General features: G+C 38.9%; 2 protein-coding genes across 15 annotated transcripts; both read right to left on the bottom strand.

The window, feature by feature from the left end:
- Positions 1–445: 445 nt before the first annotated feature.
- On the bottom strand, positions 446–145,061 carry TNFAIP8 (TNF alpha induced protein 8). Of its 8 annotated transcripts, none has more exons than XM_070793280.1 (4): positions 144,999–145,061; positions 134,327–134,517; positions 72,686–73,102; positions 446–2,156 (listed from the first exon to the last, which is right to left on the bottom strand). In XM_070793280.1, the coding sequence occupies exons 3-4, from the start codon at positions 72,696–72,698 to the stop codon at positions 1,591–1,593; spliced, it is 579 nt and encodes a 192-aa protein (XP_070649381.1). In that variant the 5' UTR covers positions 72,699–73,102; positions 134,327–134,517; positions 144,999–145,061; the 3' UTR covers positions 446–1,590. The 8 variants fall into 8 exon arrangements, 5 of the variants coding, with proteins under 5 accessions (XP_070649381.1, XP_070649380.1, XP_019820223.1 ...); XM_070793279.1 differs by having other exon boundaries at positions 144,892–145,042; XM_019964664.2 differs by lacking the exon at positions 72,686–73,102 and having other exon boundaries at positions 144,892–145,042.
- Positions 145,062–161,986: 16,925 nt separating this feature from the next.
- On the bottom strand, positions 161,987–287,751 carry DMXL1 (Dmx like 1). Of its 7 annotated transcripts, XM_070793282.1 has the most exons (46): positions 287,236–287,751; positions 272,957–273,082; positions 271,203–271,274; positions 268,151–268,229; positions 264,046–264,178; positions 256,648–256,714; positions 255,204–255,382; positions 250,264–250,453; positions 248,925–249,090; positions 245,582–245,794; positions 243,915–244,168; positions 243,119–243,803; positions 242,907–243,028; positions 240,259–240,348; positions 240,077–240,179; positions 238,850–238,969; positions 238,349–238,570; positions 234,005–235,690; positions 232,653–232,760; positions 230,676–230,845; positions 230,054–230,151; positions 228,895–229,060; positions 227,615–227,876; positions 225,327–226,420; positions 224,673–224,864; positions 221,895–221,971; positions 220,522–220,649; positions 219,772–220,020; positions 219,322–219,435; positions 214,488–214,666; positions 208,683–208,813; positions 207,808–207,893; positions 206,436–206,637; positions 205,079–205,196; positions 201,869–201,931; positions 195,726–195,812; positions 192,322–192,443; positions 191,816–191,957; positions 188,513–188,563; positions 188,199–188,259; positions 183,630–183,757; positions 179,596–179,688; positions 177,114–177,205; positions 171,016–171,068; positions 167,826–168,043; positions 161,987–164,103 (listed from the first exon to the last, which is right to left on the bottom strand). In XM_070793282.1, exons 1-46 carry the CDS (start codon positions 287,320–287,322, stop codon positions 163,879–163,881), a joined length of 9,303 nt encoding a protein of 3,100 aa, XP_070649383.1. In that variant the 5' UTR covers positions 287,323–287,751; the 3' UTR covers positions 161,987–163,878. The 7 variants fall into 7 exon arrangements, with proteins under 7 accessions (XP_070649383.1, XP_070649385.1, XP_070649387.1 ...); XM_070793284.1 differs by lacking the exon at positions 201,869–201,931; XM_070793286.1 differs by lacking the exon at positions 219,322–219,435 and having other exon boundaries at positions 287,236–287,750.
- Positions 287,752–288,358: the final 607 nt, after the last annotated feature.

Below are 288,358 nucleotides of genomic sequence, written 5' to 3' on the forward strand. Positions count from 1 at the left end.
TCGAGTCAGTGATGCCATCCAGCCATCTCATCCTCTGTCGTCCCCTTCTCCTCCTGCCCCCAATCCCTCCCAGCATCAGAGTCTTTTCCAATGAGTCAACTCTTCGCATGAGGTGGCCAAAGTACTGGAGTTTCAGCTTTAGCATCATTCCTTCCAAAGAAATCCCAGGGCTGATCTCCTTTAGCTTATAGCAAATTTTAGTTGTAGGACCTTTGCTGGTAAGCTATTATTTTAACATAAATATTCTGGGAGGAAGGCAAATTCAAGGCAAAGGAGAACACTAAATCACAGACATAGTGACAATGCAAATATTTAGTGCTGGTGACCAAGTCTGTTATTTCCTAGGAGATAGAGTTAGCCAGCAGGTTTCTTTTTCACAAAATAAGCAAATGCTTACTTTATCATTCATACATATAAAATTATATATAAACAACACACAAACTGCTTGGAATGCAAATATTCTTTGGTTTACTCATCAAAACAGCAAATAACAAAACAGCAAAATCTTATCAGTTAAATAAAAAAGTAACACTTTATTTACCTATCAAACCTTACTAAACATTGAAATGCATTCATTCTCATGTTCTTGTAGCAAGATTCGTTCTTCCCTTCTGCCTCTCCTCCTCCTAAATTAAATTATTCTGATGGGCTCATCACTAAAGTATAGATTGTTTTATCATTCTTAAAAGCACTTACTTTTTATAGACCCAATATCAGGAATGATCTACATTTTCTTTTTTTCTTACATTTAAACTAGATATGAAAAATGGAGATTCCATCAGCACATTTTCAAGATGACATACAAGTTAAGCCCTCAGCAAGCATTTCAAGGCAAATGGCATGTCATTTTGGGGAATTTTCATGTTTGAGGAAGTATTACTGTTGCTACTAAGAAACAGGACTCAATTCCGGAAGCATAGTCTTACATTAGACTAAATTATTCATAATGTCAAATACAATTTATTTCTAGAATAGTGATTTCAGAGAAGCAGTTTTCTATTTTTCTGAGGGTTCAATTTGACTGTCTTAATACTTGAATGTCTTAATTCTTAATTAAGATGGAATTTTTGAATGTCAATTAGAAAGTCTTTAACAAGAGAATCTTTAACAAAAGGTAAACCTGAAAATGGAGTTGTTTCAAAGGAGAAATGACAGTAAGAGAGGGTTCTTGGCTTTTTAAAAGAGGTACACGTACATAGTAAGGAATAAAGGTGAACCAAAATACACAACTCTGTACACGTTAGAAATATCCAATGTGTCACCAACACAACTGCCCTAAAAAAAGATGTCTTGAGGTTTGGAGCCACACGTATCTTTCTCTAAATAACTCTGTATTTGCATCATGCAACCATACATCTTTCCCAGGATCTGTTAACTGTTGGGAAGCTTTTAACCAGAATATTTGGCAATACATTTTTCTTCAAATAAAACAAGCCTCATAAAACATTACCATTAATGTCTGACAACTGAATTGGGCAGTCTTTCTGAAATATGTGTAATCTTTTAAAGCATTCTTGTTTTTTCCTTCATAAATCAGCAGAGCTCCGTCTTCAAATAAATCATGAGCAGTCACAACTTCAACTCACATGCTCATATGTTCTCTTCATCCAACATTTTGTTGATACCATCACACAGTTTCTGTAAGTGGGGTTTATAATTTCCAAAGGGATTATACAAGGCCGCCAAGAAATCACAATCTGAGAAGTGATCAAAGACGTTGTTAACACGTCCATGTGACTTGGTGGTGAGGTGACGCTGGATGATCTGGTGCAGCATCTCTCTGCACTCATTCAACAGCTTGGACAGCACGTTCCGGTCAAAGGTGAAGTCCACCTGGTGGAAACTGACCACCGTCATAGCAAGCTGATGAACTTTCTTCTTAAATTTCTCCATCAGTGCCAGCTCGTCTTGGTTAAACTGGTTATTCCTGTAAAGGATGGCCAGCTTGATGACGGTCTTGATGAGGTTCTTGATGATTTTCTCTGCCTCCTTTTTGTTCTGGGTGTACTCCTTGGTCACCCTGTAGAGCTCATCTAGCACTTCACTGCTTGTGTCGTCGATGAGGGTGGTTGCGATGGACTTGGATGCCATTTTGCCCAAGATCTTCTTTTGTGCCTGAACGGCCAGGTTTTTGGAATTAAAGACATCTGTAGCCACTGAAAACAAAAGGGGAGGGGGGAGATAAAAATTCAGTAAAGATCAGAGAGAGGAGCAAATTAAAAATCTCATCTGGAGAAGTATTTTCCTTCTGATGTTCTCACTCTATGGTTTGCCTCCCACCTACTAACATTAGCTCTTGGTTCAGAAAGGAACTAAAATAATTTTCCTACATTTGGGGGGCAAAATTAGGTTCTTCTCACTGGTGAAATTAATGGGTGGCTAGGCTGCACTCCACGGGGTCGCTAAGAGTGAGACACGACTGAGCGATTTCACTTTCACTTTTCACTTTCATGCATCATTGGAGAAAGAAATGGCAACCCATTCCAGTGTTCTTGCCTGGAGAATCCCAGGGATGGGGGAGCCTGGTGGGCTGCCATCCACGGGGTTGCACAGAGTCAGACATGCATAATCTTGAAGGTTTTTTGGCAATTCAAGTATTTTATTTATACCTTCTGCTTTATAGCCAATACTTCATTTAGAAGTTAAAGGGCTCCAGGAGAAGGGGGTGGGAGAAGGATAAATAAGGAACTTTGGATTATCATACACACATTACTATATATAAAGTAGATAATTAAGGACTTACACACCAAGTACCCTAGCACAGGGAACCCTACTCAATATTCTGTAATAATCCATACAGGAAAAAAATCTGAAAAAGAATTAATATATGTATATGTATAACTCAATCACTTTGCTGTACACCAGAAACTAATACAATGCTGTCAATAAACTATACTCCAATAATATTTTTAAAAAGTTAAAATTTTAAAAAAAGAAGTTAAAGGGCTCTGATCATAAAGATAGTATGTTTCACAAGGAGTAAGTTTTTATGCAATTTTTCCCTAGTTTAAATTTTATAAGAATCACATAAGGAATATAAAGTCAACTCCACAATTGTTCTCCAAGCAACAGTAATCGAGAACAATTTAACAAAATCCATTTAAAAGTAAAAGGAAAAAGGTGACAGAGCTAAGATACTGAATAAATTGATAAATTTGATTTGGAAGCTAATCAAAAAGAAAACCTTGTTCTGTAGTCCAAAATCTGCAAAAAGTCAAATTTCCTGAGCCACTGGTCAGCACCTACCAGTTTGATCATCCTAACCACACTGAGTGTCAACTCTCCAGAGAGGAGTGTTGGAAAGAAATATTCTCTGGAGAACTCATTGTCACTTGCTATATCTAATGAATGGCCACTGTGCCCTTTACATTTTTATATGATTTGAGGAAATAATCCTTCAGTATGAGCTAATGAAATGTGCCACATGAAGAACACATTTTGAGAAAGCAGATCCTTAGAGTTCATTTCTGGAATTATCATAACTTAACTGGACAGAGATTAAACATACAAGCAGAGTTGTATGTATTAAGTATTAATAAGACACTGTGATGCTCCCTATTCATAGCCAGTCAGTGAATATGCTCAATAAATGTTTATTCCCCAAACCAAGTTTAGTTTTTCTCCTCTCCAGAATTGTCCCCACTTTGTGCATGCTGCTCCATGACCACCGTGCTCCCTCCCTCTTCTCCGAGGTGCCTGAGTGTTGGGAAGCAGTCACTCAGCAATGAAAGATGAAAAGCTTAAAAATACAGATATGCAGGAATGAGTCAGGGCATCAATGATGTTATTAGAAATAATTAGGAAATTATTTCTAGCTTGAACATGTTAGCAACATCAGAAAACAAAAAGGTAGCTACTTCCAAGTCCAGGCTGGGAAGGTCTATAAGAAAGTAACTCCCTCGATGTGGAACTGCCATGTCAGATTTGAAATCAGGGCCAAGGTAGCTCATGGTATACAGTGCAAGTAGCTGTGAATTACCTAATTACCAGGATGTCACTCAGAACTTTACATGTCCATACACCCTGAAAGAACATCTTGATTGAACTAGAGATGGTCCTTTCACAAATGTCGATATTTAAACTTGTGAAACATGAACTGAAACTGCAGAAGAACTGAAATAGATTTTGAGAAAGAAATGGAAAGTGAAAAAGCATGAGAAATAGCCAACTTGTTGAAAGTTTTCAGGCTTTTTAATACTTTGCTCATTTAAGTAGTAGTTCACTATTTATTCCTACTTTTCAATGGTTTGCAAGAGTGCATGGTCTCACACTAAAGAATTTATGTCAAAATGAACGTAGTTCATTCATGTAGTTAGTATTATCAAATTAATAAGACCAGGGACCATCTTCCATGACTGAACTTAAGACACAGACCTCTACAAATAATAAACCTGATTTATATAGGAAGGGATATCCCCAAATTTTCAGACACACTAGGATTTCAGGAATTTATTTTATATAAAGTTGAAAGGCTATTCTGTTTCTCTTTGCGACCCCATGACTGTACCCTGCCAGGCTCCTTTGTCCATGGGATTCTCCAGGCAAGAATACTGGAATAGGTTGCCATTCCCTTCTCCAGGGGATCTTCCTGACCCAGGAATCAAATCTGGATCTCCTGCATTACAGGAAGATTCTTTACTGTCTGAGTTACCAGGGAAGCCCATACACTATATAAGAAGGGATACTCCCAAATTTTCAGATACACAGTAACTAATTAGGATTTCAGCAATTTATTTTATATAAATTTTAAAGGTTATTCTGTTTTTAATTGATTAGAATGTGGCACAGTCTACAAACATCCCATCAGGAATTTACTGCAATGCCTATGAAATGGCAATACAGTACATTCTGAAATAACCCAAACCAGAAAGAGAGTTCAAAAGACTCTCCTGTGCTCCTCTTTCTAAGGCTGGACTTGCAAGTTTGTACCTCTAGTAGGCTACTTTTAAAAATTAAACCTAAATGTCCCATTTAATTGCAAATAAAGACAATAATAACTCTCTGGTGTAGCACATTTAACTTCTTGCAAGAGAAAGGCTGCTGCCCATGAAGCAAGATCGTTCCTCATTTACTGAGAACCAAATCTGAACCAGGACAGAGAAGTTGATCTCTGAGGTTTCACATTCGTTTCAGAGGAACTTCAAACCCTGCTCCAGAAATACAGCAGCAGCTTCACACTTGCATTTTACCCTCTGGATTATATCCAATACAGTCATCTTTGAAAATGAGGATGAAGCTGTTGCTCCCTGCTCCGTGGGGAAGACATACATGCAGTACATTTCTTTCCATTAGTGAAGGCCTCTTCAGGGCCAGCTGGGAGTTGTGGCTGAGAGTTGCTGGCCAGGATTGTGTGGTCTGTGATCATGAAATATGATTGCTTTTTTTCCTTGCAAATTAACTGCCTTTAGCCACTCCTGCTTAGGCTTGTTTGTCAGTGCTACATCCTCCACTAGATTGATGAAATGTCTGGTGTATCTCACAGCTAGTCCTGGACCACATTTTTCTCCTTCACAATCCTCGTCCCTGAGTGATCTCATCCCCTTCCATGGCTTCAGATATCACCCACAGGCCAATGATTCCTACCGTTGCAACTCAGCCCTGACCTCCTTTCCAGACTCATTTTGCAAACACACTCAAGGTTTTTCTTTTCCTTAGCTATTGTGCAGGCATCTCAAATGTACCATGTCCAAAACTGAATCCTTGATTCCTTCCTGTCCCCAGATTGCTACTCCTCCACTCTTTACTATCTTAATTAACAGCATCCCTTCTATCCATGTGCTCAAGTCAGAGACCTGAGAGTTGTTCACCATACCATCCCCTCCCTTAGCTAGTCCAGTGCCAAGTTCTTTCTACCTTCCTCCAATTCTCTAAATTCTATTCACTTCCCTCTATCTCCATGGACCACAGCCCCAATCCAAGCCCCTACCCAATCTCTCCCCACACAGCAGCCAGGGTTTTAATGTAAATCTGAAAACGATGCTTCAGTTAAATTCTCTGCTAACCATCATACTTCCTTGTTCCTGAAATCCTCATCATTTGCTTACGTTTTCATTGTCTGTCTTATTTGACTAGAATCTACGCACTCTGAGAGCAGAAGTTGTATATATTATTCACTGTGTCATCCCTCTAGGCCCACGAGGGTACCTGGTACCTGACACTCCTGACAGAAGCAGAAGTTAACTGCCCCTCTCTCTTCACTATATTTAAACACTTCTCCATGAACACATGCTGACATGAAAAATGAGAGCCCTAAATACATATGTGGGTGCTTTGTTGTAAAAGCTAGAGAAATAGACATCTTCTTTACCTAGTTAAATATGTGGTTTTCTTCTTTTGAAGTGCACCTCAGACTGTGGTTTCTCTTATTGTCATCAACCAGTTCTTTTGAAGAGCAAGATTTAGCAACTTAAGTATCCATTAACAGATGAATGGATAAAGAAGATGTGGTACATATACGCAATGGAATATTATTCAACCATAAAAAAGAAAGAAATATTACCATTTGCATCAACATGGATGGACCTAGAGATTATCATACTAAGTGATATGATATCATTCATATGTGTGGAGACTAAAAAAATTATATAAATGAACTTATTTACAAAACAGAAATAGACTCACAATCATAGAAAATAAACTTATGGCTACCAGAGAGGATGAGGGAGAGAATAAATTAGGAGTATGAGATAAACACATACATGTGTGAATGGGCTCAGTCACTCAGTCATGGCTGACTTTTTGCGACCTTGTGGACTGCAGCCTGCCAGGTTAGTCTGTCCATGGAATTTTTCATGGCAAGAATACTGGAGTGGGTTGCTATTTTCTACTCTGGGGGATCTTCCAAACCCAGGGATTGAACTCATGTTTCCTGCATCTCCTGCATTGGCAGGTGGATTCTTCACCACTGTGCCACCTGGGAAGCCCCTAATATATATGTGCTACCTACTGTATAGCACCGAGAACTATTTTCACTGTCTCATAACAATCTATAATGGAAAATAATCTGAAAGTATATAATTGAATATATATCACTCTACTGTACATGTGAAGCTAATATAACTTTGCAGATTAACTATAATTTTTAAAAAATGTAAACATAAAAGAATAAAGAGGAAAGACTTATTATGTACAATGAGAAAACCTCAAAGGACAATAATACAAATATTTAGTGTAAAAGCAGGGTGCACTGGTTCTGTCTTGAGCTACAGTGGAAGATTAAACATACACCCACCTTTCACTCTGTCTGGATCTGTGATGAAACATATAACCAAGGTAGGCCCAGGAAGCAACTGAGATGTATGAGTAAATGTTCTCAAAGAAGAAAGTGTTGGAAGTACTGATTTACTTGTGTTTGAGAATACACATGTATGTTGTTGACTAATGAGAAATTATGCTTTATATATATATATATAGGATTACCATGACATCAAAACTATTTAAGATAGTTTACAGAAATAGGTATGACTGCTATTCGACATCTGCTTATCTCACTGCCTCTCCTCTATGTCTTTACATCTCCTTTCTTAGCTTAATCAAATAGTCTATTTTGGCAATGTTTGTTGTAAGACAAACTGATTTTTAGGGAATACTGGTTTTAGTATCAACAATTATAAATTTGGAGATAAATAATGGTGTCAAAACTATAATGACACCTTTATACAAGAAAAAAAAAGTGCTCAGAAGGGGGGGAAAAAAACAAACCTTTTCATGACACTAATGAATGAAAAACTATAGTTTTCTGAAATTAACAAAAGTTACCCATAACATTCAAAAAACTAAGATCATGGCATCCAGTTCCATCACTTCATGGCAAATAGATGGGAAAACAATGGAAACAGTGACAGACTTTATTTTCTTGGGCTCCAAAATCACTGCATATGGTGACTGCAGCCATGAAATTAAAAGATGCTTGCTCCTTGGAAGAAAAGCTATGACAAACCTAGACAGCATATTAAAAAGCAGAGACATTACTTTGCCAACAAAGGTCCATCTAGTCAAAACTTGGTTTTTCCAGTAGTCATGTATGTATGTGAGAGTTGGACCATAAAGAAGGCTGAGCACCAAGAATTGATGCTTTTGAACTGTGGTGTTGGAGAAGACTCTCGAGAGTCCCTTGGACTGCAAAGAGATCAAACCAGTCAATCCTAAAGGAAATCAGTCCTGAATATTCATTGGAAGGCCTGATTCTGAAGCTAAAGCGCCAATTCTTTGACCACCTGATGCAAAGAGCCAACTCATTATAAAAAACCCTGATGCTGGGAAAGATTGAAGGCAAGAGGAGAAGGACATGATAGAAGATGGGATGGTTGGATGGCATCAGCAATTCAATGGACATGAGTTTGAGCAAGCTCTGGGAGATGGTGAAGGACAGGGAAGCCTAGGATGCTACAGTCCATGGGTGTCACCAAAAGTCGGACATGACTGAGTGACTGAACAACAACAACAAAACCCATAACATTGGCTTCCCAGGTGGCTCAGTGGTAAAGATTCCATCTGCAATGCATGAGACACAAGAGATGCAGGTTTAATCCCTGGGCTGGAAAATCCTCTGGAGGAGGGCATGGCAACCCACTCCAGTATTCTTGCCTGGAGAATCCCACAGACTGAGGAGCCTGGTGGGCTGTGGTCCACAAGGTCGCAAAGATTCAGACATGACTGAAGTGACTGAACACACACACACATACACATAACATTATCCCAATTAAGACATTGCTAATATAGTGAAGTACTCAAGTCACTTTCTTTATAACCTCACCTGCAAACACATAATTTCTTTACCCATGAAATTTGTTATACTTGGAACTTTGAAATGGTGACTACAGATGCATGTATATGTCATTACTAATTCTTGCCTAGTTAAAATTTGATCCAGTGGGCCCAGTATTAGGAAGGATGGAAAAGAAAACAATTTGGACAGCATGTCTGGCTGCTGTGGTCTGTTAACAGAAGTTCTTTAAACTAATGTGTAAAACCTTAGCTCTCTTGCACATGCCGCTGACCCCCTTCGCGGGGCGGGGTGGGGGGGGGGGATGCGTGCATTTATCAGCTACTTGGATAACTGTGAATTACTCCAAATCTAAATAGGGCTTAGTAAAAAGACTGCTTTGGGGATATACAAGTGGCCATAACCAACAGTAAACATTTCACAAGAAGTCAAATGGCTAAGAGTTGACCCCCTATATCAGGATTTGATAGCGCTCTAGGAGGAAAGAAAGGAATTGTGGAGCCCAGCCTCCACACAAACATGCCAGGGTGGAAAATTCAACAGGGTAGAGAAGAAACAACAAAAGAAAGAAAGAAAAAGAGAGTGAGGGATGGGGAGAGGGCCACAGCCAGCAGAACCAGTAGAGATTCAGACTGCGAAAGGGGCTGACCCTGGAAGGGCCAAAAGCAATGACCATGGCAGCAAGCAGAGGCCATCTTATCCAGAAATAAAAGACAAGTGCCAGGAACCTTAATCCCTTATCACCTTCAGGTCACACAGATGGAGACCCTAACACAAAATAACATACTCTTGGGAAAATCAATACATCTAAGGTTCTTAACCTGATGTTGAATGCAAATTTGGGGGAGCATACATTTTGCTGACCCCACGTGCTTGAAAACCAGTGGTGTGCCTCATCACAGGGACAAGCTAAGTCATTCACTCTGTGTCTCCTTCCACCTTTAGAAAAGCACATGCTCATTTTAAAAGGCAACATATTAAAGAAGACAAATGTCAGGGAAGACAGTGACTTTAAAGGGGGGCAAAAGAAAAAAAAATAAATCACTGGATGGCTTTTCATGGAGTCCTGGAAGTTGTAAAGCACCCCCTTGCAGATTCCTTTCCTTGTTCTGCACATAGTTGATTCACAGCTCTTAAGCAAGTCTGGTACTACTGCAGTTGGCTCCTGGCCACAGAGACACAGATAAATTCTGTCTACTCGAGGTGCAATTGCTTCCTCATTTTCTTGTCTGCCTGTGTGGCATGAAGCAATCGCTTTGAAACGATCATCAGAGCTTACTAATTCCTCATTAATGAACGAGTTAAGCAATATCTTTGCCATGTCCATTTTGTATTTTTTATGAGTCACGAGTTGATCTTCTTAAAAATATCCCCTTTAACACAGAATAGAATTTTTCCCTAAAAACCATGTAAAGTAAAAACAAAACTGCAGTACACATTATTGTTTAGAGAGAACTCATACACGTTTCCTATGGCAACTAATTTTTCCAGGGTCCTGGAAGAGTGTACTAATAAAAGTCCAATATTCTGTAGCTCTCGGTTCCATGAAGCCATAGTGCTTAGGGATACCACGGGCTTCCCAGGTGGCTCAGTGGTAGAGAACCTGCTTGCCAGTACAGGCAGACAGAGGAGACGTGGGTTCAATTCCTGGATAGTGAAGCGCCTGGAGGAGGAAATGGCAACCTACTCCAACCGATATTCTTGCCTGGAAAATCCTGTGGACAGAGGAACCTGGCAGGCTACAGTCCCTGGGATTGCAAAGTGTTGGGCACAACTGAGCGATGGAGCACACAGGCACAGGGATATTACTGAGACTCAATTTCTCTTTCTACAAGATGGGATTAATGATCCCCACACCTTGGAGTTGCTGCAAAGATAAACGGACACGGACCAGGAAGGAGGATCTCACAGAATACCTGGCACAGAAGTTTTCTCCACAGGTTTGCTTAAAGAAGTCAACAAATTAAACTTCAAATACCTTCTGATGCTTTCTAGTACTGAATGACATTTGGTGAAAATCAATCAACTCCTTCTGGACTCAATATGGAAATACAAAATGCTTAGAAATGCAAAATGCCTGATGGACTGTATGAAGATAGAGACTTCACATACTTTAGTGAATAACGAGTCATAGAATCTTTTCCATGATGACATTAAAAAAACTAACATATATTAAATTTTTCTTTATCAGGGAATTTCTTTCTCTCTCTTTTTTTTTTCAGGTAGATTTCAGTACCACCAGAACTCTGATAGGTAACACAAGTATATTTTGTCTAGGGAAAACTGGCCCATGGAGAACAGAATCAAATCCTGAGGAGAGGAAAAAAGACAAACAGTATCAACATCCTCACAAAGCTGTGTGATAGTGGGTAAAATGTAAACAAAATGGGCCAAATATAAAGCCGAAGTGAAAACCCACAGCAGACAAGATTACCCCATAAAGTCACAGCTTCACCCCCAGACTTTCCAAAGCTTTCCAGAGAACCAGAGACGCAAAGGCAGGTAAGAACAGCATGGATGGAAACAAAAGATCAAGGTCAAGAGTCCCGGGTTTTCGACTTGGCTCCAATTTACTTTCTTCAGGTCTGTTTTCTCATCTACTAAGGGGTCATCCTTTCAAGGTGGTCTGGCTTAAGTTATATTTGTGTGTGTGTGTGCCAAGTCACTCGGTCGTGTCTGACTCTTTGCGACCTGATGGACTGTAGCCTGCCAGGCTCCGCTGTCTGTAGGATTCTCCAGGCAAGAATACTGGAGTGGGTTGTCATTTCCTTTTCTGGGGGATCTTCCCAACCCAGCAATTGAACCTGGGTCTCTTATATCTCCTGCATTGGCTGGTGGGTTCCTTACCATTAAAAGTGAGAACACTCCAGCAGTGTGCTTCTGGGCTCATGACTACAGATCACAAACGCACACTGAGTTTTGCTTCCTTATTTAATACACTTGAGGTAGAGAAGCAGGAATTCAAATCCAATATTTGCACACACTGTGTTCTTTCTACTCGTTTCTCCTTATATCTTCTATTTTTCCAAATTTGTGGACAAGAGAAATTACGTCCTGAAGAAAATACTGTGAAGCTTTTCCCCTTTGTGGTCTTGAGCTGTTTTTGTTGTTTTAATTCTGGAATCTTTTCATTTTGATTTTGGGTTCAATTGTATGTTTTTGATGCCTGTGGCTTAATTTTGTGATGATTTTGAAATTGAAAATGTAATTTCCTAAGTTTCAATACCATTAACTCCATATTAGACTCCATCTCTGTTTTTTTGTTATTGTTTTGTTTTTTTCCAGTTAATTTGCTCCATAAATCATGAGATGACTTGATCGCTTTCTATGAAGCATAAACTCTGACAAGATATGCCTGACGCGTCTAGATCCACTAATACCAGGGTTGGAAGAAAGTTGATGATATCTGTATGAAGAGGTATGGTTGGATTCCATGGAATGTCAGTCTTGTAAATATTAGAACAGAGATTACAGGAATAGAAATGGATTTTGTGGCTACTCAGAGTGAGAGGTTAACAGTCACGAGAACCCACTGGCTAGTCACTGTATTTTGAACTTAATACCACATTATCCCCAGAACTGCCTAATTCTGCACTATCTTACTGAAGCTTCACAACAATCTCAGGAGGGAGGTTATTATCCCCATTTACAGATATGGTAAATGAGGCCCAGAGAAATTAAGTTGCTTTCTTAAGTTCGTATAGTCAGTAAGTGGAAGAGATGAACTTGATCCCAGATGTCTAACTCCAACCTATTCTCTTAAGAGTTCTGCTATACCATATAAGCATAAAAACAAAACAAAACAACAACAACAAAAAACTTTCTCTTGAAGTATGGGAACAGGAAGACCTAATAATATTTGATAAAGTGAAATGAAATAAAAGAAAAATAAAAAAAGATACGAGGTCTCCCTGGGGTAAGAAATGGACTCAATAAAATAGATCAATCCAGCTGGGTTTGAAATAGCCTGTATTTCTAGGGAAAACCCAAGGTAGTTTCAAAACATTTTAAAATGAAATTAAAAAAAATAATATGCTTACATTACTCAAAAGCCATAATATAAATATTTAAAGTGAGAAGTCTCACTTTCAACTTTGCTACTCACTGCACAGTCCTGACCCTGACCACTGCTTTCCAGAGACAACTATTCTTTTGGTATCCTTTCAGAGTTGCTGTCTTCTCTGCACAAATGAGCATATATATGAATAGACAGATACTGAGCAGGGTAAAGAGGTTTTTGTTGTTGTTCAGTCACTAAGGCGTGTCTGACTCTTTGCCACCCTATGGATTGCAGCATGCCAGGCTTCCGTTCCTTCACTATCTCCCAGAGTTTACTCAAATTCATATCCACTGAGTTGGTGACGCTATCTAACCATCTCATCCTCTGTCATCCCCTTCTCCTCTTGCCTTCAGTCTTTACCAGCATCAGGGTCTTTTCCAATGAGTTGGTTCTTCACATCAGGTAGCCAAAGTGTTGGAGCTTCTGCTTCAGGATCAGTTCTTCCAATAAGTATTCAGGGTTGATTTCCTTTAGGATTGACTGGTTTGATCTCCTTGTTGTCCAGGGGACTCAGAAGAGTTTTCTCCAGAACCACAATTCAAAAGCATCAATTCTTCAGTGCTCAGCTTTCTTTACATCCCAACTCTCACATCCGTATATGATTAGCAGGAAAACCATAGCTTTGACTATACAGACTTTTGTCATCGACAAAGTGATGTCTCTGCTTTTTAATATGCTATCTAGGTTTGTCATAGTTTTCCTTCCAAAGAGCAAGCGTCTTTTAGTTTCATGGTTGCAGTCACTGTCCACAGTGATTTTTGAATCCAAAAAAATAAAATCTGTCACTGCTTCCACTTTTCCCCCTTCTATTTGCTATGAAGTGATGGGACCAAATCCCACGATCTTACGTTTTTTGAATGATGAGTTTTAAGCCAGCTTTGTCACTCTCCTTTTTCACCCTCATCAAGAGGCATTAAGAAGTCTTACAGGTGTGTAATTCTTATTAATGCTATTTTTGAATGATGAGAGATTAAACCGAGTAATTCCAATTTATGAAATTCTGTAATTCCTTGCACGACTAGGACATAAAATGGTGAGATGCCAGAGGCACATGGCTGTTACCTTTATTCCCATTCATGTGATAGCAGTAAGAGTCCTTCAGTGAGTGGTGGGAAGGTAGCAAGGTTGAAACAGAGGTCTTTACTTAACTGGGGCAGGGGGAGGTTATGATTAGAGAAGTTGTGCAGTTTATCATCCTAATGGGATCCCTCTGCAAACGGTATTATTAGCAATTATGCTCTGACAACAAACCTGTGCCTCTTCCAGCAGGTAAATGTAAGTGGTCACTAAAGACTACTTAAGTACTGAAGCACTAAAGGCACTCAAGACTAAATAAGAAAGGGTCAAAAGTCAGGGTTATCCAAATATTTAGGACCTGAGAAATTTCTTGGGAACCCCACATGAGCACCAGCCAGCTTTTATTCTGAATTATGTTAAAAACAAAAACCCAATTCTTCAAGAAGTTAAGAGTCTTAAGCGAGGGGTGAGGGCTAATTCCCTCTAGCTAAATAAGTTTGGGAAATAGCCGTATATGAGGGACAAGGGTCCCATTTGAGTTGCAAAAAAATGTACTAATAATATTAAAGGTCTTGAGGATTAGTGGAGTAAAGGAACATTTTAACTTTACTCACTCAGGTTTTTCAAACTACACAGATGACCCATTAACAAATTTGTAGGCTAAGATCAGTGAAAATTATTGGCTAACAAATGAACTTGAGTTCTTGCTATTCCTCTGGAATGGATTCATAATTGTCTCCTGTAAATAGGGGAGGGCAGGACAGGCAGTCAGGCAAAAAGACAAGCAAGGTGGTGACTGTGAGCCTGGGGTTCAGGGGTCAGAAGCCTAGTTTGGCTATTGAGTGCTGGGTCTCTGGGGCTAGTTACCTAACTTCTCTGTGCCTTAGTTTCCCCACATGCAAATGAGGATACCTGAGGGTTTTATGATGATTAAATGGGAATAATCCATACAAAGTGCTCAGGGGAGCTCCAGGTGTTAAAAAATAACATCAATTAATGTGAACTATTATTACTATGGTCATTAATGTTGTTATCCCTATTGTTAAGGTAGGTAGGTATTGTTGACATTCAGCTGGTGTGGGATGATAAGAGTCTTGTGATCATGACTTGTGAAACAGGAGTGAGGAGAGATGACAGGACATTAACCCAAAGACGTGAATCATTCAACAAAACTTCTGAGTGTTCATAATGTATCAGATACTGCAGATTCAGTCCTTTCTGTCCAGACACTCAAGTCTAAGGTGGAGTGGAGGCAGGAAGCAGATGGTTTACACAGCTCAGCAGAATCCTGAAAGCAATGGTAGCAAAGAGAAGGAACGATAATTTTGCTGGAATGGAAGGAAATTAGGTTTGAGGAAAGTTTCACAAGTAGAGACTGACCCAAGAGGCAGAAAAAGAAGATTCTGCCTTAACAAAAATAAATGTGACTGCATTCCAGAGCTGACCTACAGAATTCCGACAAGAGAGTTAGGAACGAAAAAGTCTGCCCAGCAGTGTACCCATATGTGAGAAACCCAAGGAGGCATGTGGGTCCTATGGATTTTAGAGAAACTTTTTTATTTTTAATTGAAGGATAATTGCTTTACAATGTTGTATTGGTTTCTGTTGAACAACAATGTGAATCAGCTATAAGTATATATATATATATCCCCTCTGTCTTGAGCCTCCCTCTCACCCTGTGCCACACCCCCCACCATCTCACCCCACTAGGTCATCGCTTTAGAGAAACCTTAAACACAAACTATGTATAATTTGTTGTCAAGGCCAGGAAAATTTACTACAGTGGTACTCAGTTTCTGAGAAAGCTTTGGTAGGGAAAGAACAGATACAGCAGGAAATGGGCAGCAGTCTCTTTGGCAAGGGTTATGAATATCAGAAGGTCTGGAGTTTTCTAGAAATGCATTGTTGGACTTACTGAATCAGAATCCTCAGGACTGCAGTCTAAGCAGCTGTATTTGGAGGAAGCACTGTGATGGATGGTTCTGATGGAGAGTAGTGGTGGAAGATCCCTATTCTGAGGTGTACTTCTACAACATAATACTTTATAATTTTCAACAGACATTCTTTTTCCATTAAGGCATGCTGTAAATAGCCTATGAACAGATGTAAGTGAAAGTGAGAGTGTTACTCCCTCAGTCGTGTCCGACTCTTTGCAACCCATGGATTGTAGCTCGCCAGGCTCCTCTGTCCATGGGATTCTCCACGCAAGAATACTGGAGTGGGTTGCCATGCCCTTCCCCAGAAGGATCTTCCTGACCCAGGGATCAAACTCCGGTCTCCCGCATTACAGGCAGATTCTTTACCATCTGAGCCACTATGGAAGCATATGAACAGATGTAACTCCTCAAATTTTTTTTCACCCAAAACTAGATGTGAGTTTGCACACAGAATCCAGAGAAAATATTTTCACAATAGAGCTTATTCTATTCAGGCCTCAAAGAGAACAGAAAAGTTACCCTCTTTATATGATACTTTAATCAAAACTTGAACAGGACCTATCACTAGGCTTCACATGAGTTTGAAATTAAATAAAAATATCCTATAAGTGTTTATACCAAACTGACTTTCGTGAGCTATTCTTTTTCTTTTTAAATTAAATGAAACCTTCCTTATTTATTATATGGGATTAGGATACTTTATGTTTTTCTTAAAGATTTTTCAATTAAGCTGGGTTTATTTACATACCTTCTTGAGGACATGAAGCCTTTCCATTGTTGATATAAGCCAAGCTTCTACCAGATTACAGAGGAAAGTCCTCTAAACAAGCCCCATGATGTTCTATACTTTTCCACCCACTAAGTTCTCCCATCCTGCCAGAGGCCCTGGCTCCTCATGAATATTTATATTCACTCCTGTGCTACGAAAACCAGTAACAGACTTAAAATGCCAACACACTAGAATGCAGATTAGCTACTGAGCCACCCCTAAAACTGGAATTGGTGATCAGCACACCCTTTCAGGTCTCCTTAGGCTGCTCCTGGCTATATAACAGAGACAACCAGACAACCAAATTACAGCTGACATTTGCGTGGCACTCCATAGTCTGCAAAATATTTTTAGGATAACACTTCCATGTGTTTATGAAAGCTTTGTTCTGGTTTGGTCCTCTTACTATTATGTAACCCTGAGGGAGCAGATGAGAGAATTGAGGCTCTACAGTCGAGGGACTTGTCCAAGGGCATTTAGCGATGGGCAGAGCTAGGGTACATGGCAGTCCATTATGGTGCATGGTTGCTCTGTAAGAAAGGTGAAATTAAGAGAATGTATACTCTTCATGAGGTTTCTAGCAAATGCTGTGATGTGGCTGAGCCAGCTATATAATCTCACCTCTTAGAGCTTCTCTACTGCCCAAGCTAAAGCAACTCCTCGAACTAAAAAAAAAAAAAAAAAAAAAAGAAGCTAGGCCTTACACCTCAGAAGAGAGAGGGGAAAAAAAAGGAAAGCAAAATGATGTGTCCACCATGTTTCACTCCTGAAAAAGTCCTGCTCATCCTTTAAGGCTCAGTTTAAATGCCACTTCTTCCAAGAAGTTTTTCCAAAGTACAGTGGCAAAGTAATCTAAATCCAAAGGAAAGAATAAAACATTCCCTCTTCCAATGTATTTTCTGCCTTTTGGGAGAGTTAACTTTCTGTCTTGGCTTACTTGATCATGATCCTTGACAACTAAGGGACCATTCTCTCTATGCATCTCTCTCCTCTTCAAAGTGCTTAACACGTGCCTTCCAGATTCCATGGAGTGAGACACAGTCCACTGTTCCCGTCTGCCTCCTTGGAACCTATCACTATCTTTACCAGTAATTCATCAAGACGTATCAGGGAATGAACTCCACATCCTATATCTCAGTTCGGTTCAGTTCAGTCACTCAGTCGTGCCCGACTCTCTGTGACCCCGTGAATCGCAGCATGCCAGGACTCCCTGTCCATCACCAACTCCCAGAGTCCTCCCAAACCCATGTCCATTGAGTCGGTGATGCCCATCCAACCATCTCATCCTGTCATCCCCTTCTCCTCTTGCCTTCAATCTTTCCCAGCATCAGGGTCTTTTCCAATGAGTCAGCTCTTCACATCAGGTGGCCAAAGTATTGGGATTTCAGCTTCAACATCAGTCCTTTCAAAGACATCAGTCCTTTCAAAGAACACCCAGGAATGATCTCCTTTAGGAAGGACTGGTTGGATCTCCTTGCAGTCCGAGGGACTCTCAAGAGTCTTCTCCAACACCACAGTTCAAAAGCATCAATTCTTCGGTGCTCAGCTTTCTTTATAGTCCAACTCTCATACCCATACATGACCATTAGAAAAACCATAGCCTTGACTGGACAGACCTTTGTCGGCAAAGCAATGTCTCTGCGTTTTAATAGGCTGTCTAGGTTGGTCATAACTTTCCTTCCAAGGAGTAAGCATATTTTAATTTCATGGCTGCAGTCACCATCTGCAGTGATTTTGGAGCCCAGAAAAATAAAGTCTGACACTACTTCCCCATCTATTTGCCATGAAGTGATGAGATTAGATGCCATGATCTTAGTTTTCTGAATGTTGAGCTTTAAGCCAACTTTTTCACTCTCCTCTTTCACTTTCATCAAGAGGGTCTTTAGTTCTTCTTCACTTTCTGCCATCAGGGTGGTGTCATCTGCACATCTGAGGTTATTGGTATTTCTCCTGGCAATCTTGATTCCAGCTTGTGCTTCTTCCAGCCCAGCATTTCTCATGATATACTCTGCATATAAGTTAAATAAGTAGGGTGACAATATACAGCCTTGATGTACTCCTTTTCCTATTTGGAACCAGTCTGTTGTTCCATGTCCAGTTCTAACTGTTGCTTCCTGACCTGCATACAGGTATCTCAAAAGACAGGTCAGGTGGTCTAGTATTCCCATCTCTTTCAGAATTTTCCACAGTTTATTGTGATCCACACAGTCAAAGGCTTTGGCATAGTCAATAAAGCAGAAATAGATGTTTTTCTGGAACTCTCTTGCTTTTTCCATGATCCAGTGGATGTTGGCAATTTGATCTCTGGTTCCTCTGCCTTTTCTAAAACCAGCTTGAACATCTGGAAGTTCATGGTTCACATATTGCTGAAGCCTGGCTTGGAGAATTTTAAGCATCACTTTACTAGCGTGTGAGATGAGTGCAATTGTACAGTAATTTGAGCATTCTCTGGCATTGGCTTTCTTTGGGATTAGGATGAAAACTGACCTTTTCCAGTCCTGTGGCCACTGCTGAGTTTTCCAAATTTGCTGGCATACTGAGTGCAGCACTTTCACAGCATCATCTTTTAGGATTTGAAACAGCTCCACTGGAATTCCATCACCTCCACTAGCTTTGTTCATAGTTATGCTTCCTAAGGCCCACTTGATTTCACATTCCAGGATGTCTGGCTCTATGTGAGTGATCACACCATTGTGATTATCTGGGTCATGAAGATCTTTTTGTACAGTTCTTCTGTGTATTCTTGCCACCTCTTCTTAATATCTTCTGCTTCTGTTAGGTCCCTACCATTTTTGTCCTTTATTGAGCCCATCTTTGCATAAAATGTTCCCTTGGTATCTCTAATTTTCTTGAAGAGATCGCTAGTCTTTCCCATTCCATTGTTTTCCCCTCTTTCTTTGCATTGATCGCTGAGGAAGGCTTTCTTATCTCTCCTTGCTATTTTTTGGAACTCTGCATTCAAATGGATATATCTTTTTTTCTCCGTTGCTTTTCACTTCTCTTCTTTTCACAGCTTTTTTAAGGCCTCCTCAGATAGCCATTTTGCTTTTCTGCATTTCTTTTTCTTGGGGATGGTCTTGATTCCTGTCTCCTGTACAATGTCACAAGCCTCCATCCATAGTTCATCAGGCACTCTGTCCATCAGGTCTAGTCCCTTAAATCTATTTCTCACTTCCACTGTATAGTCATAAGGGATTTGATTCAGGTCATACCTGAATGGTCTAGTGGTTTTCTCCACTTTCTTCAATTTCAGTCTGAATTTGGCAATAAGGAGTTCCTGATCTGAGCCACAGCCACCTCCTGGTCTTGTTTCTGCTGACTGTATAGAGCTTCTCCATCTCTGGCTGCAAAGAATATAATCAATCTGATTTCGATGTCGACCATCTGGTGATGTCCATGTGTAGAGTCTTCTTTTGTGTCTAGAGCTTAACAAATAGATTTTCTTACACTTCATGGACAAAAACATAGTCCCAACTGTGGGATGTTAAACACCTTTTGTTTTAAAGAAAAATAATCTATATAAAAGATATGCATTTTCATTTCTTTTCTCTCTCTCTCTTTTTTTTTTTTTTTTGGTCTACTGCTTTTCTCTCATCTTTTGCCAAAACATACAGAATAACCAGCCACTTTTATTTGGCGAAGTGACCATATTTAGCTATCTGAGTCCGTACTGCAAATGTTCTGGCATCTTCCATGAAAATATCCCAAACCCATCTGTTTGAGTATTTTAGGAGCAGTAACCTCTTGGCCTCAGCTTGGGCATCTCTCAAATATGCCTCTTGGCACAGCCTCCCAACATTCTTGTCAAAACCTTTCCCCAATAACTGTTTGATAAGGTTAAGCTAGTCAAGCATTTTAGAGCCATGTCAAGTCCTAAGAGGCTAGATTCCATTAAAGGTAAGCGAATGATAAGATGAGATTTGCTGGGCCTTAAAGTAAATTATCTCATTCCAAATATCAAGATATACTGAAGCTCTAAAATTACAGGGTATAACCTTGGGGGGAGGGGGGAAGGACTCTAGTGGTTTACAGAAGCAATGTGCTTACTGCTGGCTACCTCCAGAGTGGCACTTAGGTTCTCTGTGAAGTCATTTCTACCCCTCTTTCTAATCCTTTCCCCGCTCCTAACACTCAGGTATCCTCCATTGTTTTATTTAGATTAGGATGCCTTATAGAGTTTGCAACATAGACACTCTGTTGTTTGGCCCATATAGTGTTGTATTCTTTTTTTTTTTTTTTCTTAATTAATTAATTTATTTTAATTGGAGGCTAATTACTTTACAATATTGTGGTGGTTTTTGCCATACATCGACATGAATCAACCACAGGTGTACGTGTGTCCCCCCAGTCCTGAACCCCGCTCTTACCTCCCTCCCCACCCCATCTCTCTGGGTTGTCCCAAAGCACCAGCTCTGAGTGCCCCGCCTCATGCATCGAACTTGCACTGGTCATCTATTTTACATATGGTAATTGTATTCTTAGAATTAGTGGGTCATTTAAAAACTTGAAAAATGTAGCTTCAAATTCTGTGTTTCTGATTTTTCTTTTGGCTATCATAAGGTCTGACCAAATCGGGCCCACATTCCCACATGGTAACCATGTGGGTCTTGAGGTAAACTGTGGCTGTCCGCCTTTAGAAGGAGATAACCTTGCTGGTTTACCACAGGCCTTCCCTGGCCATCTGCACACAGGTACACTCAGTTTCCAGGCTCTGCAGCCATTTTAAATATGAATAGGGACTTCTCTGGTTAAGGTAAGTGCTTAGGACACAGTGCTCCCACTGCAAGGGGCTTGGGTTTGATCTCGCCAGTGAAACAAGATCATACATGCTTCATGGTGCGGTCAAAACATAGGGGAAAAAGAAAAAAGGAAAGAAAGAAATATGACTACATTTCAGAGCCAACCTATAGAATTCCTCCTGGCTTTTCAGAAATTAGAATTCTGCCCAGCAGAGTCTGTACGTCCGAAACCAAAGGACATGTGAGAGTTTAAATTAGAAATAATTTAAACCTAAATTACGAGCAGTTAGTGAATGTTTACAGAAAGCTTGCTTGGGAAAAAGGTAGGAAGGTTACGAGTAATAAGAATTTGTTTTCATAATACTTGCTATTTAGTTACAGGCATCAAAATCTCTCCCTAATTTCTACAGAATGTGTTCACTGGGTCTCAGAGAGGTGGCGAATGTGCCAAATTTATAAATATCCTGGGAAAAAGCTGAACTTGGATTTTCCATACAGTTTGAAGCTCTAACAGTAAACAGACTTTTAGCAGAAAAGCCTTCTCCCAGCCAGTTACTTGTTCATTCACTCAGCACATGTTTTACTGAGCACCAAAGTGCCTGCTCTCAAGAAGCACAGATTCTAGTAGAGGGAGACCCCAAGACACAAATTAACAAATGTGTATATACACATGTCAAACACTGACAGGGGTTAGAAAAAAATAAGCAGATTGTGTGTGTTGGTGGGGGTGGGGAGGATGAGGAAACAGTCGGGGTGGCGGAGAGACTATGTTATTTTCTCCAAGGTAGTTGGGGAAGACCTTTATGGAAAGGTGGCATTTGAGCAGAAATGTGATGGAAACAAGGGAGAGCCACCTTGGGTGAAATTCTATCCATTCCTCAATGATGCCTCCCAAATATCATCTCTTCCTTTAAGTGTTTATTGACTAATCCTGTCAAAAACTTTCTTTTTGCAAACTGCTTTGTATCATAATTATTTGCTTCCATTTTCCCTGAAAGTGAAATCTTTGGTGTTGGTTATAATTATTTATTCCTATCCATAATAAATGTTCAATTAATCTTTAAAATGCATCTGCTGGGTCAAAAGAAATTCCCAGATTGTTCTGGGGGAAAAGGAAGCCAAGGGAGGAATGGGAAAACAGTACTGGTTTTTAAAATAAGATATAACAATGTGAGAAACTATAAATTAATTATATTATTTTAATTAGTTATTATACCTAAAATATCATATCTCAAATTTACCTAAGAAACAAATATTGCAATATAGTCCTTTGGAAAAAGTTTATTCTAAATGAGCCAATTCATAACTAGAGATAGGAATCTGGAAAAAAAAATCATCTTTTGATAACATTTGAAACTAGTAAAAATTACTGAATAACCCACACTCTGCAGAGATAAGACAATTCTGTTTTAAGGACAGATGCTGTTTTTTTTAAGACTATAAAAGGCATTTTTTAAGGATAAATTCATAAGAAACTGGAAATTTAAAAAGGCATAAACTCCACCTTTCTTCGCTAGTTTGTTAAGAAAGAAAAAGTTGAAAATTAAGTTAGGGTTATAATATAAAAATCTTTTCTATTTTGCCCTTATTGAAGCTGGCTAACTTAGAGTTAAAAATAATAAAGCCAAATAGTTTTGTTAAAATAATCATAATCCTTTTATATTGAGTCATACATGGTATATTAAACTCATTTTTCAGTTAAGAAAATAACTAAAAAAGGCCATTATAGTCGATCTCTTTTAAGAACTAAAAAACGTTTCCCTAAGTACATTAACTTGCTGTCTGAGAGATGGATTACTTCCCTAATGGTAGATATTTGGGTAACACAAACTTTGGCAAATAAAATAACCAATCAATTTTACCACTAGCTGCCAAATAACAACAAAATAAATCACTTCTCTGAAACACTTTGGCAGCCCCCACCTTTCTGAAGCTTTGCCTCTCCACCCACTCACTCAGTCCTCCAGAGCTTAAGCCATCTCACCTCTACCCATGTCTGTTGCCAATCCTGCTTTTAGAGATGGAAGGAGCCATGGAGACCACGGGCACAGAAAGAGGCCCAGAGGTTGACGCAAATTTACAACGGGACCCTCATTAACTCCTGGTCTCTGGCTCCCCTGTGAGAAGGTACTTTATATTGGGATTCTAAATTGTGCTAGAAGTAGCAGAGAGTAATTCCTTCATTTAAAACAGAGCTTACAAATTTGGGCTGGCCACATGTTTTGGTTGGACCCCCATAATTTTTTTTTAATTGAGACAAAATTCATATCACACAAAAATGACCATTGTAACCATCTAAAAAGGGTAAAGCTCCGTGATTTTTTTTTTATTATATTCACAACAGGTGACAAGCACCGCTATCTAATTCCAGAATATTTTCATCAACCCCAAAATGTGCCCTCATAATGCTTTACTTTTGTTTTTCTATTTAGTAAAAAGATGTAAAAATTGGGAGCACTGACATAAAAATTCACACTTCCCATTTCTCAAGAAATATCTGACCTTCTTGTAACATCTGGGGGCAGAGGGTGCAAGGGGATAAGAAACAGGTTTTGTTCAGTTTACCATCTGTCACAGGCCCACAGGGGCCAGGAAATTAGCTAAGACATGTGAGTTAACCACCCTGCTTTAGAGGTTCAGGGACTCAAACCTTTCTGAGTCACTTTTCAGACCTGGGAGTGACTCCAAGAGGGAACGCAGTCTCAGCCCTCTGTTCCCCTGGCTGGCAATCTGGTTGAGTAAGAAGGCTTCCTAGTTCTGACTTGTCAACACATCTCCAGGCTTCCACCACCTTCTAGACTCACCTTTCCCTCAAAATGCCTTGCATTTTCCACCTCAGCATACTTGCTGCAAATCTCTCTCTTCACCCCAGAAGATATCCTGTATTTACCTGAGCAACAATCTAAATGCTCGTTCTTTGAGCGCCACCAACACAACATGCCTTTGTTTTTTTTTTAATATTTAAAATAATTTTTATACTATTTAAAAGGTTACTTCCCATTTACAGTTGTTATAAAATATTGGCTATATTCTCCATGTTGTACAATAAATCCTTGAACCTGTTTATACCCAACAGTTTGTACCCCCCACTTCCCCACCACTGTACTGTCCCCTCAGTTAGTAACCACTAGTTTGTTGTCTATATCTGTAAATCTGCTTCTTTTGCAGTATATACACTATTTGTTGTATTTTTTTTAGATTCTATGTATAAGTGATGTCATATAGTATTTGTCTTTCTCTGATTTATTTCACTTAGCAAAATGGCCTCCAAGTCCAGCCATGTTAATGCTTGCCTTTATTTTCCACTTACTATCTGTATTTTGTTTCCCTCTGGTTACTTAAAATGGTATTTAAAAAAAAATATTTTAAAAGGAACCAATAAAAACAATGTGAATGAAAAGTGGTACTCTTCCCCTAAATGTACCATAAGCACAAAAATCATTCAAATTTTTTTAAATCATAAAAATTATTTCAATGAGAAGAAAATCCCCAGTACTATTCATTTCTAGCCAGATATTGCTGACTGCCAAAGGCCATGAGCCCCAAGTCTACCTGCCTTGTACAAAAGGTATGAGTCAGTGTGAGTAAGGTGGCAAAGGTCACACAACCCCAAACATAGGCATTCTCTGGGAATGATGCAATGGATTCCAAGGGAGTTGAAAGGGACTAATGGCCTTGTAAAGTTACTGAAGACTACTGGCTCTGTGCCTCAGGCCTCCTAAAATCATGTACTGTACCACCACCGTAGTTCCAGAAATCCTATCCAGTCCTGTCCAAACCTTCCTACCCATGCTACTCATCTCAACAATTGTGCCTCAGGTATCAAGCCACAGACAGCCCTTCCTGAATCTCTCTACCCCAAATGTGGCATCCCCTTGCATGTACTTCTTCATACACATGTCTGATATCTCCCCTGGATTGAAAGCTCCTCAAGGGCAGAGATGGGTCTTCTGTATTGCATCATCTTCTCTGGTGAGAGCTACTGGCATTAACTTACACTCAGATTCCTGGCATATGCCTGTCTTGACAACCCCTGTGAGAGAGCTGTGAAGGAACTTTCAGAAATGGCAAACCAGTTTCCAAATGAACTGAAACATGTTCTAACAGGTAAAGTGTCCAATATGATGAAAGACACAGGGACACATAACTGTATACTGTTGCTCTTTCTTAAATTTGAGGATATTATAAAGAACTGAAAACAGTGACTATGGATGTGTTAAGTAACAGCTATCCTATTTAGGTCAGTTCAGTTCAGTTCAGTCACTCAGTCATGTCCGACTCTTTGCGACCCCATGAACCGCAGCACCCCAGGCCTCCCTGTCCATCACCAACTCCTGGAGTCCACCCAAACCCATGTCCATTGAGTCAGTGATGCTATCCAACCATCTTATCTTCTGTCATCCCCTTTTCCTCCTGCCCTCAATCTTTCCAAGCATCAGGGTCATTTAGGTCAGGTTTGGTTTTAAAGAGAAGTGAGTATGCCTAGCAAGTTGGGAAGGGGGTGGGTACAGCGTCTAGGCTTTGTTTCTGGGATGGGCAAAGGGGCTGAGCACCTTCTGGGATGACTCCAGATGTCACACACACCCAGGAAGAACCAGTTCACACTACTTGGCTCAACCTGGTAAAGAGACACAGGACAAAGATTTCCACAAGCATATAGAAGCAGTGTTTTATATATTTTTAATATTAGTTTAGTAAACACTGCTTTTATATGTTTATGGCAATCTACCTTTATTGATTTTTTTCTTCATATGATTTCTAATATTCTCATTGCTGCAAAAATAGAACATATCTTAGAAAAATTATGTTGAATTTATCTCTAAGACATGAGACAATGTATATTGTAAAGTGAAAAGTGAAAGTGAAGTCTCTCAGTCGTGTCTGACTCTTTGTGACTCTATGAACTGTAGCCTACTAGGCTCCTCCCTCCGTGGGATTCTCCAGGCAAGAATACTGGAGTGGGTTGCCATTTCCTTCTCCAGGAGATCTTCCCAACCCAGGGATTGAACCCAGGTCTCCCGCATTGTAGGCAGACGCTTTACCGTCTGAGCCACCAGGGAAGAAGCCTGTAAAGATAACACGATTAGAAAAAAGATGAATCAAATCTTTAGAGTATATTATTTGAGTCAGTTTCTAAATCTGAAAATTAAATCTGCCCTACCTGAACAGTTTTCCCCTTTAACTAATCTCTTATTAATTTTCAGTTGATGTCATTAAATCTACTCTTGCCTTGAAAAGGATGGTGAGGGAAGTGAACAAACTTGGCAAAAAGAAGGGCCTTTCCTCTTTTCAGCATCCATCTTTAATGAGATCAGTTAATCTCAGAATTAAGGAAACAGATGCTACTGTTGGACATGAAATGTCATCCCATACAGTATTTTTAAGCTGTCAGCTGTATAGTTAGTCTTTATATAGGCAATGGACAAATGCTTCTCTGTACCTTTAATTCCCTGAAACATACAAATATAAAAATGCCAGAACTCCACCCACATTCCAATGCAGGGCACATTCTGTAGCAAACACCCAAAATGAATACTACCACATTTTTCCTGTTGATGAATTAAAATGAAATCTTTTCCCACTATATCATACAAAATAAAAAAAGAAAAAACGTCATACTGACCCCTCTCCTCCCGAAACTTAGAAACCATGTTTAAATGAATGTTTCAACCGTGTTTAAAGACTCTAGCTAACGAAAAGAAAGTTAATTCTTGAATAGCAAGTGTCTAGCATCTTGAATATTTTTCTTCCATTAAATTGGTATTATCACAAAATAGAGCAAACTTAGATACAGGCCAAGGAGGGAAAAGAAAAAGGATGTTTTAGAACTCTTGGATTAAGATTCCAAATGTTGGCCTCAATAATGCCTGGGGTCTTCAAGGTTTTAATGGCATCTTATAAAGTACCAAGGGGTCAGGGGCTGGGTCATCTTTTCTTGAGCTGACTTACAGCTCATTGCATTCTGATAGAGGAAAAAGAATCTGAAATATTTTAATACAGTATTTTTTTCATCATGAAGGATCGCTGCAAAGATGCCTGCAACATTAGTTGGAGGCTGGTGTTGGGTCAATAGAAGTCTCAGTAACAGCTATTCCTTTGTCTGTGGGCTCAAGGCAACGTGGTGACCATTTGGGGGGCCCTTCTGGTTTTAGAGACAAGATTTTCTTTTTAGGCACAGTTCACATCATTCAGGTTAGCAGTTTATTTTTATCATCCATTAGTTTATAGAACTTCTGAGCATGTATGTGCACAATTAAAGAGAGGGCTGATGCCTTTAATTTGCTATCAAAGTCTGATTAAGTTCATTTCTTATCTGCCAGGTATAAACCAAACAAATGAGGGCTAAGATTTTAGTTGTTAAAAGGCTTTATGGAGCCCCAAAGAGTTTTACATCTGGATCTACCCACTGTTTCTCTGTCCCTCAATCAACATCTTTTTATTCTCTAATCTTTCTTCTAAAATTTATTACTCAGGAAGAACTCCACAGATCAACAATTCCAATGAACTGAAATTGAGAGATGCTTTTGTGGCACAACAAACAACAACAACTAAAAACTAGTTTAAAAAAAAAAAAAAAGAAGGCCTTTCAAACACAAGAGTTACCGAAAACACTCCCTTTTCCACTGCCCCACAAGATGTACCAAAACACTCTTGATAATAGAGCCCGACTGAACCAAATTCGAAAGACAACTTTTCAGTTTCCATTTTCTGATGAAGTAGTAAGTTAGCCTGTAACATCCTCCATCCACCTGGACAGATCTGAACTGGTTAAAGTCCACCACGGCTTTGTGCTGAGCCTAACCATGACCACTGTGATTCAAAACACTAGCTAAGAGACTGGTTATCACCTCCACGGCCTCAAAAGAACCAGCAAAAAGAAGGTCCTAACGGGGCTTCTTAAATGCCCCTCATATGCAGAGTACATTCTGAATGTCCATCTTGGTTTCAGCTGACAGCTGGCACCATGGATGATAAACTCCTACAGAGCCCAGTGCCCTCCTGTACCTAAAAATCAGATGGAAGGCCAGATGATGGCTCATTATCAACGTTTGGATGATCTATCAATCTCATGAAACAGCAGAGGTTTAAGTTCTGCAAAATATTTTACCCTCTAGACCATGTCTACCCTTGTACTTCACTGATTATCAAGCATTTTCCGTTTGCCTGCAACGTGTCCAATATCACAAAAACTAGACGAGTCTTGCCACAACAAGCCTACAAAGGGAGAGTAGTCTTCGCAAAATAAAAAGGTAGAGAAGATTACATTTTAAGTCAGAGGATCACCACAGCACAGGCCTAATTTATGAGTAACACCCTGCTGTGACAAACACAAAACAAGACTCCGCTTATTCTTACGAAGAGAGACTGAGCAGCTGCATGAAAAGATAGACAAGGCAAACTGGGCACATGCCAACAATGACATAAAAAGTCTCACCCTGCCAATGCCTGCAATGCTCTAATTCTATGCATTCAACATTCAAACAATAAACTGCAAGATATTCAAGTTAAAAAAAAACCTCAGGGAATCATTTTATTCAATGAAAGTTTAGCTTGTATACACAGTTCCCTCTTTCCCCTGAAAACATCTTGCTAGAACAGGTGTAGGTTATTTGGAGCACAGGATGCCTATATTTTCAATGAACTTGATTTTTATCAAGTTCTAATCCAAGCCATAGCAGGGACTACCTTACTCTTTCCTGCCTCACTCTTGAAGAGAGAGGAGGCGGTAAGGAGGAGCAAAGGAGAAGCATCATTTCAGGGTCACAGCCACATTCAGCTCAAATATAGTAACTACAATCCCATTCTTTATAAACTTATGATTTATTTCTAAATTTGGCAAATAAATCTGAGTTGTCCCAAAGAATCATTACTGACCTCACGCTAACCCAAACTAAAAATATTTGCATGCATTTTGTATTTTAAATCATCATTCTCTGGCACAGTTTCTTATATGAAAAACAAATAGAAGCTCAGAGACAAACACTTGGGCAGAGTTAAGAGAAAAACCTTGCTGTTGTTATAGACACTCTCAACTAATAAATGTTGTATCTAATTTAACATTTCCATAAAACATAGTTTTTACACTTCTTAAATCCCTAAGACCCCCCCACAAAACACACACACACACACACACACACACACACACACACAAACAAACTAAACAGCTGTTCAGAATAAGAAAGGAGAGAAAAACTTGTATTAAGAGAGGGAAAATGACATTATTTAGGGAGACAGCAAGGTAAAATAAAATATAAAGTTTATCTTTGAAGTACTAAAACAATAACTGTAGGTAGAGGGATGCTGAAAAACCATTGGGGATCTGTCAAAATAGTATAAATTCCTCCTGACAAAAGAAATCTTAAGAATCGCTAAAATGATTGGAAGTAACTTTTGGGGAAAAAGTACTGTTTCAAATGATCCTTAGATTCAAGAAGACAAGCCTTGAGGATACAGGGTTGTGGCATGTCCTTGACGCTTTGAGTTTAAGCTGCTACCTAGGCAGACTGAAGCAGCAGCAGCAGGCAGATGAAGGTTATTTTTCCCCATCACCTGCCTCAGGAGGGTGATGATTTAAAAGAAGCTAAAAATAAAAGAAGTAACAAGGAGAGAATACTGACTGTAGCTGATTCTCATGACTCTTCAAATGTCCTCTTACTTCATTTAACACAAAACAAAACCCACCAAACTCCATAAAGTAAGTTTCAATCTGTATAACAGAAAATGTCAGGTGAAGTGCTGGCCTGGAAAAAGTGAGAAAGTAAAGCCACTGCTGTGAGCTTCAGATTTGTCAGGCATATTGAACTGGGTGACAAAGACTTATTCTGTCCAGAAATCCCCCACTTTATTTTTAAGCCTGGAAACTGGTTAGTCATATCTATACTGAACACTTCCTGTCCAGGGGCATGACGATGGCAACAAACTGCCAAGTTTAGTAGCTGCTACATTCAGTCAATTGAGTCATTCATGGAATAAAAAACAGCATCAAATATCTATTTTTTTTAAATCTGGCTGACTGAAGCTGTAAAAGATATACAGTGAAAACAGGTTTGACTATTTCACAGAATAAGGATAGATGGGGGCATGAAAACAGAACAGAAAGACAACAGACAGTGTTACTCTAAGAGACTATTTTCTGGTAATTTCTGTGATATTCCAGTATTCCTACCAAATATAACCATTCTCCCACTCCTCCTCTGGATTAAACAGTCCAAATGACATTCCGTATCTTCATTTACAGAAAAACCTGAAGATGCAGAAGGCCTCAAGAAACTAAGCAATAACAGAATAATAAATTTATTCTTTCTTTTAATTTCATTCTAATTATATTTTAAATGAAGGGTCGCCTGAGAATTTTAAAGAAAAAGATACAAAGGACTGAACTATAGATCAGGAATGTCTTTATGCACTGGTGTAACACCACGTGAAAGTATGAAAGTGTTGGTTGCTCAGTCGTGTTTGACTCTTTGCAACCACACGGACTGTAGCCCTCCAGGCTCCTGTGTCCCTGGGATTCTAATACCATGAAAGTGAAAGTCATTCAGTCATGTTCAACTCTTTGTGACCCCATGGACTGCAGCCCACTGGGTTCCTTTGTCCATGGAATTCTCCAGGCAAGAATACTGGAATGGGTTGCCATACCCTCCTCCAGGAGATCTTCCCAACCCAGGGATTGAACCTGGGTCTCCCACATTGCAGGCAGACTCTTTACTGACTGAGTCACCAGGGAAGATCTGTCCATGGGATTCCAATATCATAATGTTACATTAAAAATACATCTTTGAGAAAGAGAGGAAAACAACTGAGGACTATAAGAATGACTCTTCCCCTAGCAACTCTGAGGGCTATGTCAGGCTTCAGCTAGGGTGCCTCTCTCAGCAGCAATTACATTTACCTGATTAACCCTTACACATGTTGAGACAAGCACACTGAAGTTCCACCGCCGAGAAGCAGGAGGAACAACTCCCCTCCCCCACGCCCCAAGAGTTGGCACAGAAGGGCAGCCCCAGAGCATGCTGGGACAGACAGTGTCAACAGGAATGCCAGGGAACCACCCACACACTTCTGGGGTTCTCACCTTGACCATCAAGTCAGACCAATGGTCGAGTGAGCCAAATAATTTATAGCAGCTCAGCCTATAAAAACCCTCATCCTGAAATTCTTCAGTGAGCCTGCTAACCATCAGACTTTTTAATGAGTGAACCCCCCAGAAATTGGGTGCAGCTTCACTGAGAGACAGAGTGACAGCTCTCCATTCCTCCAACAGCCATTTACCAAACGTCCCAGTGGCCTTCCATCCAGTGGATGGCACAGTACAGCTGACAGCTTCAACATGCCTCCCCAGGGCTGGCATTACTGTGTTTCTAATTCATCATCTGCCGCTGGCAAGCTTTGTGAGGAAATCATTTTTATAACCCAGTAAGAAAGTCCGTAGGAATCCAAGCCAGCACAACACAGCCCTTGATTCTGACAGGCCCCCATTTGGCTGGTGGATAAGCATCAGCATTCCTCAACGTCATGTCCTTGTTTATGGGCCCCAGCATTAATCCTGCCTGAGAAGAACTGGGGCGCTTGTGTGTCCTCCAAACACCACTATTTCAGGGGCTCCAAGTCTGCACTGTGTTTTGGAGACCAGCACCCTTTCATACCCCCTGTTAACTGCACGAGCAAACAAAATAAACAGACTGCCGAAATGTCTCCCCTCAGTCAGAGTGGTCTCTTGCCTATACTGCTGCTCACCTCTCTGGTTTTGCATAAAGTACCTTTTTTTTTTTCCATTTTAAAGTTATTTCCTTACTCCTCCCTTCCTCTCTCCCTTGAAGGCTCTGCATCAGGCCTGGGTCCCACCCCGTGCTTGCCACCGCCTGCCACTCCCCTCACTCCCACTCACTATTTCTTCCTCATTGTTCCCTTGCAATGTTAAAACCTGCCAGATCGCCACTCCCTTGACTTCCTTCACTGCTCTGGTTTCCCAGTGGTTCTTCTCCTTCCCTTTTATTGGTGATACTGGCCCCTGAATTCTACCTTCCCAGAAACTCTCTGGAGAACGGGTCTTTTTCTTTTTTAATTTTTAATTAAAAAAAGTTTTTTAAACAGAGACTCCTTCTTTAATTATCTCCTTTCTCTGAAGAATTTGAGTCCAGCTTTTACACTTGTGATATTGGGGAGGGGTGCATTTTCATTCTAGCTGTTTCGTAACTGACTTAATCGTGATATTAAACCCCAATGTGAAAATGGTTTTGTATGTGCTTTACAGTAAGGAGAACAGTCAGTGCACTTTCATCAGATAACTTTACAAAAGGAAAAATGTTCTTTGGAGCAAGCCCATCCTTGACTGCTTTTTACAGAATGGGAAACAGTACTTCTCAACCAGGTAAATATCACAGGCAGGCCCCAGCTGGTTTTGTCTCTGTGATTATGTTCTGTGCTTAGTCACTCACTCGTGTCTGACTCTTTGCGACCCTATGGACTGTAGCCCACCAGGTTCCTCTGTCCATGGGATTCTCCAGGCAAGAATACTGGAGTGGCTTGTCATTCCCTTCTCCAGGGCATCTTTCAGGGATTGAACCCAGGACTCCCGCATTGCAGGAAGCCACCAGGGAAATCTCCTTATTTATCCAGCACCTCCTGGGTGAAGCCATCTAATCACCAATAAAAGCCTTACCTCACTGGTTCTTACCTCAGGGGAAATTAAAAATTCCTCAGGATGGCTCAGTTTACTAGCATGGCCCAAATCCTATTTAACATGTATAAGACCAAAACCCTCATATTTTGGTCTTCATATTACATGTCAGATCTTCATATTACATGTCAGATCTTCATATTACATGTCAGATCTAGGGTATCCCTGGCAGAAGCATCAGTGGTTTTCCAAGACATGTGTTCCTGTCACAGGAAGAAAACAGTTAGGCAGACAGGAAGTGAAAGTAGGTGAAAGGGAGGAGAGAAAAACTCTCTAATTCTCAGACTGGACCAAACTTTTTCTCAGTAGGTTGCTGTTGTTGTTGTTGTTGTTCAGTCGCTAAGTCATATCCAACTTTTTGCAACCCCATGGACTGCAGCACGCCAAACTTTCCTGTCCTTCACTAACACCAGGACTTTGCTCAAACTCATGTCCTTGGAGTCAGTGATGCTATCGAACCATCTCATCCTCTATTGTCCCCTACTCATCCTGCCTTAAATATTGCCCAGCATCAGGATCTTTTCCAATGAGTTGGCTCTTTGCATCAGGTGGCCAAAGGATTGGAGCTTCAGCTTTAGCATCAGTCCTTCCAATGAATATTCAGGGTTGATTTATTTTAGGACTGACTGGTTTGATCTCTCTGCTGTCCAAAGGACTCTCAAAAGTTTTCTCCAGCACCACAATTCGAAAGCATCAATTCTTTAGCAATCAACCTTCTTTATGGCCCAACTCTCACACCCATACATGACTACTGGGAAAACCATAGCTTTGATGATACAGACCTTTCTTGGCAAAGTAATGTCTCTGCTTTTTTAATATGCTGTCTAGGTTTGTCATGGCTTCCCTTCCAAGGAGCAAGCATCTTTTAATTTCGTGGCTGCAGTTACAGTCTGCAGTATGAAGAACTGGATTAAATTTTACACCTATATTCACTTCTTACCCTCATGCACCAGGGCTGATTTTGTGCAATGCTACAGGGAGAGGTCAGAGGTGAAGGGGGTAGAGATCAGGAAGGAATCTGCAGGCAACTAGGACCTGGAGGTCCTGGATAATCAAAGTCTTCCTTCCTCAGGAGCTTGGGCACCTGCTCACAGCTGGGGCAGTCAACCCCCGGGCCCCAAATGTGTGTGTGCTCAGTCATGTCTGACTCTGTGATCCCATGGACTGTAGCCTGCCAGGCTTCTCTGTCTGTGGAATTTTCCAGGCAAGGATACTGGACTGGGTTGCCATTTCCTACTCCAGGGAATCTTTCCAACTCAGGATCGAGCCCATGTCTCCTGCACTGGCAGGTGGATTCTTTACCACTATGCCATCTGGGTTGCCCCCACTTCCCACCATCTACTTAAAATGGTTAAGATGGTAAATTTTATGTTGTGTTTTTATACGCTAAATATTGATTGAACATTTGTGAGGGGTTCTCAGAAGATGAGCTCTTCAAACACAGGCTCCCAGCTTTTACTGAGGCCTAAGGAGAAAACAGCAAAGCTATTTTCTACAGCACCTCTCCTCAGACATGGCTGACGACCACCTCCACGGGGCTCTCATTCCCCTGGCTTCTAAAGCCCTGTTCTCTCTCGGGTTTCCTCCTACTTACTGAGTGTCTCCATTTCTATTTCCTTTACTGGATGCATCTACCTCTTTCCCTTATAAAAGTGGGTATTCTCAGAGACTAACTCCACAGACCAGCCCTCACCTCTCTCTCCAATTTTCCCCTCACAGCTCACATCAGGGAAACCCATTTTCCTCTTCTGACTGAAGATGCACACACTTTTCTGCCTGGGCTCGTTTACCCTGGCTCAGTTGGTCCTCCAGACCAATCTAGGGTTCTTGTCTGCTTCAGTTTAGTTCAAATGCTCAGTCATGTCCAGTCCTTTGCGACTCCATGGACTGCAGCACGCCAGCCCTCCCTGTCCATCACCAACTCTTGGAGATTACTCAGACTCACATCCATTGAGTCAGTGATGCCATCCAACCATCTCATCCTCCATCATCCCCTTCTGCTGTCTTCAATCTTGCCCAGCATCAGGGTCTTTTCCAATGAGTCAGTTCTTCACATCAGGTGGCCAAAGTATTGGAGTTTCAGCTTCAGCATCAGTCCTTCCAATGAATATTCAGGACTGACTTCCTTTAGGATTGACTGGTTGGATCTCCTTGCAGTCCAAGGGACTCTCAAGAGTCTTCTCCAGCACCACAGTTCAAAAGCATCAATTCTTTGGTGCTCAGCTTTCTTTATAGTCCAATTCTCACGTCTATACATGACTACTGGAAAAACCATAGCTTTGACTAGTCGGACCTTTGTCGGCAAAGTAATGTCTCTGCTTTTTAATATGCTGTCTAAGTTGGTCATAACTTTTCTTCCAAGCAGGAAGCATCTTTTAATTTCATGGCTTCAGTTACCATCTGCAGTCATTTTGGAGCCCCCAAAAGTAAAGTCTGTCACTGTTTCCATTGTTTCCCCATCTATTTGCCATGAAGTGATGAGACCGGATGCCATGATCTTAGTTTTCTAAATGTTGAGTTTTAAGCCAACTTTTTCACTCTCCGCTTTCACTTTCAACAAGAGGCTCTTTAGTTCTTCTTCACTTTCTCATCACATGGACCACAGACTTGTCTAACTCAGTGAAATTATGAGCCATGCCATGTAGGCCCACCCAAGACAGATGGGTCATGGTGGAGAGTTCTGACAAAACATGGTCCACTGGAAAAGGGAATGGTGAACCACTTCAGTATTCTTGCCTTGAGAATCCCATGAACAGTATGAAAAAGCAAAAAGATATGATACTCGTCCACTTAGTATTCCTAAAACACTACTTTGCACCTGCCGTGTTCCAGTTCAAATCCCACAGTTTCTTACAATAATTTTGTTTGCCTCCTAAATGGTATATGGGGCATTTGTTGTTGTTCTGTCGCTAAGTCATGTCTGATTCTGCAACCCCAAGGAATGAAGCACACCAGGCTTCCTGTTCTTCACTATACAGAGCATGCTTTAGTCTACAGTCAATGCCTGCACTTTTCTAATGAGGAAGGCTGAAGTTCAGAGAGACTCATCCGTGACTGAAAGTTGCACAGACAACCAAGGGCAAAGTCAGGAGGAGAACTGGTCTCCTGATGCCCAGTGCCTTGTCTGCTACAGAGTGTCCCTCTGGGCAGCTTGACTTCTAGGCTGGTGCCATGTACTGCTGCAGTATGGCCCACCAAGGCTTGCCATGAACCCTCCACTCCATGGTGCTCTAAACCTTCTTCTTCCACTCTTCTTTCCACTCATCTTCCCTAAAGGGCCTCACTGAAGTCCCAGCTAACCCCTCTGTGGAGGCACCAGTGCCTGTGGTGTCTGCTGAAAACAGTCTCTAGATTCTCAAAGGGTCTACCACATCATCCTCTGGCCTGCACTCAGCCTAAACCCCCACCTTGCATTCTGTACTTTGAATGCACACGTGCTGCATGTGATGCCCTGAACTAGGAGTTCTTTGAGGGCTGGGCTCTCCACACACAGAAGTACTAACTTTGCCAACATTTGCTGCTGTGAGTATCCAAGGCCCACAGAAGGCGGCAGTGATGGAGGGAGAGAGGCTGCACCCAGGAAACAGGACTGTCCACAGTGAGCAGAGCAGCCTGTGCTCTGGGGACACCTCTGATCCCCAGCTCCTCAGCCTAGGCGGGGGCCACATGAAAACACATACCTGGGCCAGCTGAACTGACGGCTAGATACATGGCAAGTCACGATGAAAGGAAGGTTCATAAATCGCTTATTCTCTTCCTGACAGGCAACCCTGTGTGGGCACATGAAGTCTTGGAAGGCTTCAGGCCTCGGGCTGACGTGCTCACCTAGGGCACTCAGCTTAGTGCCCTCTTTGCTTCCACATTTCCTTGGAAGAAGTTTACTCCCAGTTATTTATGCAATTAAATCTTGTTTGTCACGATGAAGCTGGAGACCGTATTCCCATGTAAGTCCATGGACAGTGCTATATACACAAACACACCCCCCCGTATATCTTCAAAACCATAAACATCATAAGGTACCAACCTAACAACACAGGAGTTACAGTTTCTCAGAGCAATCCATTCAGCAGTCATTCACTCATCACACACTCCAGCTCCATACCTAAGTCTCCCTCAAGGTTCTGAAGCCCTTAGAACAAGATTTAAGATATGTGATAAATATAACTGACACTGCTATGTGCTATACATACAAGTTTTTAAGAGAGTGAATCCTAAGAGCTCTCATCACAAGGAAAAAAACAATTTTTTTTGTTTCTTTAATTTTGAACCTATATGAGATGACATATCTCCCCTAAATTCATTGTGATAATCATTTCATGATATATGTACATCAAATCATTATGCCATACACCTTAAACTGAGACAGCATTGCATGTCAATTATATCTTAATACAACTGGAAGAAAAAGGATCCAAGCAACTGGTCTTTCAGGAATTGTGATCAATGGCTGAGGGAATACTGAGCTGCTTCTCAGAAAACTATGTGTTCTGACCCCTAGCTTGCACCGGGCTCCCAGGGCTCTGGGGAAAATCTGGTTGAGAGCCACCCACCTGCTCCTGCAACTGCATGTCTGGTGTCCAAATACCAGTGCTCGGCCACATACATGCAAAGCTCCCCCCAAGGAAGGACATCCCTGCCCCATCAGCAGCTATGGAGTTAATTTTCCTGAGCCATGTTCTCAAAGGAATGAAAACAACTGAGCTCACTCTTAATCACCTCTCACTCAGTCTACCACTTTGAAAACCAGGGATCTTGAAGGCTCTATTGCAGAGCGAAATTTCATTTCATGGTACCTCCTTATCTTTCACTTTCCTGAGGAGCACATAAGAGAAGGTGAAATTGTAAATCTCTGTGTGTTCAACCATTCCACTTAGGTTTGGCAAATTCCCCCGAAAGGCAGTGTAGGACACCCACAAACAAATTAGGTTGTCCTGCTTCCAGGAGATCTCATGCAAAAATCCGCGATGCTAAAACCTAGGCTTGTGAAATTTCTCGTTTGCCAAACAGGTACAAGGTGGACAGAAGGACCTAAACATCACCTTTCTAGGCCTTGGTTCCTCATCTCAAAATAAAGTTAGACGGAAGGCCCTTCAGAGTTGCTTTTAACTCTCAGACATGGGGATTCTACTTATATTTGTAGGGGGCAATTTCATTACAAAAAGCTTTGCACTGTAGGCCTTCCTTAAATATTACACACATATATATAATGATTTGATTTTTTTTAAATTTCAGCTTATACTATCTTTTTAGGTACAATGTACTGAATGAAGAGAAGTATACAGCCATGTTTACCTCACTGTCTCCCAAGTTGTTAGCATCTTTCTCATATGGATGGAAATGTTGACAAATAAATGGTTTGTGGCAACTCTAGGATTATTCTGCATTATTAATGAAATGATGTGCTGCATTATTCTGAATTGAAATCACTGGGTCCTGAGACTTTGTCTCACCCTACTGCATTCTCTTGCTTCTTCCTGGATTATCAACTGCCAGGAGCGGGGAATTTCATCAGCCATGTTATCCTGGTTCTCCCAAGGGCATCCTCATGCAAGGACAAGAAAGGTGTGATGCAAATTCATTCTGATGAAAATTTCAGAAGTGAGGAAGAAAAAGGCCCCAGGATAATTAAGCTTACAGAGCTGGGGTGGGGGGTCAGGCAACACCAGGTTACCAGTGAGGTACCCTGTAAGGAGACAGTATGGCATGGATCTTAGATGGACTTGCCATTTTTAGTCCTTGTCAGCACACTGCACTCTAAGGCTAATGACTATATAAAAGGAAACATAATCACATCAAAGTTCGATGTTTTAAAGCATGGGCTGCACCTTCTACATTATATATGACATCAAGGTCAGCTGTACCAAGGGCTATGGATTTCATCAGAGCTGAACTACAGCTTCACCTCTGAACTCATCACTCTCTGGGCAAAGCAGGGCTGGGGAAAGGGGGGAGAACACTGGTAAAGTGATGCTTAGCAATGAACTTGATTTATAAGCTGCCACAGGACGTGAGGTTAAAACAGGGAAGGCACCCCTGGTGTGGGAGCTTATTGATACCATTGAGCTTTTAGATTATAGAAGATATTAATAAACCACCACCATGGAACAAACGAGCTTTTCTATGATCAATACTCTGACAGATATTGGTCCCCTTCTTTGTAGTGGAAGTCTCTACTTTTTGAAGAATTAAAATTTCTAGGAGGTGGGGAAATGCCAACCATGAGGTTCCCAGAAGGTTCTGCAAGGCTGGCGCATGTGCTGGGGCACAAAGCTCAGACACTGTCCTGGCATTTGACTGATCTCAGTCGTTTGACTGCAAGTTTGTGATCCAGACTGGTTTCCAAAAAACCCACCAGGAATTCGGACCCCAGCTCTGGCAGATTCTGGTGAGAGGGACTCAAGGCAACCTGTGGCTCAGAGAAACCACAGCAGAAGCACCAAGGAACAGGTCAGGCACCTGTTACGTGACACTAACACTGAAGAGGGCTACAATTGAGAGTGTAAATGCCTGTGCATGTGCCCAACAAGTTAACATGTTATCAGGAGAGATGACTAATTGAGTGGAACGCAACTCTGCTGAGAATCACTCACATGTATCTATACACCTAGCAGATTTTAAAGAAACTGGAGACTCAGTGGAGCTACAAAGTCACCCTATTGTAATAACATAACACACACATGCCCAGTGACCTGGGAAGTCCAAGCTCTCCATTCTCAAGCTGTCCTCTGGTTCAGAAAGTGAGGTCCCTTCTCCTCTCCCATAGGTACTCTGGTCTCTCTTGCTGGCGTAGGCTCCAGAACCTCCCACCCAGCCCTGTTGGGTTCCTAGATCTCCTGCATCAGGGGTAGAAGGATGCGCTCAAGACTCCCTGCCCATGTGCCGGGACTCTTCTCTTTCTCCTCCAAGGTACCTGGTCTCTCTACTCCTGTCGTCTCAGAAATGGGGTACAAGTGGACCCAGGACTCACAGACAGCATTCTCTTGAGTGTTCAAATTACTTGAGGATGGGGGAGAGCCCTGGAAGTACCACATCCCATCAGGGTCTATGGATAGACGGCTTCCATTCAAATCTTGATTCTACCTTTTCTGGTTTTGTGGTTTCAGGCATGGTTTTTAACCTCTCGGAACCTCAGTTTTCTTAATCATTATGCAGAACTAAAACAAAGGGTTATTAGACAAGTATCAAATGAGATTAATATACATAATCAGATGCTTAATTAGCACTGTGCCCGACACAGGAAAGTACTCAGTACACTTTAGTTTCAAAATCACTTCTTTGGTCCTCAAGGCAATTTGAGATGCTCGCAAGCCATCTTGGGCCGCAATGCCCGTGATTAAAGACACATGCTTGTTTTGCCTCTGCCATTAAAAGTACTTCAGTGGAGAATTTAAGAAACACTATATAAATTTGTTCTCTAGGTTTGGAAGGCACTATTCCTATAAAAGCAAGGCTGGATGATCTCTAAGCAGTGCTCTAAAAAGTTTCATGTCATGTAATTTCATTTTTAAACTGATTAATTTGACAATGCTTTTTAGGCCCTCCTAAATAGAGGTCCTAGGTCAAGCAAAAACAAACCATGCACAAATCTTGCTTACTGAAGAGGGAAAAAAAAAAACTCATAACACAGAGGAGGCAAAGGAAAAGAAGACTAATGGCTATAATACATGAAAACAAGGTACAACTGCAGGAAGTACAGGGTATTATGGGAACCCTGTGAAAGATCCTTGACTCCAGACTGGGTCCTGCTGGACACGTTACCCACTTAAGGAGGGGCAAGAGAGTGAGCCCAACAAAGGAAACGTTTGCTGAGGGAACAAGGAAGAAAATAGGCAGGGTAGCACTAGGGTCGCATGGACCAGTCCCATGGAGTGGTAGATGTCTGTGGCTGTTTCGGTGATCCACATCAGAAGTCCCTTCCTAATTCTGAAGAAACCCTCATTTTGCAAGTGGTTGCAGCAAAGCTGGAACCAGAGGATATCTCTCCCTCAAGCAGTAAGGGCAAGGACACAACCCAGCACTGACAAACAGCTGGCTTACTTCTGAGATTTTTAAATGTGGAGCATGACTAAATATTCAGGCACATCTGGAGTCCCATCTGAGATGGAACTGAAAAATACACAGGAGGCCAAGGCCATCGTGAGGTCCTAACCAGGAGATTCTTGGCTGCATTTCCTGATGTATCTTTCAGAGGCTAATTCTTTCTGGGGATGTGTGAACTAACCCAGTAAACTTTCAAGACATCCTTCATTTCAATCCATTCCTCATGATTCTGCTGCTGCTGCTGCTAAGTCACTTCAGTCGTGTCTGACTCTGTGCGACCCTATAGATGGCCGCCCACCAGGCTCCCCTGTCCCTGGGATTCTCCAGGCAAGAATACTGGAGTGGGTTGCCATTTCCTTGTCTAATGCATGAAAGTAAAAAGTGAAAGTGAAGTCACTCAGTCGTGTCTGACTCTTAGCAACCCCATGGACCGCAGCCTACCAGGCTCCTCCGTCCATGGGATTTTCCTAGCAGGAATCAATTTCTATTTGTTGCAACCAAGAATCCTGATGAGAGAGGTAGTTATTGTATTCATGAAGGCACAAATACTGAGGACCTGAAGCAAGGCAGGGTCCAGGAAAATGAAGAGAAGGAGATGCACTCAATAGATAATGAGGAGGAGGAAGTGCCAGGTGAAAGCTGAAGATAAAGGAGAGGGTGGGATTAAGGACAACTAGCAGATTTGCAGTTTGGAAGCTAAAAAGAGTGCTGTGATATTCAGTGATGAGACAAAAGGAGGGTGAGATTTGTGAAGAGTAGGAAATGACAGGCTCAGTGCAGATCTGTTGAATGTGAGATACCCATATGACAGTCAAAGCATGGTGTTTACCAGGACTCACAGACATAGAAAACAAACTTATGGTTACCAAAGGGGAAAAGGGATGGGAGGGAGAAATTAGGAGCCTGGTATAAACTACTATATATAAAATAGATAACCAACAGGGTCCTACTGCACAGGGAGCTATATTCAATATTTCACAACAAACTATAATGGAAGAGAATATTATATATATATTATTTTATATAATATATAAAAATATATTAATATAATGTTAATAATATAATATATATTATATTATATATATATATATATATCACACACACATAGAACCACTAACACAACATTATAAACCAGCTATTCTGCACTTTAAAAAAAGAAGCATAGTGTTTACCAAGCAGCTGGCTGTACAGGTAACTTTTAGAAAAGCCTAGACTGGTGCTCTAAGAGATTAGAAAGAAACAGCTAGAGAGTGTAGAGGCATAGGAACTCAGGGAGGAATCTAGGACTGCCAGGACACCGGTCTTCTAGTGTCAAGCACTGCAAAACCAAGTCAAGTAAGATCGGGGCGAAAATATGAATGCTAGGTCACTGGTGGTTTTGGCACCTAGGAAGTCACTGGTGATCTGGGCAATTTCAGTGGAGTAATGGCATCACTGACTCGATGGACGTGAGTCTGAGTGAACTCCGGGAGTTGGTGATGGACAGGGAGGCCTGGCGTGCTGCGATTCATGGGGTCGCAAAGAGTTGGACACGACTGAGCGACTGAACTGAACTGAACTGAATGGAGAAAAAGACAGACTTCAATGGATGAAGGATGACAAAGAGTGAGAACGTAGGCATCATGCAAAAGGTAAAAAAGAAAAAAGAAAAAAAAGCAGGTTCATTTTATAGGAGAAATATATGCCTAAAATTAACAAAGTACTGAGGATTACCTCTAAGGAATGAAGATCATTCATTCATTTTTTAAATACTGAATGATCACCTCTCATTGCATAGGTCTTGGAGACCCAGTGGGGAATAAAACAGATATGGTCTTGCCCTCAAGAGCTTGTGGTCTAGAGAAAGATGCTAAACAATGTGGTATTGGCCACAAAAAGGTTAGGTGTTCTGAGAGACTGCAGTAAGGGATTTTAAAGTTGGAGGTTCAGAAAGGGCCTTCCAACCCAAAAACCCGACCCGGGAAAGGGGGTCAGGTGGGGAGAAGAATTTCAGGCAGAAAGACCATCAAGTGCCAACACCCCCAAAGTAGGGAGCTTGGGCCCATCTATACACAGAAGGGCAGGAGCCAGGAAAGACGTGAGGCCAACTTGTGCAGTGAGGAGCCCACAGTAGAAGGAGCCTCCTTCCGCTCCTTCCAACAGGAACCACGCCTTCCACAGACACTGGGAGGATGGGTGTGGGTAAAGGTGAATCTGTCGGTTTGAAAGCAGGAAGTGAGGGAGTTGCCTAATGGCTACTGTTTTCTTTGTGAAATAGCAGTCCTGGTGAGGCATGAGAGAACTAGGTGAGGCCGTGGCGGAAAGTGCTATTATGGGCAAGACAGGAGGAGCCGAGCTCACTCACAGCTCAGCCCTCCCAAAGCAGCTCCTTAATAGTGGCCTCCTCATTTTTTGGTACCAAAGCTTCAATAACCAAGTCAGAGGAGCCCCAGACCCCTCAATGCTTAGCACTAGAAAGATCTGCAGAGATCTTAATTGTGATTCATTTCTCCTACCTCATAATTAAGAAATTTATTCAACAGGAATCAATTAAATGCCAAAAATATGGCCATCAACGCATCTCCTCAAGAAGCCCCCATCCATGGGAAACTGTTGGTATTTTTTCAACAGTCTTCCCCTGTTTAATAAAGTAGGTTTCTTCCTCCCTTTCTCTTGCTTTCCTATTCATTTTATGCCAGGATATCTTAAACTCACTCAGCTTCTAATCTAGCAAGGTCTGAGTTCTTTTTCTCTGTTTAATACTCAAGCACAATCACCTATTCATTTGTAAGCAGGAAAAATTAAATTGATTCTTTAGGAGGTGGCTTTTGACTGAGGACGGAGGCTCAGCACTCCTGGCACAGAGTCAAGTTTGTCCTAAGCTACAGTGGCTTAACAATATCCCCAGTCATTTGCTTCTACATTCACTCACATACACAAATGTGTTGGCCTGCAAGGATTTCTGAATTCAACCAGATATTTTGTTTCATATTCAACCCTAAACAACATATACTAGTCTCTCACTGCAGTTCAGACTAATGATTTAAAGTATCTCCCAGTATGGCAAATCAGGCATGAAGCATCGGAAGGCAATTTGCTTGCGATGCGGACACTGTGAAGAACTTGTGGTGATCTCACACTAGATGGGATACATAAATCCACAAGGAGGGGGAAAAAAAAAAGCTAAGGAGAAGGGACAGAATTTGTAAGGATAGACAATAAAGATAACTGAGCTATTTAAACAGCACTGAGGGACTTCCCTGGTGGTCCAGTGGTTAAGACTTCACCTTTGACTGCAGAGGGTGAGGGTTTGATCCCTGGTTGGGGAGCTAAGATCCCACATGCCTTGGGGCCAAAACACCAAAACATAAAACAGAAGCAATATTGTAACAAATTTGATAAAGACTTTATAACAGTCCACATCAAAAAATCTTTTTTAAAAAATAAAAATAAACAGCATTGCTCCTTTCTGAGTGGTGGTAGCTAAGCAGAGGATTCTAGATCACAGCCAATAACAAATCTTGTCAGAACTGCCCGGGACACACACGCGCACACACACACAAACACACATATATACACACTAGTCCTTTATTTCCTGGTAGAAGCTACTATGATTCCATTTGTTAATAAAGTTATTTGTTTCATCTCCCTCAAGAGTTATTCTACATCCTATTCTAACTGCCATCAACTTAAAACTCAAGCACCTCATATTATATAAAAAGAAACATGTTGGGCATTCAGTAAATAACAGAGGGAGGATAATTTGCTACAGATTTGCAGAATGTAAGTGATGGCAAGGGAAAGGGAAAGGTTAGGACCAAGGGGGTGTGCATTAAGGCATCTCTTCACCTCCATCCAGTTTTCAGGCTTGCAATGGGTGAGCTGGGCTGGAGAGAAGAATGTGGGTGCTGGCTGAAAGAATGTATCCCAAAGAATATGCTTTGGGATACTGTTTTTCCACTTTCTCCTCACTGTTTTGTTTTAGTTTTTTTTTTTTCCCCCAAAAGAAAAAAGCATGCCTGGGAGAAAAATACCAATGTAAGTGCTACTTGTAATTCATATAAAAGTTCACTATTGGCTTCTCTCAGCCCATGTGCCTTCAACCCCAGTTGCACATCGCTGTTTAAAAGAAAAGCCTCCAACAGCACAAAGCTCCATCAGTACAGACTCCACGGCAGCAAAGAAACATTAATCCCCCAAGTTCCCACATCAAGCTCAAAAACAATGCTCCTGGCTGTCATTTCTCATTCACACCAGTCCCATATTTCTATTAAACAAGACTGTTTTTTATTGACTGCTTCCCTCGCACAGCACAATAAAGGAAATTTCAGCCCACAGAGACCACATCTTGAAATACAGGGCTTAACTTTAGGGATGGGAATCAGGAAAAGAAGAGGACAAATTTCCAGGCTCTCCCTGACTGGTATCTACCAAACCGAGAAACGATGGGGTTCCTTTCTGCTCCTCAGGCTCTCTGAGCTGCTATGATTGATTCGAAATTTACCCGTTTCCCAAGAGACTACTTAAAAAGAAAGAAATTTCACAATCTTGCACAGTCTGCTCTCTTACTCTCTCATTTCCCCCACTTTTACCTCAACTTACAAGAGGACTTTTGTATACATAAAGTTTCAGGAAACAAAGCGTACAAACACTCACACACAAATAAACTCCCCGAACTAACACCAGCGTATAATTGTGTTTTGGTTGGAGTTTTTCCAGCCCTGTCACCCGCTCTGTTAGGAGTAAATGGAAACCCTTTGCTTTGGCAAAGTTAGAAACAGACAAACTCTTCTCAGTTTCAAGTTGCACAAGCCCTCCCTCATATCTCTCAACCCCCTTAAAGCCCCCCAACAAAATAAATTCACTGCTGAAAAGTCAGCAAGGATTTAAAAAAAAAAAAAAAAAAAACACCTATTTCTCAAATAAAGATCTTTCACTTCTCCCCCGCACGCAGCTTCCCCCTTTAGCCGGAAACACACAAAGTTTCCAATTTCTGAAATCCCTTTTCAAGGGACCCTGGACTCCTAGGGCTCTTCCAAGGGATCCAGCTTTCTACTGTCCAGACTGCAGGCAGGCAGTGCTCTTCTAAATACATTTCGCATTCTTGGAGTCAATACTGGGGCTGTTTCGTTTCCAGAAAGATCTAGAAAGCAGCGTTTAGTGGACTGGCAGAGCCAGGATTGACTCTTCCTCCCTCCCCTTTGACCGGCCGCGGGGTGAGAAGTGTATTCGGCACAGTCGCCCTGAAACCAGCAGCGAAGGCGCAGTCAGAACGGACAAAGTACCCATCGCTCACTTTTAAACTCGTATCTGCTCCACTACCCCGCCGCCCTACTTCCACATTCCTCCGCAGAACTTGGCGGGCGACCCCTCAACCAAATCCAAACCATACCTTCCTTGGATTCTTCTGCCTCGAAGTGCATGGTGTCCGGGTAGGCGGCTGCAGGGGCGACGACCGCGGACATGTACTTGCACGAGCTGGCAGCCAAAACCAGCACACAGAAAATAAAAAGGAAGGAAAGTCTCTAAAATCAAAACCTCCGCGGGGCGGGAGGGCTGGTTCTGGTGCAGGGATTTTCAGGGGGAAAGTTCTGCAAGAGTGACGAATCGCGTCTCAGCTGGGCGGCGGGAGTCCGCCCCCGGGGCCGCGCGCCCCAGCCCGTCGCAGGCGGGCGACCTGGCGGCTCGTGGCTGGGCGCACGCAGGTGGGGCTGATCTGCGGAGGGGCCCGGCAGAGGGGCGCCGGCCGCCGGGACCCAGGATGGGCCACGCCTGGGAAATCGATATGCAGGGAAGAAAAGAAAGGCACATCTCTGCTGTTTTACATAAATCACAAATGCAGACGCGGTCAAAGACATGCACCTCCATCTTTAGGTTCCATTTTTCGACGCCCATTTAACTTTCTGTGTCTTGGGGACTTAAAGGCCCAAAATGAAGGATTTTAAAGCTGCTGGGTTTTGTACATTATTTTTTGCAGCAAAGTAACGTGGATATTGGTCCATGAGGCTGGAAGGACCTGCGGCACAAGCCCAGGAAGGGGGCATTTTGAAGAAAGGTGCGGGTAGGCGGGAACTCCACCCTTACCTTTGCACAGGAAAAGCAGATCAAAGGCTTAGTCATTCAGCATAACCCGCATGACTTACTCAAACCCCAACCTGGGTGCACTAAGTGCTCTGCAGTTACCCCAAAGGGCCATTCCCAGACGGAGGGGGCGCCACTCTCTTCTTCGAAGGCTGCAAGCCAAAGGCGGGGGTCAGGGGGTGGGAGTGGGGGTCGGGGAGGTATTCAGGCTTTTGAAACGCTGAGAGAATAAAGAGGCTGGAGAGTTCTTAGAGGAGATCTCAATTCTGCCCCCTGGTCGGGTCCACCAGCTGAGAGGAAGATGTCTCAGTTTTGTGAAGCCTTAGTTTTTCCTTTGGAGAAGGGGGAACAAGAGCTGCCACCGACATATCTGTCTTAATGGAGGAATTTGCAGAGCACTAGTTTTACTACAGATAAAAGGCAACAGGTCCTCAAATAACATACCTGAAAGATCCATTAGGAAACTGTGAGAAAAGTTACATTCTTTTAATAAATTCATTTTCCAGCTGCTTTCCTTTCCCTCATTTCCCTCGTTTTATACGGGCAAAAAATAAGAAGAGAGGCTCTACAGTAAATTTAGTGAATAGGCTCTATAGTAAATATAAATTTAATGATCAGATCAGATCAGTCGCTCAGTCGTGTCCAACTTTTTGCGACCCCATGAATCGCAGCACGCCAGGCCTCCCTGTCCATCACAAACTCCCGGAGTTCACTGAGACTCCCGTCCATCGAGTCAGTGATGCCATCCAGCCATCCCATCCTCTGTCGTCCCCTTCTCCTCTTGCCCCCAATCCCTCCCAAAAAGATACAGATGTAAAGAGTCTGAATTAAGATTTAGTTCTGCCATTTATTATTTGTATGACCTTGAGTGAATTATTTAACTTCTCTGGGCCTCCCTTTCCTCATCTGGAAAAAGAGAGTTTAAAGAGTATTAATTACTCCTCAGATTTATTCTGGGGATTAAATAAGGTAATATAAGCAAAAAGTGCTTTGAAAACCATAAACTCCTACACAGATTATTACAAACTATTGCACCATTAAAAGTAATTTTTTGTAAAAGATACTCTAGTGTTTTATTCCAATATTGGGTTTGAACAGGAAAAAAGAGTGTTTATGCGAGTCACAAGCAGTGAAGACTATTATAAATATTAATATAAGATATTAAATCACTTCCTACTGCTGAGTGATTCTATCACACCTAAGACACCAGGCAGTTATTTCATCTCAATTCCTTGAAAGGACAGGACAGAATGATGAGAGGAAGACATAGCTGGTCAGAAAGGAGAAAAGAGGAGAAACATCTGGAAAGTATCAGTATTGTGGAGCCTTCCGGAAGCTGACCTCACCAGGCTGCACCCTTCTGAAAGTCCCAGTTAACTGCGAGGTCCCCAGTGCCACACATCCTGAGCTGCTAAGATGCAGTAACTTAGTAACTTCATTCTGTAACTTCAGACTTAAGGAGGATACATGAAGGTCATTCTGAGACATGCTCCCTCACTAGTCAGAAGCGACCTTTCCTGTCTTGTCTAAGGAATCATTCTGGAAGTCCCCCCACCCCACCCCACACACACCATCTGTCCTTTGCCCTCCCCCATGGCAGCCCAGACTTCCACAGATGTCTGCCAGGAGCCCAGCAGCATCTCACCAGGGCTGTGAACTTCACAAAGATAGCTCCCATTCATCTATAATTGGAGTAAGACGCAAGGTGATGATTTCAAGGTGATGATTATGCAAATTCACAAAACACAAAGTCCGTCTCACCAGTCACAGGAAGGGCTCACTTTTACCCTCTTCCTTCAGAAAGTGTCCCCATAAGAGTGATTTATAAAAGGTCTTTCTGCAAGTCCAATTATGTTCAAACCACAAAAGTGTGTTAAAGTACATGTCCTTAACATCCGACTTGTTTTTAAGCTGGGTTCACAAAAAGGCCCTCAGCTTTGCTCAGGTTAGCCAAGGAGAACAACTGCTGAATGAATAGTTAAAGCACTGCTGTGTCAGCCTCTTAATCCAATTTAGAATCATTTTAGCAGCTAGGTTGATCTTTGACTTTCACTGGGGTCCTCAAGAAACCTGGCAAGAAACTTCTTTTGTATTTAAATGTAGCCCAGCAGTCACCTTGAGGAACAAAGTCCCGATCTAGCTCCAGTGCAAGGCAGGCTCGGTTTATTTTGTGAGTGTATCTTAGCCTCTCTCCATCTTGTCCTATCCTCCTCCAAAACCACTCTTCTTTAGGATCCAAATTTCCAGATAGTCTATGACTTCCCCATGTGAAAGCATCCACATCCTTCTTGGAAGTTTTATAGACAAATGTTTTATTGTTTGGAAGCATTTATTTCTTTGTTTTGTGGTTAACTGCAAATTTATCTAAATTTCCTTAACCACCTAAAAGGAGAAACCAGCTGACTGTATTAGTAAAATAAAGTATGAGTTCGGTGTCTGCCTCTGATTAGCTCTTTCTGACTTCTTACTTCACTCCTCTGAACTACAACTGTATAATATGTAACATCAGGATGTCAGTTAAAATGATGTATATATTTTGTACATGTTCTATGAAATCATCAGAAAAACTGTGCAGAGCTTTCTATGTTTATTTTTTCCACAGCACTCTCTGTATAGTAGCCTAAAAATAGTAGCTTACCTACGTTTATGTAGGTAAGAGCTTACTTAGTCATGTCTGACTTTCTATGGCCCCATGGACTGTAGCCAACCAGGCTCCACTGTCCATGGAACTTTCCAGGCAAGAATACTGGAGTGCGTTGCCATTTCCTCCTCCAGGGGATCTTCCCAATCCAGGGATGGAACCCACATCTCCTACGTCTTCTGCATTGGCAGGCGGATTCTTTACCACTTGCACGGACCTGAGTTAAAATGCAAGCTAAGAATCTGAGATCCCTGGATCAGGAAGATCTTCTGGAGGAGGAAATGGCAACCCATTCCAGTATTCTTGCCTGGGAGATCCCATGGAAAGAGAAGCCTGGTGGGCTACAGTCCATTGGGGTGGCAAGAGTCAGACAGGACTTAGCAGCTACACCATCACCACCAAGATTCTGGTGTTTTTTTTCTTTTTCTTTTTTTTTCAGTCAGTCATTACCAAATATTTATGTGTGTCACATGTAAAAGAACTCTGCTCACCTGGAGCTTACTGGCAAATTTTGGTAATTTTGATCACAGACTTGGAGTTCAACCTTCCAAGTGACCTTGGTTCTAAGGAAGATATTAATACCACCTCTCAACTGAACTTTATCATAGAACAGCAGAAACATCTTCTCTTAAATTATGCATCAATAAAGCTGTTGGAAAAATGCCTGGGCTTTGGGCCTTTTCCTTACAGCCGCCCAGATGTCTGCCAAGAACAGGGAAGGTCAGCAAGTGTTCAGACTTAGAAGAGAAGCCCAGCAGAATTGGGAAGAGAAGGTACAATTCAACCAGGAGGAACCACACTCTGATCACATTAGAGAATGTGGTAAGTTCCCTGCAGCGAAAAAGACTAAGCATCTCTGTCAATTTGTATAGACCTATAGCTTCATGGCAACCCACTCCAGTATTCTTGCCTGGGAAATCCCATGGATGGAGGAGCCTGGAAGACTACAGTCCATGGGGTCGGGAAGAATAGGACATGACTGAGCGACTTCACTTTCACTTTTCACTTTCATGCACTGGAGAAGGAAATGGCAACCCACTCCAGTATTCTTGCCTGGAGAATCCCAGGGACGGGGGAGCCTGGTGGGCCGCCATCTATGGGGTCACACAGAGTCGGACACAACTGACATGACTTAGCAGCAGCAGCAGCATAGCTTCTAGCCTTGGAGAAGGGAATGGCTAGTATTCCAATATTCTGGCCTGGAGAATTCCATGGACTGTATAGTCCATGGGGTAGCAAAGAGTCGGACACAAATGAATGACTTTCACTTACAGCTTCTAGGTCTAAGAATTCCATACCGCAAAAAAAATGGTAATTTTATTGATATTTTTATTTCTGCCTTGCTGACAGGCTGAATCTATACAAACAACATTTAAGTCAGAAGGGGGGATGGTGAAAAAGAGTTGTTTACTTAGTATAAAAAGTGGCTTTCTCCTATTTGACTTTGAAGCTTTCCTCATCTATTCTTGTATTATTTATGTCTACACCCTTGAGAGTCTTTACAGGCTTCCATGCTCTATATATAAAGTTGGCTTTCAGTCCCTCTCCTCACAGAGGGACCTGTGTTCTTGGCCTCACCTGGTTGTGACTGCAGGCTCTGCATCCTTCTTAACCTCCTTAGACATCTTACACTTAAACTTCCAAAAAGAGTGGGCCTAATTGGGTATCTCACCGGAGTCCCTGCCTAGCCCAAGTGATCTCACTCTTTATGCCTTAAGAAAGTTTGATTTACCAAAAGTGGAGAAAGGGCCACTCAAATGACAGTGGAAATCTCCCACATACCTTCTCAGGAGCCCAAGCCCTGAGCCTCAAGCGGCCTCCTGCTTGTGCATTGCTGGTACTGGGATGAGGCAGGGGAGGTTAGGAGGCTGGACAGAAGTGCTGTGAGTCAAGGAAGAAGACTGACGATGAGTGCCGAGTCAAAGGATGGGGAAAGCTGCCTCCCAGGGGCCATGCCTGGGAGTCAGAAGTTTGTTCTGTGTAAACCCTCTCTTCAGTCTTCCCTATGGCTTTTTCTGTAAATCCCCCAGGCTCACTACTGCTCTGGGTGTGAGTGGATAATTCCGAGGGAGTGAGAAGTGCTGACATCTGGGGTGAGCATGCACAGGGAGAAAACTACATCTGGGAGGCTCTTGTTTCCTAGGCTCTCATTGTTTGCTTTTCTTTTTCTCCTAAGAAATCTTTCTTAGGAGAAAATAAAAACTTTTAGCAAACGCTGAAACACACACACACTCAAAATCAGGTCTGAAAATATTACCTGAAGAATTTATGACTTTGGATTTTTCTTTTGTAATACTTAGCTAGGATGCTTGCATTTACTATGCCTTGCATAGGCTTTATGCAGACTTCCCAGTTAGCTCCCTTGGATCATCATACTCATTTTACAGACATGTAATTAAAGAAAGGGAGGTTATACAATTTGCTCAAGGTCACAAAACTAAGTAATAATGTTCTTGAGACTACAGTAGATGCAGACCAGGCCTCCTGTCTTCTATATCCAGACTTTCTCACTCTATTAAACTACCCAAGTAAAATTCAAGACCTTTATTTTGCAGAGGAATAATTCAAAGTTTGCTGTACTGGGAGATTCCCAAAGAGTTTGAATTGGTCATGATTCTAGGATGGAATGCTCAGATGGTTCTGTTCACAGGCTTAGATCACAGCCTCAAATCAAAACTATCCCATTCCTGATATTCAATGCTTTAAATAAGCCATAAGTTTAATAGCTTCTATTTATTCAGCTACATGAAACTACAAATACTTTTTTTTTTTTTAATTAAAAGTTCAGTCAAGACCCCAACTAAACTTCCTTGGATGTAAGGCTGCCAGAAGCTGGGCAAAGAAAGCCAGACTCAGTTTGGGAGACCTGGGCCTGATTGCCATAAACCCAGTGAGCACTGTCTCGTTGACAATAGGGTTTTATTTTTCTATTCATTCTTCTATCACTTTTCTTCTAAAATTTGCAAGCCATTTAACCTCTCTGAGCTTCGGTTTGCCCATCTGTAAAATGGGAATAATGCCACTTATTCCACAAAGTAGTAAAAATAAAAATGAGTCATGAATGTGATAAAGCACTGAAAATTATGAAATCCCCCTAATCACTTTCATGAATAAGGCCAGATTATTTTAGGTGGTGGAGCATCCATCTGGAAGCCCTAAATGCGGACTGTACAGAAGTCCCGCATAGGTGTGGGCAATTTACTGTGTGTGGTCCATCGAGAGAACGTGAAAATAAAAGGTCCAAACCTCACTGTGCCTTGATTAACAGGCTCAACCAGGGATAACCTGAGATGGGATACAAAGGGAGTCGCCAGGAATGAGAGAGGCAGGGCTGAGACTGGGCCCAGAAGGTAGTGCCACAACTAATCTATACATCCCTGACTTACCTTCAGAAAAGGAACAGGAGGAAGAAGTGATCAATGATCTTAGTCATAGAAACTCAGACTTGGAAGCAAACTTACAGGTCATTTATTCTAATCCTCTAATCTAGGAGATGAAGCCATCTCCTAGACACATCACAGGCAGCAAGCCTTCATCCACACTCTCCTTGATTACTTCTATTAACAGAGACTCACTGCTTTAACAAAGCCCCACTTCCTCTCTAGTCATTAGAAAGTTCCTCCTTATCATGAACTGAAATTCATGTTTAAGGGCAGTGATATTCAAATTACTTCCACCCTAACCACTGCTTTTACCACTTACAGCAAGGAAATAATTTTATGATAAGATAAACAAAAATTTTCCTTTTCAACTGCCTAATGGAGACCCCCTCATGTTGGCTAGCGATTGCAATCGAATGCAACGTGAGACAGTTATGCAACTTTCCAGGGCTGGCCACACATCTGCTATTGATTATCATGAAGAATTCAGAAGTAAGCAGCTTTGCTTAAGGCAGCAGCAGTGACAATCTCTTTCTCTCCTGTGTGTTCACTCTACTCCGAGGAGGCAGAAAAGGCGGCCAAGATAGGGAGGGTAATGGCCCCGCTTGATCCCATCAAGCATTTATGAACTTTATTCCAGTTTCTGATCAACATTTGAAATCTACAAGAAAACAGAAGTAGTGCTCATATGTGGAATCTGGACCACAGACTCCTGTTCGGATATCTGTTTGAAAGTCTAATCCACTCCAAGTTGTCAAACTTGGATTTTAACAGTGAGTTTCTGACATGGGTAGAATCTCTGTCAAGTTAATATTTTTGCCAACCCATCACTGTTTAAGAGACAGAAAACACCAGGAGATGAAGCTACAGGGCTAGACAGGCTTGCCCGCTGAAAGCAGCCAAGGTTAAAACTCAGCCGACAAACTCAGCAGGAGGTGAAAACGTGAACCAAAACAGAACTTATCCAAACAGTGTTTCAGGGGGAAAGGGAAGGCTGCTTTGCAGGTAGCACTGAAAGGCGTGGATCAGAAGTTTGTCCTTTTGAATGGGTCAGCTTACAAAACTTAAGTTATTCAGCTTCTCTTTAAAGAAAAGTTATACAGAAACATGTATCAATTATGATTCACAAAATTGTTAAACATCACCAAAATGAATGATTCTTCTGGGAAAATCAATAACATGAACAGTATGCCTGCCTACCTACCTATAAAAGGTCTTATTAAGTCCATCCATTTTCTAGGACTTCCCTGGTGGCTCAGATGGTAAACTGAGGAACTTGACACTTTCACTTTTCTGTTTCTACTAGAACATAAAGAACAGTGAAAGTGAAATCGCTCAGTCATGTCCAACTCTTTGCGACCCCATGGACTGTAGCCTGCCAGGCTCCTCCGTCCATGGGATTCTCCAGGCAAGACTACTGGAGTGGGTAGCCATTCCCTTCTCCAAGGAATCTTCCCAATCCAGGGATCGAACTCGGGTCTCGTGCATTGCAGGCAGACTCTTTACCATCTGAGCTATCAGGAAGCCAAAAGCCTTTTTTAAAAAAAAAACACTAACTTTTTAACATTCTTCCCTTGTGGCTCAGCTGGTAAAGAATTCACCTGCAATGTGAGAGACCTGGGTTAGATCCCTTGGTTGGGAAGATCCCCTGGAGAAGAGAAAGGTACCCACTCCAGTATTCTGGCCTGGAGAACTCCTTGGACTCTATAGTCCATGGGGTCACAAAGAGTCAGACACAACTGAGCGACTTTCACTCACATACATACATACATACATAACTATCTCAATAGAATTTTTACTATTGAATTCAGTAAAGTCCTCTTGAATGGCATTCAACTTTCTCAATTTCAACTCTGTACCATCAGCCTAAAACAGACAGATGAAGAGAGGAAATAACAACCTAAATGGCGCATCAGCCACCAGTGGTTTTTGCTGCAGAGTAAGCGTGGGATAGAGCTAGGACTTTGCTGTTCCCTCCCTGAGCCTTGTCTCAGCATTGCCTCTTACACTATGAGCATCTTATGCATGTTGATGATGACTGCTGTAGCTACAGCTATGGATTTTTTCATGTCAAAGAGCCTCGGAAGACAAGGCAACTATTTCATCCAGTTCTCAAGAAACAGGAACCTGCTCCAATGCTAGAGGAAACACTTACTGTAAGTCCTATACTTACTGGAAGACAGTATGCTATTCGCCAATCTGGTAATTTGCTGAAAGATCTTCTGAAGTAATACTGACCCTGTACAATTTTTACACTACCCATGACTCTTCTGTACTCTTAAGCACATCAGTACCTTAGATTCTCATATATGAGAGCGATGTGGCCAGAGTTGGCTAAAGAGTCTCACGTTTTTAGCCCTGAGATCTTCAAATTGTGCCATGGTACCTGAGAGCACTGCAGCTAACTCACAGGGGTGTTACAGGGTACTTTAAATTTTTGAGGAAGACACAGTGTTATTCAATGTCTCTCAGACACTGTGTAAACTACTAGTTCAAGCCAGTTCATTGCATAACATTAGACTGTAATACATTTCTTTTGATGTCATTTCTGTGCAAAGCTAGGTTGTTGGCAGTTGCTATACTAAAAAGCAAATATTATCTGAAAAGTAACATGAAAGAAGAAATGAGGGTAGTGGATCCAATTTGATTTCAATTTGATTTTAAGAAGTTATGAGGTGGCCAGTTATCAATTTATTGTCTCACGGCTCCAATTCACCTTTCATTCACGCGTGCACGCTCAGTTCTGTCTGACTGTTTGGGATCCCATGGACCGTAGCCCACCAGGCTCCTCTGTCCATGGGATTCTCCAGGCAATGGGAGAATCTCCAACTGGAGTGGGCTGCTATTTCCACCATCAGGGGATCTTCCTGACCCTGGGATCAAATCTGTGTCTCCTGTATCTCCTGGATTGGCAGGTGGATTCTTTACCACTGAGCCACCTTACCTGCTCTGAAAAAATAAAGATGAGACTTTAAATATTTTTTATTTTGCCAGCTGGTGCTATCCTAAGCTTTGTCACTGGAGTGTCATCATGGAGAGACATTACAGAAAGAAGAGCTTTTGCTTCCTGGTTCTGGTGTGCTCTGGCTGCAAGCTGCCACAAGCACTCATGACTTCTCCAGCCCCCAGTTCCTGTAATGCAGGCACCTTCTTCAAAAACTGGCTCCTGCTGTACGTGGTGGTCAGCAACAACCAGCCTCCAGCAGCTTCTGCTGGCATCCCCTGTAGGAGGTTTTGTGGCAGAGCACCTTCAGTGAAAAACCTCCCCATGAACGGATTTCCACAGCATCCTAGAGGACAGATTTCCAGCAAGTTCTACCTGCACAGCAGTGCTGTGACTTCTCTGCCACTCAAGGAGCCAGGCCAGCCACCTTCTCTCCAACAAGGTCTAGAGTAGGAGAGAGAGGAAGTTTGGGTTTGGTACCCTGTTTCAAGCCCACAGGAAGGGGCTGCTTTTTATATTTGCTATTCCCCTATTCTTTAGAGTTCTCTTCCTAACAGCCAGCCCTCAGCAAAATTAATATTTATTTAATTTTTTTTATTAGTATTTTCAATTGTGGTAAAATGCACATCATATAAAAGTACCACCATCTTGATCACTTTTTAGCTATACAGATCAATAGGATTAAGTACACATACTTTGTTGTCCCAGTCTCACCACCATCCATCTCCAGAATGCTTTTCATCTTGGAAATGGACACTCTGTACTCATTAAACACTCCCCATTCTCCCCTCTCCTCAGCCCTTGGCAATCATCATCCTGTGTTTTCTTTCTGAATCTGACTACTCTAGGTACTCCATATACATGGAATTACACAGTATTTGTCTTTTCTGTGACTGATTTCACTAATATCCTCAAGATTCATCCATGTTGGAGCATGTGTCAGAATTTCCTTCGTTTTTAAAACTGAATGATAGTCCATTGTGTGTATATACCATGATTTGTTTCTTCCTTTCAACCATCAATGGACACTTGGATTGCTTCTACCTTTTGGCTATTGTGAATAATGCTGCTATAAATATGGGTATACAAATACATGCTCAAGTCTCTGCTTTCCATCCTTTCGGGTACACATCCAGAAGTGGAAATTGTTTGGTCATAACGGCAAAGAATCCGCCTGCCAAGCAGGAGATGCGGGTTCGATCCCTGGATCGGGAAGATACCCTGGGGAAGGAAATGGCAACCCACTGCACTAATCTTGCCTGGGAAATCCCATGGACAGAGGGGCCTGGCAGGCTACAGTCCATAGGGTCACAAACAGTCAAGGCACAAATAAACAAGAAGATGGTAATTCTACTTTTAAGTTTTTAGGAGCTGCCATACTGTTTCACCAGCTAGCATTTCTTTATATCACACGTTCCTACTCTAATTATCATGTGGTTTATCTCCTGACTGGATCCTGACTGAAACATGCAAGGCCCAACAGATGCACCCATTCCATCAGTAAGTAACTGGTAGAGAACGAAATAAAAATATTATTTTTGAAATTTCAATCTATGTATATTTTCACATGCCTACAAAGTTATTAGTACATGAATACTTGTTAAGTTATCGGGACCTAACACGTCACAAGTGAAACTGTCATGTACCTCTTGTGTCCTGGGAATGACATGAAAAAATTCCTGAGACACTGTGGGTTCCGCGAGTGAAGCTGTTGGGAACCTTTGCTCCCACCTATGTGTTTCTAGCTGCCCTCAGCACCTGTCTGCCTGGAAGGTTCCTTAGGCTCACCTTGGAAGGACACTCATCTAGGGAGAATCCTTATACTTGAAGGTATAGATAGATCCCTTCCCTACCCCCAGCATCTTGGTTTTCTTCAGAATATTACATTTGTTCTTACTTAGACAATGGTAGCTAGACACTTATGACTATCAGTGGCTTACGCTGCATTGTGGCCCCTTCTTTCTTTTTTTAAAAAAGTATTTATTCATTTATTTTTGGCTGTGCTGTGTCTTCATGCAGCACGCATGAAGTTTCTTTAGTTGTGGCGAGTGTACAGCACTCCAGCTGTAGTGCCTGGACTTCTCACTGCAGTAGCTTCTCTGCAGAGCCCGGGCTCTAGAACACACAGGCTCAGCAGTTGTGGAGCCTGGGCTTCGTTGCCCCATGGCATGTGGGATCTTAACACTGGCAGGTGTTAACCGCTGGACCTCTGTGGAAGTCTCTCTTCTTTCTTCCTTTTTACTGTTCTCTTATTTCTCATTTCACTAAGTCCCACCATCTAAATGTTTCCTGAAGAGGCCTTTTCCCCCTCTGTTCCCACAGCTGTTAGTCTGTCATCTCCAACTAGTATTATCTAACAGACTCAAGCTGGTCTCTCTTAAATGAGACCATGGGTTGAAAATTCAAATGCCCACTGAGGCTAGAAATACAATACTTCGTACCTGCCACAGTCCCTGCCCCGTGAAGGCAGCTGAGCTAAGCAGGCTGTGAGCCAGGTGCCCCAGGATACAGCTGGAGCACTGACCTCTCTCTCACAAAGAAAGCACTGGCGATGCAAGTGAGTGGAAATGACGCTGCTAGAGGCAAAATCCTGAGTACCGTCCCCTAGACACAATTGGCACCCACTCCAGCACTCTTGCTTGGAAAATCCCATGGACGGAGGAGCCTATTAGGCTGCAATCCATGGGGTCGCTAAGAGTTGGACACGACTGAGCGACTTCACTTTCATTTTTCACTTTCATGCATTGGAGAAGGAAATGGCAGCCCACTCCATTGTTCTTGCCTGGAGAATCCCAGGGATGGGGGAGCCTGGTGGGCTGCCATCTATGGGGTCGCACAGAGTCGGACTCGACTGAAGTGACTTAGCATAGACACAAATAGATATGAATGATTCAAAAAGTAAGTAATCATTCAGAAACTCTGACACTTGTTTTCATTAACTGGAAATTACTGGAAACAAAGTTTAAGACACATCATGACATCGTGTGCAGCCATGCTGCTGGAACAAGGCTTCAGGTCTACTGTTTCTGCTCTGTTACACTGTTTTTTGTTTTTTTTTTTACCCCAAACCCTAGCTCAGGTCTCAATCCCCCCATAAAGCTTCAGTAGGAGTGCCCAGTGCACTTCACTTTCTCTGTGAACTTCTAACACAAAGTCGATGTTCGTTGTCTCTGAGGCAGATTTGTAAGCTATTTGGAACAGAAGATTGTATCTTGTGGGCTTTTTTTTTTTCCCCTTTCTAGAGAGTAGAATATGTTGGATTCTATGAATGCACTATACAACTAATAAAACAATCATTTACTCATTTCATAATATTGAATTATGACAACATATAGGAATAAGCCTAATTTCTCCTCATCCTGAAAGTATATTACAAGGAACTGTGTACATAAATATCTGTTATCTTCAAAGACAGAAAACAAGAAAATTTGCATTGCATCTGGAGAACTGAGGCTGATAATCTGCAACAATCCAAAACTCTACCAGATAAGGAGCCAAGAAGAAAATAATTCTGACAGCTGCAAGCCTTCTTTTTTACAACATACACAGAATGGATGCACTTCCTCTTAACATTCTCATAAACAGAGAGTGCTGAGTAAATGCAAACAGCCCCAGTAGAAGCCACTGGAGTGTAGGCTTCAACTAATGGATTGTTCTTGTCTTTACAGAGGCAACCTCACTAACCCCCTATCAAACCCACCACAGTTGTCCTTGGAGCCACGAATAAGATGGATTGAACAAAATTCCACTTCAAGTGATGGAATTTCCAGGGCCAGCAAGGTACAAGCAGAAGCTGCCCACTTGCAAAGAGCAGTGGCCTTACCTTCTTCAGAGTGGGAACACTGTTTCCTTTAAGAACTAACATCCGGCACTGGGCCACCTGAATATATATACTAATAAAGTCAGATGGAAATTCCAGACACCTTTTACTCAAGGCATGAACTCCTCGCAGGCAATCAACATTCTATTAAGCAAGCCTCTTAGGAACAAGCTTTCCCTCAGAGGCTGTTTGCATTTACAACACGCTACGTTTTTCTAAGGCCAATTTGGGATCCATGGTTGCACAATATGTAATTAATTTTGTCACCTGTTTTCTTAATGGATCAAACTCACCCATGAATGAAAAGGCAGCACCTTGGTGGTTCCAAATATCCTGTTACGTGAACCAGAAGGAGAGTATGTCCTCCTTGGCCATAGACCCACATTCGGAACCAGCAATGCAGTTTAGTAGCAAGCAATTTATGTGTTTAAATGAAGCTTATTTCTTAATATCATAGCTAATAAGTGTAGTTTATCAAGCACCTACAGTGTGCTAGGTATTATGCCATGCACATGACAGAGCATCTCTGCTCTTACTGCACCTCAGGAGGGTGAGATTTTCTAACTCTTGAAGTGCTTCTGCATACATCGTCGTTGATCCTCATAATAATCCTGTAAGGAAGGAATCTTCTGATGAAGATGTCGTTGTTGTTGTTCAGTTGCCAAGTCATGTCTGACTCTTTGTGACCCCACGGACTGCAGCATGCCAGGCCTCCCTATCCCTAACCACCTCCCAGAGTCTGCCCAACCCCATGGACTGCAGCATGCCAGGCCTCCTTATTCCTAACCATCTCCCAGAGTCTGCCCAACCCCATGGACTGCAACATGCCAGGCTTCCCTGTCCCTCACTATGTCCCAGACTCTGCCCAAGTTCATGTCCATTGAGTCAGTGATGCTATCCAACCATGAGGACACAGATCCTCAAAGAAAGGAAGCAGCTGGCCCTAGGTCACTTAGCTGGGACTGAATGTGAAATGAGACTGGAATGAGGGTCCTCTGACCTCATCCCAGGCTACTTTTCTCCATCCTAGAATGTGTCTAAATGAGCAGAGCACAAATCATTATAATTCAAGGCAAATAGGCCACGTGCCCCCAGAGAAGAAAGATATAGAGAGATCAGACAGCAGAGATGATTCAGAGGTTCAGAGCCTGCCTGACTTGGAGGAAGAGGGAGCCAGACGTGAACAGCAAGGAGTCCAGAGGCGGAACAGGTGTGATAGTGGGCAAGGTGTCTCCACTCACACACCTGAGTCTGAGGTCTGAGCAGGACAACCAAAGTGGGGATGCGTTCTTCTACCAGACCGGTTCCCCAGATGACCAAGGCTCTTCGGGGAGTGCTGCTGCTCCTTCAGCTCTCAGAGCCTTTGATGGCACAATGTCTACAACAGATTGCATAGGATCTCTCCTCTTCATGGAACGAAGGGTATGGAACATACTTTATTTTTTTTTTCTAAAAAATCAACTAGTGTTAATCACACTCTTCTGTAATACAGATAAGAGCCTACATTTTTTCACTAAACTTTCCCTCATAAATCTGTGTTTTTTTCATGGTCTTTATACCTGGTCAACAATTCTTACCCAATTTCAAGAGACAAGAAGAAACATGTGATCAAGATTTCACATTCTTTTTAATTGCTCTAGAAAGCCCATCCCAACACACAGATCTACACACAGATGTGATGCTCTGAATATAGGAGAATAATGTGTTCAGAGGTGAGAGGAGGGACACTGGGTTCTAAAATCAGTAACATGAAATTGCAAATAGTTTAAATGACCTTGAAAATTTCTTAATAACCTAGAAAGTACAATACCATCTATATAATACTTATCAGTTCCTCTCTTAGTCTGTGTTTCTCTACTGTTGCCAATCAGACATTAAGTTCTTCCTTCATGCTGATGATAAAATCATCACAACCAACTTGCCTGGTCTCCTGAAAAACATGTTTCCCATTCTGCTGGTGGTCAGAATCCTTAAAACTCATTCTTTCCACTAGTTTTAACAACAGGTAGCCATGACTTGTTCACCATAAGCAACACAGAGAGTTGCTGCCTGGTCATGAGTGGCTAAATGGGATTGATAAGGATTTCCTGACACCTCTCTTCTTCTTCAGGGTCAGATGCCACATTTTACTGAAGGCATCCAACAACTCCTCTACATCTTCTAATTGGAGGTCCAGGGACATAGGGAGGAACCAAAGAGTGATAAAGAAAATCAGGGGTTCATCATCTATTCTAGAGGAAGCTGTAGACTTTGCTGTTCAGACGTCATCTGCATTTCTGCAGTTCTTCATGCCACAGATATTTTTTGAGCATCTACCATGTTTAGGTATAAGGTAAACGGTGTAGATAAAACCACCATGGTACCTGCTCTCACAGAGCCCACAGTACAGTGGAGAGGGGAGTACAGACGGGAGAACACTAATTAAAATACAGTAGGACAAGTGAATAGCACACAAGCGTGGGTGCTATGAAGACTCAAAGGACAAATACCTAGATTGGACCTGGAGGAGGGAGTCATCAAGGAAGGCTTCCTGAGAGAAGTGATTTCTAAACTAAGATCTGAAGGTCAAAGAATTAGCCAAAGAAAGGGAGGTTAGGAGAGAGAAGGAGGGACAGTTCTAGGTAGAGCTAACAGCATGTGTAACGGTCTACAGAGGCAAGAATAAAGGGTCAGAAAGGAAGGTTAAAGAGAAGACCAATGGATATGATAATCATTTGGTTACTGGGATCTTTGAGAAAGACTATTTAGTAACAGAACTAGAGATAAAAGCCAAATTGCAAGGCCTTGCAGAATAAACTGGTGTTAAGGTAGTAGAGAGGCTTCCTAGGTGGTGCCAGTGGTAAAGAACCCACCTGTCAATGCAGCAGACATAAGAGATGTGGGTTTGATCCCTGGGTTGGGAAGATCCCCTGGAGAAGGAAATGGCTACCCACTCCAGTATTCTTGCCTGGAGAATCCCATGGACAGAGGAGGCTGGTGGGCTAAAGTCCACAGGGTCACAAAGAGTCAGACACAACTGAAGTGCCTTAGCATGCACGCACGCATGTAAGGTAGGAGAGGAAGGATTGGTGGACTATTCACTTATGGAACCCCACTGAAAAAAGTAAGTGGGGAGAGTACTCTGAGGAGAAAACACTATCAGAAGAACACAGTTTTAGCACAACTTGATTTCAGTGGTTTTGCTGAAGGAATATTTAAAGTCACATAGTCTCCCATTGGCCAATACCAGACACAGGGAAGCAGGGTGCCATCAATCTCTTACAAAAACACATTTGCAATAATTTGCATGGACTCTCACACAAGTTTCAATTATACAAATAAAAAAGAATAAAGTCAAACCCCCCTCTCCAGGCTCAGTGGTTGATGCTAACCCAGCAGGTCTTACCTGAAGCAGGGCAACATAAAATGTTACCTCTAAGGCGCCTGGGAGGCTCCCAAGCCCCAAATTATGTTCTTAGCATTACAGGAAACACTCTCATTACAGAGGCGGTACTTTGCGCTAAACTTTGCCCTGTTTTCTGTTCTACCATTCAAGTTCTTTTAAAAATACAAGCATCCCTTGGAGGAAAGGCCTGTGGATGACCAATATCTAAAAGTAAATGAAGGACTTCCCTGGTCGTCCAGTGGTTAATACTCTGTGCTTCCACTGCAGGAAGCATGGCTTTGATCCCTAGTCAGGGAAGTTCTGCATGCTGCATGGTGTGGCGAAAAAAAAAAAGTAAATGAATTCACCAATTTCTCTGTTCTTTCACAGGGCATCCCAAGTGGTAGCAGGAATGCAGAAATTAAAAGTGTGGGGAGGCTTGGAGGGTTGGGAAAAGAGTTGAATGCAAGTTGATCCCACCCTCAACCCCACCCAGCTCACTAACCTCCTGCCTGCCTCATAACAGGAAAAGGCAAAGAGGAGTAAAACCCAGCAGACAACTTGCCAGACAGGTGTATGACTTCAAATGCCTAGGGTTCCTTACCTTTAGTGATACAAATTCTTCTTATGAGGTAAAACATTCAGAATTGTTTTGACTGAGATTTCCACCTCTGCTTCTCTAAATTGATTCAGTCTCCCAAGGCTACTGAACGAAAGAAATTCTTTTTGTCAGGGATATGATTTCTTTTGGAGTATGTGCAATTTGCGGGTAAAAATCATGGTGGCCCACTTTACTCCAGTGATAGTCAGTTTTCTAATCTAAGGTAAAAAGGTAAAGTCTACTACAAAAACAAAAATACACAAGGCTCACATCAAGAAAATCTGGCCTCTCTGAAGCTCAGCAAATTTGAAGCTAGGTGGCCTACAGAGCAAGAATCACAAACTGGTAGCCTTAGGACTGAATCCAACTCACAGTCTTCTTGGGTCACGTAAGTTTTTCATCTGAATTTTAATGTCTTTAGATAAGAACTGTTCTCTGCAAGTCTGCCACAGGCCTCAAGATTTCCAAGTGTTCATATAAAGCACTGTATGTGCGTGTATGAAAGTGAAAGTAGCTCAGTGGTGCTCGACTCTTTGCAACCCCGTGGACTATACGGTCCATGGAATTCTCCAGGCCAGAATACTGGAGTGGATAGCCTTTCCCTTCTCCAGGGGATCTTCCCAACCGAGGGATCGAACTCAGGTCTCCCACACAGCAGGCGGATTCTTTACCAGCTGAGTGTATGTGTACTAAGTCGCTTTAGCTGTGTCCGACACTGTGAGATCCCATGGACTATAGCCCACCAGGCTCCTCTGTCCGTGGGATTCTCCAGGCAAGAATACTGGAGTGCGTTGCCATGCCCTTCTCCAGGGAATATTCCCCACCCAGGGATCGAATCTGTGTCTCATAGTCTCTTACATTTAGCACTAATGCCACCTGGGAAGCCCATATAAAGCACTACTTAATATTTCTTTTCTAGTTCTTGTAGAGTTTGGGACCACCGGTTTATACAGACTGATGTTAAAAACAAACTACCTGTCCTACTAAGGCAGAGCTCAGGGCTTAAGGTTTCAGAGCAGAGCATGCAGGGGTTATTGAGTAACAGGATCACTAAAAATCAATAAACCACAACAGTGTGCAGCACCCCTTGCAATCAGACTCTTAACAAAACAGGAGACTGGAACACAAGTGGGGCTCACTCATCCCAGGATAAGCCACGTGGCCACGGCTTTGAAACCACTTTAGAACAGAAGCATCTGCCACGAGTCACCGTCTGTTCTCACTGCTCCCACAAGATCCCTGACATCTGGATGTCCCAGAACACAAGCCTGGCAGCCAAAATCCAAGCCTGGCTTGGCAGAGGAAACAATCCCACTATTCAGTGAGCTGTGGCTATACCGCAGCATCTGTAGGATCCAACGAACAACACTCAATTTGGAGCAATTCACACCCGGCACTCAGCCAGTCAAGCCACTTGGTGGCTATTTAAGACATTCATCGCATGTAATACAGAAACTGTGCCATCCCTTGTCTGTCTGCAAGTGCAGGCAAAGAGGAGTTAGGTCCTCACGCCTAAACTCACCTCAGTTCCACATGACACTTCCCAGGCATAGAATCCAAGAATCAGAAAGCTAGTGCTCCAAAAAGCCTTTGAGGACCTCTCAATCTCCTCATTCCTCAAACTTCGTCACAAATGAGAAATTAGGTCCAGTAAGTTGATATGACCAGTCCAAAGGCTCATCACACAAGCAACTTAAAAAGGACTAGAACGTAGATCTCTGAGACCTCCACTGTGGGGGTGTCCTTTCTGTGATCAGCCCCTCGAGGCAGCCTCCGTGTCCTTCTGCAGCCCAGCCCAGGGTTCCTGGACTGATTTCTGTGACCCATGTGGGCAGCCTAGTTCGAGGTCATCAGTAGGGTTTCGGTCAAAGCTCTCTGGTGATAAAGGGGTTCCCCTGCTTTGATAGGCCCTCTGTGCATAGATTCCCTTGGGGATACGGCAGGGAATACCGGCTGGTTGGGGAGTGGAATGCTATACCCTAGCCACAGAGCTCATCTACAAAGACAAACTAGTACCTCTTTTAATCCAATTTACTCATCACAAAAGTGGTGTTTGCTCTACATCACCATGACTTTCACTCTCTCAAGAGCCCTCTGAATGTTGCCCCAGTCCCATAACCTGCCCTAGACAGCCATTCTCCTGGAGCTCTCATCTAGAGTAAACTAAATGAAACTCCTTATAACCAATTGCCCTGTTTTGTTTACTTGAGTGCAGCTTCAAAGTCTACATTATCCGGAGCCCAGGAATATCAATTAAAATAGATAAACTAATCAAATATGACAATTAAACTCCTATCTGAAAAGTGTAAGGGTATTCTTTACAGGAACATACGGATTTACTACACTGCTTTTTTTTAAACTATTAATATATTTATTCAAGCTGGTTTTAGAAAAGGCAGAGGAACCAGAGATCAAATTGCCAATATCCACTGGATCATGGAAAAAGCAAGAGAGTTCCAGAAAAACATCTATTTCTGCTTTATTGACTATGCCAAAGCCTTTGACTGTGTGGATCACAATAAACTGCGGAAAATTCTTCAAGAGATGGGAATACCAGACCACCTGATCTGCCTCTTGAGAAATGTATATGCAGGTCAGGAAGCAACAGTTAGAACTGGACATGGAACAACAGACTGGTTCCAAATAGGAAAAGGAGTACGTCAAGGCTGTATATTGTCACCCTGTTTATTTAACTTCTATGCAGAATACATCATGAGAAATGCTGGGCTGGAAGAAACACAAGCTGGAATCAAGATTGCTGGGAGAAATATCAATAACCTCAGATATGCAGATGACACCACCCTTATGGCAGAAAGTGAAGAGGAACTCAAAAGCCTCTTGATCAAAGTGAAAATGGAGAGTGAAAAAGTTGGCTTAAAGCTCAACATTCAGAAAATGAAGATCATGGCATCCGGTCCCATTACTTCATGGGAAATAGATGGGGAAACAGTGGAAACAGTGTCAGACTTTATTTTTCTGGGCTCCAAAATCACTACAGATGGTGACTACAGCCATGAAATTAAAAGACACTTACTCCTTGGAAGGAAAGTTATGACGAACCTAGATAGCATATTCAAAAGCAGAGACATTACTTTGCCAACAAAGGTCCGTCTAGTCAAGGCTATGGTTTTTCCTGTGGTCACGTATGGATGTGAGAGTTGGACTGTGAAGAAGGCTGAGTGCCAAAGAATTGATGCTTTTGAACTGTGGTGTTGGAGAAGACTCTTGAGAGTCCCTCGGACTGCAAGGAGATCCAACCAGTCCATTCTGAAGGAGATCAGCCGTGGGATTTCTTTGGAGGGAATGATGCTAAAGCTGAAAACTCCAGTACTTTGGCCACCTCATGCAAAGAGTTGACTCATTGGAAAAGACTCTGATGCTGGGAGGGATTGGGGGCAAGAGGAGAAGGGGACGACAGAGGATGAGATGGCTGGATGGCATCACTGACTCGATGGACGTGAGTCTCAGTGAACTCCGGGAGTTGGTGATGGTCAGGGAGGCCTGGCGTGCTGCGATTCATGGGGTCGCAAAGAGTCGGACACGACTGAGCAACTGATCTGATCTGATCTGATCTGATATTTATTCAAATGTGTATTGACACATGGTTTATAGTGGCAAAAGAATATCCCTAAGGAGGAACAGATGAACAAAATATACATCATGAAATATAAAGCAGCTATTTAAAAGATGTTAACAACAGCAATTAATTTTGAGGGGCTTTCATGAAATATTTTCATGGGCGTGTACATGATGCACAAAAGTGTATTACACTGATTTTTTTTTTTTTAATTTATATTGGACTCCAGTGTCCTGAGGGGGCCTATAATTACTATAGGTTGAAGGGCTGCCTGTAATTAATTTTGTCTGTTCTTATTCTCACTGTTCAGTGTTTACTAGACCACGTCTGGGGGTGAGATCTTCCCTCTCTGAGCTGCAGTGCTGTTATGGTTCATGGAGTCTGCATCCTTGCTCTCCCTGAGAGCATCTATGTCATTTGTCACTGGGGAGGGGAAGAGGTTGGCAAGCCAATATGCAGGGCTCCATTTGCTGTATTAGACCACAGCCAGTCACCAAATAAGAAGCAACGGGGAAAAAATTAAAAACACAGTGAAAGGAAGCCCGTGTAGGAGACACCGTGGCTGACTCGCCATCACTTCCATCCCTCCATCCTTGTGGAGCAGCATGCTGTTTGAGGGAGAAACTGACCCCAGCCCCCAGCTCCCAGGTTCAGCCCTGACCATTTCCACCTAGTCTAGTAATCCCATCCCCCTCACCACAAAAAGACTGGTTTAGGCAACCCAAGCCTGCAGTCAGTCAACACAGCACATTTCTTAGTCGATAAACTGGTTTAAGATTGGGTACCTGGCTCAGTTTGGGTCAGTGAGACATCACACATATGCTGGGGGCTTCTGGGAAAGGTCACTCTGATAGAATTTCCAAAAGCCAGTTCTCTCTGCTTCTGGACAGTGGATTGCGGGCACGCAGTTAGGATTGCTGAGGACATTTAACCAGCATGAGAGAAGTCAGCTGAGGATGAGACCCAACCACAGGAGGCAGATTGGGGAAAAAAAAAGTGGGTTCTAGACATCACAGGACTGCTAAATCAAATCTCATTCCAGTATGTAGCTAATAAAAAATCCACTTTGTTATGAGCCAGTCTAAACTAGGGCTCCTTTTTCACACAAGAAGAACCATAATGGATATAAAATTCTAGGCAGTGAATGAGGAGCATGCTCATTGACAGACAACATACACAAGTTATGAAATTACCATGTTTGGCAAAAAGAGAGAGACAAAGTGAAAGAGAAAGCACTACGCAAACAAACACAAATGCAGAAGAAGATGGTGCTATGAATTTCACACTACCTGTAATGGGAGCTTCGTTTTAGAAGGAAAGAAATGAAAGAATGGGGACAGAGTTAGGGAGGAATTGGTTCCCTCCACAAGATGGCACAACCTTATGCAGGACCTCACGTTCCGTGCACAAGATACAGGCCACGTGTGGTGAAGGACACAAGAATGACGCAGACAACAGCACAAGGCCACTGTCCTCTAGACTCAGCACTGGCCCAACCTTCATCAGAAAGCGTGATTGGAGGACTTGGCCAGCATCCAGAGGACAACTGTCATGAGATCTAAAGGAGATCGAAGAAGAGGGAGGGGAAAGGTTTGAATTAGCTCATAGCAAAGCAAGAATGTTAGGCAAAATTAGTTCAAGTCAGACTGTATTTGATGATAACCATTCACTCTCTCTTCAGCGGGTAATCCTGTTTTCAAATTCATTTTAGGTAATATGATATTCAATCTTACTAACTTTTATGGTGAGCAGTGATACTGAGAACTGGGATCAAACACTTGGGAATACAGAAATCATCTCTTAACTCTATCCAATTACTTAGAAATGAACACAGGGAAGCTTTACAAGATTGTAGATTCTTGAGTTTAACCACTGGGAAAATCTGAAGGATTTCTCTCTACACTCAGACATTTTTAGCAGAGGACTCTTCTGAGTTAAGAGGCCTGCTCCTTTCTTGTGTTTGCTGTGGGTCCTCTATAGGTAGGTAGTTCATGCTGTGGGAACAACCAAACACTTGCCCGAGGAGCCAACAGCACTTGGCTTCCTCATAGACCACTGCACTTGGAAGTCTGGGCCTATGTATGCTTGTGCACCCGACCTGGGCAGGCAGGGCTGTTAGGAAGCAGGTTCCCATCCCGGCTTTGGCAGTATGATGCTGGATACCCACGAATACCTGATTTGATTTCTTTGTCCTAAATTTCATCCATAAAATGAAAATATTAGACTAAATCAAGCAGCTTCTCATCTTATGGCTAGTGAAAGTAAAATTCATTATAATTGTCCACAGAGTGCTGAGTGCTAAGTTGGTTCAGTCATGTCCAACTCTTTGTGACCCTGTGGACTAAAGCCCTCCAGGCTCCTCTGTCCATGGGATTCCCCAGGCAAGAACACTGGAGTGGATTGCCATGCCCTCCTCCAGAGGATCTTCCTGACCCAGGGACCCAACCTGCATCTCCTGCTTTGGTGGGCAGACTCTTTACCACTAGCACCACCTGGGAAACCCCTAATTGTCCACAGCATGCCAGCGAATCTGGCCCTTCACCATCTCTCTGTCTTATCTCCTGTCCTTTTCCTTATCAGCACTCTAGCTGTTTCTGGAATACTGTGCCCATTGCCCATTAGGACCTCTGCATATGCTTGCCCTCTGGTTGGGATGTTCTTCCCCAGGATATTCACCCATAAGCCTTCCTCACAACTTTCAAGAGAGTCTAATATCACATTCTCTATGATGACACATAATTGCAAATCCTACACACACCCCCAATCTTTATCCTCCTATTCAGCTTAATTTTTTTTTCTTCCTTAGCATTTAGTAGTATCCCACCACCTACTATATATTTAACTTATTTATCTTACTGTCTATCTCTCCCAGGAGAATGTCTGTTCTCCAAGGGCAGGGATTTCTCTCTGCTTTTTTCACTGGTGTATGCCTGGTACCTGGAAGGGTCCCTGATGCAGAAAAGAAATTTAGTAAGTTTTTCTGAACAGATGGCTGGAAGGGAGGGGAGGAGGAGAACAGCTCTGTGCCAGCTCTGAGGTCTGTGGGCTGCAGTGTCTACAATAAGAGGGCTCTCCCCTGTCGCCCCTGTATGTGAAACACCAAGGCAGCCCAAAGCTGCATGGGTGTGCTTTCACCCAGCTGTAGACCCTCTCAAGGGCTGCTTCTTGCATGTCCCACGCTCTGAGCTGAAGGGCCATGTACACCACTCTCAGCAAGACCACAGCCTCCGCCGTATCATGTATTAAACAGATAACTAATGAGAACCTACTGTGTAGTACAAGGAACTCTACTCAGTGCTCTGAGGTGACCTAAATGGAAAGGAAATCCAAAAATGAGGGAATATATGTATATGTATGGCTGATTCACTTTGCTGTACACCAGAAACTAACACAACATTGTAAAGCAACTTTACTGCTGTGAAAATTAATCTTAAAAAGAGATCACAGCTTTTAAAATTGTCTATGGGAAACTCTTTATACTGGTACTCAGCTTCATTTTCTAGAGTCAAAATTAATACCATTTGAGGGAGCATAGTGGTATCCATCTCCTTTCTCAAATTCTTCACCTAAAATCCCCAGGGGGAAGAAAAGTGAGCTTCTCTGCGGTCAAGATGCTATGCTATGCTAAGTCACTTCAGTCGTGTCCAACTCTGTGTGACCCCATAGACGGCAGCCACCAGGCTCCCCCGTCCCTGGGATTCTCCAGGCAAGAATAATGGAGTGGGTTGCCATTTCCTTCTCCAATGCATGAAAGTGAAAGCAAAGTTGCTCAGTCGTGTCTGACTCTTTGCGACCCCATGGACTGCAGCCTACCAGGCTCCTCCATTCATGGGATTTTCCAGGCAAAAGTACTGGAGTTGGGTGCCATTGCCTTCTCTAATTTAACCGGCAGTGAGGAGAGGCAGTGATTTCAGCCAGTTCCACTAGATGGCAGCATGGTCTGGAGTGCTGGTATCCAAAGCTGACATTTACCAGCCACACTGGCTACAGAAGCTCCCACACACCCACCCTGTTCTCTTCCACACTTACTCCTTGCCGCCTCTTCACTTTTAGCTTGGCTATTTTCAACCAGTAATTTACAATCTGCTCCTAAATGGTTCGTGCTTAATCATGAATGCATTTAACTCCAGCCTTGGAATCGTTATGTCTGCTTCTTTCTGCCAAAGTATTAATACATTACGTAGCCCAACCTCCCTCTCCAAAAAACAAAAAAAACCTCACTTCTCCCACAAAACTTTCCCAACCAAGCCTGGCTCTGATTCCAACTGTATGTATGTGCTGTGATATAGTCAGACACATAACCATTTTTATATATTGGATAGAATGTATATATATATACATATATAAAGTTGACAGAGAATCACATGCACAGCTCTGGGCATCTGGAAGGCAAATGTACATTTTACATATATGATCTGCAGGTGACCACACTCCATATAACAGGAGTAGTCATGGCTCTATGAAATAGCATGGCTGCCAGAGGTTCAATTCATGGGTCAAGACACTAGATATGTTAACATTCATCTATGTCTTCCAAGTTTGAATTCCTTCCTAGTATTCAATTTTAGGTCCAGAAAGTCTTCTGAGCCAAAAAATTTCAGTTATCTAAAACAAAATATGATGTATAGATTTGAACAAGAATGTGTAAATACCAATATAACTTTTAAAGCTATTTTGAAACACTCTATGTATTTCAATCTTTGAAAACTTTTCCAATCTACCTGAAAAATAAAATGAAATCTACTTGTAGAAGTATTATGAAAGGCTAAAAACAAGCCTAAGGTGTATTTTAAAGCACAGAAGGCCTTGTTTGTGAGTTCAAATTGCTTACTGGCTGTTAGAGGAAATGGCAGTGTCAATATTCTGACAAACCCCTACATAATGGGAGAACACAAATAAACACTGTTGGGTTTGCAGGTCTCTACAAGGTGTTCCTGACGCTATCAGATCACTGGAATCCAGGGACATCTGAGAGTTACCAAACACACAGAAATTGTGAGAAGGAGACATTTCATGTGCAAAAGTTCTCCATCGGTTCAGAGCCCCATTTCTGAAGCATTTTAATCCTTCATCCATTTAGAGATAAAACTGTCTACACGCAAACTCCAGATGCCATCTTTTCTACCCACAGTCCTCAAACAGCCCTTAGTCTCCTAACGCTCCTCCACACCCAGAGTCCTTGCAAAAGAAAAGCAGTGATTTTTCTGAACACAACCACTTGAAAGCTGTGACCAAAGGTTATTTCCCTGTAGACAGCAACACCATGGTGCTTAGTCATCGATTCCGAAAAAGGTGTTACAACCAAATTAGTCTGGGCACTTTTTAACTCACCTAGTTTCGGCATTTTCCCCCGTATCAATCAGAAGGACAGCTTCCCAGAGTCTCAGCAGTCACATAGACCAGAGGAACATACATAGCCACCCTGCCGATGTCTTTTCCACGGCATCTGTACTGCCTTCAGGGAGTGAGTCTTCCTTGAGAATAATTCAAAGAATTTGTCCCATCCTTTCAAAAAACCAACCACAAGCATACCAAACCAATGCACAGAAGACACTGGTCAACAACAGTCACTTAAAAGTTGTCTTGCTTGTTATTCTGGAAGCCGGGTGTCGTCAGCTGTAGTGGAATGCATTGTGTAGCTTTTCACTGTGAATCCAGAGAGGTCTTCACGTCCACAGCAGGGACGGACTGGGTGTTGCCTGCACTCGCTACCCGTAAGCTACGACTGCACGGGGACACAGGGATTACCTGTGATAGGAGGACGGGAGACAGTTTCAAAATCAAGCAGAAACAGGAAGTCTAATGTTTCCACATGCTAGAAAAGAGGAGCAGATACTTAAAAAAAAAAAAAAAAAAAAAAAGGAGCAGCCCCAATCATAGAAGCCCGGAAAAAATTTAAAAAAAAACTCATTCCTACCTGGCCTGTATAAACATGAATGTCTATTAATAGTAAGTGTTGCTTAAGGTGTTCTGGTTCTCAGGAGAGCTAGAGAACAGAGTTCGGACAACTTTGCTACTTAAAATCGTTAGCCTTTTGCTTTTGAAGAGAATATGAGGTCTTTATACAGAATGTATGTATGCCTGCATCCATGCCCATGCAATACGCACAGGTACATACATAGAGATACAGGCACATGTATGTTCTAATAGTCTGTTTAGAAGCTTATTTATTAACCTTGGGCATTTGACAGTTATTATCACCCACAAGTCCTTCCCTCATCCATCCCCCCAGGCAAGGTTTGGCCAGTCCCACAAGACCCACTTCACATGCACCTCCTCTGTGAATCCCTTTTTCTAAAGATCCCAAATGGGTGTTAGGCTCTCAGCCTCTTCCTTTAATCCCCACAGCACCTCAACTGAGCTTCCTTTCTGGGATCTTCTCACAGCTGTCCTTAGGTGGTCTATGGTGATCTATCTTATCTTCAACTCCATGGTAAGTTTCTTGACTTTATTCTTATCTTCTGCAGCAATAACACTCTGCTTTGAGCCTGTTTCTGCACACAGCAGAAATCATACCAAGTGGAATGCAATGGACAAATGCTTTACAGTCTGCTAGGTCAGGTTCAAATTTCAGCCACGCCACTTCCTAGTTTTGTAGACTTGCAAGTTACTTCACCTTCTGAACAATTTTGCTCTCTGTCCAATGAAAATAATATTGTCTACTTCATAGAAAAGCTGTCAAGATGTAAAAAGAACCACGTGACACAAATAACATATTGTCTGACACATAGTCACTGCTAGAATAGCAATAAGCATTATTGTTGACCTGAATTAAAACCAAATGCCTACTATTAATTCAGGGAAGAGGCGGAAAAAAATACCAAATCAACACCAACTAATATATTACACATTTCTTTGTAGCCTGAATTATCATGTGACTAACTCATAGAGGTTTGAAGTTTATACTTTAGAAAACACCCTTTTGTGTTCCTTTGTGTTACTTCTCTAAATTCTGACTGGCCCCTTGATGTTATGACAACTTCAACAGGGATTAAGGGTCAAAGAAGATGCCAAGAGACAACCCCTCCTGGAAATGTAGGGTTCTAAATCATAAAGACGTCCCAAACTCTGATTCACTGTCAAGTCCAAGGGTAAATTACCAAATGTAAAGGACAGAAATGCTATATCTAAACACAGGAACCAGGCTCTCACATTTCCTTACAATGTGGCCTTGGTGGTAGCTGCATGTCTAGATGCCTACCAGGAACCATTCTGTCCACTGCTGCGGGAAGAGGGTGGAGCAGCATGGCGAAGCCGCCGGGAGGGACAGCAGGAGGCAAAACTGCGCAGCATCACAGAAAACAGCGGCCAGCTCGGCCCGCAGCCCAAGTCGGGGCTCCAAACACAGGGACCGGGGCGGTGATGCGGTCCTACCTATGAGAGGCAAGGGCAGAGTGGGCTGCAAGCGTTGGAGTCTCGTGCATCAACTGGGCACCTCCACACCCAGAGGACCAATCCCTGATTTTGGAAAGAGCACTCCAACAACAGGAGAATATAAAGCAACACAGCTACGGAATCCCCTGGAGGTTCAGTGGTTAGGACTCGGCACTTTCCCTGCTGGGGCCAGGGGATCGATCCCTGGTTGGGGAACTAAGATCATGCAAGCCCTATGGTGCAGCCAAAAAGAAAGTAACACATCTGGATGGGCTACAGATAAGGCAGGAAGTCAGGAGACCTCCTTCCTCTTTTATGTGAGACCAGAATGCCCAGGACTTACATGTTCAAAGCTATTTCCTTTTTAAGCAGTCCCAGCAGTTATAATTTTAAATTCTACTCATCCCACATCCAACTTCATTTGGGAAGAAAGAAGAATTATAGACAGAGGCTAAACACAGGGAGCTCATAGAGCAGTTCAAATTCAGAGAACAGTCTTATGTAACAGTATCTAACCCACTTCAGTCGCCTTTGAAGATAAGAAGGCAACTCTCCTATGCGTCCCTAGGACTTGTAACTAGGAAAAACTAGGAAATCAGGACATTCTCGACAGATTTAAGGATCGACAGTTGTGACAGATACCCAACGCTGGAGCATCATCCGTGCTCTGAGACAGGAAAAGAAGCAGCAGCTGTGGCTTCTAGCCCTAGAAACAGTATGACGGCTTGGCGGCGGAGGAATCTGTCCAATCCAGCCTTACAAAGGCAACTGGTGCTCAGATGCAGGCATGGTTCTCTATCTTTCTGGTGAGCTTAGCTCTGCAGCTGAAGCAAGGTACTGCTCAGCACCCCAACACCCCGGGCCCCACCCCGGGACCGTGAGTGGCATTGCTGGTGACAGATGCACCCCGGAGCTTCGCAGTGACAGTACATAAGCCGTTTCATTAGGGAAGTCTGCGAGCGTCTTATCTCGTATTTCTCCTCCATCTATCTGCAACCACGTGACAGCGGCTTTCAGAAAACCAGCTTCTCCTCTTGAGTGCGCACGCTCTCCACGTTATCTGGGCATCTCACAGCAAGGCACTATCACTTCAATCATTTCACTGTCCCTACGCCCAGAGAAACCAGGTGACAAGCACAATTTCAAAGAGGTTAAGCCGATTATTCGACAAGGCCCTGCAAGCTGGGGCAGGGCAGAGAGAGAAGCCATGAGACCCAGAACCATCACCAAACACAGGCGCTCTCTCTGGCCTAGTTTCACTGACTGCTTATTACACACCCCAAGAAAGACACTTCCTCTATGGCTACCCACATCCTTATCAGCAGCTCATTCGACAAAATCACCACAAGGATAATGCAATTTATGGCTGCATGAAAATGTGTACCATTTGTGTATTTCAACAGATGCTATAGTCTCCAGGACAGAACTGGAAGTGTCTGCGAAACACCTTGACCTTCATGCTTTGGCATTCCCAATTTGCTCCCTAGTCCCTAGGGCATGATTCGGTGACTGCCAAGAGTACTGCTATCTTCTTTCCATTCAACCCTCCCCTCTTCCCATCAATCCTATCTAGACCCTCCTTTTCAGTCTTCTTCCTGCCACTGCAGCCCTCTCAACGGCCTCCCTGAAACCAGTGCTGCAAACAGGGCCTCCTCTTTGACTCGACTTGATTCCCTTTGTCCCTCGGCTCTTCTTCTGGGAGAAAGGAGTCATTGGCGAGGGAAGAAGGCAGGCTGACGGGGGATCATTCCAGGGCCTGAGTCTGGTAAAGTGTTCCAGAAGCACATTCTGAATGCTATCACAGAGACAACGAATGGTCACCTCTTACCTGAAAAGGCTTGTGCCAACAGGAGCGCATGTTTCAGGCCTGGAGGAGAGCAGAGAAACGCTACCAGATGCTGAGCAGCGTGTGTGATTTCCCTGTACTCACTCGCTCTCCCTGAAACCCTGGGAGGTGGGCACCGTGATCCCTGAGCTGAGGAAACCAAGCTCCATAAATGTAACGTACTTGCTCAGGGTAAGGCCAGCACAGGTACATGGGATCTCTTATTCCAAACTGGTTGGGTTTTTTCTTGTATATGGTTCACCAGAGAGCACACATAGGGGACTGTCTGGAAAATAAAGAGAACACTTGGCAACCCACCTTTTAAGGACAGGCAGAGCAGAGAGTTCACCAGTGGGAACTGGAGCTGCTGCGGGCCAGCGCTGGCCTCAGGGACAGGGCAGGAGGGTTGGGGGGCAGATTTCTCAAGTCCATCCTCACACTGACTCCCCACAAGGGGCCGCATAAAAAAGAAGTGTGGCAAGGCAGGTTTTTCTATCACATAGTATTTCTAAGTTTCAAGTATAAGTTTTATAAAATGTTACTCAGAAGCAGGCAAACAAATGAATAAATAAACAACTCACTGCTAGCTGCAGTACAGTGATGCCAGCAGCCAGATCGCAGCACTCTAGAATGAGCATTTCTGTCTGCTGTCCTAGGATGCTCAAATCTCTCTTCACACTCACACCACCAATGAAAACATTAAATCAGCCTTTACGAAGCACAGAAACACTGAGTGCCTGTTGCAATAAATATGCTGGCACTTGAACCTGGTTTATTTTCTGCTGAGCTGAGTATAAACAGAGTCTTGACATTTAATAGCATTCTTGCATTGCAAACCTTCATGTGAAACTGAACATGAGCCCTCATGATAAAATACTCAACTAATTAAACTCTAAATTTGCCAAGAAAAACTCTCCAATGGTAGAGTAAATTTCTCTATAAATTTCTAGAATTTCTTGTGAATATGCAACACACGGTATTTCCCAATTTGAATTCCTCATCTCCTTCTGTCACCAAACTTGATCATTTTCCTCTCTGTTTTAACCTCTATGGATCCCATCATCCCCCAGTCATCGCTGATTCCTCTCTTGCTTTGGACGATCTCTCATTTACCAAGTTCTGCTGTCTTTCCATCTGTGCTTCTCGCATTCTCCTTTGGATTTTGTTAAAACCTGTGCATTCAAGGTGGCAGAAGATGTTTTTTTAAAAAGACAACTTTCCAGAGAAGACCATGAAAGCAGTTCTACTTTCTGTCCCCCTTTAGACAACAGTGAGGTTTGTCATTTTGTAGTTTTACCCACGTGGCTATTTTGAAACCTATATTAAAAGAAAAAACCCAGCTTTCAGAAATGTTTCAGTTTAGTGAGCCATCAGGAATTACACCCTGTCTTGAGTAAAGTTTCTCCTTGATTTTCGGCCCCCAGGAAAAACATACACACACCAGTTTTGACCATTTGCAGGGGAAGGATGATCACCCAGTTCGGGGCCTTATCCCATTGGTACCCAGAGCCCCGCACTCAGGCAGACAGCAATCATCACTTGTCTTCTGCCCCATCCTCCTCAGTCTCACAGCCTGAATGGCAGGCTGACATCAAACAAGCTCCTGCCACACGGTGACTAAGGAGCAGACATTGCCGAGCACACACCTCTCACCCCTGGAGAGATGTGAGAGCCCTGTATTCCTGTCCCACTAAGTGGTCCTATTCTTCCAGATAAGGAGCCCAGAATTTCCTATCCTGTGCTACATTTCTGTCTCCCCACCTCTAGCCTCTCATCACCCAAAGTCTTTCAGGACAAAGGAGGGCATGTGGGCTAGTTTCATCCAGAAAATGCTCCCTGATACAGTAAAAGGATGGGCTAGACCTAAAGTCATATGCTGCTGCAAATTCATATGACTCATCCCCAAAGAGCTTCTCTTCTGCACTGCATATCTCATCTTCCCACCAGCCATTCAGACTTGAAGCCTTAGTGTCATCTTGGATCTCCCTCTCCCCCTTCCAGCCACCAAGCTCTCACAACTCCCCACCCTTGCAGAGTGCCTCTGCCTTCCTTTGTTTCAACCCCAAAGCCCCATCCTATCTCAGGCCTCAGCTTCCTGCTCTTTTCACTCACTTGCCCTCATGGCACATCTTTTCAAAGCACATCATCATCTGTACCTAGAATTGAGTTGAAAATCTTCACTTTACCACGTCATTCTCCAATGGGGAATGTGCAGCACTTCCCAGCTGCTCATGGATCAGAGTCCACACTGTTAGCAAAGGATTCAAGATGCTCCCCAGCCGTGCCCCCATCAGCCTAGCACTGTTCTACTTCTGGGTCCCTGTTCACCCACTTTCCTTGGCCTCTGGGGTCCATCCCACCATCATCAGCTACAAACTACTGCCAGTCTCCCAAGGCTCAGTCACACAAGGCCATTGTGATGGCTATGTTGCTGTTGTTTAGTTGCTAAGTCGGGTCTAAGTCTTTGTGACTCCATTGACTGTAGCTTGCGAGGCTCCTCTGTCCATGGGATTTCCCAGGCAAGAATACTGGAATGGGTTGCCATCTCCTCCTCCAGAGGATCTTCCCAACCCAGGGATTGAACCTGCATCTCCTGTATTGCAGGTGGATTTGTTACCACTGAGCCACCAGGAAGCCCGTTACGATGCCTCAAGCCAGCTCCTCTTCCTCTATCTCCCTATGCGACTTGGAAGCTTCCTTACAGTCTTTAGCCCATTTTGTTCAAAGGGAGAGGCACCGTTATAAACGTCTCATCATCCCATGACACTGCACATTTCTAGGTGACAAGGAGATTGCTTCATTCATTCAAGAAAATCAACTCGCATTTATCCAGAACCTACTGAACGTCAGGTACCGACGTAGGTGCTGGGCTCATTGTGGGAAATAAAACACAAGAACTGACATTCAGTGGGAGGAAGATGTGGCAATCAAGTAAACACGTGAATAACTAAAGGGCAGATTTCAAGAGGTGCTGGGATGGAAATGAACAGGGCGTTCTGATGGAGACTGCGCTGGCAGAGGTGGCCTCGGAGGCCAAGCGCCGGAAGAACAACAGGAAAAGCAGCAAGAAGACAGGCACTCCAACCTGAGACAGGACAAGCCTGGCCACGCCAGGGAGAGGAGACGAGAGGGGGCCAGGGTGGCATCAGTGCTGGATGCACAAGGAACAAGTTGCTGGGAGTCGGGGAAAGGCCCACAGAGGTAAGGCCACATAGAGCATGGTCAGAAGTTTCTGTTACGTGGTGGAAATGGAGAGCAGGGCAAATGTCTGGAAGGCAAAGTGGCAATAAAGATCAAAACCTTCAGACTCCACATGTCCTTTGAACCACTTCCAGGAACACATCCAGGGAAACAGAGACAAGTGTGGACAGCTGCTAAAAGCAAGGCAGTTGTGTGGTGTTATGACAGTGGTAAAGATTAAAAACAGTTCACTCATCCAAACGGGAGATTGGTGAAGTGAATGATGGCATAGCTGTATAATGGCACAGAATACGGTCTTTAAAAATGATTTTAGAGAGTAACTAATAACATGTGAACTATTCACAAAGGCTACAAAGCAACATATAAAAGAAATCATATGAACTACTATACAATTTTTATAGAGAAAACTATAGGCATACAGAAACCAGCTGAGAGTTATAGTCACAAAATATTTTCTTCTGAGTGCTGAAGTTAAAGAGTAACTTTTTTGGTTGTTATTTTTCACTTTTTGGTCAAATTATAATCGATAAATATACTACACTCCCATGTGATGCTTTTGTTATAAGGGGGAAAAGGTTTTCAAAAACCTGTTAGTGGGGCGTCCCTGGCGGCTCAGTGGTAAAGAATCCACCTGCCGATACAGGAGACACAGGTTCAATCCCTGATCTAGGGAGATCCCACATGTCGTGGAGTGACGAAGCCCATGTGCCACAACTACTGAGCCTCAGCTCTAGAGTCCAGAAGCCTCAACTACTGAGCCTGCGTGCCACAACTAACAAGCCTGTGCACCCCCTGTGCTCCACAAGAGAAGTCACTGCAATGAGAAGCCGGCACACCACAACTAGAGAAAAATCAGTGCAGCAGTGAAGACCCAGCACAGCCATAAATACATAAATAAAATTATTCAACAAAAACACCCACACCTGTTGGTAACAAGAAGGTATAGCAGAGTGGATTTCCTATAAATAACAAAGGCTGCTGATCAACAGATGGCCGGGGCAGTCTTCTGTCTTTTTAGGGAATCTTCAGAGCAAAACAGAAAAACAAAACAACAAAACAAAACTCCCTAGAACTTCAGGCAGGAAGTGGGTCATTCGTTTCTCGATGATTTCACTGACTCAGTACTGACTGTCAGGCCCCTCGGGTCCTCACAGCGAAGAAGCTGGAGATAGGTGCTCCGACGGGATGGAGACTGGAAACCTCGCCCGGCAGCTCCCAGCCCTGGGGCTGAAGTCTGAAATGCCAATCTGGACCTTCTAAGGGAAAAGCCTTTCCCCATTCTTCTTTAGATTCATTACAACTGAGTCAAACACTCTCACTTATATTATTACAGGTTAAATATGATTACGTTTTTGTCTCTTAAATAAGATTTACTGTGCAAGCCCCCGAACACACTGTGGTGTGTAGGCTTTCTTCCCAAACAGGTTTGAAAATGTAATAAATGATTCAGACAAGTCCCAACAAGTCTCAGGTATTCTGATGCCAGCTTATGAGTGCCCAAGGTGAAAAACGTTCACTGCAGAGGCCCATTCAGCCAGCGTGCCCTGCTGCTGGCCCCTGGGTCACAGAGGTGGTTTGGTTCCCTGTCCTGTTTGGTAGCCTTCTAAGCTCAGCACTTAATGGCCACTCAAAGAGCATATGTTGAAAATGATTTGCTAGCAGAATTCCACATATTTCTTTTAGTTCTGTTTTTAATAATCCCCTGGAAGCCACAGAGCTGAAGGAACTATATACATGGGATTGTACATGAAAGTAGATTTTTTTTTTTTACTCTGGAAACCTTAAAAATTTTAAGACAAATTAAATCAGAGATTGAGGACACTGACAGTTACTATCCAGGGCCTCTGTCTTCCCATATTCATTCAACACATATTTATTGAGGCCTTCCTGTGCTCCCAGTAGCCCTTAGAATAAGTAATAAACAAAGGGGCCAGAGGAGGTAAATGAAGGACTGGGAGAGGGGATGGGCAGAAGGACGGGAGGAAGGAAAGGAGACAATTACTTCCAAGATATTCTAACAGCCACGATCAGTTTGAGAACAGGCTATTAAGGATCTTATAAGACCTATGTAAAAATTTAGAGTTTCTCAAAACTCTGATTAGGCATCTTAATTAAGCAGGGGATGCACAACCAGGTGGCTATTTTGTAAAGACCAATAAGAGCACAGGAAGTCAGACTGGTGCAGAGGCGGAGGTGGGGGCATGTGGCATGTCAAGTGTTCTTGAAGGAATCTAGGTAAGAGATGATAGTGACACCCTGATCTCAGGTGGTGGCAGTAGGCTGGGACAGGCAGCGCACAGATTCTACAGCTATTGAGTGGGAGAACCGGTAATATTGGCAACTGACTGACGTAAAGGAGGATGCCTTCCAGGCTTCTGGATAGTCAGTTAGATCACTACTGAGGGGAAAATGCAAAGAGTAGGTAAGTTCAGTTGACTTCCCATCACATTTGAGTTGCCTGTGAGATGTCTAAGTATTGATAAACACTTTACAACTGGACAGACAAGTCTAGGCTAGGCTTGAAATATACCTTTGACGGTCATTACCACGTAGAGATTCTGATATCCCAGGAATGGGTGGGGTCATCAAGGGAAAGAGTGGACTAAGCAGGGCACAGAGGGACTTCCCTGGTGGTCCACTGGTCAAAACCCCATGCTTCCACTGCAGGGGGCATGGGTTCAATTCCTCTTTGGGGAACTAAGGTCTCACATGCTGCATGGCATGGCCAAAAAAAAAAAAAAAAAGACAGGACTTCAGAGGACCCAGACAAAGCCCTAAGAAGTACTGACATTTAAGGGATGGACAAAGAAGAGGAAGGAGCCTGCAGTGGAGACTGAGAAGGGATAGAGACAGAAAAGAAAGAAATCAGGAGGGTGGATTGTCAAGGAGAGGACCGCGTATAGAAAACAGGATAAGTGGGTCCATCAGAACATTCTCTATGCCTGCATCTCCATTTCTTCTCTGTAAATAGGTTCATCAGTATTAATTTTCTAGATTCCATATATATGCATTAATATGTGATATTTTCTTTTCTCTTTCTGACTTACTTCACTTTGTATATATAACATGAATGATTCGTGTTGATGTATGGTAGAGACCACCACAACACTGTGAAGCAATTATCCTCCAATTAAAAAAAAAGAAGAAGAAAACAAGAGCAGTAGGGATTTGCACTGAGCAGTCAAGAAGGAAGTGAATGGTGGCTGTGCACCCACCATCGAAATCCCAGATGCTGCTCCACTTCTTCCCCACCCTTGATATTTCTGGAGTTGGCTGTGAGCAGGCAGGGGCTAAACAGGAGGAAGCAGAAAAAAGAAGGTTCTGAGATAAACAGGTCAGGAGATTCTGGACATAAGCCAGTGTGATCTGATCAGGGGCTGGAAAAGGGGCCAAAGGCCATAGAAGTCACAAAACATGAAGTTACATAGGTGGCATTCTGTTGTTCTGTCCAAAGTATTTACTGGTCATCTGCTATGTACAGGCACTGCCTACAGTGCTGGGCATAGAGCGGTGACAAAACCCTAGGCAGAAAAACAGGATTTCAAGCAGACAAGTTTTTCCTTCCCTGTGGAAGGGAAAAACAAACCAGAATCAAGGGGAAGAATGACTGGGAGAGAGGAGCATTTTGGATGGGGTGGTGCCTGAGCAGAAAACTGAGAAGAGTGGGGGAAAGAGATAAGGAACAGGCTAAGGGGAGAGCCTTCCAGGAAGAGGGAAGGGTGGGTGCAAGGGCTCTGAGGCAGGATCAAGTTTGGAAAGTCTGAGGAAGCAGCAAGGGAATGTGGGCCAACGGGAGAGGAGGAGTGGGGGTGGTAAGAGATGACATGGGAGAGTTGGGCCAGGGGCCAGGTCAGGAAGCCCACAGCTCAGGGCAAGGAGGGTGGCCTTCACTGGTTGTGATGGGAAGACACAGGAGGGTTTAGAGCAAGGCGGTGACACAGTCTGCTGGGTTTTCTGAGAGTACTCAGATGACCTGAGAAGTAGAGGGGGGCGAGGGGTGCGGCAAGAGCACAGGAGGCATTGGAGGCCACTGAGGCCATCAAGATGAGAAACAGTGGCGGAGGGGAAGGGGAAAGAGGTGAGATACGCATGTTTGGAAGAGAAACAAACAGGACTGGCTGTTGCACTAGCTGTGGAATGATGAGGGGTCAAGATGCCATCTAAGCTTTTAGCCTGAAAGCTCAGTATACAAATATGCCGACAGAGAAGGACAAAGCCAGGGGAGGAGAAGGTTTGGGTTAGAAGAATGGCTGTGGAATCAAGATGTCTATTCCTATAAAGACAATGTGGCACATATATAAAATGGAATATTACTCAGCCGTAAAAAAGAATGAAATAATACCATTTAAAGCAATGTGGATGGACTTAGAGTTTATCATACTAAGTGAAGTCAGACATAGAAAAGACAAATTTCATATGATATCACTTATATGTGGAACTTTAAAAATGATACAAATGAACTTATAAAACAGGAATAGACTCACAGACTTATAAGAACAAACTTATGGTTATCAAAGAGGAAAGGAGGGGCAGGGATAAATCAGGAGTTTGGAATTAAAGTATACCCACTACTATATACTTTTCATCCCAAAATCCCAAAGAAGGGCAATGCCAAAGAATATTCAAACTACCACACAATTGCACTTATTTCACATGCTAGCAAAGTAATGCTCAAAATCCTTCAAGCTACACTTCAACAGTATGTGAACCGAGAACTTCCAGATGTTTAGAAAAGGCAGGGGAACCAGAGATCAAATTGCCAACATCTGCTGGATCATTGAAAAAGCAAGAGAGTTCCAGAAAAACATCTATTTCTGCTTCATGGACTATGTTAAAGCCTTTGACTGTGTAGGTCACACCAACCTGTGGGAAATTCTTCAAGAGATGGGAATACCAGACCACCTTACCTGCCTCCTGCAAAACCTGCATGCAAATCAAGAAGCAATAGTTAGAACCAGACAAGGAACAATGACTGGTTCCAAAATGGGAAAGGAGTACGTCAAGGCTGAATATTGTCACCCTGCTTATTTAACATATATGCAGAGTACATCATGCACAACGACGGGCTGGAAGAAGCAGAAGCTGGAATCAAGATTGCCGGGAGAAATATCAATAACCTCAGATATGCAGATGACACCACCCTTATGGCAGAAAGTGAAGAGGAATTAAAGAGCCTCTCGATGAAGGTGAAAGAGAAAAGTGAAAAAGCTGGCTTAAAACTCAACAGTCAAAAAAACAAAGATCATGGCATCCAGTCCCATCACTTCATGGCAAATAGATGGGGAAACAATGGAAACAGTGACAGACTTTATTTTCTTGGGCTCCAAAATCACTGTGGATGGTGACTGCAGCCATGAAATTAAAAGACGCTTGCTCCTTGGAAGAAAAGCTATTACAAACCAAGACAGCGTATTAAAAAGTAGAGACATTACTTTGCCAGCAAAGGTCCATAGAGTCAAAGATATGATTTTTCCAGTAGTCAGGTACAGATAAGAGATCTGGACAATAAATAAGGCTGAATGCCAAAGAATTGATGCCTTTGAACTATGGTGCCGGCGAACTCTTTAAGAGTCCTTTGGACAGCAAGGAGATCAAACCAGTCAATCGTAAAGAAAACCAACCCTCAATATTCATTGGAAGGACTGATGCTGAAGTTGAAGCTCCAATACTCTGGCCAAGTGATGAGAAGAGCCAACTCACTGGAAAAGACCCTGATGCTGGGAAAGATTGAGGGCATGAGGAGAAGGGGATGACAGAGGATGAGATGGTTGGATGGCATCACTGATTCAATGGACAAGAGTTTGAGCAAGCTCTAGGAGATGGTGAAGGACAGGGAAGCCTGGGGTGCTGCAGTCCATGGGATCACAAAGTGTTAGACATGGCTGGGCAACTAACTGCACAACAACATATATGAGAGATAACTAACAAGGACCTATTGAATAGTACAGGGAAGTATATTCAATATCTTATAATAATGCATAATGGAAAAGAATCCAAAAAATGGCTTGATTCCACAGCCATTCTTCTAACCCAAACTTTCTCCTTCCCTGGCTTTGTCCTTCTCTGTCAGCATATTTGCATACTGAGCTTTCAGGCTAAAAGCTTAGGTGGCATCTTGACCCCTCATCGTTCCACAGCTAGTCCAACAGCCAGTCCTGTTCATTTCTCTTCCAAACATGCAGTGATTCAGAATCCAAACTGAATTACTGTGCTGAAATGAATACAATATTGTAAAATCAACTATATTTCAATAAAATTAATTTTAAAAAATGATGCCCATGAGTCTTCCCCAGAGATTCTAAGTTAATCAGACTTGTGTGAGACCTGGCCCCTCCTTCACTTTTCTACCCACGTCAGGTAAAGAAGCACTGCCCAGAGAGTGTGAGGACAGCAAAGGTCCTTGGAAGGAGGAGTTAAGGAGGTAGGAGAAAAGGTGGTTGTGATGCCCTGGAAGCCAAGTCTAGAAAGTGTTCTAGGAAGGAGGAGGGATGAAGGATGCTGAATCTGCTGAGCCTGAGGGTGGAGGGGATGGAGAAGTGGCCACAAGGTTCATTAAAACAGAGGTTTCTGGAACTTCCCTGGTAGTCCAGTGGTTAAGACTTTGCATTTCCAATGCAGGGGACGTGGGATACATCCCTGGTTGGGGGAACTAAGACCCCATAATCCTTGTGGTGTGATCTACCCTCTGCCAAAAAAAATAGAGGTCTCTGCTGACCTTAACAGAAGCAGTTTTGGAGGAGGGGAACGGTGAAGAGGGCAGTAAGAAGGGGAGATCACGTGCGGAGATACTTCCATGGGAAAGTTCTACTGGAACCCAGAGCAGAGAAGTAGGGTGAGAGTTAGAAGGTTATTTCAGATTAAGGAAGTTTCGTTTCATTTGTTTTTCTGAGTCTCAATGTGCTAACATTTTTGGCACAAGTGCCTTCTCTGCATCATTGGCTTTCATCTGCTTTTTAAGATGAGTGACAAAAAGGCATATTCGGATACTGATGAGGATTGTTCCCACATGGAGAAAGAAAAGGATGTTGTACAAGAGGGGGTTAGTTGCAGGAGGACTTGCACGAGGTAGAGAGAAAAAGCCATTAATAATAGGACCCTGAATCTGAAATTCCCCTTCAAATGCCAAGCGTCTTCATTTTTCATTACTCAGGGGAGGTAATATGTCCTAAAAATCACAGAATGGCTAGACAGCAGTGGGACTTAAAGATCATCCTATCCAAAGTCCACTACTAATCCACAGCTGAAATCCTATTTCCCTTCCCATTCGTGGTCTTCCTCACAACCTCCATTGAAAGGGACTTTCTATACCTCTTCACTTAACCATCTTACACTTCACAACTCCACGGTTCATGATATTTTTGGATACTCCCTGAACTGAGCCAGAAGCTATTTTCCTGTGTGTCAATCCCCTGGTTCTGGTTCCATATGTTCAGGACACAAAGAACATGTCTAATTCCTCTTCTACGTCTTTCAAACATTGGGAAACGACTAATTCTTGCTCCACTCTCTTATTCCCATACTCCCAAACCAAATCAATTCTTTTTATATGTATTGACAAACAGGTCCCCATTTTAGGAAATATCTAGACAGGGGCTACCAATCAACCCAGTTGTCCTTTAATATGATGAACTTGTAGGCAAACATACTGCGGTAAAAGTTACACCCATGGATATACAAATTACGCACAACAGCCCTGGTTTCCAAGAAACCAGGGTGGCTCTTGGTGTTCTCCTTCTAGGTTTGGCTTGATCCAGTCAATCCTTAAGCACTAATTTAATTCTCCGACATATCCTGTCCCCCAATCCCAGGACACAACCTCCCCTCAACACACACATCCACCACATATGCACACTCTGACTCTCAGCAGAATACGGTCCATTTACTATTAAATACAACTGTCATTAAGCGTCTTGTCATGATTCTCATGGCAGTCCAGTTTTTAGTAAGTTCTATACTATAAATTTGGATTAATTTTTACAGACTTCATTCAATAAAACTCCAAAGTCAGAAGAAAAACATAAATGTTTAGCTATCCAAAGAGTACTTGGATGACCCAGAGGGATGGTATGGGGAGGGAGGAGGGAGGAGGGTTCAGGATGGGGAACACATGTATACCTGTGGTGGATTCATTTTGATATTTGGCAAAACTAATACAATTATGTAAAGTTTAAAAATAAAATAAAATTTAAAAAATACAATTATAAATTAATTTAAAACCATAGCTACAAAAAAAAAAAAGGTTTAGATTAAAATTAAAGTATCCCTTGGATTATGGAGTTATTGCTGAAACTCAATGAAGAAACAGGATATGGGATTTCAACAAAGACATTTGGAGTATTCATGCCAAATATTACATGAGTTGTTATTCTTCTAGTCTTAATTTAAAACATTCCAACCACTAGGTATAAAAGGGACCCAGCAGACCCAGCACACAAGAGTGTTGGCATAATGCCTCAAATTGCAATAAACTAGACTGAAACAATTTTAAAGTTATTTTAGTTATTAATGTATAGTAGGCCCTGAAATGTTTAGTAAATGAATAGATTGCATTACGTGGAGTAAAAGGGCCCCTCAACCCCAAAGAAGAGAAAAACTGAAAAACTATTATAGACATAACCCCAGATTCATAAACATGAATTTAACTTTAGTACAGAAGGCTGATGTAGAACACTAAAGGTACTACTTAAAATCTCTTGAAATCTCCATAAAGAGACAAAAATTTTTTAAAAATTGGTAGTCAACCACTTGCATAAGGATCAATGAATTCAGAGCTACTTCAAGAGCTTTAACTATCATTTTCATAGGTTTTTAGAAACACAGTTTTGAGTATATTCAGTATATTATATTTAATATTGAATTTCACCACTTGAATTAAATTTGACAAGTGTACCCAGGAAAATTCAACTTGTTTATGGCAAATATCTTTTATGTGTGTTATGCTCTGGAAAACTGGGTATGTGCAGAGGGAGATAAAGTTCATTAAATTAATTATACAATATAATAAATATAGATGAAAGAAACTGCTAGAAAAGTATTTCTGAGTGTCTCAGAATTAGAGCAAACGATAACTGCACTAAAATTAAAAGTGCCTTTCCTACCTTCCTCATATCCAATCAAAAGGAAAGAAGAGAAAATAAAACTCTACAGCCCATAAAATCATATTTCTCATAGCCCATGTATAATCACTTTCAAATGATTCACTCTCTGATTTTAGAAAACTTTATATATAAAAAACAACCAATTCAAAAGCTTACTTAAAAATTATTGATTTGGGCTAATCTACATAGGTTTAATTTTCCTAACTTCAGTTTTCTTCCAAGCCATTCAAGTGCAATAAACTTAGAGAACCACAAGACAGCCTGTCCAAAAAATCAGACCCAGGAGATGCTCCAGCTCCAAGAACAGGCCAGGAACACACCATCAGACCCCTGTGACGGCAGGCACAGCAGAGGCATTTGCTAAGCCACTCCCTTCTCCTCATCTTGCTGGGAGGCCAAAAATGTAAACTTCTTCATGCTAGGCTTTCATCTCAATGGCCCTACCCACTGCTCTGACGTATCTCATTTCTTAAGCCTGATTATTCTCGAGCGCTGCTTCCCAACCTCAGTACCACTGACATTTTCTGCGTGATGGTTTTTGTTATGGTAGAGCTGTCTGTGAACTGCAGGTTGTTTAGCTGCGCCTCTGGTTTGTACCCAGTAGGTACCAGGAAGCAGACCCCTCCCCTGGTTGTGGCAATCAAAAGTGTATCCAGACATTGCTAATGATCCTTGGGAGGGGGAAGAGGGGCACAAAACTGTCCCTGGTTGAGAGACACTGTTCTAGAGCACTGGTTCTGGAAGGACCTGAGGACTTTTGAAAAATACTGATTGCAAGTCCCACCCACCTGCCCCCACCCCCATCCCCACATGAGATTTTGATTTAATTCATTTGGGCTGAGTGGTGAGCATCTGAATTTTTAAAAGCCAAGAGATTCTAAATTATGCAGCCAAGTGTAAGGATATCTGCCCTAGAGTTATCAATGATAGCAAGGAAGTCATTGAACCAATTTAAGGCAACACAAAAATGCACTGTGATGCACTATTGTGAAGTTGCTCAGTAGTGTCCTACTCTTTGCGACCCCATGGACTGCAGCCTGCCAGGCTTCTCCACCCAGGGGGTTTTCCAGGCAAGAATACTAGAGTGGGCTGCCATTTCCTTCTCCATGGGATCTTCCTGACCCAGGGATCGAACCTGGGTCTCCCACGCTACAGGCAAACTCTTTGCCCTCTGAGCCACCAGGGAAGCTTCCTCCAAATTAGAGTATTTTTTTATGTTGGTATTAAAATCTATACAATTATAGTAAACCAGTAGAGGAAATAGAAAAAGGGTGACTGTAGTCCTGATCTGACAACTTCTTTTCCATTTTGATTGGACAGGAACAAGAGCAAAAAGACTTGCTTGAATCTTAATGCTATATCTTCATACACAGATGGGGTGATTTAGAAACCAAGCTTCATAGACAGGAAATACAGAACTATGTCCTCACAGGGTGAAAACACCAGCTGTACAATGAAGACACTCTGGAGTTGCCATCTCTTTATGAGCACCACTAAACTGGCCTTGGAGAAATGCAGAGTTCCTTAAAAACAATACACAAGCAATCTGTGGGCTGGAAAGACACTCAGAGAACCCACATGAGAACTGAAATCAAGCCCTTTCCGGTGGGATCATGCTTGTAATAGATGACATTACCAGGGACCTACCTGGAGGGGACAGCAAAGTTGGAGCCCTGCACAAAAGCTTCATGGCTACAAACAACCCCAAGTCTTCTCTTCCTCCCTTATACCTCTTCATCCTCTGCCAGCCTCACTATGTTCAACTCTAGGCTTAGTTCCAACTTTTGCAGAGAATGGCATGGCACTCCCCCAGAAGGCACTGTTCCCCTAACTGCCTGGTCTCTGGCTGTGGCTTTCCGGCCAACCACGTGCCAACCTATCAGCTGGGCTGACAGACGGACTGCTGTTCTTTAAGTTGGAAGAACAGCAAGTAGACACATGCATACAAACATAAAGTGATTCTTCTGCCAGTTCAGCAAGGACACTAACCAGCAATTTGTATTGAGTATTTATGATGTGTACAGTACTTTGCTAAGAACTGTATATGCATTATCTCACTGACTCCTGACAGTACTTTAAAGGAGATGCTAGTACTGTCTCCATTTGGTAGAAAAATTTATTGAGGCTTATGCAGTTTAAGAAACTTATCCAAGGCCAAGCCAGGACTTGGATACATTTCTCTGGGGCATCAAAGCCCCTGGTCTTAACCACCACATAATCCTGCCTCCCATGGTTCTTGAACTTGGACTTAAACTCCACCAACTATTAATGTTTCAAGTTCTCATTGATTTGGGTTAGAAATCCTAGGATAGGAGAAAATTTTCCAGATACAGAAAGGATGTGTGATATCCAGTTTCATGCCAGACTGCATCAACAAGATCACAGGACATTGTACATGTCTTTGAACTTGCCTTGAATTAATCCTGGAGTTCAGCTTTGACTCCTCACACTCAGCATGCTTACTGATTCTTCTTTCAAGTCTCTCCCTAAACCTCTATTGTCCGTGCTAAGATTCTCTCATTTCTCACTCTTGGATTTGTAAGTGCCTCTGAACTGGCTTACACCAGCTCACATAACTGCAACCCATCTTGCACACAGATGTCAAATCTTTCAGTGCTACTTTCAAGTTTTCTCTCTTCTGCTAAAAAATGTGCAAGAGTTCCCTCTTTGAGATACCCTCAACTCTTCGGCACACCTCTGAAGGCTTCTACCATCCAGAATTCTCCTCAATATTTCTCAGTACAAAATCTTAAAACTCTAGGGACTTCCCTGGTGGTCCAGTGGCTAGGACTGGTGCTCCCTATGCAGGGGGCCAGGGTTTGATCCTTGGTCAGGGAACTGTATCTCACATGCTACAACTAAGACCTGGAGCAGCCAAACCAATAAATATTTCAAAAACTAAAATTAAAAAATGAAAATTCTAAGTCGGACCAACTTCCAGCACCTCCCCAAAACACTCTCTGTGATACCAACCTTTGTGACCTGGCACTGAGTGCCATTCTCCATGTCTGAATCAAGACCCACTTGCCTCACTTCAAATCCTTTATTGTATTCATCTATTCATAGACAGATATCAGGATAGATGTCTAAGGCAAAACTACCTTACTGAGACACTCCCATCTTTGGATGTGGTGTACTCTCCTTCCTCTCTCAAAATTTATTAAGCAGCTTCAAGCACTGTTTTGGGTGTGGAGACAGACCAGACAGTATAAGAGCTAAGTTCCCTGTACTCCTGGCATTGTTCCTTCTCTAAACCTCCTAGGACTTTTATGGCCAAATCCACCTCTCCCAGGGGCTTCTTGGATGGCTCAGCAGTAAAGAATCCACCTGCAATGCAGGAGATGCAGAGATGCATCTGATCCCTGGGATGGGAAGATCCCCTACAGGAGGAAGCGGCAATCTCCTCCAGTATGCTTGCCTGGAAAATCCCATGGACAGAGGAGCCTGGCAGGCTACAGTCTATAGGGTCGCAAAGAGTAGGACACCACTGAGTGACTGAGCATGCACATAAGCCACATCTCCCAAAGATGCCAGGACCATACATGCTCATGTTCAAATGAATTTAGTAAACACTGTGTGCAACAGCCAGCACCCTCTTAAGGAATGAACATGAGAAATCCTGCAGAACAGAGTTAGGTCACTTGCTTCAACCTAGTAGTCATCAAAGAAACCTGCTTGTGTTCATGAGAGAGAGAAAGAAAAAAGAAAAATCCTACAGGATATATCTCCTGGGAAAAACTGCTTTTACCACTAGTTTGTAAATTCCCAAAGGGCATGGACTATTGCTATGAGCATTAATTCAATCCATAGCTATTAATGAATGGTTACTATGAAACAGTTCCTGTCCCACTTGCTAGAGATTAATGGATGAACAAAGCAGACATAAGCCATTCTTAATCACTAGGCTACACTGCCTCCACTAAAGTATCTGCTAATTGTACTTGACCAAATTTTTCAACAGTGTGGAGTAATTTTTATTATTCTAGGATATATTAATAATAATTATTCTACAGTCCAGGCTCCCCTGGTAGCTCAGTGGTTAATAATCTCCTGCCAATGCAGGAGACACAGGTTTGATCCCTGGGTCAGGAAGAATTCCTTGGAAAAGGAAATGGCAACCCTCTCCAGTATTCTTGCCTGGGAAATCCCATATTCAGAGAAGCCTAGTGGGCTATACTCCATGGAGTCGCAAAGAGTTGGACACAACTTAGCAACTCAACAACAACACATTCTACAGTGTAGAAAACAAAATTTTGTTCTTGACTTTAACCCCAACCTGATGTACAAATACCTAGCACATACTAAGCACTCTAGTATTTGTTGAAAAATTAATCAGCCAATGTTATACAAGTTAGCACTTAGTTTACAAACTAAGCTAAATGTATGAAAATGTTTCACGTGCTTTAGCTTTTGTCTTCCCAGAGTATAAACCTCTTAAGCACAAGGATCATGTTCTATTTATTTGTACCAAATGAAACCATTCCATCTTAAGGCTGCTTCATAAAATACAAACTCAAAATTTAAAAGAAGCATACATGTCTCTGTTTGTAGATAACATGATCCTTATATAGAAAATCCTAAAGATTCCACTGAAAGACTGTTCAAACTAATAAACTCAGTAAAGTTGCAGGATAAACAGTCAATATACAAAAATCACTTGCATTTCTAAACACTACCAATGAACTACACAAAACAGAATTTAAGAAAACATTTATTATAGCATCAAAAAATAAACTTAAGAAATAAACTTAACCAAAGAAATGAGAGAACTCTACACTGAAAACTATAAGTCACTGATGAAAGAAATTAAAAACACAAATAAATAGCAAGATATCTTGTACTCAGAGAATGGAAGAATTAAAACTGTTAAAATGTCCATATTACCCAAAGCCATCTATAAATTCAATGCAATCACTATAAAGATTTCAGTGGCTTTTTTTTAATAGAAATAGGAAAGATCAATCCTAAAATTCATATGAAATACATACACACAGACACACAGACACACACACAGACACACACACACACACACACACTCACACACACCAAATTGCCAAAGCAATCCTAAGAAAGAAAACAAAGCTGGAGGCATCACACTTCCTGGTTTCAAAATATATTACAAAACTATAGTAATCAAAACAGTATGGTATTGGCATAAAAACAGACAGATAGAGCAACGGAACAGAATAGAGAGCCCAGAAATGAACTCATGCATACAGTCAACTAATGTTTGACAAGAACACCAAAAAGATTCAATGACAAAGCTTTTAAATTTGACAATGTCTCCAATAAATGGTGCTGGAAATTGAATAATCACATGCAAAAGAATAAAACTGGACTGCTCTCTAACACCATTCACAAAATGGATTAAATGTAAGATTTAAAACTTTAAACTCCTAGAAAAAAAAAAAACCCATAAAATAAAATCTCCTTGACATTGGCCTTAGAAATGATCTCATGGATATGACACCAAAAGCACAAGCAACATAAACAAAAACAAACAATTTTGACATAGCAAAATTAAATGTCAATTTAAAAACTTCTGCACAGCAAAAGAAATGATCAACAAAATGAAAAGATAACATATGGAATAGAAGAAAATATCTGCTATTTGCAAACTATATATCTGGTAAGTTTGATTCATATACAAACATATATACATACATAACTCCTGCAACTTAATAAAAACAATAATCTGAGTTTTAAATGGGCAAAGGAATCGAATAAACATTTTTCTAAAGAAGATATTTAGATGGCCAACAGGTACCTGAAAAAATGCTCAATATCACTAATCATCAGGAAATTGCAAATCAAAACCAGAATGAGAGATTACCTCCCACCTATCAGAATGGTTGTCATCAAAAAGACAAGATGTTGCTGCCAGAATATGGAGAAAAGGGAAGCCTTGTGCACTGTTGGTCAGACTATAAACTGGTGCAGCCACTACAGAAAGCAGTATGAAGGTTTCTCAAAGAATTAAAAATAGAACTACTATATGATCCACTTCTGAGCTATACCCAAAGGAAATGAAATTACCTTGAAGAGCTCTCTATACCTCCATGTTTGCAGCATTATCTACAATAGTCAAAATCTAAGTGGATGAATGGGTGAACAAAATGATTCAAACATAAAAAAGAAAATCCTGCCATTTGAAGCAGTATGAAAGAAACTCAAGGGCATTAAGCTAGTGAAATAAGTCAGACAGAGAAAGACAAATACTGTATGACATCACTTATGCACAGAATCCAAAAAAAACCCCAAACTCAGAAAGAAAGAGCAGACTGGTGGCAGACAGAGGGGAGGGGGTGGAGGAGGGAATTATGTGCAGGTAATCAACATTTCATGCAAAGATGGGCTCGATAAAGGACAGAAATGGTATGGACCTAACAGAAGCAGAAGATATTAAGAAGAGATGGCAAGAATACCCAGAAGAACTGTACAAAAAAGATCTTCACGACCCAGATAATCACAATGGTGTGATCACTCACCTAGAGCCAGACATCCTGGAATGTGAAGTCAAGTGGGCCTTAGAAAGCATCACTATGAACAAAGCTAGTGGAGGTGATGGAATTCCAGTGGAACTATTTCAAATCCTGAAAGATGATGCTGTGAAAGTGCTGCACTCAGTATGCCAGCAAATTTGGAAAACTGAGCAGTGGTCACAGGACTGGAAAAGGTCAGTTTTCATTCCAATCTCAAAGAAAGGCAATGCCAAAGAATGCTCAAACTACCGCACAATTGCACTCATCTCACACACTAGTAAAGTAATGCTCAAAATTCTCCAAGCCAGGCTTCAGCAATACGTGAACCATGAATTTCCAGATGTTCAAGCTAGTTTTAGAAAAAGAAGAGGAACCAGAGATCAAATTGCAACATCCACTGGATCATGCAAAAAGCAAGCGAGTTCCAGAAAAACATCTATTTCTGCTTTATTGACTATGCCAAAGCCTTTGACTGTGTGGATCACAATAAACTGTAGAAAATTCTGAAAGAGATGGGAATACCAGACCACCTGACCTGCCTCTTGAGAAATCTGTATGCAGGTCAGGAAGCCAACAGTTAGAACTGGACATGCATTTTGATATTTGGCAAAACTAATACAATTATGTAAAGTTTAAAAATAAAATAAAATTAGAAAAAAAAATAAAATTAAATTAAATTTAAAAAAAAGTTTCAGAAAACAAAATAAATGATTATTTGTATATCCTTAGAATATGGATGAATTTATTGAATGAGAATGAAAATATCAAAACATAAATAAAAAGATAAATATTTTGAATAAAAAAAAAAAAAAAAAAGAACTGGACATGGAACAACAGATGGGTTCCAAATAGGAAAAGGAGTACATCAAGGCTGTATATTGTCACCCTGCTTATTTAACTTCTATGCAGAGTACATCATGAGAAACGCTGGGCTGGAAGAAGCACAAGCTGGAATCAAGATTTCTGGGAGAAATATCAATAACCTCAGATATGCAGATGACACCACCCTTATGGCAGAAAGTGAAGAGGAACTCAAAAGCCTCTTGATGAAAGTGAAAATGGAGAGTGAAAAAGTTGGCTTAAAACTCAACATTCAGAAAACGAAGATCATGGCATCTGGTCCCATCACTTCATGGGAAATAGATGGGGAAACAGTGGAAACAGTATCAGACTTTATTGTTTGGGGCTCCAAAATCACTGCATATTGTGACTGCAGCCATGAAATTAAAGACACTTACTCCTTGGAAGAAAAGTTATGACCAACCCAGATAGCATATTAAAAAGCAGAGACATTACTTTGCCAACAAAAGTCCATCTATTCAAGGCTATGGTTTTTCCAGTGGTCATGTATAGATGTGAGAGTTGGACTGTGAAGAAAGCTGAGCACTGAAGAATTGATGCTTTTGAACTGTGGTGTTGGAAAAGACTCTTGAGAGTCCCTTGGACAGCAAGGAGATCCAACCAGTCCATTCTGAAGGAGATCAGCCCTGGGATTTCTTTGGAAGGAATGATGCTAAAGCTGAAGCTCCAGTACTTTGGCCACCTCATGCAAACAGTTGACTCATTGGAAAAGACTCTGATGCTGGGAGGGATTGGGGGCAGGAGGAGAAGGGGACGACAGAGAATGAGATGGCTGAATGGCATCACTGACTCGATGGACATGAGTCTGAGTGAACTCCGGGAGTTGGTGATGGACAGGGAGGCCTGGCATGCTTCGATTCATGGGGTCGCAGAGATCAGACACGACTGAGCGACTAAACTGAACTGAACTGAATCAAAGGGTATAAATCTCCAGTGACAAGATGAATGAATCATGGTGATGTAATATACAGCATGGTGACTAAATTTAACCATACTGTATTGGATGTTAAATGTTTTCACCACAGGGGAAAAAATTATACCTATGTGACATGATGAATGCATTATCTAAGCTTATCATGGCAATCATTTTGCAATGCATACATATATAAAATCAGTACACTGAACACCTTAAATTTACACAGTCTTAGATACCACTTATATCTCAGTAAGACTGGGAAAAAAGAAAAATAGCATACACTGTCTGTACTTTAATGAAGTTATTAAAGGTGCTGAGAATTCTATTAATCAACCACAGGTTAATAAGGCAGCTACCATATTCTACAGTGTATCAAACTTCAGTAAATGTACCGTCCCCTATTGTAGGACACGTAAGGAATAAAACAAAATGGTAAAACCTGTGCCTACTATGAGATCCTTCAGGAAGCCTCAGCACCCTGGCAGGTCTGGCCATGATGATCTCCCTGCTCTCCGCTTGCCTTCCAACCTCACCTTGATCCAGATGACATTTGCTCCAAGCCTTGCACAATTTAAAAGCTGAGCACTCTGAGACTTCCAATGGTCTCTAAGGTTTTCATGAAAATCCTTTGAGACTGTGGCTAATTTTTTTTTTTAAGTGGACTTTTAAAATAAGTGGAAAATAATTTTCTTTGGAACTTTTACATAACTTTAAAGTCAAATTAAATTCTCAACCTTGAACTAATTATCAATGAGAAAAATGACAAATACAAAGCTCTCACTTCTTATGCAATTGTTACGGAAAATTTCTGGAGTACTGTCAACCATTTTTTACCTTATATAATATCCTTTCAACATATTTAATCCCTTTTAATATTGAAGCTAAAGATTATAGTGACAATCAAAACAAGTATTTATCCTGGTTTTTATTGAATAGTTTTTTTTTCCAAGTACAGATTGTTCCAATTAACTTTAACTTCTCTTTAAAGATTCGTATCCTATTTAGTGCTTACAGAACTTTATCCCATTTGCTTTTAGGTTCCCTCTGCCCTTTGATATTCTTTCACATTCGGATTTCACAAAGCTGACAAGTTCTTACTCTGCCCTATTAACAAATCTGTCCCCTTTGGCGGTTACATTCTAGTTCCTGAGAATATTACTTAAGCTTCTAAAACGAACTACCACTTCCCACGAAATAGCTTTCCTTTCTCTGTAATGAAAGAAGTAAAATATTTTCTTTATAAAAATTACCGTAGGCTTAACACTTACTATATATTATGTGCCAAGTGTTGAACTAAGTATTTCATTTTTTTTCATCTGATTTTTAATCCTCACAAAATGAGGTCAGAGCCATGATGAGTTCCATGGCCCAGAGGAACAGAGGTTAAGTACAATGTCAAAGTCACAACTCTAGGAAAGAGCAGGGCCATGATATATGAATCCAGATCCCTGTTTTCAAACCCTGGCTCAAATAACAAGTAATTTAAAAAACAAACCAACCAAACAACAACAAATACAGACTCTAGCTCAAGCTGCTGTGCCAAACCATAGCATTTTCCCCTATCTTTCCCCAGTTAGAATCGCTGATAACATTTGTTCTTTCCTTCTAAAATTTTCCCTCAGTTTTATTGATATATAATTGATATATACATTGTACTACATTAAGATGTACAACATACTGATTTCATAAATGTGCAGATTACAAGATGATTACCACAGTAAGGTTACTCAACACATTCATCATCTCACACAGTTGCATTTTTTTTTTAATGGTGGGAACTTCTTAAATCTAGTCTCTTAGCAACTTTCAGACACACAATACAGTATTATTAACTACAGGCACCATGATGTGTACTTCACATCCCCAGAATGTATTCATCTTATAACTGGAAGTTTGTTCCTCTGACAACCTTCAAGGGTTTCACCCGCCTCCCTCTTTCCAAATTTTAAATGCCAAACAAGCATGTCTACTCCTTGCCTCAATGCCTTTACTCTTACCTAAAACGTATCATACACATTAGTTTGGAATTCAATAATATATTATGATTATCTTTCAAAGTGAATATATAGGTCTTTTTCCTTCCTGTCATGGCTCAACACTAGTTGACCAAGTAGAAGTTTCATAACTAATTTAACTCACCAGGCTCCTCTGTCCATGGGATTCTCCAGGCAAGAATACTGGAGTGGGTTGCCATTTCCTTTTCCAGAGTATCTTCTCAACCCAGGGATCAAACCTGGGTCTCCTGCATTGCAGGCAGATACTTTACCACCTGAGCCACCGGGGAAGCCCTTTAGTTAAACTGCTGCTGCTGCTGCTGCTGCTGCTAAGTCGCATCAGTTGTGTCCGACTCTGTGCGACCCCATAGACGGCAGCCCACCAGGCTCCCCCATCTCTGGGATTCTCCAGGCAAGAACACTGGAGGGGGTTGTCATTTCCTTCTCCAATGCATGAACTAGGTTTGGTTAATGATCATTTAGGCTGCTTCCAATTCTTTTCTGTTACATATAATATTGCAGTGGATATCATAAGAATACATTTGAGCCTAACATATTTCTGCATGTGTCCAATTGTTACCTAAGAATGGATTCCTAGAAAAAAAAATGAGTTCTTAGGAGTGGGATGGCAGGATCAAAAGGTATACATATTTCAAATTTTGATACATATCGTCAGACTGTTCCCCAGAAAGTTGTAATCTGCAATCTTATAAATAGTATTTGAGAAATGTATAAATAGTATTTGAAAAATTCCCATGTTTGCCCACTTGCCCTCCAACCCTGGGTCATCAAACTCTATCAGGTAAGTAGAAAGTAACATCCCAAAACTTCATGGGAAATAGATGGGGAAACAGTGGAAACAGTGTCAGACTTTATTTTTGTTGCTCCAAAATCACCGAAGATGGTGATTGCAGCCATGAAATTAAAAGATGCTTACTCCTTGGAAAGAAAGTTGTGACCGACCTAGATAGCACATTAAAAAAACAGAGATATTACTTTGCCAACAAAGGTCCGTCTAGTCAAGGCTATGGTTTTTCCAGTGGTCATGTATAGATGTGAGAGTTGGACTGTGAAAAAAGCTGAGTGCTGAAGAATTGATGCTTTTGAACTGTGGTGTTGGAGAAGACTCTTGAGAGTCCCTTGGACTGCAAGGAGATCCAACCAGTCCATCCTAAAGGAGACCAGTCCTGGGTGTTCGTTGGAAGGACTGATGCTCAGGCTGAAACTCCAATAGTTTGGCCACCTCATGAGAAGAGTTGACTCATTGGAAAAGACCCTGATGCTGGAAGGGATTGGGGGCAGGAAGAGAATGGGACGACAAAGGATGAGATGGCTGGATGGCATCACCGACTTGATGAACATGAGTTTGGGTGAACTCCGGGAGTTGGTGATGGACAGGGAGGCCTGGCGTGCTGCGATTCATGTGGTCGCAAAGAGTTGGACACAACTGAGCAACTGAACTGAACTGAACTGAACATCCCAAAACACACAGATCTAGGACTTCGATTTCCACCTTGATAAACCTAATGCCTGGGTTCCCACTCAAAATGTTCTAGATAAGAAATAAGTTTACACCAATTCTGAGTTATAAGGTTATCGTTCAGTGCTATGTTCAACAGTCCATATTATGAGGCTAAATCTATTTTACAAAAGCACAACAAAGAGTCCAGAAAAGAAAGAAAGAAAGAAATACAAAGGATGTAGAAGAAAAAGAATTCAAAGAGGGAAGAAGTGGTTCAAGGATATGATGGATGAAGAATCAATCAATACTTTGCAAGAAGGAAGCCAGTTCCATACTTTGCAATCGTCCTTGAGAAACAATTGATGAAGCATTCTGCTGAACCTCAAAAGGACCACAAGGCTTTAGGTATTTTTGTTGTTTGTTTGTGCTCACTCAGTTGTGTCCGACTCTTTCTGATCCTATGAACTGTAGCCCACCAGGTTCCTCTGTGCATGGGATTTTCCAGGCAAGAACACTGGAGTCGGTTGCTATTTCCTCCCCCAGATAGATATTTTTATTTCTCTGATGAACACTCAAACTCCACAAACCTGAACTTCATTCCTCCTTCTTGAATGAACACTCACAAGGTCCTTTCATCCACATTCCTTACTAATTATACTCCACTTTTGCTAATCGCCTTATTTCCTCCTCACATTGATATAAAAGTGTTCGTGCATTAGGGTCATACTCATTTAATCTTTCAAGATCCATGCCACCACTTCCTCCTTTGTTGTTGCTCAGTCGCTAAGTCATGTCTAACTCTTTGCGACCCCATGGACTGCAGCACACCAGGCTTCCATATCCTTCACTATCTCCTGGAGTGCTCAAACTCATGTCCATTGAGTCGGTAATGCCATCCAACTATCTCATCTGCTGTCACCCCCTTCTCCTCCTTTAATTCCCTTTAAAATGAACACCAAACAAAGCCAGGAATATTTAAGGTTTGGGGGTATAGGGTTTTTTGGTCTTGAAGGAAAGGAGAAGGAAAAGAAGGAAGGGAAAGACAAAGCCCTGCTCTCGGAGCAGTCATCAGGTTTAAGACCAGTCTTTGGCCCAAGCCACGTTTGTCTCTCTGCCTTCTCCAAGCTTTCTGGGACCTTCCTTCCCTCCACTGTGGAGAGCTGTCCTGGAGTCCTCAGGGGGCGCTGTCCTGCCTTACCTTCCCCATCAGAGGGTCTCCATGGTTGTTACTGTCTGAGAGGGAGGTTCCATTTTGGTCAATGAGCACTGTGCTCCCTCCCTCCTCCCCTCGGGGTCCTCTGAGGATGGCCCCACTGCCTTTCTGGTCTTGGTGCAGTGCCCCCAGGGGTGTCTTTGGTGGCAGGGTCCTGGGGGGAGGATGGGGAAGTGGGGTGGGGGGTTAGAGAGTGACATCCATTTCCCAACCTCTGCAAAGGCATTGGAGCTCTGAGAACAGCCTCAGTACAGCTAGTGATTTCTGTTACTCTGTGAAATCTATCTCCTAGGGAAGAAAACTCCCCACAAAAGAAACCAAAGATGGATGGAGAAAGAGAAAAGAAGAGCCACCAGCTGAATGTGGCAGGTGCTTTATTCATGGCATCCCTGTTAGGCCTCCCACCCTCCTGTGTGCCTGGTTTTATTTCTTCCCACTTTCAGTGGGAAAACAGTGACTTAAAAGAAGTGAAGTAATTTGACTGGCCAGAGAAGGCAATGGCATCCCACTCCAGTACTCTTGCCTGGAGAACCCCATGGACAGGGGAGCCTGGTGGGCTGCCGTCTATGGGGTCGCACAGAGTCGGACACGACTGACGCGACTTAGCAGCAGCAGCAGCAACTTGACTGGCAGGGCCTCACACCTGGGAAGCATGAGCTGAAATTCATGCTTTCAGCCGCCCCCCCACTCCAGGTTTCTTGGACCCAAGAAAGTAATTGCCATCAAGCCTGAGAGCAGAACTTCCCAATCTGAGGCCTGCAGACCCCTAAGAGCACCTGAGTGGGCTCTGGGGGCATCAGAATGTCCTGAGAGTGGGGTGCTTGCCTTTTGTGGGAGGGTCACCAAATGCCCCCCTTGATCTCCTTTCCACCTCCAACAGTCTGAACACTGATGCTTTAATCATGTGTAGAAGTACCCACCCTTGCTCTGACCGTAAATCCTGTACTGTTATCTTTTCATTATCCTGAGGAGTCATCTTGTTAACATATTATTTAAACAGCAGTTGAAAGGGAATCACTTTCAGAGAAGTGCTGAAATGAACCATGGCTGTCCTGAGCTACCAAGCCTCACCCACCTCAAGCTTTTATCAGATGCTCAGAAGGGTCCATAACCAGAAAAAGACTGAAAATTAGTGAGACACACCCCCATAAAGTCTTTCTCCCTGAAAGAAATAAAAACAAAATATACTTCTTCATAGGCCTCTAAATGTGTTGCAAGGGCTTCCATTCAGAAATACAGGGGCACCCACAGATGAAGTGGCCACGTGTAATCTTGGTCCAGCAAAAATTATTATCTGCCACTCAGGGTGAGAAAGTCTAATACTAATGCATGTTACCAAGGCTTTTAGTACAGAGGAAGGAAGCTCTGGTTTAAGTAGAGGAGGAAACTGCAGAAGAGGTCTTTGATCTTTGTTTCACAAAAAGCAACTGAAAATGTAAATAACTGTCTCCTTGCATACCGGGTGACAGATAACAAGAAAGTAGTTTTAACAATTTTATTATACACGTGCAAGATTGCTTTTGCCTTTTGACTAGGTAAATGATCAATCGCTGGAAAGAAAATACATCAACTTCTATGGGGCACAGAGGAGTACACTGGCTCAGATACCCTGCCAGTGCACTACTGAAACGGTCTGAAGAGAGACCAAAAAAAAGCTAAGACAATCAACAACATTTATTAAGTGCCAACTGTTTAAGACCTACTCACAATGCCACTTCTGATGTACTGGAAGCCTTGTGGCGCCAGAAGTCAGGAGAGGGCAGCCTGTATGATACGCTGCACACCAGCTAGGAAGCTACAAAAATAAAGGTGGAGGAAGAGCGCTACACAGGAAAATACAGGAGATTTATATGAATTAAGCAGAAAGCGAGAAACAAGTGTGAGGGGCCAGGCTCGCCAACGCCAAGCTCCTAAGAAATGATGCAGATTACCCTGAAAAATGTTTGCAGGTAGAATATTTGTGAGTACGTCAGCAGGTCAGGAGGAAAGGCTGTCATTTGCACCAAAGCTGTCATTTCATGACTCAAGAATGCCTTCAAGCTCCGCCGTATTCATTTAATAATATTATTTTACTGTCAATTATCAGTCGGGCAAGATGCCCAAGATAACATGTGTTAAGTCATGAGTTTCCTCCTCTGTAAGTTAAGGAGGTTGGAATCAACTTCTAAAGGCTTTAACTCTAAGTGAAATGGTATTAGCATTTCTCAAGGTACTGTTTGTGATTTGATTTTTCCTTGAGAAGGTACTCTTCAGGAAATGAATGTTTTTAAATTACATGTGCAGACTCTAAAGGGGAGGAGTAGCTGATGCTAGATAAACACAGTGCAGCTGTAAAACTCTGGTTAGTGGCAAGGCTGCTTCAGCGGGAAAATAACAACTACATTTTCATCATTAAATCAGAATAGGAATCATTTCCAAGTAAGTCTTGAAGTGTATCTACATATGTATACACACACACACACTAAAATATATCCTATTTTGATTCAATTGATTGTTAAGATATACAATTTAATAGCAGGAGTTACAGGGGAAGGACTACAACATTATAACACATCTCCAATTAGAATTGTTAAAAATGAAAAAACAGGCACCTCAGAATGAAAGACTACAGTGAAAGTGAAAAAAAAAAATGTGAAAGTGTTAGTTGCTCAGTCTGCATTTGACTCTTTGTGACTGCATGGATTGTGGTCTGCCGGGCTCCTCTGTTCATGGGATTTCCCAGGTGAGAATACTGGAGAGGGTAGCCATTCCCTTCTCCAGGGACCCAGGGATTGAACCTGGGTCTCCTGCATTGCAGCCTGATTCTTTACCGTCTGAGCCACCAGGGAAGCCCATGAATGGATAAATATAGATGCTTAATTAGATGTGTCTATCCATCTTTCCAGGTTTTCTTGACAGGGGATCACTAGCAGAAGCTATGCAACAGGCTGTTTGACTCCTTCCTCACGCTGAAAACACAGAAGCTATTAAAAGAATTTTATAAAAGTTGCACTAAAAAAAAAAGTATAATGAAGGTGCATACCTTTCGACCCAACAATTTACTCTGAGAAACTTATAACTGCTTGAATACAGTGACATGTAAACAAAGAGGTTTACTGTAGCATTAACTGGAATATAAAAACCTATATTCCACTGCATGATACCATTTATATGTGGAATCTAAAAGATAACAAACAATTTATAAAACAAAAAAGAAGTAGACCCACAGATATAGAGAACTAGTGGTTACCAGTGGGGAGAGGAGAGAGGATGGGCAATATAAAGGTGGAGGAATAGTTATTATGGGATTATATGAAATCATGTGTGTGAAACTTTTGAAAACTATAAAACACTATAGAATTTAAAGACTCTTTCATTTAATTAAAAAAATAAAAATAAATTCAAGAATCTGTTTCTATAAAAACTGATATAGAAAACCTATAAAACCATGAATGTTCAACAATAAGAAAATTCTTAAATCATGATACAGCTGTGGATTTGAAATACAGAATATGTATTTGAATAGGCTTCCCAGGTGGCTTAGTGGTAAAGAATCTGCCTACAATGCAGGAGACGCAGGTTCAATCCCTGGGTCAGGGAGATCGCCTGGAGGAAGAAATGTCAACCCACTCCATTATTCTTGCCTAGAGGATCCCACGGACAGAAGAGCCTGACAAGCTGCAGCCCATAGGGTCGCAAAGAGTCGGACACAATTCAGCACACAAGCACACATATGCACAGCTGTATGTGAATATAGATTGGAATGTAGAATACCATGACATAAAAAAATGCTAATACGGACTGATGCTCGAGATATTGAATATGTGTGAAAAAAGAAAGGTCTCAGTTTTAAGAGTAATATTCTATATATTATTGACTGTAAAATGCACATTTCTTCATGTCTTAACATCTGGGAAATTGGTGTACAAGCAATGGCATCTTTGAATCCATGAAATAGAGTGGTACATATTAATACACATGCTTGAACATGCATAACAATTTTCTAGAAAATTACTTCTAATTATAACACAAGGGAAGCAAAAGATATTTTCTTTGTTTTATTTTACTTTATCCTACATTCTTTCTTAAGGTTTGAGGTGTTTCCTGGAACACATACTATTTCCAAATAAAAACAAAACAAACCACCTATAAGTAGTTGCAGGTTCCTAAAAAGTAGTGGCTTGGACAACCACTGGGACAGGTTATTTCTTTTGGGGAAACCACCCCCAGGAGATTTTTTATTTTACAAGAAATGAAAAGCAAGGATCGAAGAAGAGGGAAGTTCACTAAGAAATCCTGAGCACATAGCAATGTTTCTTCCTTTCTGATCACTGAGGCAAGTACTGCCAAAAGCTCTAGCTTGGTCTTCATGCTGGAAGACTGGTGGGGCAGGCAGGGGTCGGGGTGGGGAAAGGGTTGGGAACTCAGAGGAAGTCTTGCCCTCTGGGAAGATAGAGCAGCAAAGCAGAGAAAGTGTTCTCTGAGGGAGAAAGCAGCAGGTGTGGGGTGGGAGGCTGAGTCTGGCCACAGCTGACCACACCAGCAGAGGATGGCAACTGGAAGGACCAGCACTGGTCCTGAGCACAGGTACGCTAGGTCCCTGTGGAACCCTCAGAAGGTGAAACTTCAGGGCAGTGATTCTCACCTTAAGGTCCTCCATCCTCGGGATTACTAAGGTGGCGGGGGTTGGGGGGAAGGCAGTAATTCTCTGGCCTACCCAGGTCTAAGGCAAAGATGTTCCCAATAGCAGTCCAGCAGAGGCCTGAGCTACCACGACCTGAATATATTCACATAAGGTGGGTATCCTTTACAACACATAAAAAATAGATTAGAAGTATTACAGTTTAAAAAATTTTATTCCAAACGATTTTCAAGATTAGAATTGAAAAGAAAAAAGGGAAATGAAAAAAATAAATAAAAGCAAAATGAAACAGAAAAATAAGAATTGATAATACTATTCTGAGATGAAGGACCTAAATCTTTGAGATTAAAGCAAACATTCAGAAATTTCATTCCCTGATGACAAAGTATACTCTCCCCCTACCCAATTTAATCAATTAAGAAAATGGCCACTTGAAAACTAAGTTCATTTTTGAGGGGAGGAACTCCTAAAATGATGATCAAGAAAATATTTTAAATACTCTATATTTCCTCAGACCTTCCATTTTCTTTTGCAAATCAGCTTACTTAAATTCTGTTCACAGGGGGAGCCTGTACCTAGTGGCCCACAGCGCCAGAACTTACACTTCAAATGCCTCCATCTCTGTTGTTACAGCTTGGAATGTAAAGATTTACATTTACCGCCCCCTCCCTTTAAGCAAAAATAATGTGGCATTATTTTTCTCTTTATATCATGATAGAAGGCATATTACATTGACTTACTTGTAAATGATTTAATTATATGTACTCTTTCAATGATAATTTTCGCCTCCCCTTTCCTTCCGGACTTCTTTGTTCTGGTGCAGCACAGTTTCCAACACCGGGTTAGAAGTTAGGAGAAGGTATCACTTAAATCAATTTGCATTAAACAGAGATGTGTTGTCTTGTTTGTGGAAACATCCAAAAGGGAAACATGTGCTATAAGACTGGTACAGAAGATCATTTAAAATAATTTCTAAAAGGATACTATCAGTTTATTAAAAGGAAATTATGAGAAAACAGGGATAATTAGTTTCATCTGAGAAGAATGAGTTCCTGTAATCAGGGTCTTTGATTTCACAACATCGCCAATAAGACGGTAACTCTGTTGACTACACATTATCAGTGAGTACTACACTGTACTCAGATAATGATAAGGATTCCTAAGTTCAGGCTCTGGGGACTTTGGCTGCATCATGAAGGGTTTCCCTGTGGGTCAGGGAGGGCCACAAGTTTACAAAAGGCCATCACTGTCTTCTGCAGCAGTCATCATTCTAGCCCCTCCTCACAAGCTCTTTTCCCCAGCCAGTTCTATCTGTGTAGAAACAAGAAGACAATAAGAATGGAAAAGGTCAATAAGACAATAAGAACTGGAAAAGTCAGTTTTCATTCCAATCCCTAAGAAAGGCAATGCCAAACAAGGCTCAAACTGCCACACAATTGCACCATCTCACACGCTAGCAAAGTAATGCTCAAAATTCTCCAAGCCAGGCTTCAACAATATGTGAACCATGAACTTCCAGATGCTCAAGATGGTTTTAGAAAAGGCAGAGGAACCAGAGATCAAATTGCCAACATCTGCTGGATCATCAAAAAAGTGGGAGAGTTCCAGAAAAACATCTATTTCTGCTTTATTGACTATGCCAAAGCCTTTGACTGTGTGGATCACAATAAACAGTGGAAAATTCTCAAAGAGATGGGAATACCACACCACCTGATCTGCCTCTTGAGAAATTTGTATGCAGGTCAGGAAGCAACAGTTAGAACTGGACATGGAACAATAGACTGGTTCCAAATAGGAAAAGGAGGACGTCAAGGCTGTATATTGTCACCCTGCTTATTTAACTTATATGCAGAGTACATCATGAGAAACGCTGGACTGGAAGAAACACAAGTTGGAATCAAGATTGCTGGGAGAAATATCAATAACCTCAGATATGCAGATGACACCTCCCTTATGGCAGAAAGTGAAGAGGAACTAAAAAGCCTCTTGATGAAAGTGAAAGTGGAGAGAAAAAGTTGGCTTAAAACTCAACATTCAGAAAACGAAGATCATGGCATCCAGTCCCATCACTTCATGACAAACAGATAGGGAAACAGTGGAAAGTGTCAGACTTCATTTTTTGGGGCTCCAAAATCACTGCAGATAGTGACTACAGGCATGAAATATAAAGACGCTACTCCTTGGAAGAAAAGTTATGACCAACCTAGATAGCATATTAAAAAGCAGAGACATTACTTTGCCAACAAAGGTCCATCTAGTTAAGGCAATGGTTTTTCCAGGAGTCATGTATGGATGTGAGAGTTGGAATATAAAGAAAGCTGAGCGTAGAAGAATTGATGTTTTTGAACTGTGGTGTTGGAGAAGACTCTTGAGAGTCCCTTGGACTGCAAGGAGATCCATCCAGTCCATCCTAAAGGAAATCAGTCCTGAATATTCATTGGAAGGACTGATGTTGAAGCTGAAACTCCAATACCTTGGCCACCTGATGCGAAGATCTGACTCATTTGAAAAGACCCTAATGCTGGTAAAGAATGAAGTCGAGAGGAGAAGGGGATGACAGAGGATGAGATGGTTGGATGGCATCACTGACTCAATGGACATGAGTTTGAGTAAACTCCAGGAGTTGGTGATGGACAGGGAGGCCTGGCACGCTGCAGTCCGTGGGGTTGCAAAGCGTCGGACATGACTGAGTGACTGAACTGACTGAAGGTAAGATTAGCAGGGATCACATCAAAAACTGACAACCAACAAAGAGGAGGCAGTCAAGCTAAATAGAAGATGTTTAAATGACAATCTGGAGATCTTCGTTTTAGACCAACTGGCCTCTGTAAGCTCAGCACATAATTGCATTCACTCATTCCTTTTTTTACCTTAAACACAGCATGCCCGCTGCATTCCCTAATGAGGGGTGCAGTTGCTACAGACAGGCAGGGGGTGTAGTGATTCAGGCTGTGGAGTCAATGTGCTTGGGGTCAAATCCTACCTCAGGGCTTCCCTGGTAGTCCAGTGGTTAAGACTCTTCCTTGCAATGCTGGGGAAACGAGTTCAATCCCTGGTCCAGGAAGATTCCGCCTGCCGTGCAGCAACTAGGCCCCTGTGCCACAACTACTGAGCCCCTGCTCTAAAGCCTGTGGTCTGCATCAAGAGAAGCCACCACAATGAGCAGCCCATGAATCATGACGAACAGTAACACCCACTTGATGCAAATAGAGAAAGCCCCCGCGCAGCAACAAAGACCCAGCATAGCAAAAAATTAAAAATAAATTAATTTTTTAAATGTTGTAACTAAAACAGTTTAAAATAAAATGGCTAAAAAGCCTTTTAAAAAGGTCCTACTTCTATCAACAGTAGCAGCAAGACCGGGGGTGAGTTGTACAGTGTCCTGTGACTCAATTCACTCTTCCTTAAAATAGAGAAAATAAGAGCATCTATTGAAAAATGTTGCTATAAAGATGAAATGAGTAAATACACATTAAACTCTTAGAAAAGCACCTAATATTTAGTAACTGCTCACTAAATTCTATAATCACCATTGTTGGAGAGGCAGGCCAGTAGACCCATAGTTACAGTACAGTAGAGAATTCTGTGATAAGACACCCTGGGGGAATCCAGAAGGGCATCATCCTATTTATGTGGGGGAGTTAGGGGCTGAGAAGAGGAGGATACACCTAGGAGCATCTCACATCAGGAATGCAGATGAGGCAAGTGGGCACTCCATGCAGAAAGAACAATATGTGTGAAACCTTAAATTCAGCTAACTGTAAGAAGGGCTTCCCTCGTGTCTCAGACGGTTAGGAATCTACTTGCAATTCAGAAGACCTGGGTTCAATCCCTGGGTCAGGAAGATCCCCTGGAGAAGGGAATGGCAACCCACTCCAGTATTCTTACCTGGGAAATCCCATGAACAGAGGAGCCTGGTGGGCTACAGTCCATGGGGATGCAAAGAGTCAGACGTGACTGAGTGACTAGCACGCATAACATACGTAAGTGTAAGAAATGGTTCAGAATGGCTGAAGTACAGAATGCCTCTGGAAAGGGGAAAGGAAATGAGATTGAGAGTTGGACCAGAACCAGTTAATGAGGCCTTTCATATTTAAGTCAAGGAGTTTGAACTTGATCCTGAAAGCAGGGGACCAATTTCTAGCATTTGAAGCTTGGGTGAGACAGGATGGGATTCACGTCTGAGAAAGAGCCTGCAGGAGGCAGAAACATGGAGGGCAGTCTCTCCTCAGTTTATACTCAGAAGACAGAGGGCAGAAAAGTGGAGAGCATTGCCATTTCAGCTGGTTGAAATGTTGACAGGTGGAAACCACTTACCCAGTAAATTTACTTAGGTGAAATATTTCACCCCCAAACAATAGTGGGAAACTATTATACAAGGTGATAGAAACTGTTATTTTCTATTTACTCCTCACTGTTGGGTTCACTTACACAATGTGAAGGGCCAGAACTTACGGGCAGGGTGACCCTCTCAGGAATGCCTGTGCCAGGGCTGGAACAGGCTCACCCTTCCCGCCCATTGCTTCCTGTTCTGCCCATGGTTATTCTGGTTCCTGTGTGGACCTTCTATTGAATTCAACTTGTTTTTCCTCTCAGTTTTTTTTTTTTTTTCCTCTGAAGCAAGCATTCACTGAGCCTTTGCCTTCGTGTCTCAATGGTAAAGAATCTGCCTGCAATGCAGCAGACCTGGGTTTGACCCCAGGATCAGGAAGATCCCCTGGAGAAGGAAATGGAAACCCACTCCAGTATTCTTGCCTGGAGAATCCCATGGACAGAGAAGCCTGGCAGGTTACAGTCCATGGGGTTGCAAAGAGTGAAACACGACTGAGCAACTAACACAGCACATATATCTTTTTGGATTTACTTCACTCTCCTGCACCCACAGGATAATGGGAGAGAAAGCCCTTTCTCCTATCTTTGAAGGCTGTGAGGTTCGAGTCAAGATACACAGTGGTGCTGGCCCTACAGAGAACAGGTCCATCTACCCAAGACCACCCCGCAGCCCTCACTCTGTGCACGGCAAGAGAGGGCAGAGGGAGGAGGAAGGGGGCCAAGTGTTTTCTGCGTAACATATCATCGGCAACAAAACATTAACTGGGACCCAGTCCTCTGGCTTCTGAACTCTGAGCATTTTCTACCAAGCAATACACACTTTAAACAAAACATGATGCTCATTAAAGTAACCATACTCTTTATGACCTCACTGGCGTGGGTAATGGAAAACCAAGTAGTTATCTCTACCAAAGTGGAATGTTTATTCTGGCTGCAGAGCTGTTCCCCTAAAGGAGTTCACCCAGAAACCAGGCCCCAGTTCCCCAATTTTCCCCATTTTTGTGGTTTCTGCTTTGCAGGGCTCTCGGGCACAGAAATGGTTTTTTTTTTTCAGAGAAGAGAAGCAGAGTAGGATATGGCAGGCATGACAGGTAGATCTCCCCATGCAATGTTCTAAAACATAATAAAAATCAAATGAATGAAGGCAGAAATTATAGTTTTAATGGCTCAAAGTATAATAATGTACAATATCAAATATGAAATGAGAAGTGAGAAATCCAACTAGGAGGTCTCTCTCCTTCAAGGGTGATGCAAAAGAAGGGCAGGGAGAAAGTTCAGAGTTATTTTCTCCCCAGCACATGACAGGAAACCTGCTTTGCTTTGCAGTTTGGCATTTTCATTTGTTTTTGTAGGTGAACCATCTTAGCTCATATGCTTAAAGTGTTAATTAAGAGTGGAAATTAATGCACTGAGCCAGCTAACCCAGATAAAAAGATGATGGTCAGGAGAGCAACACCCTCCACGTGAGCTCATAAAATGTCCACTAAATGATGATGAGAAAAAGGAGGAGGGGGCACCATGGAAAACCAGATGCTCTCCCACTCAATATGGATGAATAATTTGACAGTTCTGCAAACCAGTTTTCCAAGGGAAACAGAGATCATTTTCAGCTCATCCTTCCCAAAGAAAGGTGAATTTTTACTTGTAACACTTACCCAGTGACTAGCAGGAAACATACAGAAGCAGAGGAGGGAAAAAAACTGTTCAAGTTTCTAGAAATTATTTTCTCTCATAAAAAGGTTCCATGTTTCTAGACTATCTCCCCTGAAATATAAATCTATTGGGATTATCACCATGAAAGCACATGAATCTTCTTGTCCATAAAATACTAGTAAGCAGTCACACAAGCTACAGCTTAGAACCAAATGATCTGAACATACAGATGGTTCAAACAGATGGTTTGAAGGTCAAGTTCAAAGACCTGGCCAGTCTGACCCCAAATAGGTCACCACATATGGTCCTATGATTCAAAATATCTAGCGAGTGATTAACCAAAATTTCCTTTCTCTTATTTGCTAAAAGATGGAGACTAAAACAATGAAAAATATTTCAGAGCTTGATGGGACCTTAGAAATTATTTAATCTAAGTGGTGTCTTCTTTCTTATGATAAACTGGAAAATTCTTAGGCACATCTTTCTCCCCCCTGTCCAGTACCTGGACTCCCATTTGACTACACCTTCCCCCACAAAAACAGTTAGACGAGACACTGGAGCGGGGAAGAGGGCATACTGGGAACATTAGCATCCTGGTTGATACTTGAATATGTTTTACCTTAAGGAATAGGGCTGTATTTCTGATACATTGTAAGTATCTTATCTTGATACTTCCAGGCCAGTTCCCATTTTTTTTTTTCCAGGTAAAGACATTGGGTAAAAGTCTTTAAAACATGTAAATCAGATTTCTGTGGAAAAATTAGTTCTACCAACATTCCCTGAGGGCCTAGTAAATACCAGACAGAGAAGTGGGTGACAAGACACAAAGATGGGGCCACCAGGTCTCCAGCCTGAAGGAGCTGAGGCACATACATAATTACAAAAATCACATGTAATTGAGATGTGTAGACAGTATCATGAAGATCCAGAGAAGGAAGAGCCTATTGCTGATGAGGGAAAAATCAGAGAAGGCTTCCCAGAGGAGATGATGCTTCACTAGGGCTTTGAAGGCTGAATAGGAGCTGGCCGAGTAGAGAAGGGGGAATCAGGGAAGGATAGTCAGCAGGAACAAAACAATACACAAAGGAGTACAAACTGTGGAATATACCAGATGTCATGGGCATAGGGTATCTGATAGGAAAACAGTGGGAGGGAAAGTAGAAAGATAGCGTGAAGAAAATATGAAGAGCTCTGAACACTAAAGATTTCAGACTTTACTCTGCAGACAATGAGGTTTATTAATTGATGGTTTTTTACACATGGAAGTAACACAACTGGGTGGCAAGTTCAAGAATGGACTGGAAGCCAAGAAATAAGTGAGAAATAATAATCATGGTTATATAGGGATCTGACTTTCAGACATGTGTCTCCATCACTTTCAAATCAAAGCTCGAGAATCATTTGTGACATTTCTAGCATGAGGCAGCCTAAAATCAGGATGGTCACTGCCATAACAGGGATCGACATGTACCCTGAGGATATATAGCCTCACCCCAGAAGAATGCCTCGTCCTATTTCTCATCCACCTCATGTCCACTCCACTGAGGGAGTGCACCACACAAGTTAGCCTGAGGTTTGTGGAAGAAAGGCCTCTGACATAAAATATGTTCCAATACAACCACGAGAATAAAACCCATGAGAGCACAATCTATAGAGTCTCAGGTGGTCCCAGCCTGAACATTAATCAGCTGCTCAGTCTCAGGTAAGTTATTCAGCTTCCTTGGCCTTAACTTTTCTCATCATAAAATAAGAACAAAAAAGCTATCTTCTTCAGAATGTTGATATGATGTTTAAAAACAGATCCTTGTACAAGTATACAGTGGGCTTCCCAAGTGGTTTGGTGGGTAAGGAATCTGCCTGCAATGCAGGAGACACAGGAGACATAGGTTTGATCCATGGGTTAGGAAGATCCCCTGGAGAAGGAAATGACAACCCACTCTAGTATTCTTGCCTGGAGAATGTCATGGACAGCAGAGTCTGGCAGGCTACAGTCCGTAGGGTCACAAAGAGTCGGACATGAGTGAAGCGACTACGCACACATACACGCACAAGCATACAGTAAAGAAGAAAAACAATACTCATTCTTTACCCACTTTTGACAACAGACAGGCTCTGCAATGGGATATTGCTTCTAAGTTTCAACTATAAAAAAACCAATCTAGCTATTGATAACTATTACAAATGACATGGTTTTAGATGGTCTACTTTTCTAAGATGGAGGGTTCCCTGTAGAGCCGGAAAGCCTATTTTAACTTTATCCTCTCTAAAATGTGTAACCCTTACTTAAACAGAACATGCTGATAAAAACGAAACCTTCTTTCTGATGCTGTGGTCACCATGCTTTTCTCAAGTGCCTGCTGAGGTAAAGGGAAGAGCTACCACATTAAAAATGACTTGATAGGAATATAGCCCCAAAATATAATAATAGTCTTAAGTGAACTAGAACCTTTAAAAATTGTGAATCACTATATAAGTACACCTGTAACTTATATAATACTGTACATCTAGTACATCAATAATAATCTCAGTTTTTCTTTAAGTTAAAAAAGAAAAAACGGGGACTTGATATACTACAGATTGACTGTCAATGGGATTTAACTTATATCCTAAGCATGTCTATAACATTCCCTACTATCACATGTAAAATACATATCACAAGTGTTACCTGACACCCACAGAATAGGCTTGTGGTTGCCTTTTTCCCTTATTCTTATATCTTTAGACTTTTTTATTATGTAAAATTTCAAACATACACAGAAGTAGAAAGAAAAATATAACAAGCCCTCACTATCCATCACTCACCCTCAACAATAATCAGCATGTTGCCATCCTTGAGTCACTTACACCTCTCCATCCCTTACCCTTTGTTGGTTGGTTATCTTTTCTTTTTTACAGTTTCATTGGGGTATAATTTATAATGATAAATGTACAGTGCAATGAGTTTTGGTAGATTTAGAAAGTTCTACAACCATCACCACAAGCCAGTTTTGGAAAATTTCATCATCCCACAAGTGCCTGCTTGCCCTTAATCCCCATTCTCACTTCAGCTTCAGGTAACCATGCATCTATTTTCTATCTTTACACATTTGCCTTTTCTGGACATTGCATATAAAGGCAATCTCACAATACAGTCTTTTGTATCTGGTTTCTTGCACTTAGCATAATATTTTCAAGGTTCATCCATGTTATAGCATATATAGTACCTTCTTTTTAATTGCTAAATAGTATTCCTTTGTATAAATATGTCACATTTTGTTAAACATTTACCAACTGATGGATATTTAGGCTGTTTCTAGTTTGGGGCTCTTACGTATAATGCTTCTACAAATATTTTCTTAGATGTGTTTGTGTGAATATCTTTTTGTTTCTCTTTGGCAGATGCCTAGAAGTGGAACTACTGGGGTTTTATTGCTTTCTACCCAACATCATGTCAAAATCTCAAGAGTTTGTATGGACTTTAAACATCACATGTTCTAACCTTTTATTTAACGAAAAAGGAATCTGAACACCAGAGGCATTAACTGATTCGCTTTATTCATAGTTCACTGGTGATAGAGACAGGATTTAAACCCAGACTTCCATTTCCTTCTTTTTTAGTCAGTTTCATTGTTCACCCACCTCCCTCATGGAGCCGTCTTCACTCTGCCTCATTCTGGATTGGTCATTCTCTCTGTTCCAGAGCTGCTATTGAAGAACTTCTCTCTTTAGTCAATGTAGGATGCCCTTATACCTCTTGTCATCTCTCACATCCTCCCCACAAACATCCTAAGGCCTTCTGTCTCACCCCTGGGGAATTGGGAACTTATTTCTGAGCCTTCCTGGGATTCTGTGAGTACATCAGTGACTTCTGGTCCTCTCTCCTCACTCTCCCACAAGCATTTTATTCTTGACCATCTCTCTCTGCAAACTCATTTGCCATCACTTCATCTGCTTTCCTTCTTCAAGTTCTGTGTGGTTTGGGGTTATAGACATCTCCTAGGTTTATAAGAATAGAATATGCAGAAAATATCCTGATCTTTTGCCCTTTTCAATTGTTTAGGGGGATTTTCAAGAGAAGAAAGCAAATTGTCTTTGATAGCTTGAAAACAGAAGTCTCCAACAATCATGAGACTGTGATGAAACATTTGGTAAATGAAATTACAGGGACAAAGAAAATTTCATTCAAATTAGGAAATGGAGAAGGAGATAAAACCCTGCCCCAAATCCCAAACAAGAGTTTCATTCCATCAGTGTCTTTACATGTACACGAAAAAAGGCTACCTTTCACTATTCAAAGAGTCAAGCAGCCCTGACTTCACTCTGTGGCTGGTTATTACTCCATTTGCCTAATTTAGGCAAAATAAGAGCTCTGTTTGAAGCCAAAAATAATCCATGGGATTTTAAAAATAAAAGCATTATCCAAAGTTTCCAAAAAATATGTTGGCAAACACCAAGATCACAAAACTGATTCTGAATGTTTCTTTTTTTTAACCTACATAAATCAAATCCACTATGATTGCTCTCTCTCTTGAAAAATGTTTAGCTGTAAATTATGCCCCACAGGAAGGAAGCTGTGGCTGTACTTACATACAGTAATTGGCTGCTATTATCCAATCAGCAAATATTTATTGGGCATCCAGTGCAGTAGGCACAGCAGGGGAAATAGAAGTGGATAAAGATATGGCCCTATGACCCTTATAATCTACTTGTGATAAGACAAAAGCATGAAAAGTTAAACAGTACAAGGAAGTATGTGACTAAGGGGCATGGGGAGAAGTGTTAAAGAATTTTAGAAATTACAGAGTTGACAGCTTGGATAATACCCAGGAAGAAAAGGGAAATAAGGGCACCAAAACCCTAAAGCTCACACACAGACTAAAGCTGAACTGTGACAATGATTATGCTATTTGCCTGCTCAAAAATTCTCCTGGTTCTTATCACTAGGAATCAAAGAAAATTCCACACTTCCCAGCTTCACCTTCAAGACCTCACAGGCCCTGCCCCTTTTACCTTGTCAGGTTTTGCTCCAGCTGCATGTTCCTTGAACACACAAATACCTAATGCTGTTCCATCCCCTCTAGGCTCCTGATGGTCTGTCCTTCAACACCTTTTCCCACAATCTCAGCCACTGAAAATCCATCAGCTTTACATGCCATCTCCTTCCCTGGAGCACCTCCAACACTATATTTTGCATGACTACACAAGATCCTGGCCTCTTGAGATAGCCAGTCTCCTCTTGCCAGGAAATACTGCCAGGATGCCAGGAGTACAGGGAGATCTTGCCTCATCTCTACCTCAGGACTTGTCTCTCACCTTGACATTCGTACCTTATCCCAGGGCAAGAGCAGCTTCATAATGTCATAGGTGATACATAAACAGTGGGACAGAACAGGAGTCAGGCATGGGATAGGAGTGGAGTTTGGGGGAGGAGACTGGAAATAATAAACAGTAACGTGACTCTGAGTGAACTCCGGGAATTGGTGATGGACAGGGAGGCCTGGCGTGCTGCAATTCATGGGGTCACAAAGAGTCTTACATGACTGAGTGACTGAACTGAACTGAACTGAACTGCTTACAGGGTTTGCTGTTGGTCAGCCATTTCTAAGCAGTCTAAATCTGGTAGAATCCCCAGAACCAAAGGTATTTCATAGATCTCTCATTGAGAACATTTCTTCTGAATCCTCTAATATTTTAGAGACCTCACCCAGTGCAAGTTGTCGCTGGAATTCAGACTAACTTATGGTCTAACAGAGTTGTTGCAGGTCTTCTTGGGACTCACTGTAGCTGGTCTAGGTGACTAATAGGACTGAATACCTCTCTTTTAGCCATAAATGAAAGCAGAAAAAAAAAAAATACAGGACCAATCTTTTGTGGGTCCTTTATAGATCAAGCCATAGAAAACCACACAAGGATGCAGTCACTCCTTTGGGAAACAAATCCAATCATCATTCCTGTGCTAAATTATAGGAAGTTATGGGCTTTCCAGGTGGTGCCTGCCAATAAAGAACCTGCCTGCCAATGCAGGAGACATAAGAGATGCGGGTTCAATCCCTGGGTTGGGAAGATGCCCTGGAGGAAGGCACGGCAACCCACTCCAGTATTCTTGCCTGGAGAGTCCCCATGGGCAGAGAAGCCTGGCGGGCTACAGTCCATAGCATCGCAAAGAGTCAAACACAACTCAAGGGACTTGGCACCCATGCACAATAAGCAGAGTAAAGCAAGGATACAGATTTTCCTTGACTTACAATAGGGGTCCTGATAAATCCATCATAAGTTTAAAATGCATTTAATACACCAATGTACAGAACATCATAGCTTAGCCTAGCCTGCCTTAAGTGTGTATAGAACTTGTACATTAGTAGGATAAAATCATCTAACATAAAGACTTTTGTATAATTGTTAGATATCTCATGTAATTCATGGAATATTGTGCGTGCATGCATGCTAAGCCACTTCAGTCCTGTCTGACTCTTGGAGACCCTATGGACTGTAGCCTACCAAGCTCCTCTGTCCATAGGGATTCTCCTGGCAAGAATACTGGAGTGGGTTGCCATGCCCTCCTCCAGGGGATCTTTCTGATCCAGAAATCAAACCCCTGTCTCCAGCATCTCCTGCATTGACAGGCAGGTTCTTTACCACTAGCGCCACCTGGGAAGCCCATGGAATATTGTACTTAAAGTGAAAACCAGAATGGTTGTGTGAATACACCATTGTTCTAAGTGTATGGGTAGTTTACCAGCATGATCACATGGCTGACTGGGGGCTTCACTGCCCAGCATCCCAAAAGAGTATGCACCATCTGTCACTAACCCAGAAAAAGATCAGAATTCAAAATTCAAACCACAGTTTCTACAGAATGCATATGGCCTTCTCACCATCATAGAGTCAAAAAATCTTAAGTCAAGCCATCGTAAATCAGGGACCATCTGAAATAATAAAATATACCAATCCCTAACAGGAGAGCTGGCCCAGAGGGTAAACTTACCTTGACTGACATTTATATGAATGACTCTGACAGACGATAGAAATAGCAAAATAATTAAGAACGTCCCTATAGGAAAGCTACAAGATCACATTAAAGGGCAGTTGGTTCTCATTGTAGAAAGGAGTGAATGTGGCTTGAAATCAACAAAGGGAGTAAAAAATCTAGTCAATTTAGCCTGGGGCCAAAGACAGAGGATTAGTTCCAAGAATAAGTATATAGTGCTTGTTAGAATTCTGTACAGTTTGGTTTTAAATGCCTCTCTTTCTCTCTCTTCAGAGACTACATCCACAGACCTCAAAGAGATTCTGGTATTTAGCCTAATGATTTCCACATGTTAAACACACCTCATTGCCTACAGGCACCAGTCAAATTAATTTCTTCTGAAGAAGGAGGCTAGGGTTTGATTCTTCTATGTAAAATTATTCCGTTCTATTAGTTGTGGGAGACCTGGACTTCATTAGCAAACAACTTGAAGCTAGTTACACAAACCTGCTGATAAGAAAAGGCTGCCTTCCAGCTGTTCCCCACACGCTTTTGTGAATAAAGAGCCATTGCTTAGGCAAAAGTCTGTCTAATCTCTTAAAGATGCTGTATTTCCATTTGATAAAACATTTTAAAGTGGCTCATGGTCTTAATCTCATTTACTGTGCTGCAAGATTTGATATTTGATAATATTTGTGCTCTAGTATATCTCAGCAGTATCAGAATAAGATCACATCTTTTAAAAATACACAATGCTGACATTTCCTCAGGCTACATCTTTGCTTTAGTGTCTCCATTTCTTACTCAAGAAAGGTATCAATTGAACTCCAATCCTTTCACTGAGAAAACAGTCAAAATGCCCATAAAAACATAGGAAACTGTGTAGGAAATCATGTTAAGAGAAAAGCAGAACATTAAACTGTGTATATGCTATGGTCATAGTTATACTGTATAACTAAGGATAAGGACGGAAAGAAATATGAAAAATGAAATGTTTTCTCACACGCATCTGAAACCTAAGTTTTTTTTCTTTCTCATCTCCTTTATTTCTGCTAGGAGTTGTCTTATAGTGGGTATAGTTTGTTTGCTTTTTAAAATTATCAGGATAAGATCTGACCTTATCAGACAAGATCTTATGAGCCAGTTACTCAAAGGCAGTGACTGCCTGGACCACCCTAGACAGAGGTCTCTCCTTTCCTGAATATTCTTCAGCAATAGCAACTCCACAATTTCCAAGATTAATCCTGGAAGGGGGAAAGAAACTCTGTCTAACCTGCTGTTGGTAGTGGATTTCAAGAACATGTCCTCATTTTTAGTTTCATACTATTCTTTAAACGGGCTTCCCTCATAGCTCAGTCAATACAGAATCTACCTGCAGTGCAGGAGACCAGGGGTTTATTTCTGGGTCGGGAAGATCCCCTGGAGAAGGAAATGGCAACCCACTCCAGTATTCTTGCCTGGAGAATCCTGTGGACAGAGGAGCATGGCAGGCTACAGTCCACGGTGTTCTAAGAGTCGGACATGACTTAGCAACTAAACCATCACCAATCTTTTAAAGAAAAGTAAAAATGATATTTGGGTAATCATAAAAATGAAGTCATTCATATTTCCTGAGAACATGGAGACACAGATGACTTCTGCTGCTGCTGCTGCTGCTAAGTTGCTTCAGTCGTGTCCGACTGTGTGACCCCATAGACGGAAGCCCACCAGGCTCCCCCGTCCCTGGGATTCTCCAGCCAAGAACACTGGAGTGGGTTGCCATTTCCTTCTCCAATGCATGAAAGTCAAAAGTGAAAGTCAGTCACTCAGTTGTGTCCGACTCTTATCGACCCCATGGACTGCAGCCCACCAGGCTCCTCCATCCATGGGATTTTCCAGGCAAGAGTACTGGAGTGGGGTGCCATTGCCTTCTCTGACAGCTGACTTCTAGACATGAACAAAACTTAGTTACTGCCCTCAGGAAAGATATTTAGTAGGGGGCAGACAGCTGCCAATTAAGGTGCGGTGTCATAAGTGATAATATAAAGGACATAAAGATAGGGAGACCAGAATGAGCTATTCAAATTCTTAAGAGGAAGACATTACTCTTGGACTCTTTTCCTGTTAAAGAACAGGACCAGGAAAAGTTGCATAAAGGAGGCAACATATGAACCAGATCCTGAAGGATAGTCTTTGCCCAGGAAAGAAAAGTGATGGGCATGCACACAAGGGGGATATAACCAGCAAAAATGAAAGCAGGAATAGTGGGTTGTGTGCTACAATAATGTACAGTTTAGAAATGGGAACCAAAGGAAACATGCAGAAAAGTAGTGGGGATCAGACTTGGCCTTCAATACAGAGAGAAGGGTGAGGCAAGCAAGCAAATATTGTCTTTTGGGGCCTGGGCAAGGAGTCTTGAATTTGCTTTTCTATTTAATCCCAACAATTTGTTTTACAAGTGAGAAGATTGAGGCTCCAAGAAGTCATATACAGTTTCTGAAAAGCACACCCATCACCTACACATCCTGGAACTAGCATTGTGTCCTGTTCCCAGCAGGTCCTCGACAAATACTGCCGAATGCATGGATGATGAACCAGGAGGCCCATGAGCCGCTGGTCCACAATAATGCACTTTTAAGACTTGTTTAAGACAGACAATGGGAGCCACTGACAATTTGGGGTTAGAGGATGTGTAATCTGAGAGCTGTGTGTTAAGAAGAGGACAGTAAAGGCTGGGGAGTTAGGGGGTTACCTAATACTGGGAGACTAGTGTTTACTGACAGCACCTTGCTTTGCTCAGTATACTTTGTTTACTAAGAAAGTACTGGGCTTCCCTGGTGGCTCAGATGGTAGAGTCTGCCTGCAGTGAGGGAGACCTAGGTTCAGTCACTGGGTCTGGAAGATCCCCTGGAGAAGGAAATGGCTATCCACTCCAGTATTCTTGCCTGGAGAATCCCATGGACAGAGGAGCCTGACAGGCTACAGTTCATGGGGTTGCAAAGAGTCAGACACGACTGAGCAACTAACACTAAAGGAAATATTAGACTGCCTCAAAAACTCAACTGAAATCTAAATTCTCTCCTTTACCAAATGTATTTTTATTATGAAATTTAAGAACAATAGAAGGTATAAAATGAAGTTAAACTCCTTTTTCTCCTTCAAATCCAAATTCCACTATTAATAGTGTATTGTTCATTCTTTGAAAAAGCTTATGCACTCTTAAACACATAATATGCCTTTTTAAAAACATAATGAGATCATTATTTTGCTTTCTATTTAATCTGTCCTAGAGATCTTTCCACATCAGTACACACAGACCAACCTTGTTCTAAAGTTGCATAATGTTTCATGTCATGGAAGTACTGTAATGTATATAAGCTGTTTGTGCATATTTAAGTTGTTTAAAGTTTTCATTTTGTTTATTCTTAAATACAACACTGCAATAAACTCTTTTAGTCTCAAACCAAATTCACTTGTGGTCACTTGTATCAGTTTCTTGGATAGTCACAGATGGGCTCTCTGGTGTAAGACATAATTTAGCAAATTTCCTCAGATATTCATATAGTTAGCAGTCACATAGCTTAGCAATGAAGGGGAACACAAAGATAACCTAAAAATAAATTTACCCACAGGAATATCTCATTTTAGTGCTGGAGCCTACAGGAAAGACTTAGGGCCAGAGTTCTAGCTTTCCACCCTGAGCCTCTGGTATGGAATTTCTCATTCCACATTGAGGCAGGGTGGCATTCCTTCAGGAGAAATCCAGGGCTCTATCTTCCTGCTCTACAAGTGGCTTGGTTTCCGTGATTAAAATGGCAATGAAAAATTCAGATGACAACAATCAACAATCAGAATCACAGAACTTCAGAGCTGAAGGGATTAGAGATTATCCAGTCTATACCTGACATTTCTCAGATGTGGTGATTATGACCCAGAGGGACGACTGTCTCAGCAAATTCACCTAGCAGGTCACCACACAGCCCACCTTCCACACACCTATCTAGAGCCTTCTCCATTATACAGTACCAAAAAACATTTGTGTGCTAAGTTGCTTCAGTCGTGTCTGACTCTTTGTGATCCTATAGTAGCGTGTCAGGCTCCTCTGTCCATGGGATTCTCCAGGCAAAAACATTGGAGTGAGTTGCTGTGCCTTCCTCCAGGGGAGTCTTCCCAACCCAGGGATCGAACCCATGTCTCTTACATCTACCTGCACTGGTAGGCAGGTTCTTTACCACTAGCACCACCTGAGAAGCCCCCAAATATCTGCATCCTCTGCTAAATCATTTCAAAAATATCACATAAGCAAAATGTGTCTATAATATTTCCCTGGACAGACGCAATCACGCTTAAAAAAAAAATGAGAACATCTGTAGAGATAGCACAGACAAATCTTATTTTAGATAATTTAAAACCCTTTCTCCACCAAATTCACTACTAGAATGTCTACCAACTGTCAATACTGACACACTGAAGTGTCACCTTCCTTCTCCAACCCCTTGTGTTAACAAGCAGGTGCTGCTAACACCACTGACCTGTTATCAGCAAGACAAGCAGTGCTCAGGTTGTCTGCAGGTCTCATAATGGATTTTCAAACCTGGGACTACCCCATGCTGTGAGACTCTGGAGCCATATTTCTGTTACTCCTCACTGCCTTCCCACTCATGCTGCACAGCCTAAATCAAGGGTGTTGAATAGCTCTGACAGAAGTCTGTTCAAGAACTAAACATCATAGAGCCATCAGCTCCACCTTCCAACCCCTGGAGCCCAGCAAGGTTACCGATCTTGGGCAAGACCTACAAGCTTCCTCGGTAAAGCCTGTGTTTCTTTCATTTTTTTTTTTTAATTGACCTATAGGCGATTAACACTGTTTCAGGTTACAGCAAATTGACTCAGTCGTGACTTCACTTTCACTTTTCCCTTTCATGCATTGGAGAAGGAAATGGCAACCCACTCCAGTGTTCTTGCCTGGAGAATCCCAGGGACGGGGGAGCCTGGTGGGCTGCCATCTATGGGGTCACACAGAGTCGGACACGACTGAAGTGACTTAGCAGCAGCAGCAGCATACATGTATATATATGCTTTTTTCAGATTATTTTCCATTATATGCTATTATAAGATATTTGAATATAGTTCCCTGTGCTATATAGAAGGTCCTTGCTGAGCCTATATTTCTTCATGAGGAAGTACAGCAATATGGTTAAGAACCAAAGGATGTGAATATCAGCTTTGGTTTTGGCCTTGGGTAAGGATTTAAACTCTCATGGTCTCAGTTTCCTCATCTTTAAGATGGAAATAACAATAGAACTGAGGATTTGGTAGAGGCTCAACATTTATTGAGCCTAGTGCAATGCCTGGCACATAGTAAATGCTTGATGAATACTGAGGGTCTACCACCAGAGCTGGTTTACCAGGAGCCAACCAGAGGCCAAAGACAAAAACACACGTAGCTGGGCATAGAAAAAGAAGAAAAAGCCTTCAGCAGGATTTCTGCTAAATTAACAAAAGAGGAGTAAAAAATAGCTACGTTTTTATACAAGTTCATATTTACCTATGGAGATTCCTTGGAGCAATAGACTCATTCCAAGGTCTGTCTCAACTGAGACTTGAAACACTAGATCTGGGTTGGTGCAGCCACTGTGGAAAACGGCATGGCAGTTCCTCAAATAAATACAGAACCACCATATGACCCAGCCATTCCTCTCTGGCTATTTATTTGAAGAAAGTGAAAACACTAATTCAGAAAGATATATGCACCACTGTATTCACTGCAACATCATTTACAATAACCAATATATGGAAACAACCACATCCACTGACAGCAAATGGATAAAGAAGATATATATATATATACAGATAGATAGATAGATATAATGGAATAGTTGTTGTTGTTTAGTTGCTAAGTAGTATCCTACTCCTTTGTGATCTCATGGACTGTAGCCCACCAGGCTCCTCTGTCCATGGGATTTCGCAGGCAAGAATACTGGAGTGGGTTGCCATTTCCTTCTCCAGGGGATCTTCCTGACTCAGGGATCAAACCAGTGTCTCCTACATTGGCAGGTGGATTCTTGACCACTGAACCACCAGAGAAGCCTTATAATGGAATATTACTCAGTCATAAGAGAATGAAATCTTGCTCTTTGTGACAACATGATGGATCCTGAGGGCATTATGCTCAGTGAAACAGGTCAAAGAAAGACAAATACTATATGATTTCATTTATATGTGGAATGTAAGAAACAAAACAAATGAACAAACAGAATAAAACTAAACTCACAGATATAGAAAATGGAATGGAGTCGCCAGGTGGGAGGAGGGTTGTGGGGGGTGGACAAAATGGATAAAGGGGGTAGGGGGTCAAGAGGTACAAATGTCCAGTTATAAAATAAACAAGTCACGGGGATATAATGTACAACATGGTGACTATAGTCAATAATATTGTAGTATGTGGTCTTCCTCAATGGCTCAGCAGTAAAGAATCTGCCTACAATGAAGGACTTGATTTTTTTTAATTAATTATTTTTTTATTGAAGGATAATTATTTTAAAGAATTTTGCTGTTTTCTGTCAAACCTCAACATGGATCAGCCATAGCTATACATATATCCCCTCCCTTTCGAAACTCCCTCCCAACTCCCTCCCCCTCCCATCCCTCTAGGTTGATACAGTGCCCCTGTTTGAGTTTCCTGAGCCATATAGCAAATTCCCATTGGCTATTTTACATATGGTAATGTAGGTTTCCATGTTGCTCTTTCCATATATCTCACCCTCCCCTCCCATCTCCCCATGTCCATAAATCTATTCTCTATGTCTGTTTCTCCATTTTTGCCCTGTAAATAAACTCAGTTTTGATCCCTGGGTTGGAAAGATGCCCTGGAGGAGGAAATGGCAACCTACTCTAGCATTCTTGCCTGAAGAATCCCATGGACAGAGAAGCCTGGTGGGCTATAGTCCAAAGGGTTGAAAAGAGTTGGACACAACTGAGCAATTGAGCACATTGTAGTATATATTTGGAAGTTGCCAAGCATATAAATCTTCAAAGCTCTCATCACAAGAAAAAAAAAAAAATGCAGGTGCAGGTTTTTAAAAGCCATGTACCACAATGCTCTTTTTTTTTTTTTTTTTTTCTTTTTTAAATTACATGGATCTGAGATACTCCAGGACTTCCCTCATAGCTCAGTTGGTAAAGAATCTGCCTGCAGTGCAGGAGACCCTGGAGGTTCTCCAGAAAAAAGAAAGGAAAAAAAAAAGCACAACTACAGGCCAGAACCTGACAAGGAGAGCCAGGGCAGGGACATGTCTGGACCATAGTACAGGTCAAGTCTAAAATCGGGCAAGGTCATACCCATATGACAGTGCTCAGAGAATTACGAGGTAACAGAGGTCAAAGGCCATAAACTCAACTGATAAACAGAATGTGTGGCTGACCCAGGGAATAAAGAAGCAAGCAGCAGGGGCTTTGGCCAAGGTGGTATCAATGCTGACCAATTGGCATTTCCAATTCAAAAACTAAAGAGTGTGTTTGTGTGTAAGAAAATCAGGGATCATGTCTGGGAAAGGCTCCCATTATAATGTCCTGCCATTGGTTCTGGTGATCAAAAAGGGAAGAGGAAAAAGGCCAGCCAGGAAAGGAAAGGTCAGGCACCCTCAGAGATGCAGGGGCCCGGGCCATAACACTCACAGTGAGAAACAAAGTACTGACCGTGGGGAGGGCACGTACGCAGGCGTGGGGACCATGGTGGCCTCCGGTGTGGAGCCAACACTCTGTGAGCCAGGGGTTCCTAGTGCTCATCTTGAGAAAGCAGTATCATGAGAACATGGTGTAACAACTTGATGCAGGGAGGTCAGGGACAAGGTCCCGCCCACAGGTGCAGCGCTCACAGACCTGCTCAGAGAAGGGCCTCCATGGTGAGCACGGCTGAGTCTGAGGCAAGGGTGCACCTGATTGGAGGAAAAGAGCCCAAGGGGCAGGGCAGTTCTGAACAGGCTAAAGGAAAGGGGAAAAAACACACCTTTCCAATTCATTTATTTCTTGAAAAAGGATATATTTAGTGCTCTTTATCCATTACAAGGTACAGTTGAGGTTACAAAAATAAAAAGCCATAGTTACTGGGAGCAAGTGGCTCATCATTTGAGGTTAATGAGAGGGAGAGATTGTTTGGCACCAGGGTTTTCCAAGTCATAAACTTGGACTTGGTAACATACTAGCTCACTAACCACTGTGCTGGAAGGCTAGACAGATAGCAGATTAAAGGGGAAAGATGTGTAGTAGATGCTCTCAAAAGCAACCTATAGAGGCTACTTAAATTAAATTATCATCATCATCAGACTTTTGACAATGATACTTTGTCCGAAGACAGTGGAGTAACATATTTAAGATTCTCAAGGAAAGAAAATGTGAGCCAAGTAGATTATACCCAGCAAAAATGACTTTTAATATAAAGGTCACGATTTTATCAAGAAATTAGGAGGAAAAAAGAAATTACAGAATACTATTCCCATGAGCCTTACCTAAGGAATCCACTAGAGAAACCACTTCAATCAAAATTTGTAGAGATAGTGATATGAGGATTGATGATAAGCATGACATATATAGTTACCTGTAGAGATATGACTGAATGAGCACTGAAAGGGCTCTATTTTAGTATATAATGGCTATATTATCTGACAGTGTAGACACAGAACAACCATTTACAAAATTGGGGAAGAATGAGTAGGGACATGCCAAATATATTACTTTTACTGTTTTCATTAATCACAGCTGATTATTTGGAGACTGATGTATATGTAATATAGGATAATAAATGGGTAATTAAAAGATATTCTATCTCCCTTGGGACTAAAAAGCAAAGACTGTAAGTATGAAAGAAAGCAAATACAACTGCAACATAGAAAAGATTAAACAAAACCCCACAGTCTTGATTTTGAGCTGGAAATATCAATATGAACTCACAAAGTATTTCATCTTTATATGTGTATATATGTTTGTATGTAAATGCATATGTATTTTCTCAGCTCTGACCAATGAAACAGCCTACAAACAATGACCATTCCAGTGAGTGGTTATGGTTCTAAAATATCATTCTCATTAAAAGAAACCAGAGTCTCTTGAAGAAACAGTTGAACCCAAGTCTAGGCAAAAAATGTACAAGACAATCCTGGATCACCTTAAGACTAGATATTATGGAAGGCAAACTAGATAGCATATTGAAAAGCAGAGACATTACTTTGCCAACAAAGGTCCATCTAGTCAAGGCTATGCTTTTTCCAGTGGTCATGTATGGATGCGAGAGTTGGACTGTGAAGAAGGCTGAGCGCCAAAGAATTGATGCTTTTGAACTGTGGTGTTGGAGAAGACTCTTGAGAGTCCCTTGGACTGCAAGGAGATCCAACCAGTCCATTCTAAAGGAGATCAGCCCTGGGTGTTCTTTGGAAAGAATGATGCTAAAGCTTCATGACCAGTACTTTGGTCACCTCATGTGAAGAGTTGACTCATTGGAAAAGACTCTGATGCTGGGAGGGATTGGGGGCAGGAGAAAAAGGGGACGACAGAGGATGAGATGGCTGAATGGCATCACCGACTCGAAGGACATGAGTTTGAGTGAACTCCAGGCGTTGGTGATGGACAGGAAGGCCTGGCGTGCTGCAATCCATGGGGTCGCAAAGAGTCAGACACGACTGAGCGACTGAACTAAACTGAACTGAAGATCATGTCAGAAGGACTCAGGAGCCAAGTTGAAGAAGTTCCCACTAGTCAAAGATGGGACAATTTGAGCCTTATTAAGTATTTTTAATCCCATGATCATGGTAATTTTAAAAAACACCCTAATTGGTCACCTCCTGAGAATGACAGGAAACCAATTAATTCTCAGGAACTGAATAAGTCAAAGGAAAAAATTGAGCATTTATCCTGTTTTTTCCCCCTATGTAAGCTGCACACTGTGTAATCAAATAACAGATTGAAGGGATATCAATCTTTATAAAATTATTCCCGCTAATAAAGTAAAGCAAAATGGTAGAATGAGAATATCACTATTTTGCAATCTCCAGAGAATTAATAGGTCAAGACATTAAGGATCAAAAGAAGAGTGGAAAAATCAGATGTCGTGTGCCTTCCAGTGAAAGAATCCAACGGCACCTCTAATCTGGGCAAGAGAATCAAACCTGAGTCTGATCAATCCTCTGGATCCAGACAAAGGAAATAGAGGGCAAAGGCATAGCCTGAAGTGTGCCAGGAGGGCACTTGTTAATAAGACTGTGGGAAGGATATCCCTTTTGGTCCAGTGGCTAAGACTCCACACTTCCAATGTGGGGGGAAGGGGGTGGGGCTTGGGCTCAATACCTGGTCAGGGAAGTAGATCCCACATGCCACAGCTAAGAGTTCATATGCCTCAACTAAAGATCCTGCATGCCGCAACAAAGATTGAAGATCCCATGTGCCACAAAACTAAGACCTGGTGCAGTCAAATAAAGAAAAATAAATGCTAAACAAAAACAAAAAATCTCTACACATCCAATAGTCCAGATCCTTAAACAACAACAAAAAAAATTATTTTAAGTGAGGGAGGATGTTAAAGAAATCTATAGATTAAAAGAGACTTCTCTGTGGTACAGTGGTTAAGAGCCCGCCTGCCAATGCAGCAGACTTAAGTTTGACCCCTGGTCTAGGAAGACCCCACATGCCTCGGAGAAACTAATCCCGTGCTCCACAACTACTGAGCTTGTGCTCTAGAGCCTGAGAGCCGGAACTCCTGAAGGCCACACACCCTAGAACCTGTGCTCTGGAACAAGAGAATCCACAGCAACGAGAAGCCCATGCACCGCAACTAGAGAGCAGCCCCTGCTCACTGCAGCTAGAGAAAAGACCAGCACAAACAAAAATATATAAGAGACTTAAAAGACACACATTTTTAAAAAAATAGGCAAGACTAAACTGCAGTGTATCAGGCTTCTCACTTGGGTGATAAAACTATAAAGAGATGCAAGGAAGTGATTACTGTAAAGGTTAGGATAGCATTTACTTTTGGAGGGATGAAGGCAAAGGTGATTAGGGAGGGTATTTAAAGGCACTTTTGGGGAAGTTGGCAAAGTTCTATTTCTTGATCTGAGTGACAGTTGTATGAGTATCTTATAATAATTCACTAAGGTGTTAATTTGTTACGTGAGTTTTCTTTTTTTTGTTATTTGTGCTTTATTTTACAATAAAAAAGTTTTAAAAGTATTAAGAAAATCTAACATTTCCTCCATATCATATTAAAAAAAACTCAAAATGGATTAAAGATATAAACCTAAGAGTGGAAACCATAAAACTCCTAGAAAGAAACATAAGTAGTCTTTGACATAAATTGTAGCAATATTTTTTTGGATCTATTTCCTAAGGCAAAGGAAACAAAATCAAAAAAATAAACAAATGGGGTCTAATTAAACTAATAAACAAGTGGGGTCTAGAAACCATCTTCAAAACTAAAAGACAGCCTGCTGAATGAGAGAAAATATTTGCAAATGATGTGACCTATATAACAGGTTAATATCCAAAATACGCAAACTGCTCATATAACTCAATATCAAAAAAACAAAAACCCAATCAAAAAATGGGCAGACGATCTGAATAGGCATTTGTCCAGAGAAGACATACAGATGGCCCACAGGCACATGAAAAGATGCTCCATGTCGCTACTCATCAGAGAAATACAAATCAAAACCGTAGTGAGCTATCACCGCACGCCTGTCAGAATGGTCATCACCAAAGAGACCACAAATACCAAATCCTGGCAAGAATGTGGAGGAAAAGGAAAGCCTTACGCCCTGTTATGGGAATGCCAGTTGCTGCAGCCACTATGGAAAACAGTATGGGGATTCCTCAAAAAACTAAAAATGGAACTACCATGTGATGCAGGGCTTCCCAGGCGGAACCAGTGATAAACAATGGTCTGCCAGCACAGTAGACCTAAGAGACATGGGTTCGATCCCTGGAGCAGAAAGATCCCCTGGAGGAGGAAATGGCAGCCCATTCCAGTATTCTTGCCTGGAGAATCCCATGGACATGGAAGCAACCTCAGTGCTCACTGACAGACCAGTGGATGAAGAACTGGTGTGCATTTATATACACACAGAATATTACTCAGTCATAAAAAAATTTTTTTTACCATTTTAACAACATGGAAGGAACTGAGTATTATTCTTAGTAAGACAAGTCAGACAAAGAAAAATAAATATTGCATTTATTGCTTATACGTGGAATCTAATAACACAAATGAATGAGTATAACAAAGCAGAAACAAACTCACAGATACATAGAACAAATTAGCAACTGCAGTTACCAGTGAGGAGAGGGAAGAGGGAAAGATGAAGGGAAGGGTATTAAGAAGTAAAAATTACTATATACAAAATAAATATAGCACAGGGAATATAACTACTATTTTATAATAACTTTAAATGAAATATAATCTACAAAAATATTGGATCACTATGGCTGGATGGCATCACTGACTCGATGGACATGAGTCTGAGTGAACTCCGGGAGTTGGTGATGGACAGGGAGGCCTGGCGTGCTGCGATTCATGGAGTCGCAAAGAATCAGACACGACTGAGCGACTGATCTGATCTGATGTTGTATTAATATTATAAATCAACTATACTTCATTTAAAGAAAAAGCAATAAAGTAACATTTTCTTTTTAAATTAAAAAAAAAAGAAAATCTAGACTTGTCAGCACAGTAAGAGCCAACTGGTAGAAAACTGAGCAAGGTAACAGAGAAGCAGCCAATCAGCTTGGAGCCAGTGTCTTATGAAGGCCTTCTGTCTCAATGAACTGCTCATGGTGACATTAAATGATTTCTTTTTTTTTTTTTTAAGTCCTGCCACATAGCATGTGGGAAGTTTAATTCTCAGATAAGGGATCCAACCTGTGGCCCCTGTAGTGGAAGCTCACAGTCTTAACCACTGGGCCACCAGGGAAGTCCCTGATTTCATCTATACTGTTAAATGAAAATTTGCCTTGTAACACTTCAAATCATGTTTTAAAGCGTATGGCAAACAGTGTACTCCAAAATATCTCAAAGGTGCTCTCAATTCAAAACGACCTCTTGGATGCCTAACTGGAATTGCAAATAACTGTTGGGTGTTGATTTCTCACAGAAATAAGATTAATCACTTGACTCAAACTTGTAGCATTCAGCATACCAACATAGGGCAGCTTTGAGTTCCCAGAATTAGACAAGAACCTTACAGCCCTTACTCCCCTACTCAGCTCTATATGCATATTATTAGCAATAGTCTATTAAAAAAAATGAGAAAAAAAATTTCCCCAAACAATAAACATCCTGAAGTTTGAGTGAACTGCCACACACAAGATATTATTACAGCTTTGGCAAGTGAGTTCAGGACTAAGAGAAAAGACACAGGCTCCCCAGGTCTGACTGAACTCTGCAGACAGGACCTGGAGCAGCAGTTGCATTGTATCCCTGGATCAGAGTCACCAAACAAGAAGCATACTTAGCCCTGCATCTGCTAAGACCAACTCCCAGTTGTCAAGTGCTCTGCAAGGTGCAGAAAATGACCATCAAGAAGTTTTCCTAGGACAGTGGATAAGAATCCACCTCCCAGTGCAGAGGACACAAGTTCAATCTCTAGCCTGGGAAGATTCTGCATGCCTCGGAGCCCGGGCTCCTCAACAAGAGAAGTCACGGCAGTGAGAAGCCTGTGTACAGCAACAAAGAGTAGCCTACAGGCGCTGCAACTAGAGAAAGCCTTTGAAAGCAACAAAAGATTCAGCACAGCCAAAAATTAACCAAAAAATTAATTTTAAAAGTTTTCCCAGCTTTTACTGAATTTGCCTCACACTATGATTCTATAACCTAAGCACAAATTTCCCATTTCAGACTGGCACTCTTCTGTACAAGCCAATAATGAAACACACATTCCTCTGGGTTATGAAAATTGTCCAACTTCTTCCCAATACAAAAATGGAGATAGATGTTATTTTCTACTTGGGAAGTGCAGCACCATTGATCTTGAACTTCCACATCCTTACTCTGATATACATTGGTGAATTATATCTGAAATAAACATAGGACTTTAGTATCATCTGCAATGGCAAGGGTCTGTGAATGACAGACCCTAAATGCCTGGACACGGCCCCACAGACTCGGTCTTCACCTGCACCTCGCTGAGGAGACTGAGGTGGCTTGTTGAAGGTCACTAGGTGAGTCAGTATCAGTCGAGCACACTCCCAAGGCTCATCTTTCTACTACTGAGAACACCACAATGTCAATTCTATCTCAATCTTAAAATGTGAAGAATAAAATGGGACATAAACTCTGACGCAGACTCTGGCTGGAGGAGCCTGGAGCAGTTTTATTGAGGGGTAATATCCTGCAGCCGTTCAGAACATAAGGATGGGATGAAGCTGAGGGTGTGACTCCCTGCTCAGCCACGCATCTGTGGCAGGTCATTTAACCTCCCAGAGCCTCAGCGCAGATTAACAACAATACCTTTCTCATAGATCTGTTAGGAAGATGAATTTAACAATGTGTATAAAGCATTTAGCACAGTGCCCACCCCATTGTAAGTACTCAAAAAGTACCATTGTTGGATTGGGGTTGTAAACACTTCTATAAACATACAGAACTCTCTATTTGATGAACATCTGCTGGGTTTCAATGCAGCCTACTCTCTCCAAAGTAAGTGGTGCTATTTTTATAAACTCACAACATTAAAAAGTCATTACTAGCAGTACCTAAGTATATATGTGTGATTAATACCTTCCACATCTCTGCTTTGTTTTTTGTTTTTTTCCCCCAACTACTCATCCTGGGTGGATAATTTTAATTCTAATAAAACCGTGGATTATTATTATCAGTAATAGTGATGGCTTAGCTAGAGAGCTTCTAGAGCTTGGGAGCCTAGGGCTGGTGCAGATATTATCTGTCTGCCCAATAATCATGCCTCTCTCCCTTGTTCCCATTAGTACTGCCAACCTCCCACAGTAGAAATTTTCCCCTTACTATCCACTACTTACTTTCAGTTTCTCTGGCAGCTGTGACTCAGTTCTGGCCAGCGAGGCCTGAGGAGGCTTCAGGAAAGATTTATCCTCTGATGAAAAGAGATGGGGACTTCCCTGGTGGTCCAGTGGTTAAGACTCCACACTTTCAATGCAGGAACTTTGGGTTTGATCCCTGGTCAGGATGGCATAAGTGGTAAAGAATCCACCTGCAATGCAGGAGACACAGAAGACATGGGTTTGATCCCCAGGTCAGGAAGATCCCCTGGAGGAAGACATGACAATCCACTCCAGTATTCTTGCCTGAAAAATCCCGTAGACGGATGAGCCTGGAAGGCTACAGTCCATAGGGCTGCAAAGAGTTGGACACAGTTGAGCACATACACGCAAAAAAACCACACACATAGGGAAGATCCCACATGCTATGCAGCATGGCCCAGCCTGGCCCCCAAATAAAAAGAAATGACTAAGTAAAAAGAAAAAAGACAGACACTACAGGAGAACAGATTTATCGCTGCCCTCTCTGTGCCCATCCCTCCCCCCATATCCACCAGCTCCTCCTGCCTTTGAATGAGTTTGGAGACACTTGTGATACCCATCACAGAAGAAGCTATTTTCTGTCTAGGAGGTCACAGGTCTGCAATTTAAAAAAACATAGCATACTAAGAATGGGAGAAGAGAAGGATGGATGGAACCTGGTTCCTGATGATACTGCTTGAGGCACTGAGTCAACTCTGGGTTGGTACCTGTCACATAAGATAATTGAATGTCTTTACTGCTCAAACCACTGTTAGCTAGGCACTCACTTACCTGCAGCCTAAAGCATTCTAATCATGGGCTGAATCGTGCGCCCACCCCCAGCCCATCCTAACTGGTATGGGATAAATTATGCCCCCTGTGGTCTGTCTCTGTCTCAACCTCCTCCATCTGCACCCTTTCCCAAATTGTGAGGCTGGAAAACCCCCGATGTGCTGGACTCAAGGGCAGCAAACCTGGGGGATGGCTGGCTAGAGAGGAAGGCTGAAGCAAGACTCAAACCATTCATACTTGTGGGTCCCTGGTCAGAGGAAAAAAATCATGGTTCCACTAAAACTAGAGAGATTTGCACTTTCATATATTGAATTTCTCACCCCCACTACCTCAAAATGGGTCTATATTTGGAGATACGGTCTTTAAAAAGTTTAACCCAAGTGCACTGAGGCTTGTCGGGTGGCCCTAATGCAATCTGACTGCTGTACTTATAAGAAGAAGAGATTTGGACACACAGACACAAGGGGCACGTTTACAAAGACGCCTGAGAGAACTGGTTGCCAGCAGCTCTGGACTGCAGTAATATTAAAGGAAGTTCCTCAAGGCTGAAGGATTGAAAAATACGTGAAGAAAATGGATCTACACTAAAGAATGAAGAGCCTCAAATTAGTAGATATACATAAAAACCTTTTCTCCATGTTTTAATTTCTTCAAAAGATCATTGTTCAAAGTGAAAACTAATAACCATGATTTTTGAGGATTATATCTGTAGACATAAACCATGTGATAATAACAAAAAGGCTAGTATTTGGAATACCTCCCTCCCCCCTTTTTTTTTTACCATGCTGTTTGACTTACATGTAGACATAAACCAGATAATAATACAAAGGATATTATTTGTAATACCCCCTCCCTTTTTTGGGGGCCATTCTGTACAATTTTCAGGACTTTAGTTCCTCAGTCAAGGGTTGAACCCAGGCTACTGCTGTGAAAGTGCCCTGCCCTAATCACTAGACTGCCAGGGAACTCTCTGTAATCACCTTTACAAAAGAGATTGTTATAGATGAGACTTCTGCCCCCTCCCCCCCAAATTCATATGGTGAAGCCCTAACCCCAGGGTGAGAGAGGGCCTTTTAAAAAGTAATAAAGGTTAAATGAGGTCAAAAGGGTAGGACTCTAATCCAATATGAATGCTGTTCTTATAAAGAGAAAGAGACCACAGACGCATGCAGACTGAGGAAAGACCATGTAAAGAAACAAGAAGGTGATCACCTTCAAACCCAGGAGAGAAGCCTCAGGGGAAACCATACCTGTCAACAGCTTGATCTTGGTTTTCCAGCCTCTAGAACTGTGAGGAATAAATTCCTATTAAGCCACCCAGTCTGCAGTATATTATTATGATAGCCCCAGCAAACTGTTACAGGGATCTGGTGTACTATTTACTATCATGAATATACAAACACTAGGGCAACCACAAGAGGGAACAGAACTTACGAAAGACTGATCGAAGGGTAAACTTTCAGGTGGATGTTTTATAAGGAACTCAGAGCCCAGGTATGCACCAGGAAGACCGTGGTGATTCACTCTCTGCCCTGTGGTCTGTCTCTGCAAGTCACTGCCCAACCTCCTCCATCTGCCCCTTTTTCCAAATTGTGAGGCGGGAAAGCCCCTGGTGTGCTAGACTTGGGGCCAGCAAACCCAGAAGATGGCTGGCTACAGAGGAAGCCTCAGGCAAGACTCAAATTATCCATACTTGTGGGTCCCTAGTCAGATATTTAAACCTAGAGGAAATAATTGTGGTTCTATGAAAATTTGTATTACGTATCATTAGTAGTGGGCTTCCCTGGTGGCTCAGTGGTAACGAATCTGCCTACCAGTGCAGGAGATGTGGGTTCAATCCCTAGGTTGGGAAGATCCCCTGGAGAAGGAAATGGTAAGCCACTCCAGTGTTCTTGCCTGGAAAAGCCCACAGGCAGAGAAGCCTGGCTGGCTACAGTCCACAGAGGTCACAACTGAGCAATTAAATAACAATCATCAGTAGCAGACCATTAGTATTCAGTTTTCAAGGCCGCTGTTAGAATGATAAATTAAAAACTGACCAGAATTTAGAAATAGGGAAGAAAGTCTCAAGTACTGACACAACTCAAAATGCAAAATAAAGCAAAAGGAGGAGGAGGAAGAAGAAAAGGAAGAGGAAGTGGAGGAGGGGAGAGGGAGGAGGAAGTCAGAGCAAGCAAGACCATTACAAAGAAAATTGTTCTCCATTTTCTACTGCTCACCAATTACAACATAAGAAGGGCACCCCTTCAGAACAGGATAGATTCCTGGAGGTGCCAGGACCTCTGGACAGAGGAGTAGACTCAGGGAAGAGAAAACAGGCCACTTGTCAACTCAAGAGTCTTGAGGCTGGGGCTCCTCCCAACAGGTCCCACTCACCCACGTCAGTGATCAGAGACACAAGCTATCAAGTCAGCGGCACACTAAAGGATGAGGTCAGCACTGCCAGTGATTCGAAATCGAGACTGTGAACAAATGCACACTGAGCAGACTCCCTGGTGTCCCTGCTTCATGGCTTTCAATTCCTGAATCTATCTTCGGGACACCACAAGTGGTTTTGGTTGTTATTTTTTGTTCCTGACCCGACTGTTGGTCAACATTTTTCAACCCAATGAGGATCTACTTGTATAAACTTCATTATTTCTTAGGATGGGTACATGGGTGTTCATTTGGGGCATGTTCCTGTCAATCATCTTTAAACTTTAAAGCTACTCTATTACTTTCAAGTGATTAGCACTTTCCACTGCCAGAAAACACAGAACACCTACAGATACTTGCTGAATGAATTATCTTTAGAGACCAAGACATTAAAACTGTTCTCCCAGGCTAGGGGTTTTCAACTGGCTGGGCATCAGTCCCTGGGGATGGGGTGGGAGGGCTGTGAGGTTTGTTAGGAATGCAGATTCCCAGGCCCCATTTTGTGATAACACAGTAGGTAGGGCCCAGGAATCTGCACCTTTTGGATCAGGCTTCCCAGATGATTCTAATTTGCAGTCATGTTGGGAGCTATGGCCCCAGATGAGCCCTAAAATAGAGCAACATGTTGGACAAATTCAAAGTTTCATTTGAGAGATCACCTCTGTGGCTGCTTAGATAGTCGCATCCTCAGATCAGTCCACTCAGGGCACACAGGCAGGGACCCAGGAAGTTCCTTATCAACACAGAGTCTCTCACCTTAACAAGAAGAGCAGCTGCTTTTTCAAGAACCTTCATGTGTTCCAAGCCATAAAAAGCAAAGGAGCAAAACAGCTACACAGAGGCCATTGCTGAATGCCAGGAGAGGTCTGAGTTCACCACCTGTCCCAGGAATATTCGGTGAGTCACCCGGGGCCTATCTCTGCACTAAGGCAGACAGAATTCCATCACTGAGTCTAGACTGCTCTACCCTTCCAGGGCGGGGATAGTATTGAATCAAACACCAGCCATTTCCCAGAAAACTACTTCATCTTTTTAAAGACAGGAGAAGGGGGAGGGGAAATGGAGTTCTTTCCTGATCACAGAGGGATGGAATCAGGTATTAGATTTATTTCTTAAAGCTCTGAGTTATCAAAGCTTGCTCTGAACTTTGCAACCTCTGGCCAACACTGTACCGCCACCTTTTCTCAGAGGACGGTAGCATTTCTATAGAATTCCCTTGTTGCATTTCTATAAAATTCCCTTGTTCCCATCTGTGTGTGTGTGAGAGAGCCTACATACAACTCAGGAAGCCAGAGATGGGAAAAGATGAGGACAGTGAGGGCTCCACAAGCAAACACACAACCTCTGTCTCTTTCACTTTGGTTGACAGTCACGTTATTTGCTGTTGTTCAGCCACTCGGACGTGTCTAGCTCTTTGCGACCCCATGGACTGCAGCACGCCAGGCTTCCCTGTCCTTCCCTGTTTCCCACGGTTTGTTCAGACTCATGTCCATTGAGTTGATGATGCCATTTATAAGTCATGTTTTAAGGAACACTTTTTTTTTTTTTTTTTTGGTTGTATCACATAACACATGGGATCCAGTTCCCTGACTAGGGATGAAACCTGTGCCCCCTTCATTGGAAGCACAGAGTCTTAACCACTAAACCCCAGGGAAGTCCCAGGGAACTCATTTACTGAAATAAAATAATAGTCAGGAGTGGAGAAGGTTTGAACTAGGTGAATTTGGCTTGAAGGAGTAAGAATCAGGCTTAACCAGAGTATTGGCCAGGTGGCTCCTTTCAAATATTCACAGTGTCCTGTGTGCCCTGCGGAGCGCTGTGTTCCCGGAAGAGTTAGCTCCAGGGGACAGGCCTGGAGGTAGCGTCCCTGCCTTCTACAGCTGAGCACTCTCACAACTTTCCCTGAGGACAGCCGAAGCAACTTTGAGACACCAAGGGCAGCAGAGACATCACTTCCTGTCTGGCTTGGAAAATCTGGTTTCATCCATTACCTGTTTCAAATAAGAGCCCCCACAGGTGAAAGGGCAACCCATTGCTCACAAATGAATGGTAACAAATCTTTTAAAAATGCCCCTCATGTACAGGAAGGGTTACTGGATACCATGGCTCTTCTTCTGCCCAGACACATAAAACCCAGGTGCCCTGCTTTGGTTCATTTCTCTTCAGCAGCAGCAGCAGCAAGATTTGCCTATATAATCACATGGTCCTGCAGCTGGGAATCACTGCGTGTGTGCGCGCATGCTCAGTTGTGTCTGACTCTTTGTGACTCTATGGACTGTAGCCTGCCAGGCTCCTTAGTCCATGGGATTTTCCAGGTAAGAATACTGGGGTGGGTTGCCATTTCCTACTCCAGAGGATCTTCCCCACTCAGGGATCAAACCTAAGTCTCTTATATCTCCTGCATTAGCAGGTGGATTATTTACCACTGTGCCACCTGGAAAGCCCAAGAATCAGTGAAGCTGTGCTTCATGTCTGTTCTTCTCTGGGCTTCTCTGGCATCATCAGAGGCAAAAAAGGAAAGTTCACGTTAAAAGCACATGTGGTACAAGTCCCCACTCTTCCTCTCTGCTCCACTATGTACAAACACCATCATCTTGAAATGAGAGTAATTTGGCCAGTCCAACAAAGTTGACCACTTGCTTTGGCACACTGGCTATAAAGAGAGGAATATCCTGCTTAAGTGACACAATTCTGTAATTGAAATATATATCCCCACTTTTTAGATAAAGCAATGGGCTCAAAGCTTAAGTAGCTTATCCCAAGTTACACAGCCAGTAGTAGCTGAGATATGAATAGCTGATTCCATCAGTGTCCTGTGAACCAACCACTTTTTGACTAAACTAGAAGTCATCTTAATTCCCAACGTTTAAGGAAATGATAACAAGTGGAAATTTGGATTTAATTCCATTCTCTGTTATTAAAGAAACAAACCCCAGTGTGTTTATAAGTTAGCTTGGGTTGCTCCACGGAAGGCCCATTCCAGTGATCTCTCACTCATTTTTTTATTTCTTTTTGGTGAGGAAGATGGCTGCATGCCTACCCCTCAGTCACCTTGAGTGAAATATCTTCATGTTTGACCAGCAAGAGATCAATCACCCATTTTGTTCTATGTAAAAAAGCACAATAAGGAAATTCCCTTGTGGTGCAGTGGTTAGGACTCTGCACTTTGACTGCTGAGGGCTCGGGTTTGATCCCTGATCAGGGAACTAAGAACCCACAAGACTTGCGGGCAGCCAAAAAAAAAAAAAAAATACAATCCTGGGAAAACAAACTTAGTGATGTCCATCCAGCTTTGCAGCTAGCTCTGGTTTCTCAGAAGTAAAGAATCCATCTGCAATGCAGGAGATGCAGGTAGACAAGGGTTCGATCCCTGAGTCAATCCCTGGAGAAGGAAATAGCAACCCACTCCAGTATCCTTGCCTGGGAAATCCCATGGACAGAGGAGCTTGGAGTGCTACAGTCCACTGGATTGCAAAGAGTTGGACATGACTGAGTACACACACACACACACACACACACACACACTGAATCTTTGCTACCTTGGTTCTGAACCATAAACACTTGTTTCCAGAGAAAAAGCAACTGCTCTCTAAAAGGATGAGTGGATGTTGTTTGATCATTGTGGAGCATGTGACACTTTAAAACAAGTTTCTCAGGTAATTTCCATGCTTCACATGCAAGACCAAGAAAACAAAACCTATGGACTCAGGTTTACTGCAATTATGCCTCTGGTCATTTGAAACAAACATCAGAAGAAAGATGTTTATTTCAGCTTCTTCTTATTGAGAAATAAAAAATATTTTGAAAATGGTTCCTCTACTGTGCTAAGGAAGTGCCTTTACTTTCCTTTGTGAAACTCAGAAGAATTGTGAACCCATCTTTGCACTATCAATTTCCCTTCAGGGACCTGTTCAAATATTTTTGTGCATGTCACCAGTCATCTTGGATTCCAGGCCCTGGTGGGAACATGAGAGGGTTGCACAGTGCCATTCACACAGTAGGAGCTCAATAATACCTGCTGCCTGAATGAATGGAGCCCTGGCAAGCTGGATGGAGGGGATGTACCTCTCAACTTGTATAAGGGCCAACGTGGCAATCTAAGACTCATGGGCCAGATGGTCCCTAAGGTACCTCTCGCCTCTCATTCTAGAATCATCTACCCACTACTGGCAGCTCATTTCCTCCTCGTTAGGCCAAAATGCAGAATTCAAATTGACATTCACTAGTACTACTTAACCTCATTTACATTTGGCAGCAAGGTTCACTGATTCTTCTTCTTTTTACCCTTAATGACTCATCCATTTTTAGCTATTGGGAAGACCCACTGATGGACAGAAGTCTAGAAACTGCAATTGGCTCAGACCCCTAGGCCAAAGTTACCAAAACTAGAGGGGGCGGGGAGCAGGAAGTAAACTGTTTCTCACAGGGAGACATGAAGGTTGAGGTGTTAAAAGCTCCTTTTTGGTGTTTGCTGAGTTCTTACTGTGTGCATTTGGTATTAAAGGCAGGATGTGGGCAGCATGAGGCAAGTTGAGGTGATAGAAGTTTATCTGGCACCACACAGTGCCTTCTCTTACACTCTGCAGTGGAGCCGATTCTGTGAATGCCAGACTGAGGGAAGCTTTCCCTATTTATCCAGGTTGGCCCCTGTGTCAGTGTCCATGGTACTGGGGCTGCGCTAATACTCCTTCCACCTCCATGAGAAAACAGGTGGCCTTTATCTGTTATCACCCACCTTCCTCTGCCTCCAAGAGGTCACCCCATGCTCAACCCCCTCAATTTGTACCATGCAAAAATAGAGGGAGTGGAGAATGGACTCTTCTGCAAGATGTGGAAGCAAAGCTAAATTCTGATTGAGGACAAACGAAATCTCCGAGAAGGAAATGTGTTCATTCCAAGGGGATGATCCAAGCAGACAAGGATTAATTTAATTAACCAACTACGAGGTCTATCGAGTGCCTGGCACTAAGGCAGTCTCAGCTTCAAGGATTTGCTATTCGGAGTTCCCTAAGTCATAAACCACCCAGAAACTGCTCCTCCCCCCACACAGCATTTCCTAATGGGTACTGTTTAGATGCAATCATTTCTCTCCACACACCCTTTCCTCCAATTTCAACAGAATAAAGAACTGCAGAGAACAGGTCTCATAAAATGCTCCTTTCCTGGCCCTGCAGTGTGAGTGCACATCCTCAGTTTCTGCCATTCTGTAGGGCTCCCAGAATAGCCTGTCCACAACACTCACTACACAGAGGAAGACGATATCCAGTAACACAGTAGAAACAGAAAACTGAGAGACAACAAAGATACGTATATTTTCTAGCTCACGCCACCCCTTTTCTCACTAGATTTAAACAGAACAAAAGGCACTAAGGTTAAAGTCTCCCTTAAAGAAAAAAATGTAAGGGATCATCTATGTAGAATTACTACATTTGGGGGGGAACCTTCTTATATTCAATATTTTATTGATCATTCTTAAATTAGCAGCTAATCCAGATAGATATAATGGCATAGAAGGCTTATTTCTGTTAATGCAAAGACCTTAATACCAAACATTCAATGTCTAAGGTATCCATACTTTACAGGGAGGTAGATGGTACTCCATTTTCCTAAACTTTATTTATTCAAATTACAGGTATAAACTCAAAAGCCGAGCCAAGAAGTGGCAGAGCCAAGTAGTACATATGGGGCGAACTGGTACTCGCAAAAAAAATCTACAAAAAAGCCAGTTGTGTCACCATAACTTGCTGACTTAACTCCCCACGACAGATCTAATTAGAAGGTGGCAGTAAATCTTTCCAGGTGTTTAATTAAGTGTGATAATTATTTCTTTCCTTAAAGACAGATGGAATCATATGTTTACATTTCAAAGCATAATGTTTCCTTAGTTAAAATACTGTGGAAATACTTTTGTGAAACACAGGATTCAAACCAGGATAAAAATATCTGCTGTGATAAGCAGCACTTAAAGTGATTTATCAGCTCTAAGTTTCATTTGCAAGGGCACAATGGCAACTTCAAGTCTGCTCTGTTCTGGTTATTTCCTTTAGCTATATAGTTTTGTTTTCCTTACGCCTCAATGAATACTTTCTACTCTATATGCCATTTTCCTGCCAGCATCTCGTAAATGAAGTCTTATCAAGAAAGCGGGAAAACATTATAGGCATCTCTACTTTCACAGCAAGAACATGGCAAGAATAAACCGAGATAGAGAGGAATTCAGAGACAGTTATAATTGGAAGGGACCTCAGCAACCAGGGAATCATTTTACAGGTGGATTAGAGTACTGTCCTGCTATCAATTAAATGTTTTTTAGGGCAGAAATACGCCCTATATTGAAATAGTATTGACCTCCCCCATAAAAATTATATATGTAATTATATGTATACTTCTAAGTCGCTTCAGTCGTGTCCGACTCTGTGCGACCCCACAGACGGCAGCCCACCAGGCTCCGCTGTCCCTGGGATTCTCCAGGCAAGAACACTGGAGTGGGTTGCCATTTCCTTCTCCAATTATATGTATAGAAGGGTCGAATTATCAGTCTTAAGTAGCTCAAGGATTTCCGTTGTTTCAACATTGAGCACCCAACTATCTTCTTCCTCCCTTGCTTCTCTCAGGGTACTGCTCCTCCTACCCAGTGCTGTTTTAGGAAGTCAGTTGGCTTTAGCAATGCCGTGTTACTGAATCAATGAAGATTTTTGGCCCCTAAATCCTGTTGGTCAACTTGGTCTTGAACTTGCCTACCAGCCGCCCAGATTCTGAAGGCGCCCAAGTGTTCTTGCATCAGGTGCTGAGCGCGCAAAGACACAAGCTCGCGCGCGCACACACACACACACATTTTCTTCCTCAAAGCAAGTCTCCACCGAACGGTCTCAAGGCAAAACTCTAGTCCCTGCCCATTTTACAATGCAGGGTTGGATTACAATCTCAGGCCAGCATCTCGGTCTGCAATCTGGGACATTCTGATAACCGGGGCGGTCCTTTCGACAGCAGGAGCTGTGACCAGGAGGGCGTGACACGTAGCGGGGCCCCCATCTGCAGAAGGAACAGTAAGCGGCTCAGGGCAGAAGGGTGGAAGTTAAGGGGTCATCAGCTCGAGTCGGTAAGGGCTCCCAGCCGAGGTCTCAGATTATCTCGGCGACACAGGAACTGGGTAAAAACTCCGGGGAGTTTCCGGAGCTGTGCGCGCCTGCACACACACACACACACACAAGCTCAGACGCACGCACTCACACCCACTCACATTTACTTCAGAAACTCTCTGTGAGCTGAAAGCGTGCCCGCAGGAGCACCCCGCAGCCCAGTGGCCAGGGAATCCTGTGAGGGTGTCTGCGGGACCGGCGCGCCCGGGAGGCACTTACTCTGAAGAGGGACCCGATGGCGCGGGGACGCTAAGAAGCGAGCTGGGCGAGGTTACGGCGCGGACCTGCCAAGACGCTTGAACGATCGCGGGCTGCCGCGGACTCACCAGCAGAGCGCGGGCCAGAGACGGCGGGAGAAACGGAGCCAGGGGAGGGAGAAAAGGAGCAAGGGGCGGGGCAAAAGAAGCAAGGGGCGGGGACAGGAGGAAGAGCTAAAGAGCCAGGGGCGGGGCGGGAGGAGGATTTAGGAGACTGGGGCGGAGCCGACCGAGGAGGAGGAGCCGGAGGTCGGGGGCGGAGCGTGCGCGGAGGAGTTCAGTACAGGGCGGGCAGGAGAACCCGGGCTTCAGAGGCAGGGCCTGGCACTTGAGGTAAGGAGTGGCCAGGGCTCGGGGAAATGCGGAGGAGGGCTGGTCAGCGGCTCAGGAGCTGGACTTGAGCTGCGAAGCAAGACCTTTGGGCTCAAGGAGCCAGGACCGGCTTGGGAGATACGCAGGGAAGAAGTTACCTTTCGGCTCCCTCGGTTTCTTCAGCTATGAAAGTGAGATACCAGCCTCAAGTTTATTGAGTCTCTTAAGTGAGCTCATGCCAGGCACCTAACAAGTACACGTGTATTATCTATTATCCGTTGCCGTTACCTTCGTCGTCGACATCATTTTCCGTATAAGCCCCTAAATCCCTCCTGCCCTTTTTTTCTTTTTATTTTCAGCCTTTACTGGCCTCAAGTCTACCCGGGGATAGCTGATGCATAAGTGATTCCTAAGTTTCCATTTGCGAGGGATGCAAGGTTTCTTTCTAAGAGTTAAAGGGTCATTGGATCCCAGCAAGTCAGTCTGGTCTAAGCCACCTCTGCGGACTTCAATGACTGCCTGTACCCACAGAGTCTAAGAGTGGCTATTGACCCGAATGGGGCATAATCTGGGCCCTAAACCCGAGGTAGTTATTCTCAAGGGCAAATGTTGCCGGACCTTCTTGGGAGTGTGATGAATCCGTCCTGCATTCAGTTCAGTTCAGTCACTCAGTCGTGTCCGACTCTTTGCGACCCCATGAATAGCAGCACGCCAGGCCTCCCTGTCCAACACCAACTCCTGGAGTTCACCCAGACTCACGTCCATCGAGTCAGTGATCATTCAGCCATCTCATCCTCTTTCGTCCCCTTCTCCTCCTGCCCCCAATCCCTCCCAGCATCAGAGTCTTTTCCAATGAGTCAACTCTTTGCATAAGGTGGCCAAAGTACTGGAATTTCAGCTTTAGCATCATTCCTTCCAAAGAAATCCCAGGGCTGATCTCCTTCAGAATGGACTGGTTGGATCTCCTTGCAGTCCAAGGGACTCTCAAGAGTCTTCTCCAACACCACAGTTCAAAAGCATCAATTCTTTGGCGCTCAGCCTTCTTCACAGTCCAACTCTCACACCCATACATGACCACAGGAAAAACCATAGCCTTGACTAGACAAACCTTTGTTGGCAAAGTAATGTCTCTGCTTTTTAATATGCTATCTAGGTTAGTCATAACTTTCCTTCCAAGGAGTAAGCGTCTTTTAATTTCATGGCTGCAATCACCATCTGCAGTGATTTTGGAGCCCCCAAATATAAAGTCTGACACTGTTTCCACTGGTTCCCTATCTATTTCCCATGAAGTGATGGGACCGGATGCCATGATCTTCGTTTTCTGAATGTTGAGCTTTAAGCCAACTGTTTCACTCTCCACTTTCACTTTCATCAAGAGGCTTTTGAGTTCCTCTTCACTTTCTGCCATAAGGGTGGTGTCATCTGCATATCTGAAGTGATTGGTATTTCTCCCGGCAATCTTGATTCCAGCTTGTGTTTCTTCCAGTCCAGTGTTTCTCATGATGTACTCTGCATAGAAGTTAAATAAACAGGGTGACAATATACAGCCTTGACGTACTCATTTTCCTATTTGGAACCAGTCTGTTGTTCCATGTCCAGTTCTAACTGTTGCTTCCTGACCTACATACAAATTTCTCAAGAGGCAGGTCAGGTGGTCTGGTATTCCCATCTCTTTCAGAAATTTTCCACAGTTTATTGTGATCCACACAGTCAAAGGCTTTGGCATAGTCAATAAAGCAGAAATAGATGTTTTTCTGGAACTCTCTTGCTTTTTCTATGATCCAGCGGATGTTGGCAATTTGATCTCTGGTTCCTCTGCCTTTTCTAAAACCAGCTTGAATATCTGGAAGTTCATGGTTCACATATTGCTGAAGCCTGGCTTGGAGAATTTTGAGCATTACTTTACTAGCATGTGAGATGAGTGCAATTGTGCAGTAGTTTGAGCATTCTTTGGCATTGCCTTTCTTTGAGATTGGAATGAAAACTGACCTTTTCCAGTCCTGTGGCCACTGCTCAGTTTTCCAAATTTGCTGGCATATTGAGTGCAGCACTTTCACAGCATCATCTTTCAGGATTTGAAATAGCTCACCTGGAATTCCATCACCTCCACTAGCTTTGTTCGTAGTGATGCTTTCTAAGGCCCACTTGACTTCGCATTCCAGGATGTCTGGCTCTAGGTGAGTGATCACACCATCGTGATTATCTGGGTCGTGAAGATCTTTTTTGTACAGTTCTTCTGTGTATTCTTGCCATCTCTTCTTAATATCTTCTGCTTCTGTTAGGTCCATACCATTTCTGTCCTTTATCGAGCCCATCTTTGCATGAAATGTTCCTTTGGTATCTCTTATTTTCTTGAAGAGATCTCTAGTCTTTCCCATTCTGTTGTTTTCCTCTATTTCTTTGCATTGACCACTGAAGAAGGCTTTCTTATCTCTTCTTGCTATTCTTTGGAACTCTGCATTCAGATGCTTATATCTTTCCTTTGTTCCTTTGCTTTTCGCTTCTCTTATTTTCACAGCTATTTGTAAGGCCTCCCCAGACAGCCATTTTGCTTTTTTGCATTTCTTTTCCATGGGGATGGTCTTGATCCCTGTCTCCTGTACAATGTCACAAACCTCATTCCATATTTCATCAGGCACTCTATCTATCAGATCTAGGCCCTTAAATCTATTTCTCACTTCCACTGTATAATCATAAGGGATTTTTTTAGGTCATACCTGTATGGTCTAGTGGTTTTCCCTACTTTCTTCAATTTAAGTCTGAATTTGGCAATAAGGAGTTCATGATCTGAGCCACAGTTTTTGGTCTTGTTTTTGCTGGCTGTATAGGGATTTCTTTGGAAGGAATGATGCTAAAGCTGAAACTCCAGTACTTTGGCCACCTCATGCGAAGAGTTGACTCATTGGAAAAGACTGATGCTGGGAGGGATTGGGGGCAGGAGGAGAAGGGGATGACAGAGGATGAGATGGCTGGATGGCATCACTGACTCGATGGACGTGAGTCTGAGTGAACTCCAGGAGTTGGTGTTGGACAGGGAGGCCTGGCGTGCTGCAATTCATGGGGTCGCAGAGATCAGACACGACTGAGCGACTGATCTGATCTGATCTTATCCGATAGAGCTTCTCCATCTTTGGCGGCAAAGAATATAATCAATCTGATTTCGGTGTTGACCATCTGGTGATGTCCATGTGTAGAGTCTTCTCTTGTGTTGTTGGAAGAGGGTGTTTGTTATGATCAGTGCATTTTCTTGGCAAAACTCTATTAGTCTTTGCCCTGCTTCATTCCGTATTCCAAGGCCAAATTTGCCTGTTACTCCAGGTGTTTCTTGACTTCCTACTTTTGCATTCCAGTCCCCTATAATGAAAAGGACATCTTTTTTGGGTGTTAGTTCTAAAAGGTCTTGTAGGTTTTCATAGAACCGTTCAACTTCAGCTTCTTCAGTGTTACTGGTTGGGGCATAGACTTGGATTACTGTGATATTGAATGGTTTGCCTTGGAAACGAACAGAGATCATTCTGTGGTTTTTGAGATTGCATCCAAGTACTGCATTTTGGACTCTTTTGTTGACCATGATGGCTACTCCATTTCTTCTAGGGGATTCCTGCCCACAGTAGTAGATATAATGGTCATCTGAGTTAAATTCACCCATTCCGGTCCATTTTAGTTTGCTGATGCCTAGAATGTCGACATTCACTCTTGCCATCTCTTGTTTGACCATTTCCAATTTGCCTTGATTCATGGACCTGACATTCCAGGTTCCTATGCAATATTGCTCTTTACAGCATTGGACCTTGCTTCTATCACCAGTCATACCCACAGCTGGGTATTGTTTTTGCTTTGGTTCCATCCCTTCATTCTTTCTGGAGTTATTTCTCCACTGATCTCCAGTAGCATATTGGGCACCTACCTACTGACCTGGGGAGTTCCTCTTTCAGTATCCTATCATTTTGCCTTTTCATACTGTTCATGGGGTTCTCAAGGCAAGAATACTGAAGTGGTTTGCCATTCCCTTCTCCAGTGGACTACATTCTGTCAGATCTCTCCACCATGACCCGCCCATCTTGGGTTGCCCCACAGGCATGGCTTAGTTTCCTTGAGTTAGACAAGGCTGTGGTCCTAGTGTGAGTAGATTGACTAGTTTTCTGTGAGTATGGTTTCAGTGTGTCTGCCCTCTGATGCTCTCTTGCAACACCTACCGTCTTACTTGGGTTTCTCTTACCTTGGGCACGGGGTATCCTCCATTAAGCACCTACTATATGATGGTTCTGTGCAGAGGGCTAGAAATATTAGTAATACTAGCAAAATTTCGTATGTGTTGGTCACTGTTATAATCCTCATAACAACTTATAGATCCTATAGCTACCTTAGTTTCAAAAAACTGAAATCATGGCTTCCGGTCTCATCACTTCATGGCAAACAGATGGGTAAAAAAATGGAAACAGTGACAGGTTTTATTTTCTTAAGCTTCAAAACCACTGCAAATGGTGACTGCAGCCATGAAATTACAAGACATTTGCTCTTTGGAAGAAAAGCTATGACAAACCTAGACAGCATATTAAAAAGGAGAGACATCACTCAGAGACATCACTTTGACAACAAAGGTCCATATAGTCAAAGTTGTGGTTTTTCCAGTAGTCATGTATGGATCTGAGAGTTAGGTCATTAAGAAGGCTGAATGCTGAAGAATTGATGCTTTCAAGCTGTGGTGCTGGAGAAGACTTTTGAGAGTCCTTTGGACAGCAAGGAGATAAAACCAGTCAATCCTAAAGAAATCAACCCTGGATATTCATTGGGAGGACTGATGCTGAAGCTGAAGCTCCAATCCTTTGGCCACCTGATGTGAAGAGCTGACTCATTGGAAAAGACTGTGATGCTGGAAAAGATTGAGGGCAGCAGTAGGGTGTGACAAAGGATGAGATGATTGGATGGCATTATCAATTAATTGAACATGAGTTTGAGCAAATTTGGTGAAATAGTGAAGGACAGGGAAGGCTGGTGTGCTGCAGTCCTTGGGGTCGCAAAGAGTTGGACACGACTGAGTACTGAACAACATAGCTACCTTAGTTTTACAAAGGGAAAGGGAGGCACAATGAAATAAAATAATCTACCAACATTTCACATTTAGTAAGTGGCAGAGTATGGGACACAGGAAAGTAAACACATTGGGTTTAATGACCACAATAGGAATATTCAGAAGGTTCAGAGATGTTTAAGACACTGTCCTGTGGGGAGGGGAGAGTCAGGAAGATTTTTCTGAAGGAGGTAATGTCTGAGCTCAATTTAGAAGAACGAATGGGAGCTTCCTTCTTCTAAGGAAGGACATGGTTAACATTTTTCAAGCATTAAGAAGGGTTGGTGAAGAAGTGGAACAATAGAAAAAGACAAAATCTAAGTGTTTTCTTCCTGTAGGAGTTGAAGAACATTAATTTGACCTTTGGTAAGTAGAAAGTCAGAAGGATTTTAAGCATGGGAGACATATCAAATGTTCTAGAAAGGTTTCTCTGAAAACAGCATAGAAAACATCAGACCCGGGAAACTTGCTTATGAAGTCATTGCAAGGATTGATCAGTTAGGATACAGCTCAGTCATGTCTGACTCTTTGTGACCCCATGGGTAATCTCTGGGCAAGAATACTGGAGTGGGTTGCATGCCCTCCTCTAGGGGATCTTCCTGACCCATAGACTGAACCCAGGTCTCCTGCATTGCAGGCGGATTCTTTACCACCTGAGCCACCAGGGAAGTCCTAGGATACAGCAGTAGGCAGAATACGAATTTCAGGAAAGATGTCCCCACCTGAATCCCCAGAACCTGTGAATATGTTACCTTACATGGCAAAAGGGACTTGGCAGGTGTGATTAAGGTCAAAGAGAATGAGATAGGGAGATTATCTTGGATTATTTGGGTGGATCTAATCTAATTATATGATTCCCATAAAGAGGATGAATGAGTCATAGAGATTCAAAGTATGAGAAGAACTTGACCTGGGTCAGGAGCCAAGGAATGTGGGTGGCCTCCAGAAGCCGGGAATGGACCTCAGCCAACAACAACAAAAAATGGGAATTTCATTCTAACACCATAAGGAAATGGATCCTCCCTTAGAGCCTCTGGAAAGGAATTCAGTTCGATTGACACTTTGAGTTTATCCTGGTGAGACCACCCCCCCACCCCCCCACCCCCCCGCCCACTACTGGACTTCTGACCAGAAATGTAAAACTGTAAAGTAATAGATGTATGTTGTTTTAAATTCCTAAATTGGTGTTAATTTGTTTTGGCAGTAATAGGAAATAATTATAGACGCTGAATGCTTAAACTAAGTGGATGGAAAGATGGATTCAACACTTACAAGGCCCTGGAGATTGATGGGATGTGGGGGCTGATGGAAGGAGATTAATCTAGGTCGATTTACAGGGTTTCTGGATTGGCAGGCTGTCTTTGGTGATGGAGGAAAGACATCACCAAGTGGAGGAAAGGACAAAGGCAGGTCTTTTTAGGATTAAAAAGGTTTACACACTCGCAGGCCTTCCCTACTCCTTAAAATCATTAGAAACAGTCTCCAAAAGTCCATGGGCGGTGATACTTGTTACCGCCTAGTGTTCTAGAAATGGATCTGCTCTGTGTTAGCTGCATGACTTTGGACAGAGCACAGAGCATCAGTAAAACTTCTACTGTGTGGGATAGGAGGAGCCCCATCTGCATGATTCCTGGGTCAGCCAGGACGTCGTGGTGTCTGTAACCTCAACCCAGTAACTTTCACCATTGCTTCATTTCAGTCTCCTTTGTCTCAAGCTGTGCCCTGGAGCAGCACTCTTCAGGGATACTTCTATTTAGATATAAAGATTCTTTAGTCTTTCTCTTTATCATTCCACACCCCTACTATGGCCTCTCATCCTTGGTCTTCACATGCTTTCTTTACCTCGTGCAGACCTGAATCTCTATTGACTTCCCCTCCTGCCAGCCTAACCTGAACAGCCAGCACCTCAGCCACTCACTGCTAATGCCTCTCATTGCTTTACTCCATCGTCCTTTCCTTCTCTTACTTGGCACATCTTTCTATCCAGTCCACATATTCGTATGTGCTACTTAAGAATCAAAGGATGTGAAAACTGATGCTCTGCAGATTCATGATCTCTGATGTTAAATCCTCAAGCAGGCTGGATTTTCTCCTGCATCAGTGATGGAAAGAAGGGAGTTCGATCTTTATCCCTTTCCTCAAGACATCTTTCACACCCCTAACCCTTCCTACACTTGATATACAATCTTACCTATTTCAAAAATACACAGATCATCAATACAGAATTTTCTCTACTTAGCCCAGCTAACAAAGATGCTATTTACATCCACAATCACCTTGATTTCCTTTCCTCTGATCCCGGTGGATTAGAGCAAACCCATTCATCAGCTTTCAGGGCCCCTGAGGAGTCCTCCCTTCTATTTACAGAGGCTGTATTCTGTTGAATATCGATTCTCTTTTATCGTCAACCTCTCAATTTCTATACTTTCCCCACAAAATATTTTTTTTAATGCTAAAATAATAAAATTTAAATAGCACCACGGATCCTACCAGCTTCTCTCACGTCTTTACTAGGGCCATCTAGACCTGACAGTAGAAACAATGCGGAGTGGCCAGTGCCTCAGTGTTTCCCTTAAGGGACCTGGGAAGGAATCTACAATTCCAGGAAATGTGTGTCACTGTTGTCAAAGAACAACCAGCCGTACTTCTCTTGAATAAAGACCACCTTGCTTCATAGTGTGACGATATTTAGAAATTAACAAGATATTGACCTTTTCTATCTTACTTGGGCCAAAAGGTACTTGGATCATTTCTTTTTCAAACTAGTACTTTTATATTTCCATTTGGATTTATAAAAATAAAAACAAACAAACAAAAACAGTATCTAGGAAGCTCCTAATAACTAGTCCATCATTCAATGGCTAATTATATTTGAAATAATTACAGCTGTATCTGGAATAACTGAATCCTCTCAGATCACCTACACCCAAGAAAAGACCCCAAACCATATAAATCACATAGAGATAGCTGTAACTAGAGCTGCATGCCAGAAATACCTCTGTACATACCTTCTATTTTTACTTCTGCCCAGTTGAAGATAATAGTAACTAATATCACACAGTAGTAGAGTCTTAAAAAATCTTTTGACCCAGCTTTCTCTTGTACTCTTCATTTGCCTCAAGCCTCTACTCCACTTACTCAGTACCAGCCTCCTCTTTCAGAGTGGAAAGGAAATAACTATATGGCACTGTGAAATGTGCAATAAAAATGTATGCATTGGGAGGAGAGTGGAGATGATTCACATTCCTTGGGGGAATGGAGATTTCACAGAGATTCCATCCAACCAAGTTGAAAAGGATGAACTCAAGCTGATCAGGGAGAGAGAAGGGCGCTCCAGGCATCGTGGACAGAGAAGATATGCATATAATATTTCCTACAGGCTAAAAGCACTGAAGCAAGGCTTCATACCTATGGGCTATATACCTCAAATATAGCCCACAAAAATACCTATGTGGCCACTGTGCTTTAACTACAGTTTCATGGGAGTGTATTAGTAACATGCCAGATTCAAAACATGGCTACAACTTCACCATCCTTCAAGATGACTGATTGTCTACTCCTTCAACTCTTTCCAGTTCTATTTCTTTTCAGAGCTTTATCATAACATGTCCTTAAAGTAACAGTATGAGTATGGTAGAGAACATTTTTCCTAATAGAAGTCAAGGTACAGATTGGGTAGGTTAGGACAACTGTTTGATATCACACCTAGTAGAAACTCAGAACAGTTTAACACAGCAGTCTCACAGGGGGCCCAAAGTAGAGCCTGTATCAGAAATAAAATATGGATGTGGCTTTTACCCAATGAATGGATTATAATTTAATATAATTATAATATAAAAACAAGGAACCCACAATGTTTTAAAGGCAATTTTACTAGACTGAACCATAAAGGACAGGAACAGTACAAAATGTAAAGAGGTCTTTGCGTGCTCAAACTTTTCTAGTCAGGAAAACAGGGTGACGAAACTACCGTTAAAAACATGAGATTCTTTTTTAGAAAAAGAATGACTTCAGTTCAGTTCAGTCATGTCCGATTCTTTGTGACCCCATGGACCACAGCACGTCAGGCTTCCCTGTCCATCACCAACTCCTGGAGCCTATTCAAAGTCATGTCCATCATGTTGGTGATGCCATCCAACAATCTCATCCTCTGTTGTCCCTTCTCCTCCCACCTTCAATCTTTCCCAGCATCAGGATATTTTCCAATGAGTTGGTTCTTCGCATCAGGTAGCCAAAGTATTGGATTTTCAGCTTCAGCATCAATCCTTCCAATGAATATTCAGGACTGATTTCCTTTAGGATGGACTGGTTGGATCTCCTTGCAGTCCAAGGGACTCTCAAGAGTCTTCTCCAACACCACAGTTCAAAACCATCAATTCTTTGGTGCTCAGCTTTCTTTATAGTCCAACTCTCATACTGGAAAAACCAAAGCTTTCACTAGACAGACCTTTCTTGGGAAAGTAATGTCTCTGCTTTTTAATATGCTGTCTAGGTTTGTCATAGCTTTTCTTCCAAGGAGCAAACATCTTTTAAATTTATGGCTGCAGTCACCATCTGCAGTGATTTTGGAGCCCCCCAAAATAAAGTCTGACACTGTTTCCACTGTTTCCCCATCTATTTGCCATGAAGTGATGGGACTGGATGCCATGATCTTAGTTTTCTTAATGTTGAGTTTTAAGCCAACATTTTTACTCTCCTCTTTCACTTTCATCAAGAGGCTCTTCAGTTCTTCTTTACCTTCTGCCATAAGGGTGGTGTCATCTGCATATCTGCATATGCCATGATCTTAGTTTTCTTAATGTTGAGTTTTAAGCCAACTTTTTTACTCTCCTCTTTCACTTTCATCGAGAGGCTCTTCAATTCTTCTTTACCTTCTGCCATAAGGGTGGTGTCATCTGCATATTTGGTGGTGTCATCTGCATATGAGGTTATTGATATTTCTCCCAGCAATCTTGATTCCAGGTTGCTTCATCCAGCCTGGCATTTTACATGATGTACTCTGCATAGAAGTTAAATAAGCAGGGTGACAATATACAGCCTTGATGTACTCCTTTCCCAATCTGAAACCAGTCTGTTGTTGCATGTCCCATTCTAACTGTTGCTTCTTGACCAGCATACAGATTTCTCAGGAGGCAGATCATCTCTTTCAGAATTTTCCACAGTTTATTATGATCCACATTCAAAGGCTCTGGTGTAGTCAATAAAGCAGAAGTGGACGTTTTTCTGGAACTCGCTTTTTCGATGACCCAGAGGATGTTGGCAATTTGATCTCTGGTTCCTCTGCCTTTTCTAAAACAAGCTTGAATATCTGGAAGTCATGGTTCACATACTGTTGAAGCCTGGCTTGGAGAATTTTGAGCATTACTTTGCTAGCGTGTGAGATGAGTGCAATTGTGCAGTAGTTTGAGCATTCTTTGGCATTGCCTTTCTTAGGGATTGGAATGAAAACTGACCTTTTCCAGTCCTGTGGCCACTGCCATTCTCCAAATTTGCTGGCATATTGAGTGCAGCACTTTCACAGTATCATCTTTTAAGATCTGAAGTAGCTCAACTGGAATTCCATCACCTCCACTAGCTTTGTTCAGAGTGATGCTTCCTAAGGCCCACTTGACTTCGCATTCCAGGATGTCTAGCTCCAGGTGAGTGATCAAACCATCGTGGTTATGTGGGTCATGATCTTTTTTGTATAGTTCTTCTGTGTATTCTTGCTTGCTGCTTCAAGATGCAAAGGAATAGGATGGGGAGACCACTTTCTCCCGCACAAATTCATCAAAAGATCATTTGAATGCTGAGCAACTTCCACAAAACAACTTCTGAACACTGGCGGAGGATATCAGGCACCCAGAAAGGCACCACATTCTCTTCAAAAGGAGGTAGGACAAAATTTAAAAGACAAAAAGAGAGACAAAAGAGTTAGGGACAGAGACCTGTCCTGGGGAGGTGTCGTGAAGGAGAAGTTTCCATACAGTAGGAAACCCTGTCACAGGTAGGTCTGTGGGGAGTTTTGGAATCTCAGAGGGCAACATAACTGGGAGAGAAAACAAAACAAAACAAAACCACAGAATGCATGCCTAACCGCAACTGCAGAAAAGAGAACTTTCCCGTGAAAGGCTCTAACCTAAAAACCTAAGGCACAGCTGGCCTGCTCACAGAACAAAGGACTGAGTGGATACCAAAGGAGAGCCAGCTGGCTGCATACCAGCCTCTCCCTGCCCAGAGGCAGAGAGGCAGGCTTGCAGCAGCCAGAGCCAGAAGGCAAGGAGGGGCTGCTACAATCTCAGTCCCAGGGAAGGCATCTTCCACCAAACTGTGAGCAGGCTCCCAGCTTCTAACCACATCATCCTGAGATCATGTATGGTTGCCATCCACCAGAAGAGTCACAGCCTGAGATCAGCTCTCCAGAGGAGACATACAGCACACCTGAGATGGAAGCCAAGTGGCCAGGACCAGGGAGGTGATTGAGATGCAGGGTCCACGTGGGACAGTGTGCTTGCCAAGCTCCTGGTCACCTGAGCTGCTCAGCCCTGGAAAGGGCACAAAAGGCATGCCTAGCTCAGAGAGACTGATCCAGAACTATGGGTCAGGGGCTCTGGGTGCAGATCTGGGTATGGCATAAGCCCTCTTGGAGGAGGTCGCCATTAACCCCATCATATAACCACCAGAACTTACAAGGACTGGGGAAATACTCTTGGAGGGCACAAACAGAACTTTGAGTACCAGGACCCAGGAGAAAGAAGCAGTGACCCTCACAGGAAACTGACCCAGACTTGCCCGTGAGTGTCCAGGAGTATCCAGGGGAGGCATGGGTCGGTGGTGGCCTGCTTCAGAGTCAGAGGCACCGAGTGCAGCAGTGTGTCCATGGGACCTTTTGAAGGAGGTCACTATTATCTTCATTACCTCCACCATCGTTTGGCCTCAGGTCAAGCAACAGGGAGAGAACACAGCCCCACCCATCAATAGAAAATTGGATTAAAGATTTACTGAACAGGGCTCCGCCCATCAGAACAAGACCCAGTTTCCCCCTCAGTCAGTGTCTCCCATCAAGAAGCTTCCACAAGCCTCTTATTCTTATCCATCAGAGGGCAGACAGAATGAAAACCACAATCACAGAAAACTAACCAAACTGATCACATGGACCACAGCCTTGTCTAGCTCAATGAAACTATGAACCATGTCTTGTAGACCCACCCAAGACGTACAGGTCACGATGTAGAGTTTTGACAAAATGTGGTCCACCGAAGAAAGGAATGGCAAACTACTTCAGTATTCTTGCCTTGAGAACCCCATGAGCAATATGAAAAGGCAAAAAGGTATGACATTGAAAGATGAACTCCCCAGGTCGTTAGGTGCCCAATATGCTAATGGAGAAGAGTGGAGAAATAACTCCAGAAAGAATGAAGAGACATGGCCAAAGCAAAAACAGCACCCAGTTGTGGATGTGATGCGTGATGGAAGTAAAGTTCAATGCTGTAAAGAGCAATATTGCATAGGAACCTGGAATGTTAGGTCTATGAACCAAGGCAAATTGAAGTGGTCAAACAGGAGATTCCAAGAGTGAACATCGACATTTTAGGAATGAGTGAACTAAAATGGACTGGAATGGGTGAATTTAACTAAGATGACCATTATATCTACTACTGTGGGCAGGAATCCCTTAGAAGAAATGGAGTAGCCATCACAGTCAACAAGAGTCCAAAATATGGTACTTGGATGCAATCTCAAAAATGACAGAATGATCTCTGTTCATTTCTAAGGCAAACCATTCTATATCACTGTAATCCAAGTCTATGCCCCGACCAGTAATGCTGAAGAAGCTGAAGTTGATCGTTCTATGAAGACTTACAGGACCTTCTATAACACCCAAAAAAGATGTCCTTTTCATTATAGGGAACTAGAACGCAAAAGTAGGAAGTCAAAAGATACCTGGAGTAACAGGCAAATTTGGCCTTGGAGTACAGAATGAAGCAGGGCAAAGGCTAATAGGGTTTTGCCAAGAAAATGCACTGGTCATAGCAAACACCCTCTTCCAACAACACATGGACAGCACCAGATGGTCAACACCGAAATCAGATTATATTCTTTGCAACCAAAGATGGAGAAGCTCTATATAGTCAGCAAAGACAAGACCGAGAGCTGACTGAGAGCCAAATTCAGACTTAAATTGAAGAAAGTAAGGAAAACCACTAGACCATTCAGGTATGCTCCTAAGTCGCTTGAGTCGTGTCCGACTCTGTGCAACTCCATAGACGGCCTCCCACCAGGCTCCCCCATCCCTGGGATTTTCCAGGCAAGAACACTGGAGTGGGTTGCCATTTCCTTCTCCAATGCATGAAAGTGAAAAGTGAAAGTGAAGTCACTTAGTCGTGTCCAACTCTTAGCGACCTCATGGACTGTAGCTTACCAGGCTGCTCTGTCTCTGGGATTTTCCAGGCAAGAGTACTGGAGTAGGGTGTCATTGCCTAAATCAAATCCCTGATTATACAGTGAAAATGACAGATTCAAGGGATTAGATCGGATAGAGTACCTGAAGAACTATGGATGGAGATTCGTGACATTGTACAGGAGGCAGTGATCAAGATCATCCCCAAGAAAAAGAAATGCAAAAAGGCAAAATGGTTGTCTGATGAGGCATTACAAATAGCTGAGAAAAGAAGAGAAGCAAAAGGCAAAGGAGAAAAGGAAAGATACACAAATTTGAATGCAGAGTTCCTAAGAACAGCAAGGAGAGATAAGAAAGCCTGCCTCAGTAATCAATGCAAAGAAATAGAGGAAAACAATAGAATGGGAAAAGACTAGAGATCTCTTCAAGAAAATTAGAGATACCAAGGGAACATTTCATGCAAAGATGAGCAAAATAAAGGACAGAAAAGGTATGGACCTAACAGAAGCAAAAGATATTAAAGAGGTGGCAAGAATAACTAAGAGGAAGGAAATGGCAACCCACTCCAGAACTCTTGCCTGGAAAATTTCATGGATGGAGGAGCCTGGTAGGCTACAGTCCATGGGGTTGCAGAGTCAGAAAAGACTGAGCAACTTCACCTTAGGGGGAAAAAAAAGCAGCCCAGAAGGTGGAGCCAAGAGCTCTGGAGAAATACTTGCAGGGGACAGGATTACTTGGTGACAGGTACCCACCTAAATTTCAGAATCCTTCTGGAGCAGAGACATCATATGACTGTTACTTCTCATCTTTTAGAATGGGAGACAGCTACTCTGTCTGTCTCACCACTGTATGTTTCACAGGCAGGAGGCCCGTAACTTGCCTCATTACTTCATGGGGCTTTAAACTGAGAAGTACTAAACTTAAGGAAACTCGGGTAAGGAGCCACATATACACCTGAACCTCATTTAGATGAGATCTTGGGAGTTCAAAAACCTAACCCTGATGCAGTAACAGGATAAAAACACTGCAGAGTTTATTGGTGGGGTGATGACTGTTTTGCATGTGGGAGGAATGTAGATTTTAAAACTTTAAAAACACATATCCTGGGCTGATAACATTGTACTGCTTAGATTCTGTTATAAAGGTCATACCTATATGCCAAGCAATCAATTGTACAGGAGTAAGGATCTCAAATGAAGTAGATGGTAACCCACTCCAGTACTCTTGCCTGGAGAATTCCATGGACAGAGGAGCATGGTGGGCTACAGTCCATGGGGTCACAACGAGTCAGACACAACTGAGTGACTAACACACACACACAAGGGTCGCAAAGAGTTAGACATGACCGAAGTGACTTAGCATGACACACGATAAGGCATTCCCACTGTGGAAAGAAACGGGTTGTAACACCAAACTGTTTCTATCACCCATCGTATTTGCAGTGAGAGAACATTAAGAAACTTTTCTTGTTCTAAGGAGTCTTGTGAAATAATGTTATACTCCAACTCTGCATTAGCTCCCTGAATTATAGACCACAGACGTTCAGGCAACAACCAAGCAAGCAGAAGGGGAAAAAAAAAGTCATGAAAAACTCCAAACATTTAGCTTTGAAAATAACTAGCAAAAGCCATACACATTTTTAAGGCTGACAGGTACATTTAAGTAATCTATATTCAATTTTTTCCAAGTACTCTGAGGATAACATTATAACCTTTCTACTGAAGTAACATCAAGCACCAAAAATATCTTTCAACAATTCAAAGAGGAATATTCCTAACACAAGACCACTCAACAAATCAGTTGTCAAAGTCCTATCTGGTATGGAAATACAGCTTTTCTTCACCAACACATACATGACTATTTCTGCTATCATGTTACCAAGCAGGGTTTAAAGGCATTTAGAAAAGTATTATCTCCTTCTTCCTTCCATGTTAGAGTCTTGCTTCACATGTATTCTTCCATACATATTTCTATGTCCCTATAATGCATACTAAAACTAAAGACTAAAAACATCTGAAACAACATAGGAAATAACACCTTTTACTTTGAAATTTTTTTCTCACCAACTTTCTTCAGATGAACTGATACAATTCTAACAATTTTTTGAGCAGAGAGAATATTCTGTTGTATGGATTACCAAAATTTATGCCACAATTTGCCCATGAATTAACATTTACATTTCTAGTTTTGCTCCACTAGATGTCTCAATAAACATCTGTATACATATATTTTTATGCATAGGTATTTTTATTGTAAAGGATAATCTCTCAAAAGATTGCTCAGTGAAAGTATGTTTTTCAGTCTTAATATATATCTACATGACTTTGTAGCAGTTTAGTTCTGCCAGCAATGTTTCACTGTGCTCACTTCCTTGCATCTTCACCAAACTGAAGCCACTGTTTTGACTTTATTCTAATTTGATGAACAGTGGTATCACACTGTTTTTTTGTTTTTTTTTTAACATTCTTTGAACTTTTCATGAGGATGAACATATTGGTGCTTGGTGTTGTTATTTTCCCATTATTTATCATTTTAGGAGCATTAAATTTTCCCTATATACTATACATATACTTCTTGTCTACCTGTTCTTTGGATTGTGGTCTCTTGCAATATAACATTTAAACTTTTTGTTTAGTAAAATATATCTTTCTGGGTTGTCAACACTGTTATAAAAAGATCACTGCCACTCTAATGTTGTATAAGCATTTTCTTTAAGTAAGAATATCTCTGTACTTTGTTCTGATCGTTGAGACCAGTTGGAGAAATTCTGCAATGGTTTTATAAAAAAAAATTTTTTTAAGGAGAAATGAATTGGGGCAAAACAAAGAGAGCCAGAAAGGATGATAGAATTGACTGTCCCATGGTTCTACATTAACACACACACACACACCCACCCACAACCCTACATTTTAGAAAATGAGGCTCACAGTGTGATTAATTCTTCTACCATTACAAAGCCTCATTCTCAGAAAGCACACATTTTAAAAAATGTAATTTGTTGTATCCACTCCATTAGTGTGGATGAAATTTTACATATATGTACATCATTTTTTACTTAAGTATACATTCCAACTACCTTTATCATTTTATTCTCACCTTTTTTGCATAATGCTTACTCATTAAGTTAAAAAGACTATAGAAAAGGAACAATAGGGAATCTGGGAAAATTATGTAATTCTTCCTACATTAACCAAATACAAATACAGAAATTCTCCTATTTAAAATGTCACATATACTGAAATCAACTAAAGTGGCATAACTATTACTTAAAACAATAGCATGCTTAAAAAAAAGTCACTGCATGATTGTTTATTTAAAATATTATGACTCTGGATGTAAATACATATGGGCTTACATAATTTATTATTCATATAAACCCTTAATTAAAATGCTTAATTCTTCATCCACCATGTCTTTTTCCTAATAAGCATAATCATAAATTTTCTATCTCACTGAAAGTGTTTAAATTTAAAGCCTTTTGAATCTTGATTCATGAAGAAATTACTGAATAATAATTTAAGATTAACTATATCAAACAACAGTATCATTTCCAATGCCATCACAGATTTCTCCATGGCAAATAGTCACATATCGTATTGCACAATTTATAGGTACAGGTTATTATGTGCACATAAACTCTCTACACAATAACAGTGTCTTCATCGCAACTTGCTTAACACATTTAAAATTATGAATTTACAAAATCTTAACAATATACTTTTAAAAGTATCCTGAGGATATTACAAAATTCATTTTACCAGCCCTTCATTTCTTTGCTTCGACTCTTTAATTTCCAAGATAATAGTTGTCCATATTTTGTTACATAAAAATGTTCTATTAATGTTCCTATTAACAAAATATATTTAAGCTAAGTAGTATATAGTTGTTGCTTAAACACTTAGTCCCGTTTGCCTCCAGTCTCCTTGGTTAAAATCAAGTATTATCAAGTTTTCTATAATTCTGAATCAGAAAAGGTATAGCACAAAACAGAAAGAAATAGGGTTAGCACATTTAAGTTAAAAGCATTGTGCATTTTTAATATTTTGGTCATACTTTTATAATAAAATAATATATTTTGGCAAAAAAATAATAAAATATAAGGTTTAGTTTATTATCTATTAATGGTAGATCTGGCAGGTATTTTACATTTGTAAATACTATCTATTTAATTTGACTTTTCACATTTGTTTCTAAAAACACTGCTGTAAGTTTTTCAGAACTTTGAGACTAAAAGCACCTAAAAATAAGAAATAAAATAAAATTTAAGTAAAATGTATGGTGCCCAAAAATCCTTTGACAAATTTATAACCTAAGTGTCTCATATATGCCACCACAGAAACATTATTGACTGCTAAGTCTAATCTGACTCAATGAAATCTTAATAATCTTGGAAGTTTTCCTGAAATTTATTTGAAGATTATGAGAATTCAAAATTAAAAAAAAAAAAGATGAAAAAAACCTGTTGCAAAAAAAAGTTGTTATTCTGGTGGCAGTGCTGTTATGGCACAAAAACAAATAAAAAGACTTGCAGTTTTCTCTTATACACACACACACACAGTTCACATAGGATGTGTAAGATATATTACATATATACACACACACCACACACACAACTTGGGCTCCAGAGGGAAAACTGATGAAAACTTTACATAAGGAGCCATTTGACTCATTTATCACTAAAGCCTCAATGACAGTGTTAATGGAGATATTCATTATTTTTTGACTCTTGCCCAAATATCATTATATCATTAATTAAGAGAGGAGTCTGAGATGTGAAAGTCTGAAAAAGGAAGTGAGAATGTGGTGAATTAAGTGATGACTGAGGTGCAACTGCCTTTACATAAAAGGTATTTTTACTGTGAAACAAATTCATGCAGAGATGTCTGCAGAAGAACTTTTCAACCAAACAAAACTCCCTTAACACTATGATATACTCACTATAACATACTATAAATATGTATTATTACAGCATTACTTACACATTCTACTTTAGGCAATGTAGTCTAATTCTGAATGACCTTGTTAATTTTTAAGGCATCAGTGCATCAAGGGCAAAGCTCCATAAAATAAATATGAAAACAAGAAAGCATTAGCTTATTTGTGGTATAGAGAATGATCACGGTACATTATATGTGTTGGCCACTTCAAGGAATAGGTAATAAATTATACATCTTATTGTTAAAATGTTACAGCATAAATTTCACATCATTTTTCAACACTTCATTTAATGGGCTAAACTGATCCGGTAGTATTCTCATTTTCATTGTTCCATCAGCTCCACATGAAAAAATGTGATTTGCAGGCCCCGTCTCAATTTGCATCACTCCGGTTCCAATATTTCTGAAAATGGATTGCCGAGCATGTTCATTGATAAAGGTGTGAAGAAGACTAAAGGTAGAGAGACTCCAAATCTGAAATTACATCAAGGACAAAATAAAAATTGGGGTTGATGATTACCTTAAAAATCCAAGCAAAAGATTTAGGCCTGTCTTTGTGTACAAATAAGAAATTTCTAAAACAAAAACAGAGAAAAATCTGTGTAGGCCTACAGTTACAACATTTTCATTCTTGTATAGAGTGTTGCAATATTCTTAATCTTGTTGATATTATTACATTCTTCAAAAGTTAATCCAGTAAGACAGGTAAGTATTTTAAACCCTTCATTAGAGATGAGAAAGCTTAGATACAAGAAGGTTAGGTATGCAATGCAACAGAAACTTGTAATATTGTAGGAACTACAATGAAGATTTTTCTCTCTCAGCAAAGATTCTGCTGTGTACCTATATAAGTAGGGTAATTTTTCTCCATAATGCACAGTATCCACCAGGGAATCAGAACCACTGGAAAGAGGAAAGTGCCAAACACCCAGAGGCCTTCAGATCAGGCAAAACTATATTCCAGTGGCAAGATAAATTATTATAATTTTCTGATGTTTTGACATCTCATTAAAAAAATTTTTTTTCTTTCTTTTCCTGGAGAAATTCATTAATTCACACTACTCTAGACATGAGTGTTAAAACTGTAACTCCTGAATACAACCTGGTATATTATGAAATCTTTTAACTTGATTAAATAATCAAACCCAGAATGAAAATACATCCTAAAGAACTAATCTAACATTTAGCACAACTTATTCTAAACTGAGGAAATTTCAAATAAGAAACTAGCTTCAAACGAACGAAAAAGAATTTTGTATGAAAACTGGTATATACATTTGATTTTAAGAAACACCTTTTTGAAATTCTACAATTCTAGTTAATTTTTTTCTGGCTGAGAATTATGAAAACAGTATGGAAGTCCTAACAAAGGAAACTAGTCCAACTTATTTGTACTAAGTAGTCTCACTAGCATTCAGGTATGACCTAAATCAAATCCCTTATGATTATACAGTGGAAGTGAGAAATAGATTTAAGGGCCTAGATCTGATAGATAGAGTGCCTGATGAAATATGGAATGAGGTTTGTGACACTGTACAGGAGACAGGGATCAAGACCATCCCCGTGGAAAAGAAATGCAAAAAAGCAAAATGGCTGTCTGGGGAGGCCTTACAAATAGCTGTGAAAAGAAGAGAAGCGAAAAGCAAAGGAACAAAGGAAAGATATAAGCATCTGAATGCAGAGTTCCAAAGAATAGCAAGAAGAGATAAGAAAGCCTTCTTCAGTGGTCAATGCAAAGAAATAGAGGAAAACAACAGAATGGGAAAGACTAGAGATCTCTTCAAGAAAATAAGAGATACCAAAGGAACATTTCATGCAAAGATGGGCTCGATAAAGGACAGAAATGGTATGGACCTAACAGAAGCAGAAGATATTAAGAAGAGATGACAAGAATACCCAGAAGAACTGTACAAAAAAGATCTTCACGACCCAGATAATCACGATGGTGTGATCACTGACCTAGAGCCAGACATCCTGGAATGCGAAGTCAGGTGGGCCTTAGAAAGCATCACTACAAACAAAGCTAGTGGAGGTGATGGAATTCCAGGTGAGCTATTCCAAATCCTGAAAGATGATGCTGTGAAAGTGCTGCACTCAATATGCCAGCAAATTTGGAAAACTCAGCAGTGGCCACAGGACTGGAAAAGGTCAGTTTTCATCCTAATCCCAAAGAAAGCCAATGCCAGAGAATGCTCAAACTACTGCACAATTGCACTCATCTCACACGCTAGTAAAGTAATGCTTAAAATTCTCCAAGCCAGGCTTCAGCAATACGTGAACCATGAACTTCCTGATATTCAAGCTGGTTTTAGAAAAGGCAGAGGAACCAGAGATCAAATTGCCAACATCCGCTGGATCATCGAAAAAGCAAGCGAGTTCCAGAAAAACATCTATTTCTGCTTTATTGACTATGCCAAAGCCTTTGACTGTGTGGATCACAATAAACTGGAAAATTCTGAAAGAGATGGGAATACCAGACCACCTGATCTGCCTCTTGAGAAATTTGTATGCAGGTCAGGAAGCAACATTTAGAACTGCACATGGAACAACAGACTGGTTCCAAATAGGAAAAGGAGTACGTCAAGGCTGTATATTGTCACCCTGTTTATTTAACTTCTATGCAGAGTACATCATGAGAAACGCTGGGCTGGAAGAAGCACAAGCTGGAATCAAGATTGCCGGGAGAAATATCAATCACCTCAGATATGCAGATGACACCACCCTTATGGCAGAAAGTGAAGAGGAACTCAAAAGCCTCTTGATGAAGGTGAAAGTGGAGAGTGAAACAGTTGGCTTAAAGCTCAACATTCAGAAAACGAAGATCATGGCATCCGGTCCCATCACTTCATGGGAAATAGATGGGGAAACAGTGGAAACAGTGTCAGACTTTATTTTGGAGGGCTCCAAAATCACTGCAGATGGTGATTGCAGCCATGAAATTAAAAGACACTTACTCCTTGGAAGGAAAGTTATGACTAACCTAGATAGCATATTCAAAAGCAGAGACATTACTTTGCCAACAAAGGTTCGTCTAGTCCAGGCTATGGTTTTTCCTGTGGTCATGTATGGATATGAGAGTTGGACTGTGAAGAAGGCTGAGTGCTGAAGAATTGATGCCTTTGAACTGTGGTGTGGGAGAAGACTCTTGAGAGTCCCTTGGACTGCAAGGAGATCCAACCAGTCCATTCTGAAGGAGATCAGCCGTGGGATTTCTTTGGAGGGAATGATGCTAAAGCTGAAGCTCCAGTACTTTGGCCACCTCATGCGAAGAGTTGACTCATTGGAAAAGACTCTGATGCTGGGAGGGATTGGGGGCAAGAGGAGAAGGGGACGACAGAGGATGAGATGGCTGGATGGCATCACTGACTCGATGGACTTGAGTCTGAGTGAACTCTGGGAGTTGGTGATGGATAGGGAGGCCTGGTGTGCTGCAATTCATGGGGTCGCAAAGAGTTGGACACGACTGAGCGACTGATCTGATCTGAGAATAATCTGTTGACTAGTCTTACCCCTACAGATCCTTCAAAGTGGAGACAGGGAACCCTTCATTAAAACCACTATATCCATGTTATAAAAGTGCACACTAATGAGCGTTGGACTTACCAACTGGGTATTATGGGGGGCAATCTAGCAACAGTATTTCTGGAGTGGGATTCATTTTTAACAAGGTGCTTAACATTTTTAACAAGCTGCTTAACATTCAAACTTCTAAGTTTGAAACAGTGGAGTTTCAGAAAGATTGTTATAAGCACAGCTTATCCAGGTACATCAGAATTCTTGAATCAGGCACTAAGTGGTTGGATGTTGATACTATGTATGACAAAATAGGGAGAAATCTGGGATAAGGGAAAATGTCAGTATATTTCACAGCACCTGAAACTGAATTCAGTAACTCTGAACATGGAGTCAAGACTAATGTCTAAAATATGGTCATGGCCATATCCACAGAAAATCCAGTTCATTTGCATGCATTAGTTAAGCACATTTGAAAATAACAGGAAAATGGGCAATTTTCAAGTTAAATATTATTTTATTTTATCCATTAAGAGATTTATTAAATAGCAGTTAATCCTGGACTACAAAGGAGTCAATATTTCCATAATTTAAAGAAACAGGTGTCTTCAATATGATTAAAGATCCAAGGTTTCCAAAAATTTCCTTTCACATTGGAGATATTGTGGCATTACTATAATTACCTTTATGTTGCCTTCAGCAGATCCAGTAACAAAGTACTCTTCAGTAGGATCAATAGCGATGGCTTTAACAGGAGAATCATGGCTCTGGAAAAGTTGCCTCTGCTGTCGTTGCCGAAGGTCAAATACACATGTATAACCTTTTCTGCCACCTGATATTAGTAGCTGATGTTTTGGAGCATATGCCAAAACAGTGGCTCCACTATCATGACATGCAAAAGCTGAAAATTAAATAAAAATAAAAACTATATAACAGCATAAGAAACATATTCCTGGCTTTTGGCCAAGGTGGAATGCTAGACTCCATTTACTCTCCTGCCTAAAACAATGAAAATATCAAGTGATACATAAGAAACAATGGTATGAGACATTAGAAACTAAGCACTGAAGAATAATGATCTCTGAGAAATGAGAAACAAACCAGGTGAGCCACACAACTGACCCAGCTTACTGCTTAGGATTTTCTGGCCATAGCATAAGAAAGGGGAATCCAGGTTGATTTGTGTTCCTGTTTTTACCAGCCAGAGTGGGAAAAAAATCTTTTAATTCAGAAGGCGTTGTACAGAATACTGAGAAGGGTACTGACTCAATGGGGTGTGTGTGTGCACATGTGTGTGCAAAATTTGCCCTGTACCAAATGTGGCTTTGATTCTGTTTAACAGAATTCCCATCTCCACCCTCAACAAATCTGTTTCCAAGTAACTCAGTCCTGGAGAAAACCTCAAAAATATTTAAACAATACAAAAATAATCAGTACTTAAAATTTATAAAATTTATAATATATCTAATAAAAAATGACCAGGCTTGCAAAGAAATACACATAAAGACAAGAAAATCCATTAACTGAAACTAACCCAGAAATGATAAAGATGACAGAAATACTAAATAAGGAAACTAAAAACCAATATAAGTGTATTCCCCAAATCCTGGATTTTGTCTGGATTTAAATGTATACCTTAGGCGAATTATTTAACCTAAGTGTCAGTTTCATCATTTGTAAAAGAGACAATAATACCATCTGCCTAACAATTATGTATGAGGATGAAACTAATTAATATAGTCAAAGCATATACATTACCTGGCAAATACTAAGTACTCAACAAAATGTTATTAGTATTGTAAGAATCTAGATAAAACTCATCATATGAGGTTTTTTTTTTTTTTTAAACTTTTCCAGCACTTTGAGATATAAACTTGTATAGAGTAAAATGTACAAATTCTAAGTGTACACCCTTGATGAGTTTTGACAAATGGATACCTTTGTGTAAGCATTATTCAGATCAAAATAAAGAATGTGTTCATCATTCCAAAAAGCACCCTCAGGCCTTTCCTTTTCCCTCAAAAGCAATCATAATTCTGATTTCTATCCAATCAGTTTCACCAGTTCTTGAACTTCATATAAATGGAATTTTATAGTACATACTCTTTTGTCCCTGCTTCTTTTCCTTTCAACATGCATTTTAGGTGTTAACCTATGTTGTTGCATCTATCAGTGGGGCATGCATTTTAGTTCTGAATAGTATTACCTAAATATACCATGTTATCCTGTTGGACATTTGTGTTATTTCCAGTTTTTGGCTATTATAAACAAAGCTGCTAATAACATTCCTATACCAGTTTAATTGTGGACATGTGTTTTCAATTTTTGTGTAAAAATATATACTGCTAGGTCATGTTAGGTGCATGTGTAATTTTATTAAGAAATTGCTCAACAGTTTTCCAAAGAAGTACTATTTCATTCTTCTATCAGCAAATCATGAAGGTTCCAGTTTTTCCATATCCTCACCAACACTTGGTATTCTAGAATCTTTAATTTTGGCCATTTCAGTGTATAGAATAGTATGATAAATTATGGTGAATTTAGTTTGCCTTTCCCTCATGACTACAGATATTGAGCATCTTTTATATGGTTATTTGCTCTTCAGATATTGAGCAAAAGGATAACTTTAAAAGTCTGGAATATATCATTTCTTTACTGGATTGTGTTTTTGTTGTATCTAAATCTCATCATCAAACCCAAGGTCACCTAGATTTTCTCCTATATTTCCTTCTAGAAGTTATACAGTTTCGTTTTTACATGTAGGTCTATGATTCATTTTGAGCAAATTTTTGTGAAAGAGGTAAGATTTGTACCTATGTTCATTATTCCACATAAAAGCACCCAAATGTTACAGCACTTTTTGTTGAAAAGACTATGTGCTTCCATTAAATTACCTTTATGCCATTATTAACGATGAGTCTACTAACTACGTGCAGGTCTATTTCTATGCTCCCTAATGTGTCTATTCTTAAGCCAATACCACAGTGGCTTGATTATTGTAGCTTTACAGTGATTCCTGAAATCAGACAATATGAATACTCTAAGTTTACAAGTATTCTAGATCTGTGGCCCCTCTACATAAACTTTTGTACGTGTCAACAAACTGGTTCTAAACAGATTGCTGGGGGTTTAATTAGAATTGCACTGAATCTATAAAGTTGGGAGGAAGTAACATCTTAACAAAATCAAGTTTTACAATTTGTGAACACAGACTATCTCTCCATTTATTTAGGTCTTTTATCTTCTTTACCTTTTTTTGTAGCTTTTCCCAACAGATGCTATACACAGATTTATGCTTCAGAATTACATTATTTTGGGTGCTATTTTAAATGGTGATTTTTTTTTTTTTTTAATTTCAACTTCCAAATGTTCATTGTTGGTGTAAAGGAAAGCAACTGATTTTAGTATACTGATCTGGAATCCTGTGACTTTGCTATACCTGTACAATAGTTCCAGAAGTTTTTTTTTCCCCTATACTCTTTGGATTCTTCTACACCATCATATAATATGTGAATAAACACAGTTTTATTTTGTCCCTTCCAATATGTGTATCTTTAATTTCCTTTTCTTGTCTTATTGCTTTAGTTGTAACTTCAAGTATGAAGTTGAGTAACAGTGGTGTGAGAGGATATAATACAACTGATATTCACAATGATGATCTATGGTTAATAGGTTCAAAGTAAAAACAATTTTTATATTATCTATGTTTCACTGTCCTTCATTAAAGTGCAGTGAAGAGTTAATTACACATATTAAACTTATCTGCTTTCATACTTTGTTACCATGAGCAAAATAAATTTCACAAACTACTAAATGTGTCATTTTTAAAAATCCATTTAAAAATCACTTTTATAAAATACTTTCAAAACTTACCATGGACTAAACTATTGGCAGGTGCTACAAGAGTATCCCACAAACATATGTTTCTGAAAAAAAGAAAGATTACTTCTTAAGTGACATAAAAAGTTGAAAACAGAATAAAAATGTTTCACATTATATAACGATAAAGGGATCAATACAAAAGGAATATTATACATGTTAACATATACACACCCAGTACAGAAGCACCTATATAGAGTAAACAATAATAAAGAATACACAGGGAAGAAATTGATAATAATACAGTAACAGTATGGGACTTTAACACCCCACTGACATCAATGAACAAATAATCCAGAGAGAAAGTCAGTAAGGCAACAGTGGTATTAAATGACAATAAATCAGTTGAACTTAAATGGTATGTATAGAATATTATATCTCCAAACAGCAGAATGCACATTCTTTTCAGGCACACATGGAATGTTCTCTAGAATACGTCACATACTAGGTCACAAAACAAGTGCCAACAAATTTAAGAGAATACAAATTGTATCAAGCATTTTTCCCCCAATCACAAAGGTACGAAGCTACAAATAAACTCCAGACAGAAAAACAGGAAAAACAAACAAACATGCAGACCAAACAACATGCTACTAAAAATGCAATGGGTCAATAACAAAATCAAAGTGTAAGTCAGAAAAGACCTTGAGACAAATAAGATGGAAACACAATTTTCCAAAATCTATGGAATGCAGAAAGCAATTCTAAGAGGGAAGTTCACAGCAATACAGGCATTCTCAAATAAACAACCCAACCTAGCATCTACTTTTTCTTTTAGAGAAAGAAGAACAAACAAACCCCAAAGTCAATAGAAGAAGGAACTTTAACCAAGATTAGGGAGGAAATAAAACAGAGACTAAAAAAAAAATCCAATAGAAACAATCAATGAAAACAAGGGCTGATTTTCTGAAAAGAAAACAAAATCAACAAACTTATTCAGGTTCATCAAGAAGATGACAGAGGACCCAAATAAACAATACAAGAAATGAAAGAGGAGAAATAACAACTGATACCACAGAGATACAAAGAATCATAATACTATGAATAGTTATATGCCCAGAGACTGGACAATCTACAAGAAATGGACCAGTTTCTAGAAAAATATAGCCTGCAAAGAATGAATCAAGAAGAAACAGAAAATGTAAACAGACTGATCACTAGAAGTGAAACTCAATCTGGAAGGGGAAACAAAACAAAAACAACTTCCAGGTAACTGAGTGTCCAGGACCAGACGTGGGAATTCTACTAAATATATTAAGAACTAATACTTATCCTTCTTAAACTATTTCAAAAAACTGAAGAGGAGGGAACACTCCCAAATTGATTCTACAAGGCCATCATTACCTTGATTATCTTGATACCAAAACCAAAGACACTATAAAAAAAGAAAATTACAGGCCAATATCTTTGATAACTACAGATATAAAAATCCTCAACAAAATATATTAACAAACCAAATTCAACAATACATAAAAAGGATCATACATCATGATCAAGCTGAATTAATTCTAAGGTCACAAGAATGGTTAGACATTTGCAAATCAAAAAATATAATACATCACATAAACAAAAAGATAAATATCAGATGATTATCTCAAAAGACACATAAATTCTCTACTGAGTTGTCCATTCATGATAAAACTGTGTATAAAGAGGAAACAGTTCTTAACATAATTAAAGGCCACTTAAGACAAATCCACAACCAACATCATACTCAACAGTGAAAAGCTGGAAGCCTGCCACTAAATTCAGAAACATGACAAGGATGTTCACTCTCTCCACTTTTATTTAACATGTTACTGGAAATCCTAGCTATAGCAAACAAGAAAAAGAAATAAAAGGTATCCAAACTGGAAAGGAAAAGGGAAAACTGTCACTATTTGCAGATGACATGATATAGAAAACCCTAAAATCTTCATTCCCCCCCCCAAATTTAGAACTAATAAATAAATTCAGCAAGGTTGCAGGATATAAGATTACATATAAAAAATATGCTACACTTTCATATACTACTAATGAAATATCAGAAAAAGAAGGTAAAACACAACCCTACTTAAGATCACATCAATAAGAATAAATATTTAGGAATAAACATAACCAAGGAGGTGAAAGACCTATACTCTGAAAACTATACACCACTGATGAAGGAAACTGAAGATGATACAAAGAAATGGTAAGATAGCCTGTGCTCTTGAACTGGAAGAATCAATATTGTTAAAACGACCACACTACTCAAAGCAATCTACAGATTTAATGCAATCCCCATCAAAATACTCATGACATTTCCCACAGAACTAGAACAAAATAACTACAAAAGACCCTGAGTTGTCAAAGTAATCTTTAGATATTAGACTAGAGCTGGAGGAATCATACACCCTGACTTCAGACTACATTACAAAGCTACAGTCATCAAAACAGTGTGATACTGAGTCCCAACTCACTGTGGCAAGCCACTGTTGACCTACACCTCACAGGAGACCCTCCAACACTAGCAGGATCCCTACCTTTGGTCCACAAGCATGTATAATTAAATTCACATAATTTAAATCCCTCTACTGAAAGAGGCGTCCAGATATAGAAGACTTATCCAGTAGTCAAAGACCTCAGGGAATATGGAGAGTGGCTTGGAAATCACTTGCTCTGTAGGAAAGCCAGCTGCTATGTCATAAGGTCACTGAAGCAGCCCTTTAGAGAGACTCAAGTGGCAAGAAACTGAGGTCTCCTGACAAGAGTCAGGGAAAAAAAGTTCTTGCCAATAGCCCTGTGAAGAAGCCATCTTGGAAGAAGATTTGCCAATTCCAGTCAAGCTTTCAGATCATTACAGCCCCACTGACATCTTCACTGCAGCTTTAAGGAAAAGCCACTCAGCTAAGCCATTCCCAAATTCCTGTTCCATAGAGACTGTGAAACAATAAAATTGTGTTTGCAAATATCTGTTCCCATTATGTGGCTTGTCTTTTCATTCATGTAAGATGTGTTTTCTTGTTTAATAAACTGAAGTTCTTAATGTAAAAAACAAAAACAAAAAATAAACCAGTGTGGTACTGACACAAAAACTGACACATAGGTCAGTGGAACAGAATAGAGACCCCAGAAATAAACCCAAGACTTATGGTCAATCAGTTTATGACAGAGAAGTCAAGAATATACAGTGGAGGAAAGACAGTCTTTTCAACAAGTGGTGGTGGAAAAACTGGACATCAACATGTAAAATAATGAAAGTAGAATATTCCTCTTTACCATATACAAAAACAAACTCAAGATCGTTTAAAGTTCTAAATGGAAGAACGGAAAATCATAAAACTTCTAGAAGAGAACACTGGCAGCACACTCTTTTACATAAAGCATAGCTATATTTTCTTGGATCAGTCTGCTTAAGCAAAAAAGAAATAAAAATAAACCAACTGGACTTAATTAAACATAAAGCTTTTGCAGAGCAAAGAAAATCATCAACAAAATGAAAAGATAATCTACTGAATGGGAGAAAAAGCAAACAATGTGACTGACAAGGAGTTAACACCTAAAACAGACACACAGTTCATATAGCTCAATTTAAAAAAAAATCTAATTTAAAAAAAAAAGGGCAGAACAGGCTTCCCTGGTGGCTAAGTGTCTAAGATTCTGCGCTCCCAATGCAGGGGGCACAAGTTCAATCTCTGGTTGAGAATTCAGATACTGCATGCAGCACAGTACAGCCAAAAAACAAACAAAACCAAAACACAAAGCCACCAAAACAAACAAAAAAACCCCAAACATCAATCACAGCTGGGTATCTTAACTGGTTTCTGATTCAACCTGTTAAAAAAAAAAATGGACAGAGTAACTCAACAGACAATTTCCCAAAGAAGACATATAGATGCCTAAGAGGCATATGAAAAGATGCTCAATATCACTAATTATTAGAGAAATACAGATCAAAACAACAATGAGCAATTACCCCACACCTGTTAGAGTGGTTATTAAAAAGTCTCCAATAAAAAAATGTTAGAGAGGGGCTTCCTTGGTGGTCTAGTGGTTAGGAATCTGCCCGCCAATGCAGAGGACTTAGGTTTGATTCCTGGTCCAGAAGGACCCCACATGCTCTGGGGCAACTAAGCCTGTGTGCCACAACTACTTCCCCACACACCTAGAGACATTTCTGCAACAAAAGAAGCCACGGCAAAGAGAAGCTCATGCACTGCACCTAGAGAGCAGACCTTGCCCACTGCAACTAGAGAAAGCTGTGCACAGCAACAAAGACCCAGCACAGTCCAAAAGTACTTAAGTCTAAAAAAAAGGTTGGAGGATGAGGAGGAAAGGGAACCCTTGTACTCTGTTGGTGAAAATGTAAATTGGTACATCCACTATGGAAAACAGTATGGAGGTTCCTCAAAAAATTAAAAATAGAACTACCATATGATCCACCAATTTCACTCATGGATATATATCTGGAAAAAATGAAAACACTCTTTTGAAAAGATATATGCACCCCAACTTTCACAGCAGCACTTTATAATAGCCAAGACACGGAAGCAACCCAAGTGCCCATCAAAAGAACACTGGATTAAGAAGATGTGAGACACACACATACAATATTACTCAGCCATAAAAAAGAATGGAATACTGCCATTTGCAGCAATGTGGATGGACCTGGAGACTATAATGCTCAGTGAAGTTTAAGTTAGACAGAAAAAGACAAATACTATACGATATCACAACGTGCAATCTAAAAAATCATACAAATGACTCTGTATACAAAACAGAAACAGACTCACAGATAAAGAAAACAAACTTGTTACCAAAGAGGAGACAATGGGGGAGTGACAAACTAGGAATATGGAATTAATAGATACAAACTTAAAAAAAAAAAAAGATACAAACTACCATATATATTATAAAATAGATAAGAAACAAGGATATACTGTATATAGCATAGGGAATTATAACAATTATCTTGTAAAAACGTATACAGTATAATCTGCAAAAATACTGAATAATGATGCCATATGCCTCTAACTAACATAATATTGTAAATCAAGTATACTTCAATTTAAAAAACAGTATGTCTCATTCTAGCTCATCTGAATCTCACTCACACAGAAAGTTCATAAATTTATAAGGCACCAAATACAAGTAAGCAATATACTTATGTATGATTAATTTTTAGACAAAAATTTATAAAACTAATAGCTTCCAAAATGAAAAACTTCAGATTAACATCTAATTATAAGGAATACTATATGAAATCTGAATATAGAAACTATTGTTTGTATTCACTGATTTTCTAATCTAAACAGTTCGACTGAAATAAAGAACAGGACACAAGGAATCTTGAGCAAAAAGAAAACTTATTCCTACTATGAAAGGGACAGCTTCTACTCTATTCTATGAGTTACAAAGGAGGCATAAATATATATAAGAATTTCTATGAAAGATGGGTTGAAAACTCCATATTCCTAAAATTCCCACTTTGAGTGCAAAGAGAGGCCTCAGGACAAATATAAAAAGCTCAGCAACTTCAGAAGGCCTTAATCTCAAACTCAGCTGTATGAGGGAAGTTAAAAGTGTGCATGGACATGGAGAAACGAGAAGATTTTTTTTTTTTTTTCCCACATTTAAGTTTTTCGGGGCAATGGGGACAGGGTGCCACTTACTAGTTATTACACAACTAACATATCTTTTGGAATTTCTTGTGTTCTGATTATGAAACTGATAATATCAGTCTCATAGAGTATGGCAAGGGTTAACTAAACAGCGTGACCAATAAAGAATACTTTTTTTTTTTTTTTGCCTCAAGCTTTCTTAACACATAGAAAATCATATGGAGAAAAACTCTTGGCAAAATCAAATTCTTTTCTCCTACACTGAAGTGTTAACATTATTAATAAAATATCAAAAATCCAGAAGGAACGGATTTTGTTTTTAATATCACCAGAATTTCCTTGGCTTTACAATTAAAACACTAAAAGTGCTCTAAGAAACAAGTCTCTGTAATAAAAATATTTAAAGGTGTAAGTGTGAAAACATTATTGAGATATAAGGACATCAAGCAATTTAAAAATAAAGCTTAGCTACATACACCACAAATTTCAATTTCAGTTATAAACTCTTACCTATTGTCAGTTGAAAGACCAGCTGTAGCTATTAGAGAGGAAGAACTAATGAAGACAAAATCATTGGCTGTTTTGTTATGACACTGCCAAGTCTGGAATGGTTATAAACAAGAAACGTTATTGTTATCACAAACAACTTTATAAGCAGGTAGATGCATTAATCAAAAAGTAATCATGTAATCTGTGGCTCACTTAATCCTTGTGTTCTTTCCCCTACAAACTTCAGGAACATTGTAAGAGTTATACAGAGAACTCTCATATACCCCTCACCCCAGTTCACCAAGGCTCCCCATTTTGGCACATTTGTAAATCTGCCACTTCTCTCTCTTCACCCCCCGCCTCCTCTCTCTCACACACACACACACATGCATACATACACTTTTCCTGAGCTACTTAAATAAGATGCATACATTATGAGCCTTTACGAGGCCCTCTGCTTTTGTTCAACCAAAACTTCAAGGGGAAACAAAAAGAGGTTAAGTTCAAATATTTTTCTTAGAAAACTTGTGAAAATATTTGTCTTAGAAGACAAAACATAGAATTTCAGATGATCTCAGACTGAATTATTTATTTTCAGAAATACACTTTTAAATATTTTTTTAAATATGTTAAATAAAAACAATACTAATAGTCAACAAATTAGAAAATTGACAATGTTTCTCAATATTCCATCAAATAATAACAAACTATTATGAGAGATTTAGTCAATTATAAAGGTTTCCAAGTTATTTCTGTTCAGACATTTAATAAAAAATGACTTTTTAAAACATGTCAAAATCATCTCATGAAAAAATTTTCCTTTCAGTCACTCCCCATTGTCCCCAACCAGCAACTGCAGCTGGGCTAGATGATAAGTCTTTAAAACAAAATCTACTTTAATCTCCAAAAGCAAATACTGTTCATTTTTAAACTAATTTGTCTTTTTGGAAGTTAAAAAAATAAAAAGGTAGTCCCCTTAGGAACATAAACTTGTACAGTTCACCCTTGAACAACATGGTATGAATTATACGGTTTAAACTACATGGGTCCACTTATACACAGATTTTTTTGTTTGTTTTTTTCAATAAATGCATTCTAGAGTACTACATGATCCAAGGTTGATTGAATCTGTAGATGCAGGACCATGGATATGGAGGGCTGCCTGAAAAGTTATATTCAGATTTTCAACTTTAGCGGGGAGGGTGTCCAGTGCCCCTAATCCCTGTGTTGTTCAAAGGCCACCTGTACATTTAATCTGCTGGCTGAATGAAAATATGAGGAAAAAATAAATAGTTTCAAAGTACCCTCACCAACACTCCCTTGCTTGCTTTCACTTAGATCAGTACTTTCTCCTAGCACTTAACCTAAGATGAACTACCAGAATCAACCCACATTCTTAATTTTTTTCTTGATAGATATCGCTTAGTCCTACAAAGGGCTTCACTGAAGAATCTATCAAATATAAATTCACAGTTCTATGAAGTTGTGGAAGGTTCATTAAGTTTTTGTGGTCCTGAATAGAGATGTTATCAATTTTTTTTAAGAGATGGGCAAGAAAATAGCACCAGCTATAGGATATCTTTTCTGCTTTGTTCCTAAGATATAAATTTACTGCAGAAAAAGAACCAGATGCACTAGTCTGTTTATCATCCTTTTTAGGTATCATATCCAACTGCAGTTTCGTGAGGCTAGAAAGGCACTTGAGTAACCTACGGCTGCATGGGTCTCCAGAGCTACCATGTTGGTCTATACAGGCTTCTTTTCTTTTTTAAAAATTTATCCCTTGACTAATTATTACATTTTAAATCAATTTTACTACTTTGGTCTTTATCAAGTGACTGATTCACTACTCTTATTATTTATTTATATTTTCTGGTGAGTTTTTTTTTACTTTTCTATTTTTTTTTTTCTTTCAGTTTTGAGAAATGATTAACATGCAGCACTGTATAAGTTTAAGGAGTACAGCATAATGTTCTGTCTTACATACATCATGAAATGATTACCACATAATCACCTCATCTATGTGAGGTGGTGATACTGTTTAGCAATATCACCACCTCACATAGATATAAAAGAAAAATAAAAAATATTTTTCCTTTGATGAGAACTCAGAATTTACTCACTTAGCAACTTTCATATATAACAATATTGACTATGTTAATCATGTTGTACACTACATCCCTAGTACTGGCTTATAACTCCAAGTTTGTACCTTTTGAACTGCCTCCATCCAATTTCCCCTGCCTCTAGTAACCATATATCTGATTTCCCCTTGCCATCACCATCAGGCACTTTATAGGTTTATTTTCCAAGTTATTGGAGACTAAGGATTTTTATACCTCACAGAGTAATTTTAACATAATACAGACAGAAACTTACAGTAGTATGACTGAATACATAGGACTAGATAGATTTTACATTTGGCTCTGATACTTAAGTATATATTCTTGATTTCTTTAAAATAAAAATTAAAAAATTTTAAAGGTAGGAAATCTTGGCTTACCAGGTATGGCTTAGGCATACTTCCAGTAACTGGACAACATTTCCAGTTTGTTTGATACAAACTTAAATATCCATCAGCGTCAACTATTCCAAACTTAAGAGAAAAAAAATTGAGCGTTTAGTACAAATAAAAGGCATATATTTACCTTTACCCTCACTGTGACTCTCATATTGTAAACCTTAAACATCTGAGTCATAAATTGTTTGACTTCTCATTTCACCTATGCATGGATCTAGTCCAGATAAACATTTAGCTACTGCTTTAAAAACTTCTAGGACAGAGAAAAGTAAACTAACATCAGACCCCCAATTTATTATACTAACCAATAGCCTAGTCTGTATATTCTCTGTAGGTACTCCAAAAATGGGATACTGGATTTATACATTAAGACATGTGAAAAAATTTTAGTATATACAAGATAAAAAACGGTTCATTTTGAAAAAGATTCCAGAAATATAAAATAAGGAAAACGTGGTAAATAATAGTATAAAGTAAAATGAAACAAAATTTATTATACTAAAAGAATTCTTGATGGAAACTCAGAGCATTTTGATTGGAAAGATGATAAAATAATCCAGTAAGGGAGTACAAGATATAGATCTTAAATGTTTAATTTTGACTCCAGGCTTCTCCCATCTACAGATATAACAATCATTAATAATCTAATGTGTTTTCATTCAGATTTATTCTGAGAATATTCAAACACTCGTACATATAAGATTTTTAAAATGAAATTAAGATAATAATATACAGTTTTACAATTATACTTTTTAATTATTACAGCCATTTTTCCACATTGGTACATATAAATTTACCTCTTTCTTGTGCTGTGTAGTATTACACTGTATAGTCGTATTGTAATTTTTTTAAAAAGCTTTTCTCTATAGAATTTCCACTTTTTCCTATATTAAAAATGCTGCTTTGAACATTCTTGCATATATACCTCTGAGTATTTATATAGGACAGATATCCAATAAGAAAAAAAATTTGTCAAAGGGCATCATTTAAAATTGGTAGGTGAAGCCAAAATTAAATCCTAAGTGGCAAATCAATTTACACACCCATTTTTCCTTACACATTAGTCAACACTGCATCCTACAAAATTTTACTATCTGTCAATTAACAGAAAAGCCTCATTTTAATGTTCATTTTTTCAGTTATTAGTAAGGGTTATTGATCATGAATAGGGTTCTGTCTGTTTTTTGGTCAACTGTTCACATTCTTTGTTGTCTTCATTGTCTTTTTACAAAATTGACTGACAGGGCTAACGGTAGGAATATTAACCCATTGTTTACTGTGTTTTTTTACAGCTATTTTTCCAGGGCTTATCCTTTCTGTGGTTTATTCTATGTTTTATGGAGTAAGTTTAGGTACGTTTTTCAGAAAGGGTATATGGAATGTGCTAATTCTCTGCATACTTAAAAATGTGTCTGTTTTGCCATTAAATTTGCATGAGTTAGGACAGACATTGGCCCCATTCCTTATCCATCAGAATTCTGTGAATACTGTTCTATTGTCTATTTGTAACCTCTATTTTTAAGGAGGCAAATGTCATTATTTTAAGATAGGAAGGTGGAGAGGTTGTAGGTAAACATTTTTACCCCTACTCCTTCCAGAAGCTCTCTTTATCCTTCGATTAAAAAACAAAAAACAAAAGTCAAATAATCAGGCTGTGCTGAGGCATGTGTTGCTTCTCATTACTTCTGGTCTAGTATTTGGTAGGCCCTTCTTTTTCTAAAAATCCATTTTTTGCTATGGGGAAATTTTTATTACTCCTTTTAATACAATGTTTCCTCTTTAAATCACTTTTCTTTTTCTTCTTCTGCTATATCTTTTAAAGGTCTTCTATGCATTTTCCTGGATCTTTGTCTCAATTTATTTCTTGGGTTTTTTCATGATAGGATAAATTCCTGATTTATACTTCCCAGTCACAAATTTTATTTTCAAGTACTTCCATTCTGCTATTCAGTCCTTGTAATCAGTAGTTCCTCTACTCTCCTAATTTTGGGGAATTGCATGTTTTTAATTTCTAAAACTTCTTTACTGTTCTACTGCCTTTGGTTCATAGAATCCTGTTCTTGTTTTACAGTGTAAGATCTTCCTGAATCTGAGGAATCATTCCTCACAGGTCATTTTTTCCCTGCTAAATGCTCCCTTTTATCTCCTAGTTTTTCTGCAATGTCCAATGACTCCTGACAAAATGTGAAGTAGCATGAGTTATCTGTTCCATTTATTCCAGCAGCCTTCCCTAAGGGAGATAGCATGCTAGGGTGTTGTGCTTTTGGGTACCATCATGGCAAAGGTGAATTAACAGTAAGCTAATTGCCTGTTAAAGATACCTGGGCAGATAATAAAGAAGAGTTTGTTGTGCCTTAAAACGGCCTATATAGGAGCATATTGTTGTGTTAGTCACTCAGTTGTGTCCCACTCTTTACAACCCCATGGACGGTAGCCCACCAGGCTCTTCTTTCCATGAAATTCTCTTGGCAAGAATACTGGAGTGGGTAGCCATTCCCTTCTCCAAGGGATCTTCCCCACCCAGGGATCAAATCTGGGTCAGTCAGAATGTTAAATCTATAAAATAACTCTGAGTGTAGAAGGACTTAAATGCCATACTTAAGGGTATGGACTTTTAGATACAATGAGGAGACTGTGGGTTCTTGAAAAGGACAACATGATTTCATCTATAGTGTATATATATAATGATATTTTTTTTTTCCTTTTTTATCTTTTTTGGCCATGTTGCCAGGCTTGTGGGATCTTAGTTCTCTGACCAGGGATCGAACTTGGGCCCTAGCAGTGAAAGCACAGAGTCCTAACCACTGGACAGCTAGGGAACTCCCTATGCTATTTGTTACATAACTTTGTTGGCAACATGAAGGATACATTAGAGAGATTAGTTAGGAACAATATAACACTGACACAATGGAAAAACATGAGTATACAAATGATATTCTTATATGCTCATGTTTCTAGATTAAAAGGTTTCTCGATTAAATTCTTTTAATTTCCCATTAAGGAGCAAAGAATGTTGCTAATTACTCTTAAGAAATTATACGCTCTCAATTCTATTTCATAAATACATGAAAAAATTGTTGACTTTAGTGAAATGCTAAAAGCCAACTAATAAATGATGTAAGCAAAAAGGTTGCAGCACACCATGATACAAGTAACATGTGAGGATGGTGGAAGGTTTGGAGGCTGACAGAAAATGAAAAGCAAGATGTACTATCAGCAAGGGCCCATGTGAATGTTTTTAGTGTAGCATGGTCATAAAGACAAAAAGAAGGCTGATTTCCCCTTTAGTAGCTGTTTGTAGTGCTAGTAAGACAGAGGGGAAGAGAGAGACAGTTTTAGGAAGGAAGATTACAGGAAGTGAAGACAGTAAGAGCCAAGTTGGCATTTTTATTAAAAGGCCCATAGAATAAATACGGCTTGCCAGGTATAAAGTCTTTGTTCCCCTGAACTCTGTTGCTGTACTGAGAAAATAATCATGGAAAACAAATAATGAATTGGTTAGCTGTGTTCAAATAAAACTTTATTTACAAAATAGGTGGTCTAGGCCATAGTTTGCCAACATCCTGTTCTAGAGCAGGTGTTCCTCAAACTTTAATGTTTTGTACAAATCACAGGAGCATCTGGCTAAAAAACAGATGGTGATTTGATAGGTCTGGAGTCAATAATCTGCATTTCTAATAGGCTCTCAGATGTTACCTACTATTTGGTACCTGACCATATTTTGAGTAGGTTCCAGAGGATAAAGAAAGCAGAAGTATTTAGAAGATGGTCCTATAATCACTTGGTCCTTAAGCATCACATAAAAGAATTTTGATGGACATGTATATAATGTATTTACAGCAAAAACCAAGTAAATTTAAGTTTTGAAAGGAATTTCTTTGAAAAGAATTCATACAGATGGATTAATACTTCACCAGTAGATAAGTGAACTGTTCTTTTCAGAAGCCCAAATAAGAAATATTCATAAATCTTTAACAAAATCAAACCATTACCCCATTTACACTTTTAAATATTACCTTATTTCCTTGATAGTTAAATCTCATTCTTGTAACTCTTGAATTGCCACCAGAGCGGAAACAGGTTATTTGTTGAGAATGGCCCCATTCGAACATTCTGACACTTCCATCTTGAGCTCCTGTCAGATCTGCATTATGAGAGGGAAAAAAACTACAAATTTATTTCAGGAATCTTTGGCAAATTTATTTCAGGAATCTTTGGCAAATTTATTTTTTAATCCAATGTGAAAATATGGAAGAAATACCTAAGAAATGAGTCATAGTCAATTTAGATGAATTCACCTTTGTATGAAACTTCACTTGAATACTCTCAATCTTAAAAACAGATAATTACATAAGGTTCTTTCATCTAAGAACATATCCTTACACAAAACAACAGAAGCAATTGAATCAGATCTCTATAAACTATTTTCTTTTGAAATTATCTCAATTAAGTTTTAATAACCTTTAGTAGATAATGTTCATGATAAAGAGTTAGAGTCTCAGGATTATTTAACTTTGTATGGTGACAGATGGTAACTGGACTTATGGTAATCATTTTGCAATGTATAAAAGTACTGAATCACTGTTGTAAACCCGAGACAAACACAATATTTCAAGTCAACTGTATTAAAAAGATGATCTCGGGATTACAAACATTCAATTCTTATCAGTCATACAAATAATGTTTAAATACCTGCATTTTTCTCTGACAAAATGATTGGAGAAGGTCTTGAAAGTCATGCTAAATAATCAATCATTTCTAATAATTTTATTATGATTGATCTAATACTCAAATACAGTATCCATTTCACTAAGGAATATGAACAAACTAAATGTTATTACTTCTTTGCTTTATCATTTCCTGATTGTATGTTACTAGAATCTTACATAATCCCCCTGCTCTATTTTCTTCTTGTAAAAGGTATATGAAAGTGAAAGTGTTAGTTGCTCAGCTGAATCCAACTCTTTGTGACCCCATGGACTGTAGCCCTCCACGCTCCTCTGTACATGGGGATTCTCCAGGTGAGAATACTGGAGTGGGTTGCTATTTCCTTCTCCAGGGGAACTTTCTAATCCAGGGATTGAACCCAGGTCTCCTGCATTGCAGGCAGATTCTTTACCATCTGAGCCACCAGGGAAGCCAAAAAGATATATAAGTCACCACTATAATGATATATATCATTAATGATATATAAGTTACTGTACAGTTCTGAGAAGTAAATGAGATAATTTATATAAATCATTCAGAAATATACCTAACATACAGGGCTAAACTGACATTAAGAATACGGTACAGAGGTAGTGAAAAATTATATTAATGTACGTAAAGCATCTAGCACATTTCTAGTCATATATGAGTTAACTTTCCTTCCTTCCTTTCCAAGTACTTAAAATAAAGGAACTTCAACTGTTTTGGTATATTTTAACACTGGGCTGGGATGCAAGAGTGAGTACAATTTCTTGTGATTAGGAATGTTAGTAGTAGGGCCACCTGATGTGAAGAGCTGACTCACTGGAAAAGACCTTGATGCTGGGAAAGAATGAAGGCAGGAGGAGAAGGTGGGGCGGTGCGGGGGGCGACATAGGATGAGTCGGTTGGATGGCACCACGGACCCGATGGACCTGAGTTTGAACAAACTCTAGGAAATACTGAAGGACAGGGAAACCTGGTGTGCTGCAGTTCATGTGATTGCAGAGTCGGACATGACTTAGTGACTGAACAACAACAAGGGTACTGTATTCCCCTCCCCCCTATAGTTTTGTCTAGCTTAATCACAAACATAAATTGGACTAGATGCATTAACAAAAATCACTGAATCAGTTCTAATGAGGTGGATGAAACTGGAGCCTATTATACAGAGTGAAGTAAGCCAGAAAGAAAAACACCAATACAGTATACTAACGCATATATATGGAATTTAGAAAGATAGTAACAATAACCCTGTATATAAGACAGCAAAAGAGACAATGATGTATATAACAGTCTTTTGGACTCTGTGGGAGAGGGAGAGGGTGGGATGATTTGGGAGAATGCCATTGAAACATGTATAATATCATATATGAAACGAGTCGCCAGTCCAGGTTCGATGCACGATACTGGATGCTTGGGGCTGGTGCACTGGAATGACCCAGAGGGATGGTACGGGGAGGGAGGAGGGAGGAGGGAGGAGGATTCAGGATGGGGAACACGTGTATACCTGTGGCGGATTCATGTTGATATATGGCAAAACCAATACAATATTGTAAAGTTAAAAAATAAAATAAAATTAAAAAAAAAAAAACAAAAATCATTCAAATGTTTCTATTATTCATGGTTTTCATTTATTTGGAAAAATCCCTATTAGTAGCTTACATGAAAATGAAATACTCTCTTAAAACTTTATAAAGTTAAAAAAAAACCAAAAGGTTCCTATAACCAAGTTGTCTGAGTAAATATCCCTCCTTAGTAACTGGAGAGTGTTATGCTATATCGGTGTTGAAAGAGTTAAATGCAACCTTAAATTTTTTAACATACTCATTATTTTTTTTTAAGTGGAACTTTCTTTTTAAGACTTACCTTTCTATTTCAACTCATCAGATTAACTTCTATAAAATTTTCCTTAAGTCCAAAAGTATTGGTTTATAATGACTAAGATCTTTTAAAAATCTGTTCCAAGGAAGAAAGGAACTGTTTTGAGGTATCAGCAATTCAGTCAAATTTTTAAGAAAACCTATTTCAGGGCTTCCCTGGTGGTTCAATGGCAAAGAATTCACCTGCCAATGCAGGAGACATGGGTTCAATCTCTGGTTCGGGAAGATCCCACATGCCACAGAGTACCTTAGCCCGTGCACCACAACTACTGAGCCTGTGCTCTAGAGCGGGGGACCCACAACCACTGAGCCCATGCATCAAAACTACTGAAGTCCATGATCCCTAGAGCCTGTGTTCCACAACAAGAGAAACCACTGCAATTGGAAGCCATACACTGCAATGGAAAAAGCTCAAGCAGCAACAAGGACACAGCATGACAAAAAAAAAAACTACAAAAAAATTTTAAAAATAAATAAAAAACTCATTTCAAAATTTTTCCAGTTCATGAAAGGAGCCCACTGTTGAACTAAATTACTATCTGTGAGACTTATTCATGATATGAAACAATATACTGTAAAAAATATGTCAGTGATTAGTTAGCATTTAATTTTTCAACTCTCTTATCTGTCAGTTACAGTAGTTCTCTGGAGAAAGTACTTATCCCAAGACAGAAGTTACATGATACTACTTAAGAACTATGAAAATAAGTCCATTAATTGTCTTTGAATCCAGGAATTATTTTATTTAAATCTATGGGCTTGAGGCAGAGCCTATTCATAAACTAGTCAATTGTCATCACACATGCTTTAGGGCTGAGAAATAATGAAATCCCTTCAATATTTCAGGAAACTTCTAAACCCTACTGCAAAGAGTAAGGATAGGTTTTAAGCACTGCCAAATTTTCTTGCTGTGGGATTCATATTATCTACACTTTATATATAAAACACCTTTGACTTCTTCCTCTCTAAACAATCTCATGATTGTTTTTAGTTCATGCTTTACATTAGACTTGTGGATAGAAAACATATACTTCTAGCATTGAATAAATTCAACATAGTGAAAAATTGACTAAAGTTTTCAGTATTATTTTATATCTCTAGCATAAGTAACAGGAGCTACCTATTCATCTTTTATTAGACATCGGTATACAACTTTGATAACACATGCTTACAGCACTTGTGATCATTAAGTAAAAAAGAACTTTGGTTTTGTCATTTGTATTTTATCAGAATATTTCTCATAAAAAAGGTGGTACAATTTTTTATAGTTATTAAATTGGAGGGACATGAGTATCTTTTAATTAACATGCACTATTTTTACTGTTTTTTGTTACTGTGTGGTAGGACAACTTGATGAAGGGCACAACTTAAAAATCTTATTAAAAAAAACTTGAAATACTCACATGCCAATATGAATACTGATTCCAACCCAACAGTTAATTTTAAAGTTGCCTCTATTATTATTTCTGCTTCAATACTTCCAATAATTCCCCATTAATTAAGTTCTTTGTTAAAGGAAGAAAAACTTTTGAGATTCCTAGGAAGATTAACTGAAAGTAAATATATCCTGCCTTAGAATGTATAACCATTTCCTATACTTACTATTAGTGTATCTGATAAAAGATAAACTGATAAATATTAAAAAAAAAATACAAACTGATTATGATGAGGCTCTAAATGACCAAGATATGGTTCTGGTCTATATAATAAAAGATGAGAGTGATCCAAGTATTAAAACAATAATTGTCAGCTACAATTTAACACTATGAAGAGTACAGAACGCTCAAAAATAAAATGTGCTAAGAAATATGCAGCAAAAATGCTACAAATTTACACATTAAGTTAGTCTTTATTAATTCAGGAAAATTACTTTCTCTATTTTTACTCAATTTTGAGGTGATTTTACTTGCTAGCAAACATTCTCAACAAAAAATAAAAAAAAAATGTTGACTACTTTTGATTGATACTAGAATTTTCCTTTAAATTCTTTACAATAATGGCTTATTATCAACTTACAGTAAGGAAGAGTTGGATGAGAAGTCATTCTTCTGACATTATTAATGGCTTTCTTAATCATCTGTTAACAAAGAAAAATCATTCTTTTACACTTTTAATAAAAAGTAGCATTAAAATTTTATACTGTGACAGGAAATTCAAGTAACATTTCTTTTTGTGTGATTCCATAACTATCATAATGGGTGCTAAAAATTCTAAATATGATAACAGAAATAAAATTTTTAACAGCTCAGCTAACATTTTAAGTGTACATACGTTTTCTGCATCATTGCCTAGGATCTAAGAACAAATTCACCTCAAGAATTTAGTCTTACCTCCTTTCTTGCCAATTCTTTTCTGATCCCATTAAATTTATTGGAATAATCCTGAATAGGATAAGGTTAAAAAGACAGGCAGAAGCATGTGAAAAAAAAAAAAAAGAGGTAAACAGAAAACTGTATAAATTTTTAACTGATAGTTTGGAACTACTTATTCACCCATTTTAAAATTATGCTTTGAATGGTTTAAGTAGCCTGTCAAACAAGAGTAAACTAAGTACTTGAAATTAAAGGGATAATTTTAATTTACAGGATATATCCTACTTATAGACTGTAACTAAAGTTATAGATTATCCAAAGTTTGTAGCACCAGTCTCATGTACATTTTTTTGTTGTTATTGTTCTTTTGGATTTTAAATTGTTTAATTAGCCCAAAGCCATAAGTAAAGTGCGGATGTAATAGGGAGGGACAGAACTAGGTCAGCAGAATCAGGGAGGAACAGAAACACTGAAAGACATGTTTGGATACAGCTATACTCCAAAAGAGCAGAAACTGGTCCTAACTAGTATTCCTTTTCATTACTATGCATAATTTAATAAAATAATAGGACTAGAAAATATCTGATCAAATTCTCTACCCACAAAAACTGAAAGCCTGCTGAATGTTATTTCTGTTTAGTAAACATGTTTAAATCTCTAGTCTCAATTAAAAAAAACAGCCTAAAGATTCTTGATTTTTCTTTTAATTATTTTTTTCCCCTAGTAAGAGTATCAAAGAAAGGAAAATCATGAATAAAAAATACAAAGAGTTAAGTTTCTGAAAGCATATGCAGACTAGTGCAAGGGAAAGAAATCACTGATTATTTTAGAAGATCTATTTAAAAGAAACCACCTTATATTATTATTATGTGACTCAGACAGTAAAGTGTCTGTCTACAATGCAGGAGACCCGGGTTCGATTCCTGGGTCGGGAAGATCCCCTGGAGAAGGAAATGGCAATCCACTCCAGTGCTATTGCCTGGAAAATCCCATGGACAGAGGAGTCTGGTAGGCTACAATCCATGGGGTCGCAAAGAGTCGGACACAACTGAGCAACTTCACTTTCACTTTCACCTTATTATATTGGTGTCTTTTTCCTGAGGATGGAGTAGGGTAATCCCAATACTTATGTTTACAAACCACAATGACACCAACTAAAAAGATGTTCTAACATTTAAATAGGAAGAAAATTCAGTCCTAAGAGGAATGACAAAGGTAAATTTCCATATAAAAATGCTCTGGAGAATAAGCAAATATTTTCTGAGCATCGACTAAATGTTAAGCACACTCTACTTAGAGATCATCAGTGTGTATAAAGTAGGCATATAATAAACTCTCAAAGAGCTTACATTCAGAAGGGTATAAAAAAATACAACCAAATAATAATAAATAGATAATTTATAAATTGATAAAAGCTATAAAGATGATAAAATGGGATAATATGACGATCAAATGAGAAAATAGGGTAACTGGGAGTAGAGGAGGGAGGAACAGATACCTTTGCTAGGGAAACAAGAGAAATCTCTGGGAATCTGAGTTGAGATCTGAATGGTAAACAGCAAATATTGTAAGTAGAGAACAAGGCAGAGGCTCTAAATCTGATGTGTTCAAGTGGTAGAAAGAAGGTCACTGCAACTAGAGAGAGCAAAGAGAATCCAGTGGGGAAAAAAGGGAGATGCTGCTGCAGAGGCTGGCTGAGTTTAAGACACACAGGACCTTAGGGGCCATGTGAAGGACTTGTTTTAAAGCAGTGCTGGGAAATCCTAGATTTAAGCATGGGAGTGATAACCTGAATGATGTTTTAGAAAAGAGAAACTCTGCCTGCTGTGTAACAGACAGAGGGAGCAGTTGTAGAAGCAGAGATCAGAAAGAAAACTGTGACAGGAAGAATTGTATTATATTCTCTGAAAATAGAGCTGGAAAAAAATGCTTATTATTTCTTTTAATATATTTGTATATTCTAAGTTCTCCTTTAAAAGATTAGTTTTACAAGTGAATTTCAATGCATCTGTCCACTGGAAAAAATTAACTATTAATGACCAAGTCTTTTCTTTTGAATAATCACTAGACTGTTTTTCATATTCTTCAATTCAATACTTAAAACAGTTCTCCATGAAGTCAATGAGTGAAGAGGAATAGAGGGCTTTAACAGAAGCTCTACCACAAATTGGAGACAGTGACCTGAGTTAAATTCCTTGACCTTTCTTGATCTCAAGCTACATCTAAAGAACAGTTAAGTGGAGTAATGTAACAGCTACAACAGATATCTCAAACAATAATAAGGTTATATGATTGGTAAAGGAACTGCATTAAGTATGAAATATTATCAGGTATTATTAAAGATAATCAACTTTATTTAAAGAATTATCTTCACTAATTGGTAAAAAAAAATTGGGTGGGGGGGCAAAGACAGAATTCTACAGGACTTAAGGAACTGTGGGAAAAAAAAAACACCTACCACCTAGCAAGTCACCGAAAAATTGCTGGTGCTGGGTTTCTTTGGTTCTGTGTATCGATTTCTATACTCATGTAGATACAGCTATGGATCACATCCTAGGTAATCAGGGCTCAAGAAAATCCTCCATTACTACAGAAAAATACTTTTTCAGTTCATCTGCATATTATATTTTGCTTAAGTTTTTAAAATATTTGTATCATTTTTTTTTCATGAAAAGAAAAATATATTTGTCTCAGGATCAACTAAGAGTTGTTAGTTGATAACCATTTAAAATTATTATCTAAGTTAGGAATTGGCAAATCTTTTTTGAAAAGAACTAGATAAATAAATGTTTGGTACTTTATGGGCATATAGTCTCTGTCTCAGATACTCAGTCTTACCATTGTAATGTGAAAGCATCCATAAACAAAATACTAAAAAAATGTGTGGCTATGTTCTAATAAAACTTTATTTATACACAATAAAATCTATATTTCATGTAATTTTCATGTGTCGCAAAATACCATACTTATTTTGATTTTTTTAATGGCTTAAAAATATACATTCTTAGCATGTTGACACAAAAACAGGTGGTAGGCAGGATCTGACCCACAGCATGTGGTTTGCTGAGGCCTAATTTGGAACAGTAAGTTTCAAATAATTATTATTTAAAATACAGCTCTTTGTATTTCCATTTATTTAAAATAATTTTTGTTATCAAATGAAAACCTATTATTCTTCAAATAAAAAAATCAGAATTTCCAAAAAGTATATGACTTACTAAAAAAATTAAAATTTTAAAAAACATTTACATCATCCTTTATCTTATTAATTTAGAAGGGAAAAGCAGACATTTATACACAAACATTTTTAACTTTACATACCACAGATGCTCCTCTGCCAGTCTGTGTACTACCAAGCCATGGCATGTTAATTGGAGTACCGGGATTGCTATGTGTGTATGGGGTTGTACCTTGCACAGCTGTTAAATCATCACGAGCATGTATAACCAAGAAATCTTCTGATCTGCAAAAGAATGTCAGCCAGAATAAAACAACCCATCAGGTCTTCATTTCTTGTTATACCTGAAAGCTCTAACATATGACTTTGCATTTCTCTTTAAAATTAATTTTCTTCAGCTCAACTTCTAACTCACAGCCAATAATTCCATGCATGAACATTTTCAGATCCCTTCTCTTATTCCCTCCCAACCCTCAACCCACTTTTTTAAAGTTCCAGCCATCCCACTTCTTTATTCTTTAGCATATCAACTTCCATTTTGCTTACAATCTAGGAATATTCCTTTAAAAAATAACTTGAAAGGTACAGTTCTGTGGATATCATCATTCATACTGCAATATCACCATTTAAAAACAAAGTAAAAGGGTACCCTTTGGTTTCCATTTCTACATCATCATCTACCCAAGTATAGATCTGTGTAGCCAGAATTCCAGAAACATCTAGTTCTTGAACATCATGGCTCGAAGCAATTGCTATGCAGTTTCTATTCGCCTGAAAAATAAATCATATAATAATTTTTAAATAAAAAAAGCATAATGTGTATATGGGCTACTTTTGAAAATGGAGACTACAAAACAGCCTCTAGAAATGATAACTTTAGGTATAGAATAAATATTATTTTCACAAATAAATATTTTAATAAACTTTGACTGAGATAACCATCAGGATGAGCTTGGAGATATGTTTATATTTTGAGAATTTCACAGCATTCAGCAGAAGGCCAGCTACAAATGGAAATGCAAGTGCCACTTCATTTCTTCAGCCAGTAGCACTCTCTCTCTAGTCTACTAGAATGGTACTATCTCCCTAAAATTTGCACAGTTCAGAAATGTGAAGTGAGATATTGAAAAATATAGGAGCCCTGGAAGGTAAACAAAGGTAAGGGAGATAAGAACTTCAAACTGAAGAAATAATGGTGGATTATTCAAATAGGATGGTATTGCTTTCTCCTAAAGCCTTTCAATCTTAGGCAAGACAAACAGAATTTGGAAAGGGGTCTTGTGGCTCAGTTAGTAAAGAATCCGCCTGCAATGTGGGAGACGTGGGTTCAGTCCCTGGATGGGAAGATTCCCTGGAGAAGGGAAAAGCTATCCACTCCAGTATTCTGGCCTAGACAATTCTGTGGACTGTATAGTCCACGGGATTGCAAAGAGTCGGATACGACTGAGCAACTTTCACTTTTTCAGGGCTTCCCTGGTGGCTCAGAGGTTAAAGCGTCTGCCTGCAATGCAGGAGACCTGAGTTTGATCCCTGGGTTGGGAAAATTCCCTGGAGAAGGAAATGACAATCCACTCCAGTATTCTTGCCTGGAGAATCGCATGGACGGAGGAGCCTGGTGGGCCACAGTCCACGGGGTCGCAAAGAGTCGGACATGACTAAGCGACTTCACCCACTTCACTCACCAAGCAAAGGTGATGAAGTAAGTATTTCAGAAAAAAATCATCAGTGAAAAGTTGGTCAGATTAAATGATAAATAAATTTCAACATCTACAAATTTAAAATGTGTATCTTTAAAGAAAAAAAGGAAGATTATTGATAGCAAAGAGAAAACAGGACTAATATGTCAATTATGCAAAATTCTAATACAAACTGAGACTGAGAAAACAGACTGAAAAAACTGAGACTCCAGAGATATGTGGAAAAAAAGGAAATTAACTACACTGCTGGAAGGTAATTCTCCACGTGACTCTCTACTTCTGTGTGTCTTGTGAGTTAGTCAATGACTGTCTTTGTTTCACAGTATTATTATCAGGATGCCTATATAGCTATAGTCTCTCCCTCCAGATCAAAAGGCAGATATGCTTACTGTCCATTAGAAAAGATATGGGTTTCCTGAACTCACTGTTCTCCACCTGTAAGGCAACACACTTTGTTTGGGTATCATCTAGCCCTCTTGCTGTCACTGGGAATTGCACCTTAGGGAACCAGAGCAAAAATGCTAAAGTTCTAGCTTTTGCTTTTGCTGTTAGTAATAAACTATACTTTGTCTCTGGTCCTGGAGTCTTGTGTCTTCTAATAGTATCCATTAAACTGTGAAAGCTAACTTGTTACACTGAATGCAGGGGAGTATCTCAGATCCTTCACAATGCTTGACACAGATAATCCACAACTACACAAATAAGGAAAAGTTCAATGTTATCAGCATTTTTAATTACTGCAATTTAAAGCAAAAGATATTATTTCTTAGCTACAAATTCAGCAAAGATGTAAAAATTTAACAAAATAACTGGAGAAATAAAAATTAAACAAGTACACTCTTACAAAGTCAACAGAAGACGTTGTATTATTATTGTGAGGATGACTGTTCAACTAGTTATATCAATTCAAATAAGAGCAAAAAGCTAGTTTGTTTTATAACACAAAATATTAAAATCTTATTTTCTTCAGGATAAGGAAGGTACTAGTTGTGTATAGATAATAACTTTATATTTGTATTTCACATGTATATATCATAATATATAAATAGCACATCATGAGAACTGCCTGGCTAATTCCAAACTTGCCTGCTATGAACAGAACTAGTCATTAATCAGGAGTGTCGTATGAGGAAATGAGACAAGGAACCCAGGAAAAGATGAGGAAAGAATGACAAAGGAACTATCTAGATGAAATCAAAGACAAGACAGACAAGCATAGGACGATGAAGAACCAATTGATGAATGATTATTGAATGGGTAATGCCATAGGATATGATCTAAATAATATTTTAAAGTTATGAATCCATGAAAAAGTGTGAGAGTGTGTGTGTGTGTGTGTGTGTATCTCTCTCTCTCTCTCTCTCTCTCTCTCTCTCGAAGGCAGGAGGAGAAGGGGACAACAGAGGATGAGATGGTTGGATGGCATCACCAACTCAATGGACCTGAGTTTGAGTAAATTCCGGGAGTTGGTGATGGACAGGGAGCCCTGGAGTGCTGCAGTCCATGGGGTCGCAAAGAGTCGGACATCACTGAGTGGCTGAACTGAACTGATATATATACACACACATATCTAGATATGTATATCCTTTAGGTTATTGGTAGTAAAAGGAAATGAGCAACTAGAAGTTTTTATACATTTTTTAGTAATGCAGTTAGGCGAGATAGGAGGGGAAAGGGCTAAGACAAATTTCAACCGTGGACCACTGTACCTAAGGCTACCTCTTCTGTAAGTAGCTTATAGACACCTCTATGGAGGATGCTGAGTAGAAGGGTAAGGGATACAAAGCAAACACTCTAGTTGGGCAGCTATTATAGCTAAAAGTTAAAGAGGAAGACTTTCTGTGAGTCACATTTAAGCTTAATTTTGATCTAAGAATCACATTCAACATATTCATATAAGAAAGACAGAAAACATTTTCTTTGGATTAATTGGATGTGTTGTATAAACTGTAAAGGCAGGGAACTTCCCTGGTGGTCCAGTGGTTAAGATGCCATGCTTCCACTGCAAGGGGGTGTGAGTTCGATCCCTAAACAGGGAACTAATATCCCACATGCCCCGCTGCATGGCAGAAAAATAAAAATAAAATACAATTATTCTCAAGGCAACTGCATATATAAATACTTGAGACTTCCCTCTGTTTAGTAATAAAGTATTTTATCTGCTATATATCCAAAGTCAAATAAATTATCAAGCAATATAATCATCTTATATAATAAAAAATTTACTCAGATTGCAATTTAGGGAGTAGAAAAATAGCTTTGAGAAAGGGAAACAATGCTAGTAAATAAACTGACAGAATAGGTGACATTCTCCAACTATGAACACTTAATTAAAGAAAAAAGTCGATGTACTTACTTTATTAACAGCAAAAGCAGTAATGATATCAGATTCTTTATGAATAATTCTTGCTTTACCTCCAGGATATCCCAAATCTGCTTCTATCTACATGGAGGGAAGAAAGATAGAAAAATACAGCAATTTTAGTAATAGGAAAAAGAAATATGCCGGTCTTTCATTTAATACTTGCATAAATTAAGATGCTTTTTAGATAATTCAAATCCAAAGGTACTAATTTACATTCTAATTATTTCTGAAGCAAAATTTGGTAAGAGAAAATGACATCTTTACAAATTTGCTTTTTCACATATAAAAACATAATTGATAAACAAATCCATTAACTGCTTATATTCTTAAGGTGCAATAATTTAAGACATTCTAATTATTAAAGTAAAATAAATTTACCATACTTAAGTTTATAATCTTTTGATAATATTCTAAAAATATAAAAAAGCCAGAAGATAAATATTTTAGATCTTGCAGACCAATAGAGTCATGCTGCATATTCATTTAAAAAACCTTTCAAAAATATAAAAACCATTCTTAGCTCATGATCTACAGAAGAACAAGAGGACACAGCCAGCTGAATATATTTTACAGACTCCGTATAAAATAACTTTCTAGTTATAAAATAAACGTGAAATCCTGAAAAGCATAATATTTTACCCAACTCAGTAATCATTTTAATAGCTGAATAGACCATAATCCAATATACGTTAGACAAGGGAAATGTATTTGACCTTTTGCTTATACCACAGAAGGCAAATACATCTTTCAACTTAGAAGAGAGTACTGTATAAAATTAAAATTTACTAAAATAATCAGAGGTAAAATGAAGAGGCAATTGTTAAGAGTTAGAGATGTTACTTAATGCACTATGATTCATTTTATTTTATACTCCCTAACCTTCAATTTTTAAAATAAATTATAAAATGTTTTATAACTCATCATGAAATACAAAAGTTATTAATTTGAAATTATAAAACAAATTTACTTCCTGGAAAATTTAAATAAAATATCACCAATCCCCATCCACTGTTTGACCACAGAACTGAGTAGGGTTAGCAGTATTTTTAAAAATGGCAACTAAGATGACAGTTCATTTACAAAGTTGAAATAGACTTATAATTAAACCAAAATAACCATATGCAATCAAAACTCACAGTCACTGGATTGAAAAATGTCAAATATAATCTTAAATGAAACTTGCTAACAAATATTTTAAAAATTCACTGCTCATACACTTTGGTTGATTTGAAGGTCAACTTCTTTTCTAAATAAAGTCTTACCTGTCTGAGGCTCATCATCTGTAACAATGTCTAAGTCAAATTTTGTAATCCCATGACTAAAATTCCAAATTAACCACCTATTTGCCTGGTATCTAAAGCACACTAAGTGTTTACTATTGGTTTTTAAAGAAATTAGATATAAAGACAAATAGTATTTCCATGGAATAGAGCAATATGCTTTTTGCTGGCAATGAATGGGTGGGTGGGTAGTGTCACCTGCAGAACAGTCTTCAAACTTTACTGTCATGGAGAGAAAAGCAAGAAGTTCAAAAAAAGCTTCTTTGGTAAGGAAATATATTCCTGTCCTCTCACTATCTAGATTTATCAAAACACTGTTTCTCAACAGTGTGGTCCCAAGATGATCTGCATGAGAATCACCTAAAGGGGGTGGAATGGAATAGGAGGAATGGTGTTTAGCATTAAGAGTTTATGCATATTTAATTTTGAGAACAATAACAAGTTGTAGGAGATGAGTTTGGAGAAGTAGCAGGTTTGATTTGTACAGAGCCTTAAAAGCCATAATAAAGAATCCAGATTTCATCTTTCAAGTTAGAAAAATACTGGAAGGTTTTGGTAATTCTGGATGTTGTAGGGCAAAGCACAAAGGGTGAGAGACTGGCGGCCAGGAAATGAGTTAAGAGGCTACCACAATAGCTCAAGTGAGAGGTAGTGGTGGATTTGATTAGGGCAGTAGAACAGTGGTAGCGATTAGAAATAAGATAAATTTGTCAATGGGCTGAAACTGCAGTATGAATATTAGAGGAAGCAAGGATGACTCCCCGTTTACAGATCTGTCTCAATAAAGGATACTGGATGAAAATAAAGGAAAGAGTGGGTTTAGGCTGGAATTAGGGGAAGACAGAAAATTCTGTGTTTTGACATTCAGGGGGAGGTAACTATTAGGTTATATATGCAGGTCTGGAATTCATGAAATGAGTAGGAATAATTAGGCAGTAATTCCTAATTATTCCTACTCATTAAATATTAGGAATAATTAAGATTATCAGCCAATGGATGATATTTAAGCTATCAGATAAACCAAAGAGAAAGTAAAGATAGGAAGAGAAAAGGTTAGAGAAGTCAGTCCTGGAGTATTCCACATTTCAATGGTATGAAAAAAAAAAGATTGGTCATTTCAGGACTGGGAAACAGCACTGGGAAAGAGAAATACTGACAGTGAATAAAGTGAAAGAACAGGAAACATTCTCGAACCAAGAGTTTCAAAAAAGTAGCTGAGATTAACACTATCAAAGGATACTAAAAAGTTGAATTTTATAAAGACAGAAAATTGACTACTGTAATCAGTTTAGTCACACACTAGGACAATCACAATGCAGCGGGCTAAAGATAATACCTAACTAGGTTAGAGGAACATGTGACATTTGGTAAATAGGGAAGGAAGTCCATTGGGGAATGTTCACAGGGGCATTCAACTGAGTTGACAATGTTTCATTTCTGAAACTGGGTAGTTCCTACATGGTTTCTGCAATATTACTCTTTAAGTTTCATTCTTGAATGACTTTATAGGCAACTCTACAAATGAATTTTCCTAGATAAAGGTTTAGAGAAATAAGGTGATAGACTCAAAGATAGATTTTTTTTTGGTTTTCATATTAAAGACAATAAAATATATTTACTTACATTGAGAATAACTTAGGTAAAAATTTATCATGACAGTGAGATGAGGAATAAATACCGAAGCAAAGTTCTTGGCGAGGTAAGAGCAGATAGGATCAGTGCACAAGTGGAAGATTTGGCTTTGGATAAAACAGCATCAGATCATCTATTGTGAGAGAAGGCAGAACAAAATATCTGCATATAGAACAGAAGTGAGATCGGGTGATGGGACAATATGGTGGGCTAAACCTCTGCTGACTGTACTTATTTTGATAGCAAAATGAAGTCATCCATGGAAAGTAGTAAAGAAATACTGGAAAGCTGAGATAAAAGGGAAAAAATGTAGGGAGAATGAAAAGAAAATGAAGAAAAAATTATGATGGTGTGATAGTTTAATTTGAGATTTGTGACTATAAATTTTAAATAAGGCAAGTCCCCATGGTTTGTGTTTTTACTTCATCCATGTTCAGCTACTTGGGTGCAGACATAGAGTTGGTAGAGAGCTAGGTTTAAACAGGTTTGGGAATTTTGAAGGCAAGTACAGTGTAGAGAGAAGAGGGCAAAAAGGTTGAGGAGGTTTGCAAGGGATTGATCATAATGAAAGAGCTTCCCTGGCGGCTCAGATGGTGAGGGCTCATGGAATCTAAGCTGGGGAAGAAAGGAAGGAAGTGGGGACATGATGTGAAGTGAAGAGAAGTTGCTCAGTCGTATCCAACTCTTTGTGACCCCATGGACTGTAGCCTACCAGGCTCCTCGGTCCGTGGGATTTTCCAGGCATGAATACTGGAGTGGGTTGCCATTTCCTTCTCCAGAGGATCTTCCCGACCCAGGGATCGAACCCAGGTCTCCTACATTGTAGGCAGACGCTTTACCATCCAAGCTACTAGGGACATGATACTGGCAAAAAAAAATACGGAACTCGCATGTGCTACAAACATTAAAAGTCATACAACATAAAATCAGAGTAAAAAAAATCACAATGAATATGGTCTTAAAGGTCTTCTTAATATAAGGTTTCAAGTCATGCTTATAAAATGTGATTGGGCTGGATATATGAGGGTGAAATCCAAATATTAATGCTAAAAGAGATTTTTATGAGATTATGTAGATAAAAAAACTAACCACAGAATTACCATATGATCCAGCAATTCCACTTCTCAGTATACACACAAAGAAATGAAAGCAGAGACTGGAAGAGATATTTGCATTTCAATGCTCACAGGAACACGTGTATACCTGTGGCAGATTATGTTGATATATGGCAAAACCAATACAATATTGTAAAGTTAAAAAATAAAAAATAAATAAAAAAAAAAAAGATGGGATACAACCCAAATGCTCATTAACAGATGAATAGATGAACAGAATACATTATATATACACAAGAGGATATTATTAATCTTGAAAAGAAACAAAATTCTGGTACATGCTATGACATGGATGAACCTTGAAGATGTTACACTAAATGAAATAAGCCAGTCACAAAAGGACAAATATTGTATGATTCCAAGTATGATGGGTACTGAGGGAAATAAAATTCATAGAGTGAGAGGTAACTGCCTGGGGCTGGAGCACTGTTTAACAGGAAAAGAGCTTCATTTTAGGAAAATGAAGAAGTTCTGGGAATGGATGTCATGATGGTTGCACTACCATATTAATGTACTTAATGTCACTGAACTGTATACTGAAAACAAAATGATAAATTTTATATACATATTTTATCACAATTTTTTTAAAAGACATTTTATGCAGAAACTGATCTGAATAGTATTTGGGTTCCACAAGGCTTTCTTTAGGAATTGGAAAAGAAGGGAAAAGTTCTAACAGACTAAATCCAGGACTCTACTGCTATTTCAATTAAAGCAGCAGCATGTTTAAAACTATCAACTCTCATTTTACAAGTCGAGGCCTTAGTAAATGAGGCTTCAAGTGTGGAATGAGCTCAGTGTCACACAACACATCTATGGAAAGGTCTCATTAGTGGTTTTCAGTTACTACGACCTGCAATATAATGAAGTACACCTGTATGCCCAGGTGTACTTCAGCACGACCCTAATGATTTACTAAAACAAACATGAAGATGAGCTCTAAAAAATATCAAAGGCATAACAGAAGGAAATGGGAAGCAACTGGATGAATATAAAATTACATCAATACTCAAAGAATTAGGGAATATGAATATTAAGAAATAATTTTGTTTTCAAGATTATAGCAGAGAAATGAGAGATAATATCACCATATTCTACTGTGTATTAAAAAGATAAGGGAAAACTATTAACAACTTTAACCAATAAATTTGACAACTGAAGGGAAGCAGAAAAATTTTTTTAAAGGTATGGACTAAGAAAGTTCACTTAAGAAGAAACAGATAGCTTGAACTACCCTGTATCTGTTAAAAAATAAGAAGCTGGAGATTTAAAAACTCCAGGCCCAGATAATTTCTCTGGTGAATTCCATCAAACACACAGTTAACAATATTCTTTGCCTGGTAATCATTAAAACCACCTGGGAGTTGTTTTATGATTGTACAAATTCTCATCCTTTCTGCTCTTGTTCTCAAGTACTTTGAGTACTTACTATGCATAAGGCAATGTGCTATATGCTACTGGTACTGGTAAAATAAATGCTGTGTGTATGTTAGTTACACAGTAGTGTTCAATTCTTTGCGACCCCATGGACTGCAGCCCGCCAGGCTCTTCTGTCCATGGAATTCTGCAGGCAAGAATACTGGAGTGGAATATTGCCATTTCCTTCTCCAGGGGATCTTTCCAACCCAGGGATTGAACCTGGGTCTCCTGTATTGCAGGCAGATTCTTTACCATCTGAGCCAAAATAAAAGCTACATAATATTATTTGATATATTTTAAGTAATTACAATCACAGAAGAGAATTTTAACTTCAAAAATGATACTTGCAGAAACAGAACAATACGACTATAATTCTATAATACCTACTATAATTATGTTTTATTAAGAACTTTAGTTTTATTTACTCATAAAAATTTGTAGCCAAAACAGGATACATTCAACTCTGTTTAAAATTGCATTCTCTTAAAAACAAAACAGAAATATTTTTTAATGATTACAATATTTAACTTGTTAAAAAAAAGTAATTTGAGGTAATTAATTACTTTAAAAAGTAATGCAGCAATTTAACTGCATTGGAAACAAAGTCCAATCCAGAACTAAATGCAAACACTTTGTTTTTCCCGTTAAAGAATGCAATTTCTAATTTCAGTTGAATGACATTTTGTACCTTATTGATGTTTGGCTCCTCCATCATAGAATTTTTGATGGTTTCACAGTTGTCCTCTAATGACTTCATCAAGAAAGAATAACCATATGACAAAGAGTAAAGATGAGATGTAACATGTAAAATACTGGGGATATTTCTTTTTATTTTTAACCAAATTTACTAGAAAACAATACTGAACTATTTTTTAAAATTTCATATATTTTAAACGAAGTATGTGTGGAGAGGCATGATTGGGGGTTGGAGAAAACTTAATCCCTCAGAACTCATTAACAATCACTGCAAATTTTATTCTATTTCCTAAGAAATTTTTACTCACTTCACTCATTTGAAATGTTGACATTTAAGCAAGATTAAGTCCAGAGTACTTTACACTACAAATTTCAGAGCTACGAGTGCCAGAGTATTATCAAATGAAAATTAAAGTCAAACTGTTCTCTTACACACTATTAAGTCTTATCTCCATTATGATATCTCATTCCTCAAGGAAAATCTCCTGATTAGAAACTTTGATTTCAAGATTTCTAACTCCTTCTCTTGACTTAGCCAGAAATAGTCAATAAAATGCTTGGAGCCACATATTCTTTTTAAAAGAGGATATTAGCACTTGTTAAAGACAGAGATGGTTCACGACCTTTAGTTCTTAGAAAATGAAACAAAACAAAAAAAGAAACTGAGGATTAAGATGACAGCTGTCAAGCATTTTTGGGGGGTTGGGACTGATTAGGATATAGTCTATTTGCAGCTATCTATATTTGTATTTTACTTTTAAATAAGTACAGTGAAGGACTTCTATTTTAAAGATGTAGGTGCCAGCAAACTATATTACATAGGAAAAGAAAAGATCTGAGGATACACCAGAACTTTAATGTCAGATGAAGAAAATTTCATTCCAAACATGTATAGGAATAAAGAAACAGCAGCACTCTCAAAATACTCTCCAACATCTACTGTAAATATAGGGCCTGTCATGTATCTATTTTCTAACCATCTGAAAAGTCACAGAGACTTGGGCTCAACTATTAATTAGCCTCCAATTAAAATAAAATAAATTTATATTTAAAAAAATCATCATTTTATAAAACAGAGAGATGGAAGGTAATTTTGAAAATACTACAAAAAGCCAGTCAACTTTCCAGTAAAGATTAAGTAATTTTGTACCAACTCTATAAAGTTAATATTTTATTTAATTCCATTTAATCTATGTTTTACTAGGTAAAATTTTTCTTTTCATATTTCCTTCATGAAAATGTCACTATCACTGTTTAGAATAAGACAACAAAGCAGTAACAATAAATTTCTCATAACTGCCATTAATCATGCTGGGTTTTAAATAAGTTAAGTCTGCTAGTCAAATACTGAAAAGTGTATTATATTTATTTTGGAGATTAAAAAAACTAAAATCAGAGAAAATATTTAGCTAAATGATAACTAAAATGTTTTATAGTCTAGCATCCATATTCATGATTTTTATTAAAATAATTACAATACAAAAATAACTAAAATTTTCTTAAGATATTATGAAACTCCTAAAAAAACTAAGAATAAAACAGCAGATGAGTTTAACAGGTATATCTATACTCATTTATCCATTACCATTCCTTATGCATTCTGGCTTAGTTATGCTCTATTCCCTTAATGATTCTATTTCCTGATTCAACTAGACAATGTAGTAGTAAACTAGTTTTTTGTTTTGTTTGTTTTGAGAATGATTTCATTTCCCAAATGCACTAAATATATCAGCAGTGGAGAAATATTTTTATTTTCACAACTATATTTATCAAATACGGCAATGGGTTTTAAAAAATAATTTTGTACTTGAAATTACTATGCTCAATTTGCATGTTCATATTACAAGGTGCATCAAAGAAATTAAAGTAGTAATAACAAGCATAGTAAAACATGCTTTTTATTCAGAATGCAGCAGCGCTTTGTATATCATTATTAGAAGGCTTTAACTTGCAACATATTATTTTAGTCAAAGGTACTTTAAAATAAGAAACATTACCTCACCAGTAAACACATTCTAATTACTCTGACACTCTTATATAGCACAATTTTCAATTTTATTTATCCAAAGGTTTTCTTCAACTGTTTTAAAGTAATACATATATTAAATATTTAAGATATGTCTCACCAAAGGTTAAAAAGAAGTACGTTAACTTGTACTATATTTAACTGTATCTATTTTTTGATTAGATACTTATCAAAAGTCTTCTAAGTTAGCAAGAATACCATGTATTTTGTTTCCTGACTTGGCTAATTCAAATATATTTACATAATCAGGCAAATAGTAAATAGTAACACATGTAGTTGCCTCTAACAAATTAGTTCTTAAACTGACAGACAAGACATAAGTAATTTTTCTTTTCCAATAAGGTTAGATGTCATCTTGCTTTTTGCTAACTTGTCTTTAAGAAGCCATTCTATTTCCTTATCTTTCCAACTGAAATCTCTTCCTTTTTTCCTCCCACTTCAAAAACTGAAAAGCCTGCTTTCAGATTAGTTCAGAGCTTCTCAAAGTGTGATCCACAAACCAGCCACCAGTCTTGAACTCTCTGTTACTGATACATGAGAAAATAAGGAATTAACTACATCACTAAACCCACTGCTTAATTTATACAATACTTCTTGATAGCAAAATTATTTCAAAGAAAGAAGCAATATGTTAATTTATATTCCAGTACAAGTCCCCCATATCAAACTGGACTTATGAGTAGCACTGAACTAAATGAGAAAAATAATCTGTATTATGATAACATTAAGGTACAATCAACCAATTACAGTATAATTATAAACTGAGATTATAAAACTGTACTAAGTATCATCAATACAATAAAAATAAAATGTACATATTTGATATGTTTTCAGTATAAAAACCTAGTTTCAATGAAACTTCTAAGAGAAACTTTATCACATGAACAGGATGGGAAATTCCCCCTTTGTCTCAAATGGTAGTCATGACAACTCAAAATCAGGAAACAAGATACAGAATTCTAAGTTAAACAGTATCTTTTTGGGGAAAAAAAGCCCCAACTACATCTGAATTAGTTACTTCAGTTAGGAAAATATCAACTGTCTCTATGTATTAACATACATGTTTATGACATAAAAAAATGAATTTTTATAAAAGTCTGTAAAATACAAATCTTTATAGTTAAAAATACAAGGCATTAATAACAAAATAGCAAACAAGTTTTAATTTATACAGACCTCATTTAGACATCTTTTCTTTGTGAATATATTTCTGATAAAGGTTTCTTGAATTTCTTCCTGCTTCACCAAGTACTGCCAAAGTCTCTTCACAGACAGTGCCAAATGGTGTTTAGATCTACAGAGAGGCAATATATTTCACTATACACTTCAGAGACTTCTGATTAACCTGATTACATTTCCTTGGTGCTGTATCAATGATTATAATAATAAGTTATCTAGAATCAGACCACATCATCTAGGGTAGTAATCAGTAATACTTTTCTTAAAAGAAGAGACAGTAAATATTTCAGGCTTTGTAGGCCATATGTTCTCTCCTACAACCACGTAACTTCACCACTGAAGTGGGAAAGCATCCACAGTTAATACTAAAATGAAAGGGTGTGGATATAAACCATAAACCTTTATTGACAACACAGAAGGAGGTGTGGATTTGGCCCCATGGTTTGCAGTTTGCTGACCTTTAACCTAAGATTATAAGATCTAACAAAAGAGGTATGCGTCCTAGAAGAGATCCAGAAACAAAGCCACTAAAAGTGTTGTCTGTGAACACGTACTAGCCCATGAACTCTGTTACTGATGAGCAATGAGGGAAGAGCCTGTGAAAGAATGGGAATCAACTATATCACTGAGCCACGAAGTACACTGTTTCTTCAGTTAACATTTTCTGTAGTAATTTTCTTAAGGAAGCAAGCACTGAACTGATTTATCTTTTGGTACAAATGCTTTATTTCTTCATGTACAGTAAAACAGTTTGCTAAAAAACTATTCCAAATAGCTCTGCTCCGAAGTAGGTGTTAGGGAATGCTGGCCAACAGTTCAAATCCAGCCTACCTTTCATATTCAAAAATAAAGTTTATTGACTGTATTATATTTAGAATAGATAAGCAACAAGGACCCATTGTATAGCACAGGGAACTTGGCTCAATATTCTGTAATAACCTAAATGAGAGAACAATTTTACAAAGAATGGATACTTGTATGGGTATAAGTGAATTACATCTATAACTAACAGATCATTGTTAATCAATTATACTCCTATATAAAACTTAAAAAAATTCATTGGATCACAGATATGCCCATTCACTTATTGTTTATGGTTGCTTTCACTCTCCAATGACAGGGTTGAACAGCTCCAACAAGGACTGTAGGGCCAGCAAAGCCTAAAATATTTACTATATAAACCTTTGTCACAAATGTTTGCTAACATCCAGACTATAATATGCATTACACAAAGACACAGATGTGAGCCCAGAACAGAAATTAAATGTAAGAAGTACTAAAACATTTTCTTCTTGAAATACCACTAACATTCTGACTTAGTAAAACTCAAAATAGTATCCATATGAAAACCTACTTGAAAGGAGTGTTTGTAGGTTCCAGCAAAGCTTTGTGGCGGAGAATTGCAGGACCTGCAGAAACACTCTCTTCAGAGGTATGACTTGCAATGAAATTTTGAGGTGGTCCCCCGTGGATTTCAAGTCGTCGGAGAAGAACTTGTTCCCAGCACTGAAGAGTTTTTAGAACAGCATGGCAAAGTGGTGAACTAACTGGAAGCTCTAAAAAGAGAAAATTGACCCACATTTATCTTCTGTAATAAAATGCTATATTCAATCTTACAAACGACTGAAATAAGATATACACATTTTGGCAGAGGAGACGTGAAAGCGAGGTGAGCACAGAAATCCAGAGGACTGAAAAGAAGGATGCTGTAAATCTGTATGGCATTTCAACATAATTAGTGGCCTAGGATAACAGAAAAAGGGCAATCTAGGTCAAAATTACATCATACCTTTACTACTAGAACTTGAAATAACATTTGTGACTTGTGATTTAAATAACTGCTATAGGAATTACTGCATCTGACTTTAATTTCATATGAAAAAAAATGTACCTGAATATTATAAAAATATGTCTGGACGGAAAATCACTTACTTTAAATCTTTGTATCAGCCCAATTTCTGCACAGCATATAACTTACACTTCTTTTGAGAATTAACACAATACACAAGGTAAAAAAAAAAATTTAAATAATACTACAAAACTCAACACTTCACATTTTACATTTCCATACTTCTAAATCCTGATCCTACTTTCAATCTTTAGCTATTTTTTTACCTTCAAAAATCTAAATAGTATGCTTACTGCAAATTCTTGAGTTTTTTCAAGTTTAGAAGTGATCTACTGATTTAACTACTATGGAATATGAGAATAAACTTCCTTTCTCTCCATCAATCCAATATAGTCCATAATAATTTTTGGTTAAATTAGTATTTTAGCATCTACCTTGTTTTATATATATATACACACACACACACATACATATAAAAATGCGGATCACAGCTAAACTACTTGGTACAGTAATAGTACCCCTTTCTTTCCTATACAACCTTTTCATCCATCAGAGTTAATAATTACTACATTTTTGCTTTTGTTTAGTCTCCTGTGTGTCTACAACTAGGAAATACCCAACTCTTTGACTAGAGCTATAAACACAGTCTTGGTGCAGTTAATCACATCAGCTGCACATTCCCTGCTTTCTTGGATCCTGTCTTTCTAACAGCAACTAATAATATGATAGACTCATTTATAGATGGTTGCTTTGGTTAAAAGAACCCAATCTTCTACCAGCAGGAAGTTACTAAACTTTTTCTCCACTATTTGAAAAAAATACAAAACAGTAAATCAAAAGCAATGGCAATATTAGTTCATGTTAAGCTATGTATTACCTGCAAGATCATGACCTGCAAAAGGATAGAAAGTCTTCAAATTGCTGAGCACCAGCTGTACCATTGCCAAACGCATCAATGACCAACTATAAATAAAGCAATAGATTTGTTAAAAATTTACTTAGGGATTTACAAGACTGTACTACTCTTTGTCCCAATAACTCACTACTAGGAATCTACCCTGAAGATATACCTCCACAAAAACAAAACAATATACACATGCAGTTACTCATGTCAGCATTATCTGCAATAGCAAAAGAGTATAAACAACAAATTATCCATCAGGAGAGTAATGACTGAATAACTAGCTTTGAATCATGGAATATTTTAGGGTAGCCATAAAAAAAGAACAAAAAAGGATCTATGAATGTTAATATGAAGTGAACTTTAGCATGTATTAATAAATAAAAAGCAAGCTATAAACATTACATATAATATGGTACCTACTACCTTCTGTGTAAGAAAGCAGCAGAAATAAGATTTTACATACACAGAGAGACACACACAAGCTAATTTTTGAAAACAGAAGGATAAACCAGAAACTCATAAGAATGAGTATCTGTAAACAGCATAGAGGAAGACTCAGCTGGAAGAGATATGCTTCAGATTTGCTTTTTTGTTAAAAATTAAACAGAGACATTTTGGCTTCTTTCTTTTTCAAGTGAAAAATTTATCCCTTATAGTACTGGTTTTTATTACTCTAAATTGTCATAAAGTACACAATCAAAAATTAACTGTGGAATTACTGTTTTGGAAGGGAACTTAACAATTCAGATCTAGGTTATAATTCACCAAGATACTAATTTCACATGCATTATTTTCAAAATTAAAAAAACAAAAATTTTTAAAGAAGCTTAAAATTAAATATTCCATACCTATATGAATTTGAGTTAGAATGTTCCTGGAGATGGAAATCTGAAGCTAAAACATCATCGTCATCATCATCACTTTCCAGACTCTCCTCTGAATCATATTCAGCTCTACTTTGGGAAGCAGGTAGAAATGGCTAAAAGAAAAAAGTTATAGAATTTATTATCCAACTATATGACTTAATACATGCAATTAAATAGCCTAATATCAGCAATTTATTCCATTTTTGAGTACTTCATTAAAAGAAAATAAAGTAGCAAGTATTTGGCTGCTTCTTTTTTGACAGTCTGTGCCTTCAATACCACTTTAGTTGGTTCGCTTATTTAGTCATCGTATCAACAAAAAATTTATTCAGCATCCACTATGTATCAAAAGTATACTCAATGTAAGAAAATTTAAGACGTATACGCAGTCACTGCTCTCACATAACATATTTTAGTGGGGAAAAATAGGCAAATACTAGAAAACTAAATATAAATTGAATTTAGCTGTGTTATAAAGAAAAAAACAGACAGCACTGGGAATAAGAATATCAATAAGAGTTGAGATAAGCTAACCATAAAAGGCCTCTTTGAAAAGTGTAATTTAAGTGAGACTTAAAAGGACAAGAAGGAATAAGCCATATAACGAGAGGGAAGAAAAGCATTTTAGGCAGTAGTAATAGTATGCAAAAAGGCTTTAATAAAGGAAAAAAGTTTGGCATGGGAAAAAAGAATTTGGCTGAAGGCTACTAAAGCAAGAGGACAGTGTTGGCAAAAAAATAGAAGAAAACAGCATGTGACAGACAAGGTAGGGTTTTTGGACAACACAGTAAAGAGTGTAATGGAATGCCACCAGTGAGTGTTAAGTAGAGTACAGGTATTGATATTTATGCTTTTAGGAGTATCACTATGACCACAGCCTTTTTAGAGAAAAGTCAAATGCGAAGAGTAGAAATGGGAGACATCAGAAATTAAGGCAAGAGCGGGCAGTCTGGATACAGGCGTCAGTCATGGAGATGGAGTTAAATAACACATTCAGAGTATACCTGGGGGAATGCATTGACAGATTTACTGATCAACTTGGAGAGCAAGGGAAAGAGAAGGAAAAGACAATTTCTGGGTTTCTGCTTGAGCAACTACATGGATGAAGATGCCAATTACCAAAATGGGAAGACTCTAGTTGTGACAGGGGAATTACTGAAGAAAATAAAAAACCCAAATCTTAAAGACCAAGATTCACAGGTCAGGTAGAAAAGGAAGGATAAAGAACATTTCAAAGGAATAAAGAACAAAGTTAGGAAGTAAACTAGAAGAGACTGGTATCAAGAGAACGAGATAAAAGTAATTCAAAATGGAGGAAATGGTCACATGGTTGAATGCTGCTAAGAGGTCAAGTAAGACGATGATAAAGAAGTTTCCATTATATTTGATAACAGAATGGGTGCCACTTGAATCTTAGTAATAGTTTCAGGGGGCAGTTGTGTCAGAAGTCATACAAAGACTACAAGTGAAGGGGACCTATGGTAATAAGAGATAATATGTATACACTTTTGAAAAGTTGAATGAGAGTGAGAAGCAGAAAAATGGGATAACAGCTGGAAAAAACTGGGGCGTCAAAGCAGTATTTGGGATGTGAGACAGCAGAGGACTATTCTGTTCTGATGGGAAAAGACAATAGAGAAGACAGAAGGCTAGAAAAGAAAAGCAAGGACAGGATTCAGACTAGCACTAGAGCCTTTGATAGAAAAGATGCTTCCTCAATAGTAAATAAGAGGAGAGAATAAGATGAGAGATTCATGACAGAGTGATGAAAGAATTTTGTCTGATTCTTTTTTTTAAATGACTTATGAGGTCATCAGTTGAATGAGGATGAAAGAAGAGATGTGGGAAATTTGAGAAGAAAACAAAATCTTGGATTCAAGGAAGCTCAATAAAGAAACACAGCAAGAGGAGTAGAACTTCTGGAAGACCTGAGAGAATAGCTTGGTGGTCCTTTGCCCCAAAAGCAGTAATGTGCTGCACTATGCTCAGTTGCTCAGTCATGTCTGACTCTTTGTGACCCCATGAACTGTACCCCTTTTCCAGGGAATCTTCCCAACCCATGATCAATCCCAGGTCTCCAGCACTGCAGGTGGATTCTTAACCATCTGAGCCACCAGGGAAACTCAACAAAGTTGTCAAAACAATCATATAAAGATACTGGAAACTGATCAAACACACAGAGAAGTATTTATTCAAGAAAAACTTCTGAGGGACTTCCGTGGTGTTCCAGTGGTTAAGATTCTGCACTTCCACTACCAGGGGTTCAGGTTCGATCCCTGGCTCAGGGAACTAGGATCCCACATGTTGTGTGACCAGGAGAAACAACAACAACAAAAACTACTCAATCTCTGGTAAAAGTGAGCATCTAGCATTTTGGCCAGGGGCTATTTCTAGCCCGACCCCTGCCCTCTGTGACTCATTTGTTCTATCTGTCTGTGAAGACAAAGAACTCGGCTGCCTGGCCAGAGAGGGCTGTCTTTAATAAGAATTCCATGCCCATAAAACCAGAGACAACCACAATATGGAAGGATACATGTACCCCAATGTTCACTGCAGCACCATTTACAATAGCCAGGACATGGAAACAATCTAAGTAGTGTCTATCCATAGATGAATGAATAAAAAGATGTGGTGTGCATGTGTGTGTATATATAGCATGGAGTTCTCAGTCATAAAAAAGAATGAAATAATGCTGAAGATGGACCTAGAGATTATCATAAGAAGTGAACTCAAAAAGAGAAGGACAGAAAGACAGATACCATATGATATTACTCATAGGTGAAATCTAAAATATGACATATATGAACTTATCCATGAAACACAAACAGACTCACAGATATAGAAAATAGACTTGTGGGTGCCAAGATGGAGGTGGGGTGGGGAATGGGACTTTAGGATTAGTGGATGGAAACTATTATACAGAGAATGGGTAAACAATAAGGTCCTACTATATAGCACAGGGAACTATTGATATATTTAATATTCTGTGATAAACCATAATGAAAAACATGAAAAAGAATGTAATATAACTGGATAACCTTGCTATAAAACAGAAATTAACACAACATTGTGAATCAACTATACTTCAATAAATTAAAAAAAAAAAAATCCCATGCCCAGCAGCATGGTCAAAAACAAGAGTCTTCAGCAGCAAACAATTAGGGAAGGCCAACATCTCAGACAGGAAAGGATCTGCCTGTAATGAAGGAGACCTGGGTTCAATCCCTGGGTGGGGAAGATCCCCTGGAGAAGAGAATGGCAACCCACTCCAGTTGCATCTGTTATTCTTGTCTGGAGAATTCCATGGATAGAGGAGCCTGCTAGGTTATAGTCCATGGGGTCATAAAGAGTTGGATGGGACTGAGTGGACTAATACTTTCACATCTCAACTAGCCTGTGTTACACACTGGAACAAAGGCAGACCAGCCAGAAATTTAACCAAATCCAGGAACAAGACAACTAAAGAAGGCCTTGATAATCAGGAACCATATACCCAGCAAAAGGAACTATGCTTCAAAAATGAAGATGAAATATACTCCAATATAAATAAAGCATATAATAAACATTTGCTGAATGAATCAATGACTGCAAAAGGCAATGTGAAACAAGGTGATATAAATGCCCTTCTTTACCCTGAAGCATATTGGATATGAGAAAAATAAAATCTACTGCCTAATAGGCCTCAGGGATTGGTGTCATTAGGAAATAGTGAGGAGTCAATTAATACAAGGTAGTAAGGAAAGAATCCAGAAGTTAAGAATGTGAGGAATTTGGCTGTCCACAGAAGAGGATATATACAAGAAGTTCTTGCTAGGCATGGTAGGACAAGAATGTAAAACTACAGATGTAAGTTGAAACCATGCAAAGCAAATCTTAATAATCAATGAAAAAACTACAAGTGTTCTGTGACTATTAACAAATTCATCAAAACACTAAAAACTCTTACAGTCAACTATAAATGTATAGGAAAAAGAAAATAGTGAAAATAGTATTTATTTAGTATACTGGTTTTTCCAGTGGTCATGTATGGATGTGAGAGTTGGACTGTGAAGAAAGCTGAGCACTGAAGAATTCATGCTTTTGAACTGTGGTGTTGGAGAAGACTCTTCAGAGTCCCTTGGACTGCAAGGAGATCCAACTAGTCCATCCTAAAGGAGATCAGTCCTGGGTGTTCATTGGAAGGACTGATGCTGAAGCTGAAACTCCAACACTTTGGCCACCTCATGCGAAGAGTTGACTCATTGGAAAAGACCTTGATGCTGGGAGGGATTGGGGGCAGGAAGAGAAGGGGACGACAGAGGATGAGATGGCTGGATGGCATCACTGACTCGAAGGACATGAGTTTGGGTGAACTCTGGGAGTTGGTGATGGACAGGGGGGCCTGGCGTGCTGTGGTTCATGGGGTTGCAAAGAGTTGGACACGACTGAGCAACTGAACTGAACTGCAAAATTAGAATCAGTGAGAATTTATAAAGTGTTTTATTTCTTTGCAAAAAATTTATCAACAAAGCTTTGAATAGTGCTGGCCTTCTAATTTTATAAAACCCAGAATATAAAGCAAGTATCTTTTCTAATTGTTAGCAAATTGTCAATTCCTTTCTAACTTTGTATCAATATCCAACTTTTTATTGCACTTTCAATGTTGTGAAATATTACCCAGAGTTCTTTTAATGTGAAGGTTTTTTGTTTTTGTTTTTTTCCCCAATTTCAGTACTCTAGGTCATCTCCATCCTTTTGTCAAACTTTCCTCATTTATGTTGATAAGCTGGTCCTCACTAATTTCTCTTGGGTGCATATCTAAAGTCTCTCAAATGACAGCAATGTTAAATCCCAGAGTTAGCTATTTTTCTAAAACTTTTTTTATATTTGATTTGAATTTTATTTCCAGTACTCACTTTTCATTTCCAGTTGCACTTGACTTTGTCAGCTAATTTCCTGTTCTGATTAGCCAGTTTTGTAAAACGTCACTTGCATTTATTATGGGAGGTAGGGAGGCAAGACAACTAACTACATGTTTTTCTGTGTATGAAATGAATACTGAATTAAAGGTACAAAATAACCAATCACTAACAGACTTTGAAAGAATTGTTGTGATTGGCACTGATCAAGAGTTGCATGAATTGTTTATACAGTGATTTTTGGACTAAGAGCTAGCAGGAAAGTCTGTACTTTTATGCAATTACTAATATTGAATAAATTGTGGTAACTTTAAACTTGAACAATATTGTTGAGGGATTGATGTTATTTAACTAAAAACTGAAATCTGAGTACATCAGGATAATGCAGGACTACAGCATAGAAAAGGAATTAGAGTTTGGATGGCACTTTGACTTCTGGCAGTCTTGATTCCTTAATCACTACCAAGTACATTACCATTTGGAGAAAGCAAAGGTAAAACCACTCCAGTATTCTTACCTGGAGAGTCCCATGAACAGAGGAACCTAGTTGGCTACAGTCTATGGGGTTGCAAAAGAGTCAGACAAGACTGAGCGACTAACATACACACACACATTACCATTAATGTGGTAGCCAATTTATCTTTTCATCTTCCTATGAATGTTGCATTGTTTAAAATGCAAAAATCTTAATTTATACAAGAATTGCCTTAAAAAATAGTTGAAATATGCCCAAAATATTTTAGGATATATTCTGTGATAATTTACCCTGATAAAATGAACATTTTCTAAACTTGTGTGGCAAAATATTTGGAAACACCAACAATTACACTTAAACATTTTCATTTCTGTTTAACTATACAAATCATCATTTGGATAACATTTGTATTACCTTGGCAATGAAATAGTCCCAGATACTGAGCTCAGGTGGAATGAACTTCTCTTTAACTAACAGTGTCTCCTGGCTTACTGGTGGTGAGGAAGAGGTCACTGAGGCAGATTCTCTGCAAGACATTTTTGATGGCCTAAAACATTTGTTCTGTTTCTCTCCTTCTTCCACTAGTGAAGAAACTAATAAGAACAAAAAAAGTATTACTAAAATAAGCACAACTTTCATTGTACTGATTTCATCTATTTTTACATGAGACTTAAGGTTAACTACAAATAAGTACATACACAAAACTGAGATTGCTATGATAGTAAGGTAAGTGGAGGAAGTGAGACAAAAATCATCTTGTATAGCCATCTTTGTTTTTATCTCATCTAGTCCCTTACTCTCTGAATGTTCATTTATTGTATATGTAAATTGTATATAGAAGAGGATGTAATATCTTCCTATAAATGAGTCCATAATTTAGCTAAGACCATGACAGAAAAGTATCTACATCTTTTTTTTTTTTAAGAATTTCATGGGTGGGGGCAGGGAAAACAGTATCATGAGATGTCAATATTAATTAAAGACAATGATTCTAAGATTCTTCAGCAATCACTTGGCCTCTTATCCCCTAAAAAACTACTACTAATTTTTCACTGAAAATATTAAAAAGTTCAAACACCACAACTACTTACTAAACTGATTCAGACTTTCAGAAATGGTTAGAGATAGAATTTTCTTGTCAATGGAATACAAAGAAGAGGAAGAAAATGCAGTTTTTATTGTTTTAACTTCTAAACACTTTAGAGTCAATATTCCCTTATTATTTTACCTTAGAATATTAAGGGCATAAGCAAAGAAAAACAAGTTATACAAATCTTTAATCAAGACTAAGTCACAAGATGCAAATCACCAGTAGAAAATTAAGGATATCCTGGACATAGGCATGGTCTAATAGATAGGTAAACAACTCCATATTAAGGCAAACCAATATTCTTCTTCAATGATTCCAGCAAGAAGTTACTCACCTTCCAAGGAATACAAGTATTTGTGCTGTAATACAATTTTGCTTTATTACTTGAAGCTACTCAGCTTGCATAAATAGCATGCTCATGCATTATATCAAGTTACAGCCAAGCTGACTCTAATAGAATAATTTAGTTATTTCAGAAAAAAATAAAATAAAATGCATAAAATTACTATACTAAGAGACTGCTAAAAACTGGTGATTATTACATAATCTTTCAAATGACTTTAAAAAGAACCATATCAATATGTAATTTTTTTTCTCTGATCTTATAAACAATTGATAATCAACAATCATGTTTCTAATATATCTGTGGCATACATTTATATACATTCTAAAACTTAAACAATGGTTTTAACCAAATTCTCACTGAGTAAAAAATTTAGAATTTAAAGGTATTTTTAATCTGTCAAAAATTAATGCTGTGTTCCAAGATAAATGTCATTTCACTCCAATATTACCATTCTGCTTATTTTATTTTTAGATTATAAGAAGGCATATGATGTGAACACAGATGTTGAGGGAAAAATAAAACCTATGAGGCTAAATTCATAGTTTTACCAAGTTTGCTATGTCATAAAAATAAGTAGAGTTTTTAAAGCAAAGTTTTGTTTTGTTTTCAGTTTTTTAAAAGGGAGAAAAACATTTCAAAGTATAGTGTGTGAACCCAGGCACATGACATGAAAATGAAATTAACCACACTATGGCGAAATGTTTAAAATTTCAGATTCAATTTCAGAAGGAAAAAACTTATCAAACACTTCTGATGAACAAGGAGAACAGTGGGGAAATGGCAAACAGGTTCACAGTACTGAATGATATATTACAGGAAATGCTACAAGTAAGAAGACTTAGTGGCATCTCCTAGGAAACTAGAAATGACTTGAAGCTTGTCATTAGAGTAGATGCACCCACTTTTCCCTCAAACTGCAGCAAGACCTAAGACAATTTTATGGCTTAAATCATGTTGGATTCAAGTAGTTTTGAAGCTCAGGGGCACTACAATAGAGACTATATATAATGCTGCTGGGTGCTTCACCATTTGTTTTTGAAAAAAGCTAGTAATAAAATATCAAGCAATGTGCATGCCACTCTGTGGATACAAACTGACTGTACTGTTCCATTATTAAGGTAGTAAATGGCTACTTTAATAGTAATAAAAGAAAAATCAGCATTAGGGAGAAATGAAAAGGAATTTGGATATAGACAGAACTTGTGAATTATAAGGGGCATGAAGAAGCTAGAAAGTGGGTTAACAAAAACTGTTATGCATGGGAATTAATAACAATTCTTTCATCTGCAAGTATTATGAAACACAACAAAAATTCTTAAAATATTTTGCTTTGCTTTATAAATGCAATAAAAAGCAAAAGTATGGATTTCTAACTGTTAACAGAAAAAAAAAGTAATTTTTCAAAAACTGCTACTGCTCAACTATCTACTTTAAAAGTTTACTATAATAACAAAATAACTCCATGAACATACACCCAGACCAGTTTTAATTAATTAGAAAAAAGCAAATCCCACATTAACATATGTGGAAATCACAAAGTAAATTAAGTTTGATTAAAAATACTGATTTATGTACAATAACATTTTTGTTAAGAATTCTGACCTGTCAAGCTAGTCTAGTAAAAATCATCTACCATTTTCTCATATTACAAAGCTTAAGTCATATTTAAATTTTATGTCATGAACAGTACATTAACTATATAATAGACTTGTAGAGAGAAAAATAATTTAGTTCGTAAGACCATTTTTATAAAGTATACTGGAATCAGAATTTATACCAGAACAAGGAAAACAGTGACTTTTAAAAACTTCACAGTACTAAGTGTATGAAAAAACTTTTTAAAAGATTTTCAAGGGTTATAAGGAAAGTATTTCATCTTCAATATACAATACATTGATATTGAATAGCTGAACAGGTTGTCAGGAAAATGAAATGTTTTAGACTTATCCGTTTTCATTTTGCTATACTTAAACACTAAAAAATAAATATATATATTATTTTTCACTGAATTCAGATCAACTTTTCTAATACATCTTTTTATTCCCTTGGTCAACAATGTATACTGAATATTATCTAATGCAATTACACTCCTGGGACATCATGATTACATTTAATAGTAACTCAAACACACAAGGCTACTTACTTACAACCGAAAATTTATCAAGCTGCTGTGCTGCTTTAGTTGGTGTGCTTTCAGAACAACATAATAATGCCTTCACACACTGAGATTTCAGAACTTTGCCTTACACTGAAAGTCACCGCCGCTTGTCCCTTTGCCAATTTTCTGTTCTCAGATTTTCTCTCTCCAACTCTCAGTTTATCTGCCTCACAGGACTGCTACTTCTAATTACTATTACTGCCTTTGCTATTTACTATCTTCACTTCTTCCCTTTTTTCTGTTTTTCTATTTTTTTCTACCAGCTCCTTTACAAACTAAATCAGCTTTAGAAACAGCATGCCTTGGCTTCATCATTAAATGAGTGTACTCTTTTTCTTGTGGTTAGCAAACTGATTAATCATATCATGCCATGTTTTCTGTAAATGCTCTTTCAGTTACATCCATGACGGATTGTATTCAGAATAGTTTCTGGGTTCTTATCGACAGATAAGCATCACAAAATTTATATGTGGCTATACCCAGCCTCACCACTGAGTAAACCATATGTTTTAAGCATCCTGTATTATTTGGACACCATGTCCCAATCCAAGAGGTTAAATATATAGATGCAGATAATTTTTTTCCCTTTGATTATTTAGGATTTGATAAGTGGTGAGATAAGAGTTTTTTACATGGTATTTGCAACTAAAAACAGCTAAATCTGAGTGGTTAAACAAAGAACAACCTGGACTTCGAGTAAAGCTGTTTATGTATCTGTGCTCAGAAATGTTCTAGAATTGTTAAAATTGAGACTTGCTGACTGGCTAGTAAGAATGTATTTTTAATTTTTCATAAGTGTGTGGACATTCTATTTCAAGAATTTATCCCCTTTATAACATTTTACATTAACACGATCACAGTTTTCACTTTCAGTAAGCCTATAAACTGTACTCCCTCTTAGACTTTGAAAGTTCTTTAAATGAATTCAAATATCTGAAGTCAAGTATATATTCCAATGGGAATTTCATGTTAGTCTTTTCTATTTTCATCCATATAAAAATTAAGCACTGGAAATTACTCCTTAAAAAATTCAAAGGAGACGTTATAGAAATTAAAATATCATTTAAAATTTGAAAGCCAAAATTATCACATATGGGCTAATAAATCACAAAAATAAAACAAAGGCAGAAAACATCATGAAGATTTTTTTCAGGTCAAAAAGCTTGTTTCAATCTTTAAATAAATTATATAGTTTTAACACCAGCAAGTTTAGAAAAGATAATAGAACTGTTTAAAATATTTACTTTACATGGTATTATGAACACTTAGAAATCCAAAATCTCTAATGGCCAGAATCATGATATGCAAACATAAAGCAGCCTTATTTGAAATGTTTTTCCAGTCACTTCAAGCCATAGTCTGATTTACCACGATTAGCACTGACATTTCTTTATTTCTACCCATTTAAAAATACATTAAAGTCTAAGGAATAGAAAACATTAAAATGAAGAACTAAAGCAAAATAAAAGAAGCAGGGATGGTTTTCTAAAATGCTAATCATTATTTTAAATCAAAAATATGACTTGATTAATGGAAAATTTTCAATTTTCTAAGTGCCAAACAAAATAAAATCGGCCCACTGTATCCCGACCCTTCCAAAACAACACAAAGCAAGCTGAACTGTAAAAGCCTATTTCTAAAGCTAATATCTTGCCTGCAAGACTGGGAGGGCTATGAGAACTGATGGTTGAAAGAGCTTTGGAAAAGCCCACACACTCCATGGAGAATACCACTACCTGGTGTGGGCTAGGCATAGCAAAGTACCTTCCTGCCAAAAAAAGAAGAGAGAATCTGTATTTGGGATAGAACAAAAACCAATGTTACAGTATTTTTCAAAACAAATTAAAATTTCAATAGTAAACGATTTTAAATTACATTAGATAGTTCTAATCACTGGTGTACCAGTATCTTAAAGTTTAATAATTACACCAGAAACTTCATACTGTATGTTTTCCATAAAACTATTTATTCATGCTCTAAGAAAATGGTTTGTAACATAACTTCCTGTGAATAAATTAAAATGTAATTACATTTAACAAAGTTATCATTCAGATGAATAAAGTGGTAGCCTTCAAAAATAAAATAAAACAGATTAAAAACTAACCAGGTAAAGCTTTTGAGTGTGCCTGTTCTTTGCTGGGAAAACGCGCACCTCCACCAAATACAGCAGACCACATTTTTTCATTTAGAGGGTGGGCTACAATCCGAAATAGTTCGTTGCTAGAATGTGTTGCCAAGCCATGGATGAACAGACTAAGATACACTGCTGTGAGAATCTCGCAAAGCAAGATCGTAAGTCCTGACTGGGCTTCCTCCCCAGAAGAATTCAAAAGTTGAACTAGAGAAGTTATTCCTAGGAGAAAGAACAAATATAGCTACCATTAGCTACCACTAACAATAAATTTAATAAATAAAAAAATAACTACAATTCCTAATTTTTGAAAAAATGTTATAGCATCAGGATAAAAATATTTTCTTCCACAGTTTCATAGACCACTAGAGGTTACTGCAGTTAATGCCCAAGTGTTGAGCTATCTGTTCAATTTACACAGACACTGGAAATAACAATGTTTTTCTATTACAACAAAAGCAAAAGTATAAAACGCGATATGACAAAACATTTGAGTTATTTTAGTATTATGATAAAGGAAAAACTAATGTTATATAACTGGATAATTTGTAGTAAATGATGAATAATGAACTGGAATCAATTCTAACAATACTTAACAATGATTATCACACAACAAAACCAAACCAAACCTATTTTTTCCTCATCTGATTAAGTTCAATAAAGCTAAGAAAAAACTTGGGTGTATATATATATATACACATATATATATATAACTTTTTATACCTGGCCATTGAGCTGGTGATGTATTGGGAGTTATGGCTTCATCTAAGCTTCCTGTTTTTAAGGAATGTCGATGGGGAAGCAGTACTGTCTGATACACCATTCCAGTAAACTGATTTGTTTGAAATGAACTGAGAGAAAAAAAATTTAAATAATAACTATCTATAGTGACCTCCAATTGCAATAAAACAATAATAACAAAGAATGACCTAAAATGAATTTCACATTTAATATTTCTATGTTTGAGATCTAACATTTAGAGTAACTTAAATACAAGCTTGTGTGTATTAGTTATAGTGCTTTACATACATCTAAGTACTATATTGTATACTCTAGTACTATAATAAAACAAAGTGTCCTTTAAATTTTCTAAATTAAAACAGATATGATAGCTTTTAAATATATTTACTGAAAGTCATAAAATACATACAAATGAGAAAACTATTATTGACCACAAATAGAAAGCTTATATATCACAAAGGTATATAATTTATATATCGGTAACAAAGTTGAAAACAAAGTCAGTTTAGGTTCAGTTTGACATTTAACGGCTAGTCTACCCTATGTCAGGGTAGGCTGTGTCAGGTACATGCACCAGATAGCACACGTTTAATGAGAAACATGGAAGAATGAATTAGTGTCTGGAAAATGAAGACAGGATTTCTTCTGAAATGAAGCAAAAATAAAAGAAATAAATAGATCATTTAAGAGGAAACCTAAAAGAAAAAAGGGATCCACAAGTTCCAATATCTGTCTCATAAAAGGAAAGAGAAGAGAGAAGATAAAATACTTAAAGAAATAGAATTAGAGAATTGCAAAGAAAGATATAACCCCATAGTGTCAAACAATATGTTTCAAAAGCCCAGAAAAATTACAGTGAAACCTTAGGACATAAAGAAGAAAATCATAAACATCAAGGACAGTGTAAAATTTTTCTTAGTTCCAAGCCAGTCACTCCCTCCTCTGTGTTCCCTGAACTTTTTACTATCTATCATGTCTATCATGATCAGTGATAGAGTACATATCATTTAAGTATGATGTCATACTACATATCATTTGTAAGTTTATATGTTTGTCTCTAACTAGCATGACCTTAAGGAAGATCTTATTCCAGTGATATCACAATGTCTAGCATTAGGCAGTGATCAATAAAAGGCAGTTAAATAATTGTAAAGAGTTTAACGTGAGATGCATTTGCCATAAAGACAAATGCTAAAACTTCAAAGATGAGAAAAAATGACTCAACATTTCTCCATATGCTTTTTGCACTAGCTAAAGTAGACTGCTGTATACATATTCCTAAAGCAAGAGCACACAAATTCTCAAACCTCAGCAGTTACTACAAACATTCTTAAATTTCACAAGAAGATATTTACCTGTAATTATGACCACCACAAAGGCACTGATAGATACAAGCAGAAAGTGAGGCTGCTAACGTATGCATTACATATACCTGGGGGGAACAAAAACACAAAATTAATTAATAACTTTTAAAAACCGAACCTTTTTCAAGGCCTAATATAATTAGCATTTTTAAAAAAGATGAAAAAACTATTTTGCCCTAATAAACTATTTCCTTTTTTTCCTTAATACTCATTTCTGTCTGGAGATGTCTCACTACAAATACACACACAGACACAAATAAAACCTGAGGCCTCTGGCAGAAATTATAAAATACACAATGGCTACCTAATTTCTATTTTAAGGGCAAATGAGAACAGATGTTAGCTATTCAGCAGAGCAATGAGCCATGTGTTAAAAGCAAGCCCTCTAAGACTCAACCTGTTCCCTCCTCAACCAAAACATAAAGCCCTGCCTGATAATGACAGTTCACTTATGAATTATTCAAGTTACTACAGAAAACAATTTGAAGAGAGTGAAACTTTTGAGAAAGGGAAAGGTATGAAAGATAGCAACTGAAGGAAAATGCTTGTATTAAGGAAGACAGAGCTCTAAACATGGCATGACAAGAGAACTAACAGAAGTAGATCTGAGGATGAAGGAGAAGCTTAATCTAGGTAAGAAAGTAGACTATTCAGAAAACCAGGTTCCTGATCTAATTATCAAGTATGATACTCTCTTGTGCAGATTAAAATCTAATTGCTATTTTTCCTTCAATTATCAATAGACGTGACATGAATTAAAGTCAAGGATAGCATCATATAAACAAAGACAGCAAAGACCACATATGGGAGACTGCAAAAATAATATTTCTAGCTTCTCTAACGAAAAGGCAGAGTCTGTCTCTCCACTTAATGAGTTTGGGCTTACTTGTGACTTGGTTTGTGCAAGAGGACACAGAAAAAGTGACATGTTATTTCTGAACCTAGTTCTCTAAAAGCCTTGCAAATTTTACTCTGGCTCTTTAAACCCCTGAAACCACTATATGAAATAACCCAGGTGAAATGGTTAACTTTACGTGTCCATCTGACTGGGCCAAGGGGTGCGTAGACATTAGGTCAAATGTTATTCTAGGTTTGTCTGTTAGGGTGATTTTGGATGAGATTAACATTTGAATTGGTAGTCTGTGAGTGGGCCTTACCCAATCAATTGAAGTACCTGAATAGAACAAAAAGGCTGAGTATGAGGAAACTTCTGCTTGGCTGCACTGAGCTGGGACACTGATGGTCTTCTACTTTCAGACAAGAACTGAAACAATGGCTCTTCTTGCATCTCAGGCTTGCTGGTATTTGGACTGAAACTAACACTGTCAGTTACCCTGGCTCTCAGGCCTTTGGACTCAGACTGGAACTACATGATCTGTTCTCCTGGGTCTCCAGCATGCCGACAGAAGATCTTGAGACTTCTCAGCCTCCATAATGAAGTGAGTCAATTGCTTAAAATAAGCCTCTTTCTATAAATACACACTCACACTCCCTTTCAATTCTATTTCTTTAGAGAACACAGTCTGGTAGCTGAGACACATCTCAGAGTCTCTGGTCATCCTAACGTCTCCTGACAGTCTTGCAGATGGCCCACCAACCACCAGAAAGTAAATAAGGCCATCTTAGGTCATCCAGTGGAGAAGGCAATGGCACCCCACTCCAGTACTCTTGCCCGGAAAATCCCATGGATGGAGGAGCCTGGTGGGCTGCAGTCCATAGGGTCGCAAAGAGTCAGACACAACTGAGTGATTTCCCTTTCACTTTTCACTTTCACGCATTGGAGAAGGAAATGGCAACCCACTCCAGTGTTCTTGCCTGGAGAATCCCAGGGACGGGGGAGCCTGGTGAGCTGCTGTCTATGGGGTCATGCAGAGTCGGACACGACTGAAGTGACTTAGCAGCATCAGCTCATCCAGAATCTAATCAACATGTTTGCTGACCAAAGACAAATGAGGTATCCAGCTATCAATCCAGCTAGCCCAAACTAGAAGAACTGATGAACCAATCCATAGAATCATGAGCAAAATAAATCAGAGCTATTTTTAGCTATTAATACTAATGTTTCAGGGTGGTTTTTAAGCAGCAGAAGCTGATACATCAGGGATATGTTTATTATTAAAGTTAAATATGGAATGACATTTGCTTAAAATTAGCATAATCTGAGGAAAATTAAATTCCTAGTTCTATAATATGCAATGTGGGCATTTATTCTACTGGGCAGTACAAGAAATAAAGTGGCAAAATTAATTTATAAGGGTTAGGTTATCCAGGAGGGTAAAACTGTAAGAGAGGCTACCATTAAACAAGAAGAAAATGGAAACAGAATATCACAGCTTGTGAGGTAGGGGAGAATCAGATGACAGACTGTGAGAAAAAAAAAAGATACTTACATACTAGTTCTTTAACACAATATTGTTTCTGTCTCTAAAAAACAATCAGCGTTTGTTGTTTTTTTTTTTTTGGCTAAGTGTACACTAGAGAATTACTCATAAAAGCATACATACATACTATGATTCTTACCTAAATGAAATGGTTAAATAAGATAAAATTAAAGTTAAAAAAATGAAGTACCCTTTGGGTAAATGATACAGGTAAAATGAGCCTGACCTACAGTCAAGTTTTCTTTGATCAAAATCAATACAAACTTGGCTACATAACAATCACTAAGCATAGGATGATGTTTAAATCATTTATAAAAAGCCTTAACACTTACCTCTTAGCTTTATGACAGTATATTTTAATTAAATGTTTGAAACCAAACATACTTACTTTATTGCTCTGGATATCAGGATGGGGTGGTGAATCAAAGTTAATTATGGCATGTAGAATATCATGTGTTAGATTACTAAGGTGCAACAATGGATTGGCAACAACTGTTTTGGCACTGGCTGTACGAGCAAAGAGGAGAGGTACTGAGGTCTGTTCTGAAAGAGGACTAGGAAATATTGGTTCTGCTGTTTCCTTAAAAACAAAGGGGAAAAAGGTTAATCAACTATTTATAGTTATAATCCATTACTTAAGTAAGTCAGGGGTCTCTTTGAAAAGCTTCAGAACGATTAAAAATTAAAAGCAAAACAAACTTTTTCAGAGTTAGAAGAGACCTGAGGTGGTCAACCTTCCACTGATTATAATGAATAATGATGGGATAATATTCTCTTATTATCACCTCACAAAGCCTTCATATAAGACTGTTTAATATGAACTAAGCAGACCTTAGGGTCTGACAAGAAACTGTCCTTAAGCTACAATACATTCACAGCTCTAGAAATTCACAATATGAAGTGCAACAAAAAGTAGCCTTCCTTAAAGTAACCATAATTAGGACAATCAACAATTTGAATATTTAAAAACTAAAAAAAGCAATCTCAAAAACTGTTTTTCATAAAAGTACTATTTGGACTGGTTATCATGTAAGTTACATACCTGCTGAGATTCTTGTAAAAGCAAAATCAATTCCATTCTCACAGATGCAAGACCCCCACCATGGGATCCATGAAGTATGCAGTAACTAAGAAACATCCTCAAGAGAGACTGGTATTTCAAAAGCCACTGTCTTTTTTCCTGAAAATTTTCTCTCAGTTGTTTCACTTTTGTTTGATGAAGCAAATCTTCAGCATCCTCATTTAGTTCAACTGCATCTTCATTTTCACCAAATGCAGACTGTACTTCCTCAGGATGTGAACAATAGTCACAAGTTCTCTGAAGGGCTATCACCTCTTTTTCAAGCCAGTGGTATAGCTGATATCGCAGTTTTCCACCATCTATTTCATAGCCAGTAGATAAAGTACGAAGTTCTACTGTGAGAATCTTTAAACAGGCTCTAAATTTTAACTGAACTGCAATTACATCTTCTGATGGATTTAAAATGTCATTTTCATCTAATGCGCTGAGAGATTCTGTGTAATTAGAACTTGTTTCATCCATTTTTTCCCCAATTTTACCCTCTAAAGGTTTTAGTTCTTTCATTGAAAGTGGGACATCCTCATTTTCTTCATCATTATCACTGTCCCATTTTAATTCTAAAGAATCATCCTGAAATGCAATACTTGGTTGGCTCCAGTCAAAAGAAAGAGTGGAGTTTGATTGCTTCTCTGAGGAACCCTCTGAAGAAGATCCAAAACCATTCATTAGTGATTTTGACCAATCAATTGCTGAAGACTTATCTTCCCTTGCATCCAATTTTAATGGAGAAGAAGGAGAACAGTCTTTACTAGTATCCAAAAAACTAGATATTCTACAAAAAGGTTTTGTTTTCTTGATGACTTTTGGCATCTTTGATAACACCTCCAAAGCCAGCATAGGGCAGCCAGCTTTTAAATGAGCACTGGCAGTAGTAAAAAATAATCTTCTTTCACTTAAATTAATTGTTCCTGCTAGTCCACTTTTTCCTGTTAAACTCATGTGTGTGGAAAATGCATCAGATGATCCAAAATGACGTCTCAGCAAAAGAGGATGTGTTCTTAGGTAATTGTAGAAATTAAAAACTGCAGGATTGCAGGCTGACATCATGACTTGATCTGAAAGTAAATTCATTTCATGAGCCAAGAAAAATTCTTCAAGAGTTTTTGAAGAAGTTTTGTGTGGCTCCTTTTCTCTATCATGACACCAGTATCCACCTGGTCTTATGAGAAAAATTTAGAAGACCACACTAATACACAGCATTGAATAGACAAGAACACATTTGTAATGAAAGTGTTCTAACACAGTAGGAAAACAAAGGTTTGCTGATTTCGCAGCTCTTCAAGTAATAATCTGAGATATTTTAAAACATAGTTCTTTTTCCCCTCCTTTCCTGGATACAACTTCTCAGTCAGTCTGCTTTGCTAGATCTTCCTCACCTTCTCTGCTTTGAAATGCTGAGTGTCTAAGAGTTCAGCATTTGACTTCTTCTCTATCTACATTCCCTGGTTGAACACCTACAGCCCCATGGCTTTAAATACTATCTCTATGTGATAACCTGTACATCTCTAGTTCTAGTCCCAACTCCAACCTGTGAATCTAGAACACTGTATCCGAAGGCCTACATTGTATTTCCACTTACATGTACATAATCTTGCCTCAAGGCCGTTTTATTTACTGTGCCCTTGGCCTAAAAATCACTCTTTACTCATATATCTGCATTGGCTGATTACTCACTCATTTCAATTAGATTTGATGTCAAAGGTCACCTTATCTGAGAAGCCTTTTCTATCTAAAGCAACACTCCCTAAGATCTGCTCTAGCCTTCCCACTATCATTTACCCACTGCTCAAACTAAAAACCCAGGAGTTAAACTTGACTCTCATTCCCTTCAAATTCCATATCCAATTCAGTCCTATCTAGTCAACATTAAAATTACAGTCCAAATCCAACCACTTTTCTTTCACTGTATACCACTATTTTCTTCAAAACATTTATATTCAATGAATTTGAATTTTATAATTCAATGAATTATATGAATTTATATTCATAGATGTTGATAACATCTATGTTCAATACACTGATTTAATAAAAACAGAAAATCCAAAGCCCTTGGTTTTCAAAGGATTTAACTTTCTGGGAGGGCAGGAGGCGGGTAATAAACTGTATACATAACTCTGTGTCCCCAACTAAACCATAAAGTCTTGGATGATTTATGTCTTCAATTTGCTTTTGCATTATCCTTAGTATCCAACAGTGTGTTCTGAACCTGGTAAACTCTTAATAATTAAGATCTTAGAAGTGTTGCTTACCATCATCCTTTGTGACAGGTTGCTTTATTAATGTTTCCAGAGCACTACTATAATCTTCTAAAATCCAATATGCCATACTTCGAAGGAAAGGATCATAATGCATATTTATATTCAACATATTGAGTTCACTGACAGGAGAATCAATTCCCAAAATTTTTTTACGTAAAATAGATTTATATGTTGCAGATGTATCAAATTCAGACTCATAGAGTCTTGCTATTACAAGAGCCAACTGAATGTCATTCAGTTTCTCAAGACATACCTTCAAAAAGAAGAAATATTGTTTATAAATAAGGGTATCTTTTGCTTTAAAAGACTCAAACTGACAATATCTGAAATTAGTGAACAAGGATAATAAGTAAAACATGGTGCTTACTTCAGCAAATCCACTTGACAACACTTATGTTAATTTAACTGGTAGTAAAAGTGGTGGTGGTGGTCGTTTAGGTAGTACCTTTAAGTATACACTTGCAAAAAGACTTAGTCTAACGGAAAAATACTGAATAATTCTAATAACATCAATTTAAATGACATATTTTGTTTTAACCTTGAGTTTTCACTCTTTCCCATCCACCTCAGCAGACTGATGTTTCCAAATCAAAAAGCTGTTTTGAATCATTTGTATGAAACTCTGAGCAAAAGGGCAATTTGAGACAGAAATGTTATATTTTAAATATTTATAACTTCTTACAAGGTTTACTAAGAAATAATCAGTTAACAATTTGCTAAGGTTCATCAACTAACACAGAGCCAAATATAGGTCCAAATATATTTAAAGTGATGAGATTTCCCCACTAGCTCAGCAGTAAAGAATCCACCTGCAATGCAGGAGACTCAGGCTTGATTCCTGGGTGGGGAAGATCTCCTGGAGAAGGGCATGGCAACCCACTCCAGTATTCTTACCTGGAGAATCCAATGGACAGAGGAGCCTGGTGGGCTACAGTCCACACATTCACACATGACTTAAGCAACTCAGTACACAAATACATGTTTAAAATGATAGGACAAATTTTTTTCTTTTTTAACCTGTTTATAAATATTCTTAGGAGGCCGATCAACTCCCTATCTCAACCAACACAACCTGGTTAATTTTAATTCCATATAAATATCATTCAAGCTAAATGACAAAATTTTAAAGTCACTATTAAGTATTACCAGTTACTTTATGCATTAAGCCTTGTGTTAGTTCCATTATACTTAAGTTGAAATTAAAAAAAAATTTAAACCATAAAGAGCTTAAAAGGATGACAATGATATTTTTTAAAAAAAATCACTCATACCTCAATTGCATCTCTGAGGCAACCAGCTAAAAGAAAAAATGCTGCTGAATGTTCAAATCGTTGTTTTCCTAACAAAGAAAAAGCATTCTTTAAAGCTGCTTTACGCCATCTCTCATCCTCAAAATTGTGTCCAAAAAACTGTGTCATCTTGGAGTCTTTTTGGGATCTATAAAGAAAAATAAAATATGAAAATTTGGAACATAAAGTTTCTACATCAGAACCAACTTTATGAAGTTAGCCACTTAGAAGTTAAAACTCAAAAGAGACAATTAGCAGTTCATAAATTAGTACACATCTGTTTCTTTTCTGAGCAAAAAGAACATTTATGGTAAACATTTACTTTTTAACATAAATTTCAAAGATTACTGAAAAGAAATTCTTTCAAATTACAAAGAAAACTGCATTAGCAGCAGTTTGAGAAATCATTTTTAAATCTATACAAAATATATAATTTATATTAAATTCTGTGTTACTTTACCATTTAATCAATTGCCTGTAGGTACCCCCAACTGCCCACCTGAGGATGACTTTGATGATAAAAATCATCATCACCAAGGAATTTGTCCTGAAGTAAAACTTCTAAGAGACTAAAATCTAGTCTCTGAAAGAACTGACTGATACCATGATTTTCACCAAAGGTTACGGTTCATATGGATACACCTAGACTGAATCCCAAATGAAGAGTGAACTATTTATGGCCATTACATTCACCAAGCCTAGCTGAGGACAAGTGAATGAGAAAAATTCTAAATGACTCTAGCTCAAGAATGGGTTCAGGGCCCTTAGGAAAAGAGTGGTTTGGAAGGTTAAGTCTGGTCCAAGAGCTCCTGACAGGGCAGAGGGTAGATGCATTTTCAAAACTCCACCAATTCATCTTCTTCCCCGTTCTAGATAGAAGTTTCCGGTTTAGTTCTTTGTCCTACCAGAGCATCATAAGACGTTATTAAAATAAGCAAAAAGATGTTTTTCTGGACTGATAAACCTAAAAAAAACTGAATGTGACCTCATCAACATTCTTTTGCTCTAGCAGACACCTGGGCTTATTTCGCATGAAGTCTGCTAAATACAAAAATAACTAACAATCTACATGAACCACACTAACAAGCACAATAAATCTACTTCATACTCTTTATGGAAAGTTTTTCATTTTTTCACCTACCTATATAATCCCCAAATCACAGCTTTCTTTTTCATTGCTAGGTAAAAAATGGCAGCATCTAAAGGATCATTCTTTTTATAAAAGGCTGCTTTGGCTACCTGTAATTAGAAAGTATTGGTGAAAAAAAAAAAAAAAAGAAAGTATTGGTCAAAATTTCACAGAAACAGTTTTTAAGTAAACAAATACTTTTCTTTATATATAAACTGTCATACATTCTCTACTTAAATGTTCAATAAATTAAAAAAATATGTGAATGAACACATGCATATGTATATGTAAATTTATTTATTTTATAATTACAAAAGTAATCAAGGTCACAAAGAGGTAGAAACAGGACTAAGCTTTCCATGACAAGTTCTTGAGTACTGCTTTATTTTCCTAATTGTGCATATATACTATTTGTAAAAGACAGATATATACTACTAAATAAATATATCAACTAGCAATTTAAGAATTAGAATATAAATTTTTAAAAATTACATTAACATGCTATCCTGAAATAGAAAGACTACTTAAGAGGATTTTACTGTTTAAAGAGTAACGGGAGAGTAAATATGGAGTATCATTTCAATAAACATGCAATACATATTATTTCATTTTTACACCAAAATAAAACACTCACCTTTTCTATGCACTTGCGAAGGATGCGGGTATTCCGGACCCACCAACCCACACCCATAGCTCTAAGTTCAGACCACGTGGGATCGTCTTTTTGCATCGCTGGCAACATGTTCAGTAGTTCTTCTTCCGCTACTGAATGAAATGCCCAGGCAAAATGACTAGTAGAGAGTCCTGAAGAAATATCAGAAATAATGTTTATAAGAAATATGACTATATAATTATGATCGAAACAAATGCTCATATTTGCAACAGAAAATGCCTAAAAGTTTATATGTAAGACTTACAGAGTTATAATTATTAAATGTTTGAGGTTGGAGGGACTATGTGTTGGGTTTTTATCTTGCTCCTCCAAATAACTTGATCCCATCAATATTTTCTACAATGAGTACATATTGTCTATAATTAAAATATATTTTTAAAAAAAAGATTAAAAATGCTTATGGACAAATGCCACTGTGCTGAGTCTTTCTGTTCTCTAGTGTGTTTGATCTCCTTTGGTCAATATGTGTCGTGTGGATTTAATTCCATGGAATTAAAATAGCATTGAGACAATACAGATGGTGAACAGAACTTAAGACTGCAAAAACTCTGGAGTCTAAAATGCATAAATTAAATTTCAGCTCCATCCTAACTAACTATATAACTATGGGTAAGTTACTTAGTCTCTTAGATTCCTCAATTTCCTTATTTACAAGATGTGAATAACTGTGGCACCTACCTCATTACATTCTTATGAGGATTAAAAGAAATAATACAGTTGAAGCATTTGGGATAGCACCTAGCACATAATAACTTTTATTACCCCGTATAACCATATTAATAAGATACTTTTGTATTTATAAAGTATCATTTACATCAGCAAGTCTCTCGATCTATTGGCTCACACATGTGGTGTTAATCATTCAGTTTCTATTTTGTCTCTTCAAATTACATTTTGTTTAGCATTACTGAATGAAGTAAATGATTATAAGATTTGGCTTTTACTTATACAAACATATGAATTCAAATTTTTAATGTAATATACAATGACAAGGAATCTGAATTGCCCACAATACCCAAGTCTTTGGAAATAAAGAAACTGTAAACAAAAAACAAATAAACATCTATACTGTGAATAGACTGTTGTTCTAAATTATTTTTAGATTCCCTAATATCTCTCAACCAAGTTCAATAATTTTTCACAAATAAATAAATATCTGATTTAGAATTTTAGCTTCTCTTTTCTAAGACTAAATGCAAAATGAAAGGGAGGAGGAAGAAGAGAGAGGCAAGAGACAGAGACCAATGAGCAAAGGTTAAGCTGTAGAGTTCCAACAACACTGCTTAAACTTTTAGATCCTATAATCCGAAAAGCTGGCTCTATTTCTTAAACTTGGGGGTACTGAGTCAATAAATACCTTGTTTTGTTTAAGTTACCTTAAATTTAAGTAAAGTATTTCTGTTACTTTGGAGTCCTGACTAATAATATAAAAGTATTTAAAATGTTATTAAACTAATATCTGAAATACATATTAATGTTAATAGCAGTTTGGGGAGTGGAAAGATTTTTATTTTCTATGTTCTGTATTCTTTCTTTGTAAAACAATTAAAATTGAGTGTATTTCTCTATTAAATTATACTCAAATTTGGGGGGGGAATGAATTTAGATGGATGTCAATCAAAAAGGAGAATAAAGAAAATTTAAAGAAATTAAAGAGAATGAAACAATACTAATTGGTCTATAATGTATAATGCATTTGAAAACATATGATGTAATATTCAATTGTCCAAAATTTATTTCTTCAGTAACTCTATGAAAAAAATTTCAGTATTTTAAAGCAAAGAAGATGAGGTGAAAGCCAATGTTTTTAACACAAATTAAGGAAATTCAGAATGTGTCAAACTTGTCATGATCATATCCAGGCAAAGAAAAGGTAAATGTTCTTAAACCTCTCTTCCACTTGGCTGACTTCCTTTTACTACATTACTACCAAATCACCTTGGCGAAGGAGTTGAGCTCGATAAGCTGGAAGAGAAGTTGTAAGAAAAGTATGAAGTCGAACAGCCAGAAGAAATTTTAAGCCACATTCATCAAGAGTTTCTCCACCTATAAAACAGAAAAAAAAAAAAGTATTTTTACCTATAAAAACCCATTTCAAGAGCAAAACACAAGTAAGTGATAATAATTCCGGCAAGCAGGGCATGTCACAGCACCAAACTCAGGGTAAAACATTGTGAAACTGACAAAAGCTATCAATCTAAATATTATCTTTCTTTTTTTCTGTATCATTATACATTACAGGAAAAGCTGTATAGTTAAATAATTTAAAAACTAATAAAGAGAACAAATTGACTCAGGATCTCTGATTTTTTTTAATAATATAATCTCCTCTGACATGAATATTTAAATTAAAATCTGACGGAATTTTAAAAAAGTTTAACCTTGTGGTACATGGTACAATATTTTCCATATTGATCCAAGTCATATGCCCCATCCAGTAACTGTTAACACTACAAGAAATGGCTACATGGTAGCAGGACCTGATTTTTACTTTACATGAAGAAAAACAAACAGTTGTAATATAGTCAGATCAAGAAATAATATCTACTAGTAATATTTAATATTGTAATTTACAACCAACTTTTCTTAAAGTTTTTTTATTATCGTTATTCTGTTTTCTTAAAATTACCCTACATTCTCCTTTCAAGCAAAGTTCAAAGGGTGCATCCTACGGACCTATATCTGGTACTTAAGGCTAGGCTGTTAATTTCAGATCTTACTTGAAATCTGATGAGAATTTTATGAATTTTATTCATAACTCAGGAAATTAAAAATAAAAAATGCCGAGTGAGGGGAAGACCTAATTTTAGTAGGTTTGTTTGTTATTCTAGGAAGGAGTATACATTAATGGTAATTTTTAAAAACCTCAATATTCAAAAACCCAAGTTAATAGTGAATTGCCATGATGTGAGAAATAAAACACTTTTATTTTGGGGTATCTAAGATGTTTGTTAAAAATGTTAACTTTCACTAAACTCAAAAGTAATGGATTGGATTGGATTTTTGTTATTAAGTAGACAGGTAAAATGGACTGGATTTTTGTTATTAAGCAGAGAGGTAAAAATGAATTGGCATAATGAATCTCTGTGCACTTTCTCAGAGTATTGTAACTTATGGGATAAAGAACATATATTCAAGTTAAAACTATTGTGAAGGCAATGATGATGAGGTAATAAACCTTTATGACTATCATTTTTACAAAAATTATTTAAGATTATTTTCTGTGAAAAAAATAAGTAAAAATATTATCATCAGTTTTTCCTCTAATCCTCTACCCAATTTAGTTTTACCTTGGCTTCGGTCTCTGCTTTCTCCAATATCAGTGCTGGTAGTTGCAATTGTATCTGCTAAGGCCATCAAAGACATCTGCTCCATCCGGCTGAGTCCTGGTAAACTAGAATGAAGTAAGTGGCCAGAAAGAACCTGAGCATGCTCAGGACCAAAGTAAGTTGGACTGTATTGTGAAAGGTCAATAACCACAGGCTCTGTATTTTCTTCATCTGCCTCTAACACATGACAATCAGTCACTAAAGCTGGCATCTGAAAAAGCTCATCATAATTTTCTTTTGACAACTGGTTTGAGTTATTTAAGGTACTCTGATTACTAGATCTCTCTAAGGATGAGTAATAGCTGTCATCATCTGCTGCAAGTAAGGCATATAAAGGAAGTGGAGGGACGGAATCGATTTCTGTGTAGTCTGTATTTTCAGTTTTGTTGAATGCCTGGGGGTCTCTAGAAGTACTTCCACTAGCACTGATGGTGAGAGACCTAAGGCGGCGCTCATGATTAGATTCGGCTTCATTCAAAGCCACGACTTCCCCGGCAATGCACTTGACAAGATGTGACAAGATGGCCTTTGCTCTCCGAACTTTGCCAAGATCCATGAGTTCCAAAAGTTGCAAAGGATGGTACTGAGGCAAAGTTGGGGAAAGAACATGAGCTGCTTCAAAAAGACCCGAATCTTCCATATCCACAGAAGGATCAAGCGCAGTTTTCTTCCCACAGATCTTCTGTGCAAGACTGGTCATGGATCGAGTCAGAGTTTTCTTTGGAGGATGTAATCCAGAACTTGATGAGTTACTCTGTTTTATTAAACTCGTTATAGATGGAGTGCTCCCATTACATGAATCTGTTGTAGCAGGTTCTTGTTTAGAAGATGGCTGCCACTGGGAATACACATGCATTTCACAATCCATCCCTACCACCAGGATGCCATCTCGGACCCAAGATAAAGAAACAGGAAAAGGTGGAGAGCCTTCTACAGAAGAAACCAAGTCCACACTTCGCAACAGTACAAACTGAGAAAGGGGCACAACTTTAGTACTTTCCCAGAGAGGAAACGCCAGGCTTTCCTTTCCAGTCTGTTCTTGTACTTTGCCAGACAGGGGTCCATACATAAAAAGTTTTGATCCAATTCCTACAGTCAGAATATGAGAACCATCTTCTCTAGACATCCAATCTAAGTGAACTAAATGCTTTGTGTTTGATGTGACACTTTCTTTACTAGATAAATAGATCTCTTGTTTATTATAGGCCACTAAATTGCTATCAATACTTATGCCAGAATCCAACACTGTATTTAACTCATCTAAATGAATTGTCTGCTCAAGGACCCAACATGAACCTCCTGTAGACTCACATTCAAAAATACTTACATGCATCACAAAGTCCTGAGAAGATCTACTATTAGACATAGGCTGCTTATATGCTACTGCTAAACGATTTGTGTGTGCACAGCTGACTTCTATAGGCCTACCAGGTACAGTTATACTGCTATTGCTCTGTAGTCCGTCTTCAATAAGTAATGGCCATTCTTCCCAAATGTATGTAAGATCTGTTTCTCCATTCTTTGATGTGGCAGATTCTCCATCTGTTACTCTACATCTCCAGAATCTTACTTTCTCATCTGAGCATGAAGTTGCCAATAAATAAGGTGCACTGCATATGGGATATATGGAAGAAGAACTCAGATGTCCTAAAATTAAAAAAACCCATTAACAAAATGTCAAATGATGTCAAAATAATCCATTAATAAAATGTCAAATTTGGTTAAATATGTCTCTCTTCTTGTACTAAAGGTTTTAGTCTTTTGCATGAACTAGCGTTAACAACATGACAGCCAATATTTAGCTTAAGGATCAACAAAAGCAGTAAGCAGCTTTTAATGACATCAAAATGGTATATAAAAATGACATTATTATCAAAACCTTGAGCCAAAAAAGAACTCAGAAAATTTACAGCTAAGGACTCTTTGACTAAATGAGTATCTTATGGCTAAACAAAATAGCTAGACTAAGGCAGAATTAGAAAACCTAAATTCTAGTCCTGGTTTTCAATCCAGCATTCTGTTCACAGCTCTTTGCTAGCATTATATATTATTATAAATCTAATTTCAAAGATATCAATACACTTAAAAAATTCATCAATATTCACTGGCTACTTCTCTATAATATTTTAAAATATAACTGTGTGAATGCCTTACGATTATTTAAGCACTAAAAGGGCCTTCCATGATTGAAGCTGTATTTCAAGGAAATGATGCTGAGAAGATTCTCAGATGGGACATACGTTTCCTTGGGTTTAATGTAATCAAATACTCAATTTCCTAAATCAGCGTTGGCAAACTTTTCTTAAAGGGCCAAAGAGTAATAATTAGGCTCTGCTAGCCACAGAGTCTCTGTTGCAACTACTCAACCCTGCCATTGTAGAACAAAAGCAGCCATACACAAAAACAGACAAATAGGTGTGGCTATGTCCAAACTTATTTATGAAACAAGTAGGTTACCCATAGTTTGTCAAGCCCTATCCTAAACTATTAAAAATAAATTACTAATCATAATATAAATGTTGTATGGAACATCTATTGTATTTTAAAAGCATATTTCAACGTAGTGTTAGTAAGTTTTTTAAAAGTCCTCAAGGACTTAGCAGTACTACAAAAGGACACAATTAACACTGTCCAGTAGTTTCTCTGAGCTAAAAAGATAATAAAGAGTTTAGTGGTGGTTTATCACTGCTAAGTATGTCTGACTCTTGCAACCCCATGGATTGTAGCCTACCAGGCTTCTCTGTATTTCCTAGGCAAGAATCCTGGAATGCTGTTTCCTTCTCCAGGAGATCTTCCCAACCCAGGGATCTAACCTGCATTTCCTGCACTGCAGGTGGATTCTTTACCACTGAGCTACCAGGGAAGCCATCCCTTCACAAAAGTCTCAGTTTAAAAAAAAAATTGTTAAGACTAGGAAAAAAAGCTTTTATCATATGCTACTGTTTTTGTCAAACAAAAGAAATTTCTTCTCCTGCCCTAGGACTTCTTTTTTATTCTAAACTCAACTTGCAGCAAAGATTATTTTTAGAAACATCATCAGTTTCTCTTACATTTGCTGTAAAAAATTTTTTAGAATTGAGTAGTGAAGAGTATACTTTTTTGGCTAAGGATGCTGCTGCTGCTGCTGCTAAGTCACTTCAGTTGCATCTGACTCTGTGTGACCCCATAGACGGCAGCCCACCAGGCTCCCCCATCCCTGGGATTCTCCAGGCAAGAACACTGGAGTGGGTTGCCATTTCCTTCTCCAATGCATGAAAGTGAAGTCGCTCAGTCATGTCTGACTCTTCGAGATCCCATGGACTGCAGCCTACCAGGCTCCTCCATCCATGGGATTTTCCAGGCAAGAGTACTGGAGTGGGTTGCCACTGCCTTCTCCGATGGCTAAGGATAAAAGCTCTTAAAATTTCAATACAAAAGTCATTTTTTCCCAAACTTTAACTTTCCTTGCACTGATGACTCTTTTATTAAAATATACCAAAAAAAAAAAAAAAAAATCTCAGAATGTTTAAAAAAATTTACCATGACACTGTAATACTCCTGCTAACTTCACCAATTACAAAAGATTAAGTGCTTGATTACACAGCAAACTGAAGAGCATTCAAAGTAACTAGTCAAAAGTGATAAGTAAAGAAGACCAAAAATCCACACTATGACTATGAAAATGAAAGAACTAGGTGATTAAAAAGATGGATTTTTGTCTTGGTTTTCATGATACCCTTGATACCTTGAAATTCTGTACAATGGAATGACCTGGAAGGTTTGTCAAAACAAGACTGCTGGGTCCCACCCCAGAGTTTATGATTCAGTAAGTCTAGGGTATGACCCAAGAATTCTTACTTCTTAACAACTTCCCAAACAATCTTGATGCTGCTGGTCTGGGGACCACATTTTGAGGACCACTGCCCTAAGGATGAGGATGATAAATATTTATCAGGAACTACACTCTTAAGAGCCCTTCACAGCACAGAGCTCCTGGCCGCCATTACCAATATTATCAGTTGGCAAATAAGGTGCAACTCCATTATTAACTCTGCCCTGCAAATTTCCACTTCATCTTTACCAAAGGATAATAAAAATTTGTCTTGGAAATCAATATTTAAGACAGTTCTGGCTGACAAATGCCAGAGTAATCATGAGAAAACATAATGAGAAATTTAAAATTTTTATTTAGGATATTGAAAGGTATTCTTTCCATTTCTGCGTCTGTGTCAATTTAAAAAGTGGGAGTTGCAACTATTTTTAAATATATAGTAAACCTTCATGCACTGCCAAATGTATCAGTCTTTTTTTACAAAGTTTACACACCTGCTGATGGCTTAACACTTATTATCTCAACTCCTTCTGGCAAATGCAACTCTTGGCTATAAACCATTTCTGAAGACAGAGTCAACTTGCTGGTACTCTGGAGATTTGCTCTGCAAGCCTGATACTTCTGTGAAAAGGGGGATAGGATCTTCTCTGGAGAAGAAGAATAATGTTCTTCTGGCTGCCAAGCTGCTTCAGATATTTTTGTATCTACTTTTTCATCTATAAAACATAAAAAAAGAACCAAAACACTGGGAGGGAACCCATATAAACATTAAAATTGCTAAATTTTATAATCCAAAACTGCCTTATAAAAGATAAAAATGTAAACATATTCCTATGATTCTTTAGGACAAGAAAACTGAGAAACTGTTTTTTCCTTAATTAACAATAAACTGCAATTATCCTGTCAATAAAAACAGCTTAAAAAAATATCCATCAATCTATATACACATACTTTGTTAATCTAAGTCTACTAATAGAAAAAAAAAAAAAACTCACCCAATGAGACAGGAATGGACTTTAAATGCAAATTCCACATGTGTAACAATGAACGGTTGTCTTGGGTGCACTCTATTACAATTAGGTAGAATTTTTCAGAAAATCCATTAGGTGAGCTGCCTGTTGGTATTAATGATATATTTCGCTATTAACATAGACAGCTATTAACATTTTAATATGAAAAATAAAGAACATTCTGTTGATATAAATAACCCTTTACATCCGTATTTATCATTTTCAGCTTCTTTCCATCATTGTATTTAAAGGTTACAAAAGCACTATAAGCATTTTTGCAAAGTTCAAAATTCTCAGGGAAAATGATAGAAAACTAAGAAAGCAGTGGCAAGAAATTAGACATTCAACATAAAGGCATAGAATTCAAAAAGGTACTTCTCAAAGGAGGAAAAAAAATGGAAAAAGGGTAAAGAAATGATGTACAAGAAAATAAAAATAACCTGAAACAAATACAGAATGCAGTTATTATTATAATTTGAGTCTTGATGATCGACTTTTAGAGCAACAGTACACAGTGTACAGTTCCTTGGTAAGTAAAGTTATTTTTGAGTTTGGTTTGGTTCTGTAATCAAAATAACCAAGATATTATAGCTTTATTTTCCTGTTTTTCTTTATTTAAAATAACAGCTAATACTGGGAGGATAAATTTAATATCATTTTAAAAACTGCTTAATTATAAAAAAGTATTAATTAAAACCGCCTATATAATTTTAAGTTTGTAGCTAATGCTTTAAATTGTAGATTTTTAAAGGGTCAGGTGTCAATATCATTCAAATTATTAGGGCAGGACCCCTCCCATGCAAAGAGCACTCACACATTAATGACAAAGAAAATGTCTATGATACTTTTTAAAAAAACATAATTGATGTGAGTTCCCTGGCAATCCTATGGTTAGGACTCTGCACTCTAACTGCCAAGGGTCTGGGTTTGATCCCTAGTTGAGGAACTAGGATCCTGCATGCCAGGTAGTATGGCTAAATATAGATTAATTAATTAAAGTATTTTAAAAAACCATAACTGACAAACTCCTTTAATTTTTTCATTATTATTGCCTTAAGAATAAAAAGATACTGATATTTATGACAAAAATTATCACAAATGTACATAGGAAAAATTTAAACTCAGACATGAAACATTGTGTCAACTTATCTTTATTAACTGCCTAACATACTGTACATTTTATATCTCATTACATAAAAAATTCTTCTTTACCTGCATCAGATAACATTCTGTCTTTTCCCAGTCTTTTCTTCTCAAGATTATTCAAAATGAAGTCTTCTTGAAAAACATGAAGCAGTTGGGTTTTTCTGCCTTGCTGAATGTAAATAAATACCAACATAAGTTGACATACATATTATTTATTAATGCTAAGTGGCCAGAAAAATAATACTTACAAGTTTGGTAATGGGATCTAATGCAATAATGCATCCTGGCCTGGCTGTTGACTGTTGACTGACGATGTTAAACACTTCACCAACATATTTCTGTTTTTGAAAAAATGGGTATTTCCTTTATTAAACAATTAAATTTAAAAAACAATAAAATGATGTAAAATTTGAGGCATAACAGACAAACAATAAATAAGTTCAGGTGAGACTAAATAAGTTCACAAGTCTCTTTTATTATAAACATTCTGGGATTTTTACCAGGCAATTACATAGGAATGAACAGAGTTATATAGCTCAGTTGGTACAGAGAAAAACAAAAGAAATGTTTGGTAATCGTTAAGGAGAAAAAGTATTTTATATTTTTAACTATGAAAGACTGACTTCAATCTCATGGAAATGTTCCAAGAATCGAAGCTTTTTAGCATTAACTTTGACAACAAAGCTAAATAAACAAGTTAACATACTATTTATAAACAGTGATTTCTTGAGCCACATCATCTCCTGACTGCTCTTGTCAAAGTCATATGGTTAAATTCAATCTTCATCATGCCTGATCTATCAGCATATGAATCTGTTATTTCTTCCTCCTAGAAATTTCTTCATTTTGGCTTTCTTTATACACCACACTCACCCCACCTTAACAATGGAATGCCCCAGGGTTCAATCTTCCTTCCATTTCTACTTTCCAACTATAGCCTCTCCCTCAGAGATCTCATTCAGCATCACAGCTTTATATTCTAACAGGTACTTATTTTCTATGTTCAGACGAGGCCTCCCTCTGAACTCCAGACCCTAGCCTACTAGATCTTTTGGATATCAAACAGGCATTTCAAAATTAACATGTCTGAAGTTAGGCTCTTGAATCCTCCCTGCACCTCAAAACCTATTTACACATTCTTCACATCTCAAGGCAAACCTTGGGAGTTATCCTGTTTTTCTCACACAAACCCCATATCCAGTCCAATCCTTACAGTCAATGTTCAAAACACATCCCGATTTGACCAGTTCTTATCCTCTTTATCACCACACCACTTGCTACATTCTAACCACCTTTTACTCTTTCCTAAACTACTGTAATAGCTTCCTGAATTGGTCTCTCTGATAACACTTCTGCTTCCCATGTCTAATCTATATAGCAAACAGTGATATTTTAAAGCCTAAGTCAGATCATATCACTGTCATTCTTTATACCAGTTTCTATGTCATTCAGAGTAAAATTCAAAGTAACTACAATGGCCTATGAGGTCTTTTACTGCAAAGGCCAGGCTAACTTTTTAACTTTATTTTTTATTACTTTCCATCTCATTTATCCTACACCAGCCACAACAGCCTCCTTGATGATCCTTACCTACCAAACATGCTCTGGTCTGACGATCTTTACATTTGCTTTCCTGAAATACTTTTCCCTCTAAATATCCACACAGGTAGCTCCTTCATCTCCTTTAGGTCTTTGCTCAAACTGTACCACTTCCGTGAGGCTTTCCCTGAACAGCACTTTACTTGGCACTCCCTACTACTTCTGCAACACTGTTTCTCTCCAAAGTATTAATATATTTTGACCTTTTTTCTATATGCTTTCACTGAATATAAGCTGAGATTTTTGTCTGTTTTGTTCACATCTAAATTCCCAGCACTTAAAAACAATTCCTGAAAAATAGAAGACCCTCAAGAAATATGTTGCTAGTATAACACTGTATGCTTTAAAAAAAAAAACTTTGTCTTCTGTAAAATAACTTAGGGGAAAACAAAACAAAACAAAAAAAGATAGGAGCAGACTACTGATAACCTGTGCAATTCTGTAACCAGAGCATTAACAGACATTAATTGGTAGTTGAGGAGACGGCTTGAATCTCCTAAACAACAAGCTCAGTATGGCTAAAAGTTATCTCGGGGCATACTTAAAAACACCGAAACCAAAAGAATGGAAATATTGGCTTGCTGAAGGTGCTGAGGCAATGGAGATGGGGGTTTGCCATCAGTTGGGAACAGGCGGAAGTGCCTTCTAATCTAAGACAAAAGCTTTGCAACTCCTGCCTGTAGTACAACCAAATTGAAAGTTTTTTTTCTCTTGATTAAGATTAAAATGCCACTCTTATTATTTCGGCTTCCCCTGTTCAGAAATAACCTACAGATGAACCAACATGATTCAGCAATATACTGTCAGAAGTCCCCATATATCTCTGAGCCAGGAAATACTATGGGACTTCCCTGGTGGCTCAGTGGTAAAGAATCTGCCTGCCAATGCAAGAGACATGGGTTTGATCCCTGGGTTGGGAAGATTCCCTGGAGAGGGAAATGGCAACCCACTCCAGTATTCCTGCCTAGAAATCCCACACACTGAGGAGCCTTGGTAGGCCACAGCCCATGAGCTTACAAAGGAGTCAGACATGACTTGCGGCTGAACAACAGAAGGAAGTACTACATATTGTTGGACATTAGATTCTACTTTTGGAATGAACGAAAGACATGGTTTCTTTTTAAGGGACTGGGATCACTATACGACTATCACTAAGACTATAATGTAAATGTGTAAAAAATAACTAAAAACACATTTAATTATAAATTTTATATTACAATCCTAGAAATTGCTAAGTATAAATTAACTATTTAAACACATCATATTTTATTCGTAGTTTCAAAAGTCATTTACTTACAGAAATTTCAGGATTGGAAAGCTCATATAGAAGCTTCTTGGCATCAATAACTGCTTCATATAATCTCAGATATTGTCCATCACTTGCTACAAAGCACGCACTAGGAGAGTTGCAATATGCACCTAGATGTATTTAAAAAACATTTAAAATTTAACCTTTAAGCAACAATGTCAGAAAATCTAAAGTTCTTAAGTAAAAATCAGAATGCTTACCTAGACAGTAACTGGGAATAAGAGTGGGCAGCCATGCCACATTGGAAAATGCAGAAACGTGAAGAGAATTAATCCGGGCAAGCTCAGAAACACCTCCAGAGAAAGACAATGGCCCAACTGGATCAACTCTCCAAAGAATAAGCTCACTGTAAACTGCATTGGGATCCTGAAAGGCCATGTCAATAGTGCTTTTATTCTGTTGTGCCGAAGGACATTCTTCAATATTCACGGCATCATCAGGTTGCTTTTGGTTATCAACATCTGGTGTCCTTAATGCATTATGGTGCGACGTTGTCAGCAATAATGGTAATACTGAGTGACAAGCTAAATCATTAAGATGAAAGCGATGACCACAGTATCTGGATTTGTGGGAAATACTGAGAACTGTAGAAAAAGCAGATTCTTCGGCAAAACTGACAAGCCATTGATTCAGGGAGCCATCAGCATGCTTTGAAATCATCATAACATTAGGAGTAAAAATACTTAATTTTAAACTATTAGTTGATTTACTGTGACCAGAAGAGATAAGCATTGACGTGGAACGTGTCAGGCTGGAAGGTTTTTGTTTCCCTTGCTGAATAGCCAAGTCAACATTCTTGGTACAGGCATACATCACTATGCTTTTACAGAGAGAGTTTGCATCACCTGTGGGGAAAGCTACAGGAATTCTGGAAACAAAGGACACCTGGAATTAAGAATGTGAGCATCAGAAGGCATGAAACTATATAAAGAGGTTTTACAAAACAGTACCCACATTTAACAAAAAGCAGCTCTCCAGAGATCATAAAAATAATACCTGTACTTGACGAAACATACCAGGCTGGTATTCGTCCAGCCAATCCACATGCCAAACCAGCAAAGAACCATCCATGGGATGAATACTGAATAGCATGTCTGCATTTTTACTCCATTCAGACAGAAGTACTTCAATCTGATGATCAATGGCAGATGATGGTAATGGCACAAAACTTGAATTTGGTACCAGTTTATCACCACCCAATTCCTTCTTTTCATGATTTATTTTCAGATCATCAACACTGTCATCAATCTCTATAAGCAAAAGAGTTCATAAACCATATAAATACAATCAAGCTACTACTATAAATTAAGAAATGCATTCTTTATCTTTACAAATGCATTCAAAATGAAAAACATGTTTTCATACAAACAGGAAATGGGGTTCCCTTTAAAAATAATTTTGCTCCAGGAATATAAGGCCACTGGAGTTAACTCAGTAATCAGAAGGCCCAAAAGGCTGAGTCACTGGATTAGCAGTAGAAGGACTAATACTGACTTGAAAATAGGTAAAAGGGGCACAAAGAGTCAGACAAAACTGAGTGACTAACACTTACTTACTTAAAGGGAGCATGAACTTGTAAAACATTCCTGTGGGGTGGGGGGCAACTTGGCAAAAGTTACTGAAATTTAAAAATGCTTACGCAATATGCTAATTCCCCATCTAGGGATCCACCCTATAGAAAAATTCACACAAAGATAAAGAGACGCATGATTTTACCATTATCAGTATATAGTGAGAAACAATTGAACTCAATTTAAATGTGTATCAACAAAGAAAACGCTTAAGTTTTCTCTTGAGTCTCCTGACTCAGGAGCTGTTAAAATTAATGAGCAAGAAAAGTGCCGAATACTGAATTTAAGCAAGCTACAGAACACTATGTTCATTTAAAAATGAAATCCCATAGTACAATTAAAAAGAAACTACCTTTATATATACTTGCATGAGCATAGAAAAAAATAAAATCTGGAAGAACGCTCATCAAATTTAACAATATGGAAACTTTATACATGATGGTACTGTTTAATTTTTTTTTAAGGGGAACATGTAAACTTGTAATTTAGAAAACACTTGATTTCTCTCTCTCTACTTGACTGAGGCTGAATGAATAGAAGCTGAATGTAGGGCTTAAGCCCTAAGTGTACTGCTTCTCAAACTTTAATATACATACAACTCATCTGGGAATTTCACTAAATTGCAGATTCTTGTTTAGCAGCTCCAGGTGGAGCATGAGATTGTGCATTCCTAATAATGCCAATGCTACTAGTCTGCTACTATCTGCTGCTCAGATAGTCCTCTGAGCAGCAAGACCCTAGTGGCCCACAGAAGCGTAAGTATGGAGAATTCTAAATCCCTACATTACCATCAGGAAGTAAGACACTTGGAACAAAAACGTCTATACTGGATTATCATGAGCTAGTCCAAATGTGTACTATGCCACTGAAATCTGAAGGTTATTTCTAACAGTAGCTGTTGCTGTTAAGTCACTTCAGTCGTGTCCGACTCTGCGTGACCCCATAGACGTCAGCCCACCAGGCTCTCCTGCCCCTGGGATTCTCCAGGCAAGAAAAGTGGAGTGGGTTGCCATTTGCTGGTGCTACGCTAATATAAAAATCTTCGCTATCTTAAACAAAACGTCATAGTTTTTACCCTTCTTAAAGCTTTACCTTCATCAGATTTTACATCTGCCTGATTAGAATCTTCTACACTGGTCTCAGAAGATGGTTGCTCAAAACTTTTTCTAAGTTGTTGTAAAAAGACTTCCATGGACAAAGAAAAATGCAACTCTTTATTGTTTAGCCAGTGTACCACAAAAGGTCCACTCTTCTCTTCATTTTCACTTAGACTCAGAGAGGTAATAGAAGGAAGAAGTGGAATGTCTACAAAGAACAAGAAAAAAATCAAAATTATAATTTCTATCATGCTAGCACATAAAACACATTTAATCTGTGAGACTCACAGTATAATGGTTCCCACAATTATTACTAATGAAAAAACAGACTTAAATGGTGTATTTAATATACTTATTATAAAGGACAGAAAAGTATACATTCTAAGTCACACACCATAACTTACTTATATATACACACATGTATTTGTCTACAATTATAAAATGCTCTCATTAAGAAACCTATCTATAATTTGTAGACATGTTAATAGAATAGTGTTCTTAATTTATACAGAAACTCATTAGAAACATATTTTAACCTGATCTACCATTAAAAATGTCATCAAGTTGTCAAAGGACCAGTGATATGTTTACCTCAATAGCAACAACTTTCTTTTACTTAAGAGACTGACATATTAACTTTTTTCATGACCTACCTATCTAATCCTAAGATAGATACTGCAATAGATACTGTTTATTTATTAGCATCAAGATTGAAATCAGACAGTATGAAACTGAGGTTCCCTTCTTATATTCAAGAAAATCATTCAAGACAAGCCAACTCAGCTAAAAAACAAAACAAAATCTGATCCCTTGGTATTACTTTTGAAATCATTGCTAAGTGAAGTATATTGAAGTACAAATTCAGAGTAAATTGCAAAAAATGACAATTCTTACATAATAGAGGTAAAGAAAGATTTGTCTATTATTATTAAAGTCCAAATCTAAATCATGCTGGTGTCTGCTGAACAGTACAGGCTGGAATAGATTCAGGGAAGGTTCAGAACAAATCTGCTGATTTTAAAAAATAGGAAATATAAATAATTTGAATTATTTGTTCAAACACTGTCTATTGCTGGACACCAACAGAAAGAGTATTATAGGGGATAAAGGAAAGAATAAATGAATCTTTTCCCCACCCCTTCTACTGGAAGTGGTTCTAAGAGCTGATGGATATTATCTAATTCAAGAGCTCTGTTTATAATTATATATTCATTAGTATAATTGTTTAATTAGTATTTATCTATCTCCTACCTGGTTATACGCTTCATATGAGCAATGATCAATAACGTCTTGATCATTATTGTATCTCCAGTTCCTACATGGCACTAAACACACAATAAAAGCCTTGAGGGGCTGAACTACCAATTGCACTGTTGTTAGGTGGATACACAATAGTGTTGGGGATTTAAACTGTCCCCAAGAAACTTCATGGGGAGGAATTTCTGATTTTCAACTTACAAATCAACCCAGAAGAGATAAGTAATCCTGAAGTAGATCACAGGCCTAGTTGTTAAGTACACAAATAAGGAGGGGCTTAGGCTGACTTTTAGCAGAAGCATTCTGGTTGAAAAGTAACCACATTTCCTTTGCCTTCTGACCTCACTCAAAAAATTTGGTAAAATCATTTCTTATGAGAAATAATCATGGAGAGGGTATAAGAGCTAGAATTAAGAGAACATAATATTATGAACTTCTCTCCTGTATCTATTTCTATTGAACATATATAAGTTCTGGGCCTTGCAGAAAGGTCATTCTAACAGACCTAATTTAAGGCAAGAAAGTCTCCACAGAATCTAATATAGCTCCTAAAGTTATTATTTTTATTTGATTTTCCCTAAATGTATGAACTTTTCTTGGGGACCTACAATCTGAAGAAAGGTTTTAAGAGTTTTCCTTATTGTAAGGTAGTCAAGAAGATGCTACATTGTAACTTAGGGTTTCTTTTTCCATAACACCTCAGCCTTTTCTATTAAAGTGAGAATTCAAGCTTTTTCTATTCTCAAAATACTGTCTTTTACTCACAAAGACTTTTAAAATTATTCTACTGACCTCAGAGCTTCCTCTGGATACTATAAGCACTGACAATATATCTTTTTTGATAAGGTAATAATATAATTTTCAATAAAAATCATTCAATATTCTCCCATTTACATTTTCTTGGCTCATGGATTCTTTTAGTGCTGGGACTGTTATTAACCAAATAAAACTGAAAAAAAAAAAAGGCAAATACCACAGGTATTATTCCTACCACAGGTATCTCTGAACTTTTAACTTATCAAAGCACTTCTCACTTTGATTCAAGTAACTAATGGACTGTATTCATTCTATGAACTTCTCACTTCGATTCAAGTAACTAATGGACTGTATTCATTCTGTTTCTCGAAGAATGCAATACTGCAAATCCAGTGTGTTATATGTAAATAGGTTGTGCTTGATTTATGTTTAAGAATATCTCTGGACTTCCCTGGTGGTCCAGTGGCTAAGACTCTGCCCTTTCAATACAGAGGGCCTGGATTCAATCCCTGGTCAGGGAACTAGATCCTGCAGACCAAAACTGTTTTCATGCTGCAACAAAGACCTGGTGCAGCAAAATAAACAAACAAAAGAATATCTCAAAATACACAAAAATTCATTAGAGTGGTTACCTTCTGAGGAGGAAGACTAGGGTGGAATAGATATGAAGGGAGGTTAACTTTATATTTCCTGTATAGATTGTGTTTATTATGTGCAAATATTATTTTTAACTTTTTCCCAGCAATATTTTAAGGTTCTACCTTAAATGCCCAACTGTGACCACCTGGTTTTTAAACTAACATAAAATATTTACTATAATGATAAACACATCAGTCTTCAAATTCATAGATAAATCCAGGTATTCTAGATCTTTCAGTCTATCTCAAAGTACATATTTGACCACAACACAAGGTTTCTTAATTCTTCAGTTATAACTTCTACAATATTTCTGCCCTATTTCTGAAATGGCTCCAAAGATTAAGTACAAAACATACCAGTTTCATATGAACAACAATACAGTAATTATAATTCTGAAGTGTTGATTTTTTTGTTAAGTATTAGTTCAAATCTCAACTTTTGAATAAACCAATACAGAACATCTCAATGACTTACCACGATCTAAAATTACAGACCAAATCACAGCCTTAAGAACCAAACAAGTAAACAAAAACTCTTTCTATCATCAGTGAGCTGGCTATAATGAAAAGTTAGCTAAGAAAATCACCTACAATTTTTTACTTACTCAATAAGTATAGTATAACTTACTGGTCATAAAAATCAATCTACTTGATCTGAAAAACGTTTTCTGAACAGCACTTTATTACCTGTGGCTGGGTTGATGCTGGCTGCAATATGAAAGTGGCAAAGTGCATTGGCATGCAGTGGAGCGTTCCTGTGAACGTGGTGAGGGTCTTGCTGGTGTGGCAGGTACCCAGTATGTGCTACAAGTGCAAGCGATCTCCGACCTCTGCGAAAAAATTTCTGATTTACCTATAAGAATAAAAACAATGCAAAACAAAGTAAAACTAACATCTATTTTGTTATAAGCACATAAGTGATATAATGATTGTTAGATGCTATTTCAAGTAAGCCTATATGTACAAGTACTTTACAGTATTTTTGTACAACAAATGTGAAACATGAAATAAGCTTGACACTTTTAACTGCCTGACTCATCTTTAAACCATCACACAATACGTTAAATTTTGATTTAATATTTTCTTAATTAAAAAAAAAGTTTACCATGCATCTGTGGGAAATGATGTCCCTATTTATACAGTTCTCTTCGTATCCACAGGTTACTGACCACAAAGCACTGACTAATATTACCACCATTCATTAGGATGATATTTCATAGTTTACAAAGCACTTTCACTGCAATCACCTCATTTGATCCATGAGGCAGACAACGCCAATATTGCTATTCTCATCTTTCATACGATACAATACTTTATACAGAACACAACATCACCTGAAAGCGATTCCTAGTCAAGAACTTCTTTCAACTATTACTATATATAACCACTGATTGAGTCTCAGTGGTTGAGTCTCTATACAATACACACTTAATTACATTCTATGCCACTAGCAATACGATCTAAATTTGAGAAACAGTATTTCCATAATCATACAAAACATTCAAAGATAAATCATTTTTAGGTCACTTTCTTATTTTCAAGGATCCATGTTACTAGTCTATGTTTAATTAGCCCCAACATCAAAAACTGACTTTAGTTTTGCCATACTATAGTAATTCATGTTCTTGGAGGTTTGAACGATAACAAACGTAGAACACAATCTGATAAAGTAATCATTCCTGTAATGACAGGACAAACACCCTAAGCCCTAAAGAAAGAAAAATAACACATTATTTTTACAGTCAAATTTCTGCATTCTCAGATCTTAATTTACTTTATGTTATTTCAGCTAAGTATGATCATCCTTTTGATATCATCAGTTAACCTAAGGTTAACTTTGTAATTATAGGCAGTTTCATGCTAGACAAAAAAAAAAAATACTGAAAATTTTCTGAGAACTGATTTCCTAAGACATATATTTTTTCATAACTATCCATGATTTTGAATATTAAGATGAATGTTACAAAAAGGCCTTGTACAAAAGATATTAAAACATATAGGAAAAACATCTAACAAAAAGACTTACATCTGAAGCATTCTGAACTCGTTCTTTACTGGAAACGTTTCTCTTGCTGTTATTTGTTAAATTAATTGGTTCAGTCCAATGGTTGCAGTCACCTCCATAGAGCAAACAATCATTTGGTAAAAATGTCTCTACCCAAAGACGACATATGTTATCTTTGCAGCAAGTCAACAGTACATTACATACAGAAGCCCTAAGGAATAAAAGGATTTTAGAAGCGAAAACATAAATTTCCCACAGTATCATATTCCACAATGTTTCTATAATTATTTAAATGTACACAACTAAGGTATCAATGAAAAAAAGTCAGTATACATTTATGCAACATAGTCAAAACCATTAAAACTGAGTTGGGTGTTTGATTTCATCACTGCAAACACTTGCTAATCCATTTATTTTCTGCCTAGAACTCAGTAGTTCCTGTTTCAGTAATCCAAGATTCTTACATCTAAAGAACAAAAACTGAGATCGTATCATACTCCCTCAGTTAATAACAAGGAAAAAACCTGACATCTTCTATTCAGATTTTCTGATTTATTCAGTGGATATTTATTTAAATTATTTCACAAGGCTTCATTTTTACTTCCTGTAAAGGTATATGCATACTTGTCACTAACAAGCTACAGTAACTAGTACACTTACTGTGTCTTTGCCTAACATATAACAAAAGCAGTCAAGTGCGAAAACAGAAAAATCCGTTAAGTATTAGCCATCTCCTTCCTTAGTCATTTTTGACTTTCAGTGAATTTACTGTCTTGCCACCCCACAAAATAATAACAAAACAATTACATATATGTTAATAAATCCCATGTGCATCAAGAGCTCAAAAGCTGGAATTCTATTATTAAAGACTACCTTTCTATTGACTGACAGTCTTTGTTAACTCAGCAAAATTTTTTTTAAGTTGCAATATCCTATAATAGAAACTTATTCAAACATATCTAACTGATTAAAAAAGAAAAACCAGTAGAAGGTTTCTATCAAGTAACTTGATAAGTTAAAGAAAAAAATTTTTTTAAATATTCTATAGTAGTCAGTTTTTAAAACATACCTATCTGATTAAAAAAAAAAAAAGCAAAGGGAGAACAACACATTCTGTCTTGGTAGCTCTCTCCAGATTCCTCCCCTGCTCTTACACCTCCCTCCCTGCCCCTCCCCTTCTATGTCTACTCCCCTACTTCTTTTCCATCTCCATCCACTCTCTGGGCTTCTCTGCCTCTGCCTTCTCCTACAATTCTCTACTTCTTAGCCTCTCCAAACCACCCTCCCTTTCCACCTCTCCTACCTCTCATTGGTACCCTCCTCCTCGGGCCTCTCCTTACCTTTCCAAACCCTCTGTTTCTCCTTCCTTTTCCCATCCTTATGCCTCTCCCTCCTTTTTTTCCTTCAATTTTCTTCCCCTTTTTTCTCTGTCTCCCGCTGACGTTTTCCTGCTCTCGTTCCCTCTGTTTCTCTCTAGTACATTTACATACACACAGGCAGTGGCAATAGTATCAAATATAACAGAAACAAAAGAAAATACAAAAAGGCAATATGGAAAGTGCAAGGTTCATAGTGCCCCATCAGTAAATGGCAGAATGGGAGGCTTACAAAGAAAGAGCAGAAGATAGGAGACAAAAGAGTTGAACAGACAGCAATCAGGAGAGGCATATGAACTTAGACAAGACCAACAAAGCAAGCTAGAAAGGTGCACAACTCAGAAGCATGGACACGGTTTCGACCACAGATAATGTTTTTCAGAACACCAAACCTTTACAAATAGTGTAAACAGCTGGCTGGTAATATAAGCACGGCATAGAAGAAATATCCTGATGTATCTGAGGCATTGCTCAGGCCATATCTCCCTTTCTCACTTCTTCATCAAGGTACCTTATTCTCTCTTCAATAAGCACATCATATTCAGGTACAGCCCTCCCCCTCTACCCGAAAATGATATATACAGATGAATGACCTTATATAGGGCAACAGTATGATGGGTAAATGTCTGCAACAGTTGTCCTATCTTGAGGCAACAACAGGCTAAGATGGTTCTAAAACTAGTTATGTAAAACCAACTTCTGAAGGTTGGTGTGGGGAAAATAACCAAACCTCCCAATCTGTCCTACATTCATCATTTTAATTAACAGGGAAGTGCCTGTATATGATCATTACAAGCACATCCCCATTTTTCCTCTTAAGATAGCAGACACTTTGTGTGAAGCATCATCATTTGGCTGAACATCTTAATTTTAAGATGCCGTAACAGAAAGGACAATGGTCTTTGACGGGATCTCTTTCACTCTCATGAGAAAGGATCAGCCTTCCTACTATAAATCTGCAGGCAGCTGGTGAAACAAACATGAAAACTAAAAGAACTAAAGGAAATCAGTTGGTTTTTTTAATAGATCCAAAAGTGAAACTCTGGAAACCTTGCCAAGGCGCCACAACTAACAGAAAAGTCTCGTTCTATACCACAGTTCTTTATGCTGTAGAATTTAGCTGATAAAAGAGATAAAATAAGCAGGCGGAAAAAATTAATGTTTTTTTTTTCTGTCATAAAGTATTCCTAATGCCCCAGTTCAAGGTACCTGCCTCTGATGGTATCTTCCACTATGATCACTTTTGCCAACAGTGAGTGAACTGTATCAGAAGCAGATGTGACTGTCCTCTCTCAAAATATACAATATTTCATAATTCTCTTTTTTAGTATTCTGGTGCTCTAATTAGCTGCATGTGAAAATACCTGGAATATCGTCAGAACTCAACCTTCAGAATAATGTAAACTTCTGATAGTTCTAAAAGGTTGACAGTTTGTGAAGACAGCTGTTTTTACTTTACGCATGTCATAGCTCGGGGCTTCCCCAGTGGCTCAGCAGTAAAGAATACACCTGCAGTGCAGGAGCTGCTGCTGCTGCTGCCAAGTCACTTCAGTCATGTCCGACTCTGTGCGACCCCACAGACGGCAGCCCACCCAGGCTCCCCCGTCCCTGGGATTCTCCAGGCAAGAATATGAAGTGGGTTGCCATTTCCTTCTCCAGTGCATGAAAGTGAAAAGTGAAAGTGAAGTTGCTCAGTCGTGTCCGACTCTTTGCAACCCTGTGGACTGTGCAGGAGACATGGGTTCAATCCCAGAGTTGGGAAGATGTCCTGGAGAAAGAAATGGCAACCCACTCCAGTATTCTTGCCTGGAAAATCCTATAGACAGAGGAGCCTAGTGGGCTACAGTCCATGGAGTCGCCAAGAGTCAGACACAACTGAGCACACACACGTCATGGCTCATTCTATTCTAGACACATATTTATACGTGTGAGCAATGGTCTCAGAAGTACTAAAGTAATAGTTCTCAAAGTGAAGGTGGACTGAGGGTGCTTCTGCTAACAATATAGACTGTCCATACCACTCTCCTTTAGCTCAAAACTGTGAAACGTACTTCTAACAGAAGAACCATCTGTGTACCTAGAAGGTCCTACTTCAATGCTTTGTTAGACTAGAGGAGAGAGGTAAGAAAAATGGTAACTATCGCACTACAAAATTGTTCAAAAGATCTAGGTATAACAATGATGTATGTATGCTGTTATACATACATTATATGTGGGTTTGTGTCCAAATCCATAGAATGTACAACACCAAGAGTGAATCACAATGTAAATTATGGACTTTAGGTGATAATAATGTGTTGATGTAAGCATCAACTGTAACAAATGTACCACTCTGGTGGAGGATGTTGACAAAGCAGGTGGTTGTGCATATGTGGGGAAAAGGGTTGTATGGAAAATCTCTGTACCTCCCTTCAACTTTGCTATAAACCTTAAACTGCTCTAAAAAGAATGTTTAATATGAAATAATTTTTTTTAAAAATCTTGGTTTACTCTGCTGGTTCAGAAGAGCAAAACTAAAGTTAACAGATGATCTAAGTATGCTATAATGGATCAGCTTAAGACATTCTCAGATGACAAAAAGATAAGGGAAAAACTGTATTGATCCATAGTGTGGCCAAATTGAAGATGGCCATGTGGAACAAAAAGGGATTTCTACCTACAATTAAGTAATACAATACCTCTGTAACTTACTGCTGCTGCTGCTGCTAAGTCACTTCAGTCGTGTCCGACTCTGTGTGACCCCATCGACGGCAGCCCACCAGGCTTCCCTGTCCCTGGGATTCTCCAGGCAAGAACACTGGAGTGGGTTGCCATTTCCTTCTCCAATGCATGAAAGTGAAAAGTGAAAGTGAAGTCGCTCAGTCGTGTCCGACTCTAGTGACCCCATGGACTGCAGCCTACCAGGCTCCTCCATCCACAGGATTTTCTAGGCAAAAGTACTGGAGTGGGGTGCCATTGCCTTCTCCGCTGTAACTTACTAAGTATATGCAAAAAGTCAACGGGATATCAAGTCTGACAAAGACTATAGGAAACAAATGAAGTACTAACAGGTTTATTTGTGCATGCATGTGTAGGTTAAATTAATATCTAGTTTAGGACATCATAATCTATTAGCCCATGTACTTTTCCTCAAAGATGCTGCAGGCAGTTAAAGAAATATTTGAAGTCTCATGGTATACACTCTCAATAAAGCTTGTATTTTTAGTTACAAAAAAAAAAAAAAAAAAAACCAGTGGATACACATAGAAAGGGACAAGCTAAAGAGAGTGAAATATGAAAAAGTTGATGCAAATAGAAATTTGGAGAATGATTAAAGATGAAAGAACTGAAAGAAAAAGATGCACAACTCTTGTCACTTTAAGATATCTGAACTAGAGGTAAATTATCCTTTCACATGGCTCTCCTCTTAAGTATCATATATAGTTAACTCATAGCCAGAGGCTTGCAGTCCAGGAGCTATCTAGTACTACTTGAATCTTCATGGGCAAAAACCCTATAGCAATGGATTCTCAAAATGAGAAAAGCGGTCAAAGTCACAAAGATGACGTTCTCTTAATACATGGGAAAAATGACTAATCCACTGACCTAGGCATATATTTGCTTGTTTTACGCCAGGAAAATCCATTTACAGCTCGAGGATGGGCCAGATATACAAAAGAAAAGTCAGTTTCTCCTTCAGATTGTTTTTCTGAATTTTTATCTGGAGAGGTAACAGATGTCCGCCAGTTTTCTACATTATACCATACCTTTAAAAGACAGTCATCCTAAGAGGGTGGAAAAACAGAAACAGAAAAACATCCAGATCAGAATTAAAGGTTAAACCAAATACCAAAGGTAAGATTTTTCTTCCCAATTAAAGGAACATAGGGATTGGGCATGAAAAAATTAAGAAAATCTCTGATTCTGATACTTTTCTAACCAGCATTCCTTAACTGTTCTTTGAGAATTAAGGTATGTGAACGTGTGTATTTTGCAAAGGTTGGTTCAAGGAAAATGCTAGCTACTATTTGATATGGAAAATAAAGTCATTCAGGAAAGACCTAAAGATGAAGGGTTCATTTTCTCACTTAGCCAAATATTAAATAAGAAAGTATTACCATTAGTAGACTTCAAAATACTGCTAATTTTATAAAACAACATTTTTTATAGATTGTCGTATGAATGTTCAAAGAAAATGATATTAACTAGTTAGCAACTACCACCATACAAAATATTCTAAGCACAATCAAAATTGCATCTCCTAATCTGGGAAGGAAAGCAAGAATGAGAGATTAGCATGTACCAGGTTCTGCTCTTAAGCTACTAATTACATTCCTGACGCTGACTAAAGTTAATCAGATTAAACAGCCCTAGTTTTCTCCTAAAAAATTTTTAGGAGAAAATACCTCACCAAGAATTTAAGACATCTCATATTCTTAGTCTGCCGATTTGAGTCATGGGAAAAATAACTTCAGACTATTAGTTTTATGTAAAGTGCTCTGTGAACCAATGATTTAAAATAATTAAAATTTAAGGGAATTCACTATTCTGAAATCAACAGGTAATAACAAAGAAAAGTTAAAAATGTCCTTCTAGAAAGTCTGTAAATTCTTTTACTATAAATACAGTCTAATATAGCTGTCAGCTAGAAGATAACATAAATAACAGTTATAGTTTATTACTGACAGTATACTATATCCAAGACACTGTGCCACTTTACATACACTGTCTAAACTATGACCCATGACCTATGAGGTAGGTATTATTATTCTTAGTTTATACATCAGAAAACCAAGGCTCAAAGTGATTAACTACTTGCTCAAGATCAAAAAGTTGGTAAATGGCAAATTTATACCCAGATCTACCTTTGATTTAAGCTGTTTCAATTATATCATATTGCCCTTTAACATAATAATATTTAGCCAATTTTTGCTATTTAACATATTTAACAGAAAATGTTTGCAACTTAAATAATGAAACAAGTTAAATTTTTTTGATATTTCAAAATACACCATAAACACAACTTGATAATAGTATTTTCACAAATTACCTTCCCAGCAGTGGCAAAAAATTCTCCATCTGGTGAAAATTTCATTAAATGAACTTGGGAAGCAGTTCTGTAAATTAAATAGACAAGGCAAAATTTACGAGGAAAATTAAATGAGAGAATGCAGTATTACTTCTCTAAACTATATTCAGTAATCTGCTTCAAATACAAAATATAATAACAAGTTTGACACTCACTTTTAAGTATATCTCATAAATTAGAAATAGAAAATGTAATATTAAATACAAAAATTATTTTCAATGTAAAAATATCTATGCATAAGAATCATATAAGGAATGACTTGTCATTCTTTAAAGCTTAAGACAGAAGAGTCATAGGTCTCATTCCTTTAGAATATGAGAAAGAAAGGTTTCATTTTTTAACCTGGAAATCTAATTTTTGGAGCTATGGATGCTTACATTCCAACATACATTTACAAGAACAATAAATCAGTATTTTATAATGAATTCTGCCTTAAGGCAGCATTTGCACAGTTGAAGATTATGTGTGTGTTAATGAGAGACTTCCAATAATTATGGATTCACCCTTCCAATTTCACCAACATACTTGGTGCATACTTGTCTCTCCTTCTTCAAGGAGTTTCAGTTCATTCCCCTCATCACCTTCCCTTCTGCCTTTCAGGAAATACTGATCTCAAGACATTTCTCACTATCGTTGCTTTCCTTTTCTTTATCCAAGTCCATGCTTAGATAGAGTCACACTAAAATTATTTGTAAAGCAAGCCGAAGAGGAATGCCATCACAGTTCAATTTCAAATAAAAAAAACTTTTTACCCTGATTCTAATTAATACATAACAGAAAATAATGATATAAATGGGTGAAAAGAAGAAAATAAAATCATCTATAGCTTCACCAAAACCACAACACCCATTTCCATGCAAAATCACTAGTAACATGTTAATACATTGACTTCCAAATCTCTTTCCACTCTACCTCTCCATCTACTTTCTGTGGGAGGTTGTGGGGAAGAAGATGGAAACTGATGTCATATTTACAATTTGCTCTGTAATACATATTTTAAAATATGTCATGAACATTAAGTTCTGATACTTTGAAACTCCAATAGTTTGGGCACCTGATACGAAGAGCTGACTCCTTTGAAAAGACCCTGATGCTGGCAAAGATTGAGGGCAGGAGGAGAAGGGGATGACAGAGGATAAGATGGTTGGATGGCATCATCGATTCAATGGGCATGGATTTGGGTGGACTCTGGGAGTTGGTGATGGACAGGGAGGCTTGGCGTGCTGCAGTTCATGGGGTCACAAAGAGTCGGACACGACTGAGTGACTGAACTGAACTGAACATTAAGTGGTAGAATGAACATTTTTGAACACACGTTTTTACGTATCTGGTTAATCTTAAAGATATCTTTAAAACAAATAATTAAAAGTGCTTGGTCTTACACTGCTATATTTAAAATGGATAACCAACAAGAACCTACTATATGGCACATGGAACTCTGCTCAATGTTGTGTGGCAGCCTGGATGGGAGCAGGGAGAATGGATACATGTATTTGTATGGCTGAGTCCCTTCACTGTTCACCTGAAACTATCATAACATTGTTTGTTAATCAGCTATACCCCAATACAAAATAAAAAGTTAAAAAAAAAAATGCCTGGTCTTCATGATTGTGACTGTGTTGCCCCTACAGTCTTTTCTTAAAGCAGTATCTAAAGGAATTCTTTTAAAAGGGAATCAGATTTCACGCTCTGCTCAAAACCCTCAACAGCTTCCCAACTCACTCAAAATTAAAATGCAAAAGCCTCACAATAACCTATAAGCTGCCTCCTGACTCTAATCATTTCCCCATCACTCCTCACTATGTTCACTTTCGTCCAGCCACAAGGTGACACACAGTTTTACCTCAGGGTCTTGCACTAGTTCCCTTCTCCAAAAGCTATGCACACATAACTTACTTCCTTCATGCCTATACTCAACGTCACCTCTACTCCTCTTCTCCTATCCTATCTATTCTATGTCGTACCTACTAGTCTTCATCTAACAGGTATAAGCAGATTTTTAAAATGAACCACAAATGAACTATAATCAGATTAAGCTCAACTTTTAAATGTATTCCAGTTAGTGTAATCTTCCGTTGTTCAGTTCAGTCGCTCAGTCGTGTCCGACTCTTTAGAACCCCATGAACTGCAGCATGCCAGGCCTCCCCTGTCCATTACCAACTCCCGGAGTTCACCCAAACTCATGTCCATTGAGTCGGTGATGCCATCCAACCATCTCATCCTCTGTCATCACCTTCTCCTCCTGCCCTCAATCTTTCCCAGCATCAGGGTCTTTTCAAATGAGTCAGCTCTTCCAGTTAGGTGGCCAAACTATTGGAGTTTCAGCTTCAACATCAGTGCTTCCAATAAACACCCAGGACTCATCTCCTTTAGGATGGACTGGTTGGATCTCCTTGCAGTCAAAGGGACTCTCAAGAGTCTTCAACACCACAGTTCAAAAGCATCAATTCTTCAGTGCTCAGCTTTCTTTATAGTCCAACTTTCACATCCATACATGACTATTGGAAAAACCATAGCCTTGACTAGACAAACATTTGTTGACAAAGTAATATCTCTGCTTTTTAATATGATGTCTAGGTTGGTCATAACTTTCCTTACAAGATGGCTGCAAAGACCATCTGCAGTGATTCTGGAGCCCAGAAAAATAAAGTCTGATACTGTTTCCCCATCTATTTGCCATGAAGTGATGGGACCGGATGCCATGATCTTAGTTTTCTGAATGTTGAGCTTTAAGCCAACTTTTTCACTCTCCACTTTCACTTTCATCAAGAGCCTCTTTAGTTCTTCTTAACCTTCTACCATAAGGGTGGTGTCATCTGAGTATCTGAGGTTATTGATATTTCTCCCGGCAATCTTGATTCCAGCTTGTACTTCTTCCAGCCCAACGTTTCTCATGATGTACTCTGCATAGAAGTTAAATAAGCAGGGTGACAATATACAGCCTTGACGTACTCATTTTCCTATTTGGAATCAGTCTATTGTTCCATGTCCAGATCTAACTGTTGCTTCCTGACCTGCATACAGGTTTCTCAAGAGGCAGGTCAGGTGGTCTGGTATTCCCATCTCTTTCAGAATTTTCCACAGTTTATTGTGATCCACACAGTCAAAGGCTTTGGTATAGTCAATAAAGCAGAAGTAGACGTTTTTCTGGAACTCTCTTCCTTTTTCCATGATCCAATGGATGTTGGCAATTTGATCTCTAGTTCCTCTGCCTTTTCTAAAACCAGCTTGAACATCTGGAAGTTCACGGTTCACATATTGTTGAAGCCTGGCTTGGAGAATTTTGAGCATTACTTTACTAGCATGTGAGATGAGTGCAATTGTGCAGTAGTTTGAGCATTCTTTGGCATTGCCTTTCTTTGGGATTGGAATGAAAACTGACCTTTTCCAGTCCTGTGGCCACTGCTAAGTTTTCCAAATTTGCTGGCATATTGAGTGCATCACTTTCACAGCATCATCTTTCAGGATTTGAAATAGCTCCACTGGAATTCCATCACCTCCACTAGCTTTGTTCGTAGTGATGCTTCCTAAGGCCCACTTGACTTCACATTCTAGGATATCTGGCTCTAGGTGAGTGATCACACCATCATGATTATCTGGGTCATGAAGATCTTTTCTGTATAGTTCTTCTGTGTATTCTTGCCACTTCTTAATATCTTCTGCTTCTGTTAGGTCCATACCATTTCTGTCATTTACAGAGTCCATCTTTGCATGAAATGTTCCCTTGAAATTTCTTGAAGAGATCTCTAGTCTTTCCCATTCTGTTGTTTTCCTCTATTTCTTTGCATTGATTGCTGAGGAAGGCTTTCTTATCTCTCCTTGCTATTCTTTGGAACTCTGCATTCAAATGGTTGTATCTTTCCTTTTCTCCTTTGCCTTTTGCTTTTCTTCCTTTTACAGCTATTTTTCTTCCTTTCACAGTAAGGCCTCCTCAGACCGCCATTTTGCTTTTTTGCATTTCTTTTTCTTGGGGATGGTCTTGATCCCTGTCTCCTGTACAATGTCACAAACCTCCATCCATAGTTCATCAGATAATGTCTATCAGATCTAGTCCCTTAAATCTATTTCTCACTTTCACTGTATAATCATAAGGGATTTGATTTAGGTCATATTGTATGGTCTAGTGGTTTTCCCCACTTTCTTCAATTTAAGTCTGAATTTGGCAATAAGGAGTTCATGATCTGAGCCACAGTCAGCTCCTGGTCTTGTTTTTACTGACTGTATAAAGCTTCTCCATCTTTGGCTGCAAAGAATATAATTAACCTGATTTGAGTGTTAGCCATCTGGAGATGTCCATGTGTAGAGTATTCTCTGGTGTTGTTGGAAGAGGGTGTTTGCTATGACCAGTGCGTTGTCTTGGCAAAACTCTATTAGACTTTGCCTTGCTTCGTTCTACACTCCAAGGCCAAATTTGCCTGTTACTCCAGGTGTTTCTTGACTTCCTACTTTTGCATTCCAGTCCCCTATAATGAAAAGGACATCTTTTTTGGGTGTTAGTTATAAAAGGTCTTGTAGGTCTTCATAGAACCGTTCAACTTCAGCTTCTTCAGCATTACTGGTTGGGGCATAGACTTGTATTACAGTGGTATTGAATGGTTTGCCTTAGAAATGAACAGAGATCATTCTGTTGTTTTTGAGACTGCATCCAAGTACTGCATTTCAGACTCTTTTGTTCACTATGATGGCTACTCCATTTCTTCTAAGGATCAATCTTCAGTTGATCCTAGAATAAAACTTGCATAGTTTCCAGTCCAAGGCTTAATTGTTTACTTAAGTAATAAACCACTTCAAATAAATGAGTATGTCTAGTCCAAGTTACTAGGACTCTGTATAACTCTGTTTTTTAACTTAAGATTCTCTCCCTCTTCCAAATGTTTGAAATACATTTCAAATTCTCAGTTCAACCCAAGAAGCCCCTTACCAGATTTGCAGTGATTACACTACAGCACTTCTTTGCTCTTCTCTCCCCGCAATCTTATATGAAAGACTCAAAAGCAAAGCCACAGCTCTTTCTAAGGAATTATCTTTTTTGCAAAATCCTATTTCCTCTCTATATTTAAACCCTTTTTAATACCCATGATCTGATTATGGGGTAAAAAAAAAACCACAGAACTAGCTCCTCTGAAATCTCCTTTGTAAATTCTCTATATAGGATATCTGCCTTACTCTGACTTTGGTATGTGATAGATGGCTCAGTGGTCAAGAATCCCCCTGCCAATTCAGGAGAAGATATTGGGTTGGGAACATCCCCTGGAGAAGGAAATGACAACTCATTCCAGTATTCTTGCCTTGGTAATACCATAGACAGAGGAGACTAGGGGGGCTACAGTTCATGGGGTCTCAAGAAGAGATGGAGACAACTTAGCAACTAAACAGCTGCTTCACATAAAACTGACTCAGGAAGAATGGCCTACCTTACATCCTGTCATACTGATTTACTGGTATACTGTTTATCTCCACCCACCCTATATTCTAAGCACTGTTACCACTGCCTGGAATATGACAAGCACTCAACAAATATTTGTTGGAATGAATGAAAGAAATTTGGACTTGCTATCTAAAGAACATAAGAAAAATTAAGCCTACTGATTCATACTTCCATAAAGTATGATACTAATTTTATGCTCTTATTAACAGTATATATTAGAGTACCTTTTCTCTACTCACTCACTAGTAATAGATTTTATTCATTCTTTTCTTTATGGATATTTTGCATTTTGTGATTTTTGAGGGAGGTAAGTCAACTCAATATGCTGCTCATTATTCACATATAATACTTCAAAAATTTTTCTTGAAACATTTTTCTCTTTGTCCATTTGTTTACTTCTGAAATATCTACTGCCGTTGAATTAATTTTTAAAACCTCCTTTTAAAAATAGCATTAACCCAAAATTGCATATATTTCCCATTGAGTTTTTGGGTTTTTTTCCTTACAATCTTTTTGCTTCACAAAAGATTTTTATTGATACCCAAAACTATTAATTTTTTCCTTTTCTTTCTTTTCAGTTTTTAGCTGTTGTGTCATACTTAGAAAAATTTCCACAACTCTAAAATAGCATTTGTCATCCAATAGTGATAGCACACAAATGACAACTAATAGCCCAATATACAATTTTTAATTTCCCAATAGTGACATTTAAAAAAGGCAAAAAGAAACAGGTGAAATTAATTATATTTTAAACTCCAGTACTTTGGCCACCTCATGCAAAGAGCTGACTCATTGGAAAAGACTGATGCTGGGAGGCATTGGGGGCAGGAGGAGAAGGGGACGACAGAGGATGAGATGGCTGGATGGCATCACTGACTCGATGGACGTGAGTCTGAGTGAACTCCAGGAGTTGGTGATGGACAGGGAGGCCTGGCGTGCTGAGATACTGGGTGGCAAAGAGTCGGACATGACTGAGCGACTGAACTGAACTGAATCCAATATATCAAAAACATTATCATTTCAGTATGTAATCAACTAAAACTTAGACTTTCACATTCTTTTGCTTAAAACTTTTGAAATCCAGTGTGTATTTTATACTTTTAGGACATGTCAATTCAGTCTAGCCATATTTCAAGTGCTCAAGTGAGATGTGGCTAGTTGCTATCATACCTGATATGGCAGTATTAAAATATGAAAATTTACTGGTATTTTCATCTGAATTTTTGTTGTTGTATACATATTATTTTTTCTTCCTTTTAAATTTGTTTTAGTGCCAAGTATGAAGGAGATTCTAACTTTGCTTTCTCCTCCACAGAGCTAGTAAGCTGCCTTCTTGATGTAAAATGCCACCTTACATACTGAATCTCTGTGTACTTGGGTCTAACCCTGGACCCTAATCTATCCATTCCTGTATCAACAACAAATGGCTTGATCTGTTGTAGCTTTAGAATTAGTTTTACTATACTCTATGTCTTCATTCTTTTCTTTCAGAATTTTCCTTTTCTTGCCGTATGTGTCCTTTTAATATTTTGAACTCCACTCACAAGTAGAAATTCCAATAAGATTTTGATAAGAGTGATTATTCAACATATAGATTAATTTGGGAAAAATATACTTCTTCACAATGGGAAAATTCAGTCAAAACTATGAAAGGTATCTTTGTCTTCCTTTTGTATAATTTAGAATGCTCTTATGGGCCTTACACATTTCTGTTTCTTCCTATGCGTTTTATTCAACAACTTAAAAAAAAAAAAGGATCTGCAGAGCATGGGAAATGGTGACTGTTCTATATATAAGAAAAGGTATGTCACAATTATAAAAAAAATCAATACTTTTTATGTTAGTATGCTTTTATACAAACGAAAATGCATTTATATCATAAGACCATATGAAATAGATTTATTCGTTTAACCCCCTAACTAATTGCTTACTTGCACTGCCAAATGCATCTCCAATCCCCAAAGTTAAGATCTGTTTTATCTGGATTTCCATCTTCAGCTGGCTTCTCCAAGTTATTATTGGACCAGAGTTGCAAACAGCTGGAACCAGTTAAAAGACGATTACCTGAAAAAATATGTATCATCCACCAATAATTATTTAGGTATTTAATTAGTGACTTAAGTTACATGCTCAGGAGTTTCATATAATACTGTAAAGAATACCACTTTTTTAAAAAGTCAAATAAAAAGAGATTTGGGTTATGAGGGAGTAAAGCTATATTTTAACTTTGTTGAAGAAGCTTAGACAGAAAGCAGAACAGATCTTGTAATCTCTCCTTCAACAAACATTTAATGAGCATCATCTTTCTAACAGGCACTGTGCTAGGCACTGGCAATACAACGACAAATGAGACACTGTCCTTTTTCATGCTGGGTTCACATTCCAGTAGAGAAATATTATGAGCATAAGCATGGAAATATGTGAGTTCCTATATTCCAGAGAATGCTTCATAATCTCCTTATGGTTAAGGGATAAAGCACATAGTAGACCTAAGAAAAGAAGTAAGGTTGGGGGGGAAAAAAAGCCATCATATTGTGAAGCATTTTTGAGGTTTGTAAGGAGTTTAGTTTGTTACAAGCAGCTGGGAGTTAGAAGATTTTATATGGAGGGATAGTTTGCGGAGTGGATCTGTATTCTACAACAAGGGGTCTCAGCTGGGAGGGGTGTCAATAGATAGACGTGAAGAGGCATATAAACCTCCTCCAATAACATACATGCAAAAGTATAGGTATACTATGTGCATTTTTCTAGAGATAACCCATAATTTTCACCATACTTTCACTGACTTTAGATAGGAAATCCCTGTGTCTAAATGCCAAGTAAGTTACTTAATTAGCTATGTGAATTTGGTCAAGTTGGGCAACCTCTGAGCCTCAGTTTTCTCACCTATAAAATTAGAAATTTGTGTAGAGTTGTTGTAAGAATTAGCTATTATATATATAATGTATCTGGCACAGGCTAGGCACTTAGCAGAAGCTCAATAAATAGTAGCAATTAGGTGGAACGTCTCATAGATGGATAAAAACCACCCAGACAGAACTAACAAGACATTCCATTTAAATATGGTTATTATTCCACTGTTGAGCTTACCAACAAACATACCTGTTCTTTTTTTGCTGAGATATAATTGACATGTACCATTATATTACTTTCAGTTTGTAACACAATGATTCAATATTTGTATATAGTGTGAAATGACTACCACAGTAAGTCTAGTTAACATTCATCAACACATATGGTTACAATATTTTTTTCTTGTGATGAGAACTTTTAAGATTTACTCTTTCTCTGCAATGGTTCAAATACACAGTACAGAATTAAGCATAGTTGCCATGTCATGCATTACATACCAGGATTTATTTCATAACTCATAACCTTCACCTATTTTATCTACTCTCCCCAACCCACACTTCTCCAACCACTACCTGACTTCTCAGTATCTGCGAATTCAACTTTGATAAGTTTTCTTTAACATAAACTAAGAGCGAAATTAAGGTATCCCCCCAAATTAAGAAATTAATATAGAATGCAAAATAATTCACCTTAGTTACAGAATGAAACAAAAGTAGGTAGGGTATAGTATAATACATTGATTTGAACAGAAAGGGCAAAGGTATGGCTATCACAGGAGGGAAAAAGAAAGCGTTAAGTCTAAAATAGTAAATCTTAGGATTTTAGCAAGATGCAATGGTGGGTCTGGTAGCAATACAAAGGTAATAGTCAGTTTACTAGCATCACTTGAAAAATATTCTTTATATCCAATGCCTGGCATATACTAATAAGGTATATTCATCCTAGCGGATTCATGTTGATGTATGGCAAAACCAATACAATATTGTAAAGTAATTAGCCTCCAATTAAAATAAATATAAATTAAAAAAGAAAAACTAAAATACTAATTTTCACTTAATATATTCTAAATCTGTTTATAAATAGTTATAAAGTTATCTGAAAAAACAATAATAGCTCCCAAATATATAATAATAACCCATTTCTGAACCAAAACCTCTAAATTTTAAACTTTTGATTATAAAAAGAAAAATAATAAAATTTTCTGTGAATTTTAACTAAATCATGATTTAAAAGATAACCGTCATGAACTATTGGCAAGTCAGTAGCAGATATGTTAAGAAAATAAGTAGTTACCTTCTAATAGAACTCTGTAATGATAATTTCAAAGGAACTAAAATACTATCAATATCAATAATAATATCAATACTACCTTCTGAATCTGAAGCATTAGTACTTACAGACCACAGTTACAGAAATTCCAAGCAACTACCAAGTCATTACTAAAGAACACTCACTTCAAATAAAAATTGTTTTTATTATAGTTATTCATAAGAGACTTCAAGTATCCAGTTCACTTGCTAACAATATTTTTTATAGGTAAGTACTAAAATATCTTTTTACAGAAAGCATCAAGTACATTCATAGTTAACCATTCTTGATAGGTTAAGTAATCTGCTCATGATCACAAAACTTCTAGTCATATATATAAACATTTATTGACAGTTTAATATATGACGGGCCCCAGATAAATTACAGAATAAAATAGAATCTAAGACCTTGTCTAAAAAAAAAATAAATAAATAATTACAATAAATTGTAGTGTTATCATAGAATAACCATATAATTTATCATCCAAACAGGAACACTTGTGAAAATAAAAGGTAACACTATTAATAATTATATGAGAACAACAGGCATAAACTGGACATAGTAGAGTTAAATACAAAGTGCCTTACTAAATGCCAAATTTGAATCCAGGTTAAATTTTTACTCTTCTCACTGTACGCATAAAATACACATGCAAGATGCCAGCTAGCAACAAGCATCAAGCTCATGAGAGAAAATATTTTAAAACATTGTGAATTTTAAAAATCTGAAGTAATCTCTTTATCTTCTAAAACAATTTCGCAAGGTTCTGAACTTTGTATTCTAAATTAACATTTTTTCCTCAGCCATTTTATCTACTATACATAACTGCATCTCATATCTGTGTATTCCTCTCATCAGTCACTCAATATGAACTGAGCACCTACAATGATAAAGGCACTGAAACAAGTTATTTCTCATTCAGACTACTGTGAATGCACTTTTCAAAGGTAATTAAAATACAATATTTACCTTCCTGTTCCTCTTGTCTCTGATCATTCTAAGACACTGCTACCAGAAAAATCGGGCAAAATCATAAATCTTAGTTTGCCACTAGCCACTTTCAAAAACCTATACATTTTATACAATTTAAAAGAATTAAGTTATTTAATTATTTACATGACTGTAAAGGCTTTCCATCTGCTGTATTCTTATCTCTTCACCAAACTCACTCCAGTCTCAGTGAAGTACTAACCAGTATCAGAACATATCCTATGCTTTCTTTCTCTATTTCTTTGCTCACTCTGGTAAACTGGTAAAAATTGTTTTAGGACTATTTTTTAATGCAGAAATAGATAATACATACATATACACATTATCTCTCCTTAGAATTCACTTGTTTATTTCCATCCTCAACCCATCCCCGCTCCCTGGTGGCTCAGACGGTAAAGAATCTGCCTGCAATGCAGGAGACCAGAGTTTTGACTGGGTCAGAAAGATCCCCTGAAGGAGGGAATGGCTACCCACTTTGGTATTCTTGCCTGGGGAATTCCATGGACAGAGGAGCTTGGCAGGCTACAGACCACGGGGTCACAAAGAATCTGGACACAAAACTGACTAACACTTTCACTTTCAACCTATCCCTACCCTCACTATCAAAGTCCATCTACTCTCATGTTAAAAGGCTCCCCTTCAATGAAATTTTGATTCTTCAAAGACAATTAGTGTCTGCTTCCCAAAACAACATATTCCTACAACAGCTGGACACTATTATGGTGCATGTTTCCTCATTTCAGTATAAGCTCTAAAACTGCACAACTTGTTTTACTTACTTTTGGGTTCTCTATCATTTCACATAAAGCAGAACTGAAATACATGAAAGTAAAAACAAGCAATAGCCTAGACAAGTTTTATTTCAGTTAATCCTTCTTTTCTTACCTGCAGGATCCCAAGTTATATTGTGTGCTATGGAGTCCAGAAAAAATTGGCCACTTTTCTGCCACTGACTATATAATTCCTAAAATTTGAAAAAAAAAAAGGTCATTTAGTCTATTATTGGCATCTTCTCTGTCAAATGTATACACTGACACTAATTATTTTTAATAATACATGTACTCATTTTTTGAGGTATAATTGAGCACTGAGTCATATTTGAAGAGAATAAAATGTTCAGTCTAGTCAAGAAAAATAAAGAGCATGTTTGGAGATCAATGAGAGCATATCCAGTCCTGGAAGGTCCAAAAGTCTGTCCTTACTATATTTAGACAATCAATAAGTATCTGCCACTAGGACAATATACGTATTAACCTCAAACTTTTAAAGTTACTATTATTACTTTATTATTATTATTATAGCTACAAAGGTTTAATTTTAAATATGCCTGTGTCTCTGCTATTTGAAGATCCCTCCTCTTTTACTGTTTCACCTTCACCTGAGGGCACGTGGTAAGTGTGAAGATTCAGAATAAGAGATGTTAACACCCCTTTTATATAAATATAAAGGCTTTTCATCCCTTACAGCAGTATTTTTCAAACTTTTTTAACATGCAGATCAGTAAGAAATACACATTGCACTGTAACCCAGAATACATATATGCATACACATAAATGCAATCTAAGTTTACTCTTAATACATGTGATGAACTCTAACATTTCTATTCTTTTTCATTTTCTTATAAAGTCAGGTTGTGGCCTACTAAGTTGACTTCTCTAACCTCTAATAGATTGAGACCCATAAACACTCTCTGAGTGTAGTGGTTCCCATACTTTGGTATGAAAATAATGTGAAATGTTTACTAAAAACTCACACTCTCAAGACCCATGCCCAAATGTTCAGATTCAAAAGGTCCTGGACTGGGCACAGAAATCTGTACTTTAAACCAACATCTCCAAGTGATTTTGATACAGGTGACCTGCTGAATACGCTTTTATGAAACACTATATGGGCTTCCCTGGTGGCTCAGATGGTAAAGAATTCGCCTGTGAAGCTGGAGACCTGGATTCAATCCCTGGGTTGGGAAGATCCCCTGGAAGAGGGCATGGCAACCCACTCCAGTATTCTTGCCTGGAGAATCACCATGGACAGAGAAGCCTCGCGGGCTACAGTCCATGGGGTCACAGAGAGTCAGACACAACTGAGCAACTAAGCACATTTTGCAGAAATGGCTCTCAATCATCAGAAGACTTCCTCTACAACTAGATGAACAAGTATGTAGGCAGTCCCACAGGTACAGATTTACAATTCCCCAGAGCAGGGCCTGGACACACTATCAACTAGTGATTCTGAAGTGCACCTCTTGTGAAAAACTACCATCTTGACAGAATATTCCAGAATGTACAAATAAAATAATATTTTTATGAGGCTCTAAAGATTCTCTGATACTATATCTTGGAATTAAAGATTCTGAGCATCTTTCAAGTTAATAATTTTTCCATTTGATCCAGTTTTCCCTTTACTCATCAGGCTTTTTTCCCTGCCCTCTCTGCAAACTCAGTGCTGCTACCAATAAACCAGCCTCTTCTTACTGAATTTTTCAGACTATTATATTAAACAATTATAAGAGTTATAACTGAAATTCTCAATTCTACTTTTATTAATAAAGGCATTTTAACATAAAAAACTGATTTTTTAAAGTCAGTTATTTCATTCAACAAATATTTATTGACTAGTATTTGGAATACAGTGTTTTAGAAGGAACAACCACCTATAAAATATGTTTTTAGTACTATCAACTACTAATTCCTAAGGGTATGAGAGCCTCTAACACTGGATTCATAGATAATAATATAAACACAAACAGAAATGAGAGAAGTGTGGATTCTCCTTCCATGAAAGTTTTAAATGGACATCAATTAACCTAGAGAAAATATTTTTCATTAACACAAGGTAAGGAAAAAGAATGTTCACACCTAGGGATCAAGACAACTAGTTTCACTCTTAGATCTCTGGCTCAACTGCTGTTTCATTGCTCAAGTCACATATTTTTGAACCTCTGCTGCCTTATTTATAAAAAAGAAATAACAGCTGTCCAACTAAGTCAGAGGGAATTTGTAAGATATTAATAAGCTAAGTGAAAATGAAATGAAAACTATCAAAGGATACATAAGATAAATCTATTATTAACACATTGTTTAATTTTTCACATTTAACACATTTCCAGTCTTTGAAATCAAGAATAAATAGATGTTAAACAATTTTGGAATTGAGCAAAGAGCCGCTTAAGGCTGACTTGCCTAATATCAAACAGCTAAAGAGCAGCAGATAAACCATTTCTATGACTCCTACTACAATGGTCTTTAGACCACACTATGCTGATCCTGTTTCACTTAAAATCAGTAGTTTAACCTTCAGTAGAGATGGGTAAAATACCCTGGTCTGCTATATTTAAGAGTATCAAAACACAAAAAATCTACTACATAACCTCAATATTTATAAACTATTGTTTTAAGCAACTTTCAGAACTATTCCTGAATATAGATTCCTTATAAAGAAAAAACATTCACTGACCCACTAACAATTATTACATGATTTAATAAGGGCAAGAAATTAAGTCCAAGGGGTATGTTAAGATTTTGCAATCAAAACATGTCACTTTAAGAACAAAATATACAAAGAAAAAAGCTATACGAAAGAAGATCACAGAAACAAAAATAAGTACCACATATGACTGGACAATGATATTTGCCACTATTAATAAAGTAATTGACAAATTTCAAGTTGTTGACTCTTCAAATACTTAATAAAAGAAAAAAATGACAGACGGGGGAAAAAAGGCATTTCAAGATAATTCAGTAAGCACAATTTAGTTTAATTCTACTTCAATGAAACATTTACACATTTTAAAAAAGGAAGTGGCATTTAGCATGTTGTCTTTATTTACAGTGTACAATTTATACTGATTTATGTGACAATCACTCTAATTTTGTACTCTTAAAAATGTTATCTTTTAATACACATTTCCATTTCTAATAGAAAAAGATAAATTACTGACCAAATTTTTCTTTTGCTTCGGTAGGTTAACTGGTTCAAAAACAGAAATAACATTTCCATAGGATGCTGCAATCTTTTAAAAAGAAAAAACAAAGAAAACTTATAAATATGTTGTTACTTATGAATCAAAAGAGCAAAGGAAATGAATAGTATAACTTACAAAATACTCAACACAAAATTTCTTTCAGCAATACTTGAGAATGTCAGTTTTGGGGTTACCATATCTGGGTCAGAATCCCAGCACTGTCACTTACTGTATACCAGCAAGGTAATCTCTTTGAACCTCAGTTTCCCTATCTATATTTACAATATGTATTACATTATCTTCCTAGTAGAATTGAGGATTGAAGTAACATCTGTAAAGCATCTGGTAAAGACGCTAAATGTTAATTCCCTTCCTCACATAAGAAAATGTATTAATGTATTCCTTATGGAATTTGATGACTTAAAAATCAGTTTTTAGGTTATCTGTCCTCGAAAGTTCACAATTCTGTCAGTGTATATTTAAATTATTGGAGATAAAACTTAAATCTATTCCTTTGTGAACTCTTTAAGAAGTATACTTTTTCAATATTCTATTTGAGTATCTTTAAAATGTACCCCTTAATGAAAAATAAACATTGCTGGCTTTGTTTTATGAAGTAGCTACAACTGCAGCCTGAGTGAGTCACAAATGAAGAATATTAAAACATCAGAAATCAGATATATAGATAGAATGAATGATCAGGAATAGAAATAAGAACATGCAACCTAGTGAAGAAGAGTAAGAAATGAGGATATAACATACATATGGGAGTGGATATTTTTATATTTTTAAGATATTTTTCTTAGGAGTTCTGAGAATACAGAAATCATCTACACTGAGTTCATCCAGGAGTGTTTAGCTTGTGCCTTTATGTGTGGCTAGGATTTCAAACTGCAGTGAGTGTTCAATTTTAGAAATAGGGCACAGTATGAATACAAGTGTAAATACTAAAAGAAGTAAAGTATGTTGGGAGGTGACTGACCATCAGCCCAGCCAGAAACAGAATAATGAACACGAAGCCAAAAAGGTAGGTGTGAGTGGGCTAAAGAAAGTCTCAAACCAAGGTGAACAACTTAAACTTTTCTAGAGTAATGGGAATCTAAGAACAGTTTAAAGCAAATGAATAACAAGTAAAATGCAGACAAATTTTCTTAGGAAAACTAATCTGGTAGTACTACAAAGATAAAAACAGTAATGATAAAATATTGATGCCTATGGTATCAAGAAGCACTTCCTTCTAAAATTTAAACTTAAAAAATTATAGCGTTTATATGTTGATTTTTTTTACAAAGTTTATCCCAAAGTTACAAGGAGATAACTACCTGTTTAAAGACAAAGTAGGACTCTAACAATAATTTCTTTTCAGGAGTTTATTTCTAAATAGACTGAAGTTTACTGTTATTCCTTTCCTTCAATCCAATAAATTTTGAAATAAGTAAGCTTTACATCTACTCTACAGGCAATAAATATTATATCTGTCAACTCATGGAGAAAATTATGCTATATTTCAAGATTATACAAGAATATAATTCCTGACAGTCTCTAAGATACATTTAAGTCACGAATTTTGTTCTCTAGGGTACATCTAGAGAGACAAAGAAATCTGTAGCTACATTGTCTTGGAAACACAATAAGTCTCTAATTCAACAAGAAATGATACTTCAGAGACTATACTGACAAAAACCATACTCAAAACAAATCTCATATTTGTAAATCTCAAGATTACAAACCTTGCCTTGTTGCATTGAACAATCTACACATCCTACTTGAATATTTCCATGTTTAGCTCCTGGGATTACTTGCAGTCTTTCAAAATCACTTCCCAGTATAACAATGTCACATCCAGATGCATAAGCCTAAAAACAAAACAAAAAAGAACAAAATAAAATAAAAATGATAAAATTGTCAACAAAATATTTTATCATATAAAACACTGGTATTAAATATTATATTCTTTTTTTTTAAATCTTTATTATTTGAGAATATTTCCCTTACCTCCCATATACAGACCCATCAGTCAGTCCTATCTGCAAAATATATACCAATTCCTTTCATTTCTTCCATTTTGATTGAATGCTACTGCACTTATCTAAACGACCATAATCTCTCTCCTGCATGATTGCTTATACACTGATCACTTCCATTCTTGCTTCCCTCTATAACTCCTTTCCACACAAAGACAAAAGTGATCTTTTAAAAATGTTTATTACACCAAGTAATTTTCCCTGATTAAGTCCCTTCAATATTTTCCTCATTGGACTTGGAACAAAATCTCAACTTACCTTTGTCAATGTGCTAAATGATTGTCCTAATTTCCCAAATCCATCTCAAGCTACTCTTTCATCCCTTCAAATGGCTCCTGCCCCTATATTACTCTTTTTTCTGTTCCTTGGGCATATCAATCTTTTTCCACCTCAGGGTGGTTTACCTTGCTTCTACCTGTCTGGTGTTTGTCTAACTTCTTTTCAACATTCAAGTCTCAGTTCAGTTCAGTCACTCATTCGTGTCCGACTCTTTGCGACCCCATGAATTGCAGCACGCCAGGCCTCCCTGTCCTGAATGTACTCATATTCTTGCTCCCTTTCCTCTAGCATATTCTTCCTCCCTTTCTTCATAGCATATACCACAATTTGTAAATATCTTGCTTGTTATCCATTTCCATCACTACAAGTTCAAGTCCATGACAAAAAGGTAGGGTTCAAGTTCATCTTGTTCTCTGATCTTAGATCACAAAAAGTTTCTTCCATTTAAGAGCACATGACTGTCATCCTAGAATTTATATGCAGCATAACTCTGAAAATAAAACATCCATCACAAACTGTTTTCCATCCTGGTAAGTTCTGAAAATCTCAGTAATTCTTTACTTTCTCATCTCTTTTGCACATATACATACAATTTACTTAATGCAAAAAATATTATACTTAATATATATACTTCATGACCATAAATCCTACGAAGGCCAAAATGGTTCTGTATAAGCTATAAAAAATTTTAGAAAACGGATTTGAGAGAACATACAAATAAATCTGCTCAAATTTATCAAAAAAATTGGGCCTAAACTGGCTGACAGCTTCTAGAGTGGCAGAGTGGGCTTGATTTTGACTTCTGTTCTAGTGCTCTTTCAGTGGTAGCACAGGAACTTCCTTAGTTAAGCATGCTTGCCTGAGATCTTCCTAAAAAGAATTAAGAGAAATCAAGTGTGGTTCTACTAGTGTCACATAGTGGAAAAAACTGGCTCAGAAAACAAACAAAAAACCTCATGATGGTCTGCTCACCTCTGCGTAAATACCCACGACAGGATCACAAGGTTTGTCACAAGATTATCCTCAAGAATAAATTCCAAAAAGCAATTTAAGAAAACTTTTTATTAATGAGCCTCTAAAATACTTTAATATTTTAGAAACTGATTTTCTCCTGAATTTTAAATTTTGATAAAATACTGTCACTGTTTACCAAAATATTATATTAAATGCAGAGTGTTTACAATTTAGATTTTCTTCTCACAACACAAATTTTTTTCAATTTCCATTAGCCAGGATATATATATATATATATATATACACACATACAAACACACACACACACACACACACACACATTTTAACGTGTTCATAACCTCTGCCTTCTTTTCATGTACTGCTATTATCTATCTACTTTTAGATATTGTGTTGCACCTGTTTTTGTCAATCATGACTAAATTTTCCTGAATCAATTCTACATTAATCCTGAAGTACCTCACAAAATTATTGCTTAATTAATTAATGTTTAAAACAAGTACTGAATATCTTCAGACTTGATAAATGCAAAGTTATCTCAGAAATAGATACCTACCCAACAGAAAGACACCAACTCATAATACAAATAAACCATGATCATTCAAAGACTTATCCAGTCCTGGATTACCCTTGGTTTTTTCCTGCTACTGTATTATATTATCACAGCCTGTCAGTTAACTTTTCCTTAGTGATAGTACTAGAAGATGCAAAGCTATCTATTCCTAATTTTGGTAACCAGTGAAGTTGCTCAGTCGTGTCTGACTCTTTGCGACCCCATGGACTGTAGCCTACCAGGCTCCTCCATCCACGGAATTTTCCAGGCAAGAGTACTAGAGTGAGTTGCCATTTCCTTCTCCAGGGGATCTTCCCGACCCAGGGATCGAACGCAGGACTCCTGCATTACAGACAGATGCTTTACTGTCTGAGTCACCAGGGAAGCCCAATTTTGGTAAATTTTTAAGTCAAATAAATGTTATTGATCTTCATCTAGAATATCTCTCTCATTCAGTCTGCCCTTTCTTCTTTCAGAGTTACAACTAGTGGATGGCAATAAACTGGTAAATGGAAAAAACAAAAACAACAAAAAAAGAATATAACCAACTGCAATCCACACTTCATGAGTTGACTATTATCCTTCGGGCTTTATAATAAAAAAAAAAATCTGATTTTCTTGACTATAGAATTTTAATTTTTATATTTTCAGAGAGGGGCAATGGCACCCCACTCCAGTACTCTTGCCTGGCCCATGGACGGAGGAGCCTGGTAGGCTGCAGTCCATGGGATTGCTAAGAGTCCGGCACGATTGAGCGACTTCACTTTGACTTTTCACTTTCATGCATTGGAGAAGGAAATGGCAACCCACTCCAGTGTTCTTGCCTGGAGAATCCCAGGGACGGGGGAGCCTGGTGGGCTGCTGTCTATGGGGTCGCACAGAGTCGGACACGACTAAAGGGACTTAGCAGCAGTGGCATAGTTTATTTGATAATGTAATTAATTAAACATAGAACGAATTAAAGATTCAAACTATATTTGCATTTTGTTCTGTATCTCAATTATTTTCAAGAGTATGTAAGTATCTCCTTAAAAATCCTGCTGTGCACAGAATACTGGTTGAATAAACTACAGGACATAGGCACAATGGAGTATTACACAGCTATAAAAAGAATGAGGAAGAAACCTATGAACTGACTTGGAGTGATTTCTAGGAGATAGTATTAAGTGAAAAACTAAAAAAACAAGTAGAAAAGGGCTGACTTACTTGTCTTTGCCTGACTTACTTCACTTAGCATAATACCCTCTAGATCCACATATTTCGTCACAAATGGCAAGAATTCACTCTTTTTTATGATTAATATTCCATTGTGTGTGTGTGTGTGTGTAGGCATTGTGTGTACACATATATGGACAAAAATGAATGCATATGTGTATGTGTGTATGTATACATGTACATATGTATGTATGAATAAATTTAATAATTTAAAAAATCATAACCAGCATCCACTGGTAGATGAATGAAGAAGATGTATATATACACATGTATACACACATACATCTACAGTTCAGTTCAGTTCAGTTCAGTCGCTCAGTCGTGTCCGACTCTTTGCGACCCCATGAATCGCAGCACACCAGACCTCCCTGTCCATCACCAACTCCCAGAGTTCACTCAGACTCACGTCCATCAAGTCAGTGATGCCATCCCGTCATCTCATCCTCTATCATCCCCTTTTCCTCCTGCCCCCAATCCCTCCCAGCATCAGAGTCTTTTCCAATGAGTCAACTCTTTGCATGAGGTGGTCAAAGTACTGGAGTTTCAGCTTTAGCATCATTCCCTCCAAAGAAATCCCACGGCTGATCTCCTTCAGAATGGACTGGTTGGATCTCCTTGCAGTCCAAGGGACTCTCAAGAGTCTTCTCCAACACCACAGTTCAAAAACATCAATTCTTCGGCGCTCAGCCTTCTTCACAGTCTAACTCTCACATTCATACATGACCACTGGAAAAACGATAGCCTTGACTAGACGGACCTTTGTTGGCAAAGTAATGTCTCTGCTTTTGAATATGCTATCTAGGTTGGTCATAACTTTCCTTCCAAGGAGTAAGTGTCTTTTAATTTCATGACTGCAATCACCATCTGCAGTGATTTTGGAGCCCAAAAAAATAAAGTCTGACACTGTTTCCACTGTTTCCCCATCTATTTCCCATGAAGTGATGGGACCGGATGCCATGATCTTCGTTTTCTGAATGTTGAGCTTTAAGCCAACTTTTTCTCTCTCCACTTTCACTTTCATCAAGAGGCTTTTGAGTTCCTCTTCACTTTCTGCCATAAGGGTGGTGTCATCTGCATACCTGAGGTTATTGATATTTCTCCCAGCAATCTTGATTCCAGCTTGTGTTTCTTCCAGTCCAGTGTTTCTCATGATGTACTGTGCATATAAGTTAAATAAGCAGGGTGATAATATACAGCCCTGACGTACTCCTTTTCCTATTTGGAACCAGTCTGTGGTTCCATGTCCAGTTCTAACTGTTGCTTCCTGACCTGCATATAAGGTTTCTCAAGAGGCAGGTCAGGTGGTCTGGTATTCCCATCTCTTTCAGAATTTTCCACAGTTTATTGTGATCCACACAGTCAAAGGCTTTGGCATAGTCAATAAAGCAGAAATAGATGTTTTTCTGGAACTCTTTTGTTTTTTCCATGATCCAGTGGATGTTGGCAATTTGATCTCTGGTTCCTCTGCCTTTTCTAAAACCAGCTTCAACATCAGGAAATTTACGGTTCACGTATTGCTGAAGCCTGGCTTGGAGAATTTTGAGCATTACTTTACTAGTGTGTGAGATGAGTGCAATTGTGCAGTAGTTTGAGCATTCTTTGGCATTGCCTTTCTTTGGGATTGGAATGAAAACTGACCATTTCCAGTCCTGTGGCCACTGCTGAGTTTTCCAAATTTGCTGGCATATTGAGTGCAGCACTTTCACAGCATCATCTTTCAGGATTTGGAATAGCTCAACTGGAATTCCATCACCTCCACTAGCTTTGTTCATAGTGATGCTTTCTAAGGCCCACTTGACTTCACATTCCAGGATATCTGGCTCTAGATGAGTGATCACACCATCGTGATTATCTGGGTCGTGAAGATCTTTTTTGTACAGTTCCTCTGTGTATTCTTGCCTCCTCTTGTTAATCTGCTTCTGTTATGTCCATACCATTTTTGTCTTTTATTGAGCCCATCTTTGCATGAAATGTTCCCTTGGTATCTCTAATTTTCTTGAAGAGATCTCTAGTCTTTCCCATTTTGTTGTTCTTCTATTTCTTTGCATTGATCGCTGAGGAAGGCATTCTTATCTCTTCTTGCTATTCTCTGGAACTCTGCATTCAGATGTTCCAAAGCATTCCAAAGATGCTTATATCTTTCCTTTTCTCCTTTGCGTTCCTCTTCTCTTCTTTTCACAGCTATTTGTAAGGCCTCCCCAGACAGCCATACACCCACACATCTTCTTTATTCATTCATCTACCAATGGATGCTAGTTATGATTTCTGAAACTTATTAACATCATAAATAAAGCAATCAGAATGGGTGGGGGGGAACAAATGAACTAACTACATTACAAACAAATACTACATCTACACTGAAAGAAAGACGGCAGGAAAATACTAAGTAATTTATGAACACAGAATTTGACTAATATATTCTCAGCCTTGGAGACTGAGAAGGAAAAAACTTTGGCACCAAAGTTTTATATATACCAAAGCTATACAAGGACACTACAAGAAAACTACAGGCCAATTTCTCTGATGAATATAGATGCAAAAATCTTCAACAGATGCAAAACACTGATTTCAATAGCACACTAAAAAGATCATACACCATAATCAAGTTGTATTTATCCCTGAGATGCAGGATGGTTCCATAAAGGCCATATATGACAAGCTCACAGCTAATGCAGTCAATGGTAAAAAGCTAAAAGCTTTCCTGTAAGATCAGGAACAAGACAAGGATGCCCACACTTACCAATTCTATTCAACCTAATATTGGAAGTCCCAGCCAGAGTAATTAGGCAAGAAACAGAAATAAAATGCATTTGAATCAGAAAGGAAGATATAATATTGTCTGTTTTCAGAATACAAGATACTACATATAGAAACCCTGAAGTCTCTACCAAAAAACTTTTAGAACTAATAAACAAAGTCAGCAAAGTTGCAGAACACAAAATCAACATAAGAAAATAACTGCATTTCTGTACACTAACAATAGACTATTCAAAAAAGAAATTAAGGAAACAATCCAATCTATAACAGCATCAAAAAGAATAAAATACTTTAGAAAAACTTTAACCAGGTGAAAAGTCTTGGACACTGAAAACTATCAAGACACAGATTAAAGAAACTGAAGATTACACAAATAAATGAAAAGACGTCTTTTGTTCTCGAACTAGAAAAGTTAATATCATTACAATGTCCATACTACACAAAACCATTTATAGATTCAATGTAATTTCTATCAAAATTCCAGTAGCATTTTTCACACAGGGGGAAAAAAAAAATCCTAAAATTCACAATGGAACCACAAAAGACCCCAAATAGCCAAAGCAATCTTAAGGAATAACTAAGCTGGAATCATCACATTTCCTGATTTCAAACTATATTACAAAACTATAATAACCCAAACAATATGGTATCAGCATAAAAACAGACACAGAGACCTAAGGAACAGAATCATAAGCCTAGACATAACCTACACATATATGGTCAATTAATTGTTGACAAAGGTGCCAAGAATATACAATAGAGAAAAGAGAGTTTCTTCAATAAGTTGACACTGGGAAAACTGGACATCCCTGTGCAAAAGAATGAAATTGAACCCGTGTCTTACATCACACACAAAAATAAACTCAAAAATGAATCAAAAACTTAAACTTGAAAAATAAAACTGGAAACAAAACTCCTAGAAGAAAACATAGGGGGAAAGCCCCTTGGCAATCAGTGATGATTAATGGAACACCAAAAGCACAAGCAATAAAAGCAATAATAAATAAGACTACACTAAACTGCAAGGCTTCTGCACAGCAAAAGAAACCATCAACAAAATGAAAAGGTAACCTTCAAAATGGGAGAAAGTATTTGCAAACTTTATCTGATAAAAAGTTATTATCTAAAATATAGAAAGAGCTCATAATTCAATAGCAAAAACAATCCAATTAAAAATGGGCAGGGGACTCCAACAGACATTTTTCCAAAGAAGATGTACTGATGACCAATAGGTACATGAAAAGACGTTCAATATCACTAATCATCAGGGAAATGCCAATCAAAACTGGATGAGATATCACTTCACACCCATTAGGATGCTATCATCAAAAAGATAAAAGATAAGTGTTGGTAAAAATGTGAAGAAAAGGAATCCTTGTGTACTCTTGGTGAGAATGTAGACTGGCATAGCCACTGTGAAAAACAATACGGAAGAGGACTTCCTTGGTGGTCTAGGGGTTAAGAATCTGCCTGTCAATGCAGGAACACACGTTCAATCCCCGGCCCACATGATTCCACATGTGACAAAGCAACTAAGCCTGTGGGCCCCAACTACTGAGCCCATGGGCCACAACTACTGAAGCCCACACTCTAGAGTCCAAACGCCACAACTACTGAGACTGCGTGCTGCAACTACTGAAGCCCGTGCACGCTAGAGCCCACATCCACAATGAGAAGCCACTGCAATGAGAAGCGCATGCACTGCAGCTAGAGAGTAGTCCCCACTCGCTGCAACTAGCTAAAGCCCACCCACAGCAATGAAGACACTGCACAGGCAAAAGAAACAAAAACAAGCAAGCAAACAAAAACAGTATGGAAGAGTCCTGAAAAAATTAAAAGCAAAACCACCATATGTTCCACCAATTCAACTTGTCCAAAGACAGTGAAATCACTATAAGAGATATCTGCACTCCCATATTCATTCCAGCATTGTTCATAAAAGCCAAGATATGGAAACAGCCTAAGTGTCCATCAGTGAATGAATGGATTTTAAAAAAATATGTTTTATACACATACACAAAAACAAAAGAATATTATTTGGTTACACACAAAAAAATAAAACCCTGCCACTTGTGATAACCTTGAAGGCATTATGCTAAGTCAGAGAAAGACAAATACTGTACATATATATTCCACTTATATGTGGAATCTAAAAACAGTTTTACTAATAGAAATATTTTACTAACAGAATTGAATGGTGATTGCCAGGGGCTGTGGGTGGGAAAATGGGAGACGTTGGTCAAAGGATACAAACTTTCAGTCATAAGATGAGTAAATTCCAGGAATCTAATGTATAGCAGGGTGACTATGGCTAACAATACTATATTGTACAGTTGAAAGTTGCTATTAGAATAAAGCTTTAATGTTTTCATCTTAACAACAAAGTGGTAATTATGTGTGGTAAAGGATATGTTAACTAATCTCATTGTGGTAAATAGTTTATAATATGTATGTGTATCAAGTCATAACATTGTATACTTTAAATTTACACAATGTTAATGCCAATTGTATCTCAATAACGCTTAGGGGAAAAAAAACAGAGCGAGGTGAACCTGTACAGATAATCCAAACTGGGTATCATGCAAAAATCACTTGAAATAGACGCATCTTATGGATATTTTAAATAGATTATTAAAATTAATTCAATCACTAGAGTTTACACAACACGGCAAGTTAATAAGCATTAAGTACACCAAACCAAACTGGGAAAACAAACTTTAAAATGGGCTCTGCACCCAAAGTTCATAGCAGCATTATTTAAACAGCCAAGACATGGAAGCAACCTAAGTGTCCATCAACAGATAAATGTATAAAGATGACACGGTACATATATACAATGGACTTATCATAAAAAGAATAAAATATTGTCATTTGCAGCGACATGAATGGATCTAGAGAATACCACACTAAGTGAAGTCAGGGAGAAAAAAAGACAAATATTGTGTGATAGTATTCATATGTGGAATTTAAAAAACTATACAAATCAATCTACATACAAAACAGAAACAGACGCGCAGATGAAGAAAACAAACTTAGAGTCACCAAAAGGAAAAGTTCAGTTCAGTTCAGTCGCTCAGTCGTGTCCGACTCTTTGCGACCCCACGAATTACAGCACGCCAGGCAAGGAAAAGGGAAGGGGGCAAATGATAAATAGTAGGATGGGATTAACAGACATGAACTACTAAACAGAAAACAGAAAAGCAATAAGGATTTACTATTTAATACAGGGAATAATATTCAATGTCTTATAATAGCCTATAATGGAAAAATAATCATAATATATACACATATATAAATCCAGATCACTTTGCTGTAAACCTGAAAGTAACACAATATTGTAAATCAACTATACTTCAATTTTTAAAGCTTAACGTATTAATAATTCACACATTAACAAACTAAAGAAAAAATAAACAAAATTGTATATGTATGATTTAAAAATAATCCATCTCTACTAATCTACCTGGTTTTAAATATACTATACATAATATTTTAAACCAAAATCTACAGTTTCATAGATTTTTTACAAAACAAATGGTTCTAAAAACTTCAAGTTGCCCTATTATTATTAAAACAATAATTAAAAGAACAGAACTGGTTTATCAAATAAACTGCCATGCTATCCAAGTTTCAAAAGTAATATGCATATATTACAATTGATACACTAGCTGCTTCTATCAAAAGATCTGTAATCAGAATAACCTATTACTAAGCAATGAAAATTAAATTGACAAATGAAAATCCTTTTATTAGGCACATGTAATATCACGATTACTAACTGAGGCTAAACAAGGTGCAAAGAAAAAACTGAGTTCATATGCATGCTATTTAGCATACAACAAACATGATTTTTAACTTTTAGTTTGGCAGACAACCGTCTCGAATATTCTAAATTTTAAAAATTACACAAGGTTGCAAGTCAGCATTCTAATAAGGAAATCCTGTGATTTCTGTATAACAGTTAGATTTCCTGTTTTCACTGTTTTATTTTAACCAACCATATCAGAAGAATTTCTTCCTGGTATACTTCCTGGTTAAATGACTTATATCTGGCATATTGTAACTAATATTATTCTCATTTATTAAAACACAACATTAAGAATTCAACTTCCCTGGTAGCTCAGATGGTAAAGCGTCTGTCTGCAATGGTAGAGACTGGGGTTCGATCCCTGGGTCGGGAAGATCCCCTGGAGAAGGAAATGGCAACCCACTCTAGTACTCTTGCCTGGAAAATCCCATGGACAGAGGAGCCTGGTAGGCTACAGTCCATGGGGTCACAAAGAGTCGGACACGACTGAGAGACTTTACTTTTTTTTTACTTAATACTACTTAAAATACAATATTTTAAAATAAACCAAATATTTAAAGTCTAATTTTTACCTTTAATGGCCTATGAGTACCACAAAAATCATTCTCTCTCCAGATACATACATTATCAAACTTTCCGCTCCTGTATTCTCTCCATTCACATGCTTCTCCAAGAAAAGAACTTCCTATAAAGGCTTCCCTACAGTGAACAAAACAAAAATTTAAACTAAAGGATGCTTACTATTACAGAAAGTTGAAGGAGAATGCTAATTCAGCCTCCATTTCTCTACCAACATCCAGATAGCTGCAGTCAGTCTTTTGACTTCTAATCTGGGTCCCTTTGGTTGGGAACACTGAGTTGTCCAACACAAAAGAGTCTGGAGCTATTATTTGTTTGCTATTCCTCATATAGCCAAGGTATTTAAATTACAAACTAGAGACAGGAAGTCCTAAATATTAACACAATCTGTCTCTTGAAAATTATCTCCCTTTCCATTTCAGTAAAAACACAATTTCAACTCTAAGTACAGATAATCTATTATATATTAAAGCACATATCACTAGCATGCACAGAAATATTAGAAAACCAGATCTAACTAACTATGCCTGTTTTTAACTATGAAAAACAAATATTTTTTTCTAAAAACAAAAGTCTTCAACAGATTAGGGCCAGGTGCTCATATACTTCCACTCTAAAGACTGTAGGAAATTAACAAGGAAAAAGGAATGAAGGAAGAATTCATGTAAGTAAAGAAAAACTAAAGAATTTTTGCTAATATACCTGAAATTTCTCCTGCTTGTTCATCTGATATTTAGGGTAAAATGCATAATAACTGATATTGAAAAAAAATTTTTTAACTTTAATTGAGGTATTTTATTTGAACTCAAATCTAAATGATTAAAAATACTTCTTAAAACTGCAATTTTTAACTATATAACAGTAAGATTTCTTTACTATTATTCATCGATTTAATTAGTATTCAATCTAGGCACTATGAGTTTAGCCTTTATAATAACTGACATTTTTAAGAGTTTTACAGGTAGCAAGCAATGAACTTAACAGTTTTTCATGTAACAACCCTATGAATATGCCTTCCTTAGCCTCATTTTACAGATAAGAAAAAAAAAAAGAAACTCAAACGATGTAAAAGAATTTCCCCATGGATATATAACTAACTAAGGACTAGGTTGGAAATCGAATTCAGATAATGATGCTAGTATTAGGTGACACCAGTACTTCAATCACTGTTCTAGGCACTCACAATGAAACTCTGGAAGACATACACAAGGCAAAACAGGTTACTAATATAATGAAAGTGCAAATAAAGTGCTTCGAAGTGTAACAGACACGGTCACTGCCTACTGGAAGTTTTCCTATTAACAGAAAAATCAAAATAGTTTGATGCCAGTTTAAGCAGCAAAAAAAAGTGTCTCATATATATTAACTATATTGGAAATGTCATATTTTAAAATCTAGAATCCATGAGAAAAGGCATTCAATTTTATTTCAATTTAAAGCCTGTCAGGCTATATTCAGAAAACAGGATCTCATCTCTTGTAATCTTTTAAAATAAGAACAAATAAGTTATCTGCAAACATGAGAAGAGAGGAATTACAAACATCAAATCTGTCTTTAGAGAAGGTATAATTTAACAGGAGAAACAAAATAATTCTTCAAGTGGGCCTATAAGAGGAAGATTTCATGTCCCTAGGTGCAGTAAAACTGGAATTTAGGGAAAGATTTTTAGTCTGCACATACCATATACCATCTAATGTTTGTTCTCTTTCTATGAAAAGAAAAAAAAAAAAGCCAAAATCAAAAGAGGTTAAAAACAAAATTCAAGGAGTAAACAAGAGGTTCTACTTTTTAGAAAAAAGGATAATTTCAAGAGAGATTAAATTTAAGACGTATATAGTATCCAGAAGACTGAAGGCAAGAAATCTAGTTTATAACAAATCAATTTAATGTTAAAGAGTCAGGGTAGATTAGCTGCAAAGGAAAAAAGATGATTGTTAATAAACTACCGTCAGAATTAGAGAAACCTGGGATCTCTTCATACTAAATAACAGCAACAAAATGTTTATTTTCACCTTATTTACTGCACTGATTCCTGAGATCTGAGAGAAATCTACAAGAGGCTTGGTGGGAGGTGATTAAAGCTTGGTCTATGGAAACACTTTAAAATTCAGTAAACCTGAGCAGCAAGCTACATGATGGCATAGGACATTCTTCTCATCTTTGACACATTAACTCACCTCTCCTTTAAAGTAACAGAAGCATTCACCAAAATTTTACAAACACTTTGGCCATCTAGGTGCATAAATAAGTCAGCATACTGTATACTTTGAAGTTCACACCACTGCTTACATATTAATAGATTCTGAATGCCTTCTCAGATAAGGTTGTTAGAATTTACATTAGAGGAGCATTCATATAACTTTAGGAGATGTCAAGAGAATGAAATGTTACCATCCAAAAATCTCCCATTAGAAACATTTCCTTATGATGATCTTTATTTTCTGAACAGCAACAGTAATGTTCAACTGCTGGGAGACTCTGGTGGCCCTCTACCACCCTCAGAGTTCACTCTCTCCTTTGAGCACTGAAGCAAGGTTAACATTTAGAATTAGAATCCCTAAAATTCCTAGTGTCAAGTGCAATTTAAGGCATATATGAGTCATTCTACAGGGAAGGAACAGACTATTCAAAAGCAAAGTACTTGGTTGGCACTAAAAGCAAATTCAGGTACTAAGTGACTACACTACACCATATTAAATAATGATTACTGGGTTCTTTTCTATTATTTATTGACTGACAAATATGACAAAAAATAGTCAAAAATGGATAAAAAGAAAACCTGGGGTATCTATTAAGCTGTTCAATTTGCTTCATTTATACATGCAAAATTAAGTAACTTAATCACAACTATTAAGAGATAGCTTAATAACTATTCAAGTTGTAGTAAAAATCATGAGCCCTATATTTAGACATAGACTATTATGTGCAATACTGATCTAAAGCTTGAAATCATTATAATAACTACAGAAAATTCTTTAAAAAATTATAGTTAAGGAAGAAAATGTCAATATTCTGGTAAGAAGCAAAAGTTTGGGGCCCTCCTTTCACTATCTGGGGAAGACAAATGAAAAATACGACACTTCCATTTAAACTTTAACATGGAACTACTAGAAATGAAAGAGGAGTTTTACTGAAAAACAGTAATGCAACTTTTGGTAATTAATACGAACAATCTAAAATAAATACAAGTCTCCCAGGACTTCTACACTCAAATACTGAGTGCAAGGATGGCAGGACTGAACCATTAACAAAAATAGTTTTCTCTTCCCAAAATTATTCCCAGTGAACTTAAAGAAAACTAAATGAAAAGCACTGTACGCGCTAGTTGTTGACAGCAAACAATTAGTAACTGTTTTAACTTTTTTTTTTTAAGACACCCACTCTTTATAACTACAAAAACTTGACTTTAACTCAGAGGAAGAAATGAAACTAATCCCAGCTATTTCTAAACTTAACAATTAAGAGCCTATGGACTTGAACAATAAAAAGCCCCCACACACATTACACAGAAACGACATTGTTAAACCACCCCAACCCAAAGATGTCAGATTAAAACTTGAAAAATATCCTACAAAACATTCTAGCTTCCGAGTGTAGTCTCTGTAAACATTAAGTAGCTCAATGACCAAAGTGCTGTTGCCGCCTCCGTTCTCAAAGGCCAGGTCTGCCGACCCTAAAGAGTGGGGACCTCCCCGTGGGACGTGGGGGACCCCCGCAAGGGCGACGAGGTTTTCTGGGCCTCCGCCCGCTGCTCTGGGCCGAGACCGGCTGACTCAGGGGCGCGGACTCGCCACGGGCGACGAGGGAGCCTCCCTCACTCACCGTGAAGCGCTGGTCGCCGACGCTGCCCACCGAGAAGCAGTGATCGCCGGGATTCACGGCCCCGGTCAGCACCTGGTGCAGGTTCATGTCTGCGCCTCAGTCCAGCAACTGACGTCGTGTCCGGCTCATGCCCGGGGTCAGCGGTCGCTTCCCTCCCTTTCCTTCACGGGCGGCGGCCGTTCTGCAGCGACAGGCGCCAGAAGCCAGAGCCGCTCAGCTGCGGCCCGCAGCTCATCCCGAGCCCCGGCCTGTGAGGCCCGGAGGGGGCGGGCCAGCTAGCGGGCGGAGCGCCGCGCTCGTCTGCGCACCTGTCACAGTCCACGCGGGCCCAGGTGAAGCTCTGGGTCGACCCAGCGGCCGCGACCCCCGGCCGACTCACCGGCCGGGAGGGCCACGCCGTCCACAACACTTCCCTGAGGTCTGGGTGGCTGGCCCGGACCGAGCCCAAGTGTCGCAAGCAGCACGCACTCGCCCTCCCCACCTGACCTGGCCCTTGCAGGCTCCGGTGCCCGCCACCCCCAATGGCCTCGGCGGCTCCCTACGCGTCGCTAGGTCCCTTTGGCCGAAATATCGCGAGATTCTCGGGGCGAAAAGGAATACTGCAGTAAAGGAATCACTTTTTTTACCACGGCTGACAGAACAGCAAGAGGAAAACGCCTCTTCCAGGGAGATGTTGGCCAATCCCGAGCTCTAGCCCATCTAAGGCTCCACCCACTGCTAAGGATAGACCAATGTCTTAAAGGTTTGTGAGGGACGCTGTGCGTTTGAATGTTCAACGTCAGGAGCCTAGTAAAAACATAAAGAGCCTTGGATAAGGTTGCTGCTGCTACTGCTGCTAAGTCGCTTCAGTTGTGTCCGACTCTGTGCGACCCCATCGACGGCAGCCCACTAGGCTCCTCTGTCCCTGGGATTCTCCAGGCAAGAATCCTGGAATGGGTTGCCATTTCCTTCTCCAGTGCATGAAAGTGAAATCGCTCAGTCGTGCCCGGCTCTTAGCGAGCCCATGGACTGCGTAGCCTACCAGGCTACTCCGTCCGTGGGATTTTCCAGGATAAGGTTAAGGGCTGTCAAATTATGCTTTAGGTTAGGGCTTATTCTGACTGTTGGACCAGAAAGCTTAAAA

Source organism: Bos indicus, chromosome 7, assembly GCF_029378745.1.
Source record: "Bos indicus isolate NIAB-ARS_2022 breed Sahiwal x Tharparkar chromosome 7, NIAB-ARS_B.indTharparkar_mat_pri_1.0, whole genome shotgun sequence".
Lineage (NCBI taxonomy): Eukaryota > Metazoa > Chordata > Mammalia > Artiodactyla > Bovidae > Bos > Bos indicus.

What these genes read in the sequence shown, in the direction of transcription:
- DMXL1 (XM_070793282.1), bottom strand. Translation starts at nt 287,322, where the DNA reads ATGAACCTGCACCAGGTGCTGACCGGGGCCGTGAATCCCGGCGATCAC. An exon ending in TAGATCCCATTACCAAACTT is followed by an intron (nt 240,180 to 240,258) that starts GTAAGTATTATT and finishes ATTTACATTCAG; the next exon opens with CAAGGCAGAAAAACCCAACT. An exon ending in AAGCAGAGACCGAAGCCAAG is followed by an intron (nt 232,761 to 234,004) that starts GTAAAACTAAAT and finishes TCTGTTTTATAG; the next exon opens with GTGGAGAAACTCTTGATGAA.
- TNFAIP8 (XM_019964662.2), bottom strand. Translation starts at nt 46,411, where the DNA reads ATGTCCGCGGTCGTCGCCCCTGCAGCCGCCTACCCGGACACCATGCAC. An exon ending in GGCAGAAGAATCCAAGGAAG is followed by an intron (nt 2,157 to 46,338) that starts GTATGGTTTGGA and finishes TTTTGTTTTCAG; the next exon opens with TGGCTACAGATGTCTTTAAT.